At 39.4% G+C, this 288,034-nt stretch overlaps 3 protein-coding genes across 4 annotated transcripts; 1 reads left to right on the forward strand and 2 right to left on the reverse strand.

The window, feature by feature from the left end:
- Positions 1–1,129: 1,129 nt before the first annotated feature.
- On the reverse strand, positions 1,130–18,319 carry cdca7l.L (cell division cycle associated 7 like L homeolog). The gene is made up of 8 exons (XM_018267364.2): positions 18,156–18,319; positions 15,495–15,842; positions 12,430–12,504; positions 12,163–12,348; positions 4,504–4,638; positions 3,168–3,317; positions 1,932–2,068; positions 1,130–1,382 (listed from the first exon to the last, which is right to left on the reverse strand). The coding sequence occupies exons 1-8, from the start codon at positions 18,177–18,179 to the stop codon at positions 1,352–1,354; spliced, it is 1,086 nt and encodes a 361-aa protein (XP_018122853.1). The 5' UTR covers positions 18,180–18,319; the 3' UTR covers positions 1,130–1,351.
- A 44,789-nt stretch (positions 18,320–63,108) lies between these two features.
- rapgef5.L (Rap guanine nucleotide exchange factor 5 L homeolog) lies at positions 63,109–218,207 on the reverse strand. 2 transcript variants are annotated; one of them, XM_018267362.2, is made up of 26 exons: positions 217,798–218,207; positions 187,644–187,694; positions 185,076–185,182; positions 184,809–184,930; positions 181,732–181,900; positions 177,685–177,766; positions 169,379–169,427; positions 145,336–145,409; positions 138,922–139,038; positions 109,380–109,495; positions 108,932–109,020; positions 96,496–96,574; positions 93,771–93,915; positions 90,190–90,287; positions 85,736–85,766; positions 83,333–83,411; positions 78,926–79,075; positions 76,707–76,798; positions 74,988–75,110; positions 74,261–74,439; positions 71,534–71,624; positions 70,089–70,139; positions 69,398–69,485; positions 68,471–68,535; positions 66,267–66,321; positions 63,109–63,852 (listed from the first exon to the last, which is right to left on the reverse strand). In XM_018267362.2, the coding sequence occupies exons 1-26, from the start codon at positions 218,068–218,070 to the stop codon at positions 63,734–63,736; spliced, it is 2,694 nt and encodes an 897-aa protein (XP_018122851.1). In that variant the 5' UTR covers positions 218,071–218,207; the 3' UTR covers positions 63,109–63,733. The 2 variants fall into 2 exon arrangements, with proteins under 2 accessions (XP_018122851.1, XP_018122850.1); XM_018267361.2 differs by having other exon boundaries at positions 109,380–109,498.
- A 9,569-nt stretch (positions 218,208–227,776) lies between these two features.
- Positions 227,777–279,447, forward strand: il6.L (interleukin 6 L homeolog). Its single transcript, XM_041565607.1, has 5 exons — positions 227,777–227,804; positions 273,157–273,365; positions 275,416–275,529; positions 275,623–275,769; positions 278,460–279,447. Exons 1-5 carry the CDS (start codon positions 227,777–227,779, stop codon positions 278,649–278,651), a joined length of 690 nt encoding a protein of 229 aa, XP_041421541.1. The 3' UTR covers positions 278,652–279,447.
- Positions 279,448–288,034: the final 8,587 nt, after the last annotated feature.

Here is a 288,034-nt window from a genome sequence, read left to right on the forward strand (position 1 = left end):
ACCAATCAGATGATTACTTTCAGTGTTCAACCTGCAGCTAGCTAAAAAAAAAAAGCTAATCACTGATTGGTTGTTATGGGTTACTGCCCAGGGGCAAATTTGCCCAGTGTTTATAAATGAGCCCTATTGAAATTGTAAGTTTTACGGACAAGGCTTGTCTGCTTTTTTTGAAGCATATTGAGAAAACAGTTTGATCGGAGCCACAGAAAAGTATTGCAGTTGTCCAGGTCAGTATGACATCACAAACAAACGGACATGATTTTTGTTATTGTTTGTCCAACAAAAGTATCAGAAATAGAGTTTCCCTTAAACTGCCTCATAATCATACACATTATCTGTCTCCTTGTGTTACTGCTAATGCAAAGATACAAGTGATGTGCTACAAATGCACCAGCAGCAGTTACAGTCCATACAGTAAATGGGGACTGGGAATACAGTGATCAACACTTTCCATGTCACACACATTAGAAGAATAAAAAAAAAAAGCTGAGTTTGGACAGAATTAAGGGTAAAGGTTTCTGTCAGCCAGTGCCTCCCATTTCTCCTCAAGTGAAGTGACCAGAAACAACCGACGGAAAAATATAAAGTCCAAATCACCAGATCAGGTCAATTTAGCATTAAACTAAGGGATCAACAGATTTAGCCCATAATTGCAGTATTCCTAGCGGACAAGGAAACTTAACTAAAACTTTAAAAAAATATATATACACGGATATAAATTTCTGAGTGCCTACTGAAATATGTACAAAACCGTACTTTGGGGAATTACATTTCTTTTTAAAAGAAGCAAATGTGCCAATGAAGCAATTTTTTTTGTTCCTTACTTAAAGGAGAAGGAAAGTCATTAACCACTTGGGGGTGGCAAATGTTAGGCACCCCAAGTGAATGTATTTACTTACCTGAAAACCCGGGCCGGTGCTCCTATCAGCAGAAAACTGCACTGGCCCGGGGTTATTCCAGTGAGCACCATGGAGCGATCCTCTTCCAGCTTCTTCTTTCTTTGAAATAGCCGACTTTTTCGTTAAAGTTTGGTTTTTTCGTTCTACTGCGCATGTGCAGCCACGTGAATAAGGAGGAAGACGGAAGAAGATCACTCCGTGGTGCTTGCAGGAATAACCCCGGGCCAGTGTAGTTTTCTCCTGAAAGGAGCACCAGCCCTGGGTTTCAAGTAAGTAAATACAATCACTTGGGGGTGCCTAACATTTGCCCCCCCCAAGTGTACGCTGCCTTTCCTTCTCCTTTAAAGTGTTGCTAAAATACTTCTGCACTGTGCATATACGCACATACACTGTTTATTAGCCATAAGTAGAAACGGCCGTTGGGATTAGTTCTAGGAGCTGTTTGCAGCTGGTCAGTCTTCATCCTCCATTTGTTTCTTTAAACTGAAAGAGAAGGAGAAAAGTTAAAGTGAACTATTGCAGAATAAGACTGTCACTCACATGCTGCTTCCCAAAATAATGACAAAGGAACGGATCTGCTAAACTTGTTCATTTCATTTGTTTTTTTCTACCTGCTAAACAATAACATACGCAATGCTTCTGTTTTAACCGTGAATTCTTAGTACAGGTATGGGATCTGTTATCCAGAATGCTCAGGACTTGGGGTCTTCCGGATAACGGATCTTTCCGTAATTTGGAACTTCATACTTTGAGTCTAATAGAAAATCATGTAAACAATAAATAAACCCAATAGGCTGGTTTTGCTTCCAATAAGGATTAATTATATCTTAGTTGAGATCAAGTACAAGCTACTGTTTTATTATTACAGAGAAAAAGGTAATCATTTTTTAAAATTTGGATGAAATGGAGTCTATGGGAGACGGCCATTCCGTAATTCAGAGCTTTCTGGATAAAGGGTTTCTGGATAATGGATCCCATACCTGTATTAACGTTTGAATGCAAAGAATGAATCTTTAAGTTGACCGCGTTTACCTCTCCAGATATTCTTTCACATTATCATAACCAGAGAACTTTGCCAAATGAATGAGCATGCCAGTTGCACAACGGCCATCACGTTTGCGACAATAACTGCAATTACAGATGTCTCTGCAAGGTGGACATATCCATTCCTGGAATGAAGGAAAATGCAGCTTTCATGCAGTGAGCCCCACACATATATACATTACTACACTATATTTATACACAACCAGCTTTTATTTAGGTAGGTGGTGTATGGCAATCACGTGACAACCACCACTCACCTCGGTTAAACCACTCCCTTGAGTATTTTCAAGGTGAAAAGCACCATCCAGCTGCAGAGCTGTGTTCTCTCAAGAAAATTAATATTGTCCAATATGAATATTGTCCAATATTTTAGGCTAGTGAAAAAGCCAATTTAACAAATCCCTTTCAAAAGAGCAGAACAAGTCTAGCTGGCGTCACTGTTGAACTGCAGCCTATGGGAGTTCTTAGGGTAAGGTCACACTGGGCATTTCAGGGAGATTTAGTTGCATGGTGACTAATCGCCTCGTCTTTGTGGCGACCAATCTCTCCGAACGCCTTCCCTCACGAGGAAACTTCGGGTGACTTTGGGAAAACGAATTGCCGTGTGTGCTTAGCGCCGGCGTTTTTTCAGATTAGCCAGCGCAAGAGTGAGGGAAGGCGTTCAGAGAGATTGGTCGCCACAAAGACGAGGCGATTAGTCGCCATGCAACTAAATCTCCCCAAAATGCCCAATCCCCGAAACGCCCAGGGTGACCTTACCCATATAGGAGAAGGAAAGCTACCAAGTTTATTGCCAATAGATTAACCACAATAGTGAATTCTATAACACTATTTATTCTGTAGAATGATTTACCATACCTGAGTAAACGGCTCTAGAAGCTCTCTGTTTGTTTAGGATAACAGCTGCCACATAACTTCCTGCCTGAGTCTCTCTCTGCTCACTTATAGCTCTGAACTCAGATTATAGCAGGAAGAGGAGAATGGAGGGGAGAGGAGCAAACTGAGCATGCTCAAGCCCTAGCCCTGGAGGTTTAAGTTGAAAACAGGAAGTCTGATACAGAAGCCCATGTGTACACAATAAAAGGAAAGAAATGCAGTGTTTCTTTTGACAGAGGACTTTGAAGGTTTACTGGTATATTTATATAGACCTTTCTAATAAAGCTTACTTAGTTTTAACCTTTCCTTCTCCTATAAACTGCTTCTGACCAAGGCTTGGTTACTCACAGGGTCTAGAAGTGCTTCTCTGACATCTTCCCCATAGCGGTTTCGCAAGCAGGGTCCACAAAATTGCCCCCTGACACCGCCACATCCAGGATTACGGCAAATTGTCTTAGTGTCAATTGTTTTCTGCCGACACTGATGACAAGTACTACCCTAAATGTGGAACAAGAAGCAGAATTAACCAACATGATCAGTTTACCCGACCAAAATGACAATATTTTGCAAACGAATATTTTTTAGCATCAGTTTAATAGATTTGCAGCATTGTAGCATTACCCAGCCGGGGCACTATCTGCAAGGAGTTACTACTGTTCTACACTAAAATGTGCAAACTTGATCAATTTGATTATTTCATAATTAATGTCACACAAAGGGAAAAAGGAAAGAAGGCTAACAAAATGGCTGTGCTATCGGGTTCAGTCACGCTGAAAAATAATTGTGGAAAATACAACACATCTTCCTTGAGCCCAATACAGTAATACAGGTATGGGACCTGTTATCCAGAATGCTTAGGACCTGGGGTTTTTCGGATAGCTGTTCTTTCCATAATTTGGATCTTCATACCGTAAGTCTACTAGAAAAACATAAACATTAAATAAACCCAATAGGCTGATTTTGCTTCCAATAAGGATTAATTATACCTTAATTTGGATCAAGTACAAGCTACTTTTTTTTATTACAAGGAAATAATTTTTTAAAACTGTTGATTATAATGGAGCCAATGGGAGACGGCCTTTCTGTAATTCGGATAATGGGTTTCTGGATAACAGATCCCATACCTGTACATAGTTCCATATCTACATAATACTCACAAGGCCTGTTGAGCTTAGAGGACTGTGTTGCTGTATTGTCCATTCTTTCATCCTCTGCTCAAACTGATCTAGCCCATGAACGGTCATTTTTCAAAATATTTTGCAATAGGGATGCACCGAATCCACTATTTTGGATTTGGCCAAACCCTCGAATCCTTAGTGAAAGATTCAGCCGAATACCGAACTGAATCTTAATTTGAATATGCAAATTAGTGGTGGGAAGAGGGCAACATTTTTTACTTCCTTGTTTTGTGACAAAAAGTCATGTGATTTCCCACCCCCTCCCTAATTTGCATATGCAAATTAGGATTTGGTTCGGCCGAGGAGAAGGATTCGGCTAAATCCGAATCCTGATGAAAAAGGCCAAATACCGAAACTAATCCTGGATTCGGTGAATTCCTATTTTGCAATAACACTACAATCGGCTGCTTTAGTGATTTAGCTAGAGGAATAGCATTGCAGATATACACCCCTATACAAATACATTTCATTCATATGAAAAGTTTAAAAAAAAGCTGCATCTTTACCAAAATTTTATCATAAATTTTATCTTTAACGGAATCCGCGACATTTTGCAGCTCCTCCTCTGTGATATCGTCTACATCACGCGCACCAGCATTCTTGGAAGATCGTCTCCTCTTCTGATACTGTTCTCTCTCATCCTGTATAAAAGATCAAATCTATTTTATCAACGCTCATTAAAGGGAATACAGACCTGCAAATAGGTAAAAAGAGACAAACAAGTACATTGTGCATTTGGTACATGGAGCAATTGTGACATCTATCCTGTTTTGTTTCTAAAGAAGCAGTGCTGAATTGCCCCCCAAAAGCCCACTATGGAAATCTCTTAAAATCTCTCCTACAAGTACATGTCTCCTAACAAGCACTTGCACCAATACATTCAGCCAACTGGCAGAACAGGAAGTGGGACACATTTGACTTCACCCACAGAGACAGTAAAAACGGCAATTTGCACCATATCAGAAATCAGCCCATATGGTACTGGCCTTAGCAATACTGAAACAACTCCACGCTCATAGCAACAAGTCAGTAATATGTGCTAACATAAGGGGGGGTGGAATTCAAGCAGTCCTTAAAAAGTTAAAGGAAAACTATACCCCCAAAATAAATACTTAAGCAACAGATAGTTTATATCATATTAAGTAACATATTAAAGAATCTTAGCAAACTGGAATATATATTTAAGTAAATATTGCTCTTTTACATCTCTTGCCTTGAACCACCATTTTGTGATGGTCTCTGTGTGCTGCCTCAGAGATCACCTGACCTGAAATAATGCAGCTCTAACTGTAACAGGAAGAAGTGTGGAAGCAAAAGGCAGAACTTTGTCTTTTAATTGGCTCATGTGACCTAACATGTATGGTTTGTTGGTATGTTTGTGAGTACAGTGAATCGTACGATCCCAGGGGGGTGGCCCTTATTTTTTTAAAATGGCAATTTTCTATTTATGATTACCCAATGGCACATACTACTAGAAAAAATACATTATTATGAAAATGGTTTATTTACATGAAGCAGGGTTTTACATACGAGATGTTTTATGCAATGTTTTTTTTTTATAGAGTCCTACATTGTTTGGGGGAATGTATAGTTTTCCTTTAAATCCAAGAATTGCCCTATGTCCAATGATCAGATTATACTGGGCACCTATGCAAGCCCATTGGGAGAGGATATTGATGCAAAAAAAAACTCATGACTCACCCTAGTGAAAGTTTCAGCCGAATACCGAAACAAAACCTTATTTATATATGCAAATTAGGGACAGGAAAGGAAAACTGACTTATTTGTTTTGTGACAAAAAGTCATGTGATTTCCCTCACCGCCCCCTAATTTACATATGCAAAAATAGATTTTTGTACTTACCGTTAAATCCTTTTCTCTTGTCCTACATTGGGGGACACAGGCACCATGGGGATGAAGATCCTGTTGCTTGGAGAAAGGACACTAAAAGGTTAAAGTGCCTCCTGCTCTGGGCTTCATCCCCGCCTACCTCCTCAATCCTCAGTTTTCTGACCGAAGAAGAGATGACGAGCCCTACCAATTGCCCATGTGAAGAGAAGGAGCACCTCCCCAATGCAAGTTAAGCACGGTATGAACCACCTGCTGTTTGAACTTGTTGGTATTTGAACAATAAAAATTGTATAAGATATTACCTGATCAACATTAACTCGAACTAATACAGGGAGGGAAGGCCTGTGTCCCCCAATGTAGGACAAGAGAAAAGGATTTAACGGTAAGTACAAAAATCTATTTTTCTCTTGCCTAGATTGGGGGACACAGGCACCATGGGGACGTCCCAAAGCTACCCATGAGGGCAGGACTTTTTACCCCTAGTGTTCAGGGAATAACCACCTGCAACACTTTCCTGCTGAAGCTCGCTTCGGCTGAGGCGAATGTATGCACCTTGTAGAATTTGGAAAAGGTGTGTGTGGATGACCACACTGCAGCCCTACAGACCTGTTCTGCTGAAGCCTGGAGGCGAACCACCCAAGAAGTGCTGAGTGAAGAAGTATAATGAGCTGAACCCGGAAGGGTGTGGCCTTACCTCGTACCTCATAGGCCTTCAAGATTGTTGACCTAATCCATCTTGCATTGGTGGCCTTAGATGCCTTAAGGCTTTTCCGTGGTCCTTCTGGTAAGACAAAGAGGTTGTCTAGCTTCCTTCTACTCTTGGTAGCCCTGGTGTATGTTCGGAGAGAACGAACCACATCTACGTATGTAACTGTTCCAAAGTTGTCTTTTGTTCAGGACAAAATGAAGGAACCACCAGGTCCTGGTTAAGATGGAACTCCTTAGGATGAAATCCAGGGGTAGGCCTCAACACCGCCTTGTCCTTGGAAAAAATCAAAAATGGTGGACGACAGGATAGAGCTGCTAGTTCTGAAACTAGTCTAGCCGAAGTGATGGCTAATAGAAAACTACCTTAAGAGTCAGCAGAGGTAATGGAATTGATCCAATGGCTCGAACGGTTGCTCCTGCAATACAGATGGTACCATATTGAGATCCCAGGGAGGGATTGTATGACGGTATGGAGGTATCATCCTCAATGCTCCCTGTAGGAAGGTCTTGATGTTGGGCAGCATTGCAAGCTGCTGCTGAAAAAGGATAGATAAGGCTGATACCTGAACATTCAGTGAGCTGAGTGCCAGCCCTTATTTCTAAACCCTCCTGAAGGAATAACAATAGGCTACTTTCGTCCCAGGACTGTGGGTCTTTGGCTTTAGATTTACACCAGGATATGAATGTCCTCCATACCCTGTGGTAGATGCGTGCGGAGACGGGCTTTCTGGCCCTTAGTAAGGTCGGTATGGCCTTTTTTGGAACTCCTGATCTGGCTAGGATTATGGCCTCAAGTGTCATGCCGTTAAAGCCAGCTATGGTGAACTCGGGTGGAGGATCAGTCCCTGAGATAACAGATCCATTCTGTCTGGAAGGTGGAATGGTATGTCCACTGATGAACTTATGAGCTCTTCGAACCAAGTGTGGTGTGGCCAGTAGGGTGCCACTAGAACTGTTCCTACCCTTCTTGATTACCCTTGGCAGAAGTGCCAGTGGTGGGAAGACATATGCTAGGTGAAACTGCCACAGAACCACAAGTGTGTCCAATGCTAGGGCCAGAGGGTCATTGCTTCTTGTGAAGAACCTCGTAAGCTGGTTGTTGTACCTGGATGCCATTAAGTCTACTTCTGGAGTGCCCCACCTTGCCAGAATCAGTTGAAAAAGCCTCTGGGTGTAGGCTCCACTCTCCCTGATCTAAGGTCTCTCGGCTGAGAAAATCTGCTATCCAGTTGTCCACTCCAGGGATATGAACTGCGGAGATAGCTGGTACCGTGTTTTACACCCACAGAAGAATTTGCTGTGCCTTTGCGAGGGCAGCTTGACTCCTTGTGCCTCCTTGGTGGTTGATGTAAGCCAACGCTGTCACATTGCCTGACTGTATTCTTACAGGTAGATCTTGAAGTCTGCCTGACCATTGGAGCAATGACAGGTAGATTGCTCTTAATTCCAGGATGTTGATGGGGAGTAGTTCTTTCTGTGACCAACGTCCCTGTACAGTTAGGTCTCCCAATACTTCTCCCCAACCTTGTAGACTGGCATCTGTTGTGATGACTGTACACTGGTGATTGGGGGAAGGGTTTTCCTGACGGAAGTGTTGTTGGTCAAAGCCACCAAGTGATAGAGGTTCAAACTAGTTCTGATAGGGGAATCCTGCAGTTTAGGTTCACTCAGTTCCTCCTCTGGTGTTGGAGTAAGGCTCTGTAAGGCTCTGGTGTGGAGCTGCGCATATGGAATCGCAGGATGACACTATAGTCCCTAGCACTCTCATGGCAACCTTAAAAGTACCTGATCCGTTTTCTGCAGAGCTCACAGGAGCCCCTGCATTGAGGTGATCTTGGATTGGGGAAGGAAGGCTCTTCCCAATGAAGAATTTATATCAAGCCCTAAATATTCTGTACTCTGAGAAGGTATGAATCGAGATTTTTGGAAGTTTATCTGCCAGCCTAACAGCATTAGTGTCTGGAGATGAGTTGTGGCCAGTGCCATGGAACGGGCTTTTACCAGTTGGTCGTCCAGGTATGGTATGACACTCATTCCCTGCAGTCGCAGGTCCTCTAGAGCCGCAGCCATGACCTTTGTGAATAGCCTTTGCGCGGAGGATAGTCTGAAGGGGAGTGCCAGGGATTGCCAATGTTCTCCTGCCACTGAAAAGTGAAGGAACCAGTGGTGATTGGGATGTATGGGGACATGCAGGTATGCATCTTTGAGGTCGATCACCGCCCTGAAATCCTCTATGTCCAGGGACCTTAGGACTGACTGGATGGATTCCATCTTGAAGTGGTGCTTCTTTACATGGTCGTTTAGTGCCTTTAGGTCTAGCACCAGGTGAAAAGATCCATCCTTTTTGGGTACTATAAACAGGTTTAAGTAGAAACCGAAGCCCCTTTTACCTTTGAGGGACCGCCATTACTACCGTGGAGGCAGTCAGGGCGTGTGGAACCCCTTGGCACGCTAAGTGCCTGGGTTCTGTGGTAGGGACCCTTGAGATGGAAAATCACCCCGGAGGTAGCTGAGCGAATTCTATGAGATAGAAATGATCTGTAGGACCCAGGGGTCCAGTACTCTATGCCGTCACACCTCCCGAAAGGGGTTAGCTTTCAGGGGTGGGCACCTCCTCATGCGGAGGCTGTTTTGTCCTGTGCGGGCTTAGGTGCTGCTCTGCTTCCTGACCAAGTGCTCTGCCTTGACTGGAAGGCGGAGCTTGTTGCTTTTCATGTTGGGACCTCTGGCTCTGATTGTGGCGAAAGGGACGAAAAAAAAAAAAAAAAAATGGTTGCCTTTTGAAGGTAGTCCTCTTGGGTCTGTTTTGCAGAAGTAAAGTGCTCTTGCCTCCTGTAGCTTGAGAATTTACCGTCTCTGTTCAGCACCAAAAAGTTGTTTTCCGAGAATGGGAGACCAAGCAGAGACCACTTCAAGGTAAGATCTGTTGACCAATGTTTTAGCCAAAGGAAACGTCTGGCTGCAATGGATTATGCCGAAGCCCTTGTGACGAGCTTAGCCGCGCCCAGGACTGCTACGCAAATTTATATATATTTGTGTCCGCTATTGGAGCAAGAAAGAGGTCTGTGGAGGGGTCTTCTGAGCCATGAGTTGGGCCACCTGTTCCACCCAAACTTCCATTGACCTGGATACCCATGGGGTGGCAATAATAGGTCGGAGAGTTCCGCCTGCTGCTGTAAAAATCGACTTGCAGAAACCCTCAAGACCTTTGTCGATAGGATCGTTAAAGAAAGCCGCATCGGCTACTGGAATGGTGGTGGTCTTTGACAATTTAGAGACCGGTGGGTCCACTGCTGGGGGTGAAGACCAAGGTCTGTAAAGTAAAAGGATAAGTTTGAGTAAAGCGATGGAAAATTGGACTCTATGGTCTGGCGTTTTCCATTGTGCTTTAACAATGTCACCCAGCTGTTCATAGGCTGGAAAGACACAAGAAGACTTCTTTTGCCTCTTGAAAATGAATCTTGAATCAGGCTCTCGACCTCTCATTGTGATCTAGGGGTATCCTGATCCTATTCATCTGCGGATAGGATCTGTCCCTCTTCCTGTTCATCAGGCAAAACAGGTGGGGAAAGGGGAGGTCGCTTTGTGGCCGACTGCTGAGTGACCGGTCTGTGGGGCTGTGTAGATAGGTGCTGTAGGACCTTATCTAGAGTCTCTGGAATTCTGGCTAGGTTTTGTAGACCCGCTAGAGATAGAGCGCACACCAATTCAGAATCCAAGCTCGTTTGATTAGCCGTAGCTGTCGCAGAGCTGGCTGGTAGGGCTGTGTGGGATTGTAATTGTGCAGTGACTGCTGCAGTCTTACAGGCTTCACATATTGGCTCAGCCAAAACACTAGCAAATTTAGGTCTGCAAGTAGCCCATGCCAAATACTAAATTGCATTGGTGGTACATGCAGTTGCCTGCTTGGGAAGGGACTGGTCATCTGCCCTGCCCATCATGGCTATACTATGTAGTGCCACCCAGTAAGTAAAGATATTGGGGAATATTAGGAGAGTCCATAGGAGTGAACCACCTCTCCCTTAGAGTGTGATCTGTGGAGACAGAGGGAAGTAGTGAAAAACCCCACAGTAGGTCCCATAGAGAGAGGGAAGTGTTAATCCCCTAGAGAAAGAGTAAGGGAAGCGTAACTACCTATTCACCAAGGTAGGAAGGAATGGTGCCTCATTCTTCTCTGTGAGAGACAGTGAGGCTGGAAACGCTCAGTACTGGAGAGAGATGCGGATCCAAAATGGCCGCCAGAGGTTTCCCGGGCTTTGGTATAGTACCTTAGTAAGATGGCGCCCGTGAGGCGCGTGTGCAGCGACTCGTGCACAATGAAATATACGCAGCGCCAGATGGTGGCGCGAAACGTCGCTGGGAATGGCACTGAGTTACCAATGCGGGGTCTACTTTTAGTGCGGTTGTCCCATTATGATCTACATCTATAAAAAAGTATTGTTAGCATTCTGTTCCATAGAAAATATTACTTAAATATGATTCATGAGAAAATGTATATTGTTATGTTTAAACATCCATTTTTTATGTAACCTTAACATAAATATCTGAATAAAAAGCATGAAACAGGAGGGTGATTTAGACAAACAGTGTGTTGACAGTGTCTTGAGATCTACTGATGACCAGCTAAAGGTCTACTGGTAGATCCTGGCCTAGGGAAATCTTTGTCAGAGAATAGCAGTGAAAGTGAAACTAAATGCCTAGGGAAATCTCTGTCAGAGAATAGCAGTGAAAGTGAAACTAAATGGCTTTCTGCAGAGCTGACAGGCAGCATGTAATGGGGGGAGGGAGGAGGGAATTGACTTACCTCCTTGTGCCAGCCAGGAATGCTCAATAAAAGGTATACCCTCCGTCGTGGCTACTGGTGCAGCCTCCGGAGAGCGGGAACCAGTGCCCAGGGTAGTGTGGGGGGAAGCTCCCCAGCCTGCAGCCTCCGTAGAGCGGGAAGGCTATAGAGCATCTTCAGATCAGAAGTCCTTGGCTGAGGGGTTCAGGAAGAGAAACACTGACCCCCAGTAGTGGCATGATACTGAATAAATCTGTACCATTGCTCCCAGCCACGAAGTGTCCATCCTCCTTCTGAGGACACTAAAGAAAACTGAGGATTGAGGAGGTAGGCGGGGATGAAGCCCAGAGCAGGAGGAGGAGGAGCCACTTTAACCTTTTAGTGTCCTTTCTCCAAGCAACAGGATCTTCATCCCCATGGTGCCTGTGTCCCCCAATCTAGGCAAGAGAAATTAGGATTTGGTTCAGCCAGGCACAAGGATTCAGCCGAATCTGAATCCTGCTAAAAAAAGGACGAATCCTGGCCGAATCGGAATCCTGCATTCTGTGCATCCCTACTTATAAGTGAAATGGGGATCATGACTGATCCTAATGAATTTGGGAGACAAGCAGGAGGCAGAGGAGGAGGTTCTCCAAGGATCCACAGAGTATTCTCTCTTACACAACACTCTAAAGCAATATGAGTGTTCTAGGAGACTGTATAATAAAGAAAGTAATTAACCCTGCCTGTGTCATGTGAGGCAAATGCTTTAATCCAGTGTATATATACACACACATGAGATAGAGAGATATATATATATATATAGACATAAGCTGTAGTGTACCTCACTCAGAGCCCGCTTTAGGAAAGCTTTCTTGCCATATTTATGAACGTGCTCAGCAAACTTAATAGCAGACATAGTGAAATTCTCCAAACCAAAGTTCTCTGGTGGCCGAGCGCTTCTGCTTGGATTAGTACGCCGTTCAATATGACCTTCAGAAAATGTCCTCCGAGGAGTCTTTTTCTGCTTCTAGAGGGGGCAAAAAACACTAGTCATTTTAGCGTATATATTGCATAAAGTAATTCAAATAACCTCTGACCGGGTACTCACTGAGGGTGTTGTGGGAGGCGTCTTTACTGGGAACAGTTCAGGCATGGAATTCAGTTCTGACAAAAGTTGAGCAAGCTGAAATTTATTTAAATTAAATTAGAAAGCATGTATTAAACACAAATCAGAATTAAATACATGAAAGAAATCAATATATACATAAATAATGGGGGTTTGGTTATACCAACCAATAAAACATTTTCTCTAAGTCCTGTAAAAGCAGCACAGTTGCTCCTCTTGCAGTCATTAACCCATTCCAACTCATTAGAAAACTAGTTAAAAACCCAAGTGGTAATTGTAGGATAGAAAACTAGGTGCTGACTCTAAAGACCTTCTAGAAAGAGATTTAATCATTGAGTGTAAACAAATCCTTTTTCTAAATGTATCCTTAGGCAGCACAGGTTCCATAGGGTTCGTCCCAGAGGTAAAATAGTGAGAGAAAAGAACATTAATAAACTAGCAGTAAATATGGCATCCCAGAGAATGCTATTGTACTACTAGCAAGACCTTTTATCCATTGAGGAAAGCAGATCATCAAGAAACTTGTTCACGGGGTTGTTCAACTTTAAATGAACTTTTAGTATGATGCAGAGAGTGAAATTCTGAAATAATTTGCAGTTGGTTTTCATTGTTTTATTATTTGTGGTTTTTGGGTTATGTAGCTTTTTATTCAGCAGCTCTCCAGTTTGCAATTTCAGCAATCTGGTTGCTAGTGTGCAATTTACCCTAGTAACCATGCATCTTTAGCCGCTAGCGTCCTGAAGAAGATCCAAAGATTACCGAACCGGCTATAAATGGCCCCATGAGCTCTGCTGACTCTGTGACAAGGGGTGATTACCGGCTTAGGGGTATTTACTTGTGTTAACTCTTGTGCAGGCGGGAGCAGGGAGGTGGGGACTATGGAGGGTAGGGGGTTTTATTAGAAAGGGGGTTAAGTTCTCCTTTAAAAAAAACAGTCTGTACTCCGGTTGGGGGTAACAGTTTATTAGCCCACACCTTTGGCGGGGGAAAATATTTTCAGCCAACAGGTTCCCTTTAACCAATGAAGTCAAATTTCTCTCCCTCATTATAATCTCCTCACGTCACAATTATAGACTTCACCAATGAATTCTTGCAGGGATCTAGCCAACAAAACAAAACACAACAGCCGTCTCACATCAGATCCTGCTGGCATCAAGGGTAAGGGCACACCTGGCGATTCGGGGAGATCTAGTCACCTGGCGACTAATCGCCTCGTCTTTGCGGTGACTAATCTCACCAAACCGCTTCCCTGTGTCTTGCGCCGGCTATAATGAGAAGTCGCCTGCGGCATGGCACACGTGGCGCTTCGTTTTCCGAAGTTTCCTCGTGAGGCAGAGGGAAGGCGTTCGGGGAGATTAATCACTGCAAAGACGAGGCGATTAGTCGCCAGGCGACTAAATCTCCCCAAATCGCCAGGTGTGCCCTTACCCTAAGGGTGAAGACACAGGGATTTGTTTATAAAATTCGTGCAGCGCTGCATGGTTAGCACAATGAAAATATTTACTAGTAGCATCCCCCAACATCCTCACGAGCTCTCAGGACGCATGAGCTATTATTTAATACTCTGTATTGTAATACTCTGTATTAATGTATACCTCAAATAAAGCGGCCTGGTTAATTTTCTGGGTGAATCTGTTTGGTTCAAGTCAGGGCCCAGGGGGAACTTCGGGGCCAGGCTCGATTGAGTAAGTATTTATTCAAATCCAAGAAGGACTGACTCATTGTGGGCGAGAATCTTATATCCCTGGAGGACTATAGGGGGATAAATGCGACGCTTGTCACGGCTACAAAATAGACAGTAGTGATAACTTTTCTTGTTAAGACACTACGTGTGTTAAGCAAAGGTAATTCTCAGTATTGTCTATGGCAGAGTATCATTTAAGTCTCAAAAAGTAGCTTCTTCTTCCGAAGTTTCCTCGTGAGGCAATTTTGGGCAACTTTGGAAAACGAATCGCTCCGAGTGCCATCCCGCCGGCGATTTGTATTTTTAGCCAGCAGAAAGGCAGGGGAGGCAGTTAGGGGAGATTAGTCGTCCCGAAGAAGAGGAGATTTGTCGCCGGGTGACTAATCTCCCTGAATCTGCCCGTGTGCCCTGACCCAATTCAATGCCAGGGCACAGAGGTGGGGGAAAAGAGGACCAGTGGGAATCCCAATTCAATGCTGACCAACTTCTGTGGTATCGAGAGCCAGATTTTTTCTGGCCTACGTGGTGGAGGTCTGATAATGGAAGACAGTGTTGACCACTCCCTGTTTTTGAACCACACCCATGTTACCACAGGCACTTTTAAGTCCATGTCCATATTAATGGTGGTAGCACATCAAAATAATAATACCCTTAAATCCATATGCCTCCTCCTCCCCTGTGGATAACACAGCACCCCCAGCAAATGATTAAACACCTTAGGGGCCCCTAACAACGATTTCCAAAGCCAACAATCAGTACCAGGCTCACGTCCCACAGGGAGCATAGGGCAGGCAGAATTATCTGAAGTTTAAACAATGCAGGGGCCAGTTAATCTCAGTATGGATACCTTTTAAAGCTTGGACACGGTAAGCAGTCACAGCAGTCAGACTGTGGGGAGCCACACAAGTGAGGGTTCGCATTCGGCTCGTGGGCCACCAGTTGGACAGCACTACCCTAATATATCTGTCATCTCTTTAAAAACCGATATAAGGACCACTTAAGTACATTTTATTTAAGCTTATCAATTCTTATTTCAAAGCATAAGATTGCACCTTAAAATATTCATGAAAAATTAGAGAGTGCAATCATATGTTTGGGTTCAGTGTTACTTATCTTTAGTTAATCAAGGCCCCTTGGGTATTTAGAATTGAGGGAGAGAAGAGGTGCCAGTGAAATCAGCCGTTGTGTTTAGTGTGACACAGCAGCATGAAAACCCCCAAAGCTAATGCACAAAACCCTGCATAAAAAGGTACTTCTGGGCTATGGGATGGAAGGGATGAAAAAAGGTGAGTTTTATAAACAGACTTGTATAAACGCACATTAAGACAAATACAAATCTGTATTCAGTTTTGTTGCTACATACCATTGCTTTGTTTTCCTTAATGTTCATTGCCCTTTTCAGCAAAGCACTTGAATTTTCCTGGTTAGAAGCAGGGTTCTCCTCTTCTGAATCAGATCCAGGAACTGTTATTTTCTTGCTGGATTGCTGTTCATTCTTTACCCTAGCGGGTGGTTTCTTACTATCCCTTCTGCCTGGTTTTACAAGTGAGGAGTCCGGGTTCTTTGTCTTAGTCTTGCTGGCACACTTTCTGTTAGTGAATGGGAGAGCGACCCGTAACCCCACATTTCTCTTTTTAGGTAAGGGACATTCATCCTCACTGTCCGACAGTACAACATCCACAGAATAACCTTCATCCATATCAGATCCTGCCTGGAGAAAGAACAAGATAAACCAAATTATACATTACTCAGTCCAATATATGACCTCATATTGCAACTCTCTGCAGTTCCAGTTAGAGATACACCGAATCCTTTTTCAGCAGGATTCGTTCAAATCCTTGTGCCTGGCCGAACTGAATCCTAATTTCCATATGTAAATGAGGAGCGGGTAGGGAAATCACGTGACTTTTTGTCACAAAAGAATATTTTTTCCTTTGCTGCCCCTAATTTGCATATGCAAAGTAGGATTCTGATTCAGTTCGGTATTCGGCCGAATCTTTCGCCAAGGATTCAGCCGAATCCCAAATAGTGGATTTTTTGCATCCCTAGTTCCAGTACAGCTTCCACATTGTAAGAAAATACTGCTGGAAAATACCTCCCTGGATGCACACCCCACAGGTCAATGTCTGTTACTTTCTGCTGCTAGTAATAACAACATGTCCAATTGTTTATTACTAACCTGTTCACATGAATGGCTGTTTGTTAAAAGTCAATGGAATTCACTTGTGTCTGATTTCAAAGAGATGCTGATGTTGCCCAAGCAATGGTATGTGACCTACTACATGAACGACTTCTAGCATGCTCCATAATAAACAAGGTAACCAATTTTCAGAAGTTACTAGGCGAGGCATAGGCTTAAAGGAGAACTAAAGAAGTAGTCTAGAAATATTGTACATTATGTTTTGGGCTTCTGTACCAGCAAAAGGCAACCAGTCCTTTAGCAGTAAAGATCTGTGTCTCCAAAGATGCCCCAGTAGCTCCCCATCTTCTTTTCTGCTGATTCACTGCACATGCTCTGTGCTACTGTCACTTACTGAGCTTAGGGACCCACTCACAATATACAGTACACATAGAATAGAAATGTCACAATATAAGACCGATTAGGTTTTTTCCCTGAAATTACATCCCTTGAGTGCCGGTGTGTTTTTTCTTCGTTGGATTTCGGAGGTTGCCGTATCCTCCAAACACTGGGCACCAGGGTAAGCTGGCTATCTGAATAAAGGGTGTGTGAGGGCCTACCTAGTAAATAGTTCTTACATGTTTCCCACCACAGAGGGATGCAGAAGAAACACTGGCTTGTGTTTTTCTATTAGTTTTAAAGGAGACATATAGAATAAATGAAAAAAAAAAAACTAATTTTGTAGGCAATTATAAGCAGGGATGGGCGAATTTGACCCGTTTCGCCAAAAATTTGCCGCCGGCGAAATGTCGCTGACGCCCATTAAAGTCTATGGGCGTCAAAAAAAAACTTGTTGCGCGGCGAAATTATTTTGTCGCGCGTCTTTTTTTTTTTGACGCACGTCTCCGTACAAGTCTATGGGCGTCATTTTTTCGGCGAAACGAGGCGAAAAAATTCGCCCATCCCTAATTATAAGTAATATATGGTGTTGCTTTTACATGGTGCTAAAAATATCTTTAAAAATCGTCCCTTTATTGGAGCTCCCCGTTTCAAATGAGGGTGGGCGTGTCCTAATGGTCCATGTCTGAAGCACAGTAGGAGGGGGACAACCAATCACAGCCCTGCAGTCACACAAGCTTCAGTTCCCTATCAGGTCCTGCTAGCTGCTGATTGGTTCCTGTCCTACAGTGCAGTGAGCTGAGAGCCCCTCCCCTGCACAGCCTGGGGATTCAGGGAACAGGAAGTGAAAGAGAAGGGAGGGATTATTATGGTTTTTGCAGAAATATTCAGCCTGAAACACTAGTTTTTAAGCACAATTCTTCTATATCTAAATGAGTATAATGCACTGGTACATTCTCATCTTTTCACACAAAATGTCTCCTTTAAGACACTGCCAGATGTCAAAGCCTCAACTTTCCTCAGTGTCCCCAGGCAGCAGTGATGAAGCTGAGGGAAGAGAGAGAGAGCAGGGTGGGTATCACTAGGGGAACTTGCTGTGAGCGGAAGTCCCGCCTTCCCTGTGTGGTTTTATTGCCTCCAAAACGGAAACAAATAAGAATATCTTTACAAAATCGGGGATTAACACTTTAGTTGCCGTCTGTATCCTTCTCCGTGTTTTAGCGAGTTAGCGGACACTCACTACATGAAACCACTGACAGTCGCCAGTGAACTCTCACAATTATTGCCCGTCGAGGTGCACGTGGTTAACAAAGAGGTAATAAATCGCGCTTATAGCGACTGACTAAAAACGAAGCTACAGCTCCGCTCCTATCCCGAAATGCACTGCGAACATGTGATGAATGGACAGCGCGCGAGTGGAAGTGGCGCGAAACTCAGAGATACATGTGCAGCCTGGGGGCAGCGGAAGTACACAGAATGGGGAGCGGGTGTACGTAACCACCTCACCTTCACTGCAGCGGCCGGCTCCATGTTTAATCAGCTTTACAAGCAACAACGACACCCTGATTTAACTCTCGCACACAGACGCCTTCCCCGGGATCCCGAGTGTGCAGGAAAGGGCGCAGCTTCCAATAGCACAGCACTCGCAAAGCCGGCAGCCTATAGGAACAGGGCGCGTAATGGAGCTCCGCCCCCTTCCTGGTCAACTTTTGCCTCTTTTCCCAAGTCTTGGTAAAGATAAAGCATAACAGTAATAATGATCTCTGACACGTGTCAGTCGCTATAATGGAATACATACATAAGGGACGTATTTGTGGAGCTGAGCTGTCACGTCTGGACATAGTCCCTGGTTTGTACCTTTTACTGAAAAACTTTCTGTTAGAGCTGTCTCTTGTTCTTCATGACACTTAAAGGAAATCTATACCCCTCAAACAATGTAGGTCTCAATAAAAATATATTGACACAAACAGCTTCATGTAAATAAACCATTTTCATAATAATATACTTTTTCAGTAGTATGTGCCATTGGGTAATCATAAATAGAAAATTGTCATTTTAAAAAATAAGGGCCGCCCCCTGAGATCATACGATTCACAGTGCACACAAACTAACCATACATGTTAGGTCACATGAGCCAATTAAAAGACAGAGCCTTTTGCTTCCACACTTGTTAAGAGTTGTAGTATTTCTGGTCAGGTGATCTCTGAGGCAGCACACAGACCATCACTAAATGGTGGTTCAAGGCAAGAGATGTAAAAGGACAATTTTTACTTAATATATATTCCAGTTTGATAAGATTCTGTAATATGCCACTTAATTTAATATAAACTATCTGTTGCTCAAGTATTCATTTTGGGGGTATCGTTTTCCTTTAAGGAACTTCAATTACAGGGGCTGCAAAATTTCAAGTGACTAATACCACATCTCCTACCATTGGGCATATGCTCCCCTAGCTTGTGTAGCCTGTCTGCTTTTAGACAGGCTTTTAGATCTCCAACTCCGTGGCTTCGGGTCTTTTAAGTTTAAGTTCCATTGAACTCCAATGTTTTTTTTTTTTATATAATTGTATTTTTTATAATTCTCATTATATATGCATCCACATATTGTCATTTTAATATGGATGGTAAAATTGTCTTTATATGCTGGTATTATAGTCTGCTTATTTTAACTTATTTTCTTTTTTTTTTCCATTTCGAATCACTTCTAGAAATAGGGAACTTTGATATTGCTTTTTTTGTTTTTTGTAAAACTTAATTTGTGTTAAAATATTTAACACCAATTTTTATAGTAAAGGAAAACTATACCCCTGAAGGAATACTTAAGCAATAGATAGTGTATATCATATTAAGTGGCCTATTAAAGAATCTTAAAGGAAAACTATACCCCCCGAACAATGTAGGTCTCTCTAAAAAGATATTGAGTATCATGTGTAAAACCCTGCTTCCTGTAAATAAACCATTTTCATAATAATATATTTTTTTTAGAAGTATGTGCCACTGGGTAATCATAAATAGAAAATTGCCATTTAAAAAATAAGGGCCGCCCCTGGGATCGTAGGATTCACGGTGCACACAAACAACCACATGTTAGGTCACATGAGCCAATTAACAGACAGGGTTCTGTCTTTTGCTTCCACACTTCTTCCTGTTACAGTTAGAAATGTAGTATTTCTGGTCAGGTGATCTCTGAGGCAGCACACAGACCATCATGAAAAGGGGTTCAAGGCAAGAGATGTAAAAGGGCAATATTTAATTACATATATATATATACCAGTTTGGTAAGATTCTTTAATATGTCACTTAATTTGATATAAACTATCTGTTGTTTAAGTATTCATTGGGTATAGTTTTCCTTTAACAAACTGAAATATATACAGTATATCAGTAGATATTGCGCCTTTACATCTTTCTGTGCTGCCTCAGAGATCACCTGACCAGAAATAATGCAGCTCTAACTGTAACTGGAAGGTGGCAGTAAAAGTCAGAACATTGTCCATTAATTGGATGATGTAACCTAACATGTATTATGTGTGCCCTTGGTTTGTTTGTGTGCACTGTGTTATTAAAATGGAAGTTTCCAATTAGGTTTACCGAATGGCAGATACTACTACAAAGAGTATATTTTTTATAAACATTTTTTTTATATGAATCAGGGCTTTACATATGAGTAGGGATGGGCGAATTTGACCTGTTTCGTTTCGGGAAAAATCCGCCGCTGGGAAATGTCAACGCCCATTAAAGTCTAAGGGCTTGAAAAAATTTTTTTGTCGCATGGCGAAATGTTTTTTTGCATGCGCCGTTTTTTTTTTGACGCACAACGCCATACAAGTCTATGGGTGTAATTTTTGCGTCAAAACAAGGCGAAAAAATTTGCCCATTCCTACATATGAGATGTTTTATGCAATATATTTTTATAGAGACCTACATTGTTAGGGGGTGTAGATTTCCTTTAAGCCCCAAATGCTGCAGGATGATGTGGCTGCTGACTTTTGTACAATAGCCCTTTAATGCTCGTATCATTTGGAAGTGTCTCTAAAGTTATGTGACCATGGCTTTGTCACTTTCTTTACAGTGATAGTTTGTTTCACACGGGGATGGTGTGCTTTTCTTCTTTTGTAACAATATATTATACAGTCATATCGGTACATCGATTTACACGGTTTTTATTTTTATCTTGATGGTTTTCATTATTTCGTTGTCCACAATTTTCTTCTTCCTTAAACTTGGTTAAAATGTAATGTATTTGGCAAAACATTAATCCAAAAAAATTACTTTCTCGATGGGAAACACAGCTCATCATTAAAGATGATGTAAACCTTTAAATAAATATACGCACCCGTGTTACAGCACCCTATAGCATACCTCCCAACTGTCCCGTTTTTCATGGGACAGTCCCGATTTTGACAGCTCAGCGCCCAGTCCTGGATTTGTTACTGAAATGTCCCGACTCCTTCATTGAACAGGCAGAAAAACTAACTTAATTGGCTTTTAAGATGAGCAAATCCTTTTGTCCCTCTTTCTATTGCCAAAATGTTGGGAGGTATGCCCTATAGTCCAGACTTCTGTTCCCTTTTTAATTTCTCTCTTCTAAAATATGTATATACAGTATAGGTCGCCTAGAGGTGCACACTAGTGATGGGCAAATAAATTCGTCAGGCATGGATTTGCGGGGAATTTCAGTGTTTTACCGCCTGAAAATAAATTCGCAAACTGCAGCAAAATTGTTGCTGGTCTCAAAATTGTCGTCCATCAAAATTATTTTGACTCCCATTGACTTCAATGCGTTTTGCAAATTTTTCACCATTTCGCTAATTTTTCAGCGAAGCAAAATGGGACAGATTCACCCATAACTAGTGCACACCCTAATTTAAAGCAGTTGTTATCCTTTAAGTTAAATGTTAGTATTTTATAGAATGGTCTATTAAAAACAACCTTTCAGTTTACTTATATTTTTAAAATTTAAAATAGCACAACAGTAGCAATTGGACGTACACTCCAACATTCAATTTCTACTGTTGTGCTGTTGACATGTGCAGTCTGCCCTTGCTACAGGTCTGGGGCGCTACACCCAGACCACCTGAACCTCGTGGGAAGTGACCTTGATTGAATGTCTCTTTACTGAATGTAATTTAAAGATAAGGGGCTTCTCTAAGTGAAAGGTTTGGGGCAAGGCACCCAAACCAACCGTGCATAGTGGTGAGCGTTTTTTAACAAGTGTCCCCTTCTATTTATGTGGATTAATTGTATCTCATTAGCAGCTTGAAACATACAGAGTTTGTTTAAAATTTAAAATGTTGAAATTCCAAACTGGAGAGCAGCTGAACAAAAAGCTATATATGTATAACACAAAGAAATAACAAATGAAGGCTAATTGGAAATTGTCTCAGAAAATAACTGTCTATATCATGGCAATAGTTAACTTGAAGGTGAACTACCCATAAAAATGTCTGGATGTTAATATAGGTATTAAAACACTGGTCAGGACTTGTACAAAGTGAAGCAAACAGAACACTGGGCTTGTGTATTTTTTAAGAAGTGCCTTTGTTTTGTTTGGTTTAGTGTATGCTGTTGTATTTATAATTAAAACCATAAATAAAATCCTTGAAAAAAAAAGATAAATTAGTTGATTGTTTAAACCGTTGGAGTGTTGTCCCCAGTTATCGTGTTTGCAGACACTGGAATAAAGCAGGTTTTTCTGCGAGAATTATATAGTAGAATCTCTGTGCTGTGCAACATCACTGCCACCTACTGAACCCAGCAGCTCATGAAAGCTGAGGCTTTTCAACATTGTTCAACATAGTTGTGTTGTAGTTTTCCCTTTAGTAAGACTTCCAGTGTTCCTATACTGGCACAGACTTGGGTGCAGAAACGCACACAAATAAGTGTCACGCTTCAAGTAGAGTTTTCTTGTGCCTAGCCCAGGGGTGCCCAAACTTTTTGCAACGAGGGCCAGATTTGGTGAGGTGGAAATGTGTGGGGCCGACCATTGAGCCTGACATTCTTTGAACCATTAACATTAAATTACAGGAATTGAGTAGCCATAGCAGTAATATTTGGGCACATTAGTGAAATACTCTGCCACTTGGTCTATACTGCTGCCTGTGTGCTGAAGGTGTTAGCAATAGATACATACTGGCACGTAGTGATGCCATACTTCTTTAGTTTACTGTACTGGCACGTCAGTACCTCTACTGACACCTTCAGCCCTAAAGAAGTATGCGAAAACAGCGCGTCTCTATGTTCCAGTACGTGTCTATTACTAACACCTTCAGCACACAGACAGCAGTATAGACCAAGTGGCAGATCATTTCACTAATGTGCCTTAATATTACTTCTATGGGATTCCTGATTGCACTGTGCTGGGGGTGGGCTCATTATTATTAATTTCATGATGGAGGCTGAGGGCCTGTGTAAATTTGAAAACGGCCGGCACTTGGCCCCCAGGGCGCACTTTGGACATGCCTAGCCGCAGTGTGTTAGTTACTGTAATTGACACACAAGTTGTAGCATGCTATTGTACACTTATATCTGCTATTAACTAGGCAGTAAGGATTCACTTGGCAAATAATGCTCATGCTTTTGCTTTTAAATGTTATCTAAAGAGCAATCTTTGATTTTGTGGTTATTTTGTATCATACTGATTTTTTATATTACCATTCCTGTCTCTATTCTTTCTTTATTAGAAATAAAAGTAGCAACAAGCATCTGTTTTACCAGCTGTGTGAGTAATCTGTTGGCCAGGTATCAACCTTATGTTGATACTGCTTTAATGACTTGATTTGTGTCTTTTATTGCTAACCCGTTTGTAACAGGATCATCCCCAACTGTCACGCCCCCAGCCAAGGTGCCCAAAGGGCCTTTAGGTTGTGAATAATGTTGCCACCTTTTCTGGAAAAAAATACCGGCCTTCCTATATATTTATATTTTTTCCATATTAATAATATTGGGATCAACCATAATTTTTACCGGCCAGGTGGCATCCCTAGTTGTGAATAAAGCATGATGTGCATAGTTACGATGAACCAAGACAAGCTTTTATTTAGGAGGTTCACAGGTGCAGACCGGAGTCATTGTTGACGAGGAACTTACTTATAAGTTGAGTTATTTACATAGACTTCCCAGGAAATCCTCTTATTATTCCCCTGTCACACACTCACACAGCGTGTCTCCCCGAAGCCTTCAGGCTCCCCCTTTCATGCAGTGTACAGGCAAAGTGCCATTAGCTGCTCAAAGGGGGCTTTCTTTCCCAATGACTTTCCCCCTTCCTCTCTACGGTGTTCACATACAGTGCCCAAGCTACTACCAGACTGCTGTCCACAACTATCCCTTTAGCCCGCCACTAGCCTAGTCCCTACATTCTCGCTTCCCTGTCTGGCACACAATGACCTGGGGAACCACCCCAAATCTAAACTCTTTGGCCTGTCCTTGCCAGTTAGCCCTATCCCTTGTGTAATCCAGGACGGTACCAGTGATGTCAGAGGTGGGGCTGATGATGTGAAGGTGCCGGCCAGAGGCAGCCCATGATTATCCAAAATGCTCAGGGAGCAGGGTACAGGATTGCCTGGTTTTCAGACTTCTGAAAACCGGGCAGGTATTTTCGAACTGCACAGCAGGTGTAAAAACCCGACTGTCCTGTTCAAAACCAAACAGGTGGCAACTTATGCTCTGGGAAGGAGAAGCCGGTAAGGAAGGAGCTGGACGTCAGAACCAGATGACAGAGCAGAACCGTAAGGCAGACTGTCTGAAAACACCAGGTCACTGGTTCAGCTCTAGGCAGGATGCTACAACACTGTATTCTCACATAGTACAGTTATGGGACCTGTTATCCAGAATGCTCAGGACCTGGGGTTTTTAGGATAATGGATCTTTTCATAATTTGGATCTTCATACCTTAAATCAACTTCATAGTAACATAGTAAGTAAGGTTGAAAAAAGACACACGTCCATCAAGTTCAACCATTTAGTTTTTTGTTATTTTTTGCCTAACTGCTAATTGATCCAGAGGAAGGCAAAAAAAACCCATCTGAGGCCTCTCCAATTTGCCTCAGAGGGGGAAAAATTCCTTCCAGACTAGTCCCTGGATCAACTTGTACTATGAGCTATCTCCCATAACCCTGTATTCCCTCACTTGCTAAACACCATCCAACCCCTTCTTAAAGCTATCTAATGTATCAGCCTGTACAACTGATTCAGGGAGAGAATTCCACATCTTCACAGACCTCACTGTAAAAAAACCCTTCCGAATATTTAGGCGGAACCTCTTTTCTTCTAATTGGAATGGGTGACCTTGTGTCAGCTGGAAAATAAAGCATTAGAGAGATTATTATATGATCCCCTTATATATTTATACATAGTTATCATATCTCCCCTTAAGCACCTCTTCTCCAGTGTGAACATCCCCAATTTGGCCAGTCTTTCCTCATAGGTAATATTTTCCATACCTTTTACCAGCTTAGTTGCCCTTCTCTGTACCCTCTCTAATACAATAATGTCCTGTTTGAGTGATAGAGACCAAAGCTGTACGGCATATTCTAGATGGGGCCTTACAGGTGCTCTATACAGTGGGAATGACCCTCTCCTCCCGTGACTCTATGCCCTTTTTAATACAGCTCAAGACCTTATTTGCCCTTGATGCTGCTGACTGGCATTGCTTGTTACAGCCAAGTTTATCATCTACAAGGACTTCAAGGTCCTTTTCCATAATGGATTTGCCTGGTGCAGTCCCATTAAGGGTATAAGTGGATATTTTTACATCCCAGGTTTATGACTTTACATTTCGCAACATTGAATCTCATTTGCCACTTAGCTGCCCAGATTGCCAGTTTGTCAAGATCATGTTGCAAGGATGCCACATCCTGGATGAAATTAATTGGGATGGATAGTTCTGTGTCATCTGCAAACACTGATACATCACTTACAACACACTCCCCAAAGTCATTAATGAACAAGTTAAATAAAAGTGGACCCAATACCGAGCCCTGAGGGACCCCACTAAGAACCTTACTCCAAGTAGAGAATGTCCCATTAACAACCACCCTCTGTACCCGATCCTGTAGCCAGTTTCCTATCCACGTGCAAACAACTTCATTAAGCCCAACAGACCTTAGTTTAGAAAGCAGTGGTTTGTGGGGCACAGTATCAAACGCTTTGGCAAAATCCAAATAGATCACATCTACTGCCCCCCCCCCACTGTCCAGCATCTTACTTACCGTATATACTCGTGTATAAGCCGACCCGTGTATAAGCCGAGGTACCTAATTTACCTAAGAAAACTGGAAAAATTTATTGACTCGTGTATAAGCCTAGGGGCTGATTGAAAATCAATCTGTACCTGCACCCACTGAATAACAATGAAAGGTAGGCCTGCCCACAGTTTAAAAAAAAAAAAATTGTAAGCACACCAGTCACAGTAAAATAACTTATAACTCAACCAGGGGCAGAGAGATGGAAAGATGCAGCAACTACATACGAGGCTCCTTCTGCGGCCCCAACAGTGTGCAGGACACATGTAAATGTTTACAGTCCGCAGCAAGACCTTTGAAATTCCTCTGCTTATTTTGGTCACAAACTCTTCTAGGAGAATATGGCCTGGATGGGGGAAGGGGGTCCAATAATCCCATTATTATAAATAAGCCCCTGTTTAGCAGTTGGTGCTGCCATGCTGGTTCCTGTAGGGAGAAGATAATCCATATAGAATACAGGGCTAGCAGTGGGTGCTGGGAAATAACACAACACTTTATACAAAAGGGCCCTGGTCCCCACACCCCATTTTGTGAGCCTATGAATATCAATGAAGTGAGGAGTTACTAATGACACACCCAGGTGCTGAAAGTAGGGGTTATTTTCTTTCAAATACCGTATATACTCCGTATATACGCCAATCCCTCACTGGATCCCTCACCTCCCTCTCCCATAGCGCATCAGGACTCTGTGACTGACTGTCACGATCGCCGCCCGGAGCAGGTCCAGGAGCTCCGGGCGGCGCGTCCTTCCCTGCCGGCGTCGCTCCCAAAATGGCGGCGCCCATGGCCGCCACGTGGGTAGCGGCGCCGGCGCCTCTACCCACGTGGCGGCCATGGGCGCCGCCATTTTGGAAGGACGCCGGCAGGGAAGGACGCGCCGCCCGGAGCTCCTGGACCTGCTCCGGGCGGCGATCGTGACAGTCAGTCACAGAGTCCTGATGCGCTATGGGAGAGGGAGGTGAGGGATCCGGTGAGGGATTGGCGTATATACGGAGTATATATGGGAGAGGGAGGTGAGGGATCCGGTGAGGGATTGGCGTATGACCCGCGTATAAGCCGAGGTCGAGTTTTTCAGCACATTTTGGGTGCTGAAAAACTCGGCTTATACGCGAGTATATACGGTACCTCATTATAAAAAGCAATCAAATTCGTCTGACATGACCTATCCTTTATAAAGCCATGCTGATTGCTGCTCATAATGCCATTCACTAGGACAACATTTTGAATGTGATCCCTTAACAAGCTTTCAAATAATTTACCCACCACAGATGTCAAATTTACTGGCCTATAATTGCCAGGCTGAGATCGTAATCCCTTTTTAAATATTGGAATAGCATCATCTTTTCTCTAATCCATAGGCACCATACCAGATGAAAGTGAATATGAGAAAATCAGAAATAGGGGCTGGTCTAAAACTGAACTAAGCTCTCTTAGAACCCGTGGGTGTATGCCATCAGGCCCTGGAGCCTTGTTTACATTCATTTTTATTAAACCTCTTTATGAATCATATCCTGAGTCAGCCACTGACTAGATTGAGCTGAGCCATTGGTGCAGCTATAAAGTGAGCCTGGGAACCCAGACTCCTCTATTGTATACACTGAAGAAAAGAACTGATTTAGCACATTTGCCTTTTCCTCACTGTTACAACCATACTGGTATCATTATTTTATGGAGCAACACTCTCAACCTGCATCTTTTTACTATTAATATATTTAAAAAACTTTTTAGGGTTAGTTTCACCTCCACCGCAATTAACTCTTCATTTCTTTTCTTTGCCTTCCGGATTGCTGATTTACAACATTTATTACAGTGTTTATATTCATTAAATGCAGCTAGAAAATCATGTAAACATTAATTAAACCCAATAGGCTGGTTTTGCTTCAAATAAGGATTCATTATATCATAGTTTGGATCAAGTACAAAATACTGTCTTATTACAGAGAAAAAGGAAACCATTTCAAAAAAAAAATTTGGATTATTTTGAAAAGAGTATGGTAGATGGTTTACCGTAATCCAGAGCTTTCTGGATAACTTGTTTCCAGATAACGGATCCCATGCCATTATATACAGTACACTGGTTTCTCACATAGTAATCACTGTAATCGTATGAAGTGCACATTATATCCAATATACTGTATTTTCATGGAGTTCATGTTATATCCCTACACTGTATTCTCTTAGTTTTCCTTTTATCTTTGCAAAATGCTCTTATTCCAACCCCGCTGAGTGTTCCCTCACTAAGATCAAATATTCTTGTTCTCTAATCCTCTCTCTCCTTGGGCATAATCTTTTGCTAGTTTTTAATGTTTTTTAGCTGTATAGGCGGTTATTTCTGCATGGTGACTACAGACTGAATTTGTTGTGCGTGGGTGGTATTAATCCTTCGGTAATGAACACCTTTCTTAAATCGGGACGTGTTTTCATCTGCTTTGTGATTTGATGAATTTGGCGGTTTTGTTTTCGTGTATTGTTATGTATTTCTCAATGAGTGGGTTCACCCTGTCTCCGTTTTCCTCTGTGTCTATTATGGCTTCTACTCTTTTCTCTGAATCACTTTGAAACCAGAGTATTGAGCTGCAAAGTGATTTTAAGCTTTCTGACAGAGTTGATCCATATACTTTTCTGTAATTTACACCGTTTTACATTTTCTTCATGAATCTAGATATTCATATCCCAAGGTGAGCCTGCTATTGTTCAGATGGTCCCTCCTACTTCACTCTTACACCTTCAAAATAAGTCTAATTTAGATAAATGCACATTGTCCTAATGCAAATGGCTGGTTGCCAAACTTCTCTTTTTTGTGCTAACTGTTCTTACAGTTCTGTGTATATTTAGCACAGAAATCGTACGTGGCTTCAAAGTCAAAGATGTGATGGATTTATATGCCTTGATTTTTTATGAAACTGTGCATAATTGCAGCAAGAATGTTCGCCGCAGATAAGTGGAATCTTGGGGAAAATGCTCCCCAGCAGGGTCATCGCAATCTGTTTGGTCTACAGAACCCATTTAGCATTTTTAACACTTTTTTTAAAGAATTTTCAATATATTAAAGCAAAATCCCAATGTAGTCTAAATTGACAGTGTTGTTATAATAAATTTAAAGCTGGGGTGCATCTAGCATGTATGAGGAAGTTAAACACAATACATAAATAAAAAAATTGAATAAAATCAGATACATTTCTTGAATATATATATCTTCGAGATTTTAGGACCCCTAATCTGCCCTATGAGACGGATAAGTAATGCAATATAATAGTCATGTAAAATAACAGAAATTAATTCAATAGAGATACCGTGGGCTAATGTCGCACAGAGTATCTTTATTAAGTAGACATAGTAAAAAAAATGGTACATACGGACCCTCCAATAATCCACTCTACGTGTTTCGTAAGTCATAAGTGTTTTTGACAGTATCACATACATCACAACAGTTAAAACCAGGGTGATCCCACCCTATCCTGCTACAGCCAATCAATGCAAGATATATATATATATATATATATATATATATATATATATATATATATATATATATATATATATCCATCACCATCAGTGATTTTATTTTCATTGTACATATGCCAAATTATTGTGTTGGCTTTGTGATATTACACTTTATTTAAACACCAAAAGGGAGGACATCATGCTGTTTACTTGTCTTGTGATAGAAAATGCCATTTAAGGCATCCAACTCCAGCTGCAAAAACAAAGAAAATAGAGCCAGATTACAAAGATCTTTTAGAAATATTGGCTTTTCTGGGTAAATATTTGCTAGTTGGAAATGGATACACAAATGAGTTCCCCCTTGGGTTTGACAGGCAGCAGCCAGAAAGCCAATATTACTGTATATACAATTTACAACCAGCATAACATCTCAAAGTCGTTCCAATAGTTTATAGAAAGTATAGAAGGCTTTGTAAGTGATACACATTTGCAGCCCATTCTTAAAAGTTATTCACAAACCTTTATTTTGTAAAAGTAATTCTGCACTAACAAAATACCATACAACATAGGACTTTATTAGAGCGCAGATGTACAGAGATAATTTCATTATCCCATCTGTCCTTCAACACTTTTAATACCTTTATTAAATGATTAATGAGGGATGACTGGAATTAAAAGTCATTTGATAACTAAATGGTTGAATCCTTCATTCAGTGTGTAATCTTTCCTTTAAGTGTAAAAAATACTTATAAAGACACTGAACACAAAGTTGACTAATGAGGCAGATACAGTATGCAACTATCATTAAACAGTGGTTTTCAGGGAAACAACTAGTGATGTGCGGGTCAGGAAAAATTAAACCTGCAACCAACCTATCCTGCAAAGTGTTGCCATTTCAAGACCTGTACCCAATCTGTATCTTCCTCTTCCCATTCCGTATGCTACTTCTGCTCTAGGCTCTGGTTTCAAGACAGGTATCTTCCAGAGCAGAGGAGGAGTGTTCTTCCCAAGCCTGACTTCCAACCCAAATATGCAATGTTGCCCAAATTTTAAACCAAATATGCAGAATGGCCGGTCCTGGGTCAACCCACACATCACTAGGAACAACCCTTATTCGTTATTGACATCGACCTGTCAAGTACCATTATCCCAAAGATTCTGAACTCAGATGAAGCTAGCTTCTTTTTGGAGTTCACTACCGCTCTAGGCATCTTGCTCACCTATGTGGCCACAGACGCAAAGATCCGATCGTACGAATCAATGTATGATTGGACTTTCCCATCTACCGACCTGCCACTAACCATTCAGATCAAAGTCTTACCATTCCGATCAAATAAAGTAGTTAAAGAACAGATCAGCCGATGTTCTGCCCCTGACAGAAATCTGTCCGATCGACCAAACGACCGATCTCCGCCGGACGAAAAATGTCGGGACTCTCCACGCACGTTCCGAAAATCGTACGAATCCTCGATTCGTATGATGAGATCTTTGCGTCTATGGCCAGCTTTAATCTGTTCATACAGGAGATGTTTAGTATTGTAACAGTTGCAAGTTCAAATGTTGGCCTGGGCATCATCTGGAAGGATCTTTTATGCCTTATATAACATACTTGTACTATTCAAGTATATTTGTTACTAAAAATGCAAAATCAATATTTTTCCATGTGTCTACAAATGTGATGCTCCAATAAAACTTACAAAAGCATATTTATCAATAGCTTTTAACATTTCCGTACTGAGGTGACTGCTTGTCTAATTGGAATGATCACCTTTATACTTAAAAGGAAACAATATTTGGGAGCCTTCTTATGCAAAGATCTAGATACATTTACTCCATCTTTAATTTTTCCCACTCCTCTCTAACCTGTTTTCTCTTATTGTAACTTCTGATTTATCATTACCTTTTTCTCTTAATGGAACAAACCCTTTGCTAGAGAGGACACCATCACTTTCACATATCAGATGTTCGCCTGTTCACACAGTGATGCACCAAATAAGGCTACAGCTTCAGAGAAGCAATGCAGCACATCAGTAAAGTAATTGCTTGTCAGATAATGATTTCAGCAGCAATGTAGACATTTGATGGACCTCACTAACCTCACTTTTTAGGCCAGATGCTAAAAAGTCATTGAAAGAAAATAATGTATCTACTGTATATGTGTTTTTCCATTTTGAAGCACTCTACATACATATTTCAAAATGTTTAAATCTTTAGCTCACCAAAGTTTATTTGAAAATAATGAGGTTCCATATTATTTCATTTTAAAATGAGGAATGTGCAGCAATGTATGAATATGTGTATGTATTGTGCACATAAAAGGGTTTGTTTTTTTTTGCCTTGGTGAGATGTTATCTGCACTTACAGCTGTAATAGTGACTTCAAAGTCTCTGACAAGTTACAATTATATTGTAATTAAACATTCGCTTCATCTCCCCTATTAGGCTCAATGAATATACATCTTATACATTAACTATAAACAGCATTTTACTTTCAGAACTACTGAATCTTGCTCTAGGAGTCTAGGCAATAAACTGACAAACAGATTGCTTGTTATTTCTGACAGCCTGGCTATAATAAAAAAGGCTGTGACTTCTTTTACTCTGGACATGTAACTGGCATACAACAGAATTATATAAAGCGGCAATTGTAATTGTAAGCCCCTGCTGTATGAAAGTGTGTCATCTTTTCTGATATGTGTTGTTTATTTATGACCTGGAAAATGTACTGTATGGGAATGTAGAGCTTGGGAATTGCTGAAATACACACCAGTCGCTACTGGTTCCGGATGGTTTTCTACTCAACCAATTTGAAACCATCAGCTGTTTTTATTGTCAGTTTCAGTTAGACTCTGCACAGAATGATAATATTTTTTTAATATAACTTTTTATTGGGTTTTTCCTTTTCCTCCCTCTTATACAAGAAATAGAAATGCTTAGGGGCACATTTACTTAGCTCGAGTGAAGGATTCGAATAAAAAATACTTCGAATTTCGAAGTATTTTTTTTGGCTACTTCGACCATCGAATTGGCTACTTCGACCTTCGACTACGACTTTGAATCGAACTATTCAAACTAAAAATCGTTCGACCATTCGATAGTCGAAGTACTGTCTCTTTAAAAAAACTACGGCCACCTATTTTGCCACCTAAAACCTACTGAGGTACAATGTTAGCCTATGGGGAAGGTCCCCATAAGCTTTCTAAGTATTTTTTTATCGAAGGAAAATCGTTCGATCGATGAATTAAAATCCTTCGAATCGTTCAATTTTTCCTACGATCGTTCGAATGAACGAATTTCGGTAAATCCTTCAACTTTGATATTCGAAGTTGATGGATTTTACTTCGACGGTCAAATATTGAGGGTTAATTAACCCTCGATATTCGACCAATAGTAAATGTGCCCCTTAGAGTAACACCAAAGAGTGTTATGTTTATATTTTTGTGGTCCTATTAAAGGGGTGGTTAATATTTAAGCTCTATTCCTAGCAATGTTGCAATTTGTCTTCATTTTTTAAAAATAATTTTTGAATGATCTGTCTTCCTCTTCTGACTTTTTCCAGATTTTAAAAAAAACATTGCTTTGAGACTACAGTTTTATTGTTATTGTATTCCTTTTCTTTATATTCAGGCCCTTTCCTATTCATATTTCACTTTCGCATTCAAACCACTGCCTGGTTTGAATAAAAGCCAACTGCAAATTGTGTCAGAATATCTCTCTAGATCACACTAAAAGGGGATTTAAAAGTTAACAATCCCTTTAAGTATAAGCTGCAAGGAATGCTTTCATGAGCTCCAAGGAAGGGCTCATCGTGTAAACTGCATAAGGGCAGTTTATATATAGATGTTGGGGACCCCCCTGCCCCAATTGGAAGCATCACCAGACAGGGAGTGGGAAGTGCTGCAATTGGTGCCACAAGTTCCCATCAGCTGATATGCAAAGAAGATCTCAATGGGTTGTGTATATATAAGAAAAGAAAAAAGGGGGAAAGTTAAGCAACTTAGTTGCTACACTATATTTTAATATTTTATCTTTTTGTCCCTTTTTTCTATTTTTTCTCTACATGCACATCCCCTTTGAGACCTGCTCTGGAATTCTGAAACAGAAAGGGCACTTTGAATTGAAATACATATCTTCTTGACCTGGAGCACATAAATTGCTGTGGTGTATACATCGCACAAATACATTTTTTTTCTTTAAAAACATAATTCTGGTTTGCACTTTAGACTGAATTCATAGCCAGTATTTATCTATGCAGAAGGTATTTCATTTAATATTTTGTCTGTTATTTTATTGTAGCTAATGGAAGGCATAATAATCCCAACAGACCAACTAAATAATACCGTAGGGATGGTAAATAGAACTTCTAAAATCTCATTAGCTTTCAGTTTCACTTTTTACATGTGAAAGCTTATGAATCCCGCAAATATTATTTACAAGTAATCAAGACCTTAAATGAAATTTGAGACCTCAAATTAAAAAGATGGGATGATTAAAAAGATATTATTGTTCAGCAGTTGCTCTGGCTAATATTATTAAACATCTAGCCAGGAGTCCTAAACTCACATGGATGCCTTCTAGTTAAAGCACAAATGTGCATACATTTGGAACCCTGCATATGAACTTCGGTAATGAGCGCTTTGTTGGACTGTATACCAAAAGCTAAAAGAATCGCAGAATGAATGTATCTGAACCAATTAAACGGGGATCATAAATGTGCCCATAAGTTAAATACCAATGCCTTGCGCATTATGAAACAGGAACAGTGTAATGCCAACCTCATAGAGAATCATCCTTTACTGATCAACCAGAAGAGAAGTTTAATGAAGCAAATACATATAGCTATCTAGAGGATTGGAAACAAATAGGACAAAATAAAGATATGATGCACAAAATTGGCAGAACAAGAGATAGCGACCATTAAAGAAAATGCATTACGAATTGTAGCTCAGTGCTCGCTCAGACCAGCTGGTGAATGAAAGAGAAAGACTTTACTGGCTGAGAATAAAACATCAAAAAAACAAGAAGCTATTTCCTTTTTAATATAAATGCACAGACACTAATCCGACATGCATCGGCTATTTATATTCCAGAGTCAGATTTAAAAAGTATCTTCACCGGAATCATACAAGTATGTGCATAGAAGATAAAGTAATTACCAAGGCTTTGTACTTTGTGCAATAGTTTATTCATTTTTCTCTGCAAAGATAATTCACCCTGAACAAATGCCATGAAAATTACAAATGAAATTTTAATAATGCTAAATATATATGCATCTGTAGATATGTGAGTGTATTTCATCCTTAGAGCAAACCCTTAAAAGGAAGCAACATGCCAGAATGGCACCAATACAATTAAATATTGTACTGTATTATTACCATTAAACCTATGCATCCTATTTAAAGGGGACACGTCACCCAAAAAAATTATTCATAATCCTATTTTATCACATCAGTCAAGCAGTAGAGTATTTTAAACGAGTTACATGAAATAGCAATTTTCCAGAGCTCTGGTATCAACCTATAGACCCATATCCTAGGTATACCAAACCATTGTGTATATTAAAGCATAGGGAACAATCAATACCAACAAATATGGAAATCCACATCTCATTTTTCATGATCATTTAAATGCAAGAAACCTCTTACAAGGAATATCATCATAATCGATTTGTATAAAATGAATTCCAACTGAAGTTGAGGCTACTTCAGGCATTACGAGAGCCGCCCATATGGTAAAATTATTTCCAGGTCAAAAGATTTTGATTTTGTATCTGTGTAACCGTCCATTACACTGATCAATTTGAAAAGCCCAGAAAAAAAGCATTGTTAAACAAAAGTATTTCTTTTATGAATCCATTTTGGTGAAATCTGTTAATGTACATCCTCTTAGTGGCCATTCTTGAGACCATTCTGGTCACTCAACTTAAAGACAAGCTGAATTGGATAATGATCAATGAAAAGCTTTCAAGCATTTTGGAGGGCAAACTAAAATTGTTATATGCTAAACATTATATGAGCCTTGATATGCTTGCATGTTTCCAAATACCAGAGAGCCTCATTTCCCACTCACGTTGGCCTGTGTCATCTTGCTTGATGATAGGTTGGATAGGTTCCATTAGATACAACAATAGACTTTCTAGGGCAGTTATCCCCAACCAGTGACCAACATGTTGCTCTCCACTCCCATTGATGTTTCTCCCAGTGGTCTCATAGTAAATGCCCAATTTTAGCATTCCTGGCTTAAATTGTGGGGGCATAAAAACAAAGGTTTACTCTGACAGAGCCTCTCAGGCTACCAGTCCACATGGGCCTATCAATTAGCCTATCACAGCCTTATTTGGCATACCCAAGGAATTTGGTTTTTTGCATGTGTGGCTCACAGATAAAAAAAAAGGTTGGGGACCCCTGTTCTAGGGTATATGAGACCATATTAATGCAGATGTCCAATGCCAACATCTTTTTTATCCAGGCAGACAGCTCAGATCAGGACCTCTGAAGATTCTGCCTGGGAAAACCACTCCCATTCAAATAGGGGACATCTAAATTACCTCCTTATTTAAAACATATGTACTTCAACTTAGAGCTAATATCTGAATTGCCCCTGGACTCATGTTTCCTTATGGGTAGGGTACTTTATATTAAATAAAGTACCCCCCTCGGAGTTCCATGACCTGTATAAAAACACTTGGCCTTCGGCCTTGTGCTTTTATATGGTCATGAAACTCCACGGTAACTTATTACCTAGGTGATTTGTGATGTAATTGTTGTCACATGACTCACTAAAACTTGTGTATTATAATAAATAAAATACCCCTTGTTGCAAAATATGAGGATATTAGAAGTTACCTCGGAGTTCCATGACCTGTATAAAAACACTCGTCCTTCGGCCTCGTGCTTTTATATGTCTTGGAACTCCTCTGTGATTTATAATATCCTTATATTTAAAAAAAAAAAAAGGGGGGGGGTACTTTATTCACTATATTATATGTGTGCCAAACATGCTGAATGTATTTTTAACTTTCCATTTCTTTTTTTTGTCTAGAAAAAAAGCTGCTAATTTAACAATGTGTTGGTAATTAAAAAAAAAGTTATTCATTTTTAAGGTATCTGTGAGGTGCGCCAATAAAAAAAAAGTAGAATTGCATCCATTATGTTGATCGTACAACTGAGCTAACTATAAATGAGATGGAATCCAAATTTTTCAGCGTAAATGATTTTACATTCAGGCAAGTAAATTAACCATAAAAATAAGGGGAGGGAGGGGCTTTAGGGACAGAAACAAAATATCCCAAGAAAGAATAAACTGTAGATAATAAGCACCAATCTGGTGTTGAATGCAGCCCAAAATACCAATTGTTCTAAGTCACGACAAAGACAGCTGAATGCTCATCTTGTGGATATAGAGCATGGATGATTGCCTACGATGAGTATCTTCTCTCACAAATAACAGTTTTTTCCTTCTTAATTTTCTGCTAAATTGGAAGCTAACTGCTTCCCACATTGTCATCGGAACACCTGCAGCTGTGCTGGATCTCTGCGCACCATTTCTTTTAGGTAAAACAGCACCCCGCTTCCTTCATCTCTTCATAATGCCTATGTCTTCTTTTCAATGCACTGCAGCACTAATGATTCAGGCAGGCTGGACAGTCATTAAGTGACAAGCAAATGATACTGTATGCAACGTGTGACTAATCGGTCTGAACAAATGAAATCACAGACTTGCCTTTCCCATCATTCATTTCACAAACAATAGCAATGTGGCGCACAGCAGGTAGTTCAGTTAAAACCAGCCTTGTAAAACAAATTTCCTGCAGCTGTTTAAGTGCGCTGCCATGGGTATGATGTTTCAGCTCGTACATTGTGCTCGAAAGAATCAGAAAAAAACCAGATTTCGGTGGGAGCTGGGCAGAGCAATCTTCTATACATACATTAGCATAATGAAGGGTTTAGTATCTTCGAGGTATGTTTTTCATCTTTAAAGATCTTGTGGATGACTGTTGGATTAGCAAAACACGCTTAATCAACCCCCGGTAATAAAACAAATGGGTGTTGCGGTTCTCAGCAAGCTCTTGAGGAGGCCTCGGTGGTCTCTGATAACTATTTTCATTCGGGCTTTCTTACTTCCCTCTGTGCTTTCTCTTCCCCTATTAAAAAAAATGTAACGGTGCTTAATTTTTTAATGGAAAAACAAAACCTGACATAATGAGCAACTGCAGATAAAATATATCGTTGGGCTGCTTATTATAAGACAGAACCTTTTCATTTATAACGGTAGAGTTTCAAGGAGCATATATAAATATACAGAAAGCTATGAATTACAGAAAGGCCATCTCCCATAGGCTCCATTTTATCCAAATAATACTGATTTTTAAAAAGTATTTCCTTTTTCTCTGTAATAAAAAACAGAACCTTGTACTTGATCCCAACTAAAATATAATTTATAGGGATGCACCGAATACACTATGTTGGATTAGGCCGAACATTCGGATTAGGCCAAATCCTTCTGCCGGTTGAACCAAATCTGAATTTGCATATGCAAATTAGGGGTGGGAAGGGGAAAACATTTTTTACTTTGTTGTTTTGTGACAAAAAGTCACACGCTTTCCCTCTCCACCCCTAATTTGCATATGCAAATTCAGTCTCGGTTCAGCCGGGCAGAAGAAATCGGCCGAATCTGAATCCTGCTGAAAAAGGCGAACCGAATCCTGGCAGGCCCGGACTGGAAATCTGTGGGTTCTGACAAATGCCAGAGCCGCTGCTGTAAGTTGCCATAGGCAGTCACTATTTATTGGGCTGGTGGGGGGCTGTTTGGGCCTCTGTGTACCTGAAATGCAAGGGCCTATTTTGAATCTCAGTCCAGACCTGAATCCTGGTTTCAGTGCATCCCTAATAATTAATCCTTATTGGAAGCAAAACCAGCCTATTGGGTTTATTTAATGTTTACATTATTTTCTAGTAGACCTAAGGTATAAAGAGCCACATTATGGAACGATCCATTATCCGGAAATAAATGGTCCCAAGTATTCAGGATATACCTGTATATAAATGAGCGTCTGTGACATTTTAATTAGGGAAATCTAATAAATTACTTTTAAATAAAGCTCAGATTCAAAAGTAACAGTTATGACCCATGTGCCCTCCCCTCAAGTCACTGATTAGTTAATGCCTGGTAACCAATCAGTGTAAACCAAGAGAGCTGCAAAGCAGGAAGTTGTGTTGTGGTTATTATGTTAGACATCCAGTCACTCCAGCCTTTATACATTACATTTTGACTAACTATATTAGAAACAGAGTCCAGTGTAGTGAGGAGTGCACAGATCTTTACATTGGGGAGACAAAACAACTGCTCACCACGCGAATGGCTCAGCATAGGAGGGCGAACTCTACAAGATTCAGCTGTCTTTCTACACCTAAAAGACAAGGGACACTCCTCTGAAGATAGCAAGGTCCAAATCTTGGCTAAAGAAGACCGCTGGTTTGAACGAGGCGTGAAAGAGGCGATTCATGTCAAGGTGGAGAAACCATCTCTGAACAGAGGCGGGGGCCTTCGACACCACCTGTCTGCTACAATGCTGTTCTAACATCTGTACCCCGGCGGATTCAGAACACTTCACACGTCGATTCATGCAACTCTCACAAGTAACACCTGTTTCTAGGAGTTGCAGGACACATTGGATAATCCTATCACAGTAACTACACAGAATCAACACCTCTGTGAATTTTCAGTTTTTATTTTTATACTGAACAATTATTTTAACTTCATTTTCTACAAAGTAAAATAAATTGTATTGTCTGAATATGTAATATAATCTAATGATTTTATGTAAATATGAGTTCAAAGTGTAATATGTGCACAAAACATTGCTTTTCTGCATATTCCCATTCCCACTCTGCTGATATATTGCTTACTTTACTAAATGCATAGATGGCACCTTGTACCACCAGACTTTGGCTTCATATATGAAAAAGAAAAAGAGAGAAATTGTTAATTTGAACAATTGAAAGTATATTTATAAAGCACCAAAACAGTGCAGAATGGTATATACATCAAACATGCAGATTACAGATACAGGACACAAGTGCTAGACCACTAAGGGCCACAAAGACTATGCATCTAATGCCAGAAACCCGCTTCTAGGTGCAGAATGCAGTGCCAGCTGGCACAATACTCTCCTTAAAGAGATACTGTCAAAACACATCAGTTAATAGAGTTGCTCCGGCAGAATTCTGCCCTGGAATCCGTTTTTTAAAAGAGCAAACAGATTTTATAATATTTAATGGTGAAATTGGGCATGACTCTACGTATGATCTCCATTTACCTGGTGCCCCCAACCATGTGATTTGTGCTCTGATAACATTCAGTCATGCTTTACTGCTACATTGCAAGTTGGAGTGATATAACCCCTCTTCTTCCCCCCCCCCCAGCAGCCCATCGACAGCCTATCAACAGAACAATTGGCAGCTAACCAGCTACCTGACACCTTCTGAAGGATTTGTTTGCATTGCTAAAACCCTGTTTTTTCTTGCTTGGGTGCTATTCTCATGTCGAACACTAGGGGGCAAATCTACTTACCTTCGAAGTTGCGCCAGTGTTTGCTTCGCCGCACTTTGCCAGGCGAAATTTCACCAGGGCACCGCTAATTCACTAAAATCCAAAGTTGTGCTCAGGGAGGAGAAAGGTAGCGAGGTTGCGCTAGCGTTAATTCGTCAAGCAAAGCGAAGTTACGCTAGCGATGCCTAATTTGCATACGGCGCCAAGTTAAAGTACAATGGACGTATATGTAGCACCAAATACATTACACTACACAAGCCTGGGAAAGCTTCATACAATAAAATAGAGTTGTTATTTTGCCCTATACATGTGCCCAGTGTATAGTTTAGGTGCCATATGTTAGGAAATGTAGGGGGGAAGGAGGGTACCCCCAAAAAAATTTACAATCTTTTTCAGCCTATCACCCTTAAAAAAGTAAAAGACGTCAGGGTATTTTGGGACTTAGAAATTTTTTTTACTTTTTTTGAAGCAAGCCCTATCTACTCTATTGCACTTCGCCTGGTCCTTGGTGGCAAAGGCAAGTCTGGCGCAAGAGGTAACGTTCAGTAAAATGCGCAAGTTAGTGAATTAACGTAGTTATGTCCATTTGCCGGAGCGCAACTTCGCCTGGCGTAAGGGTGCAAGTAGCGCTAGAGTAGGTCCACTTCGCTAGCGAATTTACGACAGCACCCTTTAGTAAATGGGCGAAGTAACGAAATTACGTCACACTGGTGAATTTGCGCTAGCGTTAGCTGGTTCGTGCTTTAGTGAATTTGCCCCTAGGTGTTCATGTTGAACACTAGGGAGCAAGACTTTGGTCGTTTTGAAACAGCTGTCTCAAAGCAGTTCCATCCTAAAGTGCTGACTCCTTCTCAAAGCTCAGGATCAACCACAATGTACTGTGGGTTACTAGACCTGGTCAAACTGTTTTTTTATTACACTTAATTAAATGAAGCTATAAATATAATGAATTTTAACTAAAACAAAGTTCCACGTCAGAAAAGTAGCAATTGAATTTTTTCCTTGCAGCAGTTGTGTTTTCTCTCTCGAAGTCCTGATATGTATGTGACACTCACAAAGATTTAGCAAATGCAGCACAGCTGCTGACAAGAGCCTGTTTAAAAATGTGGGTCCCGTACGCCCTAAATGTCAGCTGTATTTGCTGTCACTCACAAAAAGAGTTCTGCCTGTTTATAAGATATGCTGCTAGGGCTTTTTGACTGAATCCTAAATTATAGCCGTGTCATTTCTGAATCAAAATAAAATAAAAATGGTGTTTGTATAAAATGAAATGCACAACCCATAATCATACCCGCGACAATACAATAAACTTGCTGAAAGGGACAGCGCGGTATTGATGAGTAAATGGTTTTCCTGTGGGTTATTTGTTTTGCTCTACAGGGTGCCTAATAGCGCTATTATGTGTGGGGATGTAAATGATTTAAGGTCTCATCATCAAGGAGTCCTTAATTAGAGGATGTCATGAGAAATGGCAAAAGAGCCAAGGAGAACAAATGAGCGGTTTATCTGCGCCCAAAAGTTTTTTGCCAAGTTTGATGTACAAAGAAATTCTTTGGAAAGAGTCTTTAGCCAAAGACAGAAGTGTATAAATACTGCTCAGGGTGTAGATGTAATCTAGTGCTTATTCCTGCCGTGTATTCAAGAAATTAAAGGAAGCGACAGTCAAGCCATAGCAATTATATAATGATTTAAGTACAGTGTATACCTATGTCGTGTTTTCACACTTGGAAACATCAATCTCAGTTCTTCTAATCACTTGGACATTTCCATCTCATTTTTGCTTTCCACTTAATGATAAAGAGATTAAAATGAAGCCACCTTTATGATTTTGAATACATGTATGCTGTTTCTAGTCCTGGGGCTTTCCAGATAAGGGGTCTTTCATCATTTGGATCGGCATGCCCTTAAGTCTACTAAAAAATAATTTGAACCTTAAGGGGCAAATTCATCAAGGGTTGAATATAGAGGGTTAATTAACCCTCGATATTCGACTGGGGAATGAAAATCCTTCGACTTCGAATATCGAAGTCGAAGGATTTTGTGCAAATACTTTGATCGAAGGAATAATCGTTTGATCGAACGATTAAATCCTTCGAATCGCTCGAAGGAGCACAAGGAGATGCCCAAAGGCCTCTCACCCTCCTCCAGCACAAGATGGTCTCCAAGGGGCTCACACCCTCCTCCAATGCAAGGAGGGATCCAGAGACATTGAGGTGTAATCTCAAGCCTCCTTTATTTGCTGCTCACCTGCAGCCTAATCAGACACCTACCTGTATGTGGTCAGCTGCAAACACCCTGCTCTCCATTTACTCCAGAGACCCATTTATCCAGCCTTTCCTAAGCTGGCAAACAAACACAGCCATGCTTGCTGCAACACTGTACAATATAAATACAATATATATATAGATATATATAGATATATAGATATGATAATGGGTTGAGTGCAGAGGACTCTTGTATTTGTCTATATGTATTTTGTGGTCACAGCCTCATTGCACCCCCGCCTAATGTTTTTAAAAATTTGTGGTGAGCACAACTTTCCCTTGTTTGTTATAGTTATACAGGAGCAGTGACCAGCTCCATGTTGTAGCTCCCACCCTTCCCAGCTATAGTCAGTTGATCCCACTGGTGTCTAATAAAAGGGCAGCCAAGTTTGGGAGTTTTACTTTGAAAGCAGCAAGTAAGTTGCAGGTAAAACGTAGTCCCTTTGTAAAATGTATAATGAAGCAATAGAATTCTTAATGAATCAGATGAAATTGAGCATAAGACTGGCCAGATATGGGATGACTTTGACGTAGTTGGCCAGCTTAAATATATTGCAATATATGGACAAACAATCCCTGTTTTGTTTAAAGGGTAAGGCATTTTTCAGTGGCAGTATGCACAAAATGTCTCTGTCTTAAATATATTGATAATGGGTTGAGTGCAGAGGACTCTTGTGTTTGTCTATATGTATTTTGTGGTCACATCCTCATTGCACCCCCGCCTAATGTTTTTAAAAATTAGTGGTGAGCACAACTTTCCCTTGTTTGTATATTTAGTCTACCCGCTTGCTTGCTACTGTTCCCCCCATCCTGCAAGTCATTTATCTCTCCCCCCTCAGCAGCATATGCACTGACTAATTCACACACGGTGGGGGACAAGTTGGCTGTCTTCGCCCGACTTTGCAGAACTATATACATCCAGAAGAATGTGTTGCTCCTGGTGGCCTGAAGGAATAAAATCCAATGCATTGTGCTTGGTATATCTCCCAGTCCCATGTACAAACAAAGTCTAACATCAGGGCTAAAACTCCTAGAAAACCTGGTAGGAGCACAAGGGTACCTGAGCAATGCCCCATTGGTAGTGAGCAAAATTGAGGCCAAGAATAACTGGTATGCAAGTCAACCGCAAGCAAAATTAGGATAACAAATGTGTGCTCTGCCATCATGACTTTGGAATTTGAAGCTTGGTCAGCTCATTTACAATTGCCCTTACTATACTGTCTACAGAAGTGTTTGGATGAACAATAGTTCTTGCATTGGAAGTACTTGACACAATGAGGTTGGTATGGTCAGCACTATAGACAGAGTTGTCCAGGATTCCATCGGCCAGGTGAGCATATTTGGCCACCTTCAGAGAAGAAAACTAACACTGTACTTAGGGAACACCTGACGGTTTTTGATACTGGGCAGTGAACCAAAAAATAGCTTTGTGTCTCCTCAACAGCAAATCCCCAGGGGTACCCCCTGTCCTGTCTAGAAGGTTGATGGTAATTACCTCTCACCTTGAGCTTCCCATGCAGAGAGAGCCACTGAATGTCATACAGTTTGGAAGGTAAATCTTTGCTGTTCAAGTGGTGAAGTGACTTTTGTGCGGTGTCGCCTGTGCAGCAACTGAGCGCAGGGGCAGCAACAAAATAATCTTGTACAATGTCAGTGTGCAAGGCCTTTCAGGGGACTGTATCTTGCTGGTGCTTGGACAGGGCCCATTTCCTTACTCATGCCAGAGCAGTGATGTCCTAGTCAGGGGTGTTGAGTCCAGTCCATGTGACTTGGGTTAACTTTTCTCCCTTATGCCACTTGTTCAAGTTTGGAGCAGACCAATAGGATTTGCCCGTTTGCCACAGTGTGGGAGGGTCTGCATCAACTTGGAGAAGTTAAACGTTAAGAAAGTAGACATAAAAAAGGCTATAGGGCATAGATCAGGTATCCGGGTGCTGCCTGCTCACCAAACCAATACAAAGGATGTTCACACAGTCCTAACTGAAGAAATATTGTGTCATTTATTCAATGTTGGGACAACTAGCAGCACAAAGTGCACACACGTGGTATTTGCTTGCTTACAATGACTGGCGGGCACACTGGTGATTATTGGGGAACAATATTTCTGCCTTGAGACGTGGCTCAGTATCTGTAGAGAATGTACAAATTAACCTGTGTGTGTAATGTACTTTTAGTCAATGCTTTAACCAATGCTTTTGGTCTCCTGCTTTAACACTGAGGCCATTATACAAAAGGGTGGGAATTTCAGGTATTTGTTAGCAATCAACAAAAAAATGATTGCACCACAGGCCCTGTAACAATAGTGCTGGATTCCTTACTGATTTTACAATTGAACAATTTGTTTGAGGGGTATGGGGCCTTAAGGGCAATGAAAGACCTAGCGGTCGGCTGTGGGATATTGTCACAACATGGGCAAATATACTTTGTACCACTGGAAAATGGAGTCGCCATATGCAGAAACCATTACAAGTGCAGCATTTCCCCTCAGTTAAGCTGGGCTGACACATGTACAGTGCTTTATATGTGATGATTTCCATTCTCCTGCTTTACAGTCACTTACAAGGTATTTTTGGACAATTTGTCACCAGCAAGCAACAAACTTCTATGTCTCTCATTGCTTTAAAAGTTGTTCGTTCTGTTCCTATAACTTCCGCAGGGGTTTTGTTTTGGGGAACACTGGTTCCCATCATTCACCTGCAGAAGATGTGTTGCAGCTAAACACAGGGTCAACCCCATACTTCTTCAGTCCCAAAGGAGACTTTCTATCCATAGCCTGGCCCTTTTTCCATTTAACCTTTTAATGCCCAGGGGAAGGGCAGTCCTTCAACCTGGGTTGAAGAGGAGTATGGAGGTTTTCCCCTCCTGAGAGCTGAAGGATGACTCTTCATGAGTCCAGACGTTTTAAATATTTTATTAAAAAAGATAATTTGTATAATAAATACTTTCTCTGATATAAATAGCTCTGTTTATCCTTCCCTAGAGTTTCTCAAAGCCTGATATCAACACATCTAAATGTAAGGATAAGGTTTATGGCACAATACCCACTGCCCTCTGCTGCCTCTATCTATAAGTCAGAGTGGACTTCAGGGTGGAGACATTAAATATCCTTTTTTTCACCAAAATCCACTTTGTGTGTACACTAAAAGGCAGATCCTGTGCCTGTCAGTACACATAGTGAGAGGGAAAGACAGGGGGTCAGCTTTTCTCCACTGGCACATCTGCCAAGTTTCTAGGATATAACTCACCTAACATCATGTTTTATTTGCACCCTGCAAATGAGACAACCGGTAACAAAATGATGTAAAAGCAGGTCTCAGACCCAGTGGTTTAACTTGGGCACGTGGGGCCCTCCTCCCCAAAAGAATCAGCACAAACAGTCCCTCCTACCCCCTCCCCACCTGCCCACTTAAAACACACCTCCCAGCTTTTTGGTATTTTACAGGTACGAGAGGGGCTGGGGAGGGGACTATGATGCAGCAGACCCTGCAATCCGGGCCCCCCATGGGGTCTGCTGTATAGGTAACTATGCCATTGCTCAGACCTGACATTCCCACATAAAACGCATTTCAAGTAAAGAGATTCCTCATCTCTATAAAGAAAACACAAATGGGTGCTGCCAGTGGTCCACTGGAAAAGGAAGTTTTTACAGGGAGGACTTTAGCTGTCACACTGATGTCCCCCAATCTATTCTAGGCCTCCCTGTCACTATCTCCCATTGCCTCCTCCACCTGACTTCTGGCTGAACCCTGAGATATTCTCAAAACATGGGCCTCCCTCCCACCAGAACCATCTACACTTTATGTTCTGTACCCACACACATAAGCTTCTCCCCTAGTCACAGGCCTTCACATAATGACAGCCCTGCTCTGCTTGTTCTATAACTGATGCCCATGATACTGACTGGTCCATATGAACAGATCCACCTGTGCAGCCGACTAATCCACTTGTGTCACTGACTAAGACACCTATATTTACTGAGTCACCTGAACTGCTGACTTGTGCCACTGGCTGATCCACCTGTAATACAGAATGATCCACCTGCCCCGAGAGCTACAGACTGATTGGCCAGTCCTACTGACTAATCACTTGTGCCACACACTCACCTCCTGATCATCCATTTGTCAAAAGACACTACGTACTTGTGATTTACCAGAAGACATGCATACAAATAGACATATATACAATAAATATATCATCTGTGACAAATAAACATATTTCTGCAACCAAAACTGCAGTAAATAACAATAATTACACAAAGGCACGGCTGTATAAAATGAGTCCCTTCATTCCCAGCTCTCGGTTCAGCATCACAAAAGCACGGCCCTACCTTTGTCCTCAGAACTGCTGTATTATGCCCTACAAACACACACACACAACGTTCAATGTGCTGTATCATTATTGTAATGAGATGTGCGGCTTACGAGCTCATTACATTAATAGTGCTTGATAAATAGGTTGCAAAACACGTTGTGGCCAAATGGCACAGCGCCAGTGCTGACTTGCCCTCTGGAAAGCAATCTCTTACTTACTGGTAAAATTACCTTTTTTATATCACAAGCCTGCAGTTTGTACAAGCCCTGTGTTGTGATAATAAAATACATTGGGCAGCTGTTGGAGTTTATATATGTATATACTGTATATATATGTGGGCTTTCTGCAGGGGGCCCCATGATAAATAATAAAATGAAATGGCATCTCCTGGAAGCTGGCACAGTTATTAGTCCAAACCAAGGCTGGTAAAGATTGTTATAAAGCAAATGAGACTAATTCCGGTTCAGTTAGTGGCTTCTCTATGTTAGTTTTTACATATTTATTGTTTTCTGGGCTATTTACCTGAATTCTGGTCCTTGATCCAGTTGGATCAAGGATTATTGGTCGTGAGAGAACATTTCATTTGGTCAGGTGAAGAGAAATAAAGAGGAGCTACTTGCCTTCCTACTGTTCATACGAAGCAATACAAATATACATGTGCACAGTCTCTCATATGGTATCTGTCCATATCTAGTTTGGTTACACTAAGGATTCAGCTGAATGAGAATATTCTTTGATCGAGTTACCAGTGAAAAAAAGCTAGAATAGTTCAAATCAATTGAGTTGATTTGACCTCAACAGGTTTTAGCTGGATTATTTTCGGATTCAAGGTTTTTGCAGCTTCGGGCAAAATAAATCTTGAAAAAAATTTTTTTACCCGGAAAAATATTTTACTGAAACTATCCTCTAAAAAGCTCAAATTTTATGATATAAACACAACTTGACCTTTGATAAATAACCCCCTTTGCGTTCCCAAACAAATGCAGCAATTGCTGTGAGACTTGGCACTCAGATGCTGCTATTGCCGTGGGCTGTTCTACTGTGAAACATGAACATGGAACTCAAGCTCCCACTAGTGCTGAAAGTCAAAGCTCACACCTCTTGTATGTCTCCCTCTGTTACTCTCCACTCACAATACAGACAATAGGACTCATTTACTTCCACAAGTGCAGTTGTGCTCCCTGTTATTTCCCCACAGTCAGTTGTATGTAAAACCACTTTCAGTGACGTAACTAGAGGGGGGGTGCTGCCGGGCCCCCCGCCCCCTCTGTAAACCCGGAACCGCCCGGGAATCGTGGCGCGTGAGCTGCCGGGGGGGCCCTGAGGGCCCTGGCCCAATCGCACCCCCTGCTCCCCCCGGTAGTTACGCCCCTGACCACTTTCATTAAAGGTACTAATATAGTTAGTTAGACAAAAACGTAATATATAAAGGCTGGAGTGACTGAATGTCTAATATAATAGCCAGAACACTACTTCCTACTTTTCAGCTCTCTAACTCTGAGTTAGTTAGCGACTTGAAGGGGGGCCACATGGTACATATCTGTTCAGTGAGTTTGTAATTGATCCTCAGCATTCAGCTCAGATTCCAAAGCAACAGATATGTCCCATGTGCCCCCCCTCAAGTCTCTGGTTGGCTACTGCCTGGTAACCAATCAGTGGAAACCAAGAAAGCTGCAAAGCAGGAAGTAGTGTTCTGTCTATTATGTTAGACATCCAGACACTCCAGTCTTTATACATTACATTTTTGGCTAACTAACTATATTAGAAACATTATTTATTTTGCACAGCCCATCTATTTACCCAGTTTAGATTTTTACACTGAACAATTCCTTTAAGAGTGGCTTGGACAAGTATAATATCCAGTTTAGTATAGGTATTAATGTATATATAGTTTATATATGTGCATGGATAGATCTGTATGACATAAATGTGCACTGGCGTTCGTTTCTAGTGATTGAAATTGATGGACTTTTTTCAACCCAAATGAACAAGGAAATAATTAATTACTAGGGGCAGTGTGAATTTGTCAGCAGCCCCCCTGTCATTATAATCTCTTACATAAGACCCCAAGCAGTCACTCCTCTTCTCTGAAAACATACTGGTCCAAGAGACTGTTTTAGTTGGTGCCATTCTGCCATCTTCTTTCTTGTTTGGCTGCTTTACTGTAAGTTCTAATCTCCACTGTGGATGTGCACAACCCAGCTGAATCACTCAATTTTTTTGAGTTTTTGCCTGAAAACCCTAAAAAAAAGTCAGATTTTAGTGATAAACCCAGCACAGACCACAATATCTGCAAATTGAGATAGTTGCCTCTCGCATTGACTTATACAGGTCTGAGATGGCGGTTTTTTTTTGGAGTTGAGCTTACTGCATCATTAGGGTATAATAAATCTTGAAAAATTTGAGTTTCTTTTTCCAAAGAAACTTTTGCCCCCAAAAAGCCGGCCAGATAAATTCAAGGTTTAGTAAATAAACCCGTTAGAGTAAATGGGGCCGGAGATACACCCACCTGGAGTCTGAGGTAAGAGATTATATTCACTGGGGGCACCTAACTAATTGACCCCCTTATCTTTTACTTTAAACAGAACTGGTTAGATCAATACTAATTGCTGGTTGCCTGTCACTGAAACCTGCTCCTGTGTTATTACATAAGGTATAAGTTGTTTTACTCTTCGTAAAGTAGGTGTGTAGTTTCCAAGCTCGCCCCCACTAAGTACTTTGTGCAACACTGCAGTTTATAGAAATCACCACAAGATGTCACTGTAATACAAATGAAAACTGTATTGTTCTTCTTGTTTAGGTAAATCAGCTACAAATTTTCTAACACATGATGAATTTATAATGAAGGTGTGTTGTGTTGTACAGATTTTATTGCAATGCTAGGTGTGCAACACACAGTATGTGAATACATTCTGTTTGTAAAAAGGCTTTTTATTTCATAAAACTATAGACATGTTTTCAGCATTCATCTGAATCTGGTACCTGTTTTGAGATGTGAAACATAACCTCACAGCCGTAGTAGCACCAGGGGGAGAAAAAGGAGTCACTTCCCCCCCCCCCAGACAAGAGAAAAGTCCAAGAGTTCCCAGAATAATGTTCATCCATTTAAAAGATCACAGCTTTTACTGGGTCTCTGCCTCTCTCCTGATTACAGATCTTATAGCCAGAGACCGAGCAAAAAGGCTCCTAAAACTGGTTTCAATCTGGCGTATGAAAAGGTATAAGAGGCTGTAGCATGTGGGCTAGTGGTTATAGTGTCAGATAGGAAAGGGACACCCATACATATTCATCAAAATATTAACATACACCATGAATTAGAACATTTGCTGTTGAAAGAAGAAGGCAGATAAGTTTTTAAGTAGCAACATATAAAATCCCGACCAAAGCAATGAAGTAACATGCCAAGGCTATCACTAACTACACTCACTGCAGTGGGAGGGAGGGAACATCAACGGAAGGGGGGGGGTGACGGAGGGGAGGAGTGGAGTAAAACTGAGCTGTGCAGACTAGGGTTAGGCAGAAGACAATTTTTGAGGATTCTGCCCAGCGCCCCCCTATCATTGTGCCCTAGGCAGCTGCCTCTTCTGCCTACCCCTAGTTCCGGCACTGCCAGCACGAACTACCATTTATTAACTACTAGACACTCGGAATCTGATTTATGAAGCCACAACTTTTTCAGGTCTGGCTTTTTTTTTTCGCTAAATATCTGAAAAAAACCTGCAATGTTTTATTTCTGACAAAACTGCAACATTTCCAAATCTGAAAATACTCCAGCTAAAATCTGTCAAAATCATGTAGAAGTTAAGGGCAGCGTTTTTACAGATGTCCATTTTCGGGTGTTTTTGGCACTGGCTTTTGTGCAACAATACAAAAAAGTCGTAGTTATTGTGCAACAAGTTGAAAAAGTCACGTTTTTTGTGCCTTTTCTGCAACCTTTTCCGATTCATGCTTTTCCAGTTAGGATCTTTTGATAAATGACTGATATTCGTGGAAATGAGTTTATTGGTGGTTTTTTAAAAGATGTAATACCACTAAACCAGGCCCAATTTGTGGCCACACTCCCTAGCTACCATGTCCATTTTACAAAATTTGGCAGGTTATGAAAGTTTGAACATATTTCTGTGGTTTTTATGTGTTATTACAGTTTTGCTAATGAAGGTGAATTGCCCTTTAAACTGGGAGACTAAGTTCTCCCAAGAGACCTGCTTATCTTAGATTGTTATAAAAGTACCTAAGTATCTATTCTGGGCTCTCTGCCAAAAGCCAATTAAGTTAGAACCTTTGTATCTTTTTCTGGCTGTTCAGTGCAGGAGATCCAAGAGAAAGTCAGGACATTTCAGTGACAATCCGGGACTGCGGCTTGACCTGTCAAAATCTGGACTGCAAAAAAACAGGACAGTTGGGAGGTATGCTGTCTGGTCTGCAGAGTCCTGCTCTTTGTGCTTGTTTGCATCTGTGTGCAAAACTTAACATGCAGCAAACACAGTATTGTACACTGCTGGCACCTTTTATTAACATTACAAATTTTCAATGGTTCTTAGGTTAGACCTGGATGTCAGTTACTATGATGTGCTCAAAAAAGCCCAATCCAACACTGTCTATAAACATTCACTTACAATACCCGGGATCATGGCATTCAGCTGCAGTAGCTTTAGAATTGCGAGGTTTAAGGACCTGTTATGGGATTCTTGTTTTGTTTCTTTTTTGTTTATCGGGCCACAAATACTGTACATTGTGCAGTACTACACAATAACAATATAGGCTTGTTCTGTGTTAATTGTAAAAATGAACTATAGTACAAAATGCGTCACAATATTGTTTACTGTTGCTCTAAACAGAGATAACAAAGTAAGCTGTTCCATTTTGCTTTTACTATAGACTGTAGGTCACACTTATTTAACATTTACAATTTATTCTGTACAATTAGCATGTTAAGAGCAGTTTCAAATTTATCCACATGGTGGCGCTATAACTCTTAGACTCTAAATTATGGTCCCTAGTTATAAAAAGATAAATCAGGGTATAAATGTGCTAGTCAATGGATAGAGTATGAGAACTCAGCTTGAGATTTGATATTATTTAGGATAGGATCTCTAATCACTGTTTAGGTTAGACCAGCCAATACCAAAGGCAAAATTTTGTCGCATAGCAGCAACTGGGAAATAGGAAGAATGGTTTTGTGATAAGAGAGAGATACATGATTGATATGCACATATTTTTATTTTAAAATCCTGTCAGGGCCTATCGGCTTTTGTGAGATTGGAGTCGAGACCAAGGAAGAAGCTTTATGCTGGAAGTCTAATTCACAGTATCTGAAGCATAAAGAAAGTACATAGTCGTATCCAGGCAAAAAGATCAGGACAGGCAGCAAGAAGCTTAATCAGGAGTCAAATCAAGAAGGTCAGGATCCAGGAATCAATAAAGAATTGTAGTGCACCCAGGAACACAGGAGTTAAACTTAAATTCAGGCATTAATCACAGGTCCTTGGTGTCCTTTTATTTTGAATTTGGTGCCAAAGCACAACACAATGACATCAGTAGCCCACGTGACACATGGGCCATACCTCCCAGCATTTTGGAAATAGAAAGATGGACAAAAAGATTTGCTGCGTGGAGCGTGGTAAATTTTTTTTGTCCATGCCCATTTTTGTGGCCCCCTAATTACCATGTCCATTTTGCAATATTTGGCAGGTTACGAAAGTTTGAACACATTTCTGTGGTTGTTATGTGTTATTACAGTTTTGTTAAGGAAGGTGAATTGCCCTTTAAGCTGCAAGTCACAGTTTCCCCAAGAGACCTGCTTATCTTAAATTGTACCTGCCAGTATTCTGGGCAGTCTGCCAAAAGCCAATAAAGTTTTAGAAACTTTGTATCTTTTTCTGGCTGTTCAGTGCAGGAGATCAAATCGAAAGTCGGGACATTTTAGTAACAATCCAGGACTGTGGGTTGAATCTGGACTGTCCCGTGAAAAACAGGACAGCTGGTTGGTATGCATGGGTCTTATCATCTTGGCTGTGGCATTGAAGAGGAGAAGTGCACCATCGGGTGAGTCTCACTAATCCCTATGCTGTTTCAATATTCCTTTCTGTGTTTATAAACCAAGATATGATAATATGCTATTGTTTTATTTCTGGCCCTTAAAGCCCATAAAAGGCCAGGGAGAGAGAATAGTTGTGGTATGGGATGTTTTAAGGACTTTTGCCACTTGAAATGGCTGTAATTGGTCAACTGTCTGGCCTTCTTAGGTTAAAGGAGAAAGAAAGTTCCAATCCAAGGGGGGTGCCAAATATTAGGGCACCCCCCCCCCAACGATAATAATCATTTACATTGTACCCTGGGCCAGTGCTCTTGTTAGGAGAAAACTGCACCAGCCTGGGGTAATTGACGGTGCAGATAGGAGCCTGTACTGTAAAGGACAGAGGCAGTGTCGGACTGGCCCGGCCGGGCCAGAACCCCTCTCTAAATATTTATATTTAAAAAAAAAAAAAAAATTATCGGCGCTGAGCAGCGCCGCCTGCGCATGCGCGCCAAGCGGCGCTGTTGCGCATGCGCACCGAGCGGCTTCCTTGCTCGTCCCCGGCGCGTCACAGTGGGAGGACGGGTGGCCGGAGGGGGGCCCTCGGCAACAGTCCCGGTGGGCCCCGGTCCCCCCAGTCCGACCCTGGACAGAGGCATAATGAAGGAAAATAATTCAAATATATATTGATTACACATTTTTAATGGTTTTAAAGTTGTATGTAAATGTCTGTCCCCTTTCTATTCTCTGCACTGCTTCTATTGACTGTCGAAAAACGCTCTCCTCCAGGTAAAATTCCACTTCCCACAATGCAACACATGTTCTGTGATTACAAAACTCACTCAACCCGAAAATATGTTTTGTATAATAAAAAAAAAAGTGTTCCCCACCTATTCACAATGAATTAAAATAAAGATATAGATCAGGAACGCAAAAAAAAAATACACTTGCTTCCATTTCAATCACACAGTATTTATGTTTTGACACGTCAGCGTGCTTTTCATCAGCGCCCTTTGTTTCTATAAATATATATATAATGACAGCAGATCTGTTACTATAGTATATATACACAGTATATATACCCATCACAGTTACCTGTTTCTTCAAAAAGTATGAATAAATGCAATTTTCTACGCTAAATCCAGCTGGTTAACAGTTCTTCTCTTTCTGCATCATTTGAAATCCTGGCAGGGAAGGAGGGACTAAACACTGATGTTACAAATTGTAATAACTACTCCACGGCTTAGGAACTACATAACCCACAATGCATTGCACTGTGATGTTCCTTCCTTGTTGAAATCACATGTGCAGGGAATTGTGGGGTTTAGAGGATGCAGGCTGAGGACAGATGGATGTTGATACAATGTAACAGTAGTCAGCCAGCTCAGCAAAGTAGTCAGACAGATCAGCAGGAGAGCAGGGGGCTAGACTTAGGGAACTGTCAGAAACCATTAAAAATCATGAAAAGTCTACATATTTTTAAATAATTTATATTGCAAAGTTGCTTGAAATTATGTTTACTTTTCAAAAAGCTTAACTTATGTTTCTGTGTAGTTCCCCTTGCAGAATGATTCCCCTTTTCTCTGTAATAATAAAACAGTATATTGTACTTGATCCAAACTAAGATATAATTAGTCCTTATTGGAAGCAAAACCAGCCTATTGGGTTTATGTTTCCATGATTATCTAGTAAAGTTAAGGAATGAAGATCCAAATTACGGACAGATCCATTACCCGGAAAGCCCCAGGTCCTGTGCATTCTGGATAACAGATCCCATACCTAGTATTTATTTATGTAGGGCCAATCTATTCTGCAGAGCTTATATATCCAAATATATATGTTGGGTGCCAGTGGTTGTTAAACATATAACAATGTTTTATTAATGGGGGGACAGTGCATGGACTGGCACAATACCAATAAATGAGATTATGTGAAAGCGGGTGATTAGCTGCCCCGGGCAGAGGTCCCCATGTAAACAATATATTACGTAGGATTACGTAGGGGTGAAGCAAAAAAACCTTTGCTGGTAAAGAGCAGAAATTCTAATTAGAATGAAAGCAGAGACACTCTCTGTAATAGCAATGCAGCCTCCCCTCCACCCGCTCTCAAACGGCCCTGATGTAACATTGATTGCAGACTATGGGAACTATCATGTTTTCTTTTCTTTAAAGATATAATGTCATGGATTGCATCATGCCCGTTGTTATTTTTTTTCTGAAATATTACTATTTTTAGTATTTCCAAAGATTCCCATGAGGTTTATTGTTTCTTGGATCCTTCTAAACATTTACGTCAAGCACTTAATCTTCGTCCTTTTCCCTGTCTGCTTTGGGGCTGTTATATATCTGCACAGTGCTCTAGCTAGTTCTTTATCATACATAGAGAATAATGGAAAGAATGTTTTCCCAGGCTGTCCTTATGTACACAGAACAGTGTTAACTGCACAGTAGAAATAGCACAGTCAGTGGGGCTGAGGGACAAGATATTATAGAGCTTTGGGCAGCTATCATCTGACTGGCTCTTCTTACACGGCTGCTACATTTTGTGCGTTTCACACAAATTTGAGATGCAGGTGTCTGTGCAGCTAAACACACGAGCCCACAGATTCCATTTTATTCTGCCTGGTTGTATCCGGTGTCATTTAGATCTGCTGTGTTCCATTGCATTTGTATCAATCTAAATATGCTGCATTGTTATGCAAAATGCAAGAAATGTAGAGAAATTCATGTGCAGCTCACCAAGAGTCACCTACTTGTATTTAATAAACTCATGTGAATGTAATATATGCAGATTGATGCATTTAAATAGACGCACATTCAGGTGTCCTATAGCTGTCCATACACTTATTTATTTATTGTTTTGGTTTGTTTAAATATGACTCCGTAAAAAAATACCATTCTAATATGTCCAGGGTCGGGACATTTCTGTAAGAAACTGCAGATTATTGGCTGAGCTTTCAAAATCGTGACTTTCTCGCAGAAAACAGACAGGAGGTATGCCATTAAGGATATAAGTGACTTGTCGATTTTTACATCCCAGGTACATGGCCTTACATTTATCAACATTGAATCTCATTTGCAACTGCCAAAATCTCCTTTATGTCTAAAATCATCCAGGAATTGTTTTAATTTAGTCTCTAGGTCTCAATGGAGGGGTCTTTCAAGCTTCTTATTAATTATTTCAAATTGCTCCTAATCCAAAAGGAGGCCCATCAACTCAAGGGAGCATTCTGTCAATATCCCATTTAGTCTGAAAAATCCTCACTGGTTATGCCATGAGATGGATTTGTAACCATGGGGTATTATCTCATTATCCAGATGGATTTATAAACTGGTCAACTCCCACCAGATCCGCATTTGTATTTTGTACCACCTTGTAACATTTCTACATTTTACGTGAATCTCCTGAGCCATCAGTGTGTTCTCAGTGGGAAGTGGAAAACCAATAATTAAACTTAGTGATAAGCAATTTGGTGAAAGTGTTCTGTCCACTAATAGTATTTTGAATGTCCTCTTTAAATGTTTTTAAAATGTAATTAGTCCCCTGCATGAATTTATTTTAAATTAATAATTACAAGTTATATGTTAATGTATTGAAAGCATCACCTTTTATTCAAATGTACCAGTGTAGCCTAAAGTGCAGAACCTAGCAAGCACCCACATTATACTGGAGTTCTTTGCTAAAATGTTGCATTGTGCTGGGTATAAGAAATGTGGATTTGAGTCCAAAAATCTCACTTTGCCCAATGCACAAAATGCTACAAAATTACAGTAATATGGAAGGTAGGTAGGGTTGCCACCTGGCCGGTATTTTACTGGCCTGGCTGGTAAAAATGATGGTTGATCCCAATGTTATTAAAGGGCATGTAAAGGCAAAAAAATAAAATCCCATTTTTACTTTCTTTAATGAAAAAGAAACCTATCTCCAATATACTTTCATTAAAAAATGTGTACCGTTTATATAAGAAACCTGACTGTATGCAGTGAAATTCCCCATTCTACTGCTGTCAGTGGCGTAACTAGATATTACTGGGCCCCACAGCAAATTATTTTTCAGGCCCCCAAAATGTTTAGAGGTTGACTTGTTTCTCCAATATTTATTGAAATTGTATATGAATTAGGGCCTCATGGGGCCCCTATACCTCCTGGGCCCCCCTGCAGGGTCTGCTTCCTCTATAGTTACGCCCCTGACTGCTGTGGATAGGAATTGTCAGACGGTCCCTAACTGCTCTGCAGGGAATCAGTCATACTTATGAACAGCAGGGGGAGCCCCCGCCTTACTTCTCAGCCATGCAGAACTCAAGCAGCTTTGTTTGTTTCCCTGAAGAGCAGTCGGCGACTATGTAGAGATTTGTATTGGATTTTTTTTTTTTGCTTTTACATCCCCTTTACTGTTTCCAACTCCAGCTGCAGGGACAAAGATCATGGAGCCAGATGTAAACAGATTCTATTAGGAGGATTATTTTGCTGCAGCCACTGGTTCTGCAGAGTTGGAGAAAGTTTGAAAGCATACATCTTTTGTTTGATTAGGCTTGTGGTGCAGTAAGTTCATGTTTAGTATCCAAAAGACATCATTTCTAGCTGTATTCTATTTTAGACTTTACTTCCCCTTTACTAGGAAAAAAAATAAATATATAGGAAGGCCAGTATTTTTTCTCCAGAAAAGTTTGCAACCCTATTGGTATGGGAAGGTGAACATATTATGCTGCGTGCACCCCTTTCAAAAGTATTCTTCTATCATACATAGAAGAATACACAAAAAAATACTTTTTCATTGGCAACAGACCAATAATATAATTTGCTTGAAAGCACCAGGGCAGACAACTATATAAAACAAACACAAAGCCACGTGAGAATTAAAACAAGGTTCCCAATTTATTTGAGAAGGGAGAGTAATAAAAACATTTGAAATGCAAGAGAATATTCCAGGCGCTTATACACAACCTCATATTGCTTTGCACTTTTTACATTTAAGTTATTGCTTACAAGCTTAAATAAATACACAGACTGGATTATATACAGGAGCGCTAGAATGCCAATACAAAAGAGAGAAAAAAGCGGAACTTCTGGCAAATCCACAGAGAAGCTGCTTCATTCTCACCATTATTAGCATTATTATTATTATTATTATTATTAGCAAGGCCGGCCAGTCCTGACTTACAGCAGGTCCCTGAGAAGCGGCTTTCCTGCCGAGTGCAGCAGTCAGGTTATAAGCAATATCTTTGTGTAAATAAATCAGCAATACAACGGCAGCCGTACACACAATACAGGAGATGTTTTGCCATTTATCTTTCTTTGCTCTCATTTGGCAACAGGAGGGATGAAAGTAGAAATAGAAAAGATGTGACCTTTCAGGCATGTGGTTTGTTGGCTTTGAGATTATACATTGCTGAGAATAACAGGCTGCGTATTTATCTCTCATATAAAACATCATCTCATATTCATTATGGACCTGTTTAAACCACAATGTTGACACAACGAATATGGGTTTTTAGTCCCCGATAATTAAGAAAATCTCCCCAGAGTTGCACTTGTGCTACAGGAACCTGGGACTTTGGGGTTTTTAGACAATTAATAATATATTTCTTGGTAAATGTCACACAGCAAAGGTATTGTACATTTCTGTGTTGATAGTTGTGTGCTGGGCACATTCTGTTAGCTTGGTATTAAAGCGACACTACATTTATACTCAATAAAAGGCTACTTGCAATTGTTCATTCAGGCAATATAACCGATGTGGTGGGTTTTTATGGTCCTCAGCCATGAGAAATGCTTCACAGAATATATGTATAGGCCACTGTACATTTATTTATTCTCTCTTTGTCTTTTATATTATGTAATTACAGTAGAACCCCCATTTTACATGTTTCAGAGGACTAGAAAAAAATGGTGTAAAATCCAGGAAACCGAGGTAATGCATTATTCAGTATATATTGTTGGGACCACAAAAAAGGTGTAAAATGAGGGGAAACTTAAAATCCAAGGATGTAAAATTGAGGTTCCATGGTAGTGCTAGAGTATGGTAAACTAGAGCAGTCATTTACAACAAAAAACCTTATGAATTCTGCACATTTCTCTGGGAGCTGCACCCACCCAGAATATGCAACAAGAAAAAACAGGGCTATCCGGCACTCAGAGGAATCCAGGGCCATAAGTAAAAAAAATGACTTTATTAAGCAAAGTTAAAAATATTCTTGCATCTCCATAGGCAATATGCGTTTTGTACCCACAGTGGGTACTTAGTTATGGCATCTAGTCACATTTTCTGGTTTGCCGGGAGTTTGGGGCTGGTGCACCTGGACCACATGATCTACCTGGTGAGCTAGTTACATTGATGTTCTGGAGCACCTTTTTTGGAAAAGCAAAGGTTGTTGATTGGTTGTTACTGGCTCTAAATGATTCTAAATGCTCCTATATGAGTCATTTTAGAAAGCACATGTATGTAATTGTAACATTGATCTGGGAGCTAAAAAACGTTTTTCCTTTAAGACTCACGGCCGTTTTCTCCTGTGATCCCCTGCGTTTCACTTTCTTCCGTTCAGCTGCAGGGGAGCGCAGGAGTAGACGCAAGGGGCTGTACTCACACAGACGCATGTTAGTGCCTAATGCAGGTGGGACACAGCATGTTGCATTTCATTATTGGCGCTTACATGCGTCTGTGTGAGTACAGCCCCCTTGACAATAATTGACTGCGTCTACTCCTGCGCTCCCGGAAGAAAGTGCAACGCAGGAGAAAATGGCCGTGTGTAAGAGCCCTAAGTTGCATTACCAGACCAGTGCCATCTACTTGTCCAGTGTAACACTGCAGAATGTTCTAATAGAGGAGAAACAAATAAACTACGGATACCCGTGTGGGACATTGCCTGAGAGTGGCTTGCCAATATCTCCCTAGAGTAGCCAGTTGCTTTATGTGACAATGTGGCTACAATTCACAATGCCCCTGGATGAATCTTCGAAGCGACCAAAGAATACATATGAAGACTCTCTCAATATGGGATAATAGACACAAATGAGATCCTGTATCTGGTATTCACAGTGAGCAGTGACACAAGACATTCATCATCCTGTGTCATTATTATGTGTTATTATATGTTATTAGAACCATAAAGCAGCTTTTCTGGATGCCATTTAACCCTCACATGTGTGGGAAGGTTTTCGTTCATCCAGGGCATGATACAGTATCTGGATAAGCCAAAAGCAACTGCACTCACTGAGTAATCCTGAAAAGCTGTCGCCACTCATCCGAGCAGCTGCTTCAGCTGAACCCTTAATAGTAGAGAAAATTACACAGCACTGTATTAGGCAATGAGAAATCATATGAATTAAGACCAATTACAAACATGAGTAAATAAAAACAAAAATATACTCTGTTTAAATGTATGGATTATACATGATACTACGGCCATGCGTCTTTGCAGGAAGAGATAAATTAATGGGAAGGAAATTAATTCAAAAGCCCTAAAACTAAAGTTATATATATAACAATGCTGACATACTGCTCAACCCCAGGCATGACAACTCTGCATTACATGTAACAAACCCAGCACCCCTACTTACATCAATGGTTCCAAAGAACCTCCCCAATTCGAGCAGCATGGTACCTCCCACTTATCATCTTAATTTTAATGATATAAATGCAGCTGCTAAATGCTGCTCATACATAAACAAACTAACCAGAACATTTTTTTGGACTTGGCCCAACTATTCTAGTGACACGGAGCATTTCTCAGAAAGCCTCAAGACTCAGCTCAGATTGAAATGTGACGGACAAGAAGTGTCTGAATGGAAACAGTGGGGCTCATTTATCAACACTGGGCAAATTTGCCCGTGGGCAGTTACCTATAGCAACCAATCAGTGCTTAGCTTTTTGAAGCCAGCTGTAAGTAGAACAAAGAATTCAGCAATCTGATTGGTTGCCATGGGTTACTGCCCATGGGCAAATTTGCCCAGTGTTGATAAATGACCCCCAGTGAGTCAGTTTGTTATGTGAATGAAGGATATCAGCACTGTTTGGGTAAAATCCTGTAATATTTGTCTCAATTTCTGCCTTCATTCATAGTTATATCCAATAGCAAATTTCATATATAAATTGCAGTGTAGAAAGTAGGCAAGAGACAAGGTGTCATTTTTCTTAAGCTTCTTTTTTCTGTATGGTATTTACAGATAATCTATGAACAAAACAAGTTACTGTAAACTCAACTGTATTCTATAATTGTTCTCTATATACTGCAACTGTGCTGCACACTGAGTAAGAAACTAGTGGCCAGACACTCAAATCAGAGTAAGAAGTCCTAGAAGGGTCAGCTGTAACATATGGGACTAGAAGGTGAGCAGTGAATCAGTTGTGAATGACCCCACAGATTATATGAAGATTTAGGATAGAAGCACATCAACACTCACCTCTATACTGTTCAATAACAATATAGACCAGGATTCAATGACTTTAGTCCAGTCTCTAGCACTTGCGACCTCTATACTGGATCAGTTCTCTATTGAATGTGCAGCGGATACAGTTGTTGGGCATGAGAAAACATTTGACTTAATGGGTAAGGTGGTATTACAGTTTGTAGGCAAACACACTGGGTAATGTTTGTGCTCATACATTCAATTCAATTTTGTCAATGCTGCCCAACCATCTAAACATGTATATCAGGTCAGGGGTCGGTTTTTTAAAACTATCTCCCAAACATGCCAAATCGCAGTTTGTCAAGCTAAAATTATTTCATGTATTTATTGGCAGAAATGAGGAGGAACAGGACCTTACTGTAGTTCTGTTTGGCCATCACTGCTTATTATGGCATCTGTCCATTTGGCACATGGATATTTTCCTACCATTATGGCATGGCCAGCGTTGGGCCACCTGAAGGCACTTAATCATAAGTGGTTTAACATGGGTTTGCTGTGCCATTATATGAGTTCCAGTGCATGTGATCTGATTCTTCACTGTCCTGAGTCAGAACTAGGGATGCACCGAATCCAGGATTTGGTTCGGGATTCTGCCTTCTTCAGCAGGATTCTGTCAAATCCTTCTGCCTGGGAGAACTGATACCTACTTTGCATATGCAAATTAGGATTCGGTATTCTGCCGAATCTTTCGCAAAGGATTCGGGGGGTTCGGCCAAATCCAAAATAGTGGATTCTGTACATTCGTAGTCAGAGCCAACACTGAATTGCTATTCTTCTACACTCAGAAGTCTGTCCTTTGGAAGGTTCAGCCTCACGGTGAACAATGAGATCCATTAACATGGCCAATACATGTGTCTGGGGAACAGAATTTAAGCAGTTCTCCTACTGAATGGTCTTTAGCAGGCTCACAAGCTAAAATGTATTGTGGTGGGGAAAACCAGGAAGCATTTGTGAGATAAAGTAGATAAATCAAGCACCAGAGTGTACGTGCTGCACCTATAAGTTCATAGAGATATTCCAAGTCCATTTCAATTACCAGGGACAGTGTTTCATAACCGAAATGTTGCTGAAGAACAATTCCTAGCATCCTCCGTCTGCAGTGTACATGTGAAACTGGGAGGAATTAAAATGAATATGTGTCTATGATATGTCTAGAAAGTCTAGGTAGAAGCGTTTGCATTCTTTTCAAGTTATGTAAGTGTGACGAACTGTGTGTAACAGATTTTTATCAACAAAATATGCACTTCTATACAACTAAAAATACAGTATCATAAATATTCGCAGGCAAAGTAAAATAACAGAATACTGGATTTATATATATATATATGTATATGTACAGTATACTGAGATAATATTATTCTTAATACACCGCTAATTTGTCTTGCATAAACCTAGACATTCTGGCAGGCTGGAGTTCATGCTCTGTAATCTGCAAAGTGCTTTGTGTAGGAGCGATACAATCATAGGCTCCATTTAACTACCTTGAAAATGGTTTGGGTGTAAATTCAACAGATTGACCGTTTCATTCATTCTGACAGTCTTTACTTACAGGTGGCAGAATATCTGATAATGCAACACCTTGTTAATCTAAGGGGGTTATTTATCAAAGTCCGAATTGATCTCAATATTTTCTGAAAAAAACTCCGCACATGGTTTTTTGGCTTATTTATTAATACACTTTCCTGAAAATTTTGTTTGCGGTAAAAAATTGTGAAAAATCCGATTTTCACGTTTTTCTTGGATTTTTCATCCGATTTTCGCGTTTTTTTTGGATTTTTCAACCGAAAACTCAGATTTCGTATGTCTTTTACCCGAAAACGTGGGGCTATTGCACAAAACCCAGCGCACATCAAAAAATCATTGGGACTTCTCCCATTGACTTATATGCAACCTCGACAGGTCTGAGATGCCGTCAGATTGTCTCATTCGGGCTTTTCCATCCTCGGGGAATAATAAATTCTAAAAAATTCTGTTTTTTTTAATTTAAAAAAAATCGCTTTCTGCATTCGGAGTTTAGTAAATAACCGCCTTAATGTTCTACAGCTGAACCAAAGTACAGTAATCATTGCTGACTGGTAGTCGATAGACTTGACATATATATATTTGCCATGGTGTTCTATACTACCTGCTTGCTTCTGTTACAGTTGCATTTCAGGAACCCCCATAATGCAAGAAGAACAAGAGCAGAACCAAATAGGAGCAGAAGTGACTGAGGATAAGAGCAGAAGTGACAGAGAAGGGAAAACGGGTGTTTTATTCTCCAATGAGTCTGCACTTTGTGCAGGAGGATTATACAGCTAGCACTGTATGTTGCACATACTATAAAACATAGTACAAAAGAAAAGGAAACTTGCAAATTCCTTCTATATAAGGGTTAAGCAGAACTAGATTTGGCACTGAAGGGTTTCCTAGCACCAGGGATTAACAATATCAACGGGTCTGTATTAAAATGTACACATTGCCAATAGCAAATCTATGTGAATTAGCTGTATCTGTGGGGAAAGGGTATATGTTAGCCCTGGTATCAGGGGCCATGCAGAAGCCATTATAGATCTGTGGGCTAGTGAAGACATTTCAGGTGTATATTTCACTTCACATTTTTCTTCTGCAAGTTTTGTATAAAGCAAATACTGAAAGCAGTTGTTGTGGCTCTGTTAGGTATTTGAAGGTAGATCCCCTTCCTAACATTTCCGTCTTCATTAGATTCAGATTCATGGCAAGCTTTGGGCTGCTTGTTTCTCTGTTGTCTTTCTATATACAAGTGTTCCATACTGATAAAACTCAGTATAAATGGTTTTAAGCAACATGCTTGGCATTGGCAGTCTTTAATCTGGAGCTAGGACTGGAGTGTGTTCATACCCGCGGCTCTATCCGGTGGGACAGCTCGAAAAGCGTCTGCTGGTTATCGATGACGTGCAAATGATTTGTGCAGAACTTGGCCTCCTGACGTTCCTTCTGGGGAAGATCATTGCCTTTTGGAAATAAGAGAATAAAGACACCATGTTTTAATGACCAACAAATCTGTAGTTTCCCAGAAAAAATAACTGAATGCTGCCACTCAGTTAGACAAAAGCCTTGGTCCATCCTCGGCCTACAATTACCCCCAATCTATCGACCAATGAGGTTTATAGATTCCATAAAGTATGACCAAAGCCAGCGTTACACTGGAGGGTTTGAGACCCAATGGGGCTTCCGTCACTCAGTCAGTCAGTCAGTAGTAGGGCACTGCAGCAAAGGTTATAACAGAAACATAGGTGTTTGCTGGGCTGCTGAGCTTGGTTTATGTGCTTTATCTGATCTGACGTCTATTGGGTACAGGTCTTCCTACCTATATAACCAATTACATTTTATACTAATGGAGAATTGCTTAGGGAAGTACTTTGACAGCTTTCATGTCTATGGAATAAAAGAGTGCAGTTTCAGTATAATCATAATATTTAGTTGCTAGTATAAATTAGCAACCATAAAGCCACTAAACTTCCAAACTAGAGCTATTGCCAGCCACCAAAATGTGCTTTATATTCAAACTCTTTGGCATCCGAATTCCTTTCAGGGAATGAGATCAAGAAATGCTTAGCTGTCTGCTAAAATGTTTTTATCTCCTCAATTACTTTTGTTTGTTGAAAAAAAGGATAAACTAAATCCAATACTCTAAATGACGGTTTGCAGGCTTTAAGGTTTAAAGAATAGCTAAATATTTCCGTTTCATTGAAATGCAAATGGCGTTAGTCTGATGGATTTAGGAGAAAAATAGCAAAGAGGTGATTCCGCACAGCAGCACGCAGAGAACAGAATAGTGAGTAAGTCGATTATTTTTGGGCCCAGTTTTCCCTGTTTATCCAGGATGATTGTACTACTGAATATTTGAATACACAGCATATGCTTGCACTGAAAACTGAGGGACTGTCACTGCCCTCCAGGAAACAGACAGTACTTCTAATTGTCAGACTGCTGCACTGTCTTCATAACATTAGATTCATATTATTCTTACATTTCTTAAAATTATTTCTAAATACAACCCTGAAGTGCACGGTTACAATTGCACTCATAGTTATCAAGCAGGAAACACTGGAGATGACATCTAATCAATGGGTGCAGAGGATAAAAAAAAAATCTAATTTACTATGTTAAACTTTACCTCTTAAATTCCAAACCATGGAAATTAACATATTAATATCACTGTACAAGTGAATGTGACCTCGGGGATAGGTGGAATAGCTGTCAAATCTAGTTATGAACTATGGCATATTAAATCACTTGTTAATCCATGGTTCTTATCAGACACCTGTATTCGTCACTTTACGGGAATGTCAATCCAACAATATATATATATATTTGCCTAATAAGAAAAAATATAATTCTAAGCAACTTTACAATATACATTCATTTCAAATGTTCTATCGTTTTTAAGTTATTTGTATGTACAGTATTGCCATTGAAAGCAGTGTTTCTATTCTCTGTCCTGGTGGCTCAGACTGTTGATTTAGGGCTGAACCACGTGGTGCGCCTTCTTCAGTTCCGACACGATGAGAGGAAGCGGAAGCGCCAAATATAATGTAATAGGAATGTCAGACCTACAAGCTGCGTTTATATGTACGCAGCTTGTAGGTCTGACATTCCTATTACTTACATTATATTTGGCGCATCCGCTTCCTCTCATCGCGTCGGATCTGAAGAAGGCACACCGTGTGGTTCAGCCCTAAATGTGAGACAAGTCCGCAGATTAACAGACCTGTCTTTGTTGGGGAACTAAGACTTTTGCAAAAATGTTTAGCAATATGTTTTTACAAAAGTACTGAGAATTTCTAAAAAAAAAAAAATGTATATTGGAAAGTTGCAAATTATTATTTGGGGGTTGACTTGCCCATTAAGGTAATTAGAAGAGAAGTGTTTTGCTTTTCCCTGCTAATGAGGAAGGGGAAACTCTGTATATTCTACAATATATATATATTTTCAAGGATGTGATTTTATTCCTAAAGGAAGCTGAATTAGCTTGGGCCCCCCCATGAATCAAATTGAGAATTGAATTATTTTTTTTCCCTGGGTCAGTGCTACTTTTCTGAAATAAAAATAAACGAATATTGAACCATGCTGCTATTTAACAAGGCATCCCTAGTGCTGACTGATTGGACTGAGCAGGGGATTCCCGGGAAACGGATAACATGGCAGTGCAGCATTCTGTAAGTTTTTTCCCCAGGGAGAAACCAATTGGATTCCCAGGGGGTTGTCTAATATATTGGCAATCCCAGTGAATCCGCCTTCCCTTGTGCTTTATGAGTCCACAAGTAAGACGAATAATAGCGTGAAAAAGTACGATTTGTTTTTTTCATTTTCCCCAGGTTGTCATTATTCAATAGAAATCCACAGAAGAACAGATATCACTTACCAAACTGATTATTCCTGCAGTATCTCATTGATCTGACAGCATCAGCAATCATATGCTGGGGAAATAGAAAATCCAAATATTTCATTAGCATGTAATACCACAATGTGGCCCTGAAAAATATACAGTATATTCTTTGTAACCGCTTTCATTGTGTGTGATCTCATTGTAACCTTATTTTTATGTGTGTCCATCTATAATCAATATTATGGGAGGGGCTAGAAAAAAATAGTAGCCAATTTACACAGAATTAAACAACGTTAAAGGGGTTGTTCACCTTTGAGTTAAAATTTGTAGAAAGTTAAAATCTGAGACAATTTGCAATTGGTTTTCATTTTTTATTTATTGTTTTTTTATTCAGCAGTTCTCTAATTTCAACAAACTGGTTGCTGTGGTCAAAATAAGCAACCATGCATTGATTTGAATAAAAGACTGGAATATGAACAGAGAAAAAAACAGTACATTTGTAGCCTTTTACAGAGGCGTTTTTTTTAGATGCGGTCAGTGACCCTAATTTGAAAGCTGGAAAAAGTCAGAAGAAGGAGCCAAATAATTCAAAAGCTATTAAAAAAATGAAGACCAGTTGAAAAGTTGCTTAGAATTGGCCACTCTATATCATTCTAAAAGTTAACTTTAAAGGCGAACCACCCCTTTGAAGCCACACACAGCATTAGAATGTTGGCAAATTAATAGAGCCGACAAGAAGAGGAACAGCTACAAACTCTTCCAAAATGTTGACGCTGAACTGTTAGATAAATTGAGTGAGCAAATATTCGAGCTAGTGAATAGAGGCAGCCATGCCAGGTGGCAACTAGATTTTTAGCAATGGCTGCTGGTGATCAGAGACTGCAGATATGTGCAGAATTACTCCGCATCAGCAGGAAGCAACAAACTATAATTTCTTGGACATAAAACTAGGAACGAACGTAACGGCTTCTTTAGAAAAGCATATGACTGTGACTGTTGTTTGTTATAGAGTGGGATTAAAGGTCATACAGATGCAGTACTCATCGTCATCTGTTTTTTTTTTGCACAGGAACCCAACAGCAAACAAAGCAGAAACAAAACAATAGACCCGGTGTCTAAAAAATGACAGGAACTGCATGATCCCGTAGTCTTGTGGCTTCTGAGATGCTGACAATGCAGCAACAATCTCTCTCTGAAAACCTTAGCAGGAAAAAGCAATTGCTTGAGGTCAGTGATGCCCCTGAAGAGGTCTCTTAAATGCCCAGTAATTTGTATATGTCTGAAAGCAACCTATATGTACATATAATAACCTTATTGATGAGGTATTAGCAGGTTTTAGCAGGTCCAAAGGAAGATGACAAAGAACTGCCGTATCAATTCGCAAGATTGTCCCAGAAGAGATGGAAATGTCTAAAACTCTCACTTACTAAAAGGCATAAAACTATAGTGTCTCTATCTGCCTGTACCATTTGTCCAGCATTATATTATAATACACAAAAGCCATGAATATCTTGTAAATTATATCCTATATTATATGTAATTTCTGTCACGTGACTCACTAAAACTTGTGTATTATAATAAATAAAGTAGCCCTTGTTGGAAAATATGAGGATATTAGAAGTTACCTCGGAACTCCTCTGTAACTTATAATATCCTTATATTTTACAATAGGGGGTACTGCCCCCTGAGGAATATCATATCCTTACCAGAAAACCCATAGGATCCAGGTTTTCAGTCCTAGACCTTTCGCTAGAGGAATTGGATCACTGTGTATCAATTGGGTGGGCACTCATTGGAAAAAATAGTCATGCCTGAGTGATATAACGACAATTTATTCAGGAAACAAGTCCAATAGCCTTTTGTTTCAGGCAGCCTATGATTAACCCAAGCACCTGAAGGCATGAAATGCGTAAGACTATTGGACATGTTTCCTGAATAAACTGTGTGTACACTACTCTTGCACAACTATGGTTATTTCCCATGAGTGCCCACCCAACTGATACACACAACCATATTTTTAGAGTATTAACTGTAGCGGTCACTTATATAGGTATCTATTAGCATACTGACTAAACTGGATGTGGATAACTGCAGAAGAAATGACAATGGACTGTAACCCTGCTGTATGGCGCATGCATAAAAAAGGACAGTAGCTGTATTATTCTTGGTAGTCCCCTAGTAAAAGTCAAAGAACTCAATCACAACACACAACTGTAACTTAGTACTAATGAATGACTTACCAGCTTTTCAAAATTAACAAGGTTGTCCAAAAATGTTTTATTCCCTTCATGAATGAAAGTAACATCTAAACGAAATCAAAACACATAAGTTAAGTTAAATTAAATCCATTGTGGGCGGCTACAAAAAACCTTCCCTCTGAACGCAGTGCTAAGAGTCACAATCAACAAATTATTAAAAAAAATATATTAAAATAAATAAGGAAGACCATTTGAAAAGTTAACTTAAAGGGAACCTGTCAACCAGACCTAAAAAGCTGTATAATAAAAGTCCTTTTTAAATTAAACATAAAAACCTACATTATTTTTTTTATTAAAGCATTCATACCTGTTATAATCATATTAAAAAATCTCAGCTGTCAATCATATATTGCCTGAGGCATAGAGGTGGGGCAGGCAATTACTTTCACTTTCCATTCTGCATTTCCTAGATCTCACTTACTCTCCACTCATTCCCCCTCCCTCCTCATGGTCAATAATTGTGGAGCCAGTGCATAGGCATCAGGTGCCCCACTCTGGTGCATAAACAAGATTTTGGGCTGATCAAAAACTTGCATTAATAACAGTGTCCACAAAATGTCTGCTGCCTGCTCAATGTGATAGTGAATTCCAAGGATGAATGCAACAAATATATAACTAATTTATATATTGTAAGATAAGTTTATTTTTCCTAATAAACACAATAGCAAAGAATTTGGAATTATTTCTTAGGATGACAGGTCCCCTTTAAAGGTGAAGCACCCCTTTAAAGGTGTCAGAATACCCCTGTACGGGAGATTAGATATGTGTCAATATAAAACATTCCCATACACAATTATTGCAAAACATAATATTTTATGTTGTTTACTTTTCTCTGTCCACTCCACCCCCCCCCCTTACCCACTAACCCCAGTGATGTAACTACTGTACGGCTGCCATTGAGCAATGTACCTTTGAGAAGTAATGGCATGAAGGGGATCTTCGGGGGCTTCATTTTCTTGAATGCATCTCGATATGCTTTGTGGTTCAGAGAAGGATCCTGCAAAAAGCGCCAGTGCAATTTAAAGCAATGTTTACAGGAAATATTTGTGTCTCCAGTACTGTACCGGGAAACTGCAGAACAGACTATACCTTGTGCGTAAGTACAGTAGAATATTCATGCCATTTGCATTTTTGTGTTCCTATATATATTAAATATACACACATAAGAAAAACATTTCAGTGGGGATGTAAACCCTCTATAAATCTCTTTCATTGCACTCCTCAGCTCTCCAATCACATATACTGTGTACTACTTCTTTGTCAGTCATCTTGCTGGTACCTAAGGGATTACTGGGCAATTGTGGCTTGAGAATATTATGTTGTGATAATACATCAGCAGAGAGAGAAGTGTTGTTAGGTCACATTAACAAAGGACAGAGAGCAGAGAATTCTTATTGGAAGATCTTCTTGCGTTCACTGGGCTGTTGCCTGTAGTCAGCTGGGTAACTATCCCATCAATCAGTGGTGCCAATGAAACAACACTTTTATTTTTAAATATTATCTTTGATAATAACATAGTTCCTTGGATTATTGAAACCACTATTCCGTCCTGCAGTTATACTCCAGTCTAAAAGTATTTTACAAGAACCATTAAACTCACCGTCAGACTTTCAAGTTCAGAGAACAGTTTCTTTAACTTCCCTGGGATTTTCTGGCAAGGAAACAAAAGAGAGATGTATTCTTTTATTCATTATATACTGACACAAAAGAATGACTTTGAAGGCTCGGGATGGGTCATGCCAGACGGAGATGTACCGTACTGTATGTGAGGTGAATGTTAAGTGCCGCTGAGACCTGTCTGTGACTGCTGAATTTTTAATCTGAAAGAAAACCTTCTAGAATCAGAGCCAAAATGTATTCCGCACAATTATCAGCAGAGGGCACTGGCTCAGCACAGAATCCAGCATAAATATCAGCACTGCCATGTTTCAGAGCATCACTGGCTCAGGTATTGCAAACTATATTCTCATTGAGGCAGGCAACAGTTAAACATGACTGGGCTCAAGCACTGGAGAAGAGAGGACATTGCATAAATCATGATGTCCAACCTAGTGCTGTGCCATTTGTTGGGATGCTGGAAGTTCAACAACATGGAAGGCCTACAGGCTGAACAGTGGATATTAAGACTATTAAATAATTAGTGTAATAATACTGTGTAGCAGAGTGAGGTGCTACAGGCTGACCAGCTGGGTGTGATTAGCCTCAGATTGGTCAGTCTCTCAGGATCTCTAACTGAAAGTGACACACAGAGAGGGTCTGGGATCCTGACGTTAAGGATCCTATGTACCTGTACACACACGGACACTCACGGGAAGGTCTGTTGTTATTGAACTTATACTGCTGCTGAAAGACATTTCTGTTGCTTTTGGAAAGAAAACAACCTTTATTTTTACCTGTTTGCCACCGGTTAAAATAAAAGCCATTTTTCTTTAAGAGACTTTTGCTGTCCTGACGCTTACTCTGTAGGAACCTGTCATATTCTGTGTGTACTTTTATCTAATATTTACCCTTATCTGGCTGGGGACCTATGGGCAAATTACCTTTCTGCCCTGCAGGAATGGAACTAAACACTGGGAAGTACCAAGTTGTTAGACACACTCCCAGTGACTGTTATCACTAATGTCTTACCCTGGGCCGGCCTGGGGTAGTCTGGGCATGTTGCCACTATCTTGCTTTTGCTCCGAGTGTCATCTGCGTTGTACCTGACAGATGCATCTGGAGTACAGGACTCCTTGGGTGACTAATGTAATCTGCATGAGATAATAATCTGCAGGGGATAGCTGGGAACAAGCAGCAAGATGATGGCAGCGCACTCTAAAGTACGCACATTAAACCACCCTGGGCTGTTGCATTTTTAAAAATAAGAAGATCATTGGCCCATGGTAGGAGGTTAGCAATTAAGAGTCACTGGCACCATTATAGTTTGGAGTACTGCAACAGAAGGATTTATGCATTAAACAATACATTAAATACAGAAAAATATATAAGGGGTTCTTGCTAATTAGTGTAAGTAAAGTAAGTAGTGGAGTAAAGAAAGAAACTTACCTCCCAGGTCTGAGAAAGTCGACTGACAGATGCGGTGTTGAGTCCCATTATAATAGCAAAAAAACTGTTCAGATTCCTCTGAGCTTTGCAACTATGAATGGGAACAGAAAATACCCAATAAGGTTTCTCATTTTGTTCTCTTGTATAAAATATAATACACAGTAAATAGCTGGATACACAGCTATGGGACAAGTCATCCAGAACGCTTAGGGCCTGGGTTTTTCTGGATAAGGGGTCTTTCTGTAATTTGGATCTCAATACCTTTAGTCTACTAAAACAATCATTTAAACATGAATTAACTTGTTTTGCCTTAAATAAGGATTAATTCAATTATATCTTAGTTAGGATCAAGTACAAGACACTGTTTTATTGTTACAGAGAAAAAAGAAGCAATCAAAATGTATTTTAATTCCATTTCATTTATCTAAATGGAACCTATGGGAGATGGCCCTCCTGTAATTTAAAGTTTTCTGGATAACTGATTTTCTGATAACAGATCCCATACCTGTGCTAGAACTAACGTAACCAACGCCCTGTAACTGGTAGGACATTGTATTTCATAGAATAATAAAACAAATATCCAGGGTTGGATATTGACTTCATAGAGAGAACATAGCATAATACAGTATCCTTCCAATAGTTCTTCAATTTTTTAGACATGTCCATAACATGCAGAGTAGATTGCCGTATTGCCACTGTAAAATACAGTACAGCTGAGCTACATGAAAAGGTTAAAGGCATGACCATATGCATTAGCTTTCTGTGCAGGCTTTAATGTGAGTGATGAGAAATGATCCTCCTATTAATAGGAGCGCAGGCAGAGAGAGGGCAGAGAGAGGGGACAAAATCACTAGGGATTCCACTGCAGCTAATTTAAGCCTTGGGAAACAAACAGAACAGGCAAGTCAGACATTACTTCTCAAAGGCTGAAACCACTGATCCCACTACATTGATGTTAGTGAGATGGAAAGTATGTGCACCTGCATTAGAGAGTTTAGATGAAAAATATAAAAACAGAAAAGAAGAAAAGCACTTGAGCATAAAGGGGCAATAACAAAATCATCTTCAGCATAATCTGGGATTTATCAAGACATTCTGAAATAATCCAGTGTTGAAACCAAGCCCTCCAGCTGTAGGCAATGCCCCTAGCAAGCTTAATTTCCTGCAAGACTGAAATAAGAGAACTGTTGTGCTCCTGTGCAGTATGATATAGTATACACAGGCTATACACAGGCTATACACAGTGCCGGCACAATCACAGCCCTTCACAGGAGCACTAACTCTAATGGCTTCTGCAGTGATACAAATTTGCACCTAGACTAGTAGAAGGTGGCCAATAGCTTTCTTTACACAGATGAACAATTTAAGAGCATAGAAGCTGAGTAATGGAACATTAGTAATGTGCTGGGAACCCTCTCTGATAGTTTGGCTTGCTGATTTTTTTAGCCAAAATTACTATCTCCTAGTAGATTCACAACAGAGGAAAGAGAGCTGTTCTGTGCAAAAGAAGGGAAACTAATAAGTGTTTCTAACATGGTGGAAAGCACATTCCTCACTCCGCTGCTCTCAATACTGCTACTGCCCAGGTGTAGGCTTTTATAAATTTTAGGGCTCTTACAGACGAGCGTTTTTACCTGCGCTCCCCTGCATTCCGTTTTTCTGCGTTCAGCCGCAGGGGAGCACAGGAATAGACGCATTACATTTTTTCATGTATCATTTTTCCTGCGTTCGGCGCCTACACGCGCCTGTGTGAGTACAGCCCCATTGGAAAAATGTAATGCGTCTATTCCTGCGCTCCCCTGCGGCTGAAAGCAGAAAAACTGAACGCAGGGGAGCGCAGGTAAAAACGCTCGTCTATAAGAGACCTAAGGCTACAAATGTATTGTTTTTGCTACTTTTTATTACTCATCTTTCTATTCAGGTCCTCTCCTATTCCTACTCCAGTCTCTTATTCAAACCAATATATGGTTGCTAGCATAATTTGGACCCTAGCAACCAGACTGCTGAAATTGCAGACTGAAGAGCTGCCAAATAAAAAACTAAATAATTCAAAAAATAACAAATAAAAACGAAAACCAATTGTAAAATGTATCAGAATATCACTCTCTACAATCATACTAAAAGTTAATGTAAAGGTGAACAACTCCTTTAACCAAAGAGCTGTAACAACCTCAGGTGTCAGTGAGCTTGGCAGAGGGCTGGGATACTGCAGTGCCAAGGACAGCAGTCCTGCAGCATAATTAACCCAAGCATTGGGGATCCTACATAGGATAGATTGTAAGGGCTCTTACACATGGGCGTTTTTTGCTGCGCTCCCCTGCGTTGTGCTTTCTTCCGTTCAGCTGCAGGGGAGCGCAAGAATAGACACACCCAAGCATGTAAGCAGCAAACACAGGTGGGACGCAGCATGTTGCATTTCACCTGGGTTCGCTCAAACATGCGTCTGTGTGAGTACAGCCCCCTTCACAATAATTGAGTGCGTCTACTCCTGCGCTCCCTTGTGGCTGAACAGAAGAAAGCGCAACGCAGGGGAGCGCAGAAAAAAAACGGCCATGTGTAAGAGCCCTAACAAAAGTTGGCAGAACAAAAATGTCTTCACGTATGAAGTTTCTCAAGTCTTTTTGAAAGAGAGCAGGAGGCACATTTGAAATTATATGCCAACTTACAAAGTAAAAAAGGCTTTTCTCTTGCTACAGAAGAGACAGTAAAGCAGGACAGGCAACTTACTGAGCAGCAATTTTGATGAACTTTTTTAGAAGTTGCACTCGCTTCCCAAGCTGGTTACACAGCAGGATCTCTGTGGCCACCCAAAGCTGCACTTCGTTGCATCTCTGAAGTAGAAGGCTGAGGTTCATCGTGTTTTCTCCTTTCCCCTGCCTGCTGAATGTGAAGTAAATCAGCTCTTGCTGCAAATACAGAAGAAAAACATTATTCTTGCTTCAATCCATTATTCTGAATCCTACACCTAATATGCCTCTATAATATCAGGTTAAATAAAGGCTTGGGTTTGAAGAGTCACAGCACAAACCAAGGATGTACAATTTATACATCTGCAACTGCATATCCCGAAATCTACAACTTGCATATTATTCCTGAGTATGCTTTATGCAATCCTCTGCTTGTTTAGGCTGAAGAAGAAAATACAAATATACACAAATATTCCACACACCCAGAATCTATATCCAAATATTTTTATTGTTTAAGGAAAAATAAAGGAACAAACCTTATAAACAGAGAACATTTCCTATTCATGTTTTTACAATAAGGGCACACCCTGCTGATTTGTTTATGTATTTGACAGTTTGTATCGTTCCCACGTGTTTATGTTTTGTATACAGAACCTGCTGCCTATCAAACAAATGTTCTGCTAATAAAACAAACACTAGGACATGAGAGATTGATGGGATGACAGATAACTAGACAGACAGAGAGGTATGAAACAATAATGCCTCACCTCATGTATGGAATTGAAAAGGCTCCAGTCAAAGCTTGTTAGTTCGAATGCAATATCCCAAGTGTTTATTCCCAAAAGTCTTACTGATCTGTGCTGGGTCTCCTCATTTTCTGCAAATGGGTTCTGCACAGCAATACATTAAAATAAACCTTTAGAACATGTTACAAGGAAGACTATCCCCACGATTTGGAAAATAAAAATGAAATTGTTAGGAAATCAATTCATGCTGAGTGCACTTTATTTTTCCATGGTTGTTCACCTTCAATCAGATTATTCAGTCAATTTGGAGAAAGGCCTTGAAAGCAGGCGAGTGTGATGAATGACTACTCAGTGAATAAAGCACTGTGGCTGGCAATTCAATTATAAGTAAACTGACCAGGCAGACAGCATAATGAAAAGAAATATAGCTCATACTCTATCTGCCTGCCTTATTGCTGGACAGGCCCCTGAAACAAAGCCCCATATGCTGGTGATATGAAAGATCTAGTGGAGAAAATAGGATATGTCTCAGACAACTGTATTAATAGTGCAAGCCATGTTCATATGACATTGAGATAAAAAAAATACATATATTATTATAACAAAATAAATTAGATTATTATATCATTCCAGACCAAACATTGAATATATTATTATTAGAGCTCAAATACATCAAGCAATACAATTCCATTCAGTAAATACTGTATATGCAGTCATTAAAGGAACAGTAAAATCAAAAAAAATTTAAAGTAATACAAATATAATGCAGTGTTGCCCTGCACCGGAAAAACTGCTGTGTTTGCTTCAGAAACACTTCTATTGTTTATATAAATAAGCTGCTGTGTAGCACTGGGGGCAGCCATTCAAAGGAGAAAAGGCTCAGCAGATAGCAGATAAGCTCTGTAGAACATAATGTTATCTGTTATCCACTATTTAACCTGTGCCATATAGCCTTTTTTCAATTTCCACCATTGCTACACAGCAGCTTGTTTATATGAACTATAGTAGAGTTTCTGAAGCAAACACATCTGTTTAACCAGTGCAGGGCAACACTACATGATATTTTCATTACTTTAAAACATTTTCATTTTTTGGTGTTAGTGTTCCTTTAACATAACCCACTTTAATGAGCTTGTTCATATGTAAAGCAGTTCAGAGTCATTTCAAGTAAAACTGCAACATTAAAACAATCTTTGCCTAAATCTGTACCCCTAGGACAGTGATCCCCAAACAGTGGCTTGTGAGCAACATGTTGCTCACCAACCACTTGGATGTTGATCCCAGTGGCCTCAAAGCAGGTGTTTATTTTTGGAATTGCTGTCTTGAAGGCAAGTTTGGTTGTATAAATACCAGATGTACTGCCAAACAGAGCCTGCTATAGGCTGCCAGTCCACATAGGGACTAGCAAATAGCCAATCACCGCCCTTATTTGGCACCTCTAGGAACTTTTCCCAAGCTTATATTGCTCTCCAATTTTTTTACATTTGAATATGGCTCCTGCCTTAGGAGAGCAGCAAAGTAAGGGGAGGCTCACAAACATCTTCTACATATAGGGTAAGCTATACTGCACTGTGTAGCTGTTGCAACTATTTGGTCTTTATTTTTAAAAAAATATCTTGCTGTCTCTTTAAAGAAGGAGGCTTCAATAAGGATAGTTGACTTATTAATGATTAATAGTATAAAAACATGTGATTTTGTAACAGACTAAAGATATCAGCAGCAGTACAAATCATCACGTACCAATGTGTCACTCTTCCTGTAAGTATAAATACGGTTGGAGGGCTCCAGGGTTTTGGAGAGGACCAATTCATTTGGTAGAAGCTCATGTTTTTCTGTGAAACAAAAAGAATGAATAACTATGATATTCTAGAAATGGCTGGAAACCTGTAGAAGAATTCATGCCCACAATATCATACAGCAATACTATTAATAATATTAATCTGTAGACAGATTTAACCACTACAAACAAACAAAAGAAACATTACTTTAAGCCAGTGATCCCCAACCAGTGGCTAGTGAACAACATGTTGGTCACCAACTCCTTGGATTTTGCTTTCAGTGGCCTCAAAGCTTATTTTTAAATTCCTGGCTTGAAAGTTTTCGTTGCATAAAAACCATGTGTACTGCCAAATAGAGCCTTCTTTTGGGGGATGCCAAATAGCCAATCACAGCACTTATTGGCATCCCCAACTCTTTGTTTTACACATGATTGTGGCTTATGGGTAAAAAGGTTGGGGAACCCTGCTCAGCTGCAGATAGTTAGAGATCATTGAGTGCTACATACATTTTTGAATAAACTAAAGTCAATTCAAACAGTTAGTAGTTTCCCTACCTGTTATGTTTGGGTTTTTCTAACCAGTGGCACCAATAGAAAACCAATATATTATTTTTTAAGAGATGGCCACATAAATTTGCCAATGAATGCAGTTCTGCATTTTTGATAAGCAGCCAATCTGCCATAAATGTTCTTCTGTCCTAAAGAGCTTTGGGAAGCAGGTTTTCCACTGTAAATGTATAGAAGGCAGCCTCAGAAGGCCTTGTATTGTACATTTGGGATATCCAACATCAATCAGTTTGATATTACTACAATCTGACACACAAGTCAATGGCCATGTTGCATGGATCATTGCACAGGTTAGATTGCTAGGTAGAAGTGCAGGCATGGCGTCAGGTTGGCTGATGTCTCAATACATGTGCAAAATCAGTCAGTTTAATTCTGACCAACACACAAAAGATAACACTAAACACTCAGAGAGTGATTAAATTGCATGCTTTGATGAACTGTTTCCACTTTAATATGCTAGATGTTACATTTTGCTATGTGCATGAATATTTTGTTGCTGTGGCTGAATGCAAACATTATAGCCAACGTGATGTAACAGTTGGCTCTTCCAATTCTATCATTTAAAACTAAAACCTGAAATGAGTAGCTCTACAGCGGCTACTAAACTCTCCGATGATACAGAGCGTTGCAGGGAATAGTATTTTAGCAACTGATGGAAGAACCTGAGGCTGGAATTTGCTAATGCAGAACAGAGTACACCACTGGCTCTTCAACATCTGACACCTTATTGCATAAACATGTGGAAAAGAGCTGAAAAATGAAATATATTAAGCTTCTGTCACAGTTCCTCCTGCAAACGCAGTAAACCGATAATAATGAAAATATTTGCTTTAATTATTTTAAGGGTTAAATCTCAAACACTAATGGGTCACTGCACTGCGGCATTAATGGGAAAAATGAAAGTTAAAATCATACAGCTGGTAATACAGGTATGGGAGCCTTTATCTGGAAACATGAAAGCTCCGAATTACAGAAAGGCTGCCTCCCATAGACTCCATTTTATCCAAATAATCAAAATTTTAAAAATAATTTCCTTTTTCTCTGTAATAATAATACAATACCTTGCACTTGATCCCAACTAAGATATAATTAATCCTTATTGCAGGTAAAACCTGCCTATTGGGTTTATTTAATGTTTTCATGATTGTCTAGTAGACTTAAGGTATGAAGATCCAAATAATGGAAAGATCCATTATCCGGGAAAAAAACCCAGGTTCCGCGCATTCGGATAACATACCTATATATATATATATATATATATATATATAATGAAGCCATCTGCTGAGCAGTTGCATTACAGCACCGCTGTTTCTGAAATGTGATCTTGATTCAAAATATGCAAACCCATGCTATGTGTCTGCAGACAATCTTAGAAAATGCTATTGCACTACATTCCGCAGAGAGGGTTCCCGTGATCATAAGGTCCTAAGAATTAGTTGTTGTCATGGTAACAGCCCTTTCCCAGAAATTCTTTATATTGGCTGTGGTCATCCAGCTGAGCAAATCCTCTGGGAAGGGGGTGTGTGGGGGGGTGCGTGTACCTATGTTCAGAATTGTCAGCCACAATCCCTTAGGGACACATGTAACTGAGGAATGAGAATAGAAATATAATTACCCCCGCAGTATGTGACAGTGACCAAAGCCAGGTCTTCCTCCGAAAGCTGAAGCCTCTCCGCCACTATCTTTAGTATCTCCTGCGCAGAACTGGATACTTTGGCCCTGATGCTTACATAGGAGTGATCTGTCATGTAGACACGGCAGAAAACTGCACAAAAAAGGAAGGGGACAGAGGTTAGCGTTCCATGCACAAGTCAATAAAACTCAGCTGTTGTCAGCCTGTGCTTTCCTGCTATGTATGGTATACGGGGAACAGACTGTCTGGCAGACAAAACCGCAGCATTATTCATTTAACCACACTCTCAAGAGAAATGCATCTGGTTATGAAATATTTCTATTTTCTGCTCTTTTATTTATTTTTAGCCAGCAGAAGCTTCCATGATATAGAAAAGGAGCAAGTTCCCTGCCCCAAGCCCCCAGACGCTGTGACATTGACATTTTAACATTTTGCCAAGAAGGAAAGGCGTATGAATGAATGCAGTGCTTACTGCTCCAGAAATGTGGAAAAAGCATGGATGTGCGTGACAAATATGAAACCCTTGTAGACAATGAACAGTAGGGGAAAATAATACTCTTCCACTTCTGGGTTATTCATTGCAATAGGGATCATTTAGCAGCATCAAATCCCTATTCCAAGGAGCTGGGGACTGTGCAAATGGTTCAATACTCAATACGGGGCAATCATAGCACTAGGATCAATAAAACACAACCGATGGAAAAAAAGTCAATAATCTCTCCCCATTGTAAAATAAATAAACATTTTTCATGGCTGATTAACCCATCTGAGTCCAGCTCCTGTCGGTCCTTTGAACCTTTTAAATGGAAAGTAGGCCTTGATTCACTCCTTATCTAAAAACTGCTACCAATAGGCTATGTTGTCAGGACTGAATGTAATCTATGTATCTGGTAACTAATGTATGTTCAAAAAAACTTCAGGTAAGCGCAAAAAAGCTATTCTAGTCCAGTCATTGTGCAATTCAAGATTATTTGGTTGGGACACCACAAGAAAAAACCTGACCAGGATTATTTAGTTGCGACACCGTAAAAGCAATAAACCTGCACAGCGGTACTTTTTAGCATAGAGACAGGGGCAGATTTATCAAGGGTCTCATTGAAAATGTATAATTTTTTTTATGGTCAAAACTGTCAAATACGACTAGGGAGTTATCCAAATTCGATTCGAGTTTTTAAAAAAATTCTAATTAGACTTCCAAGACCTATCATACTCTGGCCCTTTCAGAATTCGAATTTGACTATTCACCACCTAAAACCTTACGAATGACTGTTTAAGTCAATGAGAGGGGTCCAGGGATCAATTTGGTGATGCTTGCATTCGAGTTTGATTGAATTTGATTCGAGTTTTCGTGTTGTTTAAATGTGTCCGAGTTGGAAAAATGTGATTTTATTAATAAATAAAAATTTGTTTATAAACAAATTTAGATTTGTCGAATTTCGAATTTATGGGAGTTTAGGGGAGTTTTCACTTGCCTGCACAGCTAGGGTAAAAAAGCCAGCTTACAATAACCACAGATATCAAAGACCAGATATATTTATCTATGGCGTTTTGTGTGCATCACTTACCAAATCGAGAAGGGTTTTTACCTTTTTAATAATGCACACTTGATCATGAATTATTGCTGCATGAATTCATTAATATGACATGAAACGGATTCTTGTTCTATGACAATTTGTTAGTCACGTGATTGTTGCTTGACAAAATTGCCAGTGTTATTTGAATTTTTTTTTACATTTTTAAATTTTTTTTTTGGGGGATAAACGAGGTACTTTATTATTGCTATTTGCCTTTTTATGTTGCTTCTCTTACATTTTTCTTGCCTGAAGTAAGTGGACCAAGTAATCCTGAAAACATTTCAACGCTCATCTCAGTGGTTTCCTCAGTACAACTAGTGCTAGGGAATCCCTGGGCATTTTAATGGTGACTGTATTACCCTTAGGCTAATGCCAGACATAGCAGATCTCAGCCTGCAGGGAAAGCAGGTCAAGAATCCGTGCCTAAATGGGTCTGGATGCAGGCACACATTCAGTAAAAATCCTCCAGGCACATTTAAGAAGTGTAGGATTCTTGGAGGTCTAAATCCAAATGAGCGACTTATCTACCTGAATCTAAACGTGTGTCTCTGGTGTGCTTCATTTTCTGAAGTTGCCTCAAATTGCCTCACAAGGAAACTTCGGCGAATTCGGAATATGAAGCGCTCCGAGTGCCATCCTGCTGGAGATTTCGAATCTAGCCGGCGGGAGGCAGTTCGGGGAGATTAGTCGGCCCGATGAAGAGCCGATTTATAGCCGGACGAATAAATCTCCTCTAATCTGAGCGTGTGTCTCTGGCCTTAAACTCACCACTACTAGATATTGTATTATGAACCAAACAAATACCTCAGAATACAATTAACTACAACATACTAAAAGTTAATATAAAGGTGAGCTGCCATTTTATTTCAACTGTTTTGGCACATATGAAATCTATGTTACAGTTTTTATTAGCGATGCACCGAATCCAGGATTCGGTTCGGGATTTGGCCAGGATTCCGCCTTTTTAAGCAGGATTCGGCCGAATCCTTCTCCCTGTCCGAACCAAATCCGAATCCTAATTTAGGGGCAGGGAGGAAAATCACGTGACTTTTTGTCACAAAACAAGGAAGTAAAAAATGTTTCCCCTTTCTACCCCTAATTTGCATATGACATGCAAATTAGGGTTCGGATTCGGTTCGGTATTCGGCCGAATCTTTTCACAAAGGATTCGGGGGGTTCGGCCGAATCCAAAAAAGTGGATTCGGTGCATCCCTAGTTTTTATATTCTATATTAGGAATAAGAACAAAATTACTACCAGACCCATTGCAGACCTGTTTTCCATTTTGAGGTGGGCAACACCTTGTTCATGTTGACAATCATTGATGTGCAGCCATTGGCTTACATATTGGCTCTTGCTCAGTGAAGCCATATTGCTGCTACTTCGATTCATACAGAACTATGCTTTACAGTCTCTCTAAGTAATGAATTGAGCAATAAATAATTAAACCACATTCCATTAAAAGACAAGAGCCGCCTAGCTGTTCTGTTTTAATATTGATTATTTACTGTCTGTATTGCACTGTGTTTGCCAAGGGGCTGGCAGCAATAACAAAATCCTGATTTACTTTTCTAGCTTGCCTCTTGCTCCGCTCTTCCTTGAACTGATTTTGCTTAAGGCACAATTTGTATTTTTAAACTTATGCAGCTGCACTGTTTTTCCTCTCCTTCTGTTAGGTTTATAAGTAGGTAGTTTTAAGAATGCCAAAGGCTAAAGCATGTTCTTTTTATCTGTACAAAACACAGAGCTGTTGTATATAACAACATGTATGTTATGTAAGGCACATGTAATGTATGTAGATAACATAAGCATATTTGGATCAAGGATGATTTCTTTCACCATGCAGGGCTGCTATACATATGACTGAGAGTTCATGCAGCAGTTCTGCAGACAATTGTAACATAAATCAATATATCACTTTTTGGGAGTGATGATATAAGAAACATAATACACATGAATTGGGTTGACCATTTACCAATATCAAAACAAAACCATGAAAGTGTAATATATATATTACTCTTTCTGCTCCCATTATTTACTGCCATTTTTACATCTAGGGGGTTATTTATCAAAGTTCAAATTTTTACTCTAATAAAAAAAACTCGAATGTACTCACAACTCGAATGGTAGCTTATTTATGAAAAAACTCGAACATCTAATATTCAAATGAATGTTACCGACCCAAAACCTAGAATCGAATTGTCAATTGAATTCGAACGCAATTCGAATTGAGTTTTCCCCCGAAAAAAACTCAAACGTCAGGGAGGCTTTAAACATCTTCAAATGGGTCAATTAGCTTCTGCCATTGACTTCTACATGAACTCGGCAGGTTTTAGATGGCGACCTATCAAATTTGAGTTATTTCCAGGGTAGGGGGGGATGATAAATCTCGGATTCGATGTCAAGTTTGTTTTTTTTTCAACTCGAAAATGTGAGTTTTGACCACATTTCGAAAATACCATTGTACCTTTGTAAAGTGTGCCCTTATTTACAAACACAGTCTAGCAGGGAGTCACAGTTCCAAAACACTTGACGAACATGGAAAAAGATTCTAGGCAAGATATTTTTTCTCATTCATTAGTATGAAGTCCTTGCAGTGATATAATAATATAAGCATGTAAATGATACATACTGTACATAAAATATATTCTACATACATATGAGAGCTGTAACCAAACTAATTAATATGACCCAGGTCACATTAAAATAAAAATGGTAATACTAGTACTTTGTGCTATCAACTTTATCCAAAAATCATTTGCAATGCTAAGAGATACTCTGCATAGTTCCACCGCCCATTGCCAGCTCATACTTACTTTCCTCTATTTCATTTGCATTTCCTCTCTGCTGGAGCCAGTTCTCCTTTAGACTGAATTGGTGGAAAAGGGCTTTATTCTGTAAGCACAGAACAAGGACAATATACTCATGTGTTATTTGCAGCGTTATATTAGTTTCACAGAGCGATGGCTGGAATCGTGCAAAGGAAGATACCCCCTTTGAAAACATACTGTTCACATTTCTATTTTATGAGCAATAAAAATAAAGGTAGTTGAAGGGGACATTCACCTTTGGGGAATGTCTTTTTACACTGTCCCTTTAACAATTTTTTCTTTTATTCAATTTATTTTAGAAGTAGCGATTTTTAAAGCAGTTTTTAAAGTCTCTGTTACTAAAATGCATAGCTTGGCACTAAGGTCAATATGGAAAGAAGTTCCCCAAAGATAAACATCAGAAAAAGAAGAAATGTAATTTCTATATTTAATTGGTCATGACAAGGTACAGTCATAGGTTTTTAAGACAAACAAACAAAATCCTTTTGGGATGGAAACATAGGAGAAAAAAGAAGCTAGCATCACTTATTATGTCTCATTTTTCTGGTAAGGCCATATAACATTCATTGTTCCAGAGTACATCCACCAACTCACTGCTGCAAATCACAACTTGTTAAAAAGTGCATTGGTTGAAACGTGGCACCACGTGGCAAACGTGTGTCTCTTTGATTTTGCACTGAGATTACACAATACCATAAACAAATGATAGTAACAGATCTCCCAGCAGGGTTAGGAGAGATAGCTACTAAACCACACCTAAGGCATCTCTGCTTGCTTTTTAATAAATAAGCGAGTGTAAATGTCTTTTGTAGGACCATTTACCCTCTATATTTCCTACACTGTGTTTTATCCTCCACACATTTTACAACGTATTAAGCCTACTCTACCCACTATAGATTATGTTTACCTTACAGCTTAGATAAAGAATTCTAGGATAAAGGAGGGTTATATGTCTATAGGTGGCCATAGACGCACCGATAATATCGTACAAAACAAATTTTCGTAAGATGTTCGGTGTGTGTTTGGTGAGAAACGAGCCGACTGATATCGGCAGAAGACTTGGATATCGGTCGGCTCATCAATTGGGCTCGGCGGAAAATTTTGATAGGTGCCTTGAACATCGGCCATTGTTATTGATGAATCGTCAGATACAGGTAGAATTTTATTGTTTCTAACTGTACAGCATATCTGACCATTCAGCTCTACATGTGTGTATTGAAACGTACAATCTTTCTTGGAAAAATCTTTTACAAGAAAGGCTGTAATTGTTATGTCTATGGCCACCTTATTTTAAACAGAAATGATGACTCTATTTGGGGGAAAGACAGAATGTGAGGCAACAGGTCAGTAAATTGAAGGAGTATGTTAGAGATATTGTCATGTAAAGAAGAGGCAAAGACTCAGCTCCTGTTGCAAAGACACTAAAGGGCTCACATTAGATTGTTAAGTACAAAAATGGGTGCAGAATTGCACCAGAAATGTTGCTTATTTCTTCCTATGACTCAATAAACTACAGAGGCCAACCCCCTTGTTGATAACACCATTCACGTGCCGGTACAATTTACTTATTTACTGCCCAAGTTGAAATGTGCCCAGTGTTAGTAAACTTGTTTCCAGTACTGAGTTTGCGGAACATAAATGGTTTTCAGGAACTAACACAGAGGTTACAATTTCACTAAAACAAAACTGTAGTATGGTTAACAACATGATGTAAAAGTTAATAGACCTTTTTTGTAATGACTGCCCATTTTCGCAATTCTGCAACGTGCATTCAGCACTACACTAAAAGCACTTAATTTGCAATCACCAGTCTCTAACTAATGCATATTCCTGCCAACACTTCTGATATTTAGCTTCCTCATCAAACTGTACTGGCAGATGCAGAGGAAGCATTGTTGTGCAGCAGGCTTCCGCTCACTCTTTCCCTGTGCTCCGTGCAGCTGTGCACAATTCAGCACAGGAAACATTAACTGGCCCAGATTGTTCAAGCAGTGAAAAGTAAACTCACTAGGGATAAAGCTGTTCAAGTACTGATTTCTAATCTTGAGCATTGTTTTCTAAAGAACCCCAATCTCCCCCTGCAAGCAAACTGGAGCTAGTGTGATTTTATGGCATGCTATTTACCGAAAAGCTGGTCATATGGTCTCATTTTTTAAAGGGGTAAAGTTGCTTTATGGACAGTCCCTAAATAATTAGAATGCAAGTTTAAAAATCTTTTTTTAAACCACATCAGCACATACCCCGGAATACAGACCTCGTACCATTCAGACTGCTCACGTGTGTGGCTGATATGACTGAATTGCAAAGTGTGCCTGTGTGCAGCATTTGTAACTGTAATATCATTTAATACAATTGCATACCAGTATTATGATCAATATCACAACATACCTTTCTGTGAGGTGAGTATTCATCAACTGTACTGTAAAAGACAAAACAAATAGGAAATTGTTATATTCAATAAATCAGGCTATTCCCATGGAATAGTGAGACATTAACTGAGTTTCAATACTGTAAAATAGTGTTGGACTGGGTCGCCTAGGGCCCAACAGAGAACCTGAAATTCATGGCCCACCCTGACAACAATTAGATGGAGACAGTGCCAAATGGTATGGAGTTTATATAGCTGGGTCTGCTGGTTTTCGACTGCAATTTGCAATTGGTCTTTACTTTATTTTTTGGCATTTCAATTATTTAACTGTTTGTTCAGCAGCTTTTCAGTTTGGGATCTCATCAGTCATGGATTATGCACTGAATCCAGGATTCGGTTCGGGATTCGGCCAGGATTCGGGCTTTTTCAGTAGGATTTGCCCGAATCCTTCTGCCGGCCGAATCGTAATTTGCATATTCAAATGCGCAAAAATGGACCACAAGAGATGAAGAAAATACCAGCGGCAGTCGGGGAGAGAGGGGACCGGACATGAGGTAAGTGCCTGGCACCCCCCCAGTTTTGCGCCCTGGGCACGTGCCTATTCTGCCTACCCCTAGTTCCGGCCCTGTCTCAGAATATCACTCAATTCATACTAAAAGTTATAAGTAATAAAAAGTACCAATAACAATACAATTGTAGCCTCACAGAGCAATAGTTGTTTGGCTGACGTCATGACCCCCATTTGGAATCTTGAAATAGGCAGAAGCGGATGGCAAATAATTACAAAACCATTCAAAATAAATAATGAAGACCAATTGCAAAGTTGCTAGGAGGTCATTCTATAACACACCAAGGGGCAGATTTATTAATAGGTCGAGGTGAAATTTCGAATGGAAAAAAAAAATCGAATTTCAAAATTTTTTCAATTCAAAGTTCAACCCTTGATAAATATGCCCCCAAAGGTTAAAGTAAATAAAAGGTTTAGTGAAGCATTTGAACCTTTATTAATGATGTACACATTCTCCTAATTTGTATATTTCAATGCAGAATATTATGCTATTATGTTATAAAGACTGAGCCCCTGATAGGTAGATATTGGCGTATATGAGTTTAACAGGGAATGACACACAAAACCTACTCCTTTAAAAGCCCCATGATCATATAAAGGAATGAGACCAAATGCCAAATTCTTTTATCAAGGTCATGGAACTTCGAGGTGACGTGTGATACAAGTGCCATGACTAAGCAGCAATTATAAATGATAAATAAAATTGGGATCTATTTAACGACTTATTTATAGTTTATGAAATATATTGTTATGATCAAGGTGCCTGGAGTCAGAATGTGGCAATTATACTACAGAAGAACACTAATAAGGCCAACATATCTCTGATAAACTAGAAATGCCATCAACAGGCAAATAAATATAGTATTCACTGGCACAGCAATAACCACTCAGGTATACAGGCGTACTTATTTAGTTCATAATTATATCATTATACATCAGCAGGATCTGCTTCAATAGCTGCCATTTTGCTCATGAATATGTTCTTATAGAAGAAAGGGCATCCTGTGAGACCTATTAACAGCAGAGTTGCTACTCACTTCGGCAGCTATTTCTAGTTTGATTTAGTGAACTCAATTAACAATTGTAATTCTGCAAAGGTATTTATTGGATTCAGCTTTCTTCTAGTCAGAACTTTTTGTTAGAAGTTGGCAAATAATCATACTCAATACTTTATGATGGACTTAAGAGATGAAGACAATTTTTCACAAATTATTGCTGCTTGCTTATGGTATATATGGTAATATAATTCCCTTTTCTGCTTTAATTTATTCACTCAGTGCTACCCTATTCGTGCAAAGGAGGAAACATTTCAGAGAAATTTGACAGTTGGCAGGTGAAAATAATTATTTGTGCACTCAAAAAGCATCATCGTTATTTACCTTTATTCTATCCAAAATATTGCATATAAACATTAGCTGCTGCAAATATGCATAGTGTTAATAAATGAGCCCAACACTGTATAATGTTTAAAGGGATACTGTCATGGGAAAAAAAAATTTTTTCAAAATGAATCAGTTAATAGTGCTGCTTAGCAGAATTCTGCACTGAAATCCATTTCTCAAAAAAGCAAACAGATTTTTTTGTATTCCATTTTGAAATCTGACATGGGGCTAGACATATTGTCAATTTCCCAACTGCCCCAAGTCATGTGACTTGTGCTCTGATAAACTTCAATCACTCTTTACTGCTGTACTGCAAGTTGGAGTGATATCACCCCCCTCCCTTCCCCCCCCCCAGCAGCCAAACAAAAGAACAATGGGAAGGTAACCAGATAGCAGCTCCCTAACACTAGATAACAGCTGCCTGGTAGATTTAAGAACAACACTCAATAGTAAAAACCCATGTCTCACTGAGACACATTCAGTTATATTGAGAAGGAAAAACAGCAGCCTGCCAGAAAGCATTTCTCTCCTAAAGTCCAGGCACAAGTCACATGACCAGGGGCAGCTGGGAAATTGACAAAATGTCTAGCCCCATGTCAGATTTCAAAATTGAATATAAAAAAATCTGTTTGCTCTTTTGAGAAATGGATTTCAGTGCAGAATTCTGCTGGAGTAGCACTATTAACTGATGCGTTTTGAAAAAAAACATCATACATACAGCATAAATCATACTTTTGTCCTATTGATTGACATGGTCACAGACCTCCTGTATCATTTATGGTTTACATATTTTTATTTAATTCTTCCAACAAAATTATAATGTGCATGTAAAACAGTGCAAAATAATGCCTAAACATTTTCTAGAATCTTTTTCTGGTTAGTTAGGTTAAGTTACCTACTAAAGGGCATCCTAGTTGGTTTGGCTTAGGTGTATACAGGACAGAAACAAATTTAATGGAGTATAGTAACAATGAAATACTGGCAAATCTTATGTTTTTGTTTATATTTGGGGTGGCAGTAGATGTAAAGTTTAGCAACTTTTAAATATTTGATTTACTACAAAGTAATGTAGCACATGTTCTCAGGTTGAAACAAATAAGGGCTTATCTCCACTCACATCTGCTTTGTATAATATTTGATTCAGTGCTCCATCATATACAATAGTCGGTACATCAAAATCTGTATGGAAAAAATGGTCCAAATATACACTGATAACACAAGATGCTTTATCTGGGGAAATTCCAAACGGATGTGGTAAAGACTAAGCCAGTTGTCAATTGTAAAACAGGATTAAAATAGAAATATTCTTAATATATATCAAATGAAATAGTGAAAAGGATTGTGCAGCCACTGGAAAACAAGGGAGACTTTGAGGACCATATGGTTCTTAGTTGCTACAAAACTCTTTAGGGCTCATTCACCAAATGGGGCAAGCAAGGCTTCATGTTTTGACTACACTGTGCGTAGAACGCTTTTTTCTTTTCTTTGCACCCATTAGTTATAAGCAAACCTTTATATAGAGTGCAAATATTGTGCCTTCCAGAATGGTGCAGCACAGGTGGCCCATAGGAGTCAACGTGTATGCCCTTTACTACTCAGTCGTTGATTATGCACATGAAATTGGTGCAAGGCTCATTAGGAGCCCAGTACTTACAGCTTGATAAAGGCAAGTATTCCTGATAACTGTGCAACACTTTACTACACATGTACCAACAAGGGTCAAGATGCAGAGCAAGGAAGAGGTGCATGTAGTAAGTGAATGGTGCTATTAACACACCTGTGCTTGCATATCCCCCATAGTGAATAAGCCCATCTTAGTCAGATTCCGCTGAACTGATTAATATTTACCGAAGAGCACTTGTTTGTACAGTGTATCATCTGTAGAAAATAATTCTTACTGTAGTCCACTACATAAAAAACACTGCATTATGTTCTGTTTCCAAGATTTTAGCTAATCGATTAAGCACAATCAATTTATAAGAGTCTAAATCATTATGTTCCAGTAATATCATACTATGGTGTTTCTCCTCTGTATTAAAGCACTGCATATTCATTAGGCAGATGAAGTCATGCGGATAATCAGGGTTCATTTATGTTCTGTCTGGGTCAGGAGTTGAGATTTCGCCTTTTCTGACTACTGTGTGTTTACTGTAATGCTACTATAATGTCCATTACCTAGTACCTTATCACATGAACTTTTATGGGGTTATTTACTAATAAAATTTGAGATAAAATCCCATTGCAATAATTTTGAGATTTATCAGACAGTTTACCTGAAAAAATGGTGATTTCCGGGGAAAAAAATGGAAAAATCTTATGAATGATACGATTTTATCGTGAATATTAATAAATACCATAAAATTTGTGGGGGAAAAAACACTAAAGTATCAAGTTCATTCGAATTAGAAGATGAGATAAAATCGGATAAATAAGGTCCTCCATGTCACTATAGTAAATTGGCTACTACCAACTGATAAGTATAAGTATTGTAGATTTTTGCAGAGAAAATACCAATAACACTTACTGGCGACGATGGAAGCACATGACTTTTTGAAATTCCTTTAATTCCTTTTCTAAACCAGGGTATTCATAAACATCATCCAACACATACCGGTGGAGGGTCTGAAAAGAATGCAACAGACTTGTCTTGGTTAAATTGCTTGTGCAGTGCAACAGCAGGTTCAAGGCAATGTCAGACAGTACAGGGCAATGTCTTCATGTTCAATATAAAACAAGGAATAAGATTACATGCTTCCAGATGACCCACATCTATGGCCTGAGTTAAAGGGACACTGCTGATGAAATAAGTCAGCAGAGAAGAGCATATATGCAATATGCAGAGGTACATATTGGTGAGTGTGTGTGAGAAGCCTCGACGGTGGATACTCGACCGGCAACTCACTAAATATTTCTGAAGCTTGTCATATCCCAGTCAGTGTTCCTCTTTATTAACAGGCTCTGTGAAATTGGGTGTTATACTTTTATTCCTCTATTATGGATGTGATCAAATTCTCATACTTCAGAATGTGTGCCCCTTGGACTGTAAGATCTTTGAATATGAGATTATTCTGGCCATGCTATTACAGGTATGGGACCGGTTATCCAGAATGCTTGGAACCTGGTGTTTTCTGGGTAACGGATTTTTCCGTAATCTGGTTCTTCATACCTTAAGAATACTAGAAAATCATTTAAACATTTAGGGGCCGATTCACTAACTTCGAGTGAAGGATTCGAAGGTAAAAAAACTTCGAATTTCGAAGTTTTTTTTGGGCTACTTCAACCATCGAATGGGCTACTTCGACCTTCGACTACGACTTCGAATCGAATGATTTGAAGTAAAAATCGTTTGACTATTCGACCATTCGATAGTCGAAGTACTGTCTCTTTAAAAAAAACTTCGACCCGCTAGTTCGCCATCTAAAAGCTACCGAAGTCAATGTTAGCCTATGGGGAAGGTCCCCATAGGCTTGGCTAACTTTTTTTGATCGAAGGATATTCCTTCGATCGTTGGATTAAAATCCTTCGAATCGTTCGATTCAAAGGATTTTATCGTTCGATCGAATGAATTATCCTTCGATCGTTCGATCGAACTATCTGCGCTAAATCCTTCGACTTCGATATTCGAAGTCGAAGGATTTTAATTCCTAGTCGAATATCGAGGGTTAATTAACCCTCGATATTCGACCCATAGTGAATCGGCCCCTTAATATCCAATAAGGATGAATTTTATCTTAGTTGGGATCAAAAACAACATACTGGTTTATTATTACAGAGAAAAAGGAAATCATTTGGATAGTTTGGGTAAAATGAAGTCTATAGGAGACGGCCTTTCCATAATTCTGAGCTCTCTGGATATCAGGTTTCTGTCCCATACCTGTACTACATAAGAATTCATGCATAAACATATTTAGTGCATTTCTTTTTGGAGAGAATGTATTCTGCAGAGGAAAGAGATCTCATTGAAGAGAAAACAGACATTTCAGATTTTACACTGTGCAGGCAGTTTTCTAAATGTATTCTAGCAATTACAGATTTATGTAGACAAAGCAACATTATAAATTATATTTGAATGCTGCTGATGCTCCAGTTAATCTTTGTGTAGCACAGGGAATGCAGTGCGCTCAGACCATAAATGGCAATTTCACTACATGGGATTGCAGCAGGTTTCGGCAAGATCAGGAGATATTTTTTCCTCTCATAAGAAGCATCTTCAGGACAAATGGAGCTGCTTTCTGTCAAAATTGCTTCTGCTGTATGTTATGAACTGCTCTTTGGCCAGCGCAGCACAAGCCAGAGTAAATGCACAGTAACCTATTACTGAGAATAGCATCATTCTAACCTTCCTTAAGTTAATAAATAGATTTATCATGAAGGCAAATATAACAATATCTAAAGGCATTCTTCTTTTATTCAAAAATTCCAACTCAGCATTTTATTCCTTCATGCGGCCTTGTTCTTGCAGTGTTGACTCTATAACATTCCAGTGTTGTTTTCCCAGCATCCTGACAGCTAGGGGCACATTTACTTAGCTCGAGTGAAGGATTAGAATAAAAAATACGTCGATTTTTTTTGGCTACTTTGACCATCAAATTGGCTACTTCGACCTTCGACTACGACTTTGAATCGAACGATTCGAACTAAAAATCGTTCGACCATTCGATAGTCGAAGTACTGTTTCTTTAAAAAAGACTTCGACCACCTACTTTGCCACCTAAAACCTACCGAGCACCAATGTTAGCCTATGGGGAAGGTCCCCATAGGCTTTCCTAGCAATTTCTGATCGAAGGAAAATCGTTCGATCGATGGATTAAAATCCTTTGAATCGTTCGATTCGAAGGATTTAATCGTTTGATCGAACGATTTTTCCTTCGAACGTTCGATCGAACGAATTGCGGTAAATCCTTCGACTTCGATATTCGAAGTCGAAGGATTTAACTTCAATGGTTGAATATCGAGGGTTAATTAACCCTCGATATTCGACCCATAGTAAATGTGCCATGTGCCCCCTAAAATTACAATTGTGGCAAAACCAAACTCTCCCCAAGAAAAAGGTATAGTTTTTATTTCTTGCACTAAACTCAGCAAAATCTGAAATGTGCACAATTCTTAATTAAAATAACAGGCACATAGTATGTCCATCACAAGCAGACGAAAAGGGAGTCTACTGCCACTTTAAACAAAAAAAGCAATTATGTTTGTTATAACCTGTGCTTCATAAATTCATCCTATGCTTATAATCTCATTCTCCAACAAATATTTCTAAATATGATCTTACACACCCTTAAATAACCTTCCTGCTACAGACATTAAACTCACATCTCACATCTATAATTACCGTGCTGAGAATGTAAAGTTGTTTTAAATATGGCAATTATCAAGTATTTCATTTATTTTAATCATTTCCAGTATTTATGTGTACTCTAATTATATGACTCACGGCGCACCTTAAATGTGCCCAAAGTGAATTGGTGCCATAATAATTGAATGAATAATCCACCAACTTCATCATCATCATCAGTGTACATTCTAGGAAACAATATTCTTGGGGCCTTTGAAGATGGATCATTTACAATTGCCCTGAGCATAAAGCAAAATGACCTATTACACCTTCCCCTGCACCCTCTCTAGAATGCAGTGCTGCCAATAGCAGACAGTGGTCTATTTAGTGAGGAACCCACAGTTCCTTGTTCTCCAAAATGGACCGCAGAGGCCTACAGGAATTTTGTAATAAAGTACTTAACCACTTGTTACACTGCTGAGGAGGTCATAAATAACCCTTTTGGGCCTAAAAAAATGACTTACTTTTTGACCTCACTGTACTATTAATACCAACCAGTTTTAATTGGATTCAAAGAAAGATATGGGGAAAAAAGCTTGGACTAGGATTTAGAAAGATGACAGACTAAATCCTAGTATAATATTTTTCAAATGGGCAAAACCACATTATTACTATTCTTTATTTATACAACGCTGACACATTCAGGCAGCACATACCATTATGAAGGAATCATTAACAATTGTCTGTCATCATTCCCACATAGTGAATCTAATGGTAAAGGCAAATAACACCAATGGCACAGATCCAGATTGCACATACTTTCTTACCTTAAGGAAGAGCTTAGAATGCTCATCTTCGTGTAACCAGTCCTTGTACAATGAAGTCCACTGAGAGGCAAGAAGCAATACCTTTCTCTTTGTGCACAGGGCCTCCGGGCTTTCTGCTTTGCCATCATATTTTGTTGCACAATAAGTGATTTCAGGTCAAGGAACAACAAGAAAACATTTCATGTTTCACAAGTGCAGTCAACCGTAAAGAGAGGAATATTATGGAGAGTAATGTAGGGCTAAAAAAAAAAAACTCTTTTGTTGCTGGGCGATAATGAAAAGGCTCCGAAAATGTAACTATACTTAACTGCACACTGCTGGTGTATTGTACAGTTCAAGGGCAAATTTACTGGCACTGTAACCCTATAAGTGCTGCACATGTATCTGCCAATAGTGGTTTGTGGTAATAACTGCCTGAACTGAAAGACCATACTGTAAGAACCTTATATATTAGTGAATACAAAAATGACACTACCTTTGTCACTGCAGGAAGGTATTATAACCTCACTATAAGGATAGGCCAGGAGCAAAGTGCAGCACTCGCATACTGTGAATCCATTCTTCACTTGTCAGAACTGGAGGAAAACGCCTCCAATCCTATTCATTCTGCAAGAAGATTTGGCAACCCAGATGCTACAATGCCATCTGCCAACTGCCTGCAAAAAGGGAAATGTTTGATCTTGTGTAAAGGCACGTGCTCCACAGCTTTCCCAAAACACAGCATCGCCAAAATAAACATGCTCCCATTTGGCTGCATTTTAATTGCCAATATTTTCCTGAAACTGAATCTGCATAAACCTATTCTTCATGGGCTGTCCACAGCCTCCGATTTGATCTGCTAATGATCACGGGGGATGATCATGACATGTTAGACCCTGCAGCTACTGCTCAAAGCAGGTGTGTAAATGGCATGTGGGCGAGAAGAGGAATGCATTATATTTCCCGAAGCAGAAGAGAATAACTTTCAATCACAAAACTGTCATAACATGACAAAAAGTGAAATATGATGTGCGTTCTCGTGCGTACTCTCCTAGTGATTAAGGTATGCGCAACCACACGCCATTGGCATACCAGTGGATTTTCACCAGACAGAAGGTATACAGTTTGCAGGAGCCACAGACGTCTTATCTTTTGAAGTTTTTGCAGAATGTGATTTGTGGAACCAATGAAAATGACAATATCACACGGCATACTTTCTGCAGGTCTTGACAGCACAAATATGTCTTCTGTAATATGCAGCCGACACAGTCAAGTGCCTGGTATTTTCTTAAGCGGCACGAATAAAAGATATCAAGCAATTCAGCACCGTCATTCCATCAAAAACAAAGAGGAGGTCACGCTGGGCCTCCTGTGTGATAAGAGAAGCTCATAATAAAATTCTTTGGAATTTCAATGGTCACAAACATTTCTTGCTGTGGAAAACATAGTCTCGATTCTAGTCTATACTGAGACTCTTCAGTCCAGGTATATAAAATTTTTATTTGTGATAAAACTGAGCAACAATGATGTGGTTAACGGGTGGATCTACAGATAAATCATTATTGCATACCAGAAATGTATAAATGAAAAAAGTGCATGGCTCTGACACGTTATTTCCATAATTTCCTAGGAACACTAGACATGCCGTAAAAGCAAGTATTTTAAATGTAGACAGTTATAAGTGTTAAGAAAATGTTAAAAATATAAGAGATGTGGACTACAATGTGGAAGAAATCAATTCACTGGCACATAAGGATGATGCTGGCAGGGTGAGCCCTTGCTAAGTTATTGCGGGATGCAATGTTTCGGGGTAGGACTCCTTTGTGAAGGTTTGACCCCAAAACGTTGCATCCCACAATAAATTAGCAAGGGCCCACCCTGACAGCATTACCATTGTGTGCCAGTGAATTGATTTCTTCCACATTGGTTACAAGGTTGCCGATTCCGCTTTCACTGAGCACGGGGAATACTCGTTTCTCGGAATGCCAGGGTGTGCAAGTGTATTTTGTAATTCATATGTGGAACAACACTAATCAAATTAAAAGGTTTCCAGTAATGATGTGTGGGTCAGGAAAAATTCAACCCAAACCCTGCCCTAACCCCCAAAACCTTAACTCACACCTAACTCTAACCCTCAAATGTTGCCATTGTAGGACTCGCACCCCGAGTCTGTAAGCTACTTCGGTGGGTGCCTCTGGTACCAAGAATCTTGGGGAGCAGTGGTGGAGTGTACTTCCCCAGTCTGACCCGCATTCCAACCCTAAAAAGCAATGGTTGGCCAAATTTCAACCTGAACCTGTCCAACCGGTGGTCAACCTGTAGATAACCATGGGTTTCAGTCAACCTGCATGTCACTAGTTTCCAAATCAGTTGAACAAACAGGAGTACCCCTAATGAACACAAATTGTTGTGCGACTGATTACATTGGTATTAAATCAGCAAAGGTCTTCTTGCTGGAATTTCTAAACATGTCCCTGATTTTGCAAACAATCTGGCAAAAATATCGTACTGTGTATTTTGTGTAAACTGTGAAGCTAAATTGCACCACTGCAGTTACTAAAACCTAGGGGTATAATAAATGAAAGACAACTTTTAGCTCATTCAAATCCTTTGGTTCTACTATACGTATGTTAAAGAGGTCGATGATGCATGAAGTCATATACCAGATACCTTTGCTGTTCATGTAGAACATCAGTTTTTACTTTTTCAGAATTAATTGCTTGATTATACCAGTTATGAAGGATATTGTGTTAGTAGAGCTTGGTACAAGTCTTCTGTTGTCATGAAGACAGTGTATGTGAGGAGGAAGTCATCCAGGAGTGTATCTGCAGAAACCAAACAAAAATAAAAACACAAGGTGAGGGACAAGACTCCAAGGATTAGAATGTAACTGCAATGTAATGTATTATAACAAGTCCAACGCTAACATTATACAATGAGCTGAAAACATCATGGTAAGACAATCCACTGGTCACATAAGACAGTGCCTGTCGTAGACACAAATATTGGCATAGAGAAGTAGAATTTGTTTCTACTTTATAAAGTATTAAATATTGCCAATGCCAAATATCCAAGTTGTGAATACTAAAGAGAATGGAGCATGACACATACATGTAAATAACAAGGCATGAACTTGCAAGGGATTAATAAAACTGTTGCCACTTGCCAGGTTTATGAAACATGGCAATTAGCCCTTTTGTGTGTTAATTGTTGAATGTTGCCTAATCACTCACGGTACACACGCTCCCTCCTCAAAATACCTTGCAAATAGTTAATTATCATACATAAGCATTAACTTGATTAGCAATCCACAATCGCTTCATCTCTTGGCTCATAACAGCTTAAGTGCCCACATGAGATTCTATATGAGATTTAATGCAAAGACAAGCAACTCATCTTTATTACAGTGGAAAATATGCAGTGGAAAACCCGAGCTCCAAATAAACAATATACTGTTTCTTCTTACACTCGCTTGTTTCCTAGTGGGTGGATTCTAGTTTAATTTTATAGAATAACAGTAACCCGAATGAAAGTTAAGCACATTTGCGTAGTGTAGTTGAAGTTGATTCCTGACCTGGCCCAACTGCGTATGCTCCCGCGGGCTTCGTTTTGGCGTAGAGTCCCATAAGAATAAGAAGCGGCAGAAGATGGTGCCCTGAAGTTCTGCTGCTCTGCATTTTAGGGTCAGATTTTTTTAAGGTTTTTTTTTTTACTAATGCACATTAGAGTGTGGAGAGGGGGGGCAATGTCAGGCAGTTAAGGGGGGATTTAAAAAAAAAAAAAGTTCTCCTTTAAATGTGAACCAACCCTTCAATGAATGAAGAATACCGCAGAATATGATGACGCTATATATTATTTTAATATTGAACCAAAACCATAAAATACATAGAAATATATATATATATCAGCATATACCACATACAGATGCAGAACACATGAAATCATTCATCGTGCACAATGTAATTGTTTCAGTGCTAGATGTGCACAGGATATATTATTGTAAATAATAAATATATTGTAAAGCACATTAATACGTTTCTTGCACCTTAGGTAGAGATGGGGTTACAGTGCCACACTGTTTAAACAGTGCAGACAGAATAATAGTGACTATTCTGTAATCCCCGCTGTGCTTCCACATAGTTTAAACACCAGTCATTGCTTTCATGTTTTAATGTCAGTCTCTGTGTGAGATTGGAGATTATCCTAGGTTCTACTGATAACTTATATGTTAAACTTTATATCCATGATAATTACATGCTGACAGTTGTGGAGGTATAAGGTAATCCATGTCACAGGCAATAACAGCTCCATGAAATGTAAAATGCACCTATCCTGGTAAATCTTGTGATTTAGGGAGAATTCTTTAATCAGGACTATGGTTTCTTTGGATGAAGAGAAGGTTAGGGTTTCTTACATGGAGATACAGTTTTGATTCCTTATCATACAAAAACCAAAAATGACTCTATAGTCATGCTGTATAAAAAGTATATTTATTGAAACATCTTTAAAAGAACTACAATTACTATCCACTGTAATTGACAATGGGAGCAATACACAGTATTTATACATAAGTTCAATGCTGTCTCTGTTCTGTTTATGGTGTCCCCTTTACTATATGTTCCAGAGCCAATAAAGAATCCACCAATCAAAACACAAAACACAACTATTTATCCCAATTATATATATATATTATATATATATATATATATATATATATATATATATATATATATATATAAATATATATATATACTGTATATATATTTATACAGCACTAAAAAAATCTGCCAATAAAGTCTCAGCTAACAAAGAAAACAAATAAACAAATACATATAAAATCCTGGTAACAGAGTGATGGTGTATCCAGGTACCTATATGGTTGTTAATTAATAAACTATAACTGAATTACAATTCATATTTAACAAATAAAGGTTGAAAACCCCTATAGATAGATAGAAATCCCACAGTGCATTTGATCACAGGAATAATTCTTGCCTGATTCATAAATTCATGTTAAAAGCATAACTGGTAGGGTGTTATTTATCAAAATCCGAAAATATCTAATTTATTTCTGAAATATACTCCAACCAAATCCGCAAGGGGTTATTTCCCCTTATTTATCAATACATTTTCCCAAAAATTTCCTGTGCAGGAAAAAGCTCAAAAATTCAAAAATTGGTGAAAAATTTGGTTCATACGAATTTTTCAGATTTTCAAACCAGAAATTCTTAGGGACCTCTCCCATTCATTTATATACAACCTCGGCAGGTATAAGATGCCGGATTTTTGGATTCATACTTTTTCTATCCTAGGGTTATAATAAATTTGATTTTGATTTTTCACAAAAAATTTGGATTTTATAGTTTAAAAACTCGAATTCTTTGAGTTTTTTGGCATTTGGACTGTATTAAATAACCCCCTTAATGTTTCAATGTGTAATAGTAGACTTTAGGCATGGTGCTCCGAACTTTAACCTGAAAACCCTGAAAACTCCACGTTCCAAGCACTGCAGATAACAGATATGTAAAATAATATTTTACAGATTCTTCAAGAAAACTTTACATTTTCTTATCCTGCTTCAGGCAATAATGGATCAGTTACAAGACCTAGCACAGGACATATAGGGAACTTAAGTAGGGAACTTAAGTTCAAAACAGGGCTTATATTCTACAGGTATAGCAGGAAGAAAGCCTCTTCTCATTCTCACCAAAAAATTTGTGATTAGTGGCTTTTATGACAGTTGCTGGAGTAATTAAACTTGGCCTTGTGAAGAGTTCATGCTGTGTCTTGATGAAGCAGGTAACTATGCTTGGGGCTACATAGAATTTATGAAGAATTATAGCTTGATTTATGTAACTCCTGTCTCCTCAGGTATCTCTGTTTTCAGTTTTTAAAATTTCTAGAAACTCAACAAAAGGTCCATCAAAAGACCATCAGTATAAAATTAATCTCAAAATCATTTTATGAGATTGAGATAAATTAAGGGTGAATGCATGTACAATAAGTGGAAGCATGATGAGAACAAAAAATATTGATGTTTTTGTTGAACTGACAAAGAATGATCTCTTAGTCGACAGCCATACCAATAACTAGTATCCCTAAACTGCCTTTATGAATCTACTGTATAATTACAGGGCTAAGGATATTAGGCTATCTTGGATGCTTTCCTAGTGGAGTCTGATAGCAGAGGTGCTCATAATAAGTATAGAAATTAGCAACAACGTTTTAAAATAAAAAAAAAAGCAGTTTACTTAAACTATTTCGTATAGGGTTAAGCAGTGGAGATTAGTAGCTACTACTACATCAAAACAGAATGGAATACTTTCCTCAAAGGAAACAAACACCATGCCTCCCAACATTTTGGAAAAAGAAGGCGGGACGAAAAGATGTTCCACGCCCTTTTTGTGGCCACACCCCTAATTACCATGTTCATTTTACAAAACTTGGCAGGTTATGAAAGTTTGAACATGTTTGTGGCTTTTATGTGTTATTTCAGTTTTGCTAATGAAGGTGAATTGCCCTTTAAGCTGCAAGCCACAGTTTCCCCAAGAGACCTGCTTATCTTAAATTGTTACAATTATTTCTTTGTTTATCTTAAATTGTTACAAAAGTAACAAAGTGCATCTGCCACGTATTCTGGGCTCTCTACTAAAAGACAATTATGTTTTAGAAACTTTGTATCTTTTTCTGGCTGTTCAGTGCAGGAGATCAAAGTGAAAGTCGGGACATTTTGGGACATTTCAGTACAAATCTGGGCCTGCTGGTTGAGCTCGGGACTGTCCCGTGAAAAACGGGACAGTTGGGAGGTATGAAACACTAATGTAAATAATTAAGGTTTGTAGGCTATGCTGCAAAAGCCAGACATGAATGTTATCATAGATTGTAATTTTTTACCTCCACGTGTTACTATCAAATGTATAATGTCACCTCCTGACCTTGTTACCCCTGACATAGGATAATACAGGTCACCCTACTGCCCTATATTTGTGTTGGTATAGAATGAACCACTAATTGGCTAAGAGTGGTCAGATTACCCTTGGGTAGGGGATCTTTAGCTTTTTTGAGTAGGAAATACAACCCAAGGCACCCCAATATCACCATCATACTGTACTAGGTGGGGAGGATAGGGGTGAGAAAGCTTAAAGTGGCAGCTGTAGTTTTGGGGTGCTGTAAATTGCTCACCCATGGTTTAACCTATGGACCATTTCTTATCAATAAGAAATCTACAAATGATTGCTGTATAGCATGGACTGAATTCAATATATACTCCCTGGTAGGCCCAGACTGGAATATGTAGCAAATGACAGAGGGGCTGCCATAAGGTGCCACAGACCTCCATTTATTTATTTATTTGGGGCTGTTTGGGCCTCAGTGTTATTGAAATGCTAGGGACTATTTTAAATCTCTGCCTGGATACGCTTCCAGCTTTTAAAACTGTTTACAAAATAAGCTAAATACAATGCAAGGAAATAAATATATCTGGATGTATCTTTTATCAACCAATCTGTTCCTGCTCTAATTCACAGGTTGCTATTAAAGCAATGTCATATTAGAGTCTAATTCTTCTTGCAAGGACAAACAGTGCTAAATTAACTCACGTCCCACTTTTAACATACAGAGCCACAAGGTGCTCCAATTGAATCATGGGACTCGTGTTCGCTTTCTCAAGCAGAAAATTACTTTGCAATCCCTTTTAGTTTTAAGCTTAACACCTTTAAATCCAACACTAGAAAGCCATATTTTTATATTTGTCAGTCATCTTCAGCTGCAAGATGCTGACACTTATTAGCTGCCAAAGGCGTTTAAAAAAAACCATAACTGAAATACATCACCGCTGATTACAGCATGAGAATGCAAACTCTCACGTCTCTCTCCTCTGGAATCAGTCGTGTGTGTCTGCACCCGAGCCAACCCAATGTTTCCGGGGACAGGCAACAGAGGAAACCCGCTTAGGGGCTGATTTTCAGTGGCACTAGCCTTTAGCTGCAGTTCACACATCAAGTTCTACTGAATAACTCATTTAACATGGCTATTGTGTAACACCTGCCATTGATACTAATAGCTACACTGTATCAAAATATATTATGCTCTCGTAACAAACTGGATTTTGTAATACGGGAATGGGATTAGGGTTGCCATCTGTCTTGTTTTGACCCATTTTGAAGGGCTGTTCGGGTCAAAACTGGCTGATTTGGAAAAGCAGGCAGAATTTCCTGAGATTGACGCGTAGATCGGCCAATCACCGATAGCCACATCATAGCCCCGCCCCTGTCATCACGGCCACATGTCACAGTCACACCCCATCACGTCATGGCCCTGCCCTTGTTACGTCATGGTCCTGCTTATAATTCAGCAACACAGCTGGTGGACCACAGTTTGCAGATAAATGTGGTATCTGTAGCCCTTATTATAAACAACATTATAAATGTGTTTGATAATTTGCACAAAATCCTAAACTAAAATGAAAAAGAAATAAAGGCTCAGATTCCATGGAATGGAAAACACCATACTAACTGTAATACTATTCATATGCGGGAAAAACCATTATTCTTCCTTAGAAAAGCCCTTTATTGCCCTTACAGCAAGCTAATGGAACATCAGAAGTAGATAAGGACGGCAGCCATTCTAGCAGTTTGGGAGGTGGAATGTAGAACAGCTGCTGTGTGGTATTCTCCTCAGACTAGACTGATGTTCCCTCTTTATCTCAGCACATTCTACTGGCAAACCTCCCACTGGATAAGGCAGGAGAATAATGACTGAAACAACACAACATGACTTACTGGCAAATGAATTTATGGTTCTTGTAGCATTATTGCTTTACAGAGACTGCTATGCAATCCATCCTTCATAGCAGAACATGTACACTCAAAACCATAGATACCAATAAGTGCGTGTGTGATACGTTGGTTCTTCCATCTTACATTTTGGCAGTAATGCTGTTTTTACTGTTTTTATCCATATGGAAGGTACATTGTATTTTTGTGATGATTGTTTGATGTAGGGATGAAATGTATACCTTTTTATTATATTTTAATGAGTGCTACTGTTAGGTTCTTGGGAGATCATGTGTATGTGCATGCAAAATCAATCCTTGCTAAAAACCTTCTCTGTTTTTTTTTTGATAGGGAAAGGAAATGTAATTCTAAGCAACATTCCAATATACACTAATTTACAATGGTTATTTGTAAACTAGTGAAAAAACTCACACCCGACTAAAACCCCAACCCGCCCACACGCACCTCCTCTATATATAGACCCGCGCCTCCCGCCCTGCCGATGACATCACAAAAGGGGCGGGGCGAGTACAAGAGTATAAAAAAGAATGCTGGAAGCAGGAGGTCAGATCCAGCAGGTTTGGGCTGGCCCATACATTACCAATGTAAATATAACTGCTAATGATATAATTGCTATGTAAATGTCTATTTACATTCTCTGCACTCCTGGCTCTGACTCCTGAAACAATGTTGCAAGCCAGCTGATAAAAACTGATGAAAAGACCAGGAAGACGCATGGCTCCTGTTACATTGTTTCAAAAGTCAGACCCAAAGAAAACAGAAAGGGCTAAACATATGTAATGCTTTCAACAGTAGAAATGTTTTATAAAGTTGCTTAAAGGGAACTCAACACAAACATAACTTAAGCTTTTTGAAAAGCAAACATCATTTTAAGCAACTTTGCAATATACATCAATTAAAAACGATGCAGACTATTCATGATTTTAAATTTGTTTGGAACAGTTCCCTAAGCCTAGCCCCCTGCTCTCGTGCTGATCTGTCTGACAACATTGCTGAGCTGGCTGACTACTGTTACTTTGTATCAGCAGCCATCTGTCTTTAGCCTTCATTCTCCAAACCCCACAATTCCCTGCACATGTGATTTCAATAAGGAACATCATAGTGCAATGCATTGTGGGTTATGTAGTTCCTGCATGCTGTCTGTAAGCTGTGGAGTAGTTGTTACAATTTGTAACATCAGTGTTTAGTCCCTCCTTCCCTGCCAGGATTTCAAATGATGCAGAAAGAGAAGAACTGTTAACCAGCTGGATTTCAGCATAGAAAATGGCATTTATTCATACTTTTTGAAGAAACAGGTAACTGCGATGGGTATATTAAGGGTTCCTGTGTTATGTGGGCCTCTTTATCAAATTTTGGTTTGGAAGCTGGAGTTCCCCTATAAAATCACATTTTCTTTCATTATGCTAAAGTCAGTTTTCGGGTGGAGGGCCCTTAAAAGGATAATGAAAGGTAAAGTCACAAATTGGGGTGAACATTTGCCCACATCCTATTTTTAGAAGAGTGGGTTAAAGCTGTTATGTTCCAAGCTTCCATGTGCCAATTTTAATCAATCAAGAAACTAGAGGCTAGGAACAGGATGATGGCAGCACAGTCTTCATAAAACTACCCCAGGCTAGGGTGGTACCTCCCAGTTAGTTTACATGTCACTGTCCTTTAAAATCTAAAGGGGCAGCATACCCATTTATTCAATGTGTTTTAGGGAATAGGACTTGTATGGTAATTTTAATGTATAGTTTTTGTTATTTCTTGAGCTAAGCAGGGAAACTGAAAGTATTCCATATTTGGTCCTTGCACGGTAGATGATTTGTTTGCACTATATAACTCTTTATTCACTCTTTGTTTTGACTATTTATTAGCATGAGTACATTGTTCAGGGGGAAATTCATTAGTGGCCATTATTCATTTACCTCGCAAGGACCAAACATGGTGTAGCTTTCATTTTCCTGTTTGCCCTTACTTTCCTGCTTACCTCACAAAACCCAAAGATTTTGTGGGATTAAAAAATAGGCAAAATGCATGTTTGCACAAGTCCTAGTCATTGAACTGATGTTGAACAATGGGGTACAATGACCCTTTAAAAGAAGAAGGAAACACAGATAGGATGAGGGTAACATTGCTAGCGAAAAGAGCACTATTGCGCTCACTACACTAGTGGAGCCGTATTTCCATTTAAAAAAATTCAGCTCTTAAAGTTACCAAAGGTGGCTTTTTGCCGCCCCGGTAACTGACTGTTCTCACCTTGCCTCATGATAGGATCAGCCCTGAGAAGGATTCCCCTACCTTAAATCTTACAATATTAGTCAGCAAAGACACACCTGAGCATGAGGGCTAGATAATAAGCCTTGCTCAGTACCACTTCAGTGACCATAAAGCTTGAAGTCCAAAAGCCTGTTCCAACAAGCAATTTAGTGAATTTACAATGGGTTGCACTGCGCAGACACTGTCTATTCCTGCCAACAGTTGATATGAGATTTAGAAATGTTATGTTCCTGAAAAGCAAATCCAAACCATGTTTTTGGACGTTTGTAGAAAATCAAAGCAAGTGAAGAAAACCCCACTCGGATACAGATAGTACCATATGCAATTAAATTCAGAATGCCAACAGAGTGCGACACCAAGGGGTACATTTATCGAAGAGTGAAGTTCCGCCACTAGAGTGAAATTCCGCAGCTCTCCATTCATTTCTATGGGATTTTGAAAGGCGTATTTATCAATGGGTGAAAGTGAAATTTCACCCTTTGATAAATACGCCTTTAAAAAACCCATAGAAATGAATGGGAAGTGGCGGAATTTCACTCTAGTGGCGGAACTTCACTATTAACTTCACTCTTTGATAAATATACCCCCAAGTGAGACAGCAATGCTAATCACTGTATTGCAGCTAAACAGAGTGGGCCTCTCTACACCAGAATAAGCTGAATGGCCTCACTTAAGTTCGAGAGAGTATCATGTCAAACAGAGGAGCAGCCATGAGAGTAAATTTCAGAATTCAGAACTGCTCTGGGTACAGAACACAAAAGGAGTTATTTAAATAACAGAGCGCAATCAGTGGCAATCGGCCATTGTATTCAACTTTCTGCTCTTTGGGAATTGCCACAGGTCTCTAGGCTCTGTTTTGGGGTGCAGAGACCTGCTGTTTCCCTCATGAATACAGAGCTGAATAAATTGGTGAGGGTTGGGGGTGGCATGTAGGCGTACCCTGCTCACCCTCTAACTGGTGCAGAATACACAGGCTGCACTGGGACCTTGTCCTGTTCAATCTGGCTCTAGGTGTAGAAAGCAGCATTCCCAATGGTGCAAGTGCTGGTTAAGGGGTACCGGTTAGTGATCTAGCACTTGTGTCCTGGGGCACTGTGTAACCTGTCGACACTATATAAATAGATGATGATGATAACCCCAAAGTTCTCAGTACCACTTTTTGCGCAATTTCACAATATGGGATCTATCTTAGGTGGAGAATAATTAAGATTTAGGGAGGCTTAGCGCCCCAAAAAGGAACCAGCTGATATTTATATTTTCATATAATTGTATGCAAAAAGACTTCTATTATTTGGAAAGGTTATGCAGAAAGCAACAAAAAAAAAAAAAGCACATGGCCATGGAAATTGCCAAGACATTCCCAACCCCTTCTAACTCTGTTCTGGTTTTAGGCTAATGCCACATAAGGGCCGAAAGTCATCCTGTTGAAATCCCCAGGTCGAGAATCAGCCCCTTCCTTGGCATTAGCCTCCTGAATTCAGATCCATTGTGTTGGGCCGAGTGCAGGCACACAAGGTGGATTTCAGTGCCAAAAGGCAAGAGTTTGCATTCTAGCACTGAAATCCACTGCGTGTGCTATTCTCCTAACAGACTGTACAGATAGCAAAGCACTGTAATAGGTCAACACACAGGGGAGAAGGCGGGAGATTCAAACAGCTGTCAAACATGCAGATCCTTTGTGTATTGTAAAGTAAGAGCTTTGCAACCTGTCAATATTGCCAATTAGGAGCAAAATAAATTAAAACAGAGAAAAATAGATAAAAGGAAGAAAGCAGGTTAAAAGAAAGCAGAAGGAAGACAAATGGCAAACAAACAGCTCAGAGGAATAAAAAGGTAGAGAAACAGGGAGAGGAATGAGCAAAAGCGAGAGAATTAAAGAGGTGGAGAAGCAGCATGATAGAGACAGCAAAGGAGAAAAAGGAGCAGAAAACAATAGAGACACGAGTGAAGACCACTGAGATTTGATTGAGATGTAGACTAGAGCTGATTGAGATAAGTGGAACAGGAAGAGAAAAGTTGAAAGTATTAAAGAAATGAAGCAATATAACAGTATTGACAAAGGGAGAGAATGACAGATTAGGAGAGAAAAGAAGCTTAGGAGGAAAATAAAGCAGAAGGAAAATGATTTTGGGAGACATATAAAACCATAAGAAGGAAGAAAGGTAGAGCAGATGCAGAAGGGGAAAATATGCAGAAGAAGAGATGAATGTGAAAGGAAAAGAAAAGGTTAGTGTGGTTTAGATCAAGAGGAAATAGGAACAAAAAGACAAAGAAAAGCAAGACAAATAGACAAGGTATTGAAAAATGGTGTAAAAACAAGAAAAAGACATAGAAACAAGGTAATAAAAGAGGCATAATAAAGTAGAAAACTGTTAAAGAGAAACAACAAGGGGAAACAGTAGAGTAAGAAGAGAATAAAAGACAATGGAAGGGAGCAAAGTGACACTGAAATCTAACTAGGCCTACCTTTCAGAGCGATCATTTATAGTACATATCCTTTTTATATCATTAATCCATTGTTATATATTGTTTAACAGTGTGGTTAGGGGTCTCAAAAAATGCTGAGCACTCAGGCAATTGGCTCAACAAAGTTTTATAACTATTTCATGTTTTACTTATTAGTAGATTTATATCTGAAAAGATGATTGAATTTGTTTTGTAACATCAAAAGTAGAAAGAGAGAAAAAGAATGTTGAAACTACATCTCCCATTATTTTCTTACCTAATTTCCTCCTGCACCCAGAAGCACAATCCAGAAATAAATAATAAGCTTGCTACAGGTCAAAACAGTTAATGAATAAGCTAAGCAGTCCTGTGGCCTTGTTTTATAATCAAATAAAAAATATATTAAATAATGTGCCTGTTATGAAACACCTTGACACCTATTCAGGGATTCACAGCACTCTAATAAAAAGAAAATTAATGGGTAATAGTAATGATTTCATCATCATCCTCTACATGCCCTCCCTGCAAATGATTTCTCTGGCTTGTAGAAAGGAGATGACCCATGTGGAACAAAAGATAATAAGAGCTAATGCGTGATAGCTTCTTGCCTTTGTTACTTCATTTGAACGATGAGGTGAACAGGACAAACACAAAGCAAACGTATGTGTGAAGGAGTATTTGCAGCAGGACCCTTATAATGATATACAGAATTTCATTATCTTCGCATTATTGGAACTGCCTTTCCAATCTCTGTCAGACTGAAGCAATAACGTGTGATTTCCCTGTGCTGTAAACAAGGTCAGAAAACCAAAAACAGGGCAACAGCAGAGCCTATAGGAAAATGTGTTTTAATAATTTATTGGGGGCTGTAAGTGCTCTGCTAGCAAATAACATATTCCAGGTCACATTAGTTCAAGTAGGTTAAGGTGGTGGCATACATTATCTGCTTAGAAAAAACAGTGGACACCTTTTTTTTGTTTTTACATTTTTTTAAAAAAAAAATATTCTGGTCCGAGTGTTCCTCTTTTCCACCCAAATAGGGACTGCTGGCTTTATGACTTTGTGACTAACTTTCCAAATCTGTATCGGCCATTAAGTGTAAATCGTCTGCAAAGGATATGAGTACACTAAACCACTGTTTAACCTCAATATCTCACACCAACTCCCCCCATGTGCAAAAACAATTAGACCTCCAGGCTAGACTGAATTTCATTTTACTCACTGTGAGGCTATGCTATGGAAGCTTGCAGCAGCCACAATCTAAAAGCAAAACTACCACTTTAGCTGCTGTTCTACATCACTGAACACTGGTAATTCCTGCTCCAGCTTCATGTGTTGCCAAACTACAGCTCCCAGCATCTTCTTGCAGATAAATAAGTTGGAAGTTCAGCTGGAGCAATAAAGCAGATGATATTGGTTCCTGACAGTCTACAGCACTGATACATCCTAAAAAGTTGTGTTATCATTAAAACAAAATACTGCAGACACACACGAGCACTGCTGCTCAGTCTAGTAAAGGAAAACAGCATACAATTACCTCTGCTGCTTTATCCCATAACACTTTAAATAAATTGCCCATAAATCCTTTGTTACAAAAAGTAATAATACCAAGCCGACCAAAGCATGCCAAGTAGGAGACAGCTGGCAGCTGAGCCAGTGAATTGTCAGTCTTTGTGATCTTACCTGTATCTTTATCTTGTACCTGGTCCAGGTGCAAATCATTCAAGAGGTGCTCCAGAATCTTTTCCGGGGTCCCCGATACCACCACGTACCTATCAGAAAGCAAAGAGTCCACTGAATCATCCTCTGTGGAAGACTGAGAGCGGCTGCTCCACTCATCTTCCTCATCCTCCTCATCAATATATTTAAAATAAGGCACATCAAATGTGGGCAGGGGCTGCTCTCTGGCAGTGAACGCTGCTGAAGGTTTCTTGTCTATGCAGCCATTAAAGACCCTCAGCTTGGAGCTTCCCATTGCGGCAGTCTAATAACAAAGGGCATCCCCTATAATATGCACGTTATTCCCAAATCAGTGCTGTCTCTGCTGGCTGAATCCATCTGGCAGCTAGGAGCTGTGCATTCAGCGTGTGCTTGTGTGTCTGTGTGTGTATGCCTAAGGAAAAACTCTTACCTCCAATCATTCTGGGCACTCCCTGCTGTGGGGGCTGGGCTTTCTGACGGCACTTTCTTAAGCACCAGAACATCTTGGTCTTCCTCCTTCACTTGTACAGTGGATTCCTCTTCATCCTGCTTCCATGTAGCGAGAAAAGCAATGTTATAAAATAATGCACTCCACAGAGAACAAACCACAGCTTATTAGTTCCTAGCTGACAGGCTATTTAATATTCTCCCTCATTTGTAGCCCATGAAGTCCCATAATGCACCTTATTAGTAGGCTCTCAGGCAGCACAACATTTTAGTATTTGCTGGTGGCCCTCCAATCGCCGGCTGTTATTCTGCATGTATCCTTAGCATTTATTTTCATCTATTACAGCTTTCAACATGACTTTATGATCATGCCTTGAGATGACTAAATAGATATTGCTCTATTCTCACATTGTGCAAAACAATGTGCATTCTTACACACACACAGGAAATCAGAATACATATATGGGATCTCATCAAAACAACTGATACCCAGAAAGCTCAGAGAGTCATCTCTCATATGTTGCATTTTAAACTAAAAATATTTCCCTTTCACAATAAAACAGTTCAAGGTATGGTATCTGTAATCCAGAAACCCGTTAAGGTACAGGTATGGGATCCATTATCCAGAAAGCTCAGAATTATGGAAAGGCCATCTTCCATAGACTCCATTTAATCCAAATAATCCAAATTTTTAAAAATGATTTCCTTTTTCTCTATTATAATAAAACAGTACCTTGTACTTGACCCAAACTAAGATATAATTAATTCTTATTGGAAGCAAAACAATCCTATTGGGTTTATTTAATTTTTACATGATTTTCTAATAGACTGAAGGTTTGAAGATCCAAATTATGGAAACATCCCTTATCTGGGAAATCCCAGGTCCCGAGCATTCTGGATAACAGGTCCCATACATGTACCTTGTATCTGATGGTAACTAAGATGCATAAATCCATATTGGTGGCAAAACAATGTTATTGGGTTAGTTTAATGATTAACTGTTTCTAGCATACAAGGAATGGTAATCGGAATTACAAAAATATTTCTTATTTGAAGAAACCCCAGGTCCCAAGCATCCTAGATAACAGATCCCATACCTGTATGATTTTCCTAATTGCATTAGATTGCTAATTCTTTGCTATGAGCTACCACATTAGAAAAAAACATGAGCCATATTAGTTTATGAGCCTTAAATTTGCAATTAAAGAAAGATGCAAGCTATTGATAATTTTGACATCTTTCTTTCATTTCATACTCTAAGAAAGGTGATCAGCAACAAAGATGCGTTTTATAGGGGTGATACAAGCAGATAAAGTATATTGATTTATGCAAACTGCTCGTCTAAGTCATTTTTATGGAGACAAGCACCAGGGAATATACCAGTATTTATTAAAATTAACTTTACAACACTTGTAGAGAAGGGTTATTATGCTTATAAACCTTTATTTGCAAGGTAAAGCATTTTGAAATCCTAAATGAATTAGACAAATCTAAAAGTGCCAACAATAATATAAAAAAAATATCTGGAGATATAAAGTTTTGAAGTGGTAGTTCATCTATAAAATAACCTTTAGTAGAATGTAGTGAGCAGTATTTTGTGACAATTTGCAGTTAATCATCATTTATTATTTATGGTTTGTTTTTACATTTTTGTTTCCCATTTCTCTGGCCTGAAAAATTATATGTATTGTTCGGAGCAAGAGTTGTCTTCTTCAGAAAGGGTGTTCAAAGCTGACTAACATTAGGTCAAACAAAGGCTTGCAGGTAGACAAATGGCAACAAGAATATTGGATACGATTAAGAAAAAATGTAGGCAAAAGGAAGTAAAAGAAAGCAATTGACAACGAAAGGGAAATGAAGAGGAAGCAATGGGAGAGAAAGAGAATGGAAGGAAGAAGGGATACAGGATAATAGAGATGGAAGCAATATAGAGGGGGAGTTAATGAAGCAAAGAAACAGAAAAGAGTAAGCTATGGAGGAGAATGTCAAAGCAAGATAGAGGAAAAAAATGCACAAACGGGAAAACCAAAGTTGTGGGGGAAAAAAGAGGGATAGGGAAAGAAAAGAAAAAAAGATGACATAGATTATTAAAAAATGTCACATTGTATGCTATAAAATGCTGTTTTCAGATTCACCTAGAAATGTGCTCATATTCGTACCACCAAAAGTACCTTTTGTTAGCTGAAAACTCCTGTACCCAAGTTTAATACAGAATGCTGCACAAACATTCCTTAAAACCTGGCTTAAAGTGATACTGACACTAACAACTACTTGTTAAAACATGAATGTACAATAAAAGTTACCTATAGGTCACGTTGATCATTTTTTGCTTAGCGGTTTGTTTTTGTACATAATTGTTGGTTGAAGTTTCTAAACCAGACAGTTTTGTCAACCTGACTGTCCCATCTCAGCCTGTCAGTTAAAGTTTCTAATGCGGACTCCTGCTGCACAAATATGGCAGCCCCCTCATAGAGGAACATGGGGCATCAGACAGGTAATTTAAAGAGATACTGACACCTGAAATTAAACTTTTTTTTACATCTATTATAATATTGGCTTTGCAAGCTACTTCTAACTTTGCCATAAAGTATTTACATGATGCTTTTACATTACCTGTCTGACCCCCCATGTTCCTGTATGAGGGGGCTGCCATATTTGTGTAGCAGGAGTCCGTTAGCATTAGAAACTGTAACTAACAGGCTGAGATGGGACAGTCAGGTTGGCAAAGTCAGAGTGTCAGAGAGTCAGGCTTAGGAACTTCAACTAACAATTATATAGAAAAACAAACCTCTCAGCAACAAATGATCAACATGACCTATAGGTAACATTTAATGTACATTCATATGCTAAAATTCATTTTTTAGTGTCAGTATCACTTTAAAAGGATTGTGTAAATACTTTATGGCAAAGTTATAAGTAGCTTTCAAAGAAAATACTATGATAAATGTAAAAAAGGAGTTTAATTTCTGGTGTCAGAATCTCTTTTATGATAGGATATTCTGATATAATTTCCTTTTGGGGACCTTTATATCTTCTATTATGCACCCAGACTAGACCCAGACTCAGCCCTCTGGATCAAAGTGCACAACTTTGTGTAATTATTTCATCAATGCTGGTCTGGCTTCCAGAAAACAGAGGATCATTTTTCAGAACCATTGTCTCAGCCCCAGAAGCAAGAAATGATTATCAATAACTCACATCCACTAATCAATACCATTAACTTTCCAATGGAATAAAATGAATAACAATGGAAAAAGACAAACAGCATTTGTGACAGGAAGCGACACCATCCGGTACATATAAATGCCTTCTTTGTGGCAAAAAACGTACAAGTGGTTTTGTGCCAAGCAATACTGCTCAGTCAGTTAGTTCTGTATGTGCACAAGGCTCAGCAGTTTGATCAGATGATTTGAAGTGATGCTTTGTCAGGCAAATGGCCTCCAATAGAAAAGCATACTAGCCTTGTAATACAGGCATTGCATTGACACTGCAGCTGGGTTAGCAATTAATTATCTTGGAGAAGCACAACAATGGTGAAGCAGTTTTTTGTTCTCTTAAAGGGGCTGTAAGCCCAGAAATAAATTGTTGATTAATGAAAACAAATGTAATTCTACTTAATATTACATATTTGTATGTGAAAGCAGTATTTGTCTGTCCATTGCTATTCTCTAATGGTTGTGACTCGCATGGTTTGTCATTAACAGCCTGTACATGAGAATTACAGAAATATAGAAGGTGTTGTGCCCTAGGGCAGGTGCTAAGGACAGGGCCCTAATGTGGCTGTTCCTCCTGACGCTCCCGAAATTGAAAGATTGAAAAACAGCACAATGTTCAAAGTGCAAAAAATGGGCGACTGCAGCCTTTTTCTTTGCACACTACATGGTGAGTAGTAAATGAACAAGTAAAAGCTGATAGACACCACCAATAAACATATGCAAAAATATATCAAAGAGTATACCAGCCATGGGACCTTACATTTAGGGGTTATTTAGTAAAATTCAAATTTTGTCTCATTGTCCCAATAAAAAAAGCTCGACCACACTCCCATACCCGATTTGCCATGTTTATTAATAAATTGACTAGATTTAATCAGATCAGTAAAAAAGCACTAAAAAATCCAATCAAAGCCCAGATCATATGTTTTTTCTGGCTTTTCTCCTGAAAAGCTTGAGTCTTTCAAGTTTTTGCCCAAAAAACTCCAAAAGGTTGGAATTTTGGGCTAAACCCACTGAAGACCACAATAACGTCAATTTGGGATAGGTACCTTTCACATTGACTTATACAGGACCTCAACCGGTCTGAGATGGCGGATTTTCAGATTTGGGTTTTTTGCTGAATTGGGATATAATAAATCTTGAAAAATTTATTCCTTGAAAAAAATTTGCCACAGAAAGTCCGACCAGCATGGCCGGATTTATATAGCGGGCTCCCTTAGGCCCGCAGCTGTTCGCCGCCCCCGTCCCATCCCTTATATTCTCACTAACATTCATCATTGGGACCTGAGCAATGGGGATTGCTACTGTATCTCCTGCACATCCCCATTGTTTAAGAACAAATGTGGATGTCATTGGGCAGCATGGCAGCATTCCTGCACCCAGTGGCCTGCCCCACATAATGTTCAAAGTGCAAAAAATGGGTGACTGATGCTTTTTTCTTTGCACATTGCAAACTACATGGTGAGTAGTAAATGACCTGTAATGAAGGAACAAGTAAAAGCTGATAGACACCACCAAATACATATGCACTCGACCAAACTCCTATACCCGATTTGCCATATTTTGTAATAAATAGATTTAATCGGATCGATAAAAAACACCAAAAAATCAAATGAAAACCCGAATCATATGATTTTTTCTGGCTTTTCTCCCGAAAAGCTTGAGGTTTTCGAGTTTTTGCTCAAAAACCCCTAAAACTTTGGAATTGTGGGCTAAACCCACCGAAGACCACAATAACGTCAATTTGGGATAGGTGCCTCTCCCATTGACTTATACAGGACCTCGACGGGTCTGAGATGGTGGATTTTTGGATTTGCTCTTTTTGTAGCATTGGGATTTAATAAATCTTGAAATATTTGAGGGTTTTTTTTATTTAAAAAAATAGAGTTTTGCCACAAAAAGCTGACCAGAAAAATGAGAGGTGTAATAAATAACCCATAAGTGCCATTTAGTTCTAGTGAAAGATCATACAGAGCATTTAAGTCACATTATTTAACAGGGCAGTGTCACATACAGGAACAAATATAGCAATGTCTCTGCTCCATACTACAGATAATAATAGTTAATAATAGTATTTTGCCCTTCCCACACTCCTACAAGTATATGTCAACCGAATTTTTGGTTTCAACTGGAAGCTCTTTAGTATGCTAATATTATTCAAGGAAATGTTTACCAAATATTTTATGTAATGGCTCACCAGCAGCCTTAATGATATGTAATTTAAGGCATGTCTATCAAAGTGTAATGTAAAAAATAATAATATTATTAACCTTCATAATGAAAACATTGTTATTGAAAACATTCCACAGGCAATGAAATCTTTAAGCTGGCTCATTATAAGCTGCCTTCGTTAAGTGTCTTGGGAGAGTACAATGCTCTGAATATAAATCAGTGTTTTTTTTGAATGCACATACTGGTGGCAATCATTGTGTTACAGAAATGTTGACAGTCTGAAGTCAAGTAATGAAGCAGATGATGTAAAAAGCACAAATATACAAAAATGTATACATCTATAGACAGTGTATCCTTGGCTTCCATGGCCTATGATATCATTACAAAACCAGAGGTACTGGGAAATAGTTACTTGCCTAAGGTCACAAGATGATTAGTGGGAATCAATGCATGCCTCCTTGCTTCTTAATCAGAGCTATTCCCATCATCACTCACTCTTCTGCATATAGACTGATACTGACACTTATTTAACATACTTTTTTAATCTTTCACTTGTGCCGTTACAAGCACCTTCTCATGTGCCAAAATATATATATATATATATATATATATATATATATATATATATATATATCATATATAGTCCCTTTTTAAGCTACAACTTTCAGAAACTATTTTCAGAAAATGAAAATGTCACCAATAATAACTCAACCCCCCAACATACATCACAATGGTTCTAATCTATTCTGTCTAGCACATTTCCCTTCTATTTTTCTAAATCCTTACTCACTGAAGTCATTGATGTTACACACAAGTAATTTGTGCTGCATCTGTCCATCATGGACCAGGCAATAAGTTAACCTAGAAGTCTAAATCTTATCATGTGATAAACCCCCGAACACCACCATCACAGATTCACAGGGGCAAATTTATCAAGGGTTGAATTGAAAATTCAAATTTTCATTTTCTTATTTTATATGGTCAAAACTGTCAAATTCGACTAGGGAGTAATTCAAATTTTTAAAAATTTGAATTCGATTTTCAAGATTTATCATACTTTAAGAATTAGAATTTGCCTTTCCACCACCTTAAACCTGCCAAATTGCTATTTGAGTACATGGGAGAGGTTCAGGGATCAATTTCGAGTTGCTTGCAACTTTCCTGACATTCAAGTCAAACTCAAATCAAGTATTTTAAATTCTGAATTTAATTTGAATTCAATTTATTTTTAGTTTTCCGGTCAATTTAATTCCTCCAAGTTTTAAAAATTTGATTTTTTTTTTAAATAAATTTAGATTGGTCGAATTTATGGGAGTTTAGGCGTTTAGGCCTCCCCATGTTCTCTTGGTTGCAAGCCTTCATCTTCAAGCCTTCATCTTGGCTGTTTGCATAAGTTATCTGAAACTGCTTTAAAAGTCATTGTTCCTAAATATGCTTGCGCTGCAATTACTAATACCAATACATAAACTATATACAAATTTGTATATTATTTCTCTTGTTATTAACAATTACTTTTGCATTATATAAGTGGCCACACCATTTATGCGCAGAAAAAAAAACCCCTTTTCCTAGGAATATTTAGACTAGTTTGAAATATTTTTCCAATTAGAATCCTCAAGACACGAATGATGAACAAGAACAATGTCAGAAACAGAAAGCAGTGGGAATATACTAGACACAGCATGATACAAAATGTAAAATTAACTAACAAATCATGGTTTATAGCAAAAGCAATATATGCAGTCTCCCATTAATAAAACATTATCCAAACTGCTGCTCTTCTCTGATTTTTGTACACCGGTTTACCCTCAACACCAATTAAATGCTTTATAGCTATAGCAGGGATCTCTTGGGAGGTTATTTTGATGGTGAATGTGTAGCACGCAGATGAGGTTTTTATATGAACAGGGCTTGGTTTGGGGGGATACCTTGTCTAAGTAATTCAATCTCAAGTACTAGGAATAAAAAGATGGAAGGACTCAGAGCATACTTTGCAGAAGTATAATGCTAATCACTCAGAGCCATAGGAAGCAGGCTGATCTGGGATCACATTTCTATCACTATTAAAAGAGACTGTCCGTCTTAAGCTGGTCATAGACATGCAGATATATCCTGTAGTCCTACACACGATCGTGCATTCCCCTGTCCTACCACTAACCAAGTAGAATAACGAGCAAATCTTACGATGTTCTGGCCATTAATACAAAGACAGCAATTGTACGAAAGTTATGTCCGACAAATAGTAGTGACAGTCACTCATTGATATCGTCAGATAGGCAATACATGCAGAGATATTATCGTTAGCTAGCAGAAATCTTCTAATCTGTATGATCGACAAAACAACCGATCACTATGGCACGGAAAATGTCGGGACGATCCAAATATGGTCTGAAAATCATGAAAAAAATTCATATGACTTTATCTCTGTGTCCGTCTATGGCCAGCTTTCTTGTATTTGTCTATGTGAGTTTTGTGGTCACAGCCTCATTGCCTCTTAATGTTTTTAAAAATTAGTGGTGAGCACAACTTTCCCTTGTTTGTTATAGTTTATAGAGGAGCAGTGGCCAGATCCATGATGTAGCTCCCACCCTTACCAACTATAGTCAGGTGATCCCGGTGGTGGCCAATAAAAGGGCAACCATGTTTGGGAATTTTAACCTTGAAAGCAGCAGGTAAGTTGCAGGTAAAACTTAGTCCCTGTGTAAGATGTATACTGAAGCAATAGAATTCTTAATTAGTAGTTTAAGGCACAATGTATTAATGTCCTAAATATATTGATAATGGGTTGAGTGCAGAGGACCTCTTGTATTTGTCTATGGCCATCTTAAGTGGTACATGGGTCAATGGCTAATTGCTGGCAGCAGCAAGCCAAGTGCTTACATACCACACTGGTGACTGGTTTTCTTTATCAATATCATCCCAACATATAACAACAATACTCTACAATCTGAGATACAATGAATACACAACACTTACAGTATATAGTGAATAAAGTACCCCCTCTTGTAAAATATAAGGATATTATAAGTTACCGAGGAGTTTCATGACCATATAAAAACACGAGGCTGAAGGCCGAGTGTTTTTATACAGGTCATGGAACTCTGAGGTAACTTCTAATATCCTCATATTTTACAACTGGGGGTACTTTATTAATTATAATACGCAAATTTCAGTGAGTCATGTGACAGAAATGACATCAGAACTCACCGTTTATAACTGATGACATCAGAACTCACCGTTTATAAGGATATAATTTACAGGATATTCATGGCTTTTGTGTATTATATAGGATTATACAAGAAAACAATGTGAGAGGGCTCTGCTGTCTACATCTGTAAAATAGTCAAAACACAATGCATGATCCATTATGAAGAATGAAAAATCCAAGATGCAAAGTAAAATCTTGACTGAAAACAAAGATTTCTCTCTATTTATTCTCCTAGTCTGTAGGCTAAGAGGAAAGCCTAAGATTCTGTGGTCCAACTGGTGGCATTAGGCAAGCCACACAATCAATTTCTGCCTCAAGCATCACAACAGAATAGGTAAACTCTGTGGTCTGGGAACACAGTATTTCCAAAATTATCTGCACGCATTAATATGGTTTTTAAAAATCAAATACGGTCTCCCAAACAGGCTAAGGATGCCTTCTTCACTCTCTTCGACCTGAAGCACTGTGGCAGGATACAAGCATTACTGGCCTTCTCCGCATTCAAGGATTGTAGATCAATAGTCATTTCATACAGTAGCAAAGCAAACGCCTGTATAGCACATCTTGCTCATTTATCATCTGAACCTATTGTGCTGAGAGAAGAAGAGCACCAGAAAACCGTAATCTAAAACACATCCTCTTTTTTTTTTAACAGAGCATGAACGGCAGATGGTTTTGAGATCAGTTTTGCAATTACAAGGTTTTTAAAGGTTTCATCTGGAAAATATTTAATGTTTGAATTTGATAGTAACCCTATGGGAGAAGCAGATTAATAGGAAAATGTAGATCTTATAAATAATATACACAGATAACCAACCTTATGCTATACTGACATTCTTAAATGTGTTTTATCTTTCTGTCTATACCCCCGCAGCCTTACATTCTTTGAACTGCAACCTAAATATCAATGCATATCAAAAATTGGTTTATTATAACGATATAACTGACAATTTATCTGCAGTTGCATTATGCACAATCTACAGTGTGGGGCAGTCCAGAAAACATAAAAAGTATTCTCCTGCAGAAACATATTAATGCACCAAGTAAAATAATCTAGTTATTGGCCAATGTGTGTATGCATATTCATTTTAAAATGCAGATGCCATAATGTTCTTCTGTGAGTTGTGTATGTGGGAGCCATGGGATTCCTAGTGATGGCTGGTAACAAGCAGAGACATGGAAAAGCTGCCAGGCTGTATAATTTGTTTGGCAATGGACAGATAGTTTTCTCTGGGCTTAAAGCGTATAGCTTGCCCAAGTGCGTAGTATTTGCTATACAATGATGCCATAACAGTTACTGAGTATATACATGTGTGCAACTGGGCTACGCAGCCTGCAAGCAATGTTCTCTCTTTTTCTGTTGCCAATGTGCACAACAATTATATTTTATGTATACATTAAAAGAGAAGGAAAGGCTAAAATTAAGTAAACTTTATCAGAAAGATCTATATAAATACACTGGTAAACCCTCAAAGTAATGTTGCTCTGAGTCCTCTGTCAAAACAAACACCACATTTCTTTCCTTCTATTGTGTACACATGGGTTTCTGTATCAGACTTCCTGTTTTCATCTTAAACCTCCAAGGCTAGGGCTTGAGCATGCTCAGTTTGCTCTTCTCTTAATCTCCCCCTCCCATCCCTGCTGTAATCTGAGCCCAGAGCTATGAGTGAGTAAGGAGAGAGTGAGGCAGGAAGTGATGGCACACCAATCTAATATGGCAGCTGCTATCCTAAACAAACAGAGAGAGCTTCTAGAGCTGTTTACTCAGGTATGGTAAAGCATTCTGCAGAATAAAGTGTTATAGCATTCACTATTGTGGCTAATCTATTGGCAATAAACTGCTTCGGTAGCTTTCCTTCTCCTTTAAAAAAAACTATGTGCACAGACAGGTGGGTGGGTGGGTCAAATACTAAAAAAGGTGATTTCAAACAAAATAATTTGTATGCACTGCCCATAAATTGTCAAACACAATCTTAAAGGGTCTGAAAACTTGCCAAGGGTTGCAATTACTTCACCAATGTCAAGTAAAAAAACATGTAAAAACAAAGAGCCAGATTACCTTGTAAAATGTATCAATGTGCATAAACAGAGCACTTTACGGATTCTTTTTTTCCTCCTCTATGAGTAAGAGAAAATGGTTGAAGTGAAGGGAAAGAATATGCAGAATGCCGGAATGGATGGTTCTGTGCACATTACACAGTCATAGCATTAATTATCACTTGCAGTGTCCTTACGTAATAAACATATGATTAGCGCAAACATCAGGATATTAAAGCACAAAACAAGGAGGAAACCACCTCCACCTTCTAGAAACACCTATTAAATCTCCCTCATTACACATGCCAGACATCAGATCTTTAATAATGAAGTATATAATTGTTGCCTCACTTCCTGGAATACTAGGGAGTAATACATAGGTCCCAAATATATATGGGGTGGACAGACAATTTAACAGAATGTTTTGTCTGGGTGACTATCATTTTTAGGCATCATGGAAAAGCCTCCCAGCTTAAATCTTTAAAGCTTGTTATAGGTCTACGCCTGTTAAAGCAATCATTTTAACTACTTAAAGGAACAGTAACACCAAAAAATGAGTGTTGTCAAATAATGAAAATATCATGTAATGTTGCCCTGCACTGGTGAAACTGATCTGTTTGCTACAAAACACTACTATAGTTCATATAAACAAGCTGCTGTGTAGCAATGGAGGAAATTTAAAAAAAGGCTATACAGTACTGGTTAAATAATGGATAATAGATGTTCTACAGAGCTTATCTGTTATCTGCTGAGTAACCTGAGTCTTTTCTCCATTGAATGGCTGCCCCAATTGCTACATAGCAGCTTATTTATATAAACAATAGTAACAGTAAATAGTAAAATAGTAGCTTGTGAGTAACATGTTGCTCACCAACCCCTTGGAAGTTGCTCCTAGTGGCCTCAAAGCAGATGCTAATTTTTGAATTGCTGGCTTAGATGCAATTTTTGGTTGCATAAAAACAAGATGTACTGCTAAACAGAGCCTCTTGTAGGCTACCAGTCCATATAGTGGCTACCAAATAGCCAATCACAGCCCTTATTTGACATCCGCATGGACATTTTCATGCTTGTGTTGCTCTCCAGCTCTTTTTTAAATTTAAATGTAGCTCATGAGTAAAAATGGTTGGGGACCACTGCTTTAAGTTATGGAAATCCACATTAGCAGTCCTGCTGCAGCTACAGTAATATATTCCAAATACTGCCGGGAACTGCCAAATGCAAACCATTGAGTGCTCATGCATTTTGGAAATGTGACTAAGGACAGTCTCTGCATGTAACCCACAATGCTTAGGCCAGCAGGGAGGCTGAAGAAGAGAATGATGCCTTTAGGCTAGTGGAGCCCAAGTTAATTTTAGTGCTTAGCAGGGAAGCTAAAAAAGAAAATGAAGACCTTTGGATTTTCTATTCAGCTTTTGTTTCCTGGCCCAATATCAAAAATACAAGTTCCATGTTAATGTCAGTACAGGTATGGGACCTGTTATCCAGAATGCGCGGGACCTGGGGTTTTTCGGATAACGGATCTTTTTGTAATTTGGATCTTCAGAAGTCTGCTAGAAAACCATGTAAACATTAAATAAACCCAGTAGGCTGGTTTTGCTTCCAATAAGGTTTAGTTTAGATCAAGTACTAGGTACTGTTTTATTATTTCAGAGAAAGAGGACGAAAATGTTGGATTATTTGAATAAAATGAAGTCTTTGGGAGACGGCCTTTCCGTAATTCAGAGATTTTTGGATAACGGGTTTCCGGATAATGGATCTGTTGTATTTTGTAGTGTGATAAAGGGGTGTTTCACCTTTAATTCTTTTAGAATGGCTACTTCTAAGCAACTTTTCAATTGGTATTAATTTTTTCTTTTGTATATTTTTTGAATTATTTTACTTCTTCTGACTCTTTCCAGCTTTCAAATGGGGGTCACTGACCCCATTTAAAAACAAAGGCTCTTCAAGGCTACAATTGTATTGTTATTAGACTTTTTTAACCAGGAGCCGCATGGCTTAAGAATCATTTGTTTAAATAAGAAGCTATGTAAGTAATAAGATCCCTTTAAAATTTTAAAAGAAAATAAAAGAGAAAAATAACATCCCCATTTGTTTTTATTGTGCTTGTGTACAATGTCACTAAACAGTGTTATTGTAAGCCCTCCCTTCCTGCAATGAAGGTTTGGTAACATCAACAATTAATTCTCCTCTCCTGAAAACAAGCCTGTGTCTATGTGAGCCTCGCCCATCAACCATAAACAATGGTATCCTTGTACATTGTGGATCAAAAAGTTATGTTTATTAGGCTAGACGACAAGGGTTCATGGGAAGGCAGTAAAATGGTAATGTTAGAACAATTTCATTTGCACATCGCACGACACAGTACATTGCGGAAAGAAAACCAACATAATTTAATGTCTGAAGCTCCTCAAGGACCATTCATGATGTTCACTCAAACGTAACACAGTAGGAGTCGCACTATGTAATTACTACACAGAATAATCCCCTGCTCTGCGGTGCCTGATGCGGGAAAACTTGCTAATAATACAGTGTGCTTGTAAACGGCAAGCTTTTAACCCTGCGCCAGAGCCACAATCAGCCTTCCAACATAAAAAAAAACCCACTAGGATCATTGTTCTAATTGTTACAGTAGTGTTATAGTGATGGTTAATGAGTTTAACATGTTATATTTACTAAATAAAGTACCCCCTATTGTAAAATATAAGGATATTATAAGTTACCAAAGAGTTCCGTGACCATATAAAAACACAAGGCCGATATACAGGCCAGGGAACTCCTATGTGACTTTTAATATCCTCATATTTTGCAACAGGGGGTACTTTATTTATTATAATACCCAAGTTTCAGTGAGTCATGTGACATGACATTACTAAGCTCTGATTATAACTGATGACATCACTAAGCACCGTTTATAAGGATATAATTTACAGGATATTCTTGTGTATTATATATATGACTTCTGCACCCTGTCTCACCATCAATGTTTTTTTTTTATTTAATTTTTTTTTATATGAACGTACATCTTTCAATATAATAAACACATATTTGTTGCTTATTTTATATACTAGCATTAATAATAGATTTCACTAAAATTACTGCAACAACTTCTAGCCACAATGTTCTGTGTTTCAATGCCAGACAAAGAGGGATAGAGCTAGCTGTACGTACCCCTGGAACGTATCTCTTTTCCAGACCTAGCAACTCACCCCAATAGATATTCTAATGTTATTATTAGCCACCTTCCCCATACTTTTCCTTCACACAGCATTTTCTGATACAGATGTAGTTCTTCTGCTTATTGCCCTTACACATGGAACTAGGGATGCACCGAATCCACTATTTTGGATTCGGCCTAACCCACGAATTCTTCACAATAGATTCAGCCGAATACCGAACCGAATCCAAATTTACATATGCAACTTAGGGGTGGGAAAGGGACAACATTTTTTACTTCCTTGTTTTGTGACAAAAAGTCATGCAATTTCCCTCCCCACCCCTAATTTGCTGATCCGATCCAGCTGAAAAAGGCTGAATCCCAAACCGAATCCTGGATTCGGTGCATCCCTACATGGAACACTACCCAAAGAAAAATAATCACAAGACCATCCACCCCACACTTGACCCTAGGTACAACACAATAAAAATACAAATATTTTTTTACAAAAGGCTTTAGTTTCCTATTTTCATAACAGTGGTCAGTATCCAAAGATCTGTGCATGGTGCAAAATCCCTATTATCAAAAATATAACTGGGATATTAAATGGCCAATGGTCACAAACTACTTATATCAGCACCAGGTTTAGTTTGCTATCCAAAATCTACTGTCATTTTGCAACTAAAATATTATATCGTAACCATATAATTTTATAATATACACAAGACCCATGAATATCCAGTAAATGATATACTTATAAAGGGTGCTTAGTGATGTCATCGGTTATAATCAGAGCTTAGTGATGTAATTTCTATCACACGACTCACTAAAACTTGTGTATTATAATAAATAAAGTACCCCCTGTTGGAAAATATGAGGATATCAGAAGTCACCTAGACCTGCATATCGGCCTCGTGTTTTCATATGGTCATGAAACACCTTGGTAACTTCTTATATCCTTATATTTTACAAGAGGGGGTAGTTTATCCACTAAATTAACGATTACCCAAAATGCTCACAAACTGTATAAACAAAGATCAAGATGACATGATATGCTGTTTTATAGGTACCCACTAAATGTCAATAGCTTTCTCTATAACTTGTTTTCAAATTTTATTGTATTGTACTGTATGTATTAGGCCTTAGCCGCTTTCCAAGAAATGCATTGCTACTAGGATAACCTTCAGTACCAGTAGAAATTCGCCTAGGGACACAAACCCATGTACACCAGGCAATTCATTGCTTATTCCAAAAATGTCATCTGGCTGGGATTCCCACAGGAGAGGTTTAAGTAACGCAGAGGCAGGTCGTGCATATTCCAGCTCCTTTCATGTTCAATTGCAGTGACAACATAAACAGTCTTGGAGATTCAGTCACAGCTCCCATTTGTCATTGTTTGTTTTTTAAGCAAACACATTTAAAGGACAAAGCAACTCTACTGGGAATATAGATGGTGTACAGCAGGGATCCCCAACCTTTACAACCCATGAGCAACATTCAGAAGTAAAAGGATTTGGGGAGCAACACTAGCATGAAAACTGTTCCTGGGGTGCCAAATAAGTGCTGTGATTGTCCATTTGGTAGCCCCTATGTGAATTGTCTGCCTACATTGAGGCTTGATTAGGCACTACACCTGGTTTTTATCCAACCGAACTTGCCTCCAAGCCTGGAATTCAAAAATAAGCACCTGCTTTGAGGCCACGGGAGCAACATCCAAGGGGTTGGAGAGCAACATGTTGCTCGCGAGCTACTGGTTGGGGATCGCTGGTGTACAGTATCAAAGAGAAAGGTGACCAAAGCAAAGTGCTGTAACTGAAAGCTGCATTCTGGGGTATGGTACCAATAGATGTGCTTATGAACGCTGCAGGGATGAATTTCTCTAGTCTTTTCAGTTGTAACCTAAGTAGCCTAGGAATACCATATAAAGGGTCAAAAATAGAGCAACCCTATAACAAAGCTATGGCTACTCAGTTGGGTATATTACATTGCTTACAATGTCTAAAGGTGGCCATACACTGAGAGATCCTCTTGTTTGGCGATGTCGCCAAACGAGCGGATCTCTACCCGATATGCGGCTGCGATCCGACTGGATTTTTCGTCCCATCCGAACAAGATCTGGCCAACTTATCGGCCCGTGTATGGCCACCTTAATTAAAAAACGTATTTGTATGAATCACAATTTCAAGCAGGTTAATGAGAGCTGCGATAAATACTCAAATGCTGTCATGAACAAACGCATGAAAGTATGTACATAATAAAAGGGGTCTACATGAATAAGGAATATTACATATAAAAACTACCATTAAAGGGGTTGTTCATCTTTAATCTAACTTTTACTAAGATGTAGAGAGTGATATTCTGAGACTATTTGTAGTTGCTTTTCATTTTTAATTATTTGTGGTTTTTGAGTTATTTAACTTTCAGTTTGCAATTTCAACAATCTGGTTGCAAGCGTCCAATTTATCCTAAAAAACCATGCCTTGATTTGAATAAGAGACTGGAATATGAATAGAAGGGCCTGACTAGAAAGACGAGTAATAAAAAGTAGCAAAAACAATAAATGGATTACAGAGCATTTGTTTTTAGATGGGGTCAGTGTCCCCCATTTGAAATTATAAATTCGAATTTTGAGTTGGATTTTTAGTCAAAACTCACAAATAATCCAAACTCGAATTCGAGATTTATTATAACTTGACCCTGGGAACAACTTGAATTAGACTATTCGCCACCTAAAACTTGCCAAGTTCATGTAGAAGTCAATGACAGAGGTCCAATGACCCATTTGAAGATGTTAATAGCCTTCCTTTTTGGAGAAAAAACTTGTTTTGAGTTTTTGGGTCAAGAATATTCGTTCGAGTTTTAGATGTTCAACATTTTTATCAAATAACCTCCCATTCCAGTTGAGTATATTCAAATTTATTAGAGGTAAAAAAAATTCACATGAATTTGAAATTTAACCTTTGATAAATCTGCCCATAAAGGTATGACATTCCAAATTACAGAAAGACCTGTTATCAGGAAAACCCCAGTTCCAAAGCATTCTGGATAGAGTCAAAAGAAGAAGGAAAATAATTCAAAAACTATAAAAAAAATTAAAAATGAAGGCCAACGAAAAAGTTGCTTAGAATTAGCCATTCTGTGACATATTAAAGTTAACTTAAAGGTGAGACATCCCTTTAACATTGCAAAACATGATCAGGCAGCAACAGGAAAATCTAAGACAGTTAATGACCATCCGTTTACACATTCCCCCCTATCTGGTCAGCAGACTGTGGGCCTCATTGCCTTGAGCTCCCCCTGGGAGCGGGCAGCCCTACAGTTTTAGGACCACATGCACTCACCCATACATCTGCAAAGAGGGCTTGAGGTTGGTCCATGAATGGGTAGACAGTTTGCCATTTTGGAGCTAATACTCTGCAGGGAAGGCTCAAGCAGCCTTTAAAAGGGAAATTTGGACATTTCTGTAAAAAGAGGCCCGACGTTACTACCCAAAGCCCAAAAAGCACAAGGGCGGAAAGAAAAGATTTGCTTAATTTCAATATGTATTGTAATTCAAATACTTCTTGTTTACTTAAAGCGAAAGCATCATTATTTATAAAACTCCATTGCGGTTAATAAATCTGGTTCCTAAATAATTGTTACTACATTTATGGACTTTTATCCAGAATGCTCGAGACCTGGGGTTTTCCAGATAAGGGATATTTCCATAATTTGGATCTTCATACCTTAAGTCTACTAGAAAATAATGTAAACATTGAATAAACCCAACAGGTTGGTTTTGCTTCTAATAAGGATTAATTATATCTTAGGTTGAATCAAATACAAGGTTCTGTTTTATTATTACAGAGAAAAAGGAAATTATTTTTAAACATTTGGATTATCTGGATAAAATGAAGCCTTTCCATAATTCGGAGCTTTCAGGATAACGGGTTTCTGGATAACGGATCCCGCACCTGTAATTTTTTTCTGACCATTAATATAGCAGCTGCTGTAAGTCACTAACAAATTTCATAGCCCATTTATTTCTCAAAACCTATACAAAAAAAATAACTACTTATTTAATTTACAAAACTATTTAAGGAAAAGCATTAGTACACATCCACTTTGTTGAATCAGACCATTTATAGGTTTCCATTTATAGGTTTCAAGACAGCATTTAAACGGTTTCCCAGAATCCAAAATTAGCTTACTATTTCTGTTGTGTGTATGGGGACAAACTTTACTAAAATAATCGAGACATTTAGAAATGTCAGTTTCAATTTAATGGCAGCAACAGTGAGTAGAAGTACAAAGAACCCTTTTGACTATAAAACTTTCAGAAATAAATCTGTATTAAATGTCATGTTTCATTTAAACAAGTTGCAAAGGGGAAAACAAAGTCACATTGAGTAAGAATTCTAAATAAATGTTTCCTACAGAGCAGCCTGCATGACCTGCATGTAACAGATAAGTGGGACCCCACCTTGGCCAGTGCATTGTTGGCCATTTCCAATTATATCAAAAGCCATGTGCGATCTCCAGAACCCTGCCCTTTTTCAAGATATAGGTATAGGATCAGTTATTCGGAAACCAGTTATCCAGAAAGCTCCGAATTATGGGAAGGTTCTCTCCCATAGATTCCATCAAAATAATTAAAATTTGTTAAATAATTTCCTTTTTTATCTGTAATAATAATAATATATACCTTCCAAATTAGGATATAATTGATCCTTATTGGAAGCAAACCCAGCCTATTGGGTTTATTTAATGTTTACATGATTTTCTAGTAGACGTAAGGTAAGGAGATACAAATTACGGAAAGATACGTTATCCAGAAAACTCCAAGTCCAGAGCATTCTGGATAACAGGTCCCATACCTGCATAACATAACTATAACTGAAGATATTTAGGGTATAGTCACTTATTCAGTGGAGCTTGATTTCTCATCTTTCATATCATTGCATAGAAGGTACTACTGAAAAAAAAAGTCTTACAAGACACTGGCAATAGTGCCATAAAGTTACAAGTAGGTGAAGAACCATATAATTTACATTAGGTTGTTCTAGGAAATCCAGTGGGCAGTCCCTGGGTCTTGTGGAAAGATGATGGAACTATGGAAGAAGCCAGCAGAGATGTCTCTGAAAGGAAATACAATGTGAATATGAATATATTGCATATATCAGTCTTGATGTAAGCAATATATTTCCAGTCTTGGCACAACTGCTAGTAATGACTTACTGCTGAAGGGGATATTAATTCAAATTCTGTTTTATATCATTAGAATACCAGAGTCATACACACCTATTGCAGCCATAATAATTAAGGATGCACCAAATCCAGGATTTGGCCAGAACTCTGCCTTTTTCAGCAGGATTTGGACAAATTCTTGTGCCTGGCTTAATGGAATCCGAATCCTAATTTGCATATGCAAATTATGGGCAGGAAGGTAAATCATGTCATTTTTTGTCACAAAACAAGCAAGTAAAAATGTTTTTCCCACTTTTTCCCTTCCCATCCCAAATTTTTATATGCAAATTAGGATTTGGTTGGGTATTCTGCCAAACAGGCACGGATTGGCAATCTGTGGGTTCTGGCAAATGCCAGAGGGGCTGCTATAAGGTGCCATAGAAAGTCAGTATTTAGCGTAGGCTGGTGGGGGCTGTTTGGGCCTCTGTGTGGGCTGGTTGGGCTTCTGTGTACCTGAAATGCCAGGGCCTATTTTAATTCTCAGTCCAGACCTGCTGCCAAATCTTTCATGGGGGATTCAGCTAAACCTTTCATGAAGGATTTGGGGATTTGGTGCATCTTTAATACTAATATTTTTAAGACAACTATTTATCAGGCATATTCAGAACATATGTGTACCAGAAACATACAGTAAACACGTACCTTTCAGCCAACCTCTTTTCTATGAGCAAAAGCAATAGCCATGACATAAAAATCAACATCCCAGACATCGAAGAACCAATGTATCAGCAAAAGTAACCTATGACTAACCTAAATATAAAGTTATACCATTAATGGAAAATTTAAAAAAATACCTAATAAAATCTGGCAGAGATATTTTGATTGATGGAGGCCAGGCAGATATGCTTCCCATACAAAAGCTATAGCCTTACAAAGCCCTGTTAACATCAATCTGACTTGATATATCGATATCCATGATGTGTGAATGTGTTGTCTTATCTTCTTTTCCGTCAATTAATTCTGCATCATGACAGTTTCTTTTATTGTTCCCTACTTTTAGGCATGCATGCTACAGACTCTGATTCATCCTGAGGCACCTTAACTGTCTTTTTCATTGAAGATACAATAACTATAAAGAGAAATGAAGCAAGGGCAGAGCATTTGCTGCAGTTCTAACAAGCAAACCAATTAAAACAAACTGCTGGCAAAGTACACCTTGTCCACAAATCAGAAAACTGCTAGGTAGGGTGGATGAAGGGTGTGCCCAGAAATGTGTAGGTGTTTCACAGCAACTTTGTTTTTTTTCCAAAAACAGTTATATATCAGTCTGTAGGCATTTCCCAGCAAACAAGAATGTGGCTGTAAGATGATGATGGGACAAATACATAAATGGGTTTTCCAATAAAACGAGAGGTGCAGGGGAAGTGGCCTGTGATTGCGTACAAGTTCATGAATAACTGGCACATGCTGACAGTACCAGGTAGTAGGCACAAATATGAACTGTTGAACAGTAATTCTCACTTGCATGATTGGTTACAGAGCCACAAGCACAACACTGACTGTGCGTGGGTGTCTGAAAATTATTTCAAACCTGCCAAAAAATGAATATATTGCCCCCATTATGAAATGGAAAGCATTTAAGCTGCAATTACAAGGAGAATTAAGAGAAAGGATGCGCTCACTTTGTGCTTGCATTTTACCTACTAATAAAAAGTGCACCAAATAATAGATTGCTATAATAAATGGCACACTGAAGGCATAATAGATTCTGTGTCCCAGTGTAATTTAGCCTAAGATTACATTTCAACAATGTACTTTAGGCTACATAAGATACATTTTAGTGGGAACAATTATTCTTCTACCTTATCATTTTCCAAGCTTACTGAAGTTCCCTGTTTCATCACAGGAATGCTTATGCTTATGGAAATGATGGTGATGGGAATCTTGTTGCCCCATAGCTGCTGCCCAACTAAATACAGCTGATAAGACCATGCGATTGTCAAGGGAAAGGTAATTGTCTGGTGCTATATTTCAAGGTTCTATGAGGAGGAACATTCAGGGTCGGAGTCAGATATGTTGGGTCTTCTATGTCAAAAAGAAGGTGACATTCAGGGATATTAAACCTGCAACACTCCAGCTGTTGCAGAATTAAAACCCTGACGGATTTAGATTGTTGATGGGGGGCAGGGAGTTTATCACCTAGATGGCTGCTAGTTGGAGATCTCTTATAAACATGTATTTTTTTTTTAAATGTTTTTTTCCCCCAAGGTTTTCCTATAATGCTAACGGCCCAGGGCAAATACACTCTCTTCCATATGGAAAAACAGTCCTTATGACCATTTGAAAATATTCCATAGTAGATAGTCAGATCATGTTAGATTGATGATGTCATGCAGAAATAGTCAATGATGCCTTTGGGAATGCTAATGGACATAAAAATCCCTTGGATGATCACATCTTCTACCTATAAACTCCTGTGAGACATCTCTTTTCTTGAACAGTGTCAGGCTTTGACTGGAACATTCTGATACTTTGGGCAAAAGCTGCTATGACACATGCAGCATTGAATTAATGTAACACTGGGAATGTGTAGCTTTACCACAAGGGAATCACTAGGAATTCAATAGAAGGCTCTGTGTGTAGCCCTTGGTCTGGGATTAATAGCCCAAAATATGGACAAGTGTGTTTTTAGGAGAAAAGAGGTCCCTGTTGGCTTTTTTTTCATATTGTCTGGGTAAAAGTTGCCCTAAAAAGCAGTTGCAATATAGCGCTCCTTGTGCCAGAACCCTCACAGTACGATCTAACCAAAGGCTAAAATATGCTGTGAATCAGAATTAAAGTCCGATTGCATCCAGGATAGGAGTGACTTTTAAACATGCGCATTTTAAAGGCTCTAATGCCTGTGCCCAGTATGGATTTTACCAGGGAGTTAATTGAATATCTACCTCCTCTTTTAACCTAGAAAATGTCATTTTAGACCTCTAATAGAAATCTATGTGCAGTAAGTAATTTACCTACTAAAAGCCAAAGAGCATTAACATAAACAGTGCTTGCGCTATAATATGTTACCCTGCAAAACAACCAGCATGGTCCCTCTCTGTCATATCTATATAAAACAAGAATATACAGTTTGTTGGAAGCAAAAAAGCCTTCAGCTGGATGATGTTGTAGTTCACCTACATGTAAAAAGCTACAACACAGCTAACCTTGGCTTTAATATTACAAAATATCAGTTATTAAACACCAGATGCTTATAAAGGATGTTTTCCCAAAATTTCACCATAATACACAGGCAGGACACATCCGTCATTTGCACAATGATTTCACTGGCACAAAGAAATCTAGATTACATTATAAAATCTTCATTCTTTAAAAAAAATTACCCTTTATTATCTCTGTTCTGCAAAAATTATTTTTATTATTTATATACCTTTTATTATATTTTTGTAAAATTTCTCAAGGGCAGTGAACCAAATGCAAAAAAAGCCAAAATACCTTCCTTATAAACTAGAGAAGCAGACAATGTGAATTTGCAAGAATTTATCAACAAGAATTGCACACTGGCTTCCTGTCCAAATGAGAGATCTATGTCCGGCAGAACATTATCATACAAAACCTTTTTTGGTAATGGCTATGCAAAGTCTGGGGATAAGATGTAATCATTAGGTGCTAAAGGAAAAGGGTGGAAAGCGGAAGCAAATGTGCACAGAATAGTCTTCCAGGAAACAGTGAGAACATGCTGAGAATCAACAGCCAAAAACACTGCCCTCGACAAGGGGTTGTGTCCCAACTGTTCCCACTGACCATGTACAATACCAGTAGGAAGCAGAGCCCTGTACTGGCATATTACACTAGCACAAGCTGGATAATATCCACCATAACACTCTCCCCAATCACTATGCTCCCCAAGAGTGAGCCCTTCACAATAACAAGCAACAGGAGTCAAGATCAACATTAGATATCAGTTCCAAAATACAAACGCAACACTCCAACTTAATCAGCTATAAGCATTTTTTATGCCAACTGCAGGTAGAACATTGAAAGAGATATTTTATAGACTCAAAGGGGCAGATGTATTAAGGGTCGAATATCCCCTCGATATTCGACTGGCGAATTAAAAATTTTTGCGCAATTTTGCGCAATTAAATCGAACGATTCGAAGGATTTTAATCCATCGATCGAAGGATTATCCTTCTATCACAAAAAACTTGGAAAGCCTATGGGGACCTTCCCCATAGGCTAACATGGACTTCGGTAGCTTTTAGGTGGCGAACTAGGGGGGTCAAAGGTTTTCTTAAAGGAACAGTAACACCAAAAAACGAAAGTGTTTTAAAATAATGAAAATATCATGTACTGTTGCCCTGCACTGGTAAAACTGATCTGTTTGCTTCAGAAACACTACTATAGTTCATATAAACAAGCTGCTGGGAAGCAATGGTGGAAATTGAAAAACAGCTATATGGCTATAAGACCAGTCAGAAGCCCCCATACACGGGCAGATAAGCTGACAAATTGGTCCAAATGACCGATATCGGCAGCTTTATCTGCCCGTGTATGGCCACCTTAACTGTCCAGTGTTGATAAAGAAGTCCCAGGGGTCAGAACATGGAGGAAAATACAGCTACTGACCAGTCTCTAGAAAAAATGTCTCTCTGCACTTAATATGTTTTAAATGGGACGTTCACCTTTAAATTAACTTTAATATGTCAAATTATCCTGCTCTTAGCAAATGTTTAGCTCTTAGCAAACTGTTATGTCTGTAAAAGGTTTTGGGGTGGCAAAGCTTTTACTGGGTCCTGCTAGCTACAAAGAAATTTGAGAACTAAGGGTATAAATTCTGAGGGGCCACAGCTGTCCTACACAATTAAAGATAATAATATGACATTGCTGCTATAACAGCCTCTTCTATTCTCAAAAGGCTTTTCATTAGATGGTGGAACATAGTTGATAGCATTAGTTTATTAGTTTAGATTCACATGTTTGAGTACAGTTGTTGGAGAATAGGCCTTGCTTGCATTTATCCCCCAGTTGGGTTTGAGATTAGACTCTGTGCAGGCTAGTCAACTTGTTCCACTCTCAGCAAACAACTTTTGTATGGGCTTTTCTTAATGCACAGGGGTAATACTCCTCTGAAACAGAAAATTCATATAAATTAATTGATGGAATTGTCAAGAATGACATTGTATGTTGTACTGGCATCTGTGCAAACAATGATGGGTGTGGCTTAAATAATTGCTATTGGTGCTCACATACTTTTGGTCATATATTGTGTATAAAGGAATTGCTTACACAAGTGTATTTGAATAAACAGATTTTGATGTTGGTTCTTAAAGTTATATTTTACATTATAAAAATGACTAGCTAAGATGTTAACCTGGCGCGTTTGAGGCTGTAACAACGGCAGAGATGGCGTTCAAAATGCCCCCCCCCCGTGCCTGTTGCGCTTACCGAATCGCTAGCAAAGAATGTGAAATTGCTCTCTCTGCGCTAGAAATGCAGAATTTGTGGCTTTTTGCTGCCCCTGGAAACTTCTGGGGAGCTGCCACCTGAGATATACACCTTGCCTCATGGCAGAAACGCCCCTGCCTGGTTGATTTGTAGTATAATCAGTGCATTGTTTATAACCACTATAAACAATCACTGCCCTTGACCAAAATGAGGAACTGATATACATTGAAAGGTTAAATGCGACAGCAAACCAAGGCCTTATGTCCTTGCCAATTATCTGATGGTTACATAAACTTACAGCATGTTGCAACAACTCACCATTCTCTTTTAGCTTAGAAACCTAGAATATTGCCCTTAATTCTGCTTCTACCTGCTAAGAACAAAGGGGCTAATTTACTAAAGGGTGAAGTGGCTAACACTAGAGAAAATCACCAGCATTATGTCATTTTGCCACTTCGCCGAAGTGGACCTACTCTAGTGCTACTTCGCACCCTTATGCCAGATGAAGTTGCACTCTGGTGAAGGGATGTAACTACGCTAATTCACTAAATTGCGGATTTTTGATTTTTGTGAACGTTACCTCTTGCGCCAGACTTTACTTCACCACCTCAGACCAGACGAAGTGCAATAGAGTAGATAGGACTTGGTTAAAAAAAAAGTTGACATTTTTTTAAGTCCTAAAAAACGCTGGCGTCTTTTACTTTTTTTAAGGGTGATAGGCTGAAAAAGATCGTAAATTTTTTTGGGGGTACCCTCCTTTCCCCCTACATTTCCTAACATATGGCACCTAAACTATACCATGGGCACATGTATAGGGCAAAATAACACCTCTATTTTATTTTTTGAAGTTTTCCCAGGCACGTGTAATGTAATGTATTTGCTGCTACATATACGTCCATTGTACTTTAACTTGGCACCGTATGCAAATTTGCGAACAATAGTATTACTTTGAACTGTTGATCGTAACATCGCTATCGCAACTTCGCAAACAATCGGTAACTTGTGTGCAACTTCTGATCTTCGTGAATTTGCGCAGCCCTGGTGAATCTACGCCCGGCGAAGTGCGGCGAAGCCAATGCTGGCGCAACTTCGAATGTAAGTAAATTTGCCCCAAAGTGATTTAAATGATAAGGAGCATATTTACTACAATTCAAGCTAGAGAATCCTGAAGAACATCCAGCTGTTCCATTTTTTTCCCAACACTTCTCTAACTTGAACGTATATTAAAGAACTCTACCCAGATTAATGAGTCTTACCCACTTCCTCAGACTGTGTTCAAGTGCTTTTTGGTGTGTAGCAGCTTAACTGCAATGTAAACTGCATGGGTGGTTAATGATGCAGAAGACTCTGTTCTTAAATGAATCATTTGAAAAAACATTGTAAGAACTGAAACTTTTTTTCACAGAGCCTTAACTGCTGATCAAATTATAGAGATGCCAACTTGGATCTGAAATCATCTAGGTGCCTCTTACCAAACATGCTCTGGCCCTGTCCCATATCACCCTGGTCCCAGTCCCACCCCTGTTCCAGCTTCACTGCTTCAGGAAGACATTTAGTGACAATTCCATACATTTAGGTTTTGGATTACAGGTGATGGACCTGTTAATGCAGGTGACCGGGGGACTTAAATCAGGATGATTCCTAAAAATATTGTTGAGTTGACATGTTTAAATTTACCAAAATGCCTGACCTGAATCCAATTAATGAAGAACAGAGTGTATCAGGACTAAAAGCGTCCACTTCTCAGTAGTGTAACTGAATTCACTGAAGTCTTTTAGTGCACTTTTTTTTCTGGGAACGTTCTCCAAAATAAATGAATTCCACTTCATTGCATCCAAATAATGTGAATGCTTCCCCTAAAGCAGCCTTTTCTTTAAATGTCTTTCCGGAGTACAAGAAGTCAGTCTTTGTGCAGGTGTAGATAAGCTCTGCTAGAAGGAAAGATGATTTATATTATTTCTCCAGAGCTACTTGACACACTTGACCAGGAAGGGAGCAGCAAGGTTAAATACTTGCAAGTTATAAAATGTCACCGTTCTTCATCGCGTGCAGATAAAAGTATACAAATCGCACACACAGACAAACACATTGAGTCTGAGAATATGCTAACTTAGGTGTGTCTGCCACTGAAGTCAGCCCAAATCTGCTGCATAAGCACTTCTGTGCTCAACAAAACGCAATGATAACAACAGAGCATGAACAGCAGTAGCCCCAAAATCTTATTTCAAACTAAAGAATATCATCTTGCCTTATAAGTCATTGCTTTTTGCCTTCTAACAATATTATGTAAAAAAAATTTCCCTCCGTATGTTATAAAGTGGATATATTTCCTGTAATAATGCTGGATTTTTTTATTACTGGAGTATCGAGTCTACAAGATTTCAGTCTTTATTGAATTACAGTTGCCATCATCCTTTCACAGCTAATACCAATTTTATCAAATCATTCATACACTCTAAGGCCTAAGGCACACAGTAGTTCTGGTTGCAGCGGTGCTCACATGGAAAATAGCAGCTCTATTTCCCCTATCATACCCCTATCAGTCTGTCACCACTACCCACAGTGTTATATGGGAAACATGCTGCCTAAGGCCAAATTGGCAATTACAGTCAGACCACCACATAATCTGCGGCAGTAATAAAGCCCATTTGCTATTGGCCAAATGAATAAAGTAGCTCCAAATAAAATCTACAAAGATGTAACAAGCAGTGTCTAACCTGGAGCCCTATGACCTTGTCTGGTCTGCAGCTCCAGTATCCTATATTCATAAACAATAATATATGCTGTATATCCAAATTATAGTTTAAAACACAGGAATATAAGTGTGAGCTTTGGAAAAAATTTTTTAAAGCGTAATGAGCCATTAAAAAAAAATGACTGATCATCCTGTTCTCTCCCTCTCACATATAGCCAAACATGATGATTTTGGAATTAGTGGAAAATGTTGAGGACTGCAGGGGACTGTAATATAATAGAGCACTGTACTAATATTGCAAATGGGCTGTATAATAATACAAGAAACTCACACCAGCACACACCATGACCTATATAAAGGCAGGAAGTCGATACAATATAATATTAATACTGCAAAAGGCCTGCAGGCTGATATATAAATTAACTCAAGAATCCTTGACCTATATAAAAGCAGGAAGTCTATGACACCTAAAGGCACACAAATCACTTCTAACACCTGTATTTATTTGTCAAAAACCTAACACTCATAGCTTATAAAGAAAATTATAAAGGATATCAGTTTAAGAACTGTAAGATGATTTATAATACCTTGGATAGTTACAAGAAAGTGGGTTTATAATGGAATAAACCGTATATGGTTCTGCATTGTGAGTGAGAACTAGTATTAATTAAACATGTTAACTGACCAAATCTACATGTTTAATTCACGCTCTCGTTTTACCACTGTAATCACGAATAACCTATCATAAGAAACATCTATGAGGGACTGTTTACTTCAACAGTACACTGGAAAGTAGATGGACGAGGCTTTTCATCTTTGATGACTGTTGTCAAGAGATTCCATGTCAGAGATCTGTCACTGCTTCCAATAATAAATGAGAGATGTCAAGCAGACTGATTAGTCAAGCAATGGCCTAGTTATCTTACAGAAATGGAATAGCTCTATGAAGGAGATGAAAAAGTCCATATGGAAGTGCTGAATAAATATTCACCAGTGGAAAGAACATTTTTGGACATTTGTCCCAGTTCCAAGAAACATGAAGAACTGCATAAACTATTGCAGGGTATTTTCTTTTCACTTGAGACAGCATTGATATTATATTTTAATAATTCTCCCCACTAGGTTGTGTATACTGATGTGGTGTTCATCTCCCCCTAAGAGCTTGTACAAATTACCTGTGTGCCTAAAGGTCTCTTAATTTCACTCTTGTACAGTGACATTATTAAACATGAAGCCCAGAAATACTTTCATACAGCTCAGTGTATGGCTCTATTAACAGTTTGAGTCATCAGCATCTCATGAACTAATCTGTTCCAGACAAATATGTACAGGTTTAGCAAAGACAAAAAACGCCCATGAGTGGATGGTCATAGGTCAAATGGTGTATCCCTCCATTCACTAGTCTGCCTCATTGTAGCTGGAGCTTAGACAATTGCGATTTGCTAAAATTTAACACAAAACGATGCTCAGATCTCATTTGCACATTATTTGGTAGTAACCAATGTGCATTCCTCAGGGAATGCATATGTATTGAGCTATAGAAATGTATGTCATGCCATATTGACTGTTTAACTGAATTAACACAAAAAAAATGAATTATATGATTTACATTGTGTGATCTATGGTCCCAAAATGCAACTGGGGAAATGGCTTTGGAATAAATGAATGGAACTAAAATGCAAGCTGGTAGTACTAGATGTAATTCCTTTATTCAGGCACACAAGCAGTGGACTGTGAGGCCATTAATTAAACATTACAGATTTATCAGCATGGCAGTTGGAATATATGCACTATAAGGTGTAATAAACTGTCAAGCCTAGAAGGCACAAAGAAGGCACTATTCCTTCTATCATGCAGGTTACACACATGCAAAGGGTAATTTTAACTTTACATATCTCCCACCATTTTACAGTAATCTAAAAGAGGTAAACTATTACATTGCATTATTTACATTCCCTAAAAGCCTTTTCATTTGATTAGCATTTTTGTTTTTAAGAGTTAGAAGGTACAGTAGATATATCAATTTACAATCTATACAATGGTAAAAAAAAAAAAAAATATATATATATATATATATATATATATATATATATATATATATATATATATATATATATATATATATATATATATATACAAACACGCACACTAGTGTGAGAGAGAACATCATAATCAGGCTTATTTCTAAGCAAGCAGAGAATGATTCAGTTTCAGTTAAACTCTTCTTAAAAAAACCACACTTCATGCATTTTATAAAGAAAATTTAAAAACACAATTTAAAAACACAAAAACCACATATGAATACATTTCTGAGATGTTAAGTCTGAAGAATTCCAAACTCTGCTCAGTAAGATGTGGAAGCCTACAGACTGGGTGCCCATGGGATACAAAACATGCCAGTACAATAATGGAGAGTGAGAGAGTACCTACTTTTTTATCAGGTAGTTTGGACGCCGACGGCAAGAACTGACTTTCTCTTGCGAGTTTCTGGACAAAATCAATACGTCTGAATTCTTCTCGTCCATGAAGTTTACACATTACTCCAGCCTTAAATGTCGGAGAGAGAGCAAATAAATACTTAATTCCACAGTCCCAGGACATAGTACTTATGTTCCCTTTACTTCAAATTCATCTTAAATTCTGATCTGGTTAAAATAGGTCCAATATGATGCACACTTAACCAAAAGAGTAAGAGGTAGGTGTAAATCACAAACCACTGTGCGTCTCCCATATCCTGAGTTTTCTTTTTCCTCTCCACCTATTTCCTGTTACATAAGGGAATTGCAGCAAGAGGTTAAAGACCTATGAGAAGCTGGCAAAAATCTGACACTGGATGCAGACCCGTCATACCTAAAAATATTGCTGCTGCGCCTTTACTTTTTGCTTCAGTCCACAGTCTTGAGAATGATCACAGCGATTACTGTGACATTTTTTCTTCTGTACAAGTGAATCAAACAACCCATTTAGTGATTATTATTATTTATGAACTTGTATGAAAAACCTACTGCTAGTCCTGAAACCAGCCCTAATGCCATAATGTCCATCAAAAAACTAAAAATTCAATATAACACGAAAATGAAATTAAAAGTTCCATTGAAAATGAAAACTATTACAAAGCAGAAGAAAGCCTAGACAGAAGCTCACACATTTCAAGCTGAGGAATTTAAGGGTTGTGTAAAAAAAATCACTATGCTTATAAAAAAGAAAGAAAGAAAAAAGAGCCGTGGCCACGGCACAGTGTGTAAAGATATGTGGTAATGAAGCTACGTGTAAAATTTGGTGTTACAAGGGGTTTTTGCTACAAAAAAGCAAGCTACATAAAAATGGCATTGAGTAAAGCCACTTTCTATGCCTGAATCTCTTTGCTGTCTTTAATTGTTCTGCTGACTAAAAAGTTACAGCAGGTCTAAGGTAGTGTAAAGTATGTGTGTTGATTGCAGGATATTTTTGGACTCTATTTTATTTCTGTTTATAATGAGCTACCGTCACCCCAACAGACAGGGTTTGGAAGCAGTTTGGATCAAAATTTGCCATATGACTTACCTCCTGGCTAAGGAGCAGGGGGTTAGTTATGACCCTACTTTGTGTACATATTACCTCCATTGGACTAACAGGAGCCCTCCAATAATATTCACAGCACCAAGACATTTCTCTCTTGTATGTCAGGTGTAGAAACAATAAGTGTGGCTGACCACAAGTGAGTACATGTCATTGAACACTGAGCAGTAAGTACATTGCTGGGCAGCTCCTGGGGTGTTCTGGAACTTCTCTTTGTTGGGTTAGCCTATACACATGGCCTTATTCATAAAGAAGAAGGGCAGGTCATTGCTGTCCAGAGAGCTCTGTTTTACTAATAGCGGAAGTTAGTTTAAAATGTACTCATGTGTTTATTAATTTGGATGCACAAAATACAGGGGGAAAAAAGCAACATTGTAGCTCAATCCTAAAAAAAAAAGATTTCTTTCTGTGTTTCTCCTTAAATTTGCCAGCTTGCTGTACATTTAAACAGTGTAGGAATTTCCATACTTGTTTTTATTTTAGTGCTATTCTAACAGAAAAACAACACAAATAGCCTTTATAAAGGTTGTTAACCTTAGAAAATGTGTGCACATAAGGCAGAATATTGAGCCTAGTGGGAGCAGGAAATAGTCAGGACAGGACATGCCAACAAATACAAACAAACATTCTGCATTTTGGTGATTCACAGCATGGGAAATGCTACTTCATTGACGTAAAATAACAGACTTTAGGGTCAGTTTACGTGGGTAGGAGTGAGTGCTGGAACACTAAGACGTAATGCATATGTTGCCATAAAATGCCAGTGGAGAAGCACTGTTTTGGCCCCTATCCACTCTGTATCTCTTCACATTAACAGGAATGGAATCTGGAAGAAAATGCACACCAGCTTTTTCTGCCCGAAATCCACTCCAAGTGAGCACTGAAATTTGGGTGTCCTGTGAATCCACACAGAAAGAGAGAGGGGGGGGGGGGGACTCAATGTTTCAGCAATCTGTACCATAGTCCAACCTATGGGGCATGAAACTGTTCCTTATGGAGCGCCTCTAACACTGTCCTAATCCTGAACTCAAATCCGTCTCAAACCTTTGCACAATGAACTTGCATAGCATTGGTAGATTTAGGGCCTCTCAGTGACTTTCCCCCCCATTGTTCCTTAGTTTTCTAATTCTGAATGGTGACCAAGTCAGGGAATAATCCAAGGGACACCTATGTGCTATCCCACAACCCCACTTTGCATGCTCCACCATTGAATGCACACAGTCCTGCATACTGAGTGAGTTTCTACTCTTTTTGTGCTTCTTTCTAGGAGAGCAAAATGTTACACCTCAAGGACCAAGTAGCAAAACAAGGTTCAAAGTTCAAATAACATATTGATTTTTTTTGTACTTTGCAAATTGCCCCAATATGTTAAGTGAGCACATTTACAACCTCCTGGACAGTATGCAAAGTGCAAAACACTGCCTTGTGCTACAGCAGAATACCTGTTACTGAGCAGAGTCCTACCTTCCTCTACTTCTAGCATGTTATTTAGATGCACAATTTTAAGGAGCGTCAGGAAATGGGCCCTCTTCTATGTCAGATGATAAATACAGGACTAACCTGCACCTCCTGACGTGGTTGTCTGTTGCATGCATCCGAATTTCAGCATTTAGTGCAGCATTGTTCTTGTACGTGAATGTTAAATAAGCTCTAAGGGCACGTACAGTAAATGTATTTCTTAACAAGTATATGTGGTAAGAATTAGCAGTGCTAGAGTAAAAGTCAAATACAATCAATGCACAAAAACAATCATTGTAGCTTGTGAAGTTACACTGCCTTATATAACATTCCTTTGAACTGGTTAAAGTGCATTGAATAATCACTCAGGATTACATAAGTAATGAACTGAGGGTGTTAACTCAAGTTATTTAAACATAGTGCAGCATCTTGCGGTAACTTAATTATACTATATATAAAATAATTCACATTGTGGTCTGCTTAGTGCATGAGTTGTACTGCTGTGGCTTACAAAGCATTATACATATTTGTTGGCTTCGTGTCATCCCAAATGTCAATCACCGCTATGTTGGGTAAGTTTATAATAAATGTAAATCCTGCTTCTGACTGATTGATGCCTCTATTCAGCTGTCAGTCATCAACCACGTGAATAACCTCAACGGTTCAGCTTCTGAGAGTTTTATCTTCATACTGCATTATTAATACCTTCAAGGCTCATAGTTCTTCATTAATAATCAAGTTACCATGTTAAGCCAATAGGTATTTGCAACTATAGTATAAAAGCACTATACTAATGACTCGGTGTGTACAGCCATACCTGGGCATTACTGGGATACCAGCAAGAGTGTAATAATAGGGGAAGCAGACGCTGCAGCTATTCAGTTTCCCACTGCATTTAAGCATGTTAGGTGTTTACAGAGAAATAAATTATTGCACTAGCGATAAACACAGGATGCAAATCCACAAGGAAATAGGATTCATGTAACTTGTACAAAAAAATCAATCAAGCTTGAATGAAAGTATTTTCTCTTTTCGATTGTTTTTAATTATTGTATCTCCTACATATACACTATCCTCTGTGCTAAGCATGCTCAGATGCATTTCAAATAGAAATATATATATACATGTACAGGTATGGGACTTATTATCCAGAATGCATGGGACATATATTTTTCCAGATAATGGACCTTTCTGTAATTTGGATCTTCATAACTTAAGTCTACTAGAAAATCGATGTAAACATTAAATAAACTCGATAGGCTGGCTTTGCTTCCAATAAAGATACATTAAAACATAGTTTGGGATTAAGTTCAAGGTACTGTTAAATTATTACAGAGACAAAGGACATTTTTTTAAAAAAAAATTTAAATTAGGATTAAACAGATAAAATGGAGTCTATGGGAGACAGCCATCTCGGGTTTCTCAATAACAGATCCCATATCTCTCTCTCTCTCTCTCTCTCTCTCTCTCTCTCTCTCTCTCTCTCTCTCTCTCTCTCTCTCTCTCTCTCTCTCTCTCTCTCTCTCTCTCTCTCTCTCTCTCTCTCTCTCTCTCTCTCTCTCTCTCTCTCTCTCTCTCTCTCTCTCTCTCTCTCCTCTCTCTCTCTCTCTCTCTCTCTCTCTCTCTCTCTCTCTCTCTCTCTCTCTCTCTCTCTCTCTCTCTCTCTCTCTATATTCTGGTGACAAAAGGTATGAAAACTGAAGGCAATTATCTAGTCAGATTGGAATACATATTTAATTTCAACCTTCTCCCTGGTGGGTTCCAGTTAAATGCCATGTAAGATGTGCATGAGAGGAAACACAGGCTTGCAGCTAGAATTTCTGAATATTAAACCAGCCTAACTGGGAAAAAAATGTTTGTTTTCCCTAGAGATTGCGCCTCAAGGCAAAGTAGGCCAACACCAGAGAATACGTAATGACACTGGCAGAGTCATAATTAAACTGATGAGTCCAATACGTTTAATTGCGTGATTTAAGACACTTTTGTTGTCCTAACACAATTAACTGTAGAAAGAAAAACTAAACAAACTCTGATCTAAGCGCTTACTTCTAGTGTGCCTTAATACCAAAAAAAACAACAGGTGCATTTGAAACACCATCAGTTGTTGACGATGAGCTTCTCTTGAGCAATGAAAGATCAAATGAGGCCTTACTAAGAATTGCAGAGCGATGGCAGCCAATGTGGCATAACAAGAAATATAGTTCTTATTATGCATTCTTGGGTAACTCTTGTATCCCTGATGTTTGGGTTGCTCACAAGTGACTGAAAACTGATATATTTCAAGTGGATTCTAAACCCAAATATAATGTTTTGCACAATGAAAGCACATTTAACTAATAGTCGTAAATGTAAATGCATTAAATGTCTGTACTTTGCTAGTCCCTGCACTGCTGGCTAATATGGCAGTTTTCACAATGCCTTGTATGTTTTATGGTTAACAGAGATTTATAGATATGTGCAAGGAATTGTGAGAAATTGAGTCTTGTCCACAGAAAAGCATACCACTACTACATTGTTTCAATGGTACATGAATCTAGTCAGGAAAAGCAGTGCACAGGAAAGCAAAGGATATAAAGAAACTACCTCTGATAGCAATCATATTTACAAATAATGATAAAATAATTGCTACTGCTTGATGCAATGTTAGTGGGAGTTGATGTCGTTATACTGTGTTAGCATGCACTAACCAGTCTCTATTTTCGGTCACTAAATCACATATAAAGAGAAATACCTAGCATTATAAATAAATAAATACAAATAAACTATTTATTTTATGCCAATTTTTTTAAATCGTTTTTCCAGCTAAGTCTTTTTATATCATTTGATAAACTGGCCCTTCATTATTTCTCTGAAGCAAAATTTAAGAGCAGAACACTCTCTGATCACAAGGACTGACGGGGCTACCAATAGCCAATCACAGCCCTTATTTGAACCACCCGGGAACCTTTTTCATGCTCATGTTATTTCCCAACTCTTTTACAATTGATGGTGGCTTGTGGGTAAAAAAAAGGTTGGGGAACCCTGCCCTAGAGCATAGTATTACACCACTAGACCTCACACTACCTAGGCTCAGTATCTCTTTCAGGAGATGACTCTACTGCTGCAGTGCCCTCTGTTCATCTTGTTTACCATGATGCATCTCTAAAATCACTTCCTGAAACCTTACCCTACTATTCTCCACCCACTGGGGCCTTTCCCTTACAACTGTTATCCTCTAGCTCCCCATAGTGGTCAACCTAAATATATGTATTAATCATTCCTTAAACATTTATATTAAAGAAATTGACAGAGATTGCCAATCTCCCAGTCAGTTTACAGAGGACCTGGATGGAGGATGCTGTGAAGTCCGCTTCCAGAATCTGTGACGAGGGGTAAGTATAAAGTATGAAGCATTTCCCCGAGGGTGCAGTTAGCCTGGGGGGAGGGGGGGGGTCTATGTGGGGTGGGGATTATGGGTTTTTTTTCTACAGGGGTTTCCTTCTCCTTTAAACCATAATTTTACCATATTACACCTCACCCTCCTGAAAACCAGACATGTCCTTGTGTCTGCCAATTAAACTATTACTTTACCTCTTCACATACTTGAATTGCAATAAAAAACAGTACAATTTGATGTAAATTCCCCCAGTTAGACACAGTTTTTTAGAGACTAAAACTATAATATTAACATCTATTAACTTTACAGGGGTCCTCCACAGGGGTCCTCCACCCAAAAACTATTATTTTGAATGGTGAAAGAATTATAAGCAATTTTACAGATTGCTGGGCCAGATGGGAAATATATGGCAACAATATCTCAAACTGGATAGAGATAGGACCTTGGCTTACCTCTGCTTCTGTTGAATGCTCACTATTCTCTTGAATGGCTTCTTGTGGGCAGTTTATCTCTTCTTCATCACCAACTGCACAGAAAAAAAAGTTACAAATGTTTTTTTATAAACAAGTGTAAATTTAATTCAACTTGTATATCCCATACACCATTATTCACTTGGGATGCTATCTGCAATGGGAAATTAGAAGCCAAGTAAAAAGACAAAAACATACAGTGTATTTGCCTCTTCAAGATCCCCGTTATTACATGTTTGTCAAACTGAAGGATTTCTGATCTTTATACAAGAGTAAACAGATGAAACACTTTTTCTTTTACTGTATTTGCTGTAAGGAGCAAAAAATTCAACATCCACTCCCCTGATTCTACATTAGTACTTTTCACAGGACAAGGATGTACCGTTGGATATCCTTCTAATGGTAGAAGAACATTAACAGTTTCAGTCTCTTCCTTTCTAAACATCTTAACAAATTCTGGAAAATTCAGGCAAGTAAAAGTTGAGAAAGAAAACAAAGAAACTTAGATTAAAAAGCCTAAACTGCTGTGCCAGAGCCAATATGAAAATCTAAAGTGTCACGAACATGAATAGTAAGACCCAGTAAATTTTCTTGTTCTTTCTGACATCATTAGAATAGAATCCTGTTGTATATTATAGACCAGTGATGTTGATCCATGTAATAGTCCATTTATCTGTAATGCATGTTCGCAATGAACTATATTAAAAATGTAATGCAAAAGCATCTCTGGAGCTAATGGAAGTAGCAAGGGCAGGTCCTGTTATTTTGCTACCTGCGGCAGCCAGGAGCAGTAACTGAGAAGCTTTGCATGTACTTTGTTCTTTTCACATCCAGTCAATCTGACATTGTGGAGATTTTTCAGACATAGTAATACCATTGTGATGCTCATCTAACCAAGTTCCCTAAACATCGGCATAATGTCACACTAATACTTGATAACAGAATAGATAACATTCCAATCATTAATGCTCAAACAAAGGGTTTCTTTTACAGTGAGAGGTGTGAAATTGTGGATTTTTCTCCCTAAATTGGTTTTGCTTTTGGTACAGTTGTAGTTTCAAGAATGGTTTGGAAGGCTTTCAAGCAAGTGAGAAAATACCAGCTGTCAGTATAAGCTTAGATTATTATTCGAGGGCTATCTTTGCATTAATGTTTTTACTGACACAAAAAAGCAACATGGCTCTGCACAGACTGTTTATTTATTTTTGTGCCAAACTTTCATATAGTATTCCTGACTTGGACTCTTTCTTGTTGTTTGCTTGATATGTATCCATACTGAAAAATTGTTCAAAACAAACAGTTAATTTTCCTGTCACCTGCATACACTAAATCAATTTTTTTTCCGGTAGTGGAAAGTCCCACATTGTGATGAAGACTGCCAATGTTTGTAGTCCATCTTCCTTCCTGTCCTAACAAACTGTGGGAGTGGGAAGGGATATTCTCTGGCTGAGACATATTATTGCAGGCCACATCTGAGAAGCAAAAACAGTTACAACCTATAACAATATAAGTTTACAACTGGAAGTTGATGGTAAGTGTCTAACAGAACTTGGAAATGTATATAAACCCTGTGCATAACTGCCATGGACTACTACAACAAAATGTGGAACTGCATAGTATTATTTAGTATAGTATTATCTGTTGCAGAAATGAAAATCTATGTTACATTTCTAAAGCTAGCATATGCTGTACCTACTGGCAAGCCTTCTATGAAATTCCTCAGGCAAAATATAGCTTAATTAAAAATACCTGTCTTATCACAGAGGCTCCTAATTATAGTTCCTTTTTAATTTGCAATGATCCTACTACTCCCACAGTTCTAGTTTGTACAGGTATAGGATCTGTTATTCAGAAACCCGCTATCCAAATTACGGGATGGCCATCTCCCATAGACTCCATTTCAATCATATGATTAACATTGAAAAAAACAAATTTCCTTTTTCTTTGTAATATTAAAACAGAACCTTGTACTTGATCCCAGCTAAAATATAATTAATCCCTATTGGGGCCAAGACAATCCTATTGGGTTTACTTAATGTTTAAATCATTTTTAGTAGATTTAAGGTAAGGAGAAATTACGGAAATACCCCTTATCCGGAAACCCCCAGGTCCAGAGCATTCTGGATAACAGGTCCTACTTGTACTGTAAAATATTAAAAGAGGAGAACAAACTAAAAGCTCATAAAATAATTTATTCCTACTAGAGATTATCAAAAGCTGTTAGTAGTTTTGAATGAATCCAAAGCATACAATGAGATCCTCTGCAAGCAGACTCTGAAGTGGGTCAATCAAACTCCATGTTTAAAATCTTCAAAGCTTTATCTTCAAGATTTATTAAAGCACGATGCTATAAAAAGCCCGAATCCACCATCTCAGACCTGCAGAGGTTGTGTATAAGTCAGTGGCAGAAGTCCCTATCCTATTTGGAAGTTTCTGTGGTCTGCCCTGGAATTAGCCCGAAAATCCAAGAAATTCTGCCTTTTCCGAAAAAAACCCTTGAAAAAAAATCAATCGATTAGAGAAAAAACGCAGAAAAAAATCACACGATTTGGGTTTTAGCTTGATTTTATCAAGTTTTTACCCAAATCGATTAAAGCAAGCTTTTTTAATAATAGATAAGGTCAAATTGGGCATGGGAGTTTGGTTGTGGTTTTTTTTTTATTTAAATAAAGAGATAAATTAGGATTTTAGTAAATAACCCCCTATATGTATGAATAGAGTTGGTTTACAAAAAAAATGTAAAAGGAATATCTTTGTGACTTGTTTTGTGTAACATCTGCACAATTAACTTCAGGAGAAAAAAAAGGAACAGAGTTCTGATGTAAAAGTATTTCCCATTTCCTTTGCTTTTTCTGGGAAAGTTTCCTCTAATACAACAGATGCAAAAACTGTACCCTTTGGAGAACAGCCAAACTCAGTGCTGCTGTCCATGCCAACATAAATGGCATCATGCTCATCCTCTTCCTTTGGCTTGGGACATAATATTAACATAGTAAGTTAGGTTGAAAAAAGACACACATCCATCAAGTTCAACCTTTTTACTTTTTTTAACCTGCCTATCTGCCAGTTGATCTAGAGGAAGGCAAAAAAAAAACCATCTGAAGCCTCTCCAATTTGCCTGAGAGGGGAAAAAAATTCCTTCCTGACTCCAACATGGCAATCGGACTAGTCCCTGGATCAACTTGTACTATGAGCTATCTCCCATAACCCTGTATTCCTTCACTTGCTAAAAAACCATCTAATGTATCAGCCAGTACAACTGAAATTAACAGTTTACTTATTACACCACATAGTCACTGATGCATCGGTAGTGCGACCCCAACACAAATGTGCTGGCCATGGGTGTGCATGTCTTCCATCTGCATTCAAAGGGCAGCTCGAACATTATATGCCATTACACAAACAAACAATTGCAACACAATTTCCCTGTATTTTAAAAACTGAAAAACTAAAAACAATGCTGCATTTTTTTAATGCTTACTTCTATTATCTGAGTCAACATGCAATGTATTAAAAGCCTCTATTTTTTTCTTAATTGTCCAAATAAAAGTTACAAGGAACCATTAAACCTATCCCTATAAAATATGAAATTATATCTTGCTTTATTTCAAGAAAGGTCATCATGACTGGCTACTTCATATGATAGGTGTGGTTGTAGTCCTATTAAACATGTGTCATTAACTGTATGTGTGATAAATAAAAATAGATTCTCTACATAAATAATGAATGAAGAGGAGTTTATAAGTGCATGAATAATTCCTTCTTTGGCTAGAATTTTTTTTTTATTATATGCCTTCTGCAACATAACTTGAGAATTGCACAGAAAATTATCAACTGCTGCCCCCAAAAAAGCACAGTTCCTAATTACGGTAGGTTCAATTCAGTTTTCAGCTCCCCATTTTATTATGACTTAATTGTGGACTGAAGAGAACACAGAATACTTGTGATTTGCATTCATGTCTATCTGCAGCCAAATTGGGAATACACGTGGGGGTCTGCTAGGTGGATTGTGACATATTTGCTCATTGTGCAGTGTACAGCTGCTGTAACCAAATGGCATACATAATTACAAGCCCCTTTTGTCACCATTTACCATGGGCCACCAAGCTGCAATGTACAAAATGCAATAGATCACAAAATGGAACAAAGCAGTTCAATGGACTGCAAAATGGTCACAAAACACTTGCATCTATTTAGAAAACGGGCGTATTATCTACCAAAATCATACCACTAGTAGAGAGGTGTTCAATGAGTCAATAAATTGTTTTCTTTTAGATCAGATTATAAGAAATGTGCAGTTTTATAAAAGCAGGTGCTAAAAAACACAAATTAATTTCCCTTTAGCAATAGCAAATCAGCAATTTGCTTTGCAAAAAAAAAGAGTTCTCTTAGACAATAGGTGGGTACCCACACAGCTTAAGACCCTGTTCTGGAAGTCGATTATACTAACAGACGATGAGAATTAAATTCACATATTGAGATTATCAGTTGCTCCTCAGGTCCTTCCCTTTGGACAACAATAAGAGTGGCATATGCGGAAAGCGTTTTAAAATACTTTAATAAAAATATATTGAATTTACGGAATTTACCCTTTCAAAACCAATGCGCAAGAGCCAGTGCTGAATATTCAGATCTCTGCGGTACTTTTCTCCTGTGTGCGGGGACTCCGCTCTGTGTGTTGGGATTTCCGTCGATAACTATATATATTTATACTGTACAACATGGAAATATTTAATGAGATTATATAATATAAAATAGTAAACACCTGTTTCCCAGGGGATGGCATCAAACAGCGGAAAAAATCCAGGGGGGGGGGGAAATTAGGATTGTACTGTATACCACACATGCTGCAAAAAACCCAAATCCAAAAATCTCGCACCTAAAACCTGTAGGTCATGTAGATGTCAATGGAAGATGTCCTATTATAATTTGAAGATATCGCGGTCTACGCTTTGTTTAGCAATAACTCGAAAATAGTGATTCAGGGAAAAAGTCCAAAAAAAATCATATGATTTGGGTTTTCGCAATCTAATTTAATCAAGTTATTTTAATGATAAATAAGGTAAAATCTTGGATGGGAGTTTGATCGAGCTTTGTTTAATAAAAAATTAGATAAATTCGGATTTTTGTAAATAACCCCAATATGACGGCATATTAGGCAGATTTATTAGGGATCCCTGGGAATATATTACACTGAACCCTAAAAAGCCCTGATTAGTAAGGAAAAATTTGGAACTATTAGAAATATTATATTCCAAGCAACACTTGGTCAGTGATTGTCTTGGTTCAAGCCCCTCTTTGAGTTTCAACCTTTTTTCAGCAAATAAGTGTTCACCCTAAAATCTTACTAAAATTGACCAAGTAACTGGGCTTTCAAAGAGAGAGAGAGTTAGTAGTTAGTGTCCCCAAATCTCATCCTAATTTGCCATTGTGTTGAGCCCCAATAGTATGGGAACCACTCCATTATGTTAATGTTTCTGTTTATATTCTAAAAAGCCCCAGGAAAAAATATTTAGTCACAGTGTTCACTTGAAATCCATACAAATTTTTTAGTGGACACTAAGGGGACACTAAGTGGACTAAGGTGGTTTTACTGCAATCCAAGTTTTTTTGCACTAAAACTTCAATTATAGCTTTCATTAAAATAAAAAAAAGCTTGCAAAGTTATGAAGTCAATGGGAGCTGCCCTGGGCTAAATTTTAACTATTTATTCAACTCAATTTTTTCAAATTTATTTGAGCTCTTTATTCAATCTAGTTTTTTATATTTGGATGTTTTAATAAATACATATTTGAGCTTTTTTGAAAATATGAGTTTATTTGAAGCAGAGAAGACCTCTAAAATCAAACCAACTTGAATTTTTGATAAATAGGTCTCCGCAGTTGAAATAAGGATGTATGTACACTATACTGAACTAATAATAAAAATAATAATGCAGGTACTGGATCTGTTATCCGAAACCTGTTATCTAGAAAGCTCCAAAACACGTGAAGGCCGTCTCCCATAGACTCCATTTTATTCAAATAATCTAAATTTTAAAAAATGATTTCCTTTTTCTCTGTAATAATAAAACAATACATTGTAGTTGATCCACACTAAGATATAATTAACCTATTGGGTTTAAATTCTTTTTTTTTCTAGTAAACTTAAAGGGATACTGTCATGGGAAAAAACATTTTTTTCAAAATGAATCAGTTAATAGTGCTGCTCCAGCAGAATTCTGCACTGAAATCCATTTCTCAAAAGAGCAAACAGATTTTTTTATATTCAATTTTGAAATCTGACATGGGGCTAGACATTTTGTCAATTTCCCAGCTGCCCCAAGTCATGTGACTTGTGCTCTGATAAACTTCAATCACTCTTTACTGCTGTACTGCAAGTTGGAGTGATATCACCCCCCTCCCTTTTCCCCCCCAGCAGCCAAACAAAAGAACAATGGGAAGGTAACCAGATAACAGCTCCCTAACATAAGATAACAGCTGCCTGGTAGATCTAAGAACAGCACTCAATAGTAAAAACCCATGTCCCACTGAGACACATTCAGTTACATTGAGAAGGAAAAACAGCAGCCTGCCAGAAAGCATTTCTCTCCTAAAGTGCAGGCACAAGTCACATGACCAGGGGCAGCTGGGAAATTGACAAAATGTCTAGCCCCATGTCAGATTTCAAAATTGAATATAAAAAAATCTGTTTGCTCTTTTGAGAAATGGATTTCAGTGCAGAATTCTGCTGGATCAGCACTATTAACTGATTTAGTTTGAAAAAATTTTTTCCCATGACAGTATCCCTTTAAGGTATGAAGATCTTGATTACGGAAAGATCCGGAAACCCCACAGACATTCTGGATAACAGATTCATTACCTGTTATTTATTTTCTGTGCCCTTAGATATTTTTTCAAGCATTCGTTTGCCAAGCAATTAATATCAGTAGTAACATATGCCCAGAAAGAATTATGCTTGCATTGTATCTCCAATATGCAAATGTTATTAACATAATTGTGACCTTGAAATAATGAAAATGCACTGTGTGTGCTGGCCCAGATTATACTACACTCTCAGCTGTACAAAGGCATTAGCTGCTAAGCAAAATTTCCCATATCTCTAAAAAGGATGTAGGACCCAAGCAAGATACACAGAAACATTTCCTCTAATTCAGAAAGGGAATCGCCAGAATTTGTAGATAAGAAGAAGAAGGGAGTACAGCCACCACGTAGAGGCACACCAAAGTAATTTTCCCATGCTGTCAGTGTTATTATATGATATAATGACATTGACAGATCGCATCACAAGGTTTCAGACAAGGGCAAAAAGGCAATTTGTCAAAGTCACTTGCTTTTGCACTACTGCCAGAAGATCTTGCGATTTGCAGAATGGACCCGTATGCTCTCCAAAGAAGTAGGAATATTGTTGGTCGGAGCATGAAGTGCCATTGATTTTAGAATTCTTCTGCTACATTTAACAGTGAAACAACTTATCAGCAGAGGACAATATTGGTTCAGCAGCAAGATGCAATGCCCTAAGTCAGGCCTGTCAATCTCTGGGCCCTCCGTCAGCCATGTAATTCAACTTCCAGCGTCCTCAGCTAGCTTACAGGAGAAGGATAGCCTCCCAAATTCCATCCCCATCTATAAAGCAATGCAATATTTATGCTTCTGTGTATTGATTAAGTACATCATGTGGTGATTAAAGGGAAATGTAATCAAAAAAAGGCTTCTAGAATTCAGTCATAACACGTGTTTTTGCCAATGATCCTGTTCATTCACATGGGAAAGCCTGAAAGGCAGCAAGTCATTTCAATGAAATCTCACTGGTTATTTTTGAATGCTAGAATGTAAAGTTAAAAAGCCATTTGTATTTACTGTGACTTTATTTAAATATAAAGATTTAAAAAAAAAAATGAGGGGAAAAAGGGGGATTTATGCAATCCAAACATCAAGTTGCCTTTTTGCTTGTGCCTGTTCTGTAGTAGAACAGCCCTGATTGTGGGCATCTCAATTCCCCAGCTTGTTGCAGCTTCATGAAGGATTAATGGGGTGGTTGCACTTGGCACTGCTTCCTGACATAAATAGCATATTGGGAGGACTCAGTTATTTACCAAAATCAAAACTTTATGGTACAGTGTAATTCAATAATTAGTCAGCTAAGCAACACAGGGGAAAAAAGGAGCATGAGACTGTAAAGACGCATAGGTTAACTCTTAAGGGACGTACCGATTAAAGCTTTGTTCTCTTCATCTAAAGATATAACCCCACTGTACACAGCCCCTCCGCTCGCATCTGCATGCACGTGCCCTTGCACTGACAGCTACTGCATCAGCCTGGGTACAGAAATACGATATACAGTATATTTCATTAGCGAAACTTCCTCTGTGTGTCTGCACCCAGACACACACAGTGCCTGACAATGCAGAAGCACACTCACGAAGGTGTAAGCAGAGGAGCTATTTCTAAGCCTGTGCATAAACAGTCCAGTGTAGTACTAGCGTGTGCGTGTGCCCCAACATGGCCGCTCGTACAAGGAGCTCCCTCCCGCTGTGGGTGGCCTACTTTTACCCCAGACCTGAGTGTGGGCTCTATTAGCCTGCACCTTTGGTTGGGGATAATATTTTTGCCCAGAAGGTGCCCTTTAAGAAAAACTGAATTTCAGTTTGCAATGGAACTTTGATCATCTATAATTATGGATCCTTTCTGGGCCAAGAGTAAAATCACTTCCCCTTCTGCTCAATCACTGACCACTGATTACTGAATCCAGGGAGGGTGCAAAGTCATCTAGCAATAACAACCTGTTTACAATAACAAGGTGCCAAGTTTGTAGGAAATCAGTGTAATGGCAAAGCCCATCATGTAGCTCACAATTTACAAAATTCTATAACTAGGGGGGAGGATGTTTACCTAGAGAGTATAAATTGTGAAAATCTGCTGCACACAGCACTGAGAAAACATTTTGGCTACATGCAGCACAACCCATTTTACCAAAACATATCCCAGACATGCCACTATAATTACTACAGAGAATAAATAACAAGCCTATTTACCCCCAGACAAGCCAATATACTCACTAAATAAAATAGATAATGGCCATTTTAACCCCAAATGTACCAATATAATTGCTACAAAAAATGGATAATCAGCATATTAAACCAAGATGTGCCAGTATTTGCTCCACAAAATGAATAATCATTATATTAACCCGAGATGTGCCATTATATTTGCTACAGTAAATTGATAATCCGCATATTAACCTGAGATGTATCAGTATATTTGCTAAAGTAATAGATAATCCGCATATTAAACTGAGATGTATCAGTATAATTGCTACAGTAAATGGATAATCCGCATATTAACCAGAGATGTACCAGTATAATTGCTGCAGATAATATGCAAATTAACCCCAGATTAGCCAGTATAATATTGTATAGTATAATATAATGGATAATCTGCGTTATAACCAGAGAAATGCAACATTCTGGGGGAGGGCAAGTGCCCACCTGTGCCCCTATTTGCAGACGCCCATGCCACCAGCGCTCCCTAACATCTGAATAATGCACGAGTTAGGGGGCAAGACAGTGGCTTCCATGAGGCAAATTTACTAAAGGGCGAAATGACTAAAGCGGGCGAAAATTCGCCAGCGTGATGTAATTTCGGTACTTTGCTTATTTACTAACGGTCGCTCTCGTAACTTCGCTAGCGAAGGAGATAAGACTCTAGCGATACTTCGCTCCCTAACGCCTGGTGAATTTGCGCTCTGGCGAATGGACGTAACTACACAAATTCACAATGCGGATTTTACTGAACGTTACCTCTTGCGCCAGTTCCTAAAATAATAGTTGAAAATTTTTCTAAGTCCCAAAAGACTATAGCGTCTTTTCCTTTTTCAGGGAGATAGGCTGAAAAAGAGCGTAAATTTTTTTGGGGGGAAACCGGCTTCCCCCCTACATATCCTAACATATGGCACATAAACTATACACTGGCCTCATGTGTAGGGCAAAACTTTATTTTATTTTATTACGTTTTCCCAGGCTTGTGTAGTGTAATGTATTTGCTGCAACATATAAGTCCATTGAACTTTACCTTCCCGCTGTATGCAAATTAGGCAACGCTAGCGCAACTTCGCTTCTCTTGCTGCAGTAACGCTAGCGCAACTTCGCCAGCATTCGGCACCCTGGACACAACTATGCACTATGATGCAAATGTAATAAATGACCCCATGTCTTCTTCCCACACTGCCATTTACTAACATGTATCCTTGCTCCTGTTTGTGTCCTCCATAGCTCCTTGTCCCAGTTTCCTTACATTCCACGTTCAACCAGCCAAAACATAAAAGGGTTATTTATGACTTGGAATTGCAGCTACTATCATGTGAAGTTTGTGTTAAACATCATTCATTAAGGTACTTATGTCCAAAGAAATTTATTGCACTTCTGTATAGTTGGCACCATTGTGTTCATCCCACTGAAAGTGTAATGAAGGGAGCTGTTGGACAACACCCATATCTGAAGGTGCCATTATTTCCAGGGTTCACACAGCACATCACCCCGAGAGGCCAAAATGACCCTGGAATTATAATACCTTCACCACACAACACAAATCTACAACCTGAAATCCTGTGTCCCCTGTTTTGTCCTTCCAAGCTTAAACTGTCTTCCATCTACGTCATTCCAATATTTCTCCTTGCTCCAACCTATGCTCCCATTGTTTTCTTTTTACAGTTTCCCACACAGCATCCTCCATCCATGCTGTGTTTTGCTAACATTTTACTCCCACACTACTACTCTTCCTGCAATGCTGTGCTTTGTACCATAAAAAACATATACCCAAACAACAAACAGGTCAATCCACAATTATAGCAGATCATATCACCCACACTGCAGACTCCTTTTTAAAGGAGAAGGAAAGGCTAAAATTAAGTAAGCTTTATCAGAAAGGTCTATATAAATACACCAGTTAACCCTCAGTAATGTTGCTCTGAGTCCTCTGTATAAAGAAACACAGCATTTCTTTCCTTCTATTGTGTACACATGGGCTTCTGTATCAGACTTACTGTTTTCAGCTTAAACCTCCAGGGCTAGGGCTTGAGCATGCTCAGTTTGCTCCTTTCTCCCTCTCACCCTCAATTTTCCCCTCCTCCCCTCCCTGTTGTAATCTGAGCCCAGAGCTATGAGTGATTAGGAAGAGACTCAGGCAGGAAGTGATGTCACACCAAGCTAATATGGCAGCTGCTATCCTAAACAAAAATAGAGAGCTTCTAGAGCGGTTTACTCAGGTATGGTAAAGCATTCTGCAGAATAAATATAGTGCTATAGTTTGCACTATTGTGGCTAATCTATTGGCAATAAACTGCTTCAATAGCTAACATTCTCCTTTAATGGTACTTCTGGATGCAAATCTAGCCCTGCAAGGGTTAAACACCATGTGTATGTTTCATATAGTAGATGGGAAGGGGTTTAATAATATCTTTCCCTTCTCTGCTTATTGTTTACTCTACATGATGCCCCTGTAAAGCAGAACTGAAGCTAAGAGAATACAAAGTTTCTTTTATTTTCAGCCTTTTTTGATTAACAAAAGAATACCAGCGAGCATAATGCTCCATTCTTCATTTAAAGCACTGACCGCAGCAAAAGCACGTGAGCTAGCAGTGATATTCTCTTGCTTGTATTTTGTCAAGTGAAACAAACAACCAAGAACATGACTTTACAGTATAAGTGAATTGTGATAATACTGTGATGGATGACATTAACAAAGCAAATGAATCAGGACGGAGTTCTGCCAAGTGCAGTTAAAATGTGAATGTCTAAAGTCTTGCTGTGCCACACACACACTAACTACTGCATCTGTGAAGCTATACAATAGCCTTGTTATACACTGCATTTCTGCTGTTGCTGAAGATAAACAGCTTCAATACTTTCTGAGAGCTAAGGTCGTGGCTGTAATACAGGCACAGCAAACATATTCATTTCTATTATTACCTTTCATTTATATGTAAGGCTGTATCAGCATATTTGCAGCACTGATTCATTCCACTGCTTACACCCTAACCAATGTTGGAGAGGCTTCAAATGGGCTTTTTTTGTCTTCCTCTGGATCAACTAGCAGTTAGGCAGGTTATAAATATATAAATATAGCCATTGGTTGCCGGCACTCACCTCCGCCATTCGATCATTTTGCCGGGTGCTAACCCAATTCAATATAAAGTCCAAAAATAAAAGGAAGCACTCTGTAACGTTCACAACTAGGAACTGTTGTGACCGAGGATAGCCACTCCAAGGGGAGTGGATATGGTGGACGCCCAGGGGTGTAGCCATAGGTAATAGTAGGCAAAAACATGATGGTGATGAAGTTATAGCAGGTTTATTGCAGACGGAACACAGAAACACAAAAGGCAGGAACAAGCAGAATGGCTGATCGAGGAATCCACATGGTGAGGGAAAAAAGGGGAACACAGGAACAAAAGTACTCACTCAGGAAACAAGGTAACAAGGTTTTCAGGAACAAGACAAACAAGGTTTTCAAGGTTCAGGTTCAGATTCAGGTTCAGGTTCAGATTCAGGTTCAGATTCAGATTCAGATTCAGATTCAGATTCAGATTCAAAATAGCAGGTCAGGAACAAACAGGATACAATCAATGACTCAGCACTGAGCAAAGCTCAGGGCGGGGTTTATAAAGGGAAGGTGATTAGGAAATGGGAAACACATGAGGGTAAACGAGGTGGGTGGAAAACAGACTGTGAATGGCAGATAACAGAAAACAATACACACCAAAGTTCAGAATCAGCCCTGAGAGCCCCCAGTGGCTCATCAGGTAAGTGCTGCAATGAGCAGAACAGCACCACCAGAGTTCAAGTCCCGGGCTGATCCTGACATTACCCCCCCCTTGAGGATCGACCTCCGGGCGATCCCAGGATCAAATGGTCCCCCATCCATTTTAGTCCAAACCCTGGGGAAATGGGCCGAAGCCTCGCCAGAAACGAGAACAGGAGCTTCTTGAGGATTGGAAAACAAAACAAAGAAATTGCTGGGGTCAGGAGCCAGAACAGGAACATTGGCAGAATTAGGAGCCAAGATATCACAGCCAGAGTCGGAAACCAGGACATGAAGACAGACAAAATCAATACAGGCACCCATTACAGGTGGCGGACCAAGAGCACGGGCACCCATCACAGGTGGCAGACCAAGAATACAGGCACCGATCACGGGTGGCGAATCAGGAGTTTGGACACCCATCACGGGTGGCGGACCAGGAGCACGGGCACCCATCACGGGTGGCGGACCAAGAGCACAGGCACCCATCACAGGTGGCGGACCAGGAGCACAGGCACCCATCACAGGTGGCGGACCAGGAGCACAGGCACCCATCACAGGTGGCGGACCAGGAGCACAGGCACCCATCACAGGTGGCGGACCAGGAGCACAGGCACCCATCACAGGTGGCGGACCAGGAGCACAGGCACCCATCACAGGTGGCGGACCAGGAGCACAGGCACCCATCACAGGTGGCGGACCAGGAGCACAGGCACCCATCACAGGTGGCGGACCAGGAGCACAGGCACCCGTTAGAAATAGGAAGAGGCAAGCCAGGACAGCAATACCAACACCTACAGAAATAGACCTGATAGAGACAGGATTAACCGCCCTACCAGGTCCAGTAGCAGGGAAAGTGGCACTATCCAGGGCAGGCAGGTCCTCAGGCCCGGAGGCCAGGGCAGGCAGGTCCTCAGGCCCGGAGGCCAGGGCAAACAGGTCCTCAGGCCCGGAGGCCAGGGCAAACAGGTCCTCAGGCCCGGAGGCCAGGGCAAACAGGTCCTCAGGCCCGGAGGCCAGGGCAAACAGGTCCTCAGGCCCGGAGGCCAGGGCAAACAGGTCCTCAGGCCCGGAGGCCAGGGCAAACAGGTCCTCAGGCCCGGAGGCCAGGGCAAACAGGTCCTCAGGCCCGGAGGCCAGGGCAAACAGGTCCTCAGGCCCGGAGGCCAGGGCAAACAGGTCCTCAGGCCCGGAGGCCAGGGCAAACAGGTCCTCAGGCCCGGAGGCCAGGGCAAACAGGTCCTCAGGCCCGGAGGCCAGGGCAAACAGGTCCTCAGGCCCGGAGGCCAGGGCAAACAGGTCCTCAGGCCCGGAGGCCAGGGCAAACAGGTCCTCAGGCCCGGAGGCCAGGGCAAACAGGTCCTCAGGCCCGGAGGCCAGGGCAAACAGGTCCTCAGGCCCGGAGGCCAGGGCAAACAGGTCCTCAGGCCCGGAGGCCAGGGCAAACAGGTCCTCAGGCCCGGAGGCCAGGGCAAACCGTACAGAAACTGGCTCGGGAAGAAGCAGTCTTCTGCGAGCTGACACGGGAACGGAGTCTGGCTGGGCTGCTGGCACGGAGACTGGAACCGTCTGGGCTGCAGGCACGGAGACTGGAACCGTCTGGGCTGCAGGCACGGAGACTGGAACCGTCTGGGCTGCAGGCACGGAGACTGGAACCGTCTGGGCTGCAGGCACGGAGACTGGAACCGTCTGGGCTGCAGGCACGGAGACTGGAACCGTCTGGGCTGCAGGCACGGAGACTGGAACCGTCTGGACTGCAGGCACGGAGGCTGGAACCGGCTGGGCTGCAGGCACGGAGGCTGGAACCGGCTGGGCTGCAGGCACGGAGGCTGGAACCGGCTGGGCTGCAGGCACGGAGGCTGGAACCGGCTGGGCTGCAGGCACGGAGGCTGGAACCGGCTGGGCTGCAGGCACGGAGGCTGGAACCGGCTGGGCTGCAGGCAGCTTTCGGGGAGCAGGCACAGGCAGCTTTCGGGGAGCCGGCACAGGCAGCTTTCGGGGAGCCGGCACAGGCAGCTTTCGGGGAGCCGGCACAGGCAGCTTTCGGGGAGCCGGCACAGGCAGCTTTCGGGGAGCCGGCACAGGCAGCTTTCGGGGAGCCGGCACAGGCAGCTTTCGGGGAGCCGGCACAGGAACAAGGTCTGGCTGGGAAGCCGGCACAGGAACAAGGTCTGGCTGGGAAGCCGGCACAGGAGCAAGGACTGGCTGGGAAGCCGGCACAGGAGCAAGGACTGGCTGGGAAGCCGGCACAGGAGCAAGGACTGGCTGGGAAGCCGGCACAGGAGCAAGGACTGGCTGGGAAGCCGGCACAGGAGCAAGGACTGGCTGGGAAGCCGGCACAGGAGCAAGGACTGGCTGGGAAGCCGGCACAGGAGCAAGGACTGGCTGGGAAGCCGGCACAGGAGCAAGGACTGGCTGGGAAGCCGGCACAGGAGCAAGGACTGGCTGGGAAGCCGGCACAGGAGCAAGGACTGGCTGGGAAGCCGGCACAGGAGCAAGGACTGGCTGGGAAGCCGGCACAGGAGCAAGGACTGGCTGGGAAGCCGGCACAGGAGCAAGGACTGGCTGGGAAGCCGGCACAGGAGCGAGGACTGGCTGGGAAGCCGGCACAGGAGAGAGGACTGACTGGAGAGCCGGCACCAAAGCTGGAGACTGGAGAGCCGGCACCAAAGCTGGAGACTGGAGAGCCGGCACCAAAGCTGGAGACTGGAGAGCCGGCACCAAAGCTGGAGACTGGAGAGCCGGCACCAAAGCTGGAGACTGGAGAGCCGGCACCAAAGCTGGAGAATGGAGAGCCGGCACCAAAGCTGGAGACTGGAGAGCCGGCACCAAAGCTGGAGACTGGAGAGCCGGCACCAAAGCTGGAGACTGGAGAGCCGGCACCAAAGCTGGAGACTGGAGAGCCGGCACCAAAGCTGGAGACTGGAGAGCCGGCACCAAAGCTGGAGGCTGGCGAGCCGGCACAGGAGCAGGTGACTGAAGAGCCGGCACACGAGCTGGAGACTGGAGAGGGTGCTGGGAAACTGTAGAAAAACTAATAAACTGGGGTTCAGGTCTGAGAGAAAAAAAGAGGGTGACCTGGGTTTGGCAGCTGCCACAGGAGCAGAAGGTTGTGGAGGAGACAAGGGCCCAAAAACTGGAAGTGGCCGATCTGACACAGGCCAGATAGCGGTTTGTAGTTCATCTTCATCCGAGTCTAGATCCTCCCAGTCCTCATCGAAGGCAGAATCCTCCCAATCATCATCGGAGACAAAATCCTGCCAGACATCATCAGTGAAATGGATGGCGTCTTCTGCCTTACCCTCTCCATCCCAAGGGAGTTGCAGTTTAACAACAGAGTCAGAAGGCATGGAGGGCTTTCCCAAAGGCTTCCTGTAGTTGGGCTGAGTCATTCTGTAACGTTCACAACTAGGAACTGTTGTGACCGAGGATAGCCACTCCAAGGGGAGTGGATATGGTGGACGCCCAGGGGTGTAGCCATAGGTAATAGTAGGCAAAAACATGATGGTGATGAAGTTATAGCAGGTTTATTGCAGACGGAACACAGAAACACAAAAGGCAGGAACAAGCAGAATGGCTGATCGAGGAATCCACATGGTGAGGGAAAAAAGGGGAACACAGGAACAAAAGTACTCACTCAGGAAACAAGGTAACAAGGTTTTCAGGAACAAGACAAACAAGGTTTTCAAGGTTCAGGTTCAGATTCAGGTTCAGGTTCAGATTCAGATTCAGATTCAGATTCAGATTCAGATTCAAAATAGCAGGTCAGGAACAAACAGGATACAATCAATGACTCAGCACTGAGCAAAGCTCAGGGCGGGGTTTATAAAGGGAAGGTGATTAGGAAATGGGAAACACATGAGGGTAAACGAGGTGGGTGGAAAACAGACTGTGAATGGCAGATAACAGAAAACAATACACACCAAAGTTCAGAATCAGCCCTGAGAGCCCCCAGTGGCTCATCAGGTAAGTGCTGCAATGAGCAGAACAGCACCACCAGAGTTCAAGTCCCGGGCTGATCCTGACACACTCACGGCATAAAGGTTGTTAGAAGTCCTTTACTGAATCATATAAACATCAATATAAATATATATATATATATTTTACATAGGAATTACTTCCGTTTTCAGGAGAAGTTCTATTTGCAGTTGCGGGGGACGGCCATGGGATCCAGCGTCGCCCCGTCATATGCCAACTCGTACATGAGTTGGTTTGAGGAGGGACATGTCTATACTGATGTGCTGTTTGCCAGACATTGTCTGGCGTGGTGGCGGTACATCGATGATGTGTTCCTCATATGGCGGGGTGACCTGGATTCCCTGTCCGCCTTCCGTGAAGCAATTAACAATGCGAATGATGACATCAAATTTACCATGACAGCGGATCTCCATTCTGTAAATTTTCTTGATGTCCAGATAATTCGTTCCCAGGATAGATTTATGACCAGAATGTTTTCTAAACCCACTGACAGGAATCAATTGTTAACTTTTGACAGCTTTCACCCCCCAGCAGTCAAAAAATCTATTCCTATCAGTCAATTCACAAGGGTCTGTAGGATCACCAATGACCCGACCTGGGTCGATCACGACCTTACAACCATGAGAAACAAATTGGTTCACAGGGGCTACCCACCAGATAGACTAGATTCCACAATGGATAAGGTAAAAATTGATTCAGGACGGGTTAGACAAAAAGTGGACAATAGAGATAAACGATTAACTTTTGTGGGGCAATATCACTCACGGAGTGAAAAGTTTAGACAAATTTTATGTAAACACTGGCACTTGTTGAAAGATGCGTATCCAACAGTGACAGAGTTTAAAAAACCACCTATGATGTCCGTTAAAAAAGGTTCCACCATAGGGAAGAGGTTAGTACGCACAGATATGCGACCACCACAACGGCAATATACATTTTTGGGTCCCCCTAGGGAGGGCATGTTCCGTTGTAAGGGTTGTGCACAATGTCGCTTTGTACTTACAGGGGATTCTTTTTGTAGTATGGTAACAAACAGAACGTATAAGATCAGGGGCCATCATTCTTGTGAGACGAGCTACGTAGTGTATATGTTGGTATGTCCATGCAATTTGGTTTACATAGGGGTAACGACCTAGAAAATTAGGGATAGATTTTCCCAACACAGATCCACCGTGAATACGAAAAATTCTGTCTTACCAGTTTCAAAACATTGTCTAGAAAAGGGCCATAGTGCAGAAGATTTGAGGTTTAGAGTGATACAGCATGTACCGCAACCAAGTAGGGGAGGCGACAGAGTTATGTTGTTAAAAAGAACTGAGGTACAATGGATTCATCGTTTGAAATCATTGAGTCCGAACGGGTTAAATAGGGACTTTGACCTACATTTATTCATTTGATATGATGGCTTATTTACCCGCCTAGTGATCATAACAATAGGTGATTAATTAATTATGTGGCGGCCAAGCTGTAAAGTTGATAACACCAAGATTATAAGATATATATCCTGTATTGACTGTAATACCTTGTACTCTGTATTATACCAATTGATATCTACCATGTATGTAAATCCTGTGGTAACATAGAGTGAATATAGCCAATAACCAATATGGCGTGAACGATTTCAATGAGCGGACGTTTGCGTGCTCGCTTCTGTGACGCACTGACGCTGTGGCGTCTTTGCGTCGGAGTGACCGTGCACGCAGCTTTCGCTATATCAATAGTGATGACCAACTTCCGGGTCCTTTTCTTATTCCATGCGAGATACTACGGGGACACGCTTGAGAAAGGGGGCAGGGGACCACCGAAACGTCGCGTGATGTCTCCCATGATACGATGTCTCCCATGTAGATGAGTATATCTTACTGAACATGTTTTTATGATGGAAAAATAAATGCTACGTTTTACATTTTTGGAGTGCGACTCTGCTGGAACATATATATGTTATACATGGTTTCACTCACCATGATCTAGGACGCACCCTATATATCTTGACATTGAAGCTAAGGGAGTGCATTACGATATGGTTGGACTATTTGTGTATATATATATATATATATATATATATATATATATATATATATATATATATATATCTATATATACATATGAAAAAGTTTGGGAACCCCTCTTAATTCTTTGGAGTTTTGTTTATCATTGGCTGAGCTTTCAAAGTAGCAACTTCCTCTTAATATATAACATTATGGAAACAGTAGTATTTCAGCAGTGACATAAAGTTTATTGAATTAACAAAATTAGACAGGTGCATAAATTTGGGCACCCCAACAAAGGTTTTACATCAATACATAAGTTGAGCCTCCATTTGCAAATGTAACAGCCTCTAGACGCCTCCTACAGCGTTTGATAAGTGTCTGGATTCTGGATGGCGCTATTTTTGACCTTTATTCCATACAAAATCTCTCCAGTTCAGTTTAATTTGATGGCTGCCAAGCATGGACAGCCTGCTTCAAATCATCCCATAGATTTTCGATGATATTCAAGTCTTGGGCCTTTGACGGCCATTCAAAAATATCGTAATTCTCTCTCTGCATAAATGCCTTTGTAGATTTTGAAGTGTGTTTAGGGTCATTGTATTGTTGGAATATCCAACCCCTGCGTAACTTCAACTTTGTGAGTGAGCTTGAACATTATCCTGAAGAATTTGTTGATATTGGGTTGTATTCATCCGACCCTAGACTTTAACAAGGGCCCCAGTCTCTGAATTAACCACACAGCCCCACAGCATGATGGAACCTCCACCAAATTTGACAGTAGGTAGTAGGTGTTTTTCTTGGAATGCAGCGTTCTTCCTCTGCCATGCAAAACGCTTTTTGTTATGAGCAAATAACTAAATTTTTGTCTCATCAGTCCAAAGCACTTTGTTCCCAACTGACTGTGGCTTGTCTAAATGAGCTTTTGCATACAACAAGCGACTCTGTTTGTGGCGTGAGTGCAGAAAGGGCTTCTTTCTCATCGCCCTGCCATACAGATATTCTTTGTGCAAATTGCGCAATGTACAGACATGGGGCAACATACAAACTTCAATGAGATCAACCATTTGTAGCAAGATTTTCTTGCAGGTCTCTGGAGGTGATCTTTGGGTTGTCTGTAACCATTCTCACAATTCTCTGCATATGCCCCTCCTGTATTTTTCTTGGCCTGCCAGACCTGGGTTTTACAACTGTGCCTGTTGACTTCCCTTTCCTGATTACATTCCTTACAGCTGAAACTGACAGTTTAAACCTGTGAGATAGCTTTTTGTAGCCTTCCCCTAAACCATAATACTGAACAATCTTTGTTTTCAGATCTTTTGAGAGTTACTTAGAGGATCCAATACTGTCACTCTTCAGAGGAGAGTCAAACAGAAGCACAACTTGCAATTGCCCACCTTAAATACTGTACTGTACATTTTCTCATGAGTGGACACGCCTGCCTATGAAGTTCAAGGCTTACCGACCTAATCCAACCAATTTGGTGTTGCCAGTAATCAGTATTGAGCAGTTACATTGCATTCAAATTTACAAGGGTACCCACATTTTTTCACAGCCAGTTTTTCACATTTGATTTAATTTCATACAACTGAATACTGCTTCACTAAAAGTCTTTGTTCAGAAAACACCCCAGTACTCAGATGTTCCTGGGAAATGAAAGACATACCGCTGTTATCTTTTTTGTTGGAAGTGGAGAAAATTATTATGTAGGCTGAAAGGGGTTCCCAAACTCTTTCATATGACTGTATATACAGACTTAAAAGGTTGAACTTGTCTTTTTTCAACCTATGTTACAATGTATGTAATATACCTCAGGCATGTATGCATGATATATACATATATATGCAGCCAATGATCTAGCGATATGTTTTTTTTAACCAGAGCACGCAGGGGTAACCCAAACAAACATGGGGCAACATACAAACTTCAATGAGGTCGTGCCCTGGTCAGACTCAAACCCAAGACCCCAGAGCTGCAAGCCACATCTGCAAACCATTATATCACTGTGCTGCCCAAGAACTCTTCCAGCAGTTGCTAAGCTACAATGTCCATCACTCATCTATCAAAACAAAATTAAGGGGGCTTTCAGATTGGTGATGGATCAACACATAATCAGATCATCAGATCATCAGTTGGCCCAGTCTTCCGAATTCACTGATTTGAGTTTTCTCCATTTGAGTTTTTTCATAAATAAAAAACAATTTGAGATGTGAGTTAATTCGAGGTATAAAAAAAGATCACAAGCCTCTAAAACTCGAACTTTGATAAATAGCCCCCTTAATGTGTCGAAATATAGCTACCTTAATGGCACTGAATCATGTTAAATCCTATTATATATAAATTCCCACTGTATAAGCTACACACCACCTTTTCAACTGAAACAATCGTATTCTCTTTCTGTAAATTTATGCTAACACAGTATAAACACCCACTAATATCTGAGGAAATCATTTTTTGGAACACACCACTAGAGTATAATGTGATGCCTTGGTGCACCTTCCAAACTAAAAATGTTGATGCACTAATTACTAAAATGAATTCATATGAACTGCAGTTTGCAGGTGGCAATACTAAAGCAATGCTGTAGATGGCAGCCTCAGAGCAAAATTTATTTACATGGGGAATTAGTAAAGATGTGGGAAAAAAGCAACTCTTCAAAACTTCATGATATGGTTAAAAAAAGCAACAAGGGGTCTAACAAGAAAACACTCAATAGCTCTTAGCATTAAAAGATATTAAATATGTGTGGGATAAAACAATGACTACAATGTGGAGCAGTTGCATCACATAATAGCATGACTTAGACTGTTACACAGGGGAGAAGTAGTGCCTACAGTAGCTAATCCCCCTAGCAACACTAAGGGGCCCATTTATTAAACCTCAGATTTTTCTGGTTGAGTTTTAAAGGGGAAAACTAATTTTTTTTTAGAAATTTCTTATACCCCAAAGCTGCTAAAAATTCAAATACGAAAATACGCCAGCTAAAATCTGTTGAGGTCATGTAGAAGTCAATGGTAGATTCCCGAAGATGTTTCTTGACATTTTGAGCATCTGGACATTGGTTTTCATCCAGTAGTCGAGTTTTCGGAATTGTCTTAGTTATCTTAGTTTGGATCAAGTACAAGGTACTGTTTTATTATTACAGAGAAAAAGAAAATAATTTTTAAAAATGCTGATTATTTGGATATAATGGAGTCTATGGGTGAAAGCATTCCCGTAATTCTGAGCTTTCTGGATAATGGGTTTTCAGGTAACGGACCCCATACCTGTTCTTGTGTTTGCAAACAACTGCAGCCAGAGTTAAAGTAGAACCGTCCCAGTTATAAACAAGCACCACAAAAAGGGAGTTTATATTTAATAAGTCAGGTTCACAAATATTTTTTTAAGCCTTATAGCTGTAAGTGGTTAAAGTACATGTTCCCTCAACCTAACATGTTTCTTCCTATTGGAAAGATCCCAACAACAAGTTCCTGGAAAACACAAGTCACGTGGAGAGCCCGAGTGCACAGAGGGAAGCGGTTACAGAAACAGAGACTAATCACACATTTTGGCCATTGTTATAGCACTTAATAAATAATAATATTCTAACAGATCCACCTCTACTGATATGTTGGCATCCTAAATACTTGCGGTGGTGGTGAGTTCCTAAGACAGGTATGAAAACCTGTGATTGTTGGTGTTTTATGGTCTCAGCTTTAGTTTCCGTCTTTTTTTTTTGATGCGCAACGCCATACAAGTCTATGGGCGTCATTTCCGCGGCGAAACAAGTCAAAATTATTTGCCCATCCCTAGTGGTGACAAATATGAGATGAATATAACACAGGGCTGCATTAGCTGATATGCCTATTTGCAGTGTATTGAATTTGTTTCACAAACATCATCGTTAAAATGGTCACATTAAAAACGATGTGAGCAAAAAAGCATAGTTCAGCCCAACAGCTTTTAGGGAAGGGTCCAGGTACCTTACAGAAGAGAACATGCTGCAGAGTTTGCCAGGAATAAACCACTTTCTTTTAACTGTTGTTTCTCATGAAGATCAGAGCCTAGAAATTCAGTGGATATCTCTGTAACTGCTGAGGTGTAAGGTTTCTCCTTAAGTTTGAAACAAGTTTAATGAGTCGTTACAAAAACATTTACTTAACGACGTGTTTATCTTATTCCCATGCACAAGTAGGTAAGACAATATATATGTACAGTACAACCAGCAGAGGTTACTTGTTCTGATATTGTCCTAAGATTTCTCATTACTAACACATACCGCAGTCCAATTGTATATTTCAATAGTACAATCTGCAGGACCTGATATCCTTGGAATGGAACTTTTCTTCCAAAAGACCTATACTGTCGAGGCTCTGAAGCCAGGGAGCTTAAAGGATAAGTAAAACTTTAACATTTTACTTATCCTTTAAGCATTTGGGTTGCTGCGTGAAAAACAAGTAGCAACTTTACTTCTACTACTTTTTACACATTGAGGATTGACTGTAGCTTACATATTGAGGGGGGAATGTAGCATTTTGAACAAAATTGCCATTATTTTGGATCCTAAGGGTGGCACTATTAAAATAGACTACACTTTATATCCAATGGAAGCCACAGAAATAAATGTCACAGCAGAGCATAACAATGCCCCAGAAAACAACACTGTACTGACTTTACAGTCAATCATTTGATTTAAGAATCAGCCATATTTTGGCACTTGTTACAGAAAAACCTCTTGGGACAGGTTCTCTTATAGGAATGTATTCTAAGCCTTAGTCTGCATGCCAGGCTAGGAACATTCTGCCGATTCTGTTTAAAGGGGAACTATCACGAAAATAAAAATGTAATACAAACTTCCTCATACCGAAGTAAGAAACTTTCTAAATACAATCAATTAAAAATTCTGCATTGTTTCTGAAATGATCTAGTTTATATTCACTATTCCTCTCTCAGCATCTGTTTCTCTTCATTCTGTCTTCATGCAGCAGTTGGGTGTCAGATGAATGATCCAATATATCTTTTGACCCCCCCCAAAAAGTGAAAATTCGAATTCGATACAAGTCTAGATAAATGAATGTCGGCCAATTTCTGTTTTAACCATTCATGCATTCTGGATCCGAATTCTGAGAACGTAATAGGCTGCCATATAGAAAGATACAAAAAGCAAGCATGGCTAAAGCCCTACCAGTCCTTTAAACTGCTGAAAATCCAAAAGAAGGAAAACCATCTTACAGAAGTCTAAACATTTATGTGGTGTTTTTGTTGTGGTTCATTAATACTCACCAGATTTTCTTGCTTTCAAAGCAATTACAGCTGCCAGCTCCCGCTGCACCTATTAAAACAAAGAAAGAAAAGGATGTTAAAGTCCATAAAGAGGCATTTATGTGGAAAGATGTGCTTAGTCAAGTTAAGCTAATTTCTTCAATGACTTTCATTTTATTTGGCAAAGCTTCTGGGCAAAGGCTAAATGTGTTTTGACATGAACATCCTCTCCGTGCATGAGCGAGTAGGAGATGAAATGCTGTGAATTGGTTATTAACATGCACAGGCTGCAGTAAACTTAATCTCAAACACTGTGTGAGCTCTAATTTAATATATAAAAAGAGAGATAAGGTTGTTAGGGTCAGTGACTCCAGCATCCAGAGTGCAAGTGGTGGAATTAGATTTTTACTGTTAGCATCATCCCTTTAAATTTTTTTATGCATTTTTTCTTAAAGAGTGAATTCTGCCAGAAGCAATGTAAAATAACAACTGCAAAGCTGGTGTTTGCATGACATAAAATAAACACACCTTGATAAACTCAGCTTTTCACATCGGTTTTTCAGTGAATTTTGTTTTATATAGGATAATAAATATGCCCCTTACTCTAGATTGTAATGTACACCAACACATTACTAAAAGTATTAATATAAATGGCCTAGTATTTTATCATTCTGCTTTAGGAAGAGAATCTGACAACTTTACACCTCCTGTTTTATAAATTAGTTCTACTGACAACTTTACACCTCGTGCTATAAAAAGTCTTTTTACTGACATCACTTAATGCATCATTGAGTTCATTGATTGGTTGCCTTATAACCTTCTATATTTTTGCCCCCTAAATTGCAGCTCTATAGGCCCTCAATGAAAGAGCCCAAAGACTGCATGCTTCCCTGTACCTGAAGTTGGTCTGTAGTTGAACTGATCCTTGCTCTCAGTCTACATTATTTAGCTGGACAATGACAGTTGCAGAGCTCTGACAGCATGCGATGCAACAAAAGATGGCATTTGTCAACCCCACTGCACAGGTCTGCATTGGGCTCTCAATAAGGGTGATGCAGTTGAAGGGGGGGGGCTGTGCAGAGACCCTATTGTGTAGAAAAGGCTTTACCTCTCCTTTACATCACCCTAAACCTACTGTGCAGCATTAAAGAAACAGTTACAATGAAAAAATTTATGTGGTTAAGTAATTAAAATATAATGTACTGTTGCTCTGCTGAAATACAACAGAAAATGGAGAGGTATCAAAAAAGTCACATTAGGTGGCATAATTTTCTAATTTTTTTTTTGTTACGGTCAAAACTGTCAATTCGACTAGGGAGTTATTCAAATTCAATTCGAGATTTTTTTAAAAAAATTCAAATGTGATTTTCGGCACTTTAAGAACTCTAATTTGTCTATTTGCAACCTAAAACCTGCTGAATTGCTGTTTAAGTCAATGGGAGAGGTCCAGGGATAAATTTGGCGTTGTTTGCAAAAAACTCTTCGGTTTGAATTCGATTTTTTTCGGGTCAATTCCATTCATCCAAGCTTTAAAAATTTGATTTTATTAATAAATTTCGATTAGTCAAAGTTCGAATTTATGGGAGTTTTTAAGAACTCACATGAATTCGAAATTTGACCTTTGATAAATGTGCCTCTACAAGTCACATTACCCTACAGCAGGGATCCCCAACCTTTTGAATCTGTGAGCAACATTCAGAAGTAAAAGGAGTTGGGGAGCAACAGAAGCATGGAAAATGTTCTTGGGGTGCCAAATAAGTGCTGCGATTGGCCATTTGGTAGCTCCTATGTGGATTGTCAACCTACATTGAGGCTCTGTTTGGCAGTGCACGTGGTTTTTATACAACCAAAACTTGCCTCCAAGCCTGGAATTCAAAAATAAGCTCCTGCTCTGAGGCCACTGGGAGCAACATCCAAGGGGTTGGAGAGCAACATGTTGCTCACGAGCTACTGGTTGGGGATCACTGCCCTACAGTGTTAAAAAAGCAATAAATTAAGCTTGCTTTGTCTTAGAATATGGAATATCGTCCAGATCACGTATCCCAGTAATGTGGCTTGCAAGAAGCCAATAATGGTTGGTTAGTCTTAGCACTCAAATCTCATTACCAGCGGATCCATTAATCAAGTCTGATTCTTCTTGATAAACAAGCATTTCAGCAGCATATACTGAACTATCCCAGCCAGGTGTTGCGAAAGAATTCTTTTTAACACATCCTAATGAAATTAAACATGCTGCTGAAAGATTGGGCAATTGCACAAGCTATAGAAATTCATATGTAAAATTAGCTTCGCTGAGCCAGCAACTCTGCTCACTTTGCACTAATTAACAGATTCATTGAGGAAGAGACTTGTAAACCTTGCAGTGTGGGAATAAAAAAAGCACCCTGGTGATTTCAAGAGCTGTCAGTTGGTATGAATTATAGTAATGAACAGTGTTGCCTTGTATCTGTATATGATGAAGATTTCCTTTAACTATTGGACTTATTCTTATAAGGGTGTGTGTGGGGAGACACAGTAGACTTGTGTCAGGTCCAACATTTTGGGGATTATTTACTAAAGTCTGAATTGATCTCATAATTAACATAAAAAAAAGCTTGACTAAACTCCCATGCCCAATTTTGCCTTATTTCTTAATAAAATAGCTCAAATAACTCGGGAAAAATCCCAATAAAATTGAGTGAAAACCCAAATCGAACTATATTGTAGGACTTTCTTCCCGAATCACTTGATCTTTTTGGGTTTTTGCCTGAAAACCCCAAATTTATTGGATTATCAGACTAAACCCAGCGCAAACCACAATATCTTTAAATTGGTATAGGGACAACTCCCATTGACTTATACATGACTGCAACAGCTCTGAGATGGTGGATTTTCGGATTTCGGCTTTTTGCTGGGATATAATCCACAAACAATTCACGAAAAATTTTAGTTTTTGTCCCAAAAAGCCAGAACAGAACAATTCAAGTTTAGTAAATATCCCCCTTTGAGTAAAAAATGACAACTTCTGATTATTGAAGATTTTTAGCACAATTGTGCTACACACAGCTGCAATTACACTAGAATCGTGGGGGGGGGGGGGGTGTTGCATTGTGGGTAAAAAATGCCAACATAAAAATTTTTCCCTTTGCATACTATACTTGCACTGGAATATAAGTCTTATTATTTCTAGAAAGTCAATTGTTTTCTACCTAACTATAATAAGTCCCAAAGGTTAAAAGACACTTCAGAATGTTTTGTTAATGTGAACGTACTGTACGTTCCAAAACATTAAATATGTATACCATCAGCATGCAGTTTTAACTAAGCATCTCTTTCAAGGGAATATGTATGTTATTTATGAGTAGATTTATGTCCTCATAGCATTCCTGACCTCCCTATAACAAATATAAAATATATGACAAATGCCAATAAAATCTGGCCAAAAGTTTTGACAAGGCAGCTCCCTAACATATATATATATCTACTGTACATAAATAATTTAAAGCACTGCAACGTATATAGAGCCTGAAAGTGAAGAAATATTCCACTAGGAGAAGGCTGATCTTTGCTTTTCAGATCATTTACATCACATTGTTTGGTTTTATAATGAATAAAGCAAAACTGCAACTAACAAACTGCATACACCACAAGGGGGCAGTGGCACATAGGGAATTTATACTGTGCAGACTATGCAACATCTAAAAAGCAACGATTGCTTTTCTTATAATGCTGTATCATTTCATTTCAAGCAAGCTAGTGCGTAAGACTGATACTGAGAAGCCTGGTCTTCTATCTGACCATGCTTTAGGCACCTTATTAGATTGAGCAATTAATTAGATTACAGCCCTCATTTCATAACATAGGCGCAATACATCAGTGCAGCAATCCACAACAATTATGCAACCAATTTTTACTCTAAATGCACTACACTGACTAAAGCTCATTGCTGATTGAGCCTTGTGAATTGCTGCACTAGTGCAACTTAGCATTAATATTAATATATGAGGTCTTTGTTTTGAGTTAGGAACAATGGTGCAAATTGTGAAATTTCAGCATTGGTTACTTGCTTCTTATCCATCGTTATCTTGTTTCTTGATATCTTATATTGGTTCATGACACAAAGCTATAATATCTAGTACAGGTATTGGATCCCTTATCCAGAAAGGCTTTTTTCAATTACTATCCTTGTTTTATTTTTGAAATGATGCCCACAGACTTCAATGGGAGAAAAAAAAAATTCAAGCGTCAAAAACATTTTGTCGCCCATAGACTTAAATGCATTTCTGCGAATTTTTGCCGGCGGTGAATTTTCAGTGAAGCAAAACGGGTTACGTTTGTTCATCCCTAAATCTGAGTCATTCCTCACGTATCACTTCCAAAGGAAACTATGTTATCTCATGTGTCTTCATTACGATCAAGTTCTATTGAGTCAAACACTGGGACCAGACAAGCAGTTTAACCTTTTTAATTAGCTCGGGTCTCGCATGTTTTTTGTGCATTTACCTGTTTGAAACATGTACACAGTTAGTCCTATCTTTGTCTGAAATTATACCCTGTATATACATATAGCTTTATTATGATTGAAAGGACATGTATCTTTTCAATGGTTTGAAAGCGTGCAGCAAATGCTTTTCAGGTAAAATGGTTTGTGTAATATCGTTATAGCATCACATTTATGTAGCAATCGTAAAGGATGGAAGGTAAAAAAAGAAACTTTATTCAGTCTCTGAAGAGCAAGAAGCTGTGAGTTCCCCTTTCTATATTCTTTGCCAACCTGTGTAGGAAGGATCACCCATTGACTGGACTAAAAAGAGATGATTTTACAGGTACAAGTATGGGATCCGTTATCCAGAAACCCGTTATCCAGAAAGCTCAGAATAACGGAAAGGCTGTCTGCCATTGATTCAATTTTATTCAAATAATCCACATTTTTAAAAATGGTTTCATTTTTCTCTGTAATAATAAAACAGTAGCTTGTACTTGATCCAAACTTAGATATAATTAATCCTCATTGGAAGCAAAACCAGCCTAATGTTTACACGATTTTCTAGTAGACTTAAGGTAAGAAGATCCAAATTACAGAAAGACCCATTATCCAGAAACCCCCCAGATCTCAAGCATTCTGGATAACAGGTCACATACCTGTACCAGTAACATAAGCATTTAATTATATAGCGCCAGCAAGTTTCGTAGCACTTCACATTAATATAGAACAACAATTTATGGGTTACAGAACCAAAATAGGATCCGAGGAGGTGTTGAACTGACCCACCGGGATACCAGGAAAACTCCCGGTGGGCTAAGGTGTCAGTGGGCCCTCCTGCTTCTAACCTTTTGGCCTATTTCATGGTCATTCTTTATATCTTTATGAAAATAAAGAGGCTTAATAATGAAAGAATAGAGTATAGTATGTAGAGAAAAGAGACTAGGAGAATAAAGAGGTTGAGTGAGGAGAGGAGGTATAAAAGTTTGGAAAGTGGGCCCTCAACCTAAAGTTTTCTGGTGGGCCCCTGGTATGCCAGTCCTACACTGATCTGAGGACCCAGTTTGTAATGGGTGAAAAATGATTTCTGCTCAAACTATTACAGATCTCAGGAACATGCCAGAAAAGCTACAAGGAAATGTCTCTTTAAATTAGTATAATTTTGTAGAAGCGGAATGTTAGATTATCTGCAAGTAAGGTTACCAATTACCTAAAAGCTCTTCCTGCGGTCTTATACTTCCTCCTGAAATGACTGATAATGAATAAATATTCAGGCTAAGCAAACGTCACTTCTCATTTTACTACCAAATCCATTTGTGACAGCAGCAAGAACCACATCAGGCTTCCAGTGAGGGAGGATTTGCTTAGAGCAGCAGTCTCCAGCCTGTGGCTTTCCAGATGCAGCTCAATGACAACTCCCATTGAGCAACTAGCGGAGAACCACAGACTGAAATCGCAGTCTTACATAAATACAGGCGGACACTTTCCACGCAGTTCTTTACATGTCTAGGAAATGGAAAGCAGCATCTGGAAAAAACCTCAATGAATGTGGAAGGAGAATAGTAAAACACAGCAACAAAACATCACCACCTGCTAGACTCTGATGTTTCCATCCACATGGCTACTGTCTATCATAAATACAAAATCATAAAGAATTAATTTTATATACACATAAATTATGCCATTAAAGGGGAACTATCGCGAAAATGAAAATTTAATATTAGATTTGTCATACTGAAATAGGAAACTTTCTGAATACAATCAAACTAAAAATTCTGTACCATTTCTGAAATAATCAAGTTTATCTTCACTATTCCTCTATCAGCATCTGTTTCTCCTCATTCTGTCTTCATTCAGGAGTTGGGTGTCAGATGAATGATCCAATATATCTTATAGGGGGGCTCATTTTGCCTAGAAGATGTATTAGAGCTAGGGTTGCCACCTTTGCCGGTGGCGAAACCCAAACATGGGGGGCAGGGCAGATAGCATTGGGGGTGGAGCAATGATGTTCGGGTGGAGCAGTGATGTTCTGGTGGGCATGGTGACATCAGAGATGATGTAATGGAGTTATGATGCCTGGTCAGGGTTATTGCATCACTTATATGCAACTGCCTGGATTTCTGTCCAGTTTTCGCAATATTTTAAATGGGACAGAAAGTTTTGAACGGACAAACTGAGATGTCCAGTTGAAACCCACACGGCTGGAAACCCTACATCTATCTATTCTGCCAAGACCAATCCTTTAACTACAGGTATTGGATCTATTATACAAAAATCTGTTATCCAGAAAGCTTTGAAACACAGCAATACTAACTAAGCCATGACAAGGTGAGTATCTTTGTATTTAATTGGTTTTCATATATTGGACAGATTATTGTTCGGGTTTCACAAGGCTGAAACCCGAACAGAAACTTGAGACCCGAACAGGCCTTAGAAAACCCGAACTGTTCGGGTTAAAACCGAACAGGCGGCAACCCTATTAGAGCTCACTCTATTAATATCACCAGACATCATGTCTCTCTACATGCAGGATTTGTCCAAATGGCAGTTATTTTGTTAGTTTTTGTTTGTACCGAAATCAGTTATATGAGTGAGCTCAATCTGTTCTCATTGAAGAGAAACAGATGCTGAGAGAGGAATAGTGAATATAAACGTTATTATTTCAGAAACAATGCAGAATTTTTAATTGATTGTATTTAGATAGTTCCCCTGTAACTATCAGTCTAAGAGAAAATAATTTGAATATAAACCTTACTGCCCATGTAAGGCTCTTTTATTCTCTTTGTAATATCTAAGCTTTTTTCGATACTCTGTTATTACTCTGTTTAAGCTTTTTTATTTGATATTTCAATAAAATGTTACTGATAAGATATTTATAATAAGGATCTTTGTACAACACTCCGAGATATCTAGGCATAGGCACTGCACAAAAGGTAATAGAAAATAGTCTACACGTGGCAAATGGCACCATGTTTATCCACAGACTGAGAATCAGCCCGTGTTGCATTTGCTTCAGCTAAGTATGTTTTATCCGAACAATGTGATATTGCACTTTATGTAATATGTGTCGCTATTATATCCTGGAAAAAGTCTCATTTATATTATACACAAAATTAGGGGTGGAATTAAAACTGACAGAAAAGAAATAAAAATTACCATAGATAATATGGTTCATAAAGCAAGGCATATAATGATCACATTTGTCAAATTCCTCAGCACTGGGTCATTGGTATTTCATCCTATTCCGGACAAAAAATTCCAGATCATATATGCCATTATCTCAGCAATGTGCCATAGCTATTTATTCTACTAAGCAGTCTTTTTAGGCTCAGTGCTCCTCATTACAGTACAAATGGGAAACCATGCAATCTTCTCTTACACAGAGCACACTCTGACCAACATTATCACTCACACAGGGTTGAGAAAATAAGTGAAACAAAAATACGCTCTCCAGCTCCTGCCCAGTGCCATCCACTCTACGTGACTATAAAAATAAAATTCAGTCACCAACAGAAGTATTAAGATCTAGTGGGCACTAATACAAAACCTCCAAAATATTTCCCTTTACACACACAAAAGGGAAACCGTGGAATATTTTGGTATCCTGGGATAATCCAAAATACATTACTGTTTGCAGCCAAAGTCAGTGCTAGTGCATAGCTATTCCATTCAGCTTTCCCCATCAGAATACAGGACATATATAGGTATGAGACCTGTTATCCAGAATATTTGAGACCTATTTGAGTTTTCTGGACAAGGTGTCTTTCCATAATTTGGGTCTCTATACCTTGAGTCTACTAAAAAAAAACATTTAATTGAAATCAAATTGATTTTTTTTAAAAAAAATTTAAAAAAAATGTTTTACCGCAGACGTGAGACGTGCAAGTGCTTGAATTTGCAGAATTTTGTTATTTGCTTCATTTGAATGTTCTAGCTTTTCAGCTGATCTGTAGGAGAGAAATAACAAATAAGAACATTATTAATAATAAGGCAAGTTTCTCAGTCACTAGTTTAATATTGTTCCTGGGTAAGGCTATAGCACATAGAACAATTCTGAGCATATGACCAGTGAGTTCACAGGTGTCCAAGCAATTGCTATTAAAATCAATAGAGAGCAATTCCACTCCTTTGGTGGCCTGTCCACAGAGCTATTAATCAGCTGCATAACACATGCCCAGACCTGCACCATGTGTCATAGCCCTTACAGTGTATATTCTTTTTTTTAACAGAATGTATTATTATTAAGTAAAACAGAATACTTTCTTGTACAGGAGGAGAGACTGTACATTATTATTAATTTTATTACTAACATTTATTTATATAGCGCCAGCATATTTCGCTGCGCTGTACATAATGAAGAGTAGCGCATGGTAATGGTTTATCTATTAAAAGATTAATTATATCTTGCTTATTACACTAGAAGTTAGCTGTATATTTCACTACTTTTGTAGTTTAAGCTATATAAATGTAATAATAATTTTTTTTTGTCACATTTCTGGCAGTCTGAATTCACCTGCTTGCCATATAGTGACTTTTGACAGAGCTAAAACAATAATATCCAGTATTTAAGTGGTTCAACTTCCCATCTAACACAGGTCAGTGAGCATAAATTACTAATAAAAATCCTGAACAATTTTAGTTTTTATTAAATATCACTGAAAAGCAGTTAGCAAAATAGCTGGCTTGCATATCATAATGCAATATACCTGCACCACTACCTGCACACATCATTGCAAGTAGTGGTGCTGTTCTTTGCAGGGTCCCTAAGTACTTAATGTTCAACCCATCTCCCTTAAAGGGAAACTGTCATGGAAAAACATGTTTTTTCCAAAACACGTTTTTTCCAAAACACATCAGTTAATAGTGCTGCTCCAGCAGAATTCTGCACTGAAATCCATTTCTCAAAAACTTCCTAGATCTACCAGGGAGCTGTTATCTTGTGTTAGGGAGCTGCTATCTCGTTACCTTCCCATTGTTCTGTTGTTTGGCTGCTGGGGGAGAAAGGGAGGGGGTGATATCACTCCAACTTGCAGTACAACAGTAAAGAGTTATTGAAGTTTATCAGAGCACAAGTCACATGACTGGAGGCAGCTGGGAAATTGACGATATGTCTAGCCCCATGTCAGATTTCAAAACTGAATATAACAAAATCTGTTTGCTCTTTTGAAAAATGGATTTCAGTGCGGAATTCTGCTGGAGCAGCACTATTAACTGATGCGTTTGGAAAAAACATTTTTTCCCAAGACAGTTTCCCTTTGAGGATCAAGCCACAATGTGCAGCTCTGAAAATCCAAAGCTACACATATTGCATGTAGTCCATTAGTGATGTGTGGCTTGTCCCAAAAGCCACAGTGATCCATGGGCTGACCACTGGTTAAAATTTTGTTTAGGGTTGGGTGCAGGTCAGACTGGCGAAGTACACTCATCCATGGCTCCTGAAGATTCTGTGTCTTGGAACCAGAGGAGCCTACAGAAGTTGTATACAGAGCAAGGTGATGTGGGTATGAACCTGGTTTAGCTACAATAGCAACATTTTGAGGGTTAGGTTGGGTGCGGGTTAAGTTTTTCCTAACCAGCACGTCACTATGGAAAGCACATGGAAATCAATTGACAAACTATTTCTGGTAAACAATCTGAAAACAACTGAACTGAAAATAATATTTGGAAGGTGAACAACCCCCTTTTACCCGTGGGCACAGGCCCGGACTGGCAATCTGTACTTTCGGGCAAATTCCCGAGGGGCCGCTTTATATTTAGCTGAAGTGGGCCGCTCGCAAGATTTTTCAGAAGTTGAACATGCCCAAGTGCGCGACTGCTCCTTTAAATGCGCAAAGCTGGGCAGAGTGGGCGGTGATTCTTCAGTCACAGAAACCGGAAGCAGATGCAGCGCCGGACTGCTCCTCAGTCCCCCGCACGGCAGGCTCCTGAGCTGCCTGTCTGCTTATTTATTGCCTTCTGCAGCCAGCGGTGGGAAGAAGCAGCAGACGCAGCACAGAACTATGCTCCTACTTTGTTATGCTTTCGGTATCCTGTAGATTGACTTCAACTACTGGGGGAGGTGCAGCTTTCATCTTTAACTGTATATTGAATAAAGTAAGTGAGTGGCCAGTGTAATCTAATTTTTTTATCATGATCCTCATCAACTGTGAGCTGACTGTAATATTTAGCAGCTTTTATCACTAGATTATAGGTGAAACTATGCTATTCTATGTATTGACTGTGGACAAGAACTAAATGTTTTGAATGATGTGACCCTATCAAGTTGTGACAAAATAAACGACAGGAAACATAAGTTAACCCCCTCACTTCCTTCACCTTCTAAGCTTTCATGTCTTCTTCTTCTACAAAAAGAAAAGTACCATCTAAAAATAAAAGGTCCCAGTAACAAATAAAAAAATAAATTGACAAAGCAACAGTAACAGCCCCAGCTGGGAAGTGACTTACTTACCTATACTACCCATTATAGGCTCATTATATCATTTATAACTAAGCAGCAACTAAAACTGATGTTGATGTATGACCTTAAAAATATACACATATTTAAAGTGATAAACATATTACATAAAAATATAATCATTCAAGTACTCTCTACGAAGAGTCAGTTTGTGTGTTGAGATCTCCCAATTAAAACAGCAAACACAGAAAGAGCAAGTATTCCTACGAGTTACATTATTTTCAATGCCCACGCACTATGTGAGCAATGATGCCCTGTGTGACATAGGTTGGACTGATGTAAATGACAAATAACCTGGGTGCCCCTGCCCTACTGTAAATGATAAGGATATTAGAAGTCACTGAGGGGTTGTTCTGTGACCATATAAAGGCACAAGGCTGCAGGCTGAATTATACAGGGAACTCTGAGTATCACTCATGTATTATAAGGGATAATGTACCCCCTACTGTAAATGATAAGGATATTAGAAGTCACTGAGGGGTTGTTCTGTGACCATATAAAGGCACAAGGCTGCAGGCTGAATTATACAGGGAACTCTGAGTATCACTCATGTATTATAAGGGATAATGTACCCCCTACTGTAAATGATAAGGATATTAGAAGTCACTGAGGGGTTGTTCTGTGACCATATAAAGGCACAAGGCTACAGGCTGAGTTATACAGGGAACTCTGAGTATCACTCATGTATTATAAGGGATAATGTACCCCCTACTGTAAATGATAAGGATATTAGAAGTCACTGAGGGGTTGTTCTGTGACCATATAAAGGCACAAGGCTGCAGAATCTTTCACATATTTTACATTAATTACACTTAAATGCACATCATTTTTTGCAGTTTTAACTCCAATATATGAGTGGATGAGTTCAAGACCAATGCATGTTTACATATGGGCTGCTTTGATCTTTTTGCCCGGGCTGCTTTTTACTCCCAGTCCGGCCCTGCGTGGGCATATATTTAATTTGCAGACAATGGCAACTTCTCCAATCAACAAATAGCCCCTTGTTTTGATTCTATACAAAGATACGGTCAAATCAGTAGGAGCATATTAGTCTAAACAGAATTGTGTCTACCCTACCCCACCAGAAGGTAACATCTTTTGAGAAATTGGAAAGCTCTGATTTGATTTTCTTTCTTTATACATCCAATTAGCTTACTCTTTTTAGAAACAGGTCATTGGGTAAGTGCAGCATTTAATTCATTAACCTTATGGAATACACATTGGAAGTATAGTTCACTGTAAGACCAAGGTTAATGGTGACATTTAAATAAATGTTGGGATGCATATCTCATACATATCTGTGTTATTTTACCGTGCCTGATACCCCAAAGAACCTTCTATGGGTAAGGATATTCGCTACAACCAAAAAACATGCTTGCTGCACCCCACTTCTGCCACAAAATCTCACAAGTATTTTTAAAAAAATTATCATATAAATCAAACCACAAGAATACTTACACATCACACATGTTTGATGTAAGAGGAACGAGAGGGGCAAGTTGCTTTAAAAGTCTGACACCCACAAGCCATCCTTTATCTCTGCCAAATTCACAGGCAGCGTCCCCACATTCTTCAGAGGAAAACTGGTAGAACACATAAGCATCTTGGAAACATAGTTGTTTGTCCACTGCATTAGAAACAAAAGTATTAACCATGAGTTGTGGTTCCCTCTGCTGACAAACAGGACTTATCAAATAGCTTGCAACACAGAGCTTTTGTATGTTCCTCAGAAAAGCTTGAAGAACTTCTCACCCTTCCTTTTTGGTAACTTGCATATATATATCCTATTATTGGTAATGCCTCAACTAATACTTGATCAGCATCTCTTAAATGGCAGTTAAAGTCTGCTGGAAAGTTAATTGTCTTCTCCCTGTACACCAACAAAACTGGGGATCATTAAATATCAAAAGAACTGTGAAGAGAACAGAAGTTTTTTTTCTCAGGGCAGCTTTAGGGCTAGTCCACACGGGGAGATAGCGACGCGTTTGCGGCGACAAAGCGCCGCGACAGTCGCCGCGACCGGCGCAGGCGACAGTTTTGTATGGGCGCCTATGTAAAAACGCCTGTGCTAACCACACGAGGCGATGCGCTTTTCAACAGTCGCCTGAAAATGCCTCGCCAGGCTTTTTCAGGCGACTGTTGAAAAGCGCATTGCCTCGTGTGGTTAGCACAGGCGTTTTTACATAGGCGCCCATACAAAACTGTCGCCTGCGCCGGTCGCGGCGACTGTCGCGGCGCTTTGTCGCCGCGACCGCAAACGCGTCGCTATCTCCCCGTGTGGACTAGCCCTTATGGTGTGAAATTCTTCCAATCAGATCCACGCTTTATTTGCCCTATATATCACAATTGACACCATTAAGCACACAATCAAAAGAAAGTGCATTTCAATTAAAGTGGAACCCCATTTATTCTCATGAAAGCTAAAGTATTGTTTCTGAGATAAAACAATTAGAATCAGCATGGATCTAATGAGAAGAAAAGGTATATCTGATGGCCTAAAATTACTACCCCAAAAACACAGCACATATTTAATACATACAGGCCATGATTTGCTCAAAACCCTTCCCAATGTAGTCAATTTGATAGGACCCATTGTAATTCTTGATCTTTAATTACCCTTGCTTTCCAAGTGAAATTATATAGTGAATAAAGTATCCTTCTTGTAAAATATAAGGATATTAAAAGTTACCAAGGAGTTCCATGACCATATAAAACACAAGGACGAAGGTCATGGAACTCCGAGGTGACTTATAATATCCTCGTATTTTGCAACAGAGGGTACTTTATTTATTATAATACACAAGTTTCAGTGAGTCATGGGACAGAAATGACATCACTAAGCTCTGTTTATAACCAATGACATCACTAAGCACCGTTTATAAGTATATAATTTACGGGATACTCATGGCTCTTGTATTATATAGTAAATAAAGTACCCCCTCTTGTAAAATATAAGGATATTATATGTTACAGAGGTGTTTCATGACCATATAAAAACACCTTCGTTCTTGTGTTTTTATATGGTCATGGAACTCCTTGGTAACTTTTAATATCCTTATATTTTACAAGAAGGATACTTTATTCACTATATAATTTCACTTTTTTTTTATACAGGTCATATCCTCATATTTTACAACTGGGGGTACTTTATTTATTATAATACACAAATTTCAGTGAGTCATGTGACAGAAATGACATCAGAACTCACCATTTATAACTGATGAAATCAGAACTCACCGTTTATAAGGATATAATTTACAAGATATTTATAGCTTTTGTGTATTATAACGGTATATGTGTTATTACACTATGCTTAGTCATAAAGTGAGATTTTGACAGTTTGAGAAGCTGCTTTCTCCCAAGCTGTGCAGAGATGTAAATAGAGGGGAGTATAGCTGCAAATGAATCTGCATATGCTCAGTGTAATAGACACCAGTCGTTCACATTTCCAGCTGCTGAACAGTTACCTGTGCTAACTAAAGGCTATTATTTCAGGTGTCACTGGCAAGTTGGTCCAGTTAGATTTGCAAACAAGTGTCACACCCTTGTAGGTAGGTCCCTATGGGGGTCTATGATATAAATTATGGGAAATTAATTTTGCAGGAAAAGAGCTTCTAGAAATTTGCCCCTGTGAGACTATACTATGGACAATTACAAGAGTTCCGTTTTGCTGCTCTTGTTTTAAAATAACTTTAGCATGACAAAAATTTAACTTAACTTTTTTTGGCCTAAGATGGCATGCTACTTGTTACTTAAAATAAGCAGTTTTTAACCACGCAAGATTCACTAACTTCCCCTTCCAAAGTTTCTTTCTGGAGTAGCTTTTCCAGAAATATGTGAAGATTTTATTTTTCCATTGTGGCCTCTAAGAATGTGATAAAAGGCATTTCCCTAAAGTATGATTAAATAACATAATTGCTGCTACTGGCATGGTCTGATGCATAACAGAGATACACATTTTATGCAAACAAACTGTAAAGTTAGAGGCATGTTCTTTTAAAGACTAAATAAAGGATTTTGAAAGAATGATTATATACTTTGCATGTGTAAGGCAGGCACGCAAGGGTATCTTCCATTGCATGCTGACATACAATCTATTTCATGCACCGCATTGCAATCAGAGCACACATTTAAAGATGTAAAATTCCAGCATTGTTAAAAGTAAATTTAAGCATTGTGGAAAGTACAAACAGAATCAAAGCCAAATATCACACTTGGAGATTAAAAAGCATTTTTGCCCCCCAACTTTTGTCTGTAAGATTAGCAGTGCAAAACACATCTCCATTTGAATTGCCTTGTATGGAATGCCTGCACAATTATCACTGGAAACATTAGTCCATCCACATTATAACGTAACAACTGTCTGCAAGTGTAGCATACTGGTGATTCCATCTGTCTGCATCAGGAAGCAACTTTGCCACTGCTGCTTTTCAGGAGAAAAGTCTCCTCTACAAAATGCTTACATACCATGTGTCATTAGGCTTCATTTTGAATACACAACAGATTTCGCATAGCCATGATTTTGCAAAACTAACCTGATAGTAGAATCCCGAGTTTCAATAATATCTGCCAGATACTAGCCGCAGTATATCGACACTGCACAAAGGGGCAGTGCTGCAGCAACCAATCCACCAATTCAGACCCCACACAACTTTTTCTGCAATTAAAAAAAGAACAATCAAGTATTAAATGTTTACCTATTAATTAATACTACATTGGAATTTTAAAGTTACAATCTCTACAGTTAACACACACACAGACTGACTTTCAGGATTCTGATTGGTCAATATTGTGCAACTTACCTGCAAATACATGTCAGATACATGCGATCCCTAATCAGTTCAGGTGTTTGACTTCTCACTGCATTTCTCAGAGCTCTTCCTGCACATGAAACACTTTCACCATACAGCTGAATAGAGGGAAACAGAACACCAGGTTAAAACTAAAGGAAAATGCTAATTCTTGTGGCTCTTATAATAAAAATATTGCTTATATTTAAGATTCATTAATATTAGGGATGGGCGAATTTGACCCGTTTCGTTTCGGCAAAAATTTGCCGCTGGCAAAATGTCGGCGACGCCCATTAAAGTCTATGGACGCGCGTCTTTTTATTTTGACGCACAACGCCATACAAGTCTATGGGCGTAATTTTTTCGGCGAAACAAGGCGAGAAAATTCGCCCATCCCTAATTAACATCTGTTTACTTGGAACTCCAAATTTCTGCTAAAAATTTAATTATTGATATATTTTCACTATAGATATACTAAATGCTTAATTTTGTATTTGCACAAATACCAAATTCTTTACAACCGATTTTGCCAAATATAGCAAATACTGTATATTTCATTACAGATCTTAGGGTACAGAGATTTGTCGCCAGTGGTAAATCTGTCTGGTAAATGCGTAGGACAGTCCCAATTTTGACAGCTCAACCTGTTACTAAAATAACCTAACTTTCTCTTTGATCTTCTGCATTGAACAGACAGAAAATGATACAAAAAGGGTTATGTAATAAAAGGCACTAAGTTTGCCCTGGGGCAGTAACCCATAGCAACCAATCAGCAGGCAGCATTTACTGGTCACCTGTTTAAAAGGAAACATCTTATTGGTTGCTATGGGTTACTGCTCCTGGGCAAACTTAGTGCCTTTTATCTAAGGGTTATGTAATAAAAGGCACTAAGTTTGCCCTGGGGCAGTAACCCATAGCAACCAATCAGCAGGCAGCATTTACTGGTCACCTGTTTAAAAGGAAACATCTTATTGGTTGCTATGGGTTACTGCTCCTGGGCAAACTTAGTGCCTTTTATTACATATGGGGGAAAGTTTCTAAAATTTAAAGGGGAAATATAGCGAAAATGGAAATTTAATATTAGCTTCAGCATGCTGAAGTAAGAAACTTTCTATATACAATCAAACATTCTGAACTGTTTCTGAAATAATCAAGTTTACCTTCACTATCCGTCTCTCAGCATCTGTTTCTCTTCATTCTGTCTTCATGCAGCAGTTGGGTGTCAGATATTCATTGACAGTTAGATCCAATATACAGTATCTTATAGGGGGGCTCCTTTTGCCTGGAAGATGTATCAGAGCTCACTCTATTAAAATCACCAGACATCATGTCTCTCTACATGCAGAATTTGTGCAAAAGGCAGTATTTTGTTTGTACTAGAATCAGTTATTTGAGTGAGCTCTAATATATCTGCTAGTAAAGGAAGCCCCTCCTATAAGATATATTGGATCATTAATCTGACATCCAGCTGCTGTATGAAGAGAGAATTAAGAGAAACAGATGCTGAGAAAGGAATAGTGAATATAAACTTGATAATTTCAGAAACAATACAGAACTTTAAATGTATTGTATTTAGAAAGCTTCTTACTTCAGTAAGAGGAAGCTTTGATTACATTTTTGTGATGGTTCCACCTTTAATTAAATAAGAGGCTCTTGGCAAAGAGCACAGAACACTCAGCACTTGCACTTGGATACATTTGTAACAATCTAAGATAAGCAAGTCTCGAGAAAACTGAGACTCACAGCTTAAAGGGCAATTCATCTTCATTAGCAAAACTGTCATAACACATCAAACATTGCCCTTAAACTCCCAGAAATGTGTTCAAACTTTCCATAACCTGCCAAATTTTGTAAAATGGATGTGGTATTTAGGGGGTGTGACCATAAAACAGGCATGGTCAGAACAATTTCGCCACAGTCCGTATGGCAGATCTTTTTCTCTCTCTTTCCGTTTTTGAAATGTTGGGAGGTATGAAATCTCTGAGAGATCTCTGCATGTAAAACATTACTCATAGAGATCCGGCTTAATCACGAGAAAATGTGAAAGAAGGAAATTTCCCTTAATTAAGTTGGAACGCCATGAGTAATGTGTTTTACTTGCCATGATCCAAGGTCTACAGTAGTTCTTATATTCCAGAGCCGATACATTTCCCCAGGTGCTAGTACCCTAAGAACAGTAATGAAAATGTGTTTGCTGTTCTCTAAACAAATGGTGTATTTTCTAATTGGCAAGAAAATCTGATTTTGACCTGAACCCAAAGTCTTTAGTAGCTACAAGCAATATATTCTTTATCACAAGAATCAGCCATGCTACATCTCGCTACAAGAATGATGCGCCTATTGTTATTGCTTTCTGTGTGTGCATAATTGGTTGGGTATTTTGGACACATACACAGAGATGCTTCATTTCTGTTGTGAAAGCACATACAAATATGTCACCTGTCACCTGAAAATATGCATACATGGTAGAGGAAATGTTGCCAGCAGCATTAATACTAAAATACTGAAACGCTTTGAATAATTCCTATAAATGTATACTGCGGCATTTTCAACACAAAGGTTCTGTATAGTTTAATATACCTTAGTGGCTGAATTATCCACATACAGGCTTGGAATTCTTTCAGGAAGTATCTGTTAAAAAAAACAAAACTTTTTTTAGTTAAAAAATAATTACTTACTAATACATACATTAAACCAGAAAAAGCAGTTTGAAAGGGTAAAAAGTTACACCTGATGGTTGCTTAGGCGTTTTCCTGCTGTTATATTCTCAGATTTAACTGAAGGATGGCAGAATAAATTTGAAGAGGATGTTCACTTTCTGACAAATGTCCAAAAGTAAACAGCCCATGCCATTAAAACCTTTGACTAACTCATGGTTGTTTTTTAAAAATGAAGCTTTACCAAGACATCGACTTCAGTTGCCGTTCCTGAACCAATCTCTGATTAACTGCCCTGCTTGGATTCCTGTTACTGCAGATCAATGACATGCAATTTAAAGGGGTATGGACATTACCCGTGGAACGTCAAAGGTACTTCTTCCTTATCCTTTGGATACGGTCTGCTGTCACAAGCAGGGGGGTCAGCGACCCCTCTACTGGTGGGGAATCGGGGATTGGGAAAGACTAGTTTCAGAAGTAGATATCTTCAATTTTAAAAGCCAATGCCAATTATAAATGTTTTAATTTTTTAACAACATTGGCTGTTTACTTTTAGACATTAGTCCAAAGGTGAACGTCCACTTTAAGACTTCAAATGGGGATATTAAAAAGAATATAATTTTCAATAATAAAACTGGAGCAATCAAAACTCCACTGGCAGCCATTTTATAGTGTATGGGAATCACAACTTTACTGGTACTCCAGGGAAAGTATTAAAAGCCATGGGCATCACCGTTTTCAAACACTAAAATTAAACTTATTAGCTTGTAGCGCCAGCAATTTTGATAGCTGTGGTATTTATTGAGAGAGTCAATCAAATTTCTAGGGTGCCATTACCTTTCGAATCCAGGCTTTTGATATATTTGTCAATGAGCGGGACTTGATTTTAAAAGAGATTGTTAACAGCAGGTTGCCTAGGATGTGTGTCTGAGTGGCAAATAATACCCTCTTCCTGCACAATCACAAAAGAATAAGAATTTTATCAGCAATTAATAATTACTTTAGATTGATGGGCCGCCAACTATGAGTGCAAAACACACGCCTTGGCTCTCACAGAAGGGTTCCCCATTTTAGGGGGACAGGCATTGTTTCAGTACCTTGGTCCCTGAGTCCTGACCTGCATCAATTGGCTCAAGAATGTCCCTGGTTTATGGCTCACTCACCCTGCCATTCTGCTGTAGAGGAGCTGGTTTTGTGTTGACAGCAACAGCAGTAACAAATTATAACATGCTAACATTTATTTTATGCTTTTTATTAAATGGAAGTTTGTGGCTGTGACCTTGAATGTATGTATGAAATGTATAGGCGTTAAACAAGTCTCTGCAGAAAAAGAATATTATTTGCAGTATCTACTAACTCTCCCATGGACTACTACCTTGACGTGGTGGGAGGGCTTGAGTGTCTCAATAACCCAGAGAGCTATGCTGGCTGGAGCTTATACTCCTGGCAGGGCCACCCAGACAGGTCAAAGGATAGAGACCAGACGAAGTGCAGTCCCTGGCCTTCCAGGTCGGGGGTTGGGCTATGGGCTAACAACCCATTCTCGTTAAAAAAATAATTTGTTACAGAAACCACAACGACACAATCAGAAAGCAACTTGGTTGGCGATGATTTCTCTCCAGCAGAGCTTATGACGCAATCCGGTGAAAGCCCTAGGGAAGCCAGTGCGCCGATAAATCTTCTATCAGCCAAGACCAAAACAAAGATCGGAACATGGAATGTCCGCACCCTTTACGAAAGCGGTAAAACAGCACAAGTGACCAAGGAGATGGACCGCTATAAGATCACCATACTAGGATTATGTGAAATAAGATGGACAGGAAACGGACAACAACGACTGGCGAGCGGAGAAACTATCATCTACTCTGGCCCACAAAAACAGCACATGTATGGAGTTGGACTGCTTATGACAGCAGAGGCAGCCAAGGCATTGATGGAGTGGGAACCAATCTCAGAGAGAATCCTGTCAGCTAGATTCAAGTCCAAAGAAAGAAACGTTACCATCACTCAGTGTTATGCACCTACTAACACTGCAAAAGAAGAAGAGAAAGAAGAGTTTTACAGTGCATTGCAGGCAGCTATTGATAAGATACATAGAAGGGACTTAAAGATCCTCATGGGAGACCTAAATGCCAAAGTTGGGAAGGACAACACTGAAAAAGAACTAATCATGGGCAAACATGGAGTGGGGGAGAAAAATGAAAATGGAGAACTCTTCATGGACTTCTGTGCTTTCAACGAGCTTGTCATTGGAGGCACCGTCTACCCGCACAAGAGCATTCACAAGAAGACCTGGACCTCCCCTGATGGAAAGACAGAGAACCAGATCGACCATATCACCATTGGTCGAAAGTGGAGGAGGAGTCTACTAAACGTCAGGGTGAAGCGAGGGGCGGATGCTGCGTCAGACCATCACCTAGTGCAGGCGACACTGAGGCTGAAGCTAAGGGCACACAGGGACCAGGCACAGAGGCCAGCATTCAAATACAATGTGCAGAGCCTGAAAGATGCAAATAAAGCTACACAATACCAGTGCAGCTTGAAGAACCGCTTTGAGGCACTAGCAGAGTTGGAGAAAGAGATGGTGGAAGACCACTGGCTGGAGCTGAAGAAAGTCTGGAGGGATACCTGCCAAGAAGTCCCGGGGAAAAAGAACAGAAAGCACAAGGAATGGTTGTCACCGGGTACATGGGATCTTATGACTGAAAGAAAAGAACTCAAACAGAAGATGAATAATCGTCAAAATCATCAAGAAAAGATGGATCTCCAAGCACAGTATTGGGAGACAAATCGGATGGTGAAAAAGAGCTGTAGAGCGGATAAGAGGAAATTCATCCACGACCTTACAGAGGAGGCAGAAACGGCAGCGGGGAAACAGGACATGAAGCGATTGTATGAGATCACCAGAACTCTCGCAGGCAAGAACACACAGCCATTATGTGCAACAAAGGACAAAGAAGGCCGCACCATTACCAACGAAGGCCAAGAATGAACAAGATGGGTCGAGCACTTTGCAGAAGTCCTCAACAGGCCACCTCTAGAGCAGCCTCCACTCATCCCACCAGCAGACAGCCTTTTGGACATCAACACCAACCCACCCAGTAGAGCCGAGATCATCACAGCAGTAAAAGAAATCAAGGCTGGGAAAGCAGCAGGTCCAGATGGTATCCCACCTGAAGCCCTAAAAGCGGACGTCATAACAACCACGAACATGCTATACCCACTGCTTCAGAAAGTCTGGGAGCAGGAAAGCGTGCCAAAAGAGTGGAGGGAAGGGCATCTGGTGAAACTTCCCAAGAAAGGCGACCTCTCCAACTGCAACAACTGGCGAGGCATCATGCTCCTATCTGTACCTAGCAAGGTACTCACACGAATCATGCTGCTGAGACTGAGGGAGGCTCTAGACAAACGACTGCGAGATGAGCAAGCAGGCTTCAGGCAGGACAAATCTTGCACGGACCACATTGCAACATTGCGCATCATCATAGAACAATCACTGGAATGGCAGTCTCCACTTTACACAATCTTTGTAGACTTTGAGAAGGCCTTTGATAGCGTAGATAGAGAGGTCGTCTGGAAACTTATGGCACATTATGGGATACCACCAAAATTCATCTCCATTATCAAACAACTTTACAACAACTCCACATGCCAGGTTGTGCATAAAGGAAGAATGACAGAGCCTTTTGAAGTGCGGACGGGGGTGAGACAAGGCTGCATGTTGTCACCAACCATCTTCCTGTTGGTAGTAGACTGGATTATGAAGAGTTCTACACAAAATGCCAACACAGGAATCCACTGGTCCTTCACTAAAATCTTGGAGGACCTAGACTTTGCAGATGATGTCAGCCTCCTGTCGCACAGACAACAAGATGTACAGCAGAAACTCACACGTCTATCAGAGGAAGCAGCAAAAACTGGCCTCAAGATCAACACTAACAAAACAGAAACCATGAGGATTAACAACCAGCAGCAAGATCAAATCCAGCTGCAAGGAGTTGACATTAAGGACGTGGACAAGTTTGTCTACCTGGGCAGCGTAGTAAGCAAGGATGGAAGAGCAGATGAGGACATCAGGAGCCGTATCAACAAAGCCAGACATGCATTTAACACCTTACGTCCCATCTGGAACTCCACTGCCCTTTCACAACAAACCAAAATTCGTATTTTTAACACCAATGTGAAAGCAGTCTTGCTTTATGGTTCGGAAACCTGGAGACTGACCATGACAACCACAAGTAAGCTCCAAACCTTCATCAACCGCTGCCTACGACACATCCTACACATCAGATGGCCAGAGAAAACTTCCAACATCAGCCTATGGAAAAGATCAAAACAGATCTCCATTGACCGAGAAATCAGAAGAAGAAAGTGGAGCTGGATAGGCCACACCCTCAGAAAAAGTTCTGACAACATCACAAGGCAAGCCCTTAAGTGGAACCCACAAGGGAAAAGAAAAGTTGGCCGGCCAAGACAGACATGGAGGAGGTGCATGGAGGCTGAAATGAAGGCAGCCGGATGGACATGGGCTCAGCTGAAGAAGACCGCTGCGAACCGAGTTCGTTGGAGGAGTGTCGTTGAGGCCCTATGCTCCCCGCTGGAGCAAACGGACTAAGAGAGATTTTCTACTAAATATTGCCACCAGATACTTATTACAGAGGAAAAAAAATTTTTGATAAATTTTGGATAAAATGGAGTCTATGCGAGATGGTCTTTCCATAATTTGTAGCTTTCGGGATAATGGGTTTCTGGATAACGGATCCCATACCTGTAATGTTTAGTAAAGAGGCAAATTACATCATGAGCATAATGAGTGTGAAACACATTCTATCCTGTTGGTATACATACTTCACAACAAAACAGCACTTTTGCTCCATGTTTTTACACTACGCCTTATTGTTCATTTCCCTTAAGATATATGAGGTGCACTTCACAGTGTAAAATAAAATGTTCCTTTACCACATACCATTAGACCATTATGTTTGTCACATGGCAGTAGACACTGTACACTCATAGGGGCCCATTTACTTAGCTCGAGTGAAAGAATAGAATGGAAAAAACTTTGAATTTCGAATGTTTTTTTGGCGACCATCGAATGGGCTACCTCGACCTTCGACTACGACTTAGACTTCGAATCGCGGTAAATCCTTCGACTTCGTTAATTAACGCTTGATATTCGACCATAAGTAAATTTGCCCCATAGTGTTCATTTATCAATGTGAAGAACCCTTACAATGGCTCTGTAGACAGAGGTATATTAACCTGAGCTCAAAACAATAGCCTCCATTCCTGGCACAGAAACACAACCTACAACCTTAAACTTGCATTAGAAGTTTTCTGACCCCAGTTTACCATCTGAAAAACCAAGGCACACCCATATTGTGCTGAGGACTGTTGACAATTATGAAGATGATTAGCATGAATTTTTTTTTTTTTTTTGAATTATATGCTGCGGGTGATTTTTAAAAATTTATATTGCAAATTACAGGTGTGGCACATACTTAGCAAACAAAATCTTCCCACACCTTCCCTTTTAAATACATGACTTCAAACAAGAATATTAAAATAGGCTTCAATAAATTTCTTTCAGACGCAATACTAAAGAATTGTATACTCCTGCCCAGTTCCACAGAATACATATTCATACACTGTATAGATTTGCTATTTAGGGCTTTCCCAATAAATGCAACATAAAAGGCAATTTCTAAACAATCGATAAGAGTTGCTTTGCAAGCATCTGGATCAGCAATTAATCAATAAGAGACAACCTTTACAAACTGGTGGAAACATTTCACCTTCAAAACTGGTCTCAGCTAGGGATGGGTGAATTTTTTCGCCCAGTTTCACCGGAAAAATGACGCCCATAGACTTGTATATCGGCGTGCGTCAAAAAAAAAAAAAAAAAAGACGTGCGTCCAAAAAAAAAAAAGACGTGCGCCAAAATTTTTTTGCTGCGCACCAATATTTTTTTTGACGCCCATAGACTTTAATGGGCGGCTGCGACATTTCGCCGGCGGCTAATTTTTGGCGAAACGAAACTGGTCAAATTCGCTTATCCCTAGTCTCAGCACATGCATTGGAATCAAACACATAAAGATAGTGATATTTAACATATTGTGGTGTTCATGCAAATGGTCTGTAGATGTCACTGTGCTCATACTTATCTATGCATACTTCCTGGTAGCTTAAAAGTGAAAGTTACTGTTGTATAATGCCTGCATGAGTCTGCTAATAAAGCACTGTTATACTCTACTCATCCTCTGCTACCCAAAACATAACAAATGGCGACGAGGATGGCTCTTCTACCTCTGCAGCAGCCCGCACCTTTCCTTCCAAACCCTGATGAGCCTACCATACCTTTTACTGCTTGGATCCATATGTTTGAAAATTACATTATTGCTGCTGCTAGATTTCTGCTGCTAGAAAGCGTGCTTTACTTATTCACTGCCTGGGAGCAGAGGGACTGTGTATATTCTATACATTACCATTACCTGATGATACTTATAAAACTGCTCTTACTGCTATAAAGAACTTTTTTGTGCCAAGAGTAAATGTGGTTGCTGAAAGATATAAATTCAGCCAACGTGGACAACGTAATGGTGAATACACAGAACAATTTGTAGCAGCTTTGTGTCAATACTGCGTCTGCGGACAAAGGACACTTCATTAACCTGATGCTTGATACAGGTTCAGCTGTTTCTATACTACCAAAGGATATTTTCTTGAAATACCGCTTGTTGCGCCTGCCCTGAAACTGGTCAGTTACTTAAAGGATCCAATCCCTGTGCTTGGTTGTTTGCCAGTGACTGTACAATTTGAATCAAATACTGCAAAATGTGTCTTTTACATTGTGAATAAGGGTACTGCTATACTTGGAAGGGATCTCTTTGCTGCATTAAACCTACCATTAGTGGATGGGCTCATTACTACAGCACCAGTCAGTGGCGAAACTATATTTTACTGGGCCCCACAGCAAATTAATTTTCAGGCCCCCAAAAAGTTTTGAGGTTGACTAATTTTACCAATATTTATTTAAACAGTATATAAATTAGGGCCTTGTTGGGCCCCTATACCTCCTGGGCCCCCCTGCAACTGCAGGGTCTGCTTCCTCTATAGTTACACCCCTGGCACCAGTGCTTGCCACACAGCCTGTGTCTAAAATTTCACCACAAAGCAACACTTCACTGGGTTGTGCAAAGAACCTTGTACACAAAGTTAAGTTGAGACCAGATGTAAAACCAGTACCATTCCCTGATTCAGCATGGGAAAAACTTGCTATTGATATTGTCGGTCCTTTTACAGATGTTCCTATAGATTGTAGATTTGCTATAACCTTGATAGACTATTACAGTACATGGCCTGAAATTGCATTTGTTTCTCATATAACATCAGCTACAGTAATAACATTTCTGTCTACAGTCTTCAACAGAGAAGGTAATCCAAAGGAGTTAATATCAGACAACGGACCACAGTTTGTCTCATCTGAGTTTGAATTCTTTCTGAGAGAGAGGAATATTGTGCACAGGAAATCTTTAGTGTATTACCCACAAGCGAATGGAGAAATCGAGCGATTCAACAGAAGTCTGAAAGAAGCACTACAGACAGCAAATCTTACTGGGAAATCTTGGAAAGTATTTACAACACAGTTCCAACATAACTACAGAGCAACGCGCCATGCAACAACCAAATCATCTCCAGCTGAATTATTACATGGCAGACAGATGCACAACATGCAAGTTACATGTTGCAGACATCAACTTTGCACAAAATACTGTGACAAAATCATCTACTGCTGACATTGTAAAACATCAACAAGCCAAATGCAAGGCTTATACTGACAGAAAACGTGGTGCAAGAGAAGTACACTTTCAGCCTGGATCTTTAGTCAGAATTAAGAAAACAGGAATACTGAAACAAGGACAATCTAAATTTACTACACCTCTTGAAGTGAGACGCCAGCGAGGACCATACACATATGAACTGTCTGATGGACGCATATGGAATGCAAGTCGTCTTGCTCCTGTTAGATATGACTTTGGAGAAGCTATTGGGTTTATTTAATGTTTACATGATTTTCTAGTAGACTTAAAATGTGAAGATACTATACTATACTAAACTGTACTATATACACAACATCATTATCACCTCAGTAGTATAACAGACTATGCAGATGCACCCAAAGTATCCTACAACATCTACTGCCCCATATATGGCAAGTCCAATGAGATAGAAAGCTTCAAAGACCATTCAGACCAACACTTTAACTAAATTGGCTCCTGGTTAATGGAAGGAGGGCTGCTCTGAACAGCAGGGTGCTAAAGTTTTCTGTGACACCCTTCAGAGGCAAATCTCATTCCAACTTTTAAATGGAGCGGTAAATAATTGAATACAAGCTATCAACTTTAGTAGTGAAAGGTAGACACGCACATGAATACTCATTTGGTTCATGCCTTTTCTACCTCTTTAGTGTCTACTCAGGCAAAACATTACAAAATTCATGCTTCCCTGCACTTTGCCTCCCAGCTCCTTCTGTCAAGCAATGGAAAGGCTGAAATTCACAGCCAAGATGCCTGCCCATAGCTCGTCTCAACATGCCATCCGGGGAAATGTTGTTCAGCCAGATTTGCCTTCTTGTGAAAAAAATGGATACATCATGATTTTGAGAAATTCAGACTAAATCAGAATTCAATTTCATAGGGACATTTAAAGGCAATGCATATTTATATATTTATATTTTCTCTGTATAACTAAGACAGTACCTTGTACTTGATCCAAACCCAGACATAATTTATCCTTATTGGAAGAAAAAACAGCCTATTGATTTATTTAATGTTTAAATGATTTTCTAGCAGACTTCAGATATGAAGATCCAAATTACAGAAAGATCCATTATCTGGAAACCCCCAGGTCCCAAACATGCTGGATAACAATCTATTTCTAGTAAACAATCTGAAACCAACTGAACTCAAAAAGTGCTGGAAGGTGAACAACTCATTTAAAGTTATTTGAGAATGCACTTGAACTTGGGAGCAATATCCTTCTGTTGCTTTTAGCAGCATTGGTATTGTCTCTTGAGACAATGTAGCGGAAGTCAGCATTGCATGCTCCTTCACAGGTCTGCTATTGGCTTTTGCTACATTGTTTGAAATGTCAGAACCACTAGGGAAGAATAGAAAGGGATAGACAGAGACAGGTATGGGTCCTTTCATCCTGAATGCGCAGGACCTGGGGTTAACCGGACATCATTCCGTAATTTTGATTGCCATACTTCAAATGAGCTAAAAAATTATTTCAACGTTAATTAAACACAATAGGGTTATTTTGCCCCCAGCAAGGATTAAATAGATCATGTACAAAGTACAGTTTTATTATTACAGGAAAAAGGGAAATCAATTTTTAAGAATTTGAATTATTTGACTACAATGAAGCGTATGGGCATTGGCCTTCCAATTTGGATCTTTATCGATAATGAGTTTGCAGATAATGGATCCCATACCTGTATTGCTTTGAATAGTGATTCCTTTCAATAGACAAAAATTCTATTTTTGTGTTTACTTCCCCTTTAAGGATTGTGTAAGTTTGGAAAAAATAGACAATTTTTATTATTTGTAGTTATTTAGTGTTTTATTCAGCAGCTCTCCTGTTTGCAATTTCAGCAATATGGTTGCTATGGTCCAAATGATCCTAGCTACCATGCATTGATTTGAATAAGAGACTGGAATATGAATAGGAGAGGGTCTGAATAGAAAGAGGAGTAATAAAAAGCAGCAATATCAATAAATGTGTAGCCTTAGGGTAGAGACACACGTCAGATTCGGGGAGATTAGTCGCCTGGCGACAAATCTCCTCTTCTTTGGAGCGACTAATCTCTGAACTATTAGTTACCAGAAGCAAATTTTTGTCGCCCCTGGCAACCAACCCTGGTTGAAATATATAAGTTGTTAGCACATTTGCCATTTCTGTATCTGTTACAACCATACTAGTACTGTTATTTAATGGAGCAACACTCTCAACCTGCATCTTTTTAATACTAATATATTTATAAAACGTCTTGGGGTTAGTCTTAGCAATGCACTCTTCATTTCCTTTCTTTGCCTTCCGGATTGCTGATTTACAATTATTATAGTGTTTATATTCATTAAATGCAGCTTCTGTCCCAACAGATTTGTAGTTTTTAAATGCCTTTCTCTTCTTTCCTATTAACTTCTTTACTTCTATATTAAGCCACATAGGGTGATTCTTAGAACGTCTACATTTACTCCTTAAGGGAATAAATTGAGAACAGTAATGATTTAATAACATTTTAAATGACAACTATTTCTGTTCTGTGTTTTTAGCTGAAAAATAGCCATGGGGGGCTGCCATTCAAGGTCTTTTTGGGCTGCATAATGGGCCATTCTGGATAACCGATCACAGATCAACATTAGAGAAAAACATAACCTGATCTGATCACAATGGAATATAATAACATTATCTCCAAGTATTTTAGTACGCTACCATCCACATATGCCTTCTGAATACCAGCAGGATACTGAGGTTTCCATGACAACAGCTTGCATAAATGTTTGATAATAAGAGATACAGGTACTTACTCTATTCAGTCTAAAATAAGGAATACCCTGCAGGTCTAGTTAATGGCAGACTGACATTTATATTGTATTACATTTAAAAGGATTGTTAAAAAAATTAAAGGTGTCATTCCCAGGACCCGATATTGCTCCAAAGTGCACCAAGACCGAATAAGTTAAGAGCCCCCCAGCAGTCTAACTCCCAAAACAACACATAGGGGCTGATTCATTAAGGGTCGAATATTGAGGGTTAATTAACCCTCGATATTCGACTAGGAATTGAAATCCTTCGCTAAATCTAAGGATTTAGCGCAAATTCTGCGATCGTACGATCGAAGGATTATTCCTTCGATCGAACGATTAAATCCTTTGAATCGAACGATTTGAAGGATTTAAATCCAACGATCGAAGGAATATCCTTCAATCAAAAAAACTTAGGAAAGCCTATGGGGACCTTCCCCATAGGCTAACATTGAGTTCGGTAGCTTTTAGCTGCCGAACTAGGGGGTCGAAGTTTTTTTTAAAGAGACAGTACTTCGACTATCGAATGGTCGAATAGTCGATTCGAAGTCGTAGTCGAAGGTCGAAGTAGCCCATTCGATGGTCGAAGTAGCCCAAAAAAAACTTCGAAATTCGAAGTTTTTTTACTTCGAATCCTTCACTCGAATTTAGTGAATCGGCCCCATAGACAACTCATTGACTTAGGCTAGGAATTACAGTTGTAAAAACGTGTTTGTTTGTTTTTTCAAATATGGTATCCTAGGAATGATACATTGTTGATATATTGTGCGACTGTGGTAACATAACCGTTAGCTTACCGAAGTCGCACACTTAAGAAACCGCCAGCAGGTGCGAGGGCTGTATAGAGGACAAGGCAAAGCCGCAAGACAGAGCCGCAGCAAGTAGGATGAAGAGCCGCATGAGGCTCCGGAGTCGCGGGTTGCCTACCCCATGTCTAGTTTGAAACCAGACAGGTGGCAACTATATAAAAGAAGGTCAACAATGTATCATTCCTAGGATACCATATTTGAAAAAAAACAAGTTTTTACAACTGTAATTCCTAGCCTAAGTCAATGAGTTGTCTATGTGTTGTTTTGGGAGTTAGACTGCTGGGGGGCTCCTGCCCCCCAGCAGTCTAACTCCCAAAACAACACATAGACATTGACTTAGGCTAAAAAAAAGTTAATTTGTTAGGTTTCTCCCAGTGGCGTAACTAGATTTTATTGGGCCCCACAGCAAATTCCTTTTAGGGCCCCCTAAATATTCAGAGGTTGTCCTGTTTTACCAATATATATTTAAATTGTCCATTAATTATGGTCTTATGGGACCCCTTATACCTCCTGGGCCCCAGCAGAGTCTGCTTCCTCTGCAGTTACACCCCTGGTTTCTCCTCTGTATCATAACCAATCCAACCCCTATCCCAGTGCTTGGTGGATTAAAAACTGCTCTCTTAACTACCCAGGATACCCTTGTGCTTCTCAAGCACCTCATCTTGGGGCCAGCCATGACTCTACAAGCTCCATTATTTTTATATTTTCCACACAATTTGTCCAATGAATAGAGACTGTACGTGCCTCTCACAGCTACACACTTCACAAGCACTTAGGAGCAGCACTGAATCACCAACCACTGTTTATTTATATAAATTAAGGACAGCTTATCCCTCTGTCTTTAATATCACATACACAGGAATTTCTCCCTCTGGCCAGTAATTAAAAATGTTTTCATACAAGACCAAGCTTTGGTACAGCTTTCCTTTAATGTATCAGCTGCAGCCAATATACCTACCATAGGTCTTTTTCCTAATTTGGGGGAAGATAAGGTGCTGAATGTATAGAAGAGCTTATTTGTTTGCAAATCCTAAACCTTCTCATTTACATTACAGCCTAAAGGCAAGTCTATGAAACAAATGGCTCAAACAGTCATTGCATTGAGCTGTTCCCTAAATAAATAAGTCCCTCCCCAAAGGTGTAACTGTAAAACAGTGACCCTTGGGATTTGAATGTCATTAGAGGTGTTCCATGGGAAATGTTAGTAGCTACACAAACAATAAAAAGATAATAATCAGAAGAGCATATCAGGCTTGGTGTGCCTTCATTCTGCTTATTACAGGGAAAAAAGTTGGAAACCACAACGGAGCAAAGCTAACAGACGGCTGATTAATTGCCTTAAGGTCAGGCATACAAAAGAGGTAGCTGTGCAGGTGGGTTTGCAAGCCAAATAGTCTCAGGTTACACAACCTGGCCAACAAAGACTTTGGAAGGCAAAGAAAAGGTCTCACCAGCTGTCAGGTTTTAATCAATGAAGCAGAATGAAAATTAAGAATATATTTGAATTTCCCAGTTAGCCTTCTGTCAATTCAATAAGGTAAACATCTTATGCAGGGTGCCTGACACACACAGTTACTCTTTCCTCTGAAGTCAACTTACCAAATGTGCTTTGTTTATCTGCATGTCAAGAAACAATGCATGACCCAAAAAAATGATTTATTAAACATTGCACATGCATATTAGCAGTGATGTCTAAAGATAAAGTTAACATATCTACAATAACACACACATTAAAGCTGCACCAAGAGCTGTAACTATAGAAGCAGCAGCCCCTGTAGTTGCGGGGGTCCTGTAGTGCAAGGCCCCTTTGCTATCCCTACTGGCCAAAAGTCCTTCAGTCTGACCAGTGTGGCTTACAAAGCTCCAAATGTCTATGTTGAGTAAATTATATTGGCACTGGAAAAAATATTTAGTCTTGATACATTTAAATTCTATTTATCCACCTGTCTGCCAGCTTCTAGCTGTCATTAAAGCCAAAATGAGGCATCATTATTAGTCCTTTTGTAATTCATTGGTTGTTACAGGCCTCAAGACAATGTAAAGCGATACATACAGATACTACAGAGTGCTGTTCATTTTTCCATGATTAATCACAAAACCATTTACATTTTCTTCTCTGCTCATTTTTTTTATCTTCTTAACTTCTCTTTTCCAGATAAAACTGAACTAGAATCACACGATTAGGTCTGTACCAGGAACTAAAGTTTAACTAAAAATCCGATTTCTTTTATGCAAAAAAACACATACCAAAGACAAATATATATTCTCATTTAGCATTCAGAATCATTTATTTAAAGGGGACCCGTCACCCAAACAAAATTATCCAAATCCTATTTTATCATGTTAGTCAAGCAAAATGAACTTTAATTACACTGTATAAATTATTTGAATATTGTTTCCATCAGTCTGGGAATTCATAATTATAGCAACCAGGAAGGAGCCATTTTGTGGACACTGTTATTAAGACAAGCCTTGTATCATCTCAGAATCTTGTTTGTGCACCAGGGGACAGGGACCCAATGTCCATCCCCATGCACTGGTTACACAATTAAATCGTTAAGAGAGTTGGATGTAATGTAGGGAGAGTGGTGACATCTAGGAAGTGCTGAATGGAAAGTGAAAGTAATTGCTTGCCCCGCCTCTATGCCTAGGCATAGAGGCAGGGTAGGCAATACTTGATTGACAGCTGATATTTTTAAACGAGTTTACAACAGCTATGAACGCCTTAATAAAAAAAAGAAATTGGATTTCATATTTAATTTAAGAAGGACTTTTATTATACAGATTTTTATGTCTGGGTGACGGGTCCACTTTAATAGCATAGAGTCCATAATAAAGTGAATTACTTTATCTATGCTATTATAGAGTGAGCCAATAGGTCAACTTAAATTGCTATCTGCGTGTGTCTGACCATTTAAAAGTGAATTAGTCTCTGGTTTTACGAGACATTCCCTTCAAACTAGATTTTGACAGCTGCACACAGTTATTAGAACATATTGTACACATTTTTCAATGTAAAATGCAATGGATTGTCTAGGGGAGCGACTGGTTGAATCAGACTGAAGCTGAGACCTTATGACACTGGCAGTTGAATCACATGTTACGCATGAATCAGTGTCTCCCATTTTAATGCATGCTGTGTGAAAAGTGACAGTTGGCATTCTGACTGCAGGCTGACGTGACTCATAATAATCTGCATGAGGTCTAAAGATCTTGAAAGAAACTGTCTGCAAAGGAAGGTGGCCTTTAATGTTCTGCCTGCTAATTTAGGAACCCAGCAAGCATCTATATTATGTATGCTTTTGGTCCTGCTGTCATCTGACATACCTGATTACTGTTCCCCAACACCTCACTCAATTCTGCCTTTGGATGGGGATGAGTGATGGGATTTCTAGCACAATTATGCTTTCTACATTAAAAGGGCCACATTTCCAGTTAAATTAAAATTCATGACACAGGAGTGACTTACATTACAGAAGACCTTTCACTGTGTGTGCATGTCATGAGTTTAACCTACACACAGAAAGCTTGGCCTTGCACATAACTACTGTACTTCACATTTTGTTAAGTATAATAAAGTAATATACCGTTTTGTTTTTTTTAAATCAAAAGCCTATTTTGACTACAGGGGAAGACAAAGCTAAATGAAATATTAATATTCTTAGCTACTGTTTAACATTTGGCATCTTGCTGGCTCTAAGCACAGCACGCAATTTCAAGTTGCGCTTCATTTCTTGTGCACTAAAGACTTTCTTGATCAGAAAAATCAACAGATGCCGCATAGCTTGATTCTGCTTCCTTTTGTGGCTAATTAGCAGGCTTTTTTGTGTCTACAAAAAAAAAAAGTGCTGTCCTGTCCATATTAAAATCAATGTATTTATCAACAGACAAGAGAATATCTGCTCAACCAGAGAAGAGGTGAATGTGGATAATATGTTGTTTGTTTTGATTCCCAATTTCATAATTTTCGGATTCGGTCTGGTATAGAATCCTCCTCTGGAAAGGCAGCAGTGAGCATTTTCGATCTAGGAAGCTTGTGCTCTGGCACAGATTCCAACGCTTTGGAATGGAAAGGTATTTTGATTGTCACCCACGTGCAAGGCAATTTCACGTAGGCAATAAGACCGAAGTCTGCCATTACCCTAAAAAAAGTAAATTTTTTAACCAGTTTTTTCTAAGTAATCCTGTTAGCACCCCTCCAGGCTGCTGGGGTGTAAACAACAGTAACTTGTTTTTCTTGTAAATTCAATGACAATTGCAAATTTTACACTATCTATATAGATGGTTAGATGCATAAACATAAGAAGTGTGCTTGTAGATAGGCATGTACCTTTTAAAGTAATGTCTCAGTCTGCATTTTGGTAAGTCCTGCCTCCTTCCGGGTAAGTACATTTGAATTGTCCTATTGAAATAAGGACAGGCTGGTATACAGCCGCAAGTACCAAGATAAAAATGTAGGACTTGATAAGAAGCAGCCATACAATAGGGCCTATGTACTCACCACTATATTTGCACCTTGCACTAAAACATTGCTGGTGTAGTGACAGGAGAATCTGATCCATTTCGCTTCACAGAAAATTCACGAAACGGCAAAAATTCACTGAAATGCATTGAAGGCTATTGACGACAAAATTATTTTTGATGATCGACAATTTTTTTGACGCACGACTAATTTTTCCACCCTATGGGCGTCTATATGCATAATTTTCACCGAAAAATTTCATTCATCACTACTGGTGTCTCCATTGCTGCAAAAGGTGAAAAGTGAAAATACAAGGGAGCACTGGAATTAACACCTGCCTTGAACCAGTGTAACTTCCAGGGCACCCTTTGTGTGTTGTACCAAAGACCACGTGTTACTTCCAGGGGACACTTTGTGTGTTGCACCCAAGACCACTATTAGAGGGGCCAGGCAGGAATTCAAGGGGCCGGTAAAATGTTATTTAACAAAATGAAAGAATTATTGGTCTACTGTAAATACTTTTGCAAGGTACTATGTATACATACAGATAAAGCTGCATGAGATCATAATTGATAGTAAAGATGCACCGAATCCAGGATTCAGTTCGGGATTCAGCCAGGATTCTGCCTTTTTCAGCAAAGAAGAGGCAATTAATCGCCGGGCGACTAAATCTCCCCGAACCTGAGAGCGTCTCTGCCCTCAAAAGTGAAAATCTTGGAGGCAAGTGATCTCTATCACGGTCGTCAGTAATCCCATTGTGCACTCGTTGACCCTTGAAATGCTATGGTCTGCATTTTGCATTTAATTCAGGAGCCGTTAGACATCTCTAGTATACAAAATATCAGACTACAAATATCCAACTGTCTGACTCTGTATCACTAGTCTAACCTGTTCCTGGTGCCTCACATGCTGTATGGGCAACAAGCAGCTGCACCCATAAGCTGTTCTATCACCAATGTATATGTTTGTATTTGCTCTGTGCTGTCACATTCACCTTCAAGCGGTCTAATGGAGCTTCTGCCTAATGAGATGCATGTTGCTGGCAGGCTTGCCCTGTGCAAATAAGAGGCCGGTGGCATGTCGGGAGAAATCACGCTGTGTTTGAGCTGCCAGGATCCTGCAGCAAAATGTGTAGGAGTGTTCACACTGCTATTGGGATTTATTTCTCTGAACCAGCCTTCTTCTTCCATGGACATAGAGAGAGATGACAGAGAAAACAAAAACTGCAGCAGTCTCAGTGGGAGTGCCAAGACTATCAAAAAATCAATATTCCACTTTGCCTTTAGCGTTGTAATGTGCAGAGGGTGTTTAGATTCCCCAAGGTTTAAGGGGTGGGCTGAAAACATTTTGCTGTGGGGGGGGGGGGAATGGGGGGTCAGCAATTCAGCAATTTACCCCTTATTTATCATTACATTTTCCAAACAATTTCCTGTGCTGGAAAAACCCTGAAAAAAACGTGAAAAAAAACTAATCGTACATATTTTTTTGATTTTCCACCCGAAAACTCAGGTTTTTGTCCGAAAACCACAAAGTATTCGGACTATTGCACGAAAACCAGCGCGAATCAAGATATCTTCGGAACTTCACCATTTGACTAATATGCAACCTCGGCAGTTCTGAGATGCCGAATTTTCGGATTCTGATTTTTTCCATCCTCAGGGTATAACAAATCCCTAATTTTTCCTTTTTTGGGCATTCAGAGTTTAATAAATAACCCCCATGATGTAAATTGCAAAGGGGCTATTCAAACTGCTTGAACTGGCTTGATGAGACACTGCATATGACACTATCGTATCATATTATAGTGCTAAAAATAAGCATCACTACAATAGGGTATTTTAGACAAATTGGCATATATGTTTACAAAGATATATAGGTATAGGATCCGTTATCCGGAAACCCATTATCTAGAAAGCTCTGAATTATGGGAAGGCAGTCTCCCATAGACTTCATTATAATCAAATATTTAACATTTTTGAAAATTATTTACTTTTTTTCGTAATAATAAAAGAGCATAATATACTCGATCCCAGCTAAGATATAATTAATCCTTAAAGGCAAAACAATGTGGTAGGGTTTATTTAATGTTTAAATGATTTTTTGTAGACTTGAGACATGGAGATCCAAGTAATGGAAAGATCCCTTATTCAGAAAACCTCAGGTCCTGAGCATTCTGAATGTGTTCCATACCTGTTTAACAAACTTTTGGATACTAAAGGGGTAAGTTATAGTTGCATTTGTGCAAATTTCCAGGCAGTCAATTGCGTATAAAACTAAATTTATTAAAGGAGCTCTCTGCAGAGTTGCACTCGGTGCTGCTCAGTCTTTCCTGGCTCCTGTTCCAAATTACATGCAGTTGCGCCTATCAACACAGGGGAGCCATGGACCAACTGTCACCTCCGGAGCAGGCAGTAGCTCCATTGCTCCCTCAATGGGCACAGTGCACTTGCATCTAAAGTACACAAAATTGACCCCTTAAAATGTTACCATTTTTAGGGAAAAGGCGCAAAACTTTGGACGAATCCAATAAATGCCTTTATTTTTGTAGAAACTAGTGAATGCAATAAGAGGTAGCAGTGATAGGGGCACTTCCCAACTGGTGTATTTCAGAGTTCTGGCTGCCATAAGCCTAAACACTAAACCAATAAAATAACATTTAGAGCTAAATCCATGTACTGTAATACGGATACTCTTCATCCGTATTACGTGTGTGTGTAAACATGATCTTATTGCAGTACCTTTTCCTGAATGCATCCAACATTCTTCCGTTCAGCAGAATTTTATCAAGTTCAACAACCATGTCACTTATACGCCAAATAAAATATATAAGTACACACTCTAGGAGATTTATGGGTAAATATATACAGCAGTCTGTACAGGTAATGGGAAGTCGAGCAGACTTGTGTGAGTCAGATCTAGTCAGGACTAGTGTGGTGATGTGAGTCATGGTCTACCTTGGTTATGTGTTTGACTAGCTATGTCAGTTGCTTTATGTATATATATCAATCCAAGTTCCTTTCTAGATTACGTTACTTGTGTACATATCTGGACAAGTCATTTTCCAAGATCACATGAGTTGTAGTGCAGAGGAGTGGAAGAAGCCAAGGCTCCACTAGATGAGAGCATCAAGAGTTCAGGGTGCAGATTAACTGATGGGTGCAGCAGCCCTATAGACCCATAAATATCCAGAAGACCTGATACCCTCAGTATGGCACTTTGGTTTTTTCTAATGGCTAGATTCTAGGAGCTGCAGCAGTTTGGACTTGTCAGTAGAGGAGGCAGCAGGCCAGAAATGAGCATACCAATGTATACATTTGTTTGTTTAGATTTTCATGGGAACGAAACTTGGATGACAGTGTATAAGTGAAAAATAAGTGTTAAAACTGTATAATATCAAGCTAATGTAATAAAAAAGTGCATAGTTTGTACCAAGACTAGTAACCCATAACAACCAAATTCCTGTTTTCTTTTTTTAAACAGGTGACCAGAAAGTTCTACCTGCTGATTTGTTGCTATGGACTACTAGATACCCCCAGTTCGTTGTACTGCGTGATATTTTCCAGGATATCACTTTTGTAGCAACACAGCAAATCAGCAAAACATAAGATGCAATTTTACTATCCAATCACCTCCTTTGCCTTTTAAGCCTGCTAGTGTGGTTGCAAATCCAAAGTTTAAGGGGTACATTTAACAAGAGTAAATAGAGATCGCCAAAGTCCTCTAGAGTGAAATTCCACCACTCTCCATTTCTATGGGATTTCTAGAAGAGTATTTATCAATGGGTGGAAGTGAAAGTTCGTCCTTTGATAAAAACACCTTTCAAAATCCCATAGAAATGAATGGAGAGTGACGGAATTTCACTCTAGAGGACTGTGGCGATCTCTAACTTCACTGTTTGATAAATATACCCCTATGTATTTAGGTAATTCCTAGGTCAGGGTTGTCCAACTGGCGGCCCGCGACCCCCCTTGTGTGGCCCTCCACCTACCTGCTGTGTTTGCTTACCATGTGTAAGATTTAAACGGTATCACTACAGAGATTAACTGGCCCCTGCATTGTTTAAACCTCAAATTCAGACTAATCCCCTGTATTGTTCACACCTGTTATCCCCCTGCATTGTTCACACCTGTGACACCTCTATTGTTCTCATTCTTAAACCCAGTACTGTTCACACCTGAGACCCAGACTGAAACTGCCCACCTGTTCACATTTTATACAAAATGCTAATGGGGCACCAGCACTGTGCCACTGTATGAAGTACACCTTAGAGTGGTCCTGATGGGTTTTCCTGTATCTTGCTCTGTTCTTCCTTACCTATGCTCCCTGTGTGTGCCATACTGTCTGTGTGTGACATACTCTGCCTGTGTGTGCTCTACTCTGCCTGTGTGTGCCCTACTCTGCCTGTGTGTGCCCTTCTCTGCCTGTGTGTGCCCTGCTCTGCCTGTGTGTGACATACTCTGCCTGCTTGTGCCCTACTCTGCCTGTGTGTGCCCTTCTCTGCCTGTGTGTGCCCGTCTCTGCCTGTGTGTGACATACTTTGCTTGTGTGTGCCCTTATATGCCTGTATGTGCCCTTATATGCCTGTATGTGCCCTTCTCTGCTTGTATTTGTTCTGGGGGTTTGTTAATATTTGAAAATAAATTATTGTTATCCACAGGGGACGAGGAGGTATATGGATTTAAGGGTACGTCTTAATATGACAACTTTTTTCACATATGAGTGATAAGTGCTATCCCTGCAGTGAGCACCAACCATTTCTTTTTTTGGTGTGCTACCACAATTAATGTGGACATGGTCTTGTGGTAACTTGGGTGTGGTTTAAAGTGGGGTGTGGTTTAAAAACAGGGAGTAGTCAACACTGGCTTCCACCATGTAGGCCAGAAAAATTCAGGCCCTCGATAACACAGAAGTTGGAGAGCACTGTCTTAGGTAGTTCTCAGAATTTTGGAGCACTTTAACTGAGCTGTAGTGGTGTATAACGGCCTAATCCAAATTAAAATAATGGAGACCCTAGCGAATGAACTGAACTGGATCCAGCCGTTTGTCTGCCAGGGGTTATAGATGAGGTACTACAAACAATGTAGCTATAGTGCGGTTATGCACACTCATGTTCTATGCAAAACAAGCAGTGATTATGCACTGGATGGGTGAACTCAATTTTTCAGTGCATAACATCTGTCTATGCCACAGTGTTATATAGTATGAGATTAAAGGAGAAGGAAAGTCAAAAATAAATTTCAGCTCTAAGTGTTGCCAATGAACAGAACATATCTTTAACAGCAAACATTCCCTCATTAATTTCTTCCCCAATATAAAGGCAGCAATCGTTTTAAAAAAAAGTTTAAACATGTATATAAAATCATACCCAGTTTGCAGTCCGAAAATCACTCAGAATAGGGCACACGCATGCGCAATAGTTAGCAGCAGTGCCCTGCGCATGCGCACTAGAATCTGATGTGTACCTTTGGTAGAGATGACGTTGTGGTCACGTGATGGAGACGTACGTCATCACTGACCTCTCTGCCCCCGCCTCATTCATTCTATCTCCAATCGCGATCCTGCTTCCTAGGACACTCAGTGAGGTTTAAAGCTCCTGCGCTCGCTCTGGTTTAAATTTACAGCTTGTCAGCGAGCAAGCGCAGGAGCTGAGGGGCTAAGCTGCTAATAAAGATAAAAAGCAATCCAGCGAACGGGTATATCTGACTGAGGTCTAAAGTGATTTATTATAAAAAAAATGAAAGGACGCATACCTTTATTGTTAACTCTAAAGCTCTAGGAGCTTGCCCAGGGCGGAAGTGACGTGCCTATTTGAAAATGGCGGCGCCAAAGTTTACATTACAGCAAGACTTCTAGACGCTGGTGGCCAAAAACTATTCTGAAATTACAGTTTTCATTGCGGCGTTTCAGAAGGGGGCCTGATGACGCACAAAATGGAGTAGGTTATATTTTTTTCGTTTCCTTCTCCTTTAACAGGTGATTTTGCTGAAGAATATTCAGTTCAGATTCATGCTGATTAATTTGTTTGCCTTGCTGTCCTTGGTATTTATGTATGTGTGACTTTAACTTTGTGCCAGCTTAAGTAACAGTCGTTTCTTCCTACATTTTATGATTTCCTAGAATGAATGTTGATTTTTATTGGTCCCCGGGAAAACATAAAAGTGAGGTTCTACTGTAAGTCCACTTTTTAAAAATGATTTCCTTTTTGTCTGTAATAATAAAACAGTACCTTGTATTTGGTCCCAGCAAAGATATAATTAATCCTTACTGGAGCCAAAACAATAGTTTTTGGCTTAATTAATGTTAAGGAAAAGCTTCCTTATTCGGAAAAACTCAATTTCTCAAGCATTCCGGATAACAGGTCCCATAGCTGTATATAAAGGTAAAGTTCCAAAGACAGTATTATATATAAAGCAGTGCTTGTTTTGTAACTCCACATATAAAAAATGCAGAATTATGTCAAACCTGCCCACAACTTTCACTTTCAGAAATTGCAAGTCAAACCACTAGTTCAAATACTTCTACACACCATTTTATCAAGGTCAGTACCTCAGGACAGGTACAAAAACAATGTGGTCTATTAAGGGTCAGGGCACACAATCAGAGTCGTGGAGATTAATTGCCCGACGACAAATCTCCTCTTCTTTGGGGCAACTAATCTCCCCGAACTGCCTCCCACCGGCGGGATGGCACTCGGAGTGCTTCGTTTTTCGAAGTCACCAGAAGTTTCCTCGTGAGGAATTTATATTCTAGCCAGTGGGAGAGAGTTCAGGGAGATTAGTCGCCCCAAAGAAGAGGAGATTTGTTGCCGGGTGACTAATCTCCCCGAATCTGAGCTTGTGCCCTGACCCTTAGAAGGGAACAAGATGACAACTAAGACATTACATCCCAGTAATTGTCCCATCATTTCTGAAGCAATGTTAAGACCTTTTGTAAATACATTAGACAATGCTACAATTATTGACATAGTTAACATGGTTTTGATGTGCTTAACAGGCAAAAAAACATTCTGGAGAATAAAATTACCTAAAGAGAAACTAAACTAGCCTTAAAGTGATACTGACACTAAAAAACTACTTTTTAAAATATGAATGTACTATAGGTCATGCTGATTTGCTGAGAGGTTTGTTTTTGTAAGTAATTGTTAGTTGAAGTTCCTAAACCTGACTGTTGCCTGCAGCCCCCTCATAGGAGATCACAGGGAGTCAGATAGGTAATATGAAAGCATTGGGCAAATTCTTTATGGCAAAATTATAAGAAGCATGCAAAGTAAATTTTAAGGTAGATGTAAAAAAAGGTTCAATTTCTGGTGTCAGTATCTCTTTAAGCAGCAACCATGAAACCAAGAAATAGTGTGTGAATACAACTACAGGAAAACAAAAACAGTTACCAAATACAAGGAAAAAATCATCAAATCGTATATGCAAGTATAAAATGTCCTGATCAATGCACCTATAGCCCCCACAATTTTCCCTCACTGGAGTTGGGGGCTGCACTTTTGCACTTCTCACTGGCAGCTGTTTGACCAGGCAGGGTTGCCAAGCTTTTCAAAAATATTCCCAATGTTCGTAAGCAGTAAAGCTAGTAACCCGCTTCTGGGGACAATGAGCCGTTTACTGAAGCAACGGTGATGGCATAATAAGGTACAATGATATTACACCAGGAGTAAACTAATAAGATGTTTCCTACACTATTGCCTTTATGTCTGCATTGCTCCAATGCCCCTTGCATGATGCTCCACTCCCCGTGATCCTTCCCTAGGATACAGCCATCCCGGCAAGGTGTACTGAGCCATTTATCATCAGTAGCGGGCAGCCAAGTTCTGGCCTATCCTATCCTCTGCCTGCTCGGAATAGGTGTTCACCATGTAGTGCCGAAAACAGTAATCTCGCTTACCATTAAGGCACTATTCCATGATAGACGGCTTATCACATTTCACTGGAAAGATCCCAATTCCCCAACACTCCCCTCCTGGAAAAAAAGAGGTCACTAAGATGTGTACCATGGAAAAATTAACCCTCACTAGAAAAGGTCATAAACCTACACAATGGGAATACTTGCAGGTGTGGACTCCCTCCCTGCAATGTAAATTGTTGTACATTGTGAAGGTTTTGTAACCTCCCTAAGGTACATTGTGGATGTATAGTATTGTATGAGTAAATTGCTGCTACTCCACTTCCACTGTGTAACTATGTAATTTTTATTTTTCTACAGTGCTGCAATAGGAAGCTGCTGTGATCAACCATGTAAGAATTGATACTTTCCTTGTAAAGATAGAAATGCCACCTGTCTTCTTTGGCAAAGTGCCACAGTATAGAAGAAAGGCATAGGCACAAAGGAAATGAAAGGAAAAGGAGCAACAGATAAGCCAATACTATTTCTGTTTGATTTGCTTTGAACAATTTAAAGTTAAAGATTAAATTGAGGAAGTATATATACAACTTTACTGACTTGTAGGGATATTCCTTTTGTATACTTTGTTTTAAAAAAAACAAACAATAAACTACACTCTTTACTATAACCTATAGTGCACTTCCTTGTATGCAAACATTGAGCTGCTGAAAACTGTCTAACATAAAGCAGAGGCGTAACTACAGAAGCTTACGAGAGACTTTTCATGGAGCAGCCAGTAAACCAGTAAATATAGGGTTACTTTGCAAGCCTGTGCCGGTGCTCCCCAACTTGTGCATCTGAATAAATTAATAAAATATTTATGTCAGTTTAAGGTTATATATATATATATATATATATATATCTACATCTATATCTATATATAGATATATTATTGGGTCTTTTAGAATAACATTGGCAATTGCCAGCTCAGATTTCTGCTCAAGGCAAATCATCGAAAAAATACATGTGGCAGGTATTTCTTAAACAGCAACAGATGGACTGCCTAATGTTGGCTCTCCAGTGACCTCAACCAAGTCTGTAACAAAAACACTAATGATCTGGGGCCATTGTCTCCAATACATAGCTCTAAGGGGGTTATTTATTAAAGGTCGAGTTGTGTTTTCTCCAAAAATCCAAGTTTTTCAAGGGTAGTTTTACAAAAAAATACTTTAATTTTTCAGGGGGGAAAAAACTAAACTTTTTGAGATTTATTATGCCCCGAAGCTGCTAAAATCCCGAATCCACAAAACCTGTCAAATTCATGTAAAATTTGATTGTGATTTTTTCATAAATAAGCAAATATTACAGTTGTGATTTTATTAAAGGTAGAAAAAAAAACTCACAAACTTGGCCTTAAATAAACCCCTTAGTGTGTTAGTTGCCTTAGGCTCAATCCTCTTTCCAAATGTAAGTATTATACAAGCCCCCTTAACACTGTGTGATTAAGTATGTAAGTTGGGCTCTTGCACCAAGGTTTCCAACCAGCAGTATGTATGTGTATATATATATATATATATATATATATATATATATATATATATATATATATATATATATACGTATATATATATATATATATAGTCCAAAAATAAAAGGAAGCACTCACGGCATAAAGGTTGTTAGAAGTCCTTTACAGAATCATATAAACATCTACCCGTTTTGGTACCTATATATATATATATATAGGTGAAGAATGGCAGCACTCACAGGATTTTCAGGCAAAATAAAGAAAAGCTTTTTATTTAACTCAACATTTTGATCCCTCACAGGGATCTTTCTCAAGAGTATTTATTTATTTTGATCTCCAACACAACGTTTCGGAGAACACTTGATAAAGGAGGTTGTACCTCCGAAACATTGTGTTGGAGATCAAAATAAAAACAATAAGGTTTTAGCACATTTGCTACTTGTGTGTGCCATCCTCTTTCTTCAGCGTAAGTACAGGTATGGGATCCATTATCCAGAAACCAATTAACCAGAAAGCTCCGAATTACAGAAAGGCTCCCATAGACTCTATTTATCCAAATAATCCAAATTTCTAAAAATTATCCTCTGTAATAATAAAATAGTACCTTTTACTTGATCCCAACTAAGATATACAGTAATTAATCCTTGTTGGAGGCAAAACAATCCTATTGGGTTTATTTATTGTTTACATGATTTTCTAGTAGAATTAAGATAAAGAAGATCCGTTATCCAGGAAAACCCCAGTCTGTGGGATGAAAACGCAACGACATCCCGCTGGCATTTACATTCTAGCCGGCGGGAGGCAGTTCGGGGAGATTAGTCGCCCACGAAGAACAGGAGATTTGTCGCCGGGCGACTAATCTCCCCGAATCTGAGCATGTGCCCTGACCCCAAGACCAGTAAGGGTGATGACACATGGGGAGATTTGTTACCCACTATTAAATCTTTGCTACTGACCAACTCTTGAGAAGGGCATTCCATAGCATAACATTAAAGGAGTTGTTCACCTTCCAAACACTTTTTTCAATTCAGTTGTTTTTAGATTGTTCCCCAGAAATAAAGATTTTTTCAATTACTTTCCATTATTTATTTTTTACTGTTTTTCCAAAATCTGAGGTTAAAGTTGAATGTTCATGGTCTCTGGTGTTTGAGTCAGGGAGATCAGTAATTCAGGTGCAGACTCTAAACTGTTACAATTTTGCATCATTTAGGGGCATATTTATCAATGGTCGAATTTCGAAATTGAAAAAACTTTGAAATTCGAATGCAAAAAGACCAACTGAAATTAAGTCAAAGTTTTTTTCTTTGGTCGAATAGGTCGGTTTTCGATCAAATAGGTCCGTATTCGGCCGAATTAGAATCGTACGAATCGAAGTAATAGCAAATTAGATCGAATTCAATTTGAAGTTTTTCGATTTTTCAAAGTCCACCAATTGACTCCAAATAGGTTTTAGAAGGTCCCCCATAGGCTAAAACAGCAAATAGGCAGGTTTTAGATGGGAATAGTCGAAGTCGAAGTTCAAATTTTTTTCAAATTCAAATCGAATTTGGACTTTTCCCTAGTCGAAGTACACAAAAAATAGCTCGAAATTTTAATTTTTTTCATTCGAAAATTCACCTCAACCTTTATTAAATCTGCCCCTTAGTTGATACATTTCTCAGCAGCATCTCTGGAGTATTAGTAACTATTGTATCAATTCTAACAGCTGCCTGTAATGAAACCCAGAGATTCTGCTCAGCAGGGTCAAAGAAAAGAAAAGTATCAACTAAATGTATCCATTTAGAAAAGTTTACAGGGTCGGCGACCCCCTATCCCAGAGCTGCTGCAGAAGGTGAAAAATTACACTTTACACTTCAATATTACAAAAACGGTCACATATAGAAAATAGGAAGACATTGGAAAAAGTCATTATTTCTGATGATCTATCTGGAAACAACTAGTAGTTTGAAGGTTTCAAGGTTTTTATACCTTGAATAACCGCACAACTCTAATTTCTTCTTATTTAATGAAAAACTTGAATGGAACAAACTCGAATCAGTGAATTTGAGGTGAACAACCCGAAAACTCATATTTAAACCGACATAAAAATCTGATGAAGGCTATTAACATCATCAAATGGTTCAAAGGACCTCTGCCATTGACTTCTACATGACCTTAACAGGTTTTAGCTGGAGTATTTTTGGATTCAAGCTATTTCCAGCATCGGGGTATAATAATACTCAAAAAAAAATTCTTTTACAAAACCTCAAAAAATTATTTTTTTTACCCCGAAAAATTAAAGGTGTTTTTATTTTTAACCCAAAAATTCAAAAGTCATCGTGTTCTGACTGAAAAATACCTTTGAGAACTAATTTTTCAGGTTAACTACAACTTGACCTTTAATAAATGAATAATGAATTAATTTATTCAATTAATAATTAATTTATTCAATTAATAATTAATTAATACGGGTAGATTAATAAATCTGCCCTTACGTTTGCCACAAGTACAACCTAATATTCCCAGTGATCTATCTTAAGCCGGGGGGAAATGCCTCCCTTTTCATTTTTTTACTTGCAGTGATTTTAATGTTATTCTATGGCATGTTCAGGAAATAAGCCTCCGGCAGTAGCAAAGTTTTAATTATGGGTGACGAATCTCCCCTATGTGCCATCACCCTAACGGGTGTAAATCAGAGATAATTCCTACTTACTTTCCTAGATACATCTGAAAGCCCAGCTTGAGTTCAGAAAGAGATTTTGGGTGAAAACTTATTACCTGTCCTAGAAATTCTTGGAACTAATTTTGGATGACTGATATTTTATTTTATGACATCACAGTGCTACTGACCCTCACACCATTCCTCACTGCCATTAGCCACATGTCTCATTGCAATACCATGCATCATTGTACCTAGACTAGCAAAATCACACTATAACATTAAAGTCATCAATTTTTTATGCGCTTGTCTAGAAACAAGTGTAAATGATTACTGCAATTTCAGTGTGGGTCTATGGGAAGCTGTTTCGCATGCTTTGGCACTTTGTTTTTTGAGCAACTTAAAAAGTATGTTGTTGAGAGCACCCAAAACAGCCCCATTCACTTTTAAACGTGTCCTGAAAGGGACAGCGTTACTCCAACCACAGCAATGTAGGAACTAAAAAAATTAGATGTGTGCCCTAAATTATCATTTTACCAAATAAAAGAAAACATAATTGAAAATAGCTCTCAAAAATACTTTTATTAAATATGTTCAATGATTTCAATGTAAAGAGCATCAGTGTAGTTACAGATCAAAATAGTACAGGTATGGGATCTGTTATCCGGAAACCAGTTATTCAGAAATCTTCGAATGACGGGAAGGCCGTCTCCCATGGACTCCATTTTATCCAAATAATCAATATAATAAAACGGTGCCTTATACTTGATCCAAACGAAGATATAATTAATCCTTATTGGAAGCAAAAGGAGCCTATTGGGTTTATTTAATGTTTAAATTATTTTCTAGTAGACTTAAGGTATAAAGATCCAAATTATGGAAAGATCCATTATCTGGAATACCCCAGGTCCAGAGCATTCTCCATAACAGATCCCATACGTATATTTGTTTTGGTCTGTTGGATGGTTTTAACTTTTGAAACAATGAAATATCTCCCTTCCAGTGGTGCAGACATAATATAAAATGTTAAAACTGTTAAAAAACCCTTTCTGGGCTGACCTCAGCTTCAGCTACACTGTGTGTGACTGCACACAGGATAATCGGATTCAAAACAATGGAGCCGGAGCACTGAGCAGATCTGCTTCTCTCAGCCTGAAAAAATATGCAGCTGGAAGCCTCCAGTCTGTGTGCCCATAGCCTTAATGTAAAAAAACAAAAAAACAGGCCACGTGTAGGTTTAGAATGCTGCAATTCCCTCTGGGTGTAAACAGTGCAGTTTTTATCTATAGCTTTTCCCCAAGGCTGAATCTACAGTCACTGGAAACTGTATGAGCTCTCATGGCATGAGTCACTAATGTCAACAGATCCCTCTGCATTTTGTCCTTCAGGCAATATAAATAAAGTGGTGTTGTGACCACATTTGGCAGCCCTGGGATCCTGAATTGTAATTGGTGTAAGTGACCATTGTGAGTGTGACATGGAGTTCAGGTTGTGAGGGACTGAGGAGGATCATCTCATGGACTATAACGGATGGAGACCCCCAGGTATGACCCTCCCTAACCATAACCATACACTTGCACAGTCAGGCTGCCTGGGAAGCATGAGGGAAGCTCTGGGAAAGCAATGCAACCTTCATATCACTGTATCAGAAATGCAGAAAGTAGGGCAGTGCCACATTAGCATTCCACATCAGTGCAAACAGCAAATATAGCAATAAATAGAAAATAAAATAAAAAACCAGATGCAACGGCATGTGACACTGGGTGCCAAGGCATGGTGTGACATAGGGGTTAAAGGCATGATGTGACACAGGGGTTAAAGGCATGAACATAGGGGTTAAATGCATGATGTGGCATAGGGGTTAAAGGCATGGACATAGGGGTTAAATGCATGATGTAACATAGGGGTTAAAGGCACGAACATAGGGGTTAAATGCATGATGTGACAGGGGTTAAAGGCATGAACATAGGGGTTAAAGGCATGATGTGACAAAGGGGTTAAAGGCATGAACATGGGGGTTAAATACATGATGTAACATAGGGGTTAAAGGCATGGACATAGGGGTTAAAGGAATGATATAACATAGGGGTTAAAGGCATGTGACCCAGGGTGCAATGACATATGACGGGGCACTGGTGTAGGTGCAGAGCACGTGAGCTCTTTGGGTGATGGAGTGACAAGACAGGGGTGCTACAAGGCATCAGCACAGGGTGTCACTTACCGGACTGCCCGTGGGACCAGCTACAGCCGTGTCCTCGCTTTCACATAAGGAAGGTGAGGGGGCATGAACAGAACTCCGTCTCCGCAGGGTCAGGCCGCTCTTCAGCAGGGATGGCAGCTCTCTGAGCTTGTGCTTCAGCTGCGCCTGCTGCTCCCGGACACTGCGACTCCGGCTGAGAGAAGGAATTCCTGGTCCAGTTGGGGACAAGCTGATAGGGCCACTACTATCCGACGTGGGCTGCATCTTCCTCCGTCTCACCTGCCCCACGGTCATGCTGCTGCCGCAGTGCCAGTCGAGTACATGTTACCTGCAGGTGGGCTCGGGACATACAGGGAAGTATCCGCAGCAGCAGCAGCGACACGATGAGCAGGATGTGTATGTGCGACTGAAGCCTTACCTCTGTCTGTCAGACACACGGACACTCCCCTGCCTCCTGGGGGAGGGGCGGGCATAGCACTGCAAACCGGTTTGCAGAAACAGATCCAGAACATCTCTTGCCTATGTATAAGGATAATGTTACCACATTTGTGCGGCTCATAGAAAATGCTACTACAAGCCTTGCACTGATTGCATTTATATCTACATTTATATATACCTTTATATCTACATTTATATCTATATTGGTTCATGTGCTGTGCTGCCTGTGCTTTTAACCTGTCACCGAATGTAGTAATCCCTCACATACACCTCACACGGTATCCCTATTGCTTATGTTCATCTGCTGCCCACACAGGTCTGGACTGGGAGTCAAAATAGGCCTTGGCATTCCAAGAACAAAGAGGCCCAAACAGGTCCCAGCAGCCCACTTAATAGTGACTTTCTATTTCACCTCATAGCAGCCAGAACCCACCGATTGCCAGTCCAGTCCTGTGCCCACATAACTACCAGGGCCAGAACTAGGGGTAGGCAGAGTAGGAGCATGCCTAGGGCACAAGGCTTTTGGGGTGCCCGGCACGTACCTTCAATTGCTGCCTATCCCTTTTCGGTCTGGAGTCCTGGTCTTTTTGTACATGCGCTTGCCTAAGTTATGGGAGGGTGGCGTGTGCTGTGATGCAACTGCCAACGTACTGCCTGTTCAGTGGAGGGGGCGACGAGGCCGCCCAGTGCCTGGGGTGCCCGGCCAGTCTGGCCCGGCCCTGGGCATTGGCCCTTAAAGTGAAACCGACACTGAAATATGAATGTACATTAAAAATTCCCTATAGGTCATGTTGATTGCTTTTCATGGATAGGGCTGATTTTGTAAGTAACTGTTACTTGAAGTTCCCATACCTGATAGTTTTGCCAACCTGACTATAACTTCCCAACCTGTCAGTTATAGCTTCTAATGCTAATGGACTGCTGCTACACAAATATGGTAGCACCCTCATCAAGGAACATGGGGGATCAGATGGGTAATGTTCAAGCTTTGGGCAAATACTTTTATAGCAAAATTATAAATAGCTTGCAAAGACAATGTTATGATAGAGGTAAAAAAAGGTTTAATTTCTGGTGTCAGTATCACTTTAAATGTGAGGACTGGATTAGACTGGATTACACCTGTACTTGAAATAGAGTCAAGGTAGAAAAATCTTTTTTTCTTTGTAAACAAGATACTGGACACATATACTTGATCCAAACTAAGATATAACGAATCATTATTTGAAGCAAAACCAGCCTATTGAGTTTATTTTATGTTTACATGATATTATAGTAGATTTAAGGTATGAAGATCCAAATTACTGAAAGATCCGTTATCCGGAAAACCCCAGGTTCTGTGCATTCTGGATATATTCTTTTGTATTTATTTATATAGTAAGTGCACCAAAAATTATACAGGTATTATAAAACATACAGTGATGATTAATATGTAAGTGCCAGGAATGTTAATATATAGTTGAAACGAAGCCTCGGTGCCCAAAGAGATGTAATGTACTGTAATGTAGTAGTAATGCTACAAAATGGGTAACATTATTTGACACTGCTGAGTTGCTGCTACTCAGACATTTCCGTTAGCCCAGTCAGTCTGAACGCAGGAGAGCTGACACTTTTTTTTAGAGATGTTCTATTTCTAGTTTGGATAACACTGTGTATCACTGAAGGTAGGCCCAATATTACCTCCTAATAAAGAGGGCAATTTTACAAGCAGATTTATTATTATCATTATTATTATATTGAAGTGAAGGTTAGGTGTTAGGGTGGCTGCCTTTTTGCTTTTCTAGATGTCCCTTATCATTTCAATAGAGTGAATGCTGTGACAATGCTTTCAACTTGTATAAAAAAAGTAGGGATTTTGCCACATGATGAACCTCAGAGGGGAATTGGAAACCACTGATTTAGATAAATAAATTACAGCAGTCAAATTGTACCATGAACATACCTTCAGATTAAGTCATTATTAATTAAATGTTATCATTTATCCCTCCAGATTCTAACTATAACAATTATAACAACTCTACTGACTTAAATGCAAGTTGCAATTGTTGTCGTTGTAACGCTGCAAGAGAACAAGTTGGCTATGGCATGCAACAATATCTGCCAGCAGGAGAAACACCAATCCAACATAACAATTATAACTACTCTACTGACTTCAATGAAAGTTGCAATTGCTGTTGTTGTAGCGCTGCAAGAGAACAAGTTGGCGATGGCATGCAACAAGATCTGCCAGCAGGAGAAACACCAATCCAACATAACAATTGTAACTACTCTACTGACTTCAATGCAAGCTGCAATTGTTGTTGTTGTAACGCTGCAAGAGAACAAGTTGGCTATGGCATGCAACAAGAGCTGCCAGCAGGAGAAACACCAATCCAACATAACAATTATAACTACTCTACTGACTTCAATGCAAGTTGTAATTTTTGTTGTAGTAATGCTGCAAGAGGACAAGTTGGCTATGGCATGCAACAATTTCTGCCAGCAGGAGAACCACTAAACCAACAGCAAATGCTACAGGCTCTTCCCATAGTCACCTATGTGTATGACATATATGGAACGGCTTATCCTGTGGTTAACCAGACATACCTTGCACCAGCCATATCTCTTCAAGATGAATACTTTTTGCAAACACCTGGTATACCTGAGCAAAATTATAATGCAGAGAATTTCGAGTTACAGAACCCATCTGTAAGTTCCATTACAGAGAGTGGCCAACCGGAAACTTATCAAGAATTATCTACAGAGGAACCTATTATGCAGCGCCCTAAACTGTCTGATAATACAAAGGCCAATGCAGTGAGTGAGAAGAAAACTAAAAAGGGCACAAAAAGAAAATCTAAGCCAACCAGCAGTGTTTCTGAGGAAACAAAAAAGAAAAAGAGAAAAACCGATGATCCCTCTGATGATACAAATGCCAATGCAGTGTGTAAGAAGAAGACTAAAAAGGGCACAAAAAAAGCCTAGGCTGGTCAGCAGTGTTTCTGAGGAAACAAAAGAGAGAGAGAGAGAAAAACTGATGTGCGACAAGGACATCTCCCTGCACTGTGGCTACCTGCCATATCTAGTCCATAAATGAAGAGCGATTCAATCTCATTTGTTAATACAATTATTTTATGTAGAATTGTATTGCTGTGTGATGCAGCTCCATACTTACCTTTTCTATATAGCTATATTTTTTTAAAAATGTCTTTATAAATACATGAATAAATATTTATTTTTTTAAAAATTATTATTTTGTATTTCTTTCTGACTTAAATGAACATTTAATAAAATTGTTACATCTATTCTGCTTGTATTATATGAAATACAGATTGTTTAAATGTAAAGTACTCCAAAGAGCATCTAATTTTATTACATATTTGTCGACTCTGCTGCAGGAGTTACCTGGTTTTGTACTAGTCCCCCGCACACGTACCCCAGTATTATAGAAGTGAATCCTATATTAGCTAACAATACAAACACATTGCAAGTAGGGATGGGCTAATTTTTTCGCCTTGTTTCGCCGTGGAAATGACGCCCATAGACTTGTATGGAAGCATGCGTCAAAAAAAACAGACGCTTGTCAAAATAAATTTGCCGCGCAACAAAAAATTTTTGACGCCCATTGACTTTAATGGGCGTCGGCGACAATTTGCCGGTGGTGAATTTTGGCGAAACTAGACGGCTCAAATTCGCCCATCCCTAATTGCAAGCTTTCAGAGCACCATGGCCTCTTCCTCAGGCAAAATACCTGACGAAGGGGCCTGAACCAAAATAATGCTCAATCTATCATCCGTATTTATTTGACCTTGGGTTGTGCATCAAAAACTCCAAATGCGTGTAAGAGACCTGGCAGTAATAAATGCAGTAGCAAAAAATAAATGTTAAGTAAAAATTATTTATTAGGACATAATAGCCTGACATGTTTCGGGCCAAACATAAACTCCAAAAAAATTATCCCCACATGCAGACTGTGTTCAGTGACTGTGATCCCAATGTTGAAAATAGAGACGGTGCAGGATAAGGTGGCCATAGACGCAAAGATCCGCTCGTTTGGTAACATCGCAAAATGAGCGGATCTTTCCCCGATATGCCATTAAACAAGCATGGCTATATCGGGGGTAATCTGATTGTTCGGCCGTATGGCCAAAAGATCCGATTACGATGTGCCATGGGCTCCAGCGGGATCGGTCGGGTCAAAATCAAACCTGACCGATCGACCAAACGACCGATCTCCGCCGGACGAAAGATGTCGGCACACGCCACACACGATCAGAAAAATCGTACGAATCCTCGATTCGTACCATAGGATCGGTGTGTCTATGGCCACCTTAACTATGCTCCTGTGATACTGTGACCAATTTTCTTTTCTTTCTATCCCACTTTGTTCCTGAACGTGTATATTTAGCTCCACTAGTTGTACTATCTGACAGGCCTGACTCTATCTGACATATTTCCCTTATGGGCCCCTCTGTAGCTCTTACCCTGTATTTTCCTGTTACTATACTGCTTATATTTGTATCCTCAAAAGAGGGAAAAAGCTGAATTATCAAGCCTATAGGTATCAGTTACTGGGCTATATATTGCTCAAAGCAAAGCAGATTCCAATTCAGGTACAGTCTCCTTCTTGTGATGTTTTTGTATTTGGTCATTAAAATAGGCAGAGGGTGATTTTTTTGTTTTGGCAGGCTAAGTCTAATGTTAGCCTAATGCATTACAATCTGAAATCTGTCCCATACATGGGCTGATTTAAGAGCTACTAACTGATGCTCCCACAGACTGCATGGTTAAATTCCAAGTGATTTTCCACTTGACATGGACGAAGCCTACACTGTTTTGAAAATAATATTCATAGCACTCTCTTACTATCAAAATTATAGAAAAAGTTCAATTCATCCACAAAGGGATATGTTAATTTTGTCATTTATGGGACATCTTACATATAGAAAGTAAAATGCATTTATATTTTGGTCCCCTTGCAAAAAACAGTAGCTGCCTTTGTACTGCAGTTTCAAAGTAGAGGTATGGGATCTGTTATTCAGAAACCCATTATCCAGAAAGCTCTGAATTATGGAAAGATTGTCTTACATGGACTCAATTTAATCCAAACAATCCATATTTTTAAAAATAATTTCCTTTTTCACTGTAATAATAAAACAGTAGCTTGTACTTGATCCAAACTAAGATATAATTAATCCTTATCGGAGGCAAAATCAGCCTATTGGGTTTAACAAAGGTTTAAGTTATTTTTAATAGACTTAAAGTATGAAGATCCAAATTACAGAAAGCTCTATTATTTTTTTTAATCGATGAAAAGTGTATCTAAGTGAAAGTAGCCTAACTGATCTGCTAATTTAGCCTGAGGAAGGGGAAATATATATGCTACAGTCTAAATTGTGATAAAAATTAAGGCAGCAATCCAGTAAGAAGGAATAGCATATTTATTTGGTAGGCAGCTAAGGTTACCCTTTAAGGAAACTGTCACCAATATCCAATCACAATGTTTAATTGAACTATTCAGGTAGGTGTTGACTGAAACTCACAGAGCTGAGAAAGTGTAATCTGGTCACAATGGTCCCAATAACGACTGCATGACACCATCACAGTTTTAGCTAACACTAGGGTTGCCATCTGCCCAGTTTTGAACCAGACAGCCCGTTTTTTTTGAAGTGCTGCCCAGGTCAAAATTGCCTGCCTGGTTTTCCAAATTAGGAAAACCAGCAGGGTTTCCTATAATTGAGCCAGCGACCAGCCAATCGCCAATTGCTGCATCATAGCCCCACCCCTGGTGTCACAGCCCTGCCTCATCACTGTCCTGCCCCTGCCGCGTCACAGCCCCGTCCCCTGCCCGGTTTCCGCGGGGCAAAAAGGTGGCAACCCTGCTGCCATGTCTTGGGTTAACATACACAGCCATTTTCTGTAGCAATTATAGTGGCACGCCTTTATTTATTTTTTTATTTAGTGATTATATTGGCTAATCTGGAGATAATATGCAGTGCTGCTTGTGGCAGATTTTCATGATTTATACACACTACTTAAACAGTTTATAACATAGTTATATAATTATTTTGGGAGAGTGTGGAACTACCACTACCAACAACCCGCTACACTTAGATTCTCTTTATGCTGCATTATTATTTCTCCTAGCTTTTAGCGCTGACTCATACAGACTGTTATATAGTTATATAATTATGTTAAGTTGAGAGCAACGTGATGAGCTTTGCCAATTGATTTATTGATTTCATGCAAACTTGGCACCTTTTATTATATACAGGTTTAGACTTAAGAAAACAGCCTGTTTTTGCTTGATAACTTGGCACCCCCCTGGAAAATGTTATGCGGATGCCCATGGAAACTATGCCCCTGAGTATTGCAGGTCTCTGAAAATATATTGATGAAAACAGTCCCCTATTATTATTATTAATAATTATTTACATGTATTTTTAGAGCGCCAATATATTAGGCAGCACCTTTAAACACTGTTTCACTTAAATGTATCATTTTCATGAAAAATTCTCCTATGTAAATGCCAATTTAATACGATTATTTGGTGGGTCACTTAGAACATAAATGTAACTTTCATTAAGAACTTATAGTTCTCCTTTAAAAACAAATGCTCAGTTCTGTAACTTATACCATGGGCCTGTCACTGAGGTCAAACAATTAGACATACAGAATTTATAATGTACTGCCACTTAGGTAACCAGTGCAGCAGCTTAGGTAATATTTTTATCTAATTTTTTGAGTACTACCACTAAATTTAGAAAAGGCCCTTTTCAGGTTAAGAAGAGGAATTTTCAATGATTTCCTTAGCTGGTGGTAATTCCAGGGTTCCTTGGGTCAATGTATTCACATAATTCCCCAGAGCAGGCTCAGCGGGCACATGTGCACTGCTGCAGTTTTTTAGAAGCAAGTTGCATGGGAGCCACTACCTTTGTGAATGGTTGCAACAGGCACTCAATATTGCATTCTTGTTCGTTTTTGCCCTTGTGCAATTGTAAATATGCCTTGTAATCTAGTTGTCTATTAAGATGCTTTATGAGTGAGGAATGAATGTGGACCTATGGTGAAGGCACAGTAGAATTTGAAGTTTGCACTGCCCAAAACTTCAAGCTTATTATGAGGATCTGCTAACTGCTTCTAAACAGGTAAAATAATGACTTGGGGCAGCTTGGAAATTGACAATATGTCTAGCCCCATGTCAGATTTCAAAATTGAATATAAAAAAATCTGTTTGCTCTTTTGAGAAATGGATTTCAGTGCAGAATTCTACTGGAGCAGCACTATTAACTGATTCATTTTGAAAAAAAATTTTTTTTCCCATGACAGTATCCCTTTAAGGAATATATGTACTATAAATATAAATTCATTCTGAGCAGTCCAGACCTGCCTCCACTGTGTACCTTGGTTTCATTTTTTGTGACAGCGATCAGGACCTGGGAGGTCATGTGGCAGGAGTGGGTTTGGGTCTGCGGGGCCCATGAGACTGTTCTATCGCCTCAATCCGACCCTGTATGGACTCACACCAAGCCATCATGCTGTAGGGTTGCCACCTTTTCTGTGGAAAAATATCGGCCTTCCTATATATTTAGCTTTTTTCCCAATTAATAACATTGGGATCAACCACCATTTTCACCGGGTAGGCCAGTAAAATACCGGCCAGGTGGCAACCCTACCATGCTATGAAGATGCAGGGATGTAGGAAGTCACTGCAACAAGTTTCATGTGTATATTTTTAAAAGAGAGAGTCTAAAGATACGGAGGGTAATTTATTAGACACCAGTACATTTTACCTAACTATCTAACATTACCAACATTTTAAGATTTCTAATACCTTGTGGTTACTAGTTGAATTGCTTTTTATTGCCAGCATCCCTGCATTTTCTATTTTCCAGGTCTAGTAAACAGATGCCTACAACTCATATACAGTAGAAATCATTCTCACGGCAGGGGGCTGTTGTGCCAACACCAGAAGAAGTGCCCCCATTTAGGCATAGTGATAGAGGAATCAAACTCTGTGACTGCTGGGGAGCCAGGAGATGGGGGGCGGGGGCAATAGGGTACTTATTGATAAATAGTTTCACTAAATTTTTATAAAAATAATTTATTCCCAAAGTATAGGGGAGACTAAAATGATTTTGCAGTGTGGCCCGATATTATACCAGTGCAGCCCTGTATTCCTCACAGTTTTAACTGTGAGGATATACAAGTGCTAAACACTGTTTGGGGAACAATAAGGAGGCTTTATTATTGATGACATACTGCATATTATGTAATAAAAAGGTTAATCACTAATAACAACCAATCAGCAGGTAGTATTTATTGGGATATACAAGTGCTAAACACTGTTTGGGGAACAATAAGGAGGCTTTATTATTGATGACATACTGCATATTATGTAATAAAAAGGTTAATCACTAATAACAACCAATCAGCAGGTAGTATTTATTGGTCACCTGTCCAAAAGTAAACATCTCAATTGATGCCATGGGTTACTACACCTGGGCAAACGTTGTGCCCTTTATTACATGTGGGTGATTATGGTATTGTTATTGTTCTCTTCTCCTTCAAGGCTAATGGCACATGGGGTATTTGACCATTGCTGCCCTCTGACAGAGTGGAGGAGTGTTTTGACCACTGCTGGTTTCTACTGGATAGCAGTATTAGGCATTATACTAGCTTAAACCAGTTAGTCTCCATCTTTCCCTCTGTGTTCTCCTTTGAAGCTTCAGTCCCTCTTCAAGCACACAGAGGAATTACTTGCTATTCAGAAGCAGACAGCATATCTCCTGCATGCAGGAATAGAACACTTAAAAGTAGGGCAATATATGGGTCAGCCAAAAAGAAGGGTGTGTAGAATTTCCCCCAGGCTACCAAAAGTACATTTGAATAAAGAAAAGAGTTTTTTGTTTTTAATAAGATATTTATTATTAACAAAGCATATATGCGTTATTGAGGCATCTACTTCTCCAGGTATTCTTGTTAGTGAACTGAAGAGCATACTGTAGCTAAAGTCTGCTTTTCAGCCAGTAGATGCTGGACTAAGAATTCTAAATCATTGCCACAAATTTGTATGCAGTTGCACATTTTGCAAATTATCTGTTTTTAAATCATCTTCTATATGAATGGTCCTGTGATGTGCAGGTTGACAAAAAGTCGACCCACACCCAGGGCTGCCATCAGAGGAGTTGTCCTGGGCCCAGAGCATTTCCATGTTTGCTGCACTTTTCTGATTAGCTGGGCCCCCTTTATCCCATCTAATATGGCCCATCTCAAGTTTCATTGGTGGTCAGTAGCTAATCCGGTTGTCTGGGGTATGTCGTCAGTACGCACGTGTCCAACCTTACATAAGCTTTCTGTCTAAATGTGTGTATACATTAGACAAGTTAGATGGGAAAGTTATTTTTAGGATATTTGCTGCTCACAAGTGATGCAGATTTTCAGTAGGAGACAAATTTTCATCTTCCATTGCCCTGGTAGGCCCAGATTTGTGGGCAGGCCACAAAGGCCTGGGCCTAGGGTGGCAAACTGCTGGGGGTGGCATGCCCCTTAACCGGGGACTGGGTGGAAGATTTTGACAGCAATCATGTATGCAGCAGCAAAGAAGGCATCAGGTAAGTGCAAGTGTGAGAGTGGGGTTGAAAAATTCTAAAACTAAGTGCAATTTAGGTTAAAGTAGGTAGTCTACCTTGACGTGGTGGCATGCTTAATAACCCTTTGGTCAAAAGGATTTTATTTACTGTTTTATTGCTTGTGTTTGTGTGACCTTTGAACTGTAGGGTGGGAAGGGGTAGTGAGAGGGCCCAGGAAATTTTGTTTTGCGGGTCCCCATGATTTCTGATGGCAGCCTTGCCCGCACCTGACCCTAACCCGCTAGTTTGTAACCCACAACTGACCCAAACCCAGTGAGTCACACTATTTATAGGCCTGTGCCCGCCCCGCAGAAGGAGTGGGGAGTGCAGGTGCAAATCTATAAAAAGGAAAGCCTGGAGGAGGAACAGGACACAGTAAGGTCGCAGGCTAGATGGGTGCATGGAAAAGTTCAGCCCGCTCACGAAAGTTGTGTGGAACTTAACCTAAAAATGTAATATTTTATATAATGAACCTATTGCACCAGCCTAAAGTTTCAGCTTGTCAATAGCAGCAATGATCCAGGACTTCAAACTTGTCACAGGGGGTCACCATCTTGGAAAGTGTCTGTGACACTCACATGCTCAGCGGGCTCTGAGCAGCTGTTGAGAAGCTAAGATTAGGGGTCGTCACTAATTATCAAGCAGAAAATGAGGTTGGCCTGTAATATAAGCTGATGCTACAGGGGTGATTATTAAATTCTTATGCTAATTGCACTGGTGTCTGTGCGGCCATGTAGTAATTATCTGTATTAATTACTAATCAGCCTTATATTGTGACATTTCTATTCTATGTGTACTGTATTCTCAGGTTCACAAGCACTAAAGGTATCCAACCTTTTTTTAAATCTACCCTATTGTATCTGATATGGTTGCTTCAGGGAGAAAATTGTACAACGTCTCACCTTAAAGTGAAACCTCTTTTTTTTTTAATCCCAAGGAATGGCCCCATATATCATCTTGAAGATTGATTGATAACTTGCCCTTTTAATAAAGATGTTATTGAATTACATGTATAAATATAGTGTTTACTTTGTATTCATGTTTTAATGTATTATTTATGTATTCCTGTGATGCTGCAGTATGAATATTACAATAATGGTCTGGGTATAACCTGTCAGTGCAGTCAATAACATTTCAATTCTATGTCACACTTATTCATGGGAGTCCAGTTTAAATTCCTGGTTAATTATGGCACCAGCAGTTAGTGAGTTTTATGTGGTTTAAATCACCGAACTAGTAAGTTTCAGTTACTGTAAGAGACTTTGATATTTTTCTCCAGGAATAATTATATTTCTTTAAGGAACATTATGCTGCTCACAACCAATGTGTTGAGGCAGTGGTGGATTAATGAGATGTGAGGCCCCTAGGCTACACTTTCCACAGGCCCCCATAGCAAGGTGCTATCCTGCTCTGTCACAGAAATTCAATAGTAGGCAGGCAACACCATAAAGCAAAATCCAGGGGCCCAAAATTTAAATAATACTACAGTTTTTATTGTACATTATGTGTAAAATGAAACGGCCTTACACGTTTCGTGTCATTCAAGGACACTTAATCATAGGCTATCCTGCTCTGGAAGTAAATGTTAAATATGGAGTGGACCTTTACAGCCTTTAAACCAGTGACGTCACCCCACACGTAGACGATTTAGGCAATTTCGCCAAAATGAGCAGATCTCTCCCCGATATGCCCACATTGAGGTGGGCGATATCTGACTGATCCAAGAGTATGGGCGGTTGGATTGCGGGACCGCATCAATGAACAGATGTGGCCCACGATCCAACAGGATTTTTAGCACTGCCAATTTTAATCCAGGTTTCGATCAGGGAAGCCCATTGGAGGGCCCCATACACGGGCCAATAAGATGCCGACTCGGTCTGTCTGCAGCTTTTATCGGCACGTGTATAGTATGGCCACCTTAAAAGCCATGTCAGACAAAGCTTTTCTATGCCGACCCAATCTGCTTCCATCTGCCCCAAAATCACTGTGCACAGAAAGGCACAGCATCTGCCTGTTAGTGCACAGAAGGGATGGAATTCAGAGCGAAAATGCATACGTTTACATTTCCACCCCAAATTCCCTGAAGGTAAAAGGAACTGGATCAGCATTTTCTCCTCCAGCATAGATACACTGGCAAAGAAAATATCAGTGTATCTATGCTGGCAAAGAAAATACCTTGTTTGACATGGCTCAAAGTCCCTACCACATTTACACACACTCCAGGCAATATTATCAGCAATCTCTTAATTTACTTGTATGTTATTGTGGGAGGAAAGCATGCAAGCACAGAGAGAATTTAGCACCTTTGCTAGTATCAAACGCTAAACCCCAGCTCAGCAAGACAGCAATGCTTATTCTCCTTATAGCCCAAGTCAAATGAGTCTCACTGTTTTGGGGCACCAGTAGAAACCACTTTATCACTGAGCTGCCATATTTAGGCAAGTGGGGTGCAAGTGCTAAAGCACTAAAGGCAGCAAGAGCACACTTAATTCAATCAGCACTCTATTCAAGGGGCTAGCCTTGCCTGTGAGCCTGTGGCCAAACAGCAATAGCAAAATGCAGCGTGGAAACTGCAAAAAATGGGCAACTGTTAAATGTAAATGACCACTATGTCTTGTACATATACTGTATGCTATAACTGAGTACAGTTCTGTACCTCTTGTATGAACTGCACAACACCAGGAGGATTAATATATGGACAGGAGTGGGAATTAATACTAGTAGTGGGGGCTGGTAGAATAGTGGAGCCATTGCACTGGATAGAAATCCAGCTGCAGGAGCCATATGTGGAGCTAATCCTGTTGGAGGTTGCTATGGACACTATGCTGTATAACTGTGGGGTGGGGGTAAATACTGATGTTTTTTGATAGAGGACTATGGGGAAATGTTAATTCTAATACTAGAAGCTAATAGAGAGGGGAGGAGGTCAGTCTAGTTGGATTAATCCTGCAGCAGAGTTGACAGAGAAGGGCTTGTGAGGCTACAGTAGAATAAGCTGATATAATGGGATGATATTTGCGCTTTGGTGATTCATCAGCCTTAGGGATGATACAGAAAAAAATGGCCTTGTTGATATTGAGAACTTAAAGTGGTCCTCCACCCAATAAGTGATTTTTTTTTGCATAATGATGAAAATTCCCAATGTCTGTGTGGGTTTCCTCCACGTTCCTCCCACACTACTGGTTTCTGATAAAATTGATGAATGTAATTGATCCACAGCACCTGTGTTCTGGCTATTATATTAGACACCCAGTCACTACAGCCCTTATAAATTACATTTATGGCTAACTAACTATATTAGAAAAAAAATGTTTTATTTTGCACAGGCTATCTATTTACACAGTTTTTATTTTCACACTGAATTTTTCCTTTAAAACCACTCATTACCTAATCTCCTTGTCATTTTGTCATTTCTTTAACCGTGAAATTATTCCTTGATACCACACATGTACTCAAATTTTTCTCAATATCAGTGTATACCATGTTTGAAAAGGTTTCTAAAGATGCATTACTGAGAGAAGGCTTATACGTGATGCAATTAGTCTCCTTCTTGTTTATGGCCATTGTCCCTTACTTTTATCCATTGTAAGATATCTGTGTCAAAAGGGCCCAATATTGTGTGTATTTTACCAGCATTAGGCTGGGGAAGTGTAAACTCCAGGGCAAAGCCTGTGTGGCTGCAGCAAGTAATGCTGTTGACTTCTATTCTGGCTTAGGAAAAGCTGGATAGTCCCTGGAGTGGATGGAAGAGAGCAGGGTGGGCTTCCATTCCTTGCACCATGTAAGGGTTTTGCAGCTGCCAATCTTGAGGCAGCTAAGTAATTAGCTACAGGTTTGATGTAGTTAAAAGGAGGTGTGGAGCAACACCTCAAGGCTTCTTCCCCTGGATATCTCGTGAAAGGGGGGTGAGGGGCCACGTGAGGAGCTTCTTGAGTGAAGGAAGGTGCCTGTGTGTAGCTGGGAAGGAGAGATTCCCTGCTGACCTGAGTTTAAGAGAGAGAACTCTAAAGGACTGGAGAGGAAAAGAGAAACCCCTCCCAGGAGACAAGTGTGTCTCGATTGTGGCCCAGAGAGGATTCTGGGATTTGCGGCCCACCAAAAGCCAGTGAGGGCTAAGGAAACTGTGAGTTAAAGTTAACACCAGTGAGGGTGTAAATTGGGACTGTTAATGCTTATGTGAAGTGAATGTTATCCCCTATGTGAAGCCAGTGGGCTGAAGATTTGTGTTTGTGACAAATAAAAGTTCAGGTAGCTGTAGAGGAAATCGCACACCCACGACACCCGTCCAATATAGTAGTACCTGGTGCCCGGTGATGGAGGAATCGGCAAACCTCTCAAGTAGATACGAAAAAGCACACCGGCACACAGGATTTGAAGCTGCAGGGCGAGCCCTTGCAATTTTTTAATGCAGTGCAGGTGCAACGTTTCGGGGTCACGCCCCTTTGTCAAGCTTGACAAAGGGGCGTGACCAGGCCTGGACTGGGAGTCAAAATAGGTCCTGCCATTCCAAGTACACAGAGGCCCAAACACCCTCCTACCAGCCCAAAACAGCCTCCTACCAGCCCACTATATGGTAACTTTCTATGGAACCATACAGCAGCCCCTCTGGCATTTGCCAGAACCCACAGATTGCCAGTCCGGGCCTGGGCGTGACCCCGAAACGTTGCACCTGCACTGCATTAAAAAATTGCAAGGGCTCGCCCTGCAGCTTCAAATCCTGTGTGCCGGTGTGCTTTTTCGTGTGACAAATAAAAGTCAGCAAAGCTGCATTTAAACTTAAAGGCGGTGTCATTCTCCATTCTGTGCTGAAAACTATGCCGGGCCTTGGGTTTCGCTACTTGAAGCTCACACCATGTATAACAACTTGAGCCTCAAAGACCTCAAAAATGTAAACATTTCAATGTACCACAAAAGGATCACATTTATAAGTAGGAACATACCCCAAACCCTTATTTAACAAAGCTAGTTCGTAAGGGGATAAGGCTTTTGAGGATAGATTAATGAAGTTATGTACCTCCCTATTCTTAACGGGTAATCCCTGCTCTCTTGGATCAGTGTTTTGGAGGAGCCTGGGAGTTTGTCTGCACATTGTGGAGCCTTCCTTCTTTCTCCTCCTCTGTCTCCTCAGTGTATGCTTGAATCCGATAGAAAAAGATGCCTGACTTGGAGAAGTTGTCAGTAAGTCCAAGGTGCGTTCCTCAGATCCAGAAGTAGAAGAGTTCCCTCTGTGCTGGTAACTCAGACTCAAGTCCATGACGGCCACGTGGGTAATGGTGCCTGCTACCCGAACCTTGTGGTTTGTCTCTCCTATGAGTAGACTTGATCCAGCTGGTAATTCTGCACATTTCTTGAGTTTCTTTTACAAAATGATCTTCTGTAGCTTATCAAGATCGATCTTAGTTTTATTCAAAAATTCTGCAACTGCCTCTGTAGGAAATACACTTTTTAACTCTGTTTTTAGTCTATGTACAGTACCTCCTAAGAAGTCTCTTGTATTTCACTTTGTAGTGCCTGTTTAGTTAAGGTCATTAAGTCTAAGCTGCAGTGGTCAGGAATCTGGTGCCATTTACCTCTAAAGCCCTGATTATTTTTACCTGAGTATTGGCTCAAGATGTACACGTATTGCTCTAGGGATCCTGGAAACCTTCACATATTCTGTTACGGTAGAAGGATACAAGCTAAGGCTCAATTCCTTCTTACAAATAAATTCAGAGTGTTACAGCAAATTAGTTTCTGGCAAAATAGAGGTTAACAAATTTTGAACCGTGTTGAAGATTTTCTTCCTTTCCTCCTCTGAAAAGCCAGAGGGTGCTGCACACTTGGTAGTCTGGCTGGTGTCTCCAAAAGATTCTCCACAGGGTGCTGGTAGAATTATTGAACCCAGTCAAGTGATGAATGTAATTGATCCACCACACACCTGTTAATTAACACACACACTGCAGGTTGCCCCCCCCCCCAAAAAAAAACATTGATACATTGGTGATACAATACATGAATTCTGATAAAATTGCCCATAGTGTGTGTGTGTGAATTAGACTGTAAAGACATAGACTTTAACCTTCTGGGGTAGGGACTGATCCAATGATGTATAATGTCTTTTAAGTCCTGCATAAATGTGTAAGCACTATATACATAACAAATAATACATACATTTAAAAAACTATAAGCAACTTTCCAAACAGATACTGCTTTCAGTAGCAATCTTTTTAAGAAGAAATGCTACCTTTATAAAAAATAAGGCTTTAGGCCATTGTCCCCAGGAGAATTGAGTTTATTTCTCAGTATGCACATTCCTAATATTACTAGTCCCCAAGGAAATACTGTCCATTGCATTCACAATCTTTCTCCTCTCAACTGTCATTTCCCCATGCAGTGCTGGGCTGATAAGTATGGTTGCCCAAGACACGCCCTGCCCCCCATCATCTAACAACCATATTTGCTATGCTGATGGAAGTATGATTTGCTTGCCTCATGGTGCTGTGGGGCCTTTTATGGGAAAGTCTCTAGTAAGGTGCAAGAGTTCTGTAGGACCAAATTTGATGAGTGGGGGAATCCTGTATTGGACTGATATGCTGTTGGACATGATATTTAATTCTGATTTAGGGGATAGGAGGAAATTGAAATTTGTAGTTCAGTAATCACGCCCAATGCTGACAATTGTGTGTGTGTATGGGGGGGGGGGGTAAACCAGCTACAACAATGATACATGGGAATAGATACTGGCATTATACTTACGTTCATGGAAAAGGAAAGCTGTGGGTGAATGTGGTTTCTCTTCGATATAGGGAGCTGCAGTTCATTCTGATAATAACAATCCGGGCTGATAATTATGTGGCAGTGATCAGATGGAGGGAAATATGCGACTGAGGGTTAATAATTCTGTCATGCGAGAGAGAGAGGGGAGCTGTGAAACTGAAGGTGCCAATGTGAGGCTGATATAACAGCTGAGACAACTGGGGGACTTGTTATGCTGCCAGAGCTGTTGGGTCTGTGGCTAAAAAGGCTAATCCTGCAGCACTGTGGGTTTGAAAAGATTAATAAAAAAGAAATAAACTGATGTTTCGTCTATTACTCTTTAAAGGCTCAATGACTGTTCTTGGCCTACTCGTATATCTTCTCCATTACTGCTTATGCCTTTGAACAACAACTGAGATTTTCTACCAGGTTTATGAAGACTGCCTTTCTGCTCAAACAACACCAACAGAAAATGTGGGCTCCATAAAACTGCAGCCATTGACCACTTCAGTCTAAATTACAGACACATATAAAATAGTACCTCAAACAATACAATGAAGGGGCTTCTGTAGGTCTACATTGTGCAAGTTCAGGACACCATATTGCACAGTAGTGTTTGAGGCAACATAAATGCTCTGTATTGCTGCCAGGCATTATAATTGTAATAGCTGAGATTCTAATATACTGTACATGAGGTTTAAGCCTCCTTCTTACTTAATAACAATGTTGTTGTATTGCCCTTCAAGTCACCCTGCAAAAGTCCATCTTATCTGCCATTATCTTTGCTTTCTAGGAATTATAGCCTGAATGACCTTCATGTGAACAACAGTTCTCTACAATTCATATTTTTTTCCTATGGAAAAATGTTGCTCCCTGTTCCTCCACCTTATTCATGCCAAATCCCAGATAATAAGAAGGGTCAAAACTTGAAACTGCTTAATTTTGAGGATAACAGGGTCAAACATTCCTGCATTGTGCCCATTGCCAATGTTAACAAAAATGGATGCCATGATGTGTTTACAGAACGAGGATGGAGAATAAAATAGGTCAGTCTGTTTTGAGATGGCCTTGATCTATCCATGTCTACTATGTCTTATAACTCATAGTAACCAGCGGACAGGTAATATTTACTGCTGCAAACATTCCAACTTTTACTAAATGACCTCGTTAGTGTGGCAAAGTTTAGGTGATGGAAATCCTGATGTCTGCACCATAGCAGTTCTTTATGGGGTACCTAACACACAGGATGTCTAAATAATTTGACACTCAGCAATGACTGTGATTAGAACAGTAAATAACTAAGGGAATCAATGGGCCAGGTCACACGAGTTTGTGTACATTTAAAATAATGTTTTACAGTATTAAAAATATTTAACCACATCTTCAGTATCTACATTGAGGTACAGCATCCCAAATCATCTGATCTGTTCTTAAAGTGGCACCCAGGGCAGATTGCTGGTGGAACTTGTTTTCAAGATCCTAAATAAATGTATACAAACTGATCTGCAGTTCAGTTCTAGTTTTATAGGTGAGAAGGGGCAATTAGGAGCCCTCCAGAAGCAAAATTAAAAACCTGACACTCACCTTGTGACCAAGTCAAGAGGCTTAGTGGCCTGTGTAATGAGGCCCATCAATGGAGTTGTAGATGTGGATCCTTGTCGGTTGATTTGTACATCAAGCCAACCGACAGGAAAACCCTACTTCATTTTGATTCTTTTCACCCTCAACAAAGTCCCTCCCAAAATCTCAGTTTGCCAGGGTCAAGCGGATTGTAAAGGATGAGCCATTTCTTGGCTTGAGACTAACTGAGATGCAAGACAAATTTAAAGAACGGGGTTACCCTAATGATATTCTTAAGATACAACGTAAACAGGAAGAGGAAATGGAGGGAACAAGTAGGAGAGTGGGCCAGATAACTCAACAGCAAGATCATATTCCCTTTGTCTCTAAGTTCAATACCTTATCCCACAATGTCTCTGATATTGTTAAAAAACATTGGAAAATTTTGAGGGAAGGTCTTCCTAATGTGAGTAGTTTTTAAAATTTGCCCATTATGTCCGATAAGAAAAGTAAAACTTTAGCCTCAGCACTTGTAAAATCCGATATAGGCAGTCAAAAAATTAAACAAGGCACATTACGGCCAACAAAAATGGTACTTTTCTGTGTCTTGGTTGCAACTGCTGTTCCAATTGCCAAAAAGGTGAAGTGGTTCATCATCCCCGACAAGGCACACCATTTAAAATACGGGGTTATTATACATGCGCCACAAGCTTTGTGGTATATAGCATTAAATGCCCCTGTGGCCTATCATACGTGGGTCAAACATCACGTCCCATTCGAGAAAGAATTAGGGAACATAAATCAGCAATTAGAATGAAAAAATGGGACAAGCATTTGCTGCACACTTTTTAGAGGCAGGACATGGGATATATCAACTGAAATTTCAGGTATTGGATCACATACCCATACTGAATAGGGAATACGATTTACAAGCTATTTTTCGCTGAGTTTGTTTTTATATCGTTTTTAATCGGTTGTTTTTAGTTTGCTTTGTTTTTCAGATAACTTACATAAAATGAGTGGACTGTGACCGACAAAGAGTTTACTACGAAACGTAATGATTTGAAGTGCTTAGTAACAGTATGTATGCAATATTTTCTTTAACACTAAAATGTAACCAATAGGTGGCGCTTAGGTGACACAATTTTGTTACTATTATAACAATGTGTATGTAATTTGTTGCGATTACCACCATGTAACCAGTAGATGGCGAAAATTACCCCTACATAAAAGGGGTGTTTCTAGAGGGTGATTTAAGAGCTTGATAAAAGGCCTGAAACATCGCGGACCAGGCTGTTTGCCATGTAATGTACCAATAAAGGCATTTTAATCTACCGGTGCTGTACGAAAAACATCTTTCTGAAATTCAGAGCTGAACAAAAACCTTAATAATTACTGCAAAATGTTAATTTAAAGGTGAACTACCACTTAACATTGTTACTCCACCTGTCAAATCACATGTTTTCCATGGGCCAGTACCTGCATTTCCTGGAGAAAGTGTAGTTTAGGCAAGAAACATGTTTCTGGCTATAACTGGTTATTTACATTATTTATACTGTGCATCATTTTCAGAGGTGTACTACCTTTACAAGAAAGCTTTTAGGCCTACCTGTAGTAACCTTCATATCACAGGGATAAGTGTAACTTGAGAGTGCACACAATAAGCACCCTGCTGCAAGTTCATGTCAGTATGAATGTGCCCTAAGGGCATGTACACACAGGTATTCATACAGTTAACATGTAGTACATTCCATTAGGGTTCACCACCTCTCAGGTTGTTAATAAACACAGGTATTAACATGTAGTATATTAAATATATGACACAACATATATAAATACATGTAAATTATAGCATTTCTGTCACCAGTATAAGCATTTTCCCTTATTCACCTTGGAGTTTTGTGCCCTATATCAAAGTACTTACTTAGAGGTACATTTATCAAGGGTCGAATTTCGAAATTTAGTTTTTTTTTTACTCTAATAAATAATTTTTTTAATTAGATTGGGGGCTTATTTATTAAAAAAAAATCATATCGTAGTTTTGACCATAATTTTTTTTCCGAAAATTAGAATTATCAATTCGACCCTTAATAAATCTGCCCCTTAGTGTTTTTTTTACAGTTATGTAACTCCTCTGGGATTTGAATATCTTTATATTTAAGGGGTTGCATGCTTTTATATGTCTATAAGTGTTTATCTATCCACACACATATACACATCTAAAAATGTATACAGTAGAACCCCCTATTTTATATCTCCTGATTTCAAGTTTTCCCTCATTTTACATTGTTGTTTTGTGGTCCCAACTATATATTATGCATAATACATTTCCCTGATTTTACACTTTTTTCTGGATTTTACACAATTGTTCTGAGCCCCTGAAAAACGTAAAATGGGGGTTCTACTGTATTTTAAGCTTTTTTTGATCATGTATCTGTGTAACATGCTTTGCATCCTCTGTACAGCAATTGACATGGTATTCATTTGTGTAGTAAGGGCTCCCTCTTGTGGTTTTTCAGACTGCTTCTTCAATCTTTTGCATCTTAAAGGGAATGTCAAGCCAAAAAATATTTTTTGCCTAATAACAGAATTATGTTTTCTTTTATTAGGTACATTTTTGGGGGTTGACTTGCCCTTTTAGTGTGACAATCTAGTAAGGCTGAGTTATGCTTTCTTATAAATTAACTCAGCCCTGTAAAGCTGAGTGATGTTTTTCTAATTTATTAACTCATACTTTAGACCAGGGGTCCTCAACCAAAAAAGACCATGGGAGTGGCTGTGATTGGCTGTTTAGTATCCTCTATATGGACTGGCAGCCTACAGGAGGTTCTGTTTGGCAGTACATCAGGTTTTTATGTAACCAAAACTTGCCTCCAAGCATGGAATTCAAAAATAAGCTCCTGCTTTGAGGCCACTGAGAGCAACATCCAAGGGGTTGGTGAGCAAAATGTTACTCGCGAGCTACTGGTTGGGGACCACTGCTTTAGACTATATCAGCAGTAAATTGGTGTAAGAATGCTATCACCCCAGGGGTTATGGTTTTGAACTGATAACTAGTGATGAGCAACATTTTTCACCAGGTTTTGCCGCAAAAAAAACACCCATAGACTCCCAATGAGTGAAAATAATTGTCGCTCATTTTTCTCAGTTTCACAAATTTTAGGCAAAGTGAAATGGGTCAGATTAGCCCATCATTACTGATAACTGTGCCTATTTACTATTTACCCCCCAGACAGCAGCACATGTTCTAGATTTTCATATAGCAGAGGTAATCCCTGAATAAAAACTTTCAGCATCCAGATTAGGGCAACCAATTATTATTTATAGAACCCATGGCTTCACCATAAATTTTGAAAAACTTTGATACTGCTTTAACTTAGTTTACACTTCGCCTGCTGTTACTCATTTGTTGTGGTTATAAGAACTTTGCCATTCACTTGTCCCAATATTACTTTACTAGCACAGACCGTGAAAGATCCCAATATTTCCTATGGGAGGATGCAGGACCGCCATCAGAAATCGAAGGGCCCCATACGACAAAATTTCCAGGGCCCCCTGGACTGCACCCACCGCAAGCCCCACCTACAGGTCCGCCCTCCCCACCCCACAGGTCCTCCAACACACAGTAAAAAAAACAAAATAAATATTGGTGGCTTGGGTTCCCCATAAAAAAAACATTTGTGGCCAGGGCCCCCCCATTAAAAAATATTGGTGGCTAGGACCCCACATGGTTGCCTAAATTGGTGGCCAGGGCCCCTTAAACGTCCATGCCTTCCTGAAGTCAACAGCTCTCAGAAAGATGGGGGCTCCGCTAATCAAGTAAGTGTGGCGTGGCAGGGCCCCCCTTACCCTCGGGTCCCCCATACAACTGTCCCCCCTGATGGCGGCCCTGGGAGGATGTATATTTTCTGTTTAGCAATTTAAGGGAAAGTGTAAAGGATGTTTTACTAACCAGCTATAGCGGTGAAACTTGATTCTACTGGACCCCACAGCAAATTCATCTTAGAGCCCCCAAAATTAATTTGATATTTTTTTAAATGTATAAAAAGGCAATGATTTGGCCAGAATTTTTTAAAATGTATAAATAGGCAATGGTTTGCCCACAGTTATTTTTATTTTATAAATAGGCAATAACAGCTGACAATGTGTTTCGCCTTATTCCTATAAACCATATAGACTGTAAAATGGGCAAGTGTCTGTTAGCACTTGGGGGTGCCAAATGTTAGGCACCCCCAAGTGATTGTATTGACTTACCTAAAAACCCCTGGCCGGTGCTCCTATCAGCAGAAAACTGCACCGGCCGGGGGTTTTTTCTAGTGAGCACACGGAAAGATCTTCTTCCGACTTCTTCTTTCTTAAAATTTCCCGGGGCAACCGCATGCGCTATAGAACGAAATAGCCAAATTTTTTGTTTAAGTTCGGTTTTTCGTTCTACAGTTAAAGGGGATGTAAACGCAAAAACATAAAATCCCATTTTTACTTTCTTTAATGAAAAAGAAATCTATCTTCAATATAGTTTAATTAAAAAATGTGTACTGTTTTTATAATAAACCTGACTGTATGCAGTGAACTTTCCCCTTCGTTTTACTTGCTCTGACAGCTGCAGATAGGAAACTTCAGACGGTCCCTAACTGCTCTGCATGGAAACAGCACCTACTTTCAAATGGCATCTTACTTGCCTGACCTCGAGCAGCTTTTTTTGTTTCCCTATAAAGCAGCCAGCAACTGAGTAGAGATTTGTATCCGCAGATCCAACGCAGTGCATATAAGAGCTTTGATTTGTCTGGTTTTTGGAGAGGTCAAAAAGATTGGCGACTTTGGGTGACAGATCTTTAAAAGGGCACCACTGAATTACAACTTCCAGTGACTGCCTTAGTTGGCAGGTTCTGAAGGATGTAGTTTAATGTAGTTCAATTAAGCAACACTATCTCTATCTCCACCAAGTAAATTTCCCCCTTGACGGAGAATTATATGGCCTTCCTGTGGCAGCACACCCCTAGCTAGGTTGTTCCAGCTCTAGTCCTTTTTCCTAGATTCTACCTTGCTCTGATCTGCCTTGTCCTTCCCTGCCTTGTCTTACTTTACCCTGCCTTGTTTCTCCTTGCCTTGACCTTAAATCGACCTTGCCTGTTCCTGCTTCCTGTTCTGCCTTGTACCTAACCTGTCTTATATCCAGTCCTCTCGCTATCATGCTTTCCAGTCCTCTTCTGCTCCAGCTCTCTTGCTACTCTATCCCCTGTCTAATCTATGCCCGCACGTCCTGTTCCATCCTTACAGTCTGCTCCCAATCTACACCCGCACCATCCTGTCCAATCCAGTCTGGTCCTGACCTTCACCCTTCCCTCATCAGCCTCCAAAGTGCCCCACAATGCCAAAGTGCAAATTCTATATGTAGTGCAAAGGAATGGATTTTACTTTCCTTTGAGTAGTTAAGCAATCTACTACAACTGTTCTTTCATTTCCTATAGAAGAAGAAATGTTTTCATTCTTATTGTTAGTTTCCCTATTTTAGGCATCATTGTAACCGTGGATGTAAGTGTCGGCATGCCCCAGAAGGAAATCAGTCTACAGGAATTATGTTGTGCTGTCTAACTGAATGAACTGAATGAGTAATCCCCTGTAATTTCTCACGTGATTATTTCACTTTTACCTCCTCCGGATTTCAGGTGCGCCCCTAGGCCACTTGCCCCCAACCCACTTGCACCTCCTCCCCCTTGCAAAGTCCCGCTGCTTACCCCCCCTCACAATTTCTCCTATTGCCGGCACTGGGGACTGGGCGGGCGGGTTCAGTTGCGATGTGGATGGTGGTGGCAGTCAGGCAGGTAGGGTTGCCATCTGGCTGGTAAAAATGATAGTTGATCCCAATGTTGTTAATAGGGAAAAAAGATAAATATAAATGAAGGCCGGTATTTTTATCCAGAAAAGGTGGCAACCCTACAGGCAGGTTTAGATGCAGTGGATGGGCTGGTTGCAGCCAGCATGCCCCCGTCAGCTCTTTGCTGCCCTAGACTCAGTCCTTTGTGGCCTGCCCACAAATCTGGGCATGCCTCCGTACAGTTTCTATTTTTCATTTACAGATTAGGAGTAAGGGGGAAATGACAATAGTCGAACAGGGCCAGATTTCTAACAGGTCACTAACTAGGCCACTCGCCCCCTGCCCCCAACCCACTCACACCTCTCCCCCCCTTCGCAAAGCCCCACTGCTTACCTCAGGGTTGCCACCAGTTTGGTTTTGACCCAGAAAGCCTGGCTGTCCAGGTCAAAATTGCCTGCCTAGTTTTCCAAATTAGGAAAACTGGACAGGATTCCCCATGACTGATGCAGCGATCGGCCAATCGCCATAGCCTGCCCCTGATGTCAAGACCCTGTCTTGTCACGGTGCAACCCCACCCCCTTTGCATCCTGGCCCCACCAACTGCCCTGAGTTAAATGGGTTAAAAGGTGCCAACCCTACTTACCTCCCTCACAATTCCCCCTATTGCCGGCACTGGGCACTTGGCAGTCAGTTCAGATGCTATAGTGGTGGCATGCGGGCCGGTTTAGATGCAGCAATGTGTGAGCATGTTTAGATGTGGCGACAGGAAGGCAGGTTTAGATGCAGTGGGTGGGCCGGTTGCAGCCAGCATGCCAACCCCAGCTCTTTGCCGCAAGAGGCCCGAGCCTTTGTGGCCTGCCCACAAATCCTGGCCTGCCTCTGTACAGTTTCTATTTTTCATTTACAGATTAGGAGTAAGGGGGATATGAAAACAGTCTCTTCAAATCTTTAATGACCAGACCTCTTAACTAAGGCGGTGGTTTACAGTCTTTTGGTAATTGTGAACAATGACACACTCTAATATCCAAAACGTGGGTGGGTGTGGGATGTGTTCCTCCACTAATAAGGAAATGCCTGCCTGTTATGTCTGCTGTTGACTAAAATGGAAACTGCTTCAGGGAAATACACCAGCAGAAAAACCACACTTTCTAACATAAAGCTTAGGGTTTTTGGTAGACCAAGGAATGGAATATTTAGATGCAATTCAAATATATAATGTTAAATGTAAATATGTATTGCAATGTAGTACTCTGCATACAAATGTGGATAGGTACTGAATACTGAAATAAGTGATCACTATACATGTTGTGTGTATGTGGGCTGTTATATATGGGTGAGGCAACAAAAAAGGCTAAGCGCCATGTATCTCAACACAGTTCTTTTATCAAAAGAAAAACAAAATTGCCAGGGCCCAAACTTTATATGAATGTGGGTCGTTTATGTTCTCAAATTGAATTGTAATTGAACATATCCCCAATAATACTTGTGAAGGGAAGGTGATTTCCTGAAGAAATGTGATGTTTCAGATTAAAAAAATACACTGTAGCAATCTAGCCTTAATAAACACTTTAATCTTTATTTTTGTTGAAGGACTCATCAAAATTCTATGACATTCCAATTCAAAGTGTGATGTAAAGGTTTGATATGGATGCTTTGCAATCCATTTGCATAAAAAATGTTTCTAATATAGTTAGTTAGGCAAAAATGTAATGTATAAAGGCTGGAATGACTGGGTGTCTAACATAATAGCCACAACACTTCTTCCTACTCTGAGTTAGTCAGCGACTTCAAGGGGGGCCACATGGGAAATATCTGTTCAATGAGTTTGCGATTGATCCTCAGCATTCAGCTCAGACTCAAAAGCAACAGTTATGACCCATGTGGCCCCCCTCAAGTCACTGATTGGTTACTGACTGGTAACCAATCAGCGGAAACCAAGAGAGCTGAAAAGCAGGAATTAGTGTTCTGTTATGTTAGACACCCAGTCACTCCAGCCTTTATACATTGCATTTTTGCTAACTAACTATATTAAAAACATTTTTTATTTTGCATAGCCTATTTACCCAGTTATTATTTTTATACTGAACAATTCCTTTAAGAGTCAACATTATTATTCTCTATGTACCAATTAACCATGCTATGGGGCAAGTTTACTACGCGGCGAAAATTCGCCAGAGACAGCTTCACAGGCAGCGCAACACTTCGTCAAGTGAAAATTCGATCAAACAACGCTAATTCACTAGCATGCGAAGTTGCGTCCAGGGCGCGGAACGCTGGCAAAGTTGCGATATCGTTAATTCGGCAAGCAGAGCGAAGTTACACTAGTGTTGGCTAATTTGCATACGGCGGGAAGTTAAAGTTGAATGGACGCATATGTTGCAGCAAATACATTACATTACACAAGCCCAGGGAAAATAGAGTTGTTATATTGCTCTACACATGAGCCCAGTGTATAGTTTATGTGCCATATATTAGGAAATGTAGGGGGGGAAGCTGGGTACCCAAAAAAAAATGTATGCTCTTTTGCAGCCTATCACCTTGAAAAAAAGGAAAAGACGCTAGCATTTTTTTGCGACTTAGAAAAACTTTCAACTAAATTTTTAGGAATCCTATCTACACTATTGGACTTCACCTTGTCTGAGGTGGTGAAGGCAAGTCTGGCGCAAGAGGTAACGTTCAGTAAAATGCGCATCTTAGCGCAGTTATGTCCCTTTGCCAGAGCGCAACTTCGCCTGGCGATTGAGTGTGAATGGGCGCCAGTGTCAGTCTCTTTCGCTAGCGAAGTTACGCCTGCGCCCATTAGTAAATCGACAAAGTACCGAAATGACGTCACGCTGACGAATTTTCGCCAGCGTTAGTCACTTCGCCCTTTAGTAAATTTGACCCTATATATGGTGTGCATGGAGATTTTAAGCATTATTGAAGTTCAGTACCTTTAAGGTTTCAAACAGATGTAACAGAACATTACAAGGCGACACTGAATCATAATGTATTTATTTAATGGTCTACATGGCCATTAAATTGAATCAGATAAATTCCACATATAAGTAAAACGGCAACACAAGAAGTTTTTCTAGTTGCTCTTTTTCTATGAATTTTGCATATAATGCTCGAAATCACACAGTAATTACCTTTTTATTTTCAAATAAAATCATGTTAACTTCCTATTTTCTGTTATGTGCAGTATTAGTTTTACTGGCCCATTACATTTTTGGCGCTAGACCCATGAGGCTCTTAAGCTTAAGGCACAGAAAGTTTACCCTGCCGATGGAATCCCCTATTAAGTCAGCCTGCCTACTCTTCCTTACAATGCTGTTCCCCACTGTGGTCATTTTTGTGTTAGTCAGAGCAAAGAAACTACTGCATGAAGGCAACAAAAACCACAAGTTCTGTATGCGAGTCAGTTGTAATGCAGGTCGTCTAGATTAACTTTTGTTATTTAAAGCAGAAATGCTTACTGAGTAATTTTCACTTGCACACAGTAGATGACAGTACCGTTAGTTATCACCATGCATCTTCAGTTCATAAAGTATACTAAAATAAATCTGTTAGTTAGGGTCTTTAGTGCTTTGGGTATTACCAACTCAGGTGTCAGGCACCCATTGCAAATGAATATGTTCATATAACCCTTCGGGTGAATAGAGCTACAGTACAATGTGTAAGAGGAATATACCAGAGCCTGAAACACCAACACATACAGAGTACCAGAAGATTTGCTAAAAATATTAAAATTGATGCTGTATTCTCCATTTTAAAAACATTAGACTGGATCTCTAACATAACAAAACACAACTTCCTGCTTCCTGTTCTATAACTCTGAGTTAGTCAGCGACTTGAAGGGGGTCCACATGAGACATAAATGTTCAGTGAGTTTGCAATTGATCCTTAGCATGCAGCTCAGATTCAAAAGCAACAGTTATGATCCATGTGCCCCCCTCAAGTCTCTAATTGGTTAGTGCCTGGTAACCAATCAGTGGAAAGCAAGAGAGCTGAAAAGCAGGAAGTAATGTTCTGGCTATTATGTTAGCAGTGTCGGACTGGCCCACCGGGATACCAGGAAAACTCCCGGTGGGCCCAGGTGTCAGTCGGCCCTCTTGCTTCTAACCATTTAACCTATTTCATGGTCATTCCCTATTTATTTATGGGACAAATGCTTAATAATGGAAGAATATAGTAAGTAGATATAAAAGACTAGGAGAATAAAGAGGTTGAGTGAGGAGAGGCGGAATAAGAGTTTGGAAAGTGGGCCCACAGTCTAAGGTTTTCTGGTGGGCCCTGGTATCCCAGTCCAACACTGTATGTTAGACATCCAGTCACTCCAGCCTTTATACATTACATGTTTGGCTAACTGACTATATCAGAAACAATTTTTATTTTGCACAGACTATCTATTTACCCAGTTTTTTTTTTATACCGAATAATTCCTTTAAGATGGTATATCCAGAAAGCATCCTTTTCTTACAATCTCCTGTCAGAGTCAGCATTCCTAACCCGTCAGTTTGGTTTGTCTATAATCTGGAACTGCAGATACATAGCCCATCATGTCATGCTATCATACATTTGGCTACTGCAGATCTAAAATCCTTTTTCTCTGGGGCAGATTTATTAAGGGTTGAAGGGAAAATTCGAATTTCCAAAAAAGAATTTGGTCAAAACTTTCAAATTCGAATTGTGAATTATCCAAACTCCATTCAAGTTTTTTTTTTTAATTTCGGGATTTATCATACTCTGGCCCTTTAAGAACTCACATTTGACTATTCGCCACCTTTTACATTGCCCTTTTACCTTGAACCACCATTGTATATTCTCTGTGCTCAATGACCAGAAATAACTGTAACAGGAAGATGTGTGGGAGTAAAAGACAGAACTTTGTCCACTAAACTTTAAAAATGAAAATGGCTAGAAATGCCATATTTTATATACTGAACTCTATAGTAGTAATGATTCAGGCTTTCAAAATTGTCACAGGAGTTCTCTATCTTGGATTTTGTTAGGAGTGTCAGTGACACACATGCTCAGTGTGCTTTGAGGATTGAGGATTGTCTGTCATATGCTACAGATCTTATACCAATAATCTGAATTATTTACTAATCAGCTTTATATTGTAACATTTATATTCTATATATTCTGTATTTTGTGAGTTGTCTCATAAGCTCAGTAAATCACAGCAGCATTTGCAATGATTCAACAGAATGGAAGATGGGGAGCTACTGGGGGTATATTTGGAGGTACAGATCTGTACTGCTGTAGTTGCCTTGGGCTGGTATATATAGATGCCCAAAATATTATTTACAATGATTTAACCCTACTTCTTTGGTTAAGCTTTAGTTCTCCTTTAAATGGCTCATGTGACCTAATATGGTTGTTTGCCTGTATGTTCCCAGGGGGCTGTACTTTCTATTTAGGATTAACCAATGGCACATACTACTAAAAAGTATATTTTTATGTAAACGGGTTTATAGGTGAAGAAGGGTTTAACCCTTTAAGTGCCAGCAGAATTTCACATTTTGGTTACGCGAAATGCCAGCCGTTTTTAAGCATTTTGTGCTCTCTCACTTTAGGGGCATTTTCTGAGGGGAAACCTATAGTTTACCTAGGAAAACTAAACATTGTTTTTTTCGGTAGAAACTAAGCTTTCTAAATCTGCCTGAGTTTTCATGTATTTCCACCTGTGCAAAAAAATTTATAGTGCTAAATACCAAAAAAAAATGAAAAATTACCATTTTTCATCGTATATCAATTTATACCAGAAAAATATTTCATTTTACAGATGAAAATCCAACTGATTTGGAAAGCCTTATGTCTCTCGAACGTGCCAATACCAGATATGTATAGTTTTAGGGAGATTTAGGACTTCTGTACAGCAAAAACTCCCGGCAGTATATTACTGAATTTTGAAAGCACTAAAGGTGGCCATACACGGATAGATCCGCTCGTTTGGCGATGTCGCCAAACGAGCGGATCTCCCTCCGATATGCCCACCTTGAGGTGGGCAATATCGGGCTGATCCGATCGTGGGCCCTAGGGCCCAACGATCGGATCCTAGCGTTCGACAAACGGGCGGTCGGATCGCGGGACCGCTTCAACGAACAGATGCGGCCGCGATCCGACGGGATTTTTAATCCCATCCGATCGAGATCTGGCCGACTTTCGGCCAGATCTCGATCGGGGAAGCCCGTCGGGGGCCCCCATACACGGGCCAATAAGCTGCCGACACGGTCTGTCGGCAGCTTTTATCGGCCCGTGTATGGCCACCTTAAGGCAGAAAACGGCATGCTTTAGATTCCAAGGCAAAAAATCCTGAAACCATAGGTTTACCCCAGAAAACCATACATTTTTGAAAAGTACACATTCTGCCGATTACAAAATGGGTAACTATGTCTCTCTACTCCCAACTACCAAACATAAAAGCTTGTCTGAACATAGCGGTTTTTCAAAATAAAATTCAAAATTCTGAAAAATCATTTCAAAGGTTTTATTTTGCTGCTCCGCATATCCCAAACTATATTAGGTACCAAGAAAAAGCACCTGAAATATGATTGCCAGGGGTCCACTGAACAGTTTGATACCCATTATGCATAGGTTTACCAAAGTATCTGGCATTTAGAGACACCGATATGAAGTTAGCACATCCAAATTGTTCAGGACTTTACTTCAGCTACTGAGAAATCAACACATTGACTGCATTTTTTGTGGGGTAAAAACACAGAAATATATGTTTACCCCCCAAACCCATATATTTTTGGAAAGTACACATTCTACAGAATCTAAAATGGGTACCCATGCCTTTCTGCTCCAAACTACTGAGTCGCAAGGCTTTCCCAAAATTGTCGGTTTTGGTGAAATATCTGAAAATTGCCTCAAACCTTCAACTTCCCAGCACCATATCACCCATGTATCATTACGTACTAAGAAAAAGCACCCTAAATATGATTGCCAGGGTTCCTCTGAACATTTTGGTGGCCATTGTTCATAAGTTTACCAAAGTATCTGGCATTTAGAGGCCCCAAAATGAAGTTAGCGCATACAAACAGTCCCGTGGGTAACTTCAGCTAATGAAAAATCAACACATTGACTGCATTTTTGTGGGGTAAAAACACAGAAATATATGTTTACCCCCCAAAACCCATATATTTTTGGAAAGTACACATTCTACAGAATCTAAAATGGGTACCCATGCCTTTCTGCTCCAAACTACTGAGTCGCAAGGCTTTCCCACAATTGTCGGTTTTGGTGAAATATCTGAAAATTGCCTCAAAGCTTCAACTTTCCAGCATCGTATTGTCCATGTATCATTACCAGCATAAAGCATCCTAAATATAAACATAGGGGTCTACTAAACAGTTTGATGCCCAATGTGCATAGATATACCAAACTATGTGGTGCACAGAGACCCCCAAATGACAATATGTATAGAGATTTTCACGGCTGACGCGCTGGCTGCTGCAATATAACCACCCGGTGTGTGTATTATGCAACATTAGACCACCTAACAGTACAGAGACCCCAGAAAACCATATATTTTTAGAAAGTACACATTCTGACGAATCCAATATGGGTAAATAAGTGTTTCTACTGCAAACTGCCAAACTGCAAAGCAATGCTGAACGTAACGGTTTTTGTCAAATTTCTGAAAATCGTCACAAAGCTTGAATTTTACCCCATTATATGCCCCACATTTCGTAACTTACCAGCATAAAACATCCTAAATATGAATGCCAGGGGTCTACTAAACACTTTGATGCCCAATATGCATAGATATACCAAACTATGTGGCGCACAGAGACCCCCAAATGACAATAGTGTATATACATTTTCACAGCTGCAATATAAGCACCCGGTGTGTGTATTATGCAACATTAGACCCCCCTAACAGTACAGAGACCCCAGAAAACCATATATTTTCAGAAAGTACACATTCTGACGAATCCAATATCGGTAAATATGTGTTCCTACTGCAAACTGCCAAACTGCAAAGCAATGCTGAACGTAACGGTTTTTATCAAATTTCTGAAAATTGTCACAAAGCTTGAATTTTACCCCATTATATGCCCCACATTTCGTAACTTATCAGCATAAAACATCCTAAATATGAGCGCCAGGGGTCTACTGAACACTTTGATGCCCAATATGCATAGATATACCAAACTATGTGGCGCACAGAGACCCCCAAATGACAAAAGTGTATATACATTTTCACGGCTGACGCGCTGGCTGCTGCAATATAAGCACCTGGTGTGTGTAATATGCGACATTAGACCCCCCTAACAGTACAGAGACCCCAGAAAACCATATATTTTCAGAAAGTACACATTCTGACGAATCCAATATGGGTAAATAAGTGATTCTACTGCAAACTGCCAAACTGCAAAGCAATGCTGAACATAACGGTTTTTATCAAATTTCTGAAAATCTTCACATAGCTTGAATTTTACCCCATTATATGCCCCACATTTCGTAACTTATCACATAAAACATCCTAAATATGAACGACAGGGGTCTACTGAACACTTTGATGCCCAATATGCATAGATTTACCAAACTATGTGGTGTACAGAGGCGCCCAAATGACAATAGTGTATATAAATTTTCATGGCTGACGCTCTGGCTGCTGCAATATAAGCACCCAGTATGTGTATTTGCATCATAAGACCCCCTAACAGTATGGAGACCCTAGAAAACCATATATTTTCAGAAAGTACACATTCTGACGAATCCAATATGGGTAAATATGTGTTCCTACTGCAAACTGCCAAACTGCAAAGCAATGTTGAACGTAACGGTTTTTATCAAATTTCCGAAAATCGTCACAAAGCTTGAATTTTACCCCATTATATGCCCCATATTTCGTAACTTATCAGCATAAAACATCCTAAATATGAACGCCAGGGGTCTACTGAACACTTTGATGCCCAATATGCATAGATATACCAAACTATGTGGCGCACAGAAACCCCCAAATAACAATAGTGTATATACATTTTCACAGCTAACGCGCTGGCTGCTGCAATATAAGCACCTGGTGTGTGTATTATGCGACATTAGACCCCCCTAACAGTACAGAGACCCCAGAAAACCATATATTTTCAGAAAGTACACATTCTGACGAATCCAATATGGGTAAATAAGTGTTTCTACTGCAAACTGCAAAGCAATGCTGAACATAATGGTTTTTATCAAATTTCTGAAAATCGTCACAAAGCTTGAATTTTACCCCATTATATGCCCCACATTTCGTAACTTATCAGCATAAAACATCCTAAATATGAACGCCAGGGGTCTACTGAACACTTTGATGCCCAATATGCATAGATATACCAAACTATGTGGCGCACAGAGACCCCCAAATGACAATAGTGTATATACTTTTTTACGGCTGACGCGCTGGCTGCTGCAATATAAGCACCTGGTGTGGGTATTATGCGACATTAGACCCCCCTAACAGTACAGAGACCCCAGAAAACCATATATTTTCAATAAGTACACATTCTGACGAATCCAATATGGGTAAATAATTGTTTCTACTGCAAACTGGCAAACTGCAAAGCAATGCTGAACATAACGGTTTTTATCAAATTTCTGAAAAACGTCACAAAGCTTGAATTTTACCCCATTATATGCCCCACATTTCGTAACTTATCACATAAAACATCCTAAATATGAACGACAGGGGTCTACTGAACACTTTGATGCCCAATATGCATAGATTTACCAAACTATGTGGTGTACAGAGGCGCCCAAATGACAATAGTGTATATAAATTTTCATGGCTGACGCTCTGGCTGCTGCAATATAAGCACCCAGTATGTGTATTTGCATCATAAGACCCCCTAACAGTATGGAGACCCTAGAAAACCATATATTTTCAGAAAGTACACATTCTGACGAATCCAATATGGGTAAATATGTGTTCCTACTGCAAACTGCCAAACTGCAAAGCAATGTTGAACGTAACGGTTTTTATCAAATTTCCGAAAATCGTCACAAAGCTTGAATTTTACCCCATTATATGCCCCATATTTCGTAACTTATCAGCATAAAACATCCTAAATATGAACGCCAGGGGTCTACTGAACACTTTGATGCCCAATATGCATAGATATACCAAACTATGTGGCGCACAGAAACCCCCAAATAACAATAGTGTATATACATTTTCACAGCTAACGCGCTGGCTGCTGCAATATAAGCACCTGGTGTGTGTATTATGCGACATTAGACCCCCCTAACAGTACAGAGACCCCAGAAAACCATATATTTTCAGAAAGTACACATTCTGACGAATCCAATATGGGTAAATAAGTGTTTCTACTGCAAACTGGCAAACTGCAAAGCAATGCTGAACATAACGGTTTTTATCAAATTTCTGAAAAACGTCACAAAGCTTGAATTTTACCCCATTATATGCCCCACATTTCGTAACTTATCACATAAAACATCCTAAATATGAACGACAGGGGTCTACTGAACACTTTGATGCCCAATATGCATAGATTTACCAAACTATGTGGTGTACAGAGGCGCCCAAATGACAATAGTGTATATAAATTTTCATGGCTGACGCTCTGGCTGCTGCAATATAAGCACCCAGTATGTGTATTTGCATCATAAGACCCCCTAACAGTATGGAGACCCTAGAAAACCATATATTTTCAGAAAGTACACATTCTGACGAATCCAATATGGGTAAATAAGTGTTTCAACTGCAAACTGCCAAACTGCAAAGCAATGCTGAACATAACGGTTTTTATCAAATTTCTGAAAATCGTCACAAAGCTTTATTTTACCCCATTATGTGCCCCACATTTCGTAACGTATCAGCATAAAACATCCTAAATATGAACGACAGGGGTCTACTGAACACTTTGATGCCCAATATGCATAGATTTACCAGACTATGTGGCGCACAGAGACCCACAAATGGATATATAGTAGATAAAATTTACATAGGCAAAACAAAATAACACAGAACAGTGTGAAATGCAAATAAATCACCAAAACCTAGTAAAACCACAAAAATAAATGCTTTTTTTTTTTTCACACTAGTGTAATCGGCCACCAGAATTACCGTTTGAATATTTTAGCTGGGCCAAATCGATTTTACGGACAGAAACAAGTGAACAACACAAATGCAGAGCTGAAAATGCAATAAAATGGCTAAAAATTCAATAAAATGGCTAAAAATGCACCAAAATACCCAAAATTGCAATATAACCACCAAAATAACATACAAAAGCTATTGCACAGTACGGTTAGCGAATACGCTATTCGGAACGGCAATAAAAATTTTTTTTAGCCAAAAAAGAGACGATGCGATAAGAAAAAAAAAAAAAAAAAGCCACAAAGCCATATATGTACATATGCGTGTGCACAACGGGTAAATTGCATGTTATTTGCGCGTGTGCGCGTGTGCAAGTGTACATGGGTGCTATGAGTGTGTGTGACCCCCCCAATCCCCAAAAATCTATGTGTGAGTGTGTGTAAGTGTGAATGTAAGTGTATATTACTGTAATAAGTGTGTGTTGGTGTGTTTGTGTGTTTTTGTGTGTGTAAATGTTACACTTACCTGGGGTAGATGCATCAGATCGATGAGAAAGGGCCCCACGCAGCAAATCTGCAGCTCCAACGGTCATCAGGCATGGGGGGGCGGAGCTGGGCGGAAGTGAAGTGCAGGCAGCAGCAGGACGCATAGGAAACGCGTCCCTGCTGCTGCTTTGGGGCCCCTGGGCGATCGCGCCCCAGGGGCCACTCGATCCCCTGCTCTGCTCGTTGCCTAGGGGCAGGGGATCGTGAAGGAACGGAGCGAGCGGCTCTAGACATTTTGTCAATTTCCCAGCTGCTCCAAGTCATGTGACTTGTGCTCTGATAAACTTCAATAACTCTTTACTGCTGTACTGCAAGTCGGAGTGATATCAGATATCAGAACAATGGGAAGGTAACCAGATAGCAGCTCCCTAACACAAGATAACAGCTGCCTGGTAGATCTAAGAACAGCACTCAATAGTAAAAACCCATGTCCCACTGAGACACATTCAGTTACATTGAGAAGGAAAAACAGCAGCCTGCCAGAAAGCATTTCTCTCCTAAAGTGCAGGCACAAGTCACATGACCAGGGGCAGCTGGGAAATTGACAAAATTTCTAGCCCCATGTCAGTTTTCAAAATTGAATATAAAAAAATCTGTTTGCTCTTTTGAGAAATGGATTTCAGTGCAGAATTCTGCTGGAGCAGCACTATTAACTGATTCATTCTGAATTTTTTTTTTTCCCATGACAGCATCCCTTTAAGAAGGGAATTCCCTTAACATTCTGTACAATAAATGGTAATATAGTTCTTAGTCCATATATCGTAGAGTTTGTAATCTAAATATGAAACATATGAACTTTATACATTAATAGATTGTGGATAACTTTTATAAATAGATGCATAAGTAATGCATTGATGTTTGGATGAAGAATGTATTAGCGGTATTAACTTTGTGAAGGCAATATTTATTTCATTATTCATGAATGTGTTGTTAAATCTGTAAAAATTAATGCAAAAGCATTGGGTAATTAAGAGGGCAGACTTTTAAAAAATAAAGATGGTGTTGTTTCTTAATTCAAAAAACATGAGGAAAAAACACAAATGCGAATACTCGAGTAAGTATTTTGTGGAACCCTTGAATAATCAGGATTTATTATTATCTACGAATACAATTTGTCAAGTAAAAGCTGGAGAGGTTCTATAGCAGTTCAATGCGAACTGTCTCAAGCTATTTGATTTATTTATTTACTTTAAAAGATTCAAGTTTTTTAGCTTCACTTAAAATGAATGGAACAATGTGGTTTTCACTGTGACTTTTTTCCATGAGAAAACAAACTTGACTATTTAGTTTCAGTTATATTGAAATAAGGTAGTGTTCAAGATAAACATAAGGGAAAAGTTGCCCATGTTTTGTAGCTCTCTTTTTTTTTTTGGGCCCATGGTTTTTTCCCTCAATCTTGAATTGTTAGTACAGGTATTGGACCTATTATCCGGAATCATCGGGACCTGGGGCTTTCCGGATAACGGGTCTTTCCGTAATTTGGATCTTCACACCTTAAGACTACTAGAAAATCATGTAAACATTAAATAAACCCAATAGGCTGGTTTAACTTCCAATAAGGATTAATTATATCTTAGTTGGGATCAAGTACAAGCTACTGTTTTCTTACAACAGAGAAAAAGGGAATCATTTTTAAAATTTTGGATTATTTGATTATAATGGAGTCTATGGGAAACGGCCTTTCCGTAATTCGGAACTTTCTGGATAATGGGTTTCCGGATAACGGATCCCACACCTTTAATATGTATCAGTACATGAAGTCCAGTAATTTCCAATGAAGTATTTTAAATGAGAGATGAGTCATGCATTGTTTTATTGCCTATGAATACGTACGGATATACAAAACACGTCAGGCATTTTAAATTTAGATATGAAATAAAGTTTTTACCTTCAATTCTGCTTTGATGGTGGTGCAGTATGTGAGCCCTCAATTATTGCTAGTCTGTATTATTTTTTGTCAAAGGAATGGTCTCATTATACATTACTATAGAAAACAAAGACTGTTATCTAATATGCCAAATGTGTTGTGTGTTGAATCGTGAGGATTATATGAATGTTCAATCCATATCACTAAAATGAGCAACAAGTTTGCTCGGCAACACTCATTCATATATTGTTCATTAACTTACTCAGCTTTTCTTCTTCTGTGAGTTATATGCCTTCAGTGCCTGGCAAGATGACACAACCATGATTACAAAACGCTAAATGATTGCTTGTTCACAGATACTAGAAAGCACCACAGGAAAGCTTACAAACAGCTTCCTTCAGAAACAAAAGGGTGTCTTAATATTAAAGCAAAATGATTTATGACGCCAAGAGAGCAGTTAATGGTGCAAGAATTAAAGCTATGTGTCAAAAACAGGAATTTCCATCCTGTAAATCAACCATAAATAGGCAAAACTGTTTAAAAAACAAATCTAATTACTGTATGTAGTAAAAATCTGCAAAAGAAAAAAATATGAGCAATGCAAACTAATTTCCTCCACAAGTTTTTGTGTGGTTAATATTTTACTTAATAAAAAAAAAAATAGCCAAATATTGGCTATAGGTTCTAGGAGGTCCCCATAGGCTAACATAGCAAGGTTTAGGTGGCGAAGTGTCGAATTCGAAGTTTTTTAAAGAGACGGTACTTTTTTTTCCGAATGGTAGAATATTCAAAGTTTTTACAATTCGAATTTTGGCCTATTCGATGGTCGAAGTACCCAAAAATTACTTCAAAATTCTAAGTTTTTGAATTCGAAATTTCAATTTGAATTCACTTCGACCCTTAGTAAATGTGCCCCTCAAGCTAACTGATGGGAGTGACATGTTGGAGTTAATCAGATTGGGCAGGGTTCTTTTTTCTTCTTACCCATATTGTGAAACATATCTTACTGACTAAGGTCAGACCTTTTGCTACAATCTAAGGATAAAATAACTTTAAATCTATTACCAAGGGTGTCTTTTGATGCCTTTTTGTTAATATTTGAAGAGGGTGTAACTACACCTGTGATTGCTGAGGGGGACCAGTGGGAAAAGGGGGCCAGGGCAGTCACAGTATATTTTTATAAATGGGGAAATTCAAGGCAGTTTCAGTACAGGTATGAGACCTATTATCCAGAATGCTTGGGACCTGGGGCTTTCCCGGATAACGTATTTTTTTTTCTTGGATCTTCATACCTTAAATCTAATAGAAAATCATGAAAACATTAACTAAACCCAATAGTTTGGTTTTGCTTTCAATAAGGATTAATTATATCTTAGTTGGGATCAAGCACAAGCTACTGTTTTAATATTACAGAGAAAAATGAAATAATTTTTAAACATTTGCATTATTTGGGAGTCTATGGGAGACAGCCATTCCATTCCGTAATTCGGAATATTCTACATAACGGGTTTCCGGATAACGGATCCCACACCTGTGTTATGAAAAATGCCAATGGTTATGGTGCCCTACAATGATTTTGCTGTAAGTCCCAATAGCTTTTACTTACGTCACTGCTTTTGGAGATTCCTTGGGCCCCTTAAATTCACAATAGCTTTCACTTAACTTGCCGATAAGAATCACTTTAAGAAAGAGGAAGATAGTGGTTTCATTCAAATGCAATGTAAGAGTCCTAAAATATGTAATGGAAAGAATTACAAATGTGCAATTGCGAGATTTGGATGGCATAGAATTAATGAGCGGAAAAAATATCCTGAGTCAGCACACTGGTCAGAAAGTTAGTGAAGCAATACATGCAAATGCTTTCTATCTGGCACTGACGTAGTACAATAAAAGGATGTTACAAAATAAGTGAAACTATTCCCTGGTTCCCTCAAAACAGAAAAAAAAGTAAAGCTAAGATTATGATACCTCATTTACTAAGAACATTCAGTTTGCTGCAATTTAGCATATTTTTACAACAATTCAGCATTTTTACAGCATTCCACTGCTAGCTATAACTAATTAGAAAGGACTGCAAAAATAGGCACACTGTTTGCACCAGTATGTCACAAATAAATTGCATCTGCATCATTACTGGGTGTCATACGGGTATAGTTTAGATGTTCTTAGACACCCACCATTTGCACAGGCTTCGCTTGAAGTCATAAGCACTGACCTTGCATCTTAGCCACTCATACAAGGTGCAGAAGCATATGTTATAGAAAGACTTATTCTAAGCAACTTTTCCATTGGTCTGCATTATTTGTTGTAGTGTTTGAATTATTTGCCTTCTTCTGACGCTATTTAAAAAGAAACAAATGCTCTGCAAGGCTACAAAGTTATAAGTTACTGCTACTTTTTATTACTCAATTCTATTCAGGCCTTCTCCTTTTTATATTCCAATCTCTTATTCAAATCAGTGCATGGTTGCTAAGGTAATTTGGACCCTAACAACCAGCTTGCTGAAATTGTAAACTGGACAGCTGCTGAATAAAAATCTCAATAACTCAAAAAGCAGAAATAATAAAAAAAGAAAACCAATTGCACATTATCTCGGAATATCACTCTCTACATCATACTAAAAGTTAATTAGAAGGTAAGCAGCCCCTTTAACCTTTAATATTACCCTTGTAATAGATGCCACATTGGCAAAGGTTCTTTATGTATATATTCTTACAGATGCAAATTAATGTAATGTAATGTACTTAATGTAATGTAATTGAGGCCCTACATGTCAGGGACATCCATTCCATGCCTGGCCTGACAGCCAAATCCTTAATAATTCTGAGATAGATACTACTACAGTATCTTCTGCACCATATGTTTACATTTCAAATCTAAGGAAGGCCCCTTTCAAAGAAAAAATGTTTCCAATAAATAAATATGGTAAATAGTGACTGCCGTTTTCTTCCTGATGATAGTGGTAGTCAAAAAGCTTTACTACCCAATTATCATGGTGAGGGAATAGAGTGATAGATTCGATGGTCCCTTTGATATAATATACATGTTTTAATTCACTTAGATATGGGGGTAAACAAGATCTATACAGAGACAACTTGCACTTTTTAGTTTAATGTATACAGAGACAGACTTATCTGACTGAAATACTTGCATTTTAGTTTTTTTATGAGCATTATGAATCAGTGGTGCTACTCTTTGTCCATATGAGTTGCTATATATTTTTCACCATTAAAACCTGGCGGCATACAATGTTTTTAAGCCTATAAACCTGACAAATTGTAATTTTTTTTTCCATGACTCTATTCAATCAGGTTTTTTACATTTGGATTTTTTCATAAATAAGCAAACACTAGCGTTTAGTCGAAGTAGAAAAAAACCTTAGATTAGAATTGTGATAAATAGGCCACTCAGTGTTTAATTTATTCATTATTATTGCTGAATATAGATGAATAGTATAGTACTTCACTATTAATACACAGACATTCATTTTTTCTTTTATATAGCAGCTCCATCAAGTAAGAAGGAATATTGCACGATATATGTTATTCAATATATTTATGTAAGAAGTCCTGCACAAAAATATTCAGTGGGTGCACTTACTGGACTGCTTGCTCTGCTACACATTCCTCCGCTATCCCATGCGGCCAAGTAGATATCCAAGAAAAAATAATAAATGAATGGAGTACTGAAGAGGCCAGTAAAAAATTAAAAACGTAGAGCAACACCTCCATTCTGGCTACCTGCCTGACGCGTTTCGTGGCTCACCACCACTTCATCAGAATCTGCCAGTAACCAACTTCCACCTTGTTTAAAAGTGATTAAACACACCCACTACAAATGTTAACCCTCTATAGTGCAAAACATCGTACATATTAAAATAAACCACATCTAATCTAGCACAGCATGTTCTAGCTACAAAAAGCAGAATTCCCAACCTCTACACAACCTTGTGGCCAAGAAACCAAATTACAAATACGATACAATGTATTATTTTCGTTTCTATGTTGTTATATTTATCCCCCCATATTCTCTCGTATTAGCAGTGGGTTATTACTTATGAAATACACTCCATAGAGCCGTTACGTCGAAACCCATAAAGGAATATATACGTGTATAGATTATATCCCAATATACCAATGGATACACTTATAAATGGAATATTTAATAAAAACATGATATCTCCCACTCTCTGTTCATACCTCCACAGACTTCTATAGTTTTCAAATGATGGATCCAATAAGCCTCTCTTAGCCTCAGTTTTCTATCCAAGTTTCCCCTCCTTATACCAAAATGGGGTTCATCTATGATTTGAAAATGTATATCAATGGCTCCCCCATGTTTCTCCTGGATATGTATTGCAACTGCAGATTTGAAATCTTTCCTGCCCAAAGCCGAAAAATATGTTCCAAAATGCGTGTCCCCTTCCTCACTGTTTTTTCTACATATTGGGATCCACATGAGCATGTCACCAAGTAGACCACTCCTTTGGATACACAATTAAAATATTTCTTAATCGTATATATATTCCCTGTGTTAGTGGCCATAAACTCCTTTGATTTTTTTCAAAAACTGGTACGATTTACATCTCGTTCTGCCACATTTGTAATTACCTTTGTATCTAAGCCATGCACAGGCAGTTTCCGAATTCTTGGAGTTATATAAACTTTTGGACACCCATGACGCTACACACCTATTCTTTCAAACACAAACGATGGCTTTGTATCCAACACCTTAGCTACAATTGGATCCTGTAACAATACATCCTAGTATCTCCTTATACTGCATTATATGCATCCCGCTTCTTTACTATAAATCAGGCATGTCCAAAGTGCGGCCCGGGGGCCAATTGAGCCCCTTTTTCAAATTTACACGGCCCTCAGCCTCCATCATGAAATTAATAATAATGAGGCCCCCCAGCACAGTGCAATCAGGAATCCCATAGAAGTAATATTAAGGCACATTAGTGAAATGATCTGCCACTTGGTCTATACTGCTGTCTGTGTGCTGAAGGTGTTAGTAATAGACACGTACTGGAACATAGAGACGCGCTGTTTTCGCATTCTTCTTAAGGGCTGAAGGTGTCAATAGACGTACTGACGTGCCAGTACAGTAAACTAAAGAAGTATGGCATCACTACGTTCCAGTACGTGTCTATTGCTAACACAGGCAGCAGTATAGACCAAGTGGCAAATCATTTCACTAATGTGCCCAAATATTACTGCTATGGCTACTCAATTCCAGTAATTTAATGTTAATGGTTCAAAGAATGTCGGGCTGAATGGTCGGCCCCCACACATTTTCACCTCACCAAATGGGGCCCTCGTTGCAAAAAGTTTGGGCACCCCTGCTATAAGTGGTACAAAAACGGACTGGGGGGCTAATGCGTCTCTCCTTCACTGATATATTTGTACATGTTCCATCTGTCTTTTTAGACAGTAGTCTACTCCTATCCTATCTCATATCTATACATATTTCTTATGTAAGAAGAAATATATTTCATGCCTTATTACTGCAGAAAAAGTAATGTAGACATCTTCTCTTAAGAGAGGTGTTTTAGAGCATTAATTTGATATAATTTATTAAACACAATAAATGGTGTTTTGTTGATCACAAGTTTAGTCAAAACATATAGGACGCCAATTGCCTAGTTTAAACAAGAACTAAGCATAAGGACAGGGACCAGTTGGTTTGCCCAAAACATCTACGTTTCACATAACTTGGTGAAGTTTAGGTGTGTGGTGTGAAGTATAGGTGTATAGATGTAATGGTGCTATAGCATGCTGAAGCCTAGTAGATGGCAAACACAGGCACACGCAGCGTTCTAAAACATTTGGCTCGTCCGATTTTGTCTGTCCACATACATAAAAAAGTTCCTTTTCCTCTGTGCAAGTAGAATCCGCTCAGGCCTCCTATTCTGTCAACGCAGAGTTGCCTAATTCATGCATGTAGCTGGCTCTCTTGTCTCTAAAGCAGCTGTGTGTACAGAGTATGCAACTAGTAGGCAGCTGTATTGAGGATGAAATAGGAGGCAAGACGTGACTTGTGTGAGTTACAGGACAGATATCCATAAACAAAAACATAAGCTTGTAGGCACTCCAAGGATCCACAAGGGTCAGTAAAAAAGTTTGTATTCAAAGCTACATTGAAAAATCAACATCTCCTAACGCCCTATGTGTTTGGTCTCCATGAATGAGCCCATGACTAAGTGTCCCTAGGACACGAAACACAGGGAATTTGGAGATCTTGACTTTTTAATTTAGCTTTGAATAAAACGTGTTTTCCTTTTTTCTTTACTTTTTGTGTCCCCTGTGGATCCTTGGGGTGCATACAAGCCTACTTTATCTACAATTTTGAATAAAGCACATTAGTTGACATGATACTGTTCAGAGAAAGCAAATAACAGTAAGGGGCTTCTCAGTATTGCGTTATGTACAGTGAGTGATACATAGCAGCCTCCAAAGTTCCGGTACCCGAATGTGAATGGGGAAAAAACGGGACAGAAAAAGTGCAAAAGGCTTCAGTGATGATTACAGAGCAAAACAGAAAATAGGAAAAAAAGAAGAGCAGGAAAACGGAGAAAGGCAAAAACTCAAAATGAAAACTAAGTTCCTCCTCATTAGATGAATAAGCAAGAGTTGATGTATATGTGGAACTCAGCCCTCGGATTAAGCACAGATGACAAAACATACCACGTGTCACTGCCCGAAATGTGAATCTACATCTGTAAGTCTACTTATTATAAGAAAAAACTCACATCTCAGCATGGGAATCCCTCTCTTGCACTTGAAAATGTTTTTAGTTTTAGTTAATAAAATAAAGTCTAGTGTTTCAATGAGAAAAAATCGAAACAAGCCAAGATGCTGAAGGACATGCTAATTAACGAGGACGTGTTCTAATGAATTTGTTAGCATAATGAATTTAATAAAAAGAATCCGCAAATATTTTCTAGAAATGTTTAATTTAATGTTAAGACAATAGAGCTGGTTGTAGTTTGTAGGGCCTTTCTAATTTATTAAATACTAAATACATTTGGGTTCACATCAATTTGGATGAATATAGGATGTCCTCTGGCAACAACACCCTACTGGGTGCAAATCTCTCCACTACTGTTTTCTTACATTCAGTGAAATGGAAACAATATAAGGTGTAAAGACAGATTTACAGTACAAATTTTTCCCAGCTCAGCAATTTATTGATGAATAACCTTAGTCATGTTCAGCAGCTAAAACCCCATTTAATAACTTCTTACAATTACCTACAGCAGTGCTTTCCAATTGGCTGCCCTTGGGTTCCATCTGTGACCCCCCCCCCTTGAATGTCTGTCTGCTGTGACTGCTTACTTTGTGTAAGATTTAAAAGGTATCACTACTGGTCCAGCCATGACTTCAGTCCCCACAATGGTTTGTATGTTCTGTGATTAACAGATTTGCAAAGAAAGATACATATAGAAAAAAACATATAGAAAGGGAACTGGAATCTTGGCAAACTGAGAAGGCAATAGGTGGCAGTGATGACAAATTGCTAACCCACCCTCGTTATCCTAAGCCAATGAGTTTATAAACCCCAGCCCAACCCACCCAAGTTTAAGTCACTTGATGGGGGAGGAACTAGTTTATAATGGCAGACCAGAATAAGAGCTGAGCAGGCCATCCCTTTTTAAAAGGATGCTTAACAAAAGTATCAAGCCAGATGCAACCAACCTTCTCTGGGATTACTTAAAGAAGATGTTTTATCTTCTCAATAGATCTCATCCCACAACCATTAGGCCAGTTCTCGCAAAACCTTCCCTGAAATCCATTGTTCAAAAGAGAAAACTGATTTTATATATATATATATATATATATATATATATATATATATATATATATATTTAATTTTGAACTCTGACATGGGGCTAGACATATTGTCAATTTCCCAGGTGCCCCCAGTCATGTGACTTGTGCTTTGATAAACTTCATTCACTCTTTACTGCTGCACTGCAAATTGGAGTGATATCACCCCCCCTTCCGTCCCAACCCCCAGCAGTCCATCATCAGAACAATAGGAAGGTAAAAAGATAACAGCTCCCTGATAGATATAAGAACAGCACTCAATAGTAAAAATCCAATCCCACTGTGACCCCATTCAGCTACATTTAGTAGGAGAAACAATAGCCTGCCAGAAAGCAATCCCATAGTGCAGCACTGGCTATTTCTGAAAGCACATGACCAGGCAAATGACCTGAGATGGCTGCTTACACACCAATATTACAACTAAAAAATAAACTTGTTGGATTAGGAATGAAATTTTGTATGGTAGAGTGAATTATTTGCAGTGTAAACAGTGTCATCTATAAATAAAACTAAACCATAAAATTATGACAGAATACCTTTAATATAATTATTTTTGTAAGCAATAGTGCCACCTGCAGGTCAGTTTCCCAACTGTGCTACAAAACTGTCCTGACTTTCTCTGCTCAGGGAAAACATAAGAAACCTCAGATACATTTTGTCATGCTTTCCCTGAGCAAATCAACATCAAAATCATTTTTCTTCTGCAATGGTTTTGCAGACTATACTGTATGTGAATAGAAAAAACAATAAGGAGGTAGCGATGTTGTTACCATATTATTTTATTAGTGGTATACATTTTTCTTAATATCTTGGAATCTTGTAAATTGCAAAAGTGCTCACAATAGTACTCTAAGCAAGTTTACCCTAATTTATTTTAAAAGGTTTACTTTACACATGGCAGCCTTGCAATTCAGAATTATTTTTATTATATTTTATAGTTTTTTGAACATAATTACACAGCTGTACATAAGATAAAAAGAGATAAAATTATACGGTCATAATGACACATAATGGAATAAGTCACGAGAAAATACTACACAATGCAATAAAGTCACGGCAGAAAAAACATGTTCAGAAAAATTTGTCATTCATTGCATAATATAGATAGTAGGGATGCACCGAATCCACTATTTTGGATTCGGCCGAACCCCCAAATCCTTCAAAAAAGATTCGGCCAAATATCAAACTGAATCTGAACCATAATTTGCATATGAAAATTTGGCATATGCAAATTAGGGGTGGGAAGGGGAAAACCTTTTTTACTTCCTTGTTTTGTGACAAAAAGTCACACTATTTCCCTCCCCACCCCTAATTTGCATATGCAAATTAGGATTATCTTTAGCCGGACAGAAGGATTCGTCTGAATCCTGCTTAAAAAGGCCAAATCCTGGCCGAATCCCGAACCAAATCCTGGATTCGGTGCATCCCTTATAGATAGTGGTCTCCAAATCCATCCTCTCAATTCAGAATGATTTACACTATGCTCAACGTTGGCAAACTCCAGACAATTATATGGAGGCTCTGAATCTGTCTTTTCCACAATATCAATTTACACGATTGTTGGAATTTTTCAAGTACACCTGGACCTGTCACTCAGACATAAAAAGCTGTATCATAAAAGTCCTTTTCAGATTAAAAATGAAATCCAAATTCTTTTTTTTTTTTTTTTTATTAAAGCGTTCATAGGTATTGTAAACTAATTTAAAAATCTCAGCTGTCAATCAAATATTGCCTGTCCCTCCTCTATGCCTTAGGCATAGAGGCGGGGCAAGCAATTACTTTCACTTTCCATTCAGCACTTCCTAGATGTCCCTGCTATCACCACATCTCCCCAGTTCTCTTAACCATTTAATTGTGTAGCCAGGGCATGGGAATGGACATCAGGTCCCCCATTCTGTTGCACAAACAAGATTCTGAGATGATGGAAGACTTGCCTTAATAACAGTGTCCACAAAATGGCTCCTTCCTGCTTGCTATAATTATGAGTTCTCAAGTTTCAAGTAATTTATACAGTGTAATTAAAGTTCATTTTGCTTAACTAACATGTTAAGATATTATTTGGAATAATTTTTTTGGGTGACGGGCGATTATATATAGCTCAGTCAAACAGTGGAGCAGGGTGAGCTTACATCTGGGTCATACAGCTCCACTTGTGTCACAGATCCTTACTAGACTGTTACCTTCATTTTTTTTCTTTTTAAAGCCATATTACTAACCTGGAAGATTATGCTCCCACTAACATTAATGTAGAAAAACCAAATATAAACAGATATATGTGTTGCTGTCTGGATAAATTCAATACACTTGGTTCTTTGTTTACTGCCTCTCCTACTTTGAAACATATTTCCCTATTAGCTTCTCCTGGGAACCTAGCCCATGTATCTGTGCCCCTTTCTGCAATTAAGATGTTCTGCATGAACATTGAATGATTCGTTGACTCTTTGTCTCATGCTTCATACTGCACCTTAGAAATGTAAAACCCACAGCTTTTGTTAATATTCTTTAGTTTCTTCTTGTTTGTGTTCCTTTTGTTCTTACTGTTTGAACGTTCTTCATAATTAAATCCCTACATACTGAAACAAGCTTAGCTGCACTGTCTTTCATCGTCCACATGCACTCCTGTTCACGCAAGAAAGGAAATATTAGTCTTTCAAATTGCTGTGAATCCAAAAGTATTCATTTTTAATATATTCTGTTTACCATGTCATGTCAAGGCAGCTTCATTTTTAAGTCCAAAAAGCACAACCTTACGTTTATGTAGATTCAATTACTTTTGACATTGTCTAGAGGGGTTAACAGGCGCCATCTCATGCTGCTATGGATCCTATTCTGACAGATTGCAAGGATTTAGCTTGCATGAGAATGGACCTTACCAAAACTGTACGTGCTCCAGATGGCAAGCTCAGAAGAAAGATGACACAGTGACACAGGATGATGCCAGCCAACCCTGCTGCACAACGCTACATTTTTATAGCAGGTAAAAAGATAGGGATGCTTTGACCGTGGCAGGTGGTATGGGTTGGGTAAGCCAAAGGAGGGGCCCTGGGGTGGGGTTCATTCTCCTTTAAATGAGAACTGAACCCTAATTTGGCTAAAAATTCCATAGTTTATATACTGAATTTAGTGCACCAGCCTAAAGTTTCAGCTTGTCAATAGCAGCAATGATCCAGGACTTCAAACTTGTCACAGGGGATCACCATCTTGGAAAGTGTCTGCGACACTCACATGCTCAGTGGGCTCTGAGCAGCTGTTGAAAAGCTAAGCTTAGGGGTCGTCACAAATTATCACGCAGAAAAGTAGGCTTGCCTGTAATATAAACTGAAGCTACAGGTAGATTATTAAATTCTGAAGCTAGTTGAACTGGTTTCTGTGCTGCCATGTAGTAATTATCAGTATTAATTACTAATCAGCCTAATAGTGTGACATTTACATTCTATGTGTACTGTATATTGTGAGTGGGTCCCTAAGCTCAGTAACTGAGCAGCACAGAGCATGTGCAGTGAATCAGCAGAAAATAAGATGGGGAGCTACTTGGAGACATAGATCTTTACTGCTAAAGGGCTGTGGTTGCCTTGGACTGGTACAGAAACACAAAATATAATGTACAACATTTCTAGCAACTTCTTTAATTAAGCTTTAGTTCACCTTTAAAGGACAGTTTGGCATTTTCTCTTCTGGCATTTCTAAACCTAGTTAATAATGTAAAAATGCAAAGTCTACCTATGTCTAGTAACCCATAACAATCAGGTAGCATTTAATGGGCAGTTGTTAAAACATTAAATAAGGGTTTCTGAGGTTTCACAGCAAGAAGAGGGTTAATTCCTACTGTCCTTAGCGCCAATCAGGTTCTGTGAGAGGGTTTTTGTAGTGCTTGACTGCTCACTGCCTAAGCAAACATGTTTCATCTGTGTTTGAAATCTGTGTTTCATCTGTTCCTGAAATCCTAGTCAGTTTGTGGATGAAAATTGGCTTCTCTTACTATAAATTTGTCTAATTCTTTGATACTATATTTCTCTTGAATCTGTCTGGATTCTGTTCCTCTTTTGGTTAAATCCTTTGTTGTTTGTCTTGGTTATCACATTCCCATGTGTATGACCTGGCCTGGTAGAATGACAGGTGGATGGCTAACTTTCATGTTCCTTATTAAGCTATTGCAGCTTGTAGCAAAATTGAATTTAAAGATCATAATGGCCCTATTCTATAGCAACAAATGGGGTCCCCCTGATTTACAAATCTAATGGGCTAGTCAGGCCCAAATATAAGGTGGATTCCACTGGGACAGAACAAGCAATCAAAATTTAACCCAGCAGATTTCCACAATTGCACAAGTGTAGTAAAATTTCCATGGCCAGGTGCAGCAGTTAAAGAAATCAAAAATTCAGTGGCTACAACAGGCCCCACTGATGTGTGGGCAGCCTATATTTGCAGGCGCGTTCCTGCCCCGTCCCCTTTTCATGACGTTGGAGATGGACGGGCGCAGGTCTATAAATAGAGCTGCCATGCTGGGTTTGGTTCAGGTTGAGAGGTTTCGGGTTAGGGCCATTTTTTGTCGACCGGCACATCACTACCACAATTCCTATAATGCCGCTTTTTGACAAGTTTGGGGTGATAGGAGACTGTTTTGGGGTTTATTAATCAATATCAATTATTTAACAATTGAAATTTCTATTGGATTTGTCAGGGTCACAGCTATAGCACAATATTCTGCAGAATGTAAAAGATGTGTAGCTGACTTTCTGAAATGAATCTGCTTAGAAATTCCATTTTAGAAGGGGTTTATCTGATGCAAATTTAGATTAACTTGCAGGAAGTAACAGTCCAGAAACCTTCGATTACTTTATAAATGTATGTTTTAAAGGAGTAGTTCACCTTTAAATTAACTTTTAGTATGCGGTAGACATTGATATCCTGATACAATTTTTAGCTTGTCTTAATTTTTATGGTTTCTCGGTTATTTAGCTTTTTGTTCAGCAGCTCTCTAGTTTGATATTTCAGCTGTTACCTGGTTGCTAGTGTTTTACTTACCTTAGTAACCAGGTGGTGGTTTGAATGAGAGGTAGGAATATGAATAGGAGAGGGCCTGAAAAGAATAATAATTAATAAAAAGTAACAATAAAAATAAAATTGTAGCCCTACAGAGCAATTGTTTTTGGCTGCTGGGGTCAGTTCAGTGTCGGACTGGCCCACCGGGATACCAGGAAAAGTCCCGGTGGGCCCAGGTGTCAGCGGGCCCTCCTACTGCTAACCATTTGGTCTATTTCATGGTCATTCCCTATTTATATATATATATATATATATATATATATATATATATGAGGCTAAATCGATGGAATAATAGATTATAGTATGTAAAGAAAAGAGACTAGGAGAATAGAGGTTGAGTGAGGAGAAGAATAATAGTACTGAGAGTGGGCCCCTGGTCTAAGATTAATTGGTAGGCCCCTGGTCAAAGGTTTTTGGGTGGGCCCCTAGTGTCTCAGTCCGACACTGGGTCAGTTACTCCCATATGAAAGCTGGAATGAGGCAAAATATAACAAAAGTAATATATAACAATTAAAAGTTGCTAGTAATACAATCTTTAACATACTAAAAGTTAGCCACCTCTTTCATATTGACACAGGAGTATAAGAATAGAGGACAGAAAAATCTGGGGGGGGGGAGAAATTTATGAAATTAAGTGAGGCTAATCTCTTCTCAGGAAAAAGAGAAAATGAGACTTAGGACATACAGTAGTAGTTGGGAGCAATTTTGGTTATGTGAAGTCGGAGTCGCCAAAAATGTACCAACTCCTAAGCACTGAAAATAATAAAATAAAAGGGGTTGTTCACCTTTAAACAAACTTTTAGTATGATGTAAAGAGTGATATTCTGAGACAATTTGCAATTGGTATTCAGTTTTTATTTGTGTTTTTTGAGTTATTTAGCTTTTTATTCAGCAACTCTTCAGCTTGCAATTTCAGCCATCTGGTTTATAGGGTTCAAATTACCCTAGCAAACATGCACTGGTTTAAATGAGAGACAGGGTTATTATTTTTGGTTTATGCAATTTAACTTTGATTTTGTTTAAGAACTGTTTAAGCATGTGGTTGATATTTTTGAGCTTTGGCAGTGTTAAAATGCCTAAGGCACAGAGGAGGGGCAGGCAATATTTATTTGACAGCTGAGATTTTTAAATGAGTTTAAAACATCTATGAATGCTTTAATAAATTTCATATTTAATTTGAAAGGGACTTTTATTATACAGCTTTTTATGTGTGGGTGACAGGTCCACAGTAAAATGAAATTGTTTAAAAGTAATTAACATATAATATACTGTTGCTCTGCACTAAGTTTGTTTTAGAAAGACTACTATAGTGTATTTAAACAAGCTGCTGTGTAGCTAGGGGGCAGTCATTCAAGCTGGAAAAAGGAGAAAAGGCACAGGTAACATAGCACATAACAGATATGTTCTGTCCAACACATTGGTGTTTTGTCTGCTATGTAACCTGTGCTTTTTCTCCTTTTTCCAGCTACAATGGCTGCCCCATGGCTACAGAGTAGCATATTTAGATAAACTATAGTAGTCTTTGTGAAGCAAACACATCGTTTTACCAGTGCACACAACAACAGTACATTATATTTTAATTACTTCGAAACACTTTCAGTTTTTGGTGTTACTGTTCCTTTAAAATCAGAGGAGTTGGAGGTACCATAAACTGAGGAGTTGAAGATTTTATGTGCCGACTCCCCAGCCCTGATTTACAAAAGGGTTTTCTCCACACCTAAATCTACCAAAGTTCCCCTTAGTTTGCCAGGTATATTTTAAATTTTTCGTATCTAAACAATCATAAGTATCCTGTTGTTAGAGAATTGTGAAAATGATTCTCTTGGCATAAAATTTTCACCAATGTAAAGTTATGCAAAAACGTAATAAATTAAAAAAACATAATAAATTAATAAAATGTAATAAATTGGCATGGTTGTGGCAAAAACACTCCAGAAGTTAATTTTTGCCCTTTAGTAAGTTTGCCCCTTTTCGTTATATTTATATTTTTGAGGCAGTGGCCATTTTAGTGTCCTAAATAGTCCTGGAATATAACATTTATTGGCAAAGCCTCTGCTCCAACCAGAGGTAATTTCCCTTTTACAAATTATGTTATAAACTATAGTAAGTTTGCGCAGGTGCAGTAAACCAATCAGTTAGTAGCATTTGCTGGTCACCTGTTTAAAAGAAAACATCTTATTGGTTGCTATGGGTTACTGCACCTCGGCAAACTTAGGGGGTCCGACTTTATCTCAACATTTTCTGCTACAAACTCCAATCAAATCCGCTCAGGTTTTGTAAGCTTATTTATTATTACATTTTCCTGAAAATTTGCTTTGCGGGAAAAAAATCATATTGATTTTTCACCCGAAAACTCAGATTTCTTATGCTTTTTTGCCTGAAAACTTCGGGGTATTGCACAAAACCCAGCACACATCAAAAAATCATTGGGACTTCTCCCACTGACTTATATGCAACTCGACAGGTCTGAGATCCCGGATTTTCTAATAAGGACTTTTCCATCCTTGGGGTTTAATCAATTCCCGAAAAATTTGTGATTTTTAAAAAAAAAAACACAAATTTTTGTATTCGGAGTTTAGTAAATAACCCCCCTAGTGTCTTTAATTACATATGGGGAAAGTCTCTTCTTGTTCCTATTTTAAATGATCTAAACCAGGGATCCCCAACCTTTTGAACCTGTGAGCAACATTCAGAAGTAAAAGGAGTTGGGGAGCAACACATGCAAGAAAAATCTTCTTGGGGTGCCAAATAAGTGCTGTAATTGGCTATTTAGTAGCCACTGTGTGGATCGTCAACCTACATTGAGGCTCTGTTTGGCAGTGCACCTGGTTTTAAGCAACCAAAACTTGCCTCCAAGTCTGGAATTCAAAAATAAGCTCCTGATTTTAGGCCACTGATAGCAACATCCAAGGGGTTAGTGAGCAACATGTTGCTCATGAGCTACTGGTTGGGGATCACTGATCTAAACATTCCTGTATATTTCTGGGGAATCAATCATAAAATTGAAGGGATGGCATTGATAGATTGTGAAGCTGGGATAAACTTAATATTTGCAGGCATGGTGGCACTTGATGGGCGTATGCTAAAACCTATGTGAAGCTGGGATAAACTTAATATTTGCAGGCATGGTGGCACTTGATGGGCGTATGCTAAAACCTATCATTCATCCATTGGCCCTAGAAGTTGCTCTCCTTTGCAGTCGGCCTGTATCTCTCTGGAAATTAATATTGATGTTTTCTTAAAGGGATAATTCACGTTTCCATTAACTAGTATGATGTAGAGAGAGAGATATTCTAAGACAAATTGCTATTGGTTGCTATGTATTACTAGATCTGGGCAACCTTTATCATATAGATATATATCTACAGTATATATTTCTCTATATTTCTCTATCTATCTATACACAAATATATATGTGAATAGTATTCCAATAATGGCAGAGGAATCGAATTGCCTATATGTACACAGCCTTATGGAACTACAAAGCCAATGGTTATCTTCTACAATACTATGGATGCTGCTTTTATTTGGAAAATGTTTTAAATATTTCTGATACCTTACGCTGCCTGACATCATGATATTAGAAGTGCCAAGTGTTTGCAGATTAAAAGTGAAATATACGTCATAACAAGAAAGATCTCCCTTTCAAAACTCATGGCTCTAGGAAAATGCGAAGAGAGGCAATTTGCCATCATTAAGCTGGATCACTCCGAATATATGTTTTACTTGTGGTGATTGTAATGTAAAGCTGGTCATACACTATAAGATCCGCTCGTTTGGCGACATCGCCCACCAACGCAGGGCAATATTCCGAATGTTCGGCCCTAGGGCCGAATGATCGGAATACAATGAGGAGCAATGCTCTTTGACGGGTCAATCACCTGAAAAATTAAAACTTTCTGATCTATATCGAGGCCAGATATCTATTGGGAAGGCCCGTCAGAAGCCCCCATACAAGGGCAGATAAAATGCCGAATTGGTCTAAAGGACCGATATCGGCAGCTTTAATCTGCCCGTGTATGGCCACCTTTATTCAATGGCAAGTCATTTTCGGGAGATTTGTTGCCACCAATAGTGCAGATGTAACCGTAGATGCTTACCAATACCATTACCCTAATGCCATATGCAGGAAAGTGCATTTTAGAACTCCACTGAAGAATCTGTCAGGACTTTTCTGCAAGGATGAATAAAATAAAGCCACCTTTAATCATGCTCCTCGTAGATAGGAGAGCTGACCAGCAAACGGATAGAAGGAAACACAGATGAGAATAGATTGATGATAGAAACTATCCATTTCTTTATTTTTACAATAAATAAATTCCCCAGTATCACATACTTCATTCTGTAAATGCCTATGTTTGTACGCTCGGCTCTGTGAAGCAACAGTATTACCCCCCCTGCATTTATTTCACAACTGCCTGTACATTCCCCCCACTTACTTATTCAGTGGTGAAAAAAAAAAAAAGGAAATAAAAGTGGATTTTCCCTTGTGTTCAATATATAAAAGTTGGTAAAGATGAATGGGCAGTTCAGTTCAGAGTCACACACTGGGGCTTATTTACTCAAGAAAAACAGAAATGTCCTGTTCAAGTGAGTACAATGATTATTGAAATGTACTTGATGTCATTGTGGGGAGGCAGTTAAGTTTGTATTGGGCTGCACACAATTGTATACGTAGAACCTGCTCACTGACAGACATGTTGTGTGTGTGTGTTTGTGTTAAACAGAGAGACTTGTGCTAGTTACTGTACCTCACGTGTGCACATGGTCAGACAGTTATACAAATGGGGGAGAGATAGAACTACAGAAACAAGGCAATTTGCTATTAAGATAGACTGACAGCAAACAGAGGTATATAAGAGCTCTGTCACTAAAGAATCTCGCTTTTATCCTCAGGACCCACCTTGCTGTTGGCATCACTACTTGCCACTCTCCTGCTTGCGGGTTTGTGTCCCCTCACCTTGGTAGGATCCGCCCCCGCGCCGCCCATTGGCTCAGGAGAAGAGACTGATGACGTCGCCGCTGAAGACTTTGGTCCGGCTGTGCTGAACCCTGTGGCCCTGGCGAAGCTCATTGGACGAGAGGCTGCGTCACTCCAGAACAAGGTGAGCTGGTCAGTGTTGGGCTGTCATGGACCGAGCTCGTTAATGGAACCTCCAGTCGGGAAGCCCTTCTGTTGGCTTTCTTGAAAGTCACTAAAAACATTGCCTATTTGTGTGTGTCATGGCACAGCTTAGGTTTAATGAAGCTCCCCACGGCCAGTGGTTGGATGCATATTATCTCTTTCCACTTTTGAAGTGAAAGTTTCTGCTCTCCCCTGTTCCGCGCCATTTACCACAAAAAGTTGCTAAAAGCAACGCTGCCTGTGCACTGACACTGCGCATGCGCTTGGCTCTGTAGCACTAAGAAAGGCGGGTGGGGTAGTATATATGAGCTACTAGCTGATATTGGAAAAGCACCTGTCACATTGTTGGGTCTACCTTCTTTACAGGTCTTTACTTGTCTACTACTCATTTTCAAAATATTGCACAGTTCTATAGACATCGGTGTTGTTGACGGTGGAATTGGGGTAAACCCCAGTCCCAATGTTCCCTCTAATTCCTTCTTGGCTATGTGCCCAAAAAAAAACTTGGGCGCACATTTAAAATTTATGTTCGCAGTTTTTAAAAACGGTGTGCTCAGGTCAGAACAAAATTCTTTGTGTGCACCACAATTGTGGGTTTGTGGCCTTAAAATGAGTGCGTGTGAGTATGAGCGCACACCTTAGCGGGAACATTGTAGTGATGTGCAGCCCAGCCCGATACCCGCGGGTTTACCTGCGGGTTCGGCCGACCCCGCACTCCCATTTGCAGGTGACGGGAGGGTCCAGGTTGAGCTCTTCCTGCTCTTCCCGCCACCTTGAACTGTCTGCATTCTGGCCTCATAAAGACGCGCACCTGCTTGCCCGCCCCTTTTGTAATATCATCGGGTGCTGGTCTAAAAATTGAGGGTGGAAGTCGGGCAGGGGCGTGTTAGGATTTGGTTTTACCCGCCAGGCCCGGACTGGCAATCTGTGGGTTCTGGCAAATACCAGAGGGGCTGCTATAAGGTGCCATAGAAAGTCAGTATTTAGTGGGCTGGTGGGGGCTTTTTGGGCCTCTGTGTAGGCTGATTGGGCTTCTGAGTACCTGAAATGCCAGGGCCTATTTTAGTTCTCAGTCCGGACCTGCGACCCGCACATCACTAGAACATTGCCCCGTACCTAAACTGATTGGGACCCCAGAGTGTATCAGTGATACAGAATAAAAACTATTGCACCTAACAGATTTTTTCCTCTTTTGTGTGTGTATTTTATAAGTGTGTGAATAGTTAGGTAAGATGGTGTCATCAACGCTTGATGGCTGGGTGCATTATTAAAAGTGAGACTCCTCCGCGCTGGCTGGTCACCGCACATGTGGCTTTAAATTCTCATTTTCTGGTTGTTAAAAATTTCCTTCATTTCCCCTCAACCACTCTGCCAGTAAACTGTATATTCTGATATGTGTGATCTTGGCTCCCAGGGGAGATGGGGATGTCTGCCCATCTGAGCACATCTCCTACTGTGTGTAATTTTTCACGCACGCCCCACGTGCTGTATCATGGCATGTTCCAGTGCCTTCTTGCTATCAACAATTTGTAAAATACTGCACCATCATTTCCCGAAATTACTTATGATTACATTTTTTTTTTTTTAAAAGTGTTAATTTTAACACATTTTCAAACAGATTAAGTAGGGGAAATGAGGAAGGAAATATAAAAGCAGTATGACTTCCTGTATTTAATGTGACAAATATTATAGCATGTCACCAGTTTTATTGCCCCCAGTTACGTATAACAATAAGCGATTAATACATTACTACAATAATATAATGGTTGGTTTCATAGTAAAGTTAAACTGAATCAAATTATTGTCCTACCTCCTTGGAGTGGATCTGAGTGACCCTCTTCAAACAATGTTATATTTTTACCTTATTTAGCAAATAGCAATGAAAACAAGATAATTGATAACAAAATTTGCTGGGTCCCCTGAAAAAAAAAAAAAGCTAAGAAATAACTGCAAACAATCAAATGAATGATAGCGATGCAGAAGTGTGAAAGAATTTTCCCAAACTAATATAAAGATTTGTTGTACTACAGCTATGTGAAAACCATGGTGTCTGCGATAACAGTATGGAAATGCTGGCAGAAAACAACCTGCAGCTCCCTAAAATAACCACTAAAGATAGGTGCTTCTCCTCAGGATTCCAAAAGGTAACATTTATTATACTGTACATACATCTTCTCTGTCGTGTACAAAATGTGTATGTCCTTGGATGGAGTTTAACAGGAAACATTCTATTACAGAACAAATGCCTGAATAAGATCCACCACGACCTGTTGATATTTGAGATCTATCTACTGCATGTGAAGGAGACTTTCAGAAGTGAGAGAAGCACTTTGGAGTCCATAGAATACAAGACAAATGTATTAACAGGGGCCATTAAGAGGATGGTGAGTTACATATATTTTGATGATAAGCTGTCGTTTTAATAAATTATCCAGTGGCTGATTCACTAAGATGTATTCAGAATTTTGGATTTCAGGGTGGACATCCCTTAGGTTCATGGCAGCAATCTGTCACCAGGCAGCTCAACAGTGACATACATTTCTTCAGTCACCATGTGTCTATGAACCTTAACCTTAAAGTCAAAGATACCATATGAAAAGGTGCAAGTGCCGATCCATCCCCTCTCCCAGGGGGGAGGGGGGGGGTGAAATTCAGCTTTAAGGTGGCTTTTTGCGACCTACCTCATGGCAGGAGCACCCTGAAAGGTGGTTTTAACTAGAGATGCAGTAAATCCTGATATGATTCAGCATTCAGCCAAATCAAAGCTTTTTTTGCTGGATTCAGAAGAATCCTGAGTGCCTGGCCAAACCATATCTGAATCCTTAATATCATGAACATGACAATTTCTTTGTATGGGGTGGCTTTGCCAATTTACATATGCAAATTATGGTTGGGACTCAGTTTAGGATTTAATATTGTTAATTCAGTATATGGCTAAATCCTAAAACTGGAATTATAGGTGTGTAAAATAAAATATTCTGCAACACATTGCCAGTTCATCTATAATTCCTTAGAACACATTTAGCATAAAACAATAACAATTCCATCTATAATGCCCCAAAAACAAATGGTATTATAATTACAGTACTAGTTTCCTGTATATACCAGAATACATGGCAGGATAAATTATTTGCCAATTTTATGGTAAACTATTCTGGTCCCTTTTCACCTCTTGTATTGATCATTGGTTGCTTTGTATGTATATCTACAGTGGTGTGAAAAACTATTTGCCCCCTTCCAGATTTCTTATTCTTTTGCATGTTTGTCACACAAAATGTTTCTGATCATCAAACACACTTAACTATTAGTCAAAGATAACACAAAATGCAGTTTTTAAATGAGGGTTTTTATTATTTACGGAGAAAAGAAATCCAAACCTGTGTGAAAAAGTAATTGCCCCCTGAACCTAATAACTGGTTGGGCCACCCTTAGCAGCAATAACTGCAATCAAGCGTTTGCGATAACTTGCAACGAGTCTTTTACAGCGCTCTGGAGGAATTTTGGCCCACTCATCTTTGCAGAATTGTTGTAATTCAGCTTTATTTGAGGGTTTTCTAGCATGAACCGCCTTTTTAAGGTCATGCCACAACATCTCAATAGGATTCAGGTCAGGACTTTGACTAGGCCACTCCAAAGTCTTCATTTTGTTTTTCTTCAGCCATTCAGAGGTGGATTTGCTGGTGTGTTTTGGGTCATTGTCCTGCTGCAGCACCCAAGATCGCTTCAGCTTGAGTTGACGAACAGATGGCCGGACATTCTCCTTCAGGATTTTTTGGTAGACAGTAGAATTCATGGTTCCATCTATCACAGCAAGTCTTCCAGGTCCTGAAGCAGCAAAACAACCCCAGACCATCACACTACCACCACCATATTTTACTGTTGGTATGATGTTCTTTTTCTGAAATGCTGTGTTACTTTTACGCCAGATGTAACGGGACGCGCACCTTCCAAAAAGTTCAACTTTTGTCTCATCGGTCCACAAGGTATTTTCCCAAAAGTCTTGGCAATCATTGAGATGTTTTTTAGCAAAATTGAGACAAGCCTTAATGTTCTTTTTGCTTAAAAGTGGTTTGCGCCTTGGAAATCTGCCATGCAGGCCGTTTTTGCCCAGTCTCTTTCTTATGGTGGAGTCGTGAACACTGACCTTAATTGAGGCAAGTGAGGCCTGCAGTTCTTTAGATGTTGTCCTGGGGTCTTTTGTGGCCTCTCGGATGAGTTGTCTCTGCGCTCTTGGGGTAATTTTGGTCGGCCGGCCACTCCTGGGAAGGTTCACCACTGTTCCATGTTTTTGCAATTTGTGGATAATGGCTCTCACTGTGGTTCGCTGGAGTCCCAAAGCTTTAGAAATGGCTTTATAACCTTTGAAATTGAACTCAGGTGTGATAAACCACAGTTAAGTTATTTTTTAACAAGGGGGGCAATCACTTTTTCACACAGGCCCATGTAGATTTGGAGTTTTTTTTTCTCCCTTAATAACGTAAACCTTCATTTAAAAACTGCATTTTGTGTTCAATTATGTTATCTTTGACTAATAGTTAACGGTTTTCGATGAGCAGAAACATTTAAGTGTGACAAACATGCAAAAGAATAAGAAATCAGGAAGGGGGCAAATAGTTTTTCACACCACTGTATATGTTCAGTGCAAACACCCATTTATTGTACATGCTGTGGAATTTGCTGGTGCTTTATAAATATATGTTAGTAATAATAATAATCCAGTATGTTGTAGGAAATTCATTGGTGTTGGTTTGGGTTGGCTTAGCTTTCCTGAGCTTTCATTGAAATCTGCAAGTGACATTCCTGAATCTGTTGAAGGCTATAGTGATTTACCTAAAATCTGCGTAGACTTTTTTTGTACAAATTATTGGGGTAATGTAATAATACACACACAGCTTGCTCCAGGCAAAGAGCCCTTAGCAGCCAACCAGGGTATTTCACAACCTCATAGCCCTCGTTGTGAAGAACCATTTGTATACATTCTGTACTTCAGGTATGAAAGGTGGATTTATATGAATAAATTCTTCTAATTTTGGTACATATCTGACAGTCTATGCAAATCATTTTATTTTTTCAGATGAAAAGATCTAAAACTGAAAGTGATGACAAAGAAACTAATACCCAGATCACCCAGGTTCGAAAGTCAGAGAATCTCTGGATTCAGAAAGTCACAAACCGACTCATCCTGCAAGCTTTTATTGACTGTATACAGAAAACTGCAAGAGCAGTGAGATATATTGGTACTTTCCATGGTGGAAAGAAGATTTAGGTGGTTATGCCTCTTCTACCTATTATACTGTGCTACTGTGTAGCGCTAAAAGTTATGTCTCTACAGAGAACTAACTGCTTTATAATTTAAATTCTCTTTTATTATAAAAAATACATTACATGTACTTTTTATAAGTAACTTATTTCTTAAAATATTATTATTGCATTTATTTTGCATAAAGATCATTTCACTGTGTTAGTAATGGGATGCACATCAGGAGATTCCAGGGATAACATTAATAACAGGTTTCTCCATTTTAAAGTAGTTAACACATAGTTCAATAGGAACTACAGAAATGCATCTGTCACTGGTCTGTATGTGTGCAATAGAGCACTGTGCAAGTATTGACAGGTAGACAGATTCATTTATTCTCCTTGATACTCCTAACATGCAACCTGTGACTAATTGGGTACAGACCTAGAATCCATTTCTAGATACTGGGCCAGTTGCACAGTTACTGGAGATGATAGCTTTGGTGTGCACCTTTTCTATTTTACTTGTTTGTGTTATATTTTTATACTGTCTTCATAAAAAAGCTCATACAACATCACATGCATTCAGCATGAGAGTATTTTGGTTTACATAAGATATTATCCAGCTTACTAGAACGTGACTAATCTATGTCTGTGTACATAGTCATGGCTGAAGACTGACTACAGTTTATTCTATATTTTATTGCAAGTATGTGGATCCACCATTCACATTAACCATTTCTTCTTCCAAGGCACACTTTTATAATTTATGTTCTTAAATGAAAATAGAAAGAAAATAAATCCAATGGCACACAGAACTGCTGCAAGCAAGGTAAAACCATGCATGTTTAATGCGGAAGTGCAACATTTCGGGGGCACGCCCCTTTGTCAAGCGTGCTTTGTGAAACGTTGCACTTCCGCATTAAATGTGCAAAGGTTTACCTTGCTTGCAGCAGTTCTGTGTGTCATTGGATTTCCTTTCTTTCTAATGTGATTTGAGGTTGTGCAACCTATACCACTGAGCGCCAGACATATCTTTCTAAAGGAGGCAAGGATGTGTGAAAGCCTGTTGTGTTGCTTTAATGAAAATAGTCTTCACTATTCATGTTCAACTATACCTCACAATGCTGCACTGCAACACAGTGGTTTACACACAAAAGTGTCATTTGTAACCATAACAACTTATTTTATTAACAATACAACACATTTGCATTTTGCAGTTTAATTGCAGTTGAACAATTAACGGTATCAGCTGAAATTACACGGTAAAAGATATTGCAAACACTGCTGAACACTCTTACACCATAAAACATTTCTAATTATTGCTAAATTGCACAATTATTCTGAAAGATTCATGTGAGAATGAATGAACTTGATACCACAGTAAATTGTTTTCAATAAATATCACATTCACAATTGACTGAGGTAAACCCTTGCAGAACAAAAATAATAGCACTATAACAATGTTTACTGGATTTTTTGCTGTTTTTTTACTTAACTTAAATTTGTAATTTATTATTTGGTATTTATTAAAATATTTTAAATAAATTTTATTTAAAAAATAATTGCTGTGCATTTTGTGTAAATATTTATTTAGATTGTGATTGCTGTTACCTGTATTGTATACAACATTAGAAAATATAAATTCTCTGGAATTCGGGTCGATTCTGGGCCCCAGGCCACCCTAAGGTGTCCTTCCCGATGTCACACTCATTCGCTAGTGAACATAGTGCAGTTGCACTACCTGAACTAGAAGAGCTAAAGTTCCAGCTTAATAACTGGAATACTGGCTCTACGCTTGCCAGAATGTTGTTTTTACTGCCATTGTGTGTGTGTGTGGATGCTAACACCTGAGCCAAGATTATTAACTGCTTACCTGCTCTTATTCAGGTGAATGAGGAAATGTTGGGTGTTTTTTATAAAATTGTAGGGTATACGTACTGAAAGTTGAAGAAGGAAACAATAGACTGAATTATGGGATGACAAAAGGGCTCATTTATGATAGCTGGGAGAAAAAATGTTTAATAGAAGGCCAACTATACAAAGGCTGGCAAGAACCTCTACATAAGACACAAAGCCAAAGTAATCACAGAGAAACAGACTAGTTCCAGCAGCCAAAAAATACAGACTGACACTTGACAATGGGCATAAAGGACCTAGAAAAGATCTTCATATTGTGTGTTTACAACAACAATAATCAGAATTGCCAGTTAGAGTCCTGCAGCCGGTCGGGTACCCGCGGGTTACCCGCAAAAACCTGCGGGTTGTAGATTTCGGGAGCGGGTATAGACATGGGTCGCGGGTCTTCTCAATAGCAAGTTTTACTCCTTTTTTTCTGATCATGCCATGATGTCACTTCCGGTTTACAACGACAGCACTTCCTGTTTTACTCCTTTTTACCCCTGATCACACCAACTTCTAATGATGTCACTTCCGGTTTACATTGACAGCACTTCCTCTGTCTTGATGGTCAGCGGGTCGCAGATTGGATTGAGAATCAGGTACTTGTGGGTCGGGTTTAAAAAATTGGTTCCACACAGGACTCTATTGCCAATCTATGGTATTTTATGTGTTCCATGTATATGTTCTTCATTATTCAGCTTTCCATGCCACAATTAGGACCTAAGCTTTCGGAATCTGGTGGACTGAAAATGAAATATATTTTTCATAATACAGAAACATATATCAGAAACATATTTTATGCAAGCGAATCAAAGTGATTTGGAAAGTCCCGTGTCTCCCGACATGCCAATGTAAAATATGTATAGTTTTATGAAGATTGAAAAAAACAAAATTTTCAAAGCACTGCTCTAAAAAAGGCACACTTTAGATTGCAAGGCCAAAAATTCCACAGTAAGTTTAGCTCAAGAAACCATATATTTATAGAAAGTACACCTTCAGATAATTCCAAAATTGGTAAATATGTCTTTCTACACCAAACTACCTTTCTGCAATACTTTGCTAAATTGTGTTTTTTTCAATAAACAAATTATAAAAATTTTTAAATATTACCTCAAAGCTTGCAATTTAGAGGATCTTATATTCCACAAATATATATCATGCCATATTTTGAGTTACAGAGATCCAATGAACACCATGATGTCCCATGTTTCCCAAATTATGTGGCACATTGAGGCCTCAACATGAAAAAAGAATATAAACGGTCATGGTCATTTCAGTTACTACAGCATCAACACATTTAGTGCAATTTAGGAGCTACAAAATATTAATTCCACCCCAGGAAAGCATTTGACAGATACATAATCTGGCAAATCCAGAATGAATGATAGTCATTTCACCCTATTTTGCATTGGCTGGGGAAGTGTGAACCATCATTCCTCTAATATTTTGCATTGGTGGAAATTATGAATAACCTCTTTTTTTCCTCTAATATTTTGCATTGGTGGAAAGTATGAATAACCTTTCTTTGTAGTACTTTGTTTATTGGGCAAAATCCCCATTTTGAAATTTTACATGGGAATCCTCTAGCCCTCTGATTTTTTTTCAACTAAGTGAATTTGAATCCTCTCCCAATAATATTTTTTATTGACTACTGTTTGTGAATCCTTTTTCCTCATTATATTTTGCATCGCCCGGGGTGTGGAATGTGAATCCTAGCTAAGGGCCTGTTTCTTAACCTTCGGTCTTCAGATGTTATTGGACTGAAATTAACTGAAACTTTAACTTTTGATGATATGTACAATCCTTGGAGTTGTAGTCTAAAAGGGGAGCGGGAAGGGAGAAATGGGAGTAACAACAAATACTTATTTACCGGTACCCATGGCATATAACAGCATACAGACATGTTTGTCAAAGTAGGAATGAATGAAAGAGCTGAAACATTTTGTGGAGTATTATTATAGACAGTACACATATTAGACATGCCAACCTGGCCTAACCAAATAAGAATGTCAGCTTATCAATGAGAAAAAGGAGAGCACTCTGATGCAGATTAACTGCTTGTGATTTTCATTTATTGCAAACTGTGTACAAGCAGTTAATCTGCATCAGAGTGCTCTCCTTTTTCTCATCAATAAGCTGATATTAGGGATGGCAGTACATCCATAAGTAAAGGATTGACGCATTCACTACACGTGGTAAGAGGCTGTGCGCTGATTCACTAATATTGTCTAACTAACCAAATAAGAATGTGCAGGGGTGGGACTGAGGCTCTAAGAGCCCTTGAGTATTCCAGGATTTGGCTCAATCACCTGAGTACATATTTTCTCATATTTAGTAGGACAACCCTGCACCTCATAAGTCAGTCTGACTGAGGGAGGAATGAGTTAATCAAAGTGCGCCATTGCTTTGCCAGTGGGGCACTAGTTCCCACTCAGTTTAGCACCACTAATTTTCTTGCATATTATAAGGTGGCCTTGGTCAAAGATCTGGTTTTATTAAGCAGCCAGCATACTTCTGGACTACATATATTGGGGAGTTCTATGTTATCGGCCATATATTTACTTAACTTGGCCCAGTACTGTTTAATAGCTGGGCAATCCTATGATAAATGTAGCAAGGAGACCCCAGGGCTTTGATATCTAGGGCATAGCGCCCTTGAGTTCCTACTCATAATCTGGAGTTTCCTGGGTGTGATATATAATTGGTGGGTAAATGTGAGTTGTATCAGCCTATCTCTAAGTAATATTAAGTCATTATACAGTTTATCTCTGCTCTCTTCCCACTGTTCCTCAGTTAGTGCCAGAAGCAATTGCTGCCATTTACAGTTAGGTCTATAAATCTTTGGACAATGACAACTTTTTTCTAATTTTGGTTCTGTACATTACCATTTTGAACAATGAAGTGATTGTGTTAAAAAAGGCTTTTGTTCCTCGCATTTTTATGCGATCTTTTTGTTCAACCCACTGAATTAAAGTCTGCAGTTCAACTGCATCTGAGTTGTTTCATTTAAAATTCATTGTGGTAATGTACAGAACCAACATTAGAAAAAAGTTGTCTCTGTCCAAAGATCTATGGACCTAACTGTAAAAGGTGATATCAGCAAGCTGAGCTCAGTATAACCTCAAGACCAATTTTGTGCTCTGTGGATCCCTGAGAATGAATTCTACTGGAGATGTGACATAACTGAACATAGCGAAAGAACTTCAGGTCTTGCCTGTCTAATTTGTCCCTTGAGTTGCCCAAATGTAGGAAATTTCCCATCTATTAGTTTGCCACCTTAGTATTTCAGGTATATTAGAGGCCAATAGTGAAAGGCTTAGAGGTTATAGAAATGTGGGAGATTGTTATTTCTCTATAGAGGAAGAAAGAGAGATAGGTATGGAAAGGTATGCCCTAGCGGTTTGGAAGCTGCTCTCCGTGTCAAAAAAAAGGCGGTAACAGTTGAGGGGCATCTGGAGTAGTCTGAAAGTCTCCTTTATGATGTTTCTTACTGCCTCTAACGAGCCTAGCTGAAAAGCCAGAAGAATGAGGCTGGCATCAGTGTCTTCTATGTGAAACCAGGAATGTACACAAAATAACTGAATGGCTAGAAAATACAGAATCACACAGGAAAGCACAAGCCCCCCCTCATCCAGTGGAGCTGTGAGAGCCTGCCAGGCTATACTTGGGCCTTACTGGCCTTCAGGAAAATGGATTAATATTGTTTATGCTCTGTAATAGCTTCTTTGGAATCCAATCGGGCAGCTATGCAGTTTATAAAGTAATTTAGGTGGTGACTTATCATCTTGTATAAGTTTACTCACCCCCATAATATTTGGGTGAGCTTAGAGCAGAAGGTTGTCACTGTTTTGCAATCTTATAATGAACCTTGATTGGGATGAACGCCCTTTCTTTGATAGCTTTCATTGCCTGAGGGATTGTGAATCTCTCCCCATCCCTATCTGATTGTGTGTGTGCTTTGGCTGAAAAACCTATGTTGGTGGTCAGAGGATGCCAGGAGCTGTGGTAAGACATTAGTTTGAGTGAGCCTAACTATGTATGGCTGCTACTACATATTCTCAGTGCAAACAGTTTTACTAACATATTGAGCAGCAGGACAACTTTGTTTCAGTTACAGGAATAAATGCATAATTAGCCTATTAACGAATGCGTTCAGACAGAGGAAGTTATAGCTTCAAAGCTTCATTTATGAGCCAACCCTGTGAAAGGTAAAAATCCAAGTTCCAATACAATAACAGCTGTTGTCTTGGATTTGTTAAGTATATTGTTAATTATATAACTTTTTGCTTTGAAAAGTTCAAGTTTAAGTTGTTTAAACAGTAGATTACATTTTATTATGTACGTGGAAAGCACCATGAATTTTCTGTAGGGATATATGGGAGTAGAGGAATGCTAACAGTGTCAGAGTTAATCCAAACCAGTGGCTAGAGCAGGAAGGTCTTTGGAATCTGGGCTGAGAATGACCTAATTCTTTATTTAATACCACTTTTCTCTCTAGGCAGCAGATTTTTTTTAAAGAAAAGTGACCCTGGTTCTGCCAGTTACAAATAGTGCCCTGTGTCACTTTGTGAAAAATTAGCAAAATTGTTAAATTTTGCCAAATAGGTTGGAGGCAATGGGTGTTTTTGCACCGTGTTTTTACGGTAACTCACAATAATATCACTAATCTGTAATGAACCAATCAAACTCATCTAATGAGACTGGTGGTCAAAATCAGTTTGTCGTTTTTCCATGCTATGGAAATATTTTGGTTAAGGGCACATATGAAAGTTTTACATGCACATACAACCAATCAAGAGCTATGCAGAGCTGAACATGCAATAACATGGATACAAATGCAATAAAATCACAACAATGCAATTAGAACCCTGAAAAATTAGAAAGGGTTAAACAGGGTGGCCAGTGCTCATATGCAGAGCTTACCTGGGCAATAAAACAGTTTCACAGCACAAAAAAGTGTTCATGTATTTGTATGTGTGTGTGTGTATTAATGTGTGTGCAAAGAATCGTAAAACTGTGCAAAATAAAATATTGTAAAATGTCAATAAGTGCATGTGTGTGTGTGCGCGCAGAGTAGTTCAAATACCTTTTGCATGAAGGCAGACAGATCACAGGCTTAGGAGTGCTGGTGGGCCACTTGGAGGCAGCAGGAGGACTCCAGAAGACAAAGTAAAGAATTAAGATGACACATACAGGGCTGTATTTAAGTGGGAAACAGCAAACAAATGACACCATCATCAGAGCATGCCTGCTGGTCCCCATTGGCTCCTTAAACACCTAGCTCCCAGGAGTGAAAAATCAGACCTCAGAGCACATTGCCTAAAGGGGTTCTGAGTGCAAAGGATGTGGATTTCCAGAGCTGAAAGCTGCCGATCCACAACCAAATAACCACAAAAAATAGAATGTTGGTTCTTCAGAATAAATAATTCTCCAGCTGATCTTCTCACAGACTCCCAGCTGTGTAAAATCTCCACAACGTTCAAGTAGATCAGCGTCTATGGCAACTGAGAAATTAGCAACCTGTAGTGTAGCATATTAAATCACAACAAAGGGTGTTGTGTTGTGATTTAATATACTACTCTTTATATGTTTCTGATTTCTCTGTTGCCATAGACGCTGATCTACTTGAACATTGTGGAGATTCACATCCAAACTCAGAAGTGTGGTGAATTATAAGATTTACCATCGCTGTGGCAAGTGAGTGGTTAAACGTATGTTTACTAATCCAATAAAAAGTAGAAGTAAGAATTTAAAAACTACACATCAGCAGAGACAGTTGCTGCTTTTAGAGTGCATAAATACTACAAGCATTCTAAGACAACAACCAAGAAGTCAAAAATAGTAAATGAGCAACTAATTGCTTTGCATGCAAAGACTAATTGAAAAAAAAAAGTATAGCAAAAGTAAAAGATTCAGATTGAAAGTGCGGCTCTATAAAAAACATGGAAATATTTTGGTTAAGGGCACTATATGAAAAAGCAAATATGCTGGTTATTTTCCTCAATGTTTATAATATATTGCATGACCCACTCTATAGTTGTACAGATGACTCACACAGTTACACAAAACATGGTACTTACATATTTACTGACAGATAGCCCTAGACCTGATGGGATGCAACCTTAAGTTGTTAGTTTAGTTTTAGAAAGGACACTTTTCTCACTGTCTTGGACATTCTTTCATATGGCTTGGAGGAAAGATTATGTAATTCCAGTCTATGAAAATACAATATCAAACTGACAATTACACACTTTGAGTGAACAGGTTTTGTTAAAGGAAAAGTTATCAGTTTTCTCGCATCTTCCCTGAGCAGAGCAAGAGTTCTCAGTTTTCCTTATGTCATGTTCTCACAGATTGTATCACAGCTGGAAAACTGATCAGCAAGCAGGTGGCTCTTTTTACAAAAATCATTATACTAACAGTACACATTCTTAAAGGAAAGAACTTCTCCAACACCAAGAACAAGACCATGAGTATGCACAGTTTGTCCTACAAGAAAGCGGCACTTGCGCAATAGGTGGTCAGGAGCGAGGAATTATCAACATGATAATGCACTGTAGGTTTATGGCTATCTTAATTATGTCACAAAAGAAAACATGGCACTTTGGAGTGGTCTTTTAGAAAGTAATCAGATGTGACCCCAGGCTAATTAAGACATTTTTTTGGCAAAATAAAGGTAGTTATCTGGTACAGCAGGGGGTACTCTATGAAAACTTTAAACTTTGACTTGTCCTTTATTTGAAAAAAAAAAAAAAAAATGAAAACACAAAAGTGCTTATAATAGCTATTTGAGAAATTTTACATTAATGTATGAATGTAAATGTGAGTAAAAGATGCAGATTAAAATTATGGCTTTGCTCATGGTAATGTGATTTGTACAGGTATAGGAATCTGGCTAAAGGATCATGTACAGAGGGTGGTTGCCAATGGTGCATTTTTTAACGTTAAAGTTATGAAAATAAAATGTAGTGTTGCCCTGTACTGGTAAAACTGCTGTGTTTGCTTCAAAAACACTACTATTGTTTATATAAACTGCTGTATAGCAATGGGGGCAGCCATTTAAAGGAGAAAAGGCCCAGGTTACACAGTAGAAAGCATAGAAAACATAATTCTAAGTAACTTTTCAATATACATTTATTAAACATTTTCTATGGTTTTTAAGTTTGTGTACAGGGAGTTCTTGAGTTACATACACCCGACCATTTTCAGCAGGATTCAGATTTGGCCCAATCCTTGTGCCTGGCCGAACCGAATCCTTAAAATCATGTGACTTTGTCACAAAACAAGGAAGTAACATTTTTTTTGCTTTTTCCCTCCCCCTCACTGATTTGTATATGCAAATTAGGGTTTGGTTCAGTTCGGTATTCAGCCAAATCTTTCACAAAGGATTCGGGGGTTCGGTTGAATCCAAAAAAGTGGATTTGGTGCATCCCTAGTGAAAATAAATACTATGTTAAGATAAACATCTGTCGAAGTTGCAATTAATAATAAATGTATATATTTCAACTT

This window comes from Xenopus laevis, chromosome 6L (assembly GCF_017654675.1).
Source record: "Xenopus laevis strain J_2021 chromosome 6L, Xenopus_laevis_v10.1, whole genome shotgun sequence".
Classification (NCBI taxonomy): Eukaryota; Metazoa; Chordata; class Amphibia; order Anura; family Pipidae; genus Xenopus; species Xenopus laevis.

Coding starts and splice junctions, on each gene's coding strand:
- cdca7l.L (XM_018267364.2), bottom strand. CDS start 18,179: ATGGAGCCGGCCGCTGCAGTGAAG. Junction 15,843..18,155: donor AGCCGGCCGCTGCAGTGAAG/GTGAGGTGGTTA, acceptor TTCTTTCTCCAG/GCAGGATCTGATATGGATGA. Junction 2,069..3,167: donor GAGAAGCACTTCTAGACCCT/GTGAGTAACCAA, acceptor CCTTCATTCCAG/GAATGGATATGTCCACCTTG.
- rapgef5.L (XM_018267361.2), bottom strand. CDS start 218,070: ATGACCGTGGGGCAGGTGAGACGGAGGAAGATGCAGCCCACGTCGGAT. Junction 71,625..74,260: donor TTCATCAAAATTGCTGCTCA/GTAAGTTGCCTG, acceptor TCCCATTCATAG/TTGCAAAGCTCAGAGGAATC. Junction 63,853..66,266: donor CTGCAGGAATAATCAGTTTG/GTAAGTGATATC, acceptor TATTTCCAAAAG/GCAATGATCTTCCCCAGAAG.
- il6.L (XM_041565607.1), top strand. CDS start 227,777: ATGTATGCAGCAGCAAAGAAGGCATCAG. Junction 227,805..273,156: donor AGCAGCAAAGAAGGCATCAG/GTAAGTGCAAGT, acceptor TTTTATCCTCAG/GACCCACCTTGCTGTTGGCA. Junction 275,770..278,459: donor CAGGGGCCATTAAGAGGATG/GTGAGTTACATA, acceptor TTATTTTTTCAG/ATGAAAAGATCTAAAACTGA.